General features: G+C 35.0%; 12 protein-coding genes across 25 annotated transcripts; 3 read left to right on the forward strand and 9 right to left on the reverse strand.

Moving 5' to 3' along the window:
* Positions 1 to 10,655: 10,655 nt before the first annotated feature.
* LOC123723506 (serine protease inhibitor 3/4-like) lies at positions 10,656 to 24,943 on the reverse strand. The gene is made up of 8 exons (XM_045686297.1): positions 24,853 to 24,943; positions 24,629 to 24,763; positions 23,964 to 24,170; positions 23,142 to 23,240; positions 22,842 to 22,982; positions 17,393 to 17,602; positions 15,380 to 15,524; positions 10,656 to 10,824 (listed from the first exon to the last, which is right to left on the reverse strand). The coding sequence occupies exons 1-8, from the start codon at positions 24,907 to 24,909 to the stop codon at positions 10,694 to 10,696; spliced, it is 1,125 nt and encodes a 374-aa protein (XP_045542253.1). The 5' UTR covers positions 24,910 to 24,943; the 3' UTR covers positions 10,656 to 10,693.
* A 525-nt stretch (positions 24,944 to 25,468) lies between these two features.
* Positions 25,469 to 29,122, reverse strand: LOC106721704 (putative uncharacterized protein DDB_G0281733). 2 transcript variants are annotated; one of them, XM_014516739.2, is made up of 2 exons: positions 28,837 to 29,122; positions 25,469 to 28,311 (listed from the first exon to the last, which is right to left on the reverse strand). In XM_014516739.2, the coding sequence occupies exon 2, from the start codon at positions 28,306 to 28,308 to the stop codon at positions 25,954 to 25,956; it is 2,355 nt and encodes a 784-aa protein (XP_014372225.1). In that variant the 5' UTR covers positions 28,309 to 28,311; positions 28,837 to 29,122; the 3' UTR covers positions 25,469 to 25,953. The 2 variants fall into 2 exon arrangements, with proteins under 2 accessions (XP_014372225.1, XP_014372226.1); XM_014516740.2 differs by lacking the exon at positions 28,837 to 29,122 and having other exon boundaries at positions 26,425 to 26,498; positions 27,526 to 28,466.
* A 10,438-nt stretch (positions 29,123 to 39,560) lies between these two features.
* LOC123720934 (serine protease inhibitor 3/4-like) lies at positions 39,561 to 78,914 on the reverse strand. Of its 4 annotated transcripts, none has more exons than XM_045686289.1 (10): positions 78,869 to 78,914; positions 69,891 to 70,220; positions 69,667 to 69,801; positions 69,194 to 69,400; positions 66,474 to 66,572; positions 66,174 to 66,314; positions 53,906 to 54,115; positions 52,569 to 52,713; positions 40,348 to 40,473; positions 39,561 to 39,906 (listed from the first exon to the last, which is right to left on the reverse strand). In XM_045686289.1, exons 2-10 carry the CDS (start codon positions 69,945 to 69,947, stop codon positions 39,803 to 39,805), a joined length of 1,224 nt encoding a protein of 407 aa, XP_045542245.1. In that variant the 5' UTR covers positions 69,948 to 70,220; positions 78,869 to 78,914; the 3' UTR covers positions 39,561 to 39,802. The 4 variants fall into 4 exon arrangements, with proteins under 4 accessions (XP_045542245.1, XP_045542249.1, XP_045542243.1 ...); XM_045686293.1 differs by lacking the exon at positions 78,869 to 78,914 and adding an exon at positions 70,989 to 71,108; XM_045686287.1 differs by lacking the exon at positions 78,869 to 78,914 and adding an exon at positions 70,518 to 71,108.
* Positions 71,245 to 78,424, reverse strand: LOC123723490. The gene is made up of 2 exons (XM_045686282.1): positions 78,411 to 78,424; positions 71,245 to 73,068 (listed from the first exon to the last, which is right to left on the reverse strand). The coding sequence occupies exons 1-2, from the start codon at positions 78,419 to 78,421 to the stop codon at positions 71,286 to 71,288; spliced, it is 1,794 nt and encodes a 597-aa protein (XP_045542238.1). The 5' UTR covers positions 78,422 to 78,424; the 3' UTR covers positions 71,245 to 71,285.
* Positions 78,915 to 85,902: 6,988 nt separating the features above from the next.
* Positions 85,903 to 101,636, reverse strand: LOC123720947 (serine protease inhibitor 3/4-like). The gene is made up of 8 exons (XM_045686175.1): positions 101,545 to 101,636; positions 101,321 to 101,455; positions 100,656 to 100,862; positions 99,834 to 99,932; positions 99,534 to 99,674; positions 92,640 to 92,849; positions 90,627 to 90,771; positions 85,903 to 86,071 (listed from the first exon to the last, which is right to left on the reverse strand). Exons 1-8 carry the CDS (start codon positions 101,599 to 101,601, stop codon positions 85,941 to 85,943), a joined length of 1,125 nt encoding a protein of 374 aa, XP_045542131.1. The 5' UTR covers positions 101,602 to 101,636; the 3' UTR covers positions 85,903 to 85,940.
* A 10,568-nt stretch (positions 101,637 to 112,204) lies between these two features.
* Positions 112,205 to 142,702, reverse strand: LOC123723522 (antichymotrypsin-2-like). The gene is made up of 9 exons (XM_045686480.1): positions 142,634 to 142,702; positions 142,410 to 142,544; positions 141,938 to 142,144; positions 139,218 to 139,316; positions 138,918 to 139,058; positions 126,550 to 126,759; positions 125,213 to 125,357; positions 112,992 to 113,117; positions 112,205 to 112,550 (listed from the first exon to the last, which is right to left on the reverse strand). Exons 1-9 carry the CDS (start codon positions 142,688 to 142,690, stop codon positions 112,447 to 112,449), a joined length of 1,224 nt encoding a protein of 407 aa, XP_045542436.1. The 5' UTR covers positions 142,691 to 142,702; the 3' UTR covers positions 112,205 to 112,446.
* A 7,340-nt stretch (positions 142,703 to 150,042) lies between these two features.
* LOC106720426 (antichymotrypsin-2) lies at positions 150,043 to 164,912 on the reverse strand. Of its 4 annotated transcripts, XM_045686483.1 has the most exons (10): positions 164,694 to 164,908; positions 156,750 to 156,853; positions 156,526 to 156,660; positions 156,055 to 156,261; positions 154,972 to 155,070; positions 154,698 to 154,838; positions 152,873 to 153,082; positions 151,619 to 151,763; positions 150,620 to 150,776; positions 150,147 to 150,225 (listed from the first exon to the last, which is right to left on the reverse strand). In XM_045686483.1, the coding sequence occupies exons 1-9, from the start codon at positions 164,713 to 164,715 to the stop codon at positions 150,646 to 150,648; spliced, it is 1,194 nt and encodes a 397-aa protein (XP_045542439.1). In that variant the 5' UTR covers positions 164,716 to 164,908; the 3' UTR covers positions 150,147 to 150,225; positions 150,620 to 150,645. The 4 variants fall into 4 exon arrangements, with proteins under 4 accessions (XP_045542438.1, XP_045542439.1, XP_045542440.1 ...); XM_045686482.1 differs by lacking the exon at positions 150,620 to 150,776 and having other exon boundaries at positions 150,043 to 150,225; XM_045686484.1 differs by lacking the exon at positions 150,147 to 150,225 and having other exon boundaries at positions 150,619 to 150,776.
* Positions 164,913 to 166,575: 1,663 nt separating this feature from the next.
* On the forward strand, positions 166,576 to 186,717 carry LOC106720451 (regulating synaptic membrane exocytosis protein 2). 5 transcript variants are annotated; one of them, XM_045686648.1, is made up of 22 exons: positions 166,576 to 166,900; positions 171,721 to 171,925; positions 171,999 to 172,497; positions 174,154 to 174,686; positions 175,075 to 175,291; positions 175,370 to 175,534; positions 175,636 to 175,769; positions 176,008 to 176,253; positions 176,457 to 176,591; positions 176,751 to 176,909; positions 177,010 to 177,087; positions 177,246 to 177,360; positions 177,975 to 178,126; positions 178,194 to 178,305; positions 178,620 to 178,830; positions 178,973 to 180,726; positions 180,847 to 180,993; positions 181,141 to 181,285; positions 183,647 to 183,809; positions 184,275 to 184,472; positions 186,365 to 186,499; positions 186,617 to 186,717. In XM_045686648.1, the coding sequence occupies exons 1-22, from the start codon at positions 166,791 to 166,793 to the stop codon at positions 186,617 to 186,619; spliced, it is 5,616 nt and encodes a 1,871-aa protein (XP_045542604.1). In that variant the 5' UTR covers positions 166,576 to 166,790; the 3' UTR covers positions 186,620 to 186,717. The 5 variants fall into 5 exon arrangements, with proteins under 5 accessions (XP_045542604.1, XP_045542602.1, XP_045542603.1 ...); XM_045686646.1 differs by lacking the exon at positions 181,141 to 181,285 and adding an exon at positions 182,026 to 182,155 and having other exon boundaries at positions 166,744 to 166,900; XM_045686647.1 differs by lacking the exon at positions 181,141 to 181,285 and adding an exon at positions 182,041 to 182,155 and having other exon boundaries at positions 166,744 to 166,900.
* A 1,324-nt stretch (positions 186,718 to 188,041) lies between these two features.
* Positions 188,042 to 195,000, reverse strand: LOC106707384 (host cell factor). Of its 3 annotated transcripts, none has more exons than XM_014515127.2 (13): positions 194,676 to 195,000; positions 194,427 to 194,519; positions 194,169 to 194,269; positions 193,841 to 194,012; positions 193,528 to 193,639; positions 192,845 to 192,979; positions 192,622 to 192,749; positions 192,119 to 192,336; positions 191,640 to 191,720; positions 191,397 to 191,558; positions 190,604 to 190,774; positions 189,366 to 189,552; positions 188,042 to 188,275 (listed from the first exon to the last, which is right to left on the reverse strand). In XM_014515127.2, the coding sequence occupies exons 1-13, from the start codon at positions 194,818 to 194,820 to the stop codon at positions 188,187 to 188,189; spliced, it is 1,794 nt and encodes a 597-aa protein (XP_014370613.2). In that variant the 5' UTR covers positions 194,821 to 195,000; the 3' UTR covers positions 188,042 to 188,186. The 3 variants fall into 3 exon arrangements, with proteins under 3 accessions (XP_014370613.2, XP_014370615.2, XP_014370612.2); XM_014515129.2 differs by having other exon boundaries at positions 192,622 to 192,743; positions 194,169 to 194,272; XM_014515126.2 differs by having other exon boundaries at positions 194,169 to 194,272; positions 194,676 to 194,999.
* A 1,270-nt stretch (positions 195,001 to 196,270) lies between these two features.
* On the forward strand, positions 196,271 to 196,826 carry LOC106720443 (small integral membrane protein 8). Its single transcript, XM_014515147.2, has 2 exons — positions 196,271 to 196,538; positions 196,615 to 196,826. The coding sequence occupies exons 1-2, from the start codon at positions 196,440 to 196,442 to the stop codon at positions 196,768 to 196,770; spliced, it is 255 nt and encodes an 84-aa protein (XP_014370633.1). The 5' UTR covers positions 196,271 to 196,439; the 3' UTR covers positions 196,771 to 196,826.
* Positions 196,827 to 197,919: 1,093 nt separating this feature from the next.
* LOC106720431 (rab-like protein 6) lies at positions 197,920 to 202,368 on the forward strand. The gene is made up of 11 exons (XM_014515133.2): positions 197,920 to 198,194; positions 198,291 to 198,445; positions 198,692 to 198,882; positions 199,598 to 199,744; positions 200,045 to 200,219; positions 200,483 to 200,641; positions 200,713 to 200,870; positions 200,936 to 201,082; positions 201,359 to 201,660; positions 201,767 to 201,807; positions 201,933 to 202,368. The coding sequence occupies exons 1-11, from the start codon at positions 198,083 to 198,085 to the stop codon at positions 202,125 to 202,127; spliced, it is 1,782 nt and encodes a 593-aa protein (XP_014370619.2). The 5' UTR covers positions 197,920 to 198,082; the 3' UTR covers positions 202,128 to 202,368.
* Positions 202,369 to 206,348: 3,980 nt separating this feature from the next.
* On the reverse strand, positions 206,349 to 216,683 carry LOC106720456. The gene is made up of 10 exons (XM_014515168.2): positions 215,285 to 216,683; positions 211,951 to 212,200; positions 211,715 to 211,874; positions 211,474 to 211,634; positions 210,900 to 211,066; positions 210,420 to 210,560; positions 209,805 to 209,969; positions 209,412 to 209,637; positions 209,077 to 209,233; positions 206,349 to 208,833 (listed from the first exon to the last, which is right to left on the reverse strand). The coding sequence occupies exons 1-10, from the start codon at positions 216,101 to 216,103 to the stop codon at positions 206,910 to 206,912; spliced, it is 4,170 nt and encodes a 1,389-aa protein (XP_014370654.2). The 5' UTR covers positions 216,104 to 216,683; the 3' UTR covers positions 206,349 to 206,909.
* Between the last annotated feature and the right edge of the window lie 9,015 nt (positions 216,684 to 225,698).

Here is a 225,698-nt window from a genome sequence, read left to right on the forward strand (position 1 = left end):
AACGATGATCTCAGATGGGCGATTTATATCTTTAAAGCGATTCTTAATTAAAAAAAAATCGGGAACTAAATTTAATTAAATAAATGATGTTAAATTACTCTGTTTCATTTCATTATTCCTTTAACTAATTTAAGTTAATAACTTTTACTAACACAATATATTGGAAATAATGATTATTTCATTTTAAAATTATTCTTTCTTTAAAAAAATCTTACATTTGCCAAATTATCAAAATAATCATAATTTCCAATATAAATTTTTAACTATAAATAAATTAAAATACTAAACGTATATTCAAAATTCCCGCGTTTTATTTTTTCATATGGGCGACCATTATGGCGCTAGTAGTATAAGCGTATAGACCAAAGTTATAATACTATAGTATGTAACATGTCATTCTTCTCTCTATAGAGAGTATTATATTCTTTGCAGATGGGTGTTTTTCAGAAAAATTGACCCTGTGACGATCAGGAAAAATAATTTTGGTTTTACATGAAATTGTTCATATTGTCCCTGGTACTAGCTAAATGTGCTATTTAAATAATTATAAAACCATAAATATAAGAAATATTCAAGTTTTTCTCTCAGCATATGATGCAAAGTATTCCTGTGCGTCACAAAATATAATGAATCCGATATAAAACGACCAGGCATTGAAAGAAAATCAACGTATATTACCTTATAGATATACTTAAAATCTTTCCATAAACATCAATAAGGTAGCATATTTCTATCATATTAATAAACAATCAGGGAAATAGTTCATGTTCGTCACTTCTTTGACAAATGGCACTTGAAAAGTTGTCTTTACTAATGATACGTGTAACAAATTTAAAAATTGAGCAAATTGAGGAATTTTTGGCTATAATAAAATACTGATAATTACGAAATAAACACTATAAAATGACAAGTAGATATTTGAAAAACCATTTTTGTACTATTCAGAATATGGGACAGTGACTATTATGACAAGTGCGTTACGAATAGGAATAATTTGAGCAGTGTCCACACCACCGCGTTTAAAAACACAATCACAAAGAAGTTAACGCTTTATTAACTTAAAATTATTAATGAAAAGTTTTAACTGCATTAAACTTTTTTATTACACATAAACGTATTAAAAGACATAGAATTATCAATTTGAGATGACATATAACTTATATTATTACCACCTACCACAGGAGGCAGAGTCCTATTGAATTGTAAAAAATAATTTTTGTGGATCAATAAAACTTATTTTTTTTTTTATTATCAAGGTGATTATTTTAAATTTTTACTTACGAGATAATTATCAAATTACTTTAATCAATAGATGCAATAAACCTCTCTTTCTCTATTTCACGATTCTTTCTTTCATGCAGAAGTTTTTCGCGGTAATATCGTTTGAGACTAGTTTCTAACACCTATGTAATTTCTGTATTTTAATTGAAATAAAACTAAAAATTTTAATTAATAATTAAATTAAAATTTTAAAATATTTCACGGTATACTAAGCTTTACAATTCAAGTTCGTCACGATTTTGTTCCGATAGTATGTCACGTGACGCACAGGAAGTGACGTTTACATCCCACGAAAGTTTTAAAATTAAAAATAACTAATATTTTGTTAAATTAACTTGTTTTTAGCTTTATTAATCTAATAAAGGTTAGTTTATGTTTTATAAGCAATATGATAAAGTAAAGAATACGAGTTTATTTACCTTTTAAATACTGTCACTATCCAGAAAACTTTTTCTGGACGCCGAAGACACCAACACTTTCGTCACAGTTTTTGTTCCAATTGACGTTAAAAACAACAAAGGCGGTATCAAAAACGATCACAATTTTGCCAGGAAGGAAGAAAATACACAAATTAGTAGATTTAGTCTTATGTAAAATATCAAATTCACCGTGACGAAACGGGATTTTCCGGTACTAAGGTTTTCGTAGGTCAGTATTAAAATAGTTATATTTTTAAAATAACCATAAGTTTATCACATATAAACTTGAAAAGACACTTTAAGACATACAGAGACTATGTTCAAACACTTAAACATACTCAAAGACCAATATTCTACAAATGAGATGTATTTGAAGGTTTCGGAGAGTACTGTGGGACACACGAAATCTTCACCTCCTATTTTGCTTTTTTTTTAAATAAAAAAATAAATATCCGCTTTTTATGACCCTTTATAATTTAATTCTATTTTAAAACATTTACCTAGGTCATATTAAATTTCACTTTTACATGTCCTATATATGAAAATAAAAATGGTTAAAGTTGTGGGACAGTCCGATTTTGCTAGGGTAATTTTTTGTGAAAAACACCCAGATTAAGAATACAAGTCTATGACACGTTAATAATAATACCGTGAGTGAGAGAGATACAGTTACACCCAATTACTGTGACGTGACAAAGACAGTGATAACTATCTTCTGTCCCTTTCTGCGTACCAGGCTTTGGTTTGTTTGGAACAAAGGTTGTCCCCAACAAACAATCTAGGTTATCCCAAACAAAGTTTGACATTCGTGCTATTTTTCGAAAATTCTGAGTATTTAGTTGCTGTAATTGTGCAAAAATATTTTGATATTACAGTTTTAGTAAGATCAAGTGTATAAAACATGGTATACTGCTGTATTGTTGGTTGTAAAAGCCGTAGTGAGCGAAAAGAGAAAAACATAACCTTTCACTCGTAAGTACTGAAACTACGCACCTATTCACATGTATTCATACAAAATAAGGAAGAAAATACAAACTAGTTGTTCTTTACAGTCTTTGTAATAACTAATATGTTAAAATACGGGTAAAATCAGCTAAAATAAAATAGTATTTTTCGAACATTATGCGCCTAAACGCAGATGTCATTTGTGTCAAATAATATACTGTAGATCTGGGAAACAAGCGGCCATATTAAACTTTTTTTCAAATTGGTTGGTTATTACCCGTAAAAATAATACCACCATCTTGTTGTAAAATTACCCTGAATTTAGGGAAAATAAATTATAGTATGTATAATGTATATAAATGAAACAATTCACATTTTTTATACTATTTTCAACAGATTTCAAAAGGAGTTTTTAATTCTGGTATATGCTGTGTTTTTTAAATATTTGATACTTTCTTATCCCGTTGATTTTAAAGAGTATGCTTTTTAATTTGTCCCATGTAAATTTTATTTCTTAGAAATTACAATCAAAATAGTTAAATATTAAGTAGTTTTACATGTAGTGTTCACTGTAATGATATACAGAGTAATTTAAACTTGTATGACTATAATATTGGTATGTTTTTTGTAGCTTTTTATGAAGACTTAGGGCTTCGTGCATATCGAAGAAAAACAGGACATCGTTTGAATGCTCGTCTAATGGACCTAAGACTGAAGAGATGCAGCGCTTTGTTGAAGCGGTACGCGGGAAAAAAATATCGGGAAATTCTTTTTTTGGAGTCACTCAAGATATCCTTGATTAAGGCAGCCGCCGATATTGACATGGACCTCGTGCTGCTATAGACGACTGGCCGAGCAGATTGAAGGCCTGTATTCAAAATCACGGAGGTCATTTTGAATAAACGTTAGTGTCGTAAGAATCTATGTTTTGTTAAGTTCATTTTGGTATATAAATGGTCACATAATGAATAAACTTGTTTGAATTATTTTATATTAAACATGTGACAGAATTAGTGATGCAACGGATGTCTGTTTCCGTTTCCGCAAGTGTGGAAGTTCCGCGTGCTTTTCAACATCCGTTTCTGCTTCTGTTTCCGCAACTTTTATAACGGAGATAAAACGGAACTTTACAACGGCTAAGAGATCCAAATGAGCGGCGCGAGACGGGCAGTCCGTGCGCACTTGAAGCATTTGTTTGTTTACGTACTATTTTGTGAATTTAAGCGCGTAATATTTTCTGCTGCTGTTTGAAACAATCAGTTTCTCTTGCTGGAGTAAACTGTCTAGTTGTTGTCCATATAAAATTTGACAACTGGCAAAATGTGACTATTTCATACTTACGAGTTATTAAATGTACTTTTGAATAAGTGATAACCATGTAATATATCATCATAATTATATAGTTAGAAATATATTTGTCGTTTGTCAACACGAGTGGTTTGGCGAACTTTAATTTGTAAATAGTGTAATTTTGTTTCCTAAAAATAAATTAAAAAAAACGCGTATTTTAACTTATTGCAGCGCAGTAAAAATACATACATTGAAGGCTAAAGGATATCCAATGCCTTAATAAATTAAAAACGAATACAAACTGTTTTTACCGAAAAAAATATTTTTGTAAATAAGTTTTTTATTATTATTTACACTTCTGTTTCCGCATCCGTTTCCGTTTCCGTTTCTGCTAAAATTTATTTTTGACATCTGTTTCCGTTTCTGGTTCCGGTAAGACACTTCCGTTGCATCACTAGACAGAATTTATGACCTGACTAAGTATTACCAAAAAATCTGTTTACCTAATCTTAGTCACATAAACAAAAATTACGCATTGTTTTTTATATTTATTACATTCATTAATTACAATTTAATTGGGAATATATAAATTGGTATATATTAAATTACATCGTAATTATTCATTTTCGGGACAAAACAAATAACTGGTAACCCCAATCCTTTCACTTATATATAGGTATAGTCTATAGCACTCTCTATCTGTCCCTTACGGGTGAACGCGCGTGTCATATCTATATAATTCTTAATCTGAGTAAGAACATGACGATGATTGATGATGACAGTGACAGTGAGACAGAATAACAAGGACCAATGCCCAATCCGCTGAGGGAGAGCCATAATCAAGAAACTGAACTGATCAAGGACCAAGTATATAACACTGATTGATTGATTTTAAAGAGTACCTATACTTTTAGATTTGTCCCATATACATTTTATCGAAATTGGTTATTTAATTTCTCAGAAAGTAGTAATCAAAATAGTGAAATATTAAGTAGTTACACTGTAATTATATAATTATATCTGTATATACAGAGTCATTTAGAATTATATGACTTTTAATATTGGTATGTTTTTCTGTAGCTTTCCAAAGGATGAAGATGTATAGGTACCTAAAATGGATTAATTCTACTGGGCGTCTAAACTGGGCACCAAAGCTGGGCATTAACTCGTTAATCCGTTAATTAAGTTTTAAGTTAACTTTTAAGTTAACTTCAAAAAGTGTTTACTTCCGTTAATAAAAGTCCATTAATCGTTACATTAGAAACTTGAAGTCGTGCTGTCATTTTGTGAAAATTGCGCGCCACGCCACGCTCGTAAGTTCAACTATGTTGGGCGACTGTCTGCGACTCGAATGGTGAACGAACGAGTTGATAATTGATATATGTGAAGTTCGCGTGCATCAGAGCGTCCGGGAAAGACGTGAACAACAGGACAAAATTTAAAGATGGTTCGAAATAGTATATTACATTACGAGTATATAAAAGCTCGAGTATGTAATAGCCCACATTCCGAACGCTCTTCGTCCCTGCAATACGCCACTTTTTGAGCAACTGTATTACACTTTTTTACTCGTGCTTTTTCTTTACCTTTTCCAAACTCGTGCGTTCTCTTTCCCAACTGTCAAAATAATGTCTATTAAAAAGAAAAAAACCAACCACGAAGTTTTTAAATAAAAAAACTCATTTACGTTTTTATGATTCATGCAAATGTTTCTAAAAAGAAGCTCCTAATTTGTTATAATATCCGATTTAATGATTTGATTCAATGAATTAGGTTAGGTTTCATTTTATTACATCTCATTAAATTTCATTTTCATCTCATATCAATAAAAATAATCTGCTGAAGACTTGGCTATTTAGGCATAGTTTGCCTTTGCCTACCCAGAATGGGTGAAGGAAACAAAAATAAATCTCTGTTTATATTCTTTTACGGTTGGCGCCATTTTCCAAACATTTTAGTTAGTTGAGTTTATTGTGTTTTTATTATTCTATTAAATTGCTTCATTTTTTCGCAACTGTATTAAAAAATAGTTGTTTAGTACACGTGCATACATCATTACAACTTGTTTATACTGTCAACCCTCACCTTCGGCTGCGCCTCGGCTCGGGTAGATATTTGTCGGAACTCTTTACAATGACAGGCTTTCCACACTCGAAATATACAATACTGCATTCATACTTTTCTCTAATAATAATGTGTTATAGATTGTATAGTGAAATTAATATTTTAAACAAGTGTCGCAACATTAAGTGTGAACACATACTAAATGTATAATTTTGGTATGGTTAACTGTTAAAGATTAACTTTAACTTGCGTTAAATTTTCGAGATTTTAAAGCTTTAACGATTAACGAAGTTAATTTTTTAATTAACGAATTAACGATTAACGAAGTTAAGTTTTCGATTAACTGTGCCCACCTGTGCTGGGCACCCAAGAAACATAATAAAGTATGCTCAAAACATTTTGAAGAAAACTTTTCCATAAGACTGTGCATAAGGTTTTCTTAAATCCATCCTCCGTCCCAACTAAGAGAGTACACGTAAAGATAAAGGAGGTCTGCGTTATCCGTCACTCTCTCTGATAACGTTCTGTAACGTCGCAGAGCAAGTTTATAGAAAAAATAAACACAATAGAAAAATTGTAATGCATCATTTATTACAGGATTCTATGAAGAAATGTGTGGGTCTGAAGTTATTTCCGGAAGATTCGCACAGTTCTGCTAACCAAAATCATTATTCGTTATTGATAAACGCAATATTTAAATGTTCGGCTCCACTATGCTGTAAAACGTATAGTCAATAAAGGAGAAAGTGTAAGAAACGTGTACACAAAATAAATTTTGTTTAATGGACAATAAATGTATTGTGTACATCTGTACCTGTTATTTCTATTTTCACTGTTCCTGCCACAGCCTTGTTACAGTAAAGTTTGAAACAATAACAACATCGCTCGCGACAATCGGATACGCTTCTAGTGTTTCCTCTCGTTTTTGTATTTTAAGAAAACGCAGATGTGACGTAATTGTACCTCATGCGACCGTTTTGTCGTTTATTAATTGCATCCAAATATGGATAAGAAGTACTTGGGTATACAGGCTTATGTAAATAATAAGTGAAAAAACAATTAGGTTCAGTAAAATAACACATTATTTGTGTGCTCGGAGCAAATATGGACAGTAATGAATATTTGGGCATCGCAAATGTAAAATTTGTATTTAAACGATGGGATCGAACATTCGAACACAAAAGTAGAAGTCCAGTGAGCGACGAAACACTGGCGAAAGTCATGCCTGCTTTGCTGTAATCAATTCACCATGTGTCCATTAGATTCGCTTACAGATTTTCAAATCGAAGTTGACGAGTACACATTTTTAAACACATGCTCGAAGTGTACGAACGAGAAACGAACATAATAAAAATATCACAATAATCGCGGCACCAAACTGGACGCGAGTCGGAGCACCACTGCATCGCACAAGCAGCTGTAGAAAATACGTTCTGTTCCGCATATTCAAAAGACTGGCTACTTACAGCTAAATTAATGAGAGCTAATTAATATGCTTTATAATCGCGATAACGTCCGTCACTTAAATACAAGGCGTACTATGATTTTGTAAGTCTTTGATTCGATTTGGTCTAGCTATTATGATATACAATTTATTTTTATTTCAGAATAAAATAATATTTTTATAATTTCTACTTACTACATATTATACTTACGGCATCAAGTCAAACATTCCTACGAGCTAATAGATTTAAAAAAAACCCAGTTTAGAAATTATTAATAGTGAAAATAAGTCTAATTATCTAATTTTAATTTATGAATAGAACTATAATATATTAGTCACGGTAGACGTTGAAACTATTCAAAATACTTGGCAGACTTCTTTGAATTGTTACTCATTTACATTTACTTACATCTAGGTAATTAGAAAAATTTATTTCAATGCTCAGTTATTTCTCCTTTGTAAGTACCAGCAATTATTGTTGTAGCTTTTGATACCATAATTAAAATAAGAAAGGGACAATTTGCTACGAATTCTGTCCCAACAGCAGAAGTCATCCTCAATACGAGAACCACTGGGGAAATTATATCTGTTTAGTGTGTATTGTTCCAAAGTCAACAGAGGACTTGTAATGGTTGGATGAATGGATGTTTGTTTGAAGGTATCTCCAGAATGGCTCAACGAATCTTAATGAAATTTGGCATAGATGTAAAACATAGTCTCCTAATTAGTTTTTTTTATTCCATGTGAATGGAATCGCGGCCGACAGTGATATTTAATAACTGTCATTCAACTCTCTGTAAATGGTACTTCCCCAACAACTTTGACAAGGAAATGTCAAACACGCATCCCCTCACCCCCCCATTGATGTCATCAGCATCCAACATCTACTCATACTATATTAAAGTTTATGTTAAGGAAGAAAAAAGTAAATGCAAGACTTATAAAATTAAATATTTATTGAATAATAATACACAAATAAATAAATAAAAAATCTTATAAATGCAAAAGCTAAGCTCACACTGTCTTCTTACTATAAGTACACTTTCTGGTTTCGATGAATAGTTAATAAAAATCTGCTTAGATATTGATATAACAAATATTAAATAATATAAATGCAAATTCAATTTTAATTCTTTCAAGTTTAATTTAATCGAATTTTTAGTAATTTGCAGTAATCGTATTTATAATTCTAGACAATATAAATGAAAAAATGCAATCTGTGATTGTAAAATTTGTAGATATGTTTTGTAAGGATCGTTACAATATTATGTTTAAGAAATATCGGAGCTCTACATTATTCAAAGTTAACATGAATAAATCTCTAAACAGCACGAGTTAATAAAATGAAATATTCTTGTACATATTTTTTTATAAAAATATTAATAAAAATTGCATTCCCTTCTATATGTGTTGTTTCTTAAATTTAAATTACGTTTGTCATGTCGCATAAATTTTGTTCAAAAAAGTACTCACAAATAAAAAAAATGTAACAATGAGATTTCCGATTTGATTATGACACGACAAAATTCATAAAATGGCAAGCGTGTGTTTTTAGCCGACTTCAAAAAGAAGGAGGTTCGAATCAATCAATTCGACTGTTTTTTTTTATGTGTTACCGCGAAACTCCGACCCTGGTGGTCCGATTTTGATAAAAAATAGTTTAATCGAGAGGAAGTGCTTGCAGATGGGTCCCATTTTTTTTTTTTAATAACTAGAAGACTAGTAGATTTTGAATTTAGCTTCAAAATTTGTTGCGAAAATTAGGGACAATTTTGCTTTCAGCGCTTACGTAGGCTAAACTATAGGATGTACATTAAAATAATGTATGGACGAATTGTAGCTCTTTAAATGTCCTAAATAAAAGTCCGCAATAGCATGTATCTATCTTTTTTATTTTTCTCACAATAACCATTTTTTTCTTCAGAAACATCAATTAAATTCATTCCCTATTTCCGACGCTATAATTCGAGTTCAGTATTAATCCTTATGTAAATAAATATGTTCATTATCAAGATAATTTAATGTAGATTATATTTGCCCTTGAAACTATATCATTCTGTCTAATATTTTAGGAGATATCGTAAGAATAAAATTACGCGGAAACGAAAAATGCTATATGAAAAGCACAATTTTGCTTTCTGGGCTTACGAAGGTCATACTATATGACCTACATAAAAATGATGTATGGAGTAATTATAGATCCTTTAATTTTCTTAATAAAAGTCCTTGGTGGCATATATCTATCATCTATGGATGTCTCACAATAACCATGTTATTGTGAACAAAAGTCGATTAAAATGCACACGAAAAACAGCGTCGTAAGTTTATGGCGCTATTATATTCGATATGAATCCTTATCTAAATAAATATATTTTAAGGCTAGAGTATTAAATGCAGATTACATTAGCCTTTCAAACTATGTAATTCTGATCAATAGTTTAGAAGATATCAAATGATTAAAAACTACGCGCATACGAAAAATGCTAGTGCGGCGCGAGGCTGGACAAAATTAAAGGCACGCTACGATGTATTAGTTCGTTAATTTTCAATTTGTATACCGATTTTGTTAATTATTTCTTTGTTTAAAGGATAAGAGGATATCTGCTGCATTCAAAATTAGTTTTTGAATTGAAGTACACACATATTAAATAGGAAAGTCCTTATCTTTATTTATTTGTCTTATTTCCGTCCTCATACGTATTAAGGAAATTTGTAATCGAACTTCAAATTCAGTAAAAAATTGAGAAATAAATTAAAATTTTAAGAAAAAACATAGCCGACTTCATAAAAAAACAATCTCAAACAAAATGCACTAAAAAGTAACATAAAAAAAGAATTTCAAACAAAATGCCCTAAGTAAGGACATAAACGTAAGTATGTCTAATACATCTCAAATATAAAATGTCACCTATTTACTTCGGCCGACACCGACTGCGAAATAACAATAATTATACAATATAGACATGTTACAAGAAAGAAGAGAACTTTCTTTAGAGTTTAGAGAGTTTTCATGACATTATCTTGTTACATTTCAGTGCATTTTGTTTGAGATTGTTTTTTATGGTCCTTTTGAATGCATTTTATATAGCTTGATACTAATGAAATTTTCACCAAAGCGTTGAAGTGACATAAAATTGCAAGATTAATTGGCACATACACGACACGACAAACGTAATACGAGATAAATTAAATATGCAAAGCTGATTACATTTTGCTTTGATTTCAATAAATGTCTGAAGAATGTTCTCGCTTATGCCGGTGCGCGGTACGCTCCTACGAAGAGTAGGTTATTCTGCGAGTCGAGCAGCGCGTAGAGGAAGGGCCGGTCAACGCGGAAGTGGGGGGCAGAAAACCGCGCGCACCCCAACATCATCATCATGCCTGCGCCAGAAAAACCCATGCAAGCAGTAGTACACAATCACCCTTTTATATATAAATACAAAAACTGCTAAGTCTTTACAACCAAAATTCATGATGGGAAAATATACATAAAATCAACACGAAACATACAAAAGAACACACGTTACGATAGTTTTTCTACAAGTCGGTATGCTGTGTCGGTACGAGCAGTCGGTACGCCGCCATGAAGGTGATCCGGTCCGCCACCAGCACGCACCAGAGGGCGCGGTGTGATGCTCGGAACACGCGCAGTGACGACAACGACCTCTTGTTGCGCATTTTTATCGCTAAATGTACACACACACGCCATATGACACACATCACACATAATCCCAACACCAAGTTAAGTATTCTCTATGTCTTTTAATATCTTATCTAATTATTTAAAGTAATGTCAATGTCAAACACAACATACAACCCGAAACTTACGGAAACTAAAGTAAAATTACGGAAACTAATAAAAGTCCGATCTACCCTACATAACAGTAAAATGAAAAAAAAATAGAATGAATTTAAAATAAATACTGAATTCATTTAGAATAGAACTATTATCATGAACATTATGAAATACGTATCTCCCATACATATTTTGGGTCAGGGACCTAGAGTGCTGGGTGTAACTTTATTTCTTTATTTATGATAAAACTTAAAAGATTTTTTACAATATTCTTACATCTACATTATTATAATTTATCACAGACAACTTATTCTACTTTAAAAACAATAAAAGATTAAAATTCATGATTTTTTTTTACAATCTAGTTCAATATAATAAAAACAATAATGATGAATGATAAAAGGTTAAAACGTAAAATACATTTAAAAATACAAACCAATAAATAATTAAAAACAATAACTTAAAAAATATTACAGCAATATTCCTATTTATTGCTGTGAGGGCCGACATTTTGCAGGACTCTAAAAATTATTCTCTTATTTCCCTATTTCTAATTATACTACTTATATTCCGGGAGCCAGTGACAGATTTTCATGACCAAGTCTCTCCCAATCGAAAATTCGTAAAATGAGACTTATAAACTGAAACTTGATGAAAATTTATCAGAGAATTGTTAAAATACTCTAGTGAATACTAAAAAAATCAGTTAGCTGTAAGTCAAGGGAAAAGTCGTCAACTGATAAGTTTCAGTAGGTCATAGATGCTGTTGCGTTACACCCAGAGTTAATGCCCAGGCATTAACTCGTTCTTAGTTTAGAAGATTAGCCCGGGACAGGGAAGTGTGGAAGAATCTAGGGGCGGCCTATGTCGAAGGACAACCTGACAAAGAAACTGGATGCTGAAAATTTTGTTATGTACTTATTGTTTTGTTTTAGTTTTATATAAGATAATAATTTAAGTAAAAAAAATGTTCTGGTCAGTGAATAAAGGCTTATCTATCTATCTATCTATCATTAACTCGTTAATCCGTTAATAGTTAATTAACGAAGTTAACATTTTGCTTAACGGATTAACTTTTAAGTTAACTTCAAAAAATGTTAACGCTTTTGTTAACTTCCGTTAATAAAATTCCGTTAATCGTTAAATTAGAAACTTGGAGACGTGCTGTCATTTTGTTTAAATTACGTGCCACGCCTCGCTCGTAAGTTCAACTATGTTGGACGACTGTCGGCGAATCGAATGGTAAACGAACGAGTTCATAATTGATATATGTGAAGTTCGCGTGCAAGTGTGATGCATCAGAGCGTCCGGGAAAAACGTGAACAACAAGACAAAATCAAAAGAAGGTTCGAAATATTTTATAACGAGTATATAAAAGCACGAGCATGTAATAGCCCACATTCCGAACGCTCGTCGTCCCTGCAATACGCCACTTTTTGAGAGTATTAAAACACTTTTTTACTCGTGCTTTTTCTTAAGCTTTTCCAAACTCGTACGTTCTCTTTCCCAACTGTCAAAATAATGTATATTAAAAAGAAAAAACCAATCACGAAATTTAAAAAAAATCATTGAAGTTTTTATGATTATACAAAGATTTCTAAAAGGAAGCTCCTAATTTGTTATAATATCAGATTTAATGACTTGATTCAATCAATTAGGTTAGGTTTCATTTTATTTCATCTCATTACATTTCATTTTCATTTCATATCAATAAAAATAATCTACTGAAGTCTTGGCTGTTTGGGCATAGTTCCCTTTGCCTACCCAGAATGGGTGAAGAAAACAAAAAAAAACTCTGTTTGTATTCTTTTACGGTTGGCACCATTTTCCAAACATTTTATTAGTTGAGTTTATTTTGTTTTTATTATTATATTAAATTGCTTCATTTTTTCGCAACTGTAACATAAATGTTTAGTGAACGTGCGGAACTGTCATTACAACTTTTTCCGGAATTTTTCGGATTTCTTTGCAATGACAGAAGTTCCGCACTCGTAATGAAATATACTATAATGCATTCATACTTGTCTCTAATACTAATGTGTACAAAAATAGAATGTATAGTCAAATTACTATTTTAAACAAGTGTCGCCACAATAAGTGTGAAATTAGTATGTATAATTTTCGTAAACGATTAACTTTAATTTGCGTTAAATTTTCGAGAATTGAACGCTTTAACGATTATCGAAGTTAATTTTTTAATTAACGGATTAACGATTAATGAAGTTAACTTTTCGATTAACTGTGCCCATCTGTGGTTACACCTTTCAAGGTACCAGCTGACAAACTTTCCACTGAGATACAGCAAGCTGACATTAATTTTCATTCATAGTAGTGTTAGGACTGTTGAGGGTAATCCCACAAAAGGTTTTATAAGGAAGTATGCGCTGCTGCTCGAGGCAGTCCTTTCCATCCGTCATTGCGGAACGTCTGAAATTTTTGTTTTTTACGTTGGGTTTGAGTTTATACTACAGCGAGGATTATTATGAAGTAGAGTTAAATTCATTATTTCGCTGTTAGTTTAATTCTTTTAAAATATTTTTGCATCAAATATCTTATAGTAGCATATAAACGATCACCAGGTAAATTTTTAGTTGAGAATGAATGAATGAAAATATATATTTTTTTTCATCTTCAAGGAGCCAGCTGACGTATAATCCACCGTGTTATGGTCAGCTATGTTTTTCTTTCAAAATACTACATAGACTATACTGTGATAAATTTTCAAATGAGAGGAAATTACTGAAAAAAAAAATTTTTTTCTCCATGCGTGGGAGGCTGCCACTGCCCACCCCACCCACGGAGTCGCAGCTGACGGTCCCGAGTATTCATAGTATAAGTCCCTTATTCATTTTACGAAGTTTCGCTCGGGAATAAATAATTGACCAAAAATGTACCTGGCTCCCGGACTATTAAATTTTCTCTTTTTATCTTTGTTCCTATTTCTATTTCAGTGTCGGTCCTCATCGCCCCAAGTACCGGGCACTCAGTGATAACATGCAGCACGGTTTCCTGTTGGCCCGGGTCGCAGACGCAGGAGGGGCTCTTCTTGTAGCGGAACCTGCTCAGGTTAGCGGAGAACCCCCCATGTCCCGTTAAAATTTGCGTCAACACCGGGTCAACTCCATCGTTCTAATGACGCGATTCGCTTCTACGACATCTGGGAAGAAGACTTTGGTTGTCGAGGCAGTTTCTCCGTCCCTCTAGCGCCCATTTCATAACCCAAGCGATTCCAAACGGATCTGTCGCTTGGCGTATGAAATGGGACACTTTTCGTAGTGGGGTTTGGTCTTCATTCCGATTGCAGCTTGTTTCGCAAGTTCGTCCGCCCTCTCATTTCCCTCCACCACCGCGTGCGCTTTCACCCAATATAATCTGACATCCTTCCCTTGCATTCTAGCCTCTTTCAAATTTTCTCTCGCTTTCACTGCGAGGGGATGGAGGTACTCATCATTTACTACACATCTGGAGGGCGGACCTGGAATCGGAATGAATACCATACGCGTTGCGCGGGCTCTTCACTACGAACAGGGTTGCCTCGTGCAAGGCATACAGTTCCGCCTGGTATATGGTGCAGATGTGTCTCAGCTTTAATTTCCGGCAGAGAGTCTCCGAAGCGCCATCCCAAACGGATAACGCCGCGCCGACCTTACCTTCAATTTTGCTACCGTCGGTGTAAATATTTAGCATATTTACATCGGCGGCAGCTCGCCGAGCCACTTCGTCACCGTCCGCCAGGCAGTCGAACTGCAGCCCCTCCAGGTGCACAGGGTGTGGCGTCTGGGCGTACGGGATCGGTTCCTCCATCTCAAGGTCTACAAGCACTTGCTGGGGGTGACCATTTTTTACTTTGTGAAGAAAGGCCGCTTCTTGGACCCGAAGGTCCAGAGGAAGCAACCCAGCAAGCCCTAGAACCGAGTTCAGAGACGCGGTCCTGTACGCCCTTACAATCTTCTGCGCAAACCCCTTCTGCACCCGGCTCAACAAAGTCCCCTTCCGTTTTGCCGCGGTCGCCCAAACGTTAGCGGCGTAAAGGATCGTGGGTTCCACAACTGCCACGTACATGGTCCACTTGAGTAATGTTTACAAGGATCATAGACATATACAAAGAAGATAAGCAAAAAATATGTAAATATATCTTACCAGTTGCAGCTGCAGCTTCAGTGCCCCCTTCATTCACCTCTATGAAAGCTTTCTGCACTGCTTTTGATACGTATAACTTTTCATCTGTATTCAACAGTTTAGTAAGTCCTGAATTGTTACTGTCGAAGATGGCTTTAATTCCAAGCTGTAATAATATCATTTTATTCATACTTATTACTTATTTTATAAGCTGTTATAAATTCAGAACTAACATCTTATCTTTTTGTCGACGATTTATTATCAAAAACTTCGAACTTGATGTCCATTTTAATTTATTGTATTTGCATTGAATTTAAAAATAGATAATTAAAATGAGCTAGTTATAGTAATAATGTCTAGGACTGTAATTTTTACATAAAAATAATTGCATGTATGGCAAATAAATATTATAATTTATATTAAATTACGACCACGACCATTCAATAATGACGAATAGTCATCTATCTGGAGTAATGTATAACTATGAGTAATGTTAAAAGTTGAAACCTCATTGAATTTGACCAGAATTCTTTGGGTTACGCATTGGGCATAATATTTAGACTACGGGTTTAACATCAATGTCTTCGGTTCAAAGTGAGTAGTGTGAAACAATACATTAAATTTCCTTTTATCGGCGTCCACTCACTGGATGGAAAGTGAAAATTGTTTTTTTTTTTTTATATTTTATAATATAAGGTGGCAAACAAACAAACAGACACATGAATTTGCCGAAATGGCGAAGCCTACCTTTAATCGACGGAGGAGGAGACGCACAGAAAGTAAATATTTCCCCTTCCTATGCCTACCTTCTTCCATCAAATCCACTTCCATTGCCCATACTTTTTTATGCTTATAGGAAAAGGGTAAGAAGGGAAAGAGGACTAAAATTAGGCCTCCGGAATTAGGAATGTGTTCAATTAATTCACATAAATTATTAAATAGTTTGTATTTAATTCTCATAAATTTTGTTATAATATTTGCAACATTTAAATTAGTAGAATTTTTTCCTACGCAGGCAACAATTTGTCCCTTGGACATAAGTATTTGCAACCATAACTCACGCTACCTTTTATAATGCGTGTATTTAAGTAACTGTTCAATAAATAGTTAAATCATACCACGCTTGTTTATTTCAACAGAATGAATTAAATTAGGAATGATCGTCATGTTTTATATTGGTCAGTGTTTTGATCTACGTTTATGTAAATTGACAGTCCTAAAATGCCATAATGTTATACTAGCTGTCGCCCGCGACTCCGTCCGCGCGGAATTAAAAAAAGAACTAAATATGTAGCCTATGCGTTCTTCCAGACTATGTTCTACATCTTTGACAAATTTCATCAAGATCCATTGAGCCGTTCCTGAGATAGCTCCAAACAAACATCCATCCATCCATCTCAACCAGGGATTCCCAAAGTGGTCGTATCGTACTTAAAGCATTGCTAATTCTCACTCTGTCTTCTTCTATTGACCTAAGTCAGAATGAAAAACAATACTAATAATAATAATAATTGATCTTAAAAGTAGGTAAAATGGCCATGGGGGGGTCTGAGGTAACATTTCATTTTGGAAAAGTGGTCACTTGTCTAAAATAGTTTGGGGATCCCTGATCTAAACATTCGCATTTATAATATTAGTAAGATTGAACAGACGATGTTGGAGGCGTATACATAAGTCAATGACTTCTTATCATGTGGGCGTAAAGGTTTGTTTATTTTAATCAAACTGTCAATAACATTGCCATAATTACCCGTTAATTTCTGAGATGACAATATGTTTTATACGAGGATTTTGGTTTCAGAAACCTACTATAAGGATGACAATACTTAGAGCTCTTTTATGACAAAGGCACAAGTTAAAGAATGATTTCTTTATTGTGTGCATTTGAGCCAAAACTGACTGAGTATAAACTTATTTGATTGAAAAGGACGATTTTAGGAAATATCTTGAACAAATAAAAATCTAAATTATTTTTCTATCTACAGAAGAGAAATAAAAATAAGAATACTCAATAAATACCAAGTAAAATTTTACCTTTGGCAGTAAATCACACAGATCGATTTCAGTTTCGATTTTGAACTTGGGTATTGTGACTTGCACTTTAGTGTTGAACATATTATCAACTTCCGCCATCAAGTCGTAGCCGTCGGCAAGTTTCTTCAGCACACCGTCCAGTCCGTTTATCTCGTTCGGCAATACGATCAACATGCTCGCGTTCTCACCTACGTAATGCATTCTCAATAACTATAACAAAACACATATCTATTAGAAATATTAATGGTAATGAAGTCGACCCAACTGACTAACAAGAACGTTACACGCATAACAGATGTAACTCTTTTCGTAGGTTTCGTTGGAGTTTTCGCTGAATTATTAATATATAGTTTTTAATTAAATAACACTAGCTGTTGCTCGCGCCTCCGTACGCGCGGCATTTAAAAAATAACTTAATAAGTAGCCTATGTGTTCTTCCAAACTATGTTCTACATCAAATGTGCTAAATTTCATCAAGATCCGTTGAGCCGTTCCGGAGATACCTTCACACTAACATCCATCCATCTAAACATTCGCATTTATAATATTAGTAGAAGTAAGAATAAAACGTTGCGTTTCACTTAGTTTATGAGAAAGTCGCGTTCATATGGTATACATTTTAAATTTCATAATTCAATCATATTTTATTTTACTCAAGGACCTTATCGTCCATAAAACTTACAAGTTTTAAAACATGTTTGTTAGATTATTAAAAAAAATTCATATTCATCTGCTAAACGATATTTCATAGTTAAGAATCGACGGTCAAAACAATCGATTTCTTCACGTTGGGGTCTTGTACTAATAGATTTTAATAATTCTGTTAGCTCTTTTATGACAACGTACATATAGCAATTAACGTGTCAGAGTACTTTTTAACTATTCAAAACATAGTTGTAGAGATATAACTTAGGTACATAAAGTCGATGAGTGTTTTATTATCATTGACGAGCGAAGACATTTGTTATCTTGTTTAAAGAAACGTCCCACTTTAATATTACTGAAAAAAAAAACATGAAATGAATGTATAGGATATTTGAATAATATCAATTTTTAATTTGAAATCATCATCATCATCAGCTCACTATATGAGAGGGGTTCGCAGCTTACGCTAAGTAAGCGGTGACTAGGTCAAAGTCAACCATGCTGGCTCAGTACGGGTTTTGGTTGACTTCACACATGTTTTTCAATTTCGTCGCAAGTTGCTTCATGATGTTTTCCTTCGCCGTAAGAAACGTCGTATGAATGTACATATGTAAAATCGAAAATCAAGGCGTACATGGCGGGATTCTAACCCAGGACCTATAGATTACAAGTCAAGTGCTTAAACCCTCAACCACCGACACTCTATTTTAACTACTTTAAATATATCGACAAATTTAAAAAGCTTACTATAGTATTTTCCATCAGCAAAGCAATTAATTTATTTGGTAATCTGGCAATCAGAATGTTACGTTTGAATGCTTACTGTGAATTTCCACTTCAAAAAACATATTGTTAACTCTGTTTTTTAGCCGACTTCAAAAAGAAGGAGGTTATCAATTCGACTGTATTTTTTTGTTTTATGTGTGTTACCGCGATGCTCCGCCCCTGGTGGTCCGATTTTGATAGAAATTATTTTAATCGAAAGGAAGTGCTTGCAGATGGGTCCCATTTTGATGTGAAACATCTATAGGCTCACTTGTAAACCGAATTGTTGGCGTGGCGACGCTTGCCGTGGCGACCCGTCGCTATACTAAGGTATACATATATACATATTTTATGTATAGTAGAATGTACGGTGTGGTGACGGGTCGCCACGCTATACTGAGGTAGGACACATATATAAATATATTTTATTTTAATAATATTATCTTTTATGCATATTACTTGTACACACACGATGTTTCACATCTGCCAGGCGTCCCATGACGGCTCACATTTTTTTTAAATAACTAGAAGACTAGTATATTTTGAATTAAGCTTCAAAATGTGTTGCGGAAATTAGGGACATTTTTGATTTCAGCGCTTACGTAGGCTGAACTATAGGACTTACATAAAAATGATGTATGGAAGAATTGTAGCTCTTTAAATATGCTAAATAAAAGTCTGCGATAGCATGTATCTATCTTTTTATAGTTTTCACACAATAATAATTTTTTTCTTTAGAAACATCAATTAAATTCATGCCCTATTTCCGACGCTGTTATTCGAGTTCAGTAATAATCCTTATGTAAATAAATACGTTCATTATAAAGATAATTTAATGTAGATTATATCTGCCCTTGAAACTATATCATTCTGTCTAATAATTTAGGAGATATCGTAAGAATAAAATTACGCGGAAACGAAAAATGCTACATCGCATTACAATGAAAAGCACAATTTTGCATTCTGGGCTTACGTAGGTCAAACTATATGACCTACACAAAAATGATGTATGGAGTTATTAAAGATCCTTAAATTTGCTAAATAAAAGTCCTTGGTGGCATATATCTATCATCTATGGATGTCTCACAATAACCATGTTATTGTATTACATTAGCCTTTCAAACTATGTAATTCTGATCAATAGTTTAGAAGATATCAAACGATTAAAAACTACGCGCATACGAAAAATGTTACCTCGGCGCGGGGCTGGACAAAATTAAAGGCACGCTACGATGTATTAGTTCGTTAATTTTCAATTTGTATACCGATTTTGATAATTATTTCTTTGTTTAATGATAAGAGGTTATCTGCTGCATTCAAAATTAGTTTTTGAATTGAAGTACACACATATTAAATAGGAAAGTCCTTTTCTTTATTTATTTGTCTTATTTCCGTCTTCATACGTATTAAGGAAATTTGTAATCGAACTTCAAATTCAGTAAAAAATTGAGAAATAAATTAAAATTTTAAGAAAAAAAAATAGCCGACTTCATAAAAAAACAATCTCAAACAAAATGCACTAAAAAGTAACATAAAAAAAGAATTTCAAACAAAATGCCCTAAGTAAGTAAGGACATAAACGTAAGTATGTCTAATACATCTCAAATATAAAATGTCACCTATTTACTTTTGCCGACACCGACTGCGAAATAACAATAATTATACAATATAGACATGTTACAAGAAAGAAGAGAACTTTATTTACAGGGTTTTCATAACAATATTTTGTTACTTTTTAGTGCATTTTTTTAAGGAGAGTGAGCGCGATGACAATGTGTTTTTATGCGATTTTCCTACAACGAAAATCCACATTTTTGTAGAAATTATACATAATATGTAGTTATATTATTAAATAAAAAAATATCTCATCAACAAGCAAGTTCAATACATCGTACCAATAAGTAACAATGTAACTATAAAAATAATCGTCATGACTTTAAATAAATAAGACGTAAACTATTATAAACATTTGATTATAAATATATGATAACTAATAAGTAGACGGCAATGGTAGCTAGGCTCATATTCATCCTGCTTTTGACAAAATTAATTTTTAACAAAAGAACCGTATTTGAGCATCGAATGCCGTCGATTTATCCCTTATGCAGACTATGTATATATGTTTGCCGAGGCTTGCTGAGTGAAGGCGAATACCAACGTATAGACAGTACGTTTGCATTGCTTGCTATCGTTCGGCGTCGCTCGCACCAACAATTGCGCACTCAAGCACTTACACAAGTGCTAACATGTAGAGTTCATTTGGCGTAGCTTGGCGATGTCGGTTTTTCGAATCAAAGGGGCTTGCGCGCGCATGGCCAATGTGTCTACACGTTTGTCCGTACGCTAGTAGAAATTGATTGTCTAAATTGGTCACTTGCATTGTGCTTGCCAAAAGTATAGACAGTAGTACTTTATTTGTATTAATTTACCTACACTCGGCAAGGTTTGGTCAACATGTATAGCCGGCTTTACTGTCGGACTCAGAGTCACATCCTTAATGTTGATTACCGAAAAGATAAGTAAACTCTAAGTAAGGCAATTATCCAATAAAAAATAAACTTATAATGTACCGTTCGAATATATATGCATCCACACACTAATTTCCTCAACACAACTCAGCTATGGATAAACCGGTACTTCAAGGTCGTCTGATACAAATATATAAATCGAGACGCACGCGCATGAAAGCACTCATCTTTGTTTATTATTCTGCACATTCCAAGATATTTTCGATTTAAAAATAACTACTCTGTTGTCATCGCTTTGTATAAAATATACTTGAAGGAAAATTGCAATATATAATCTTACTAATATTATAAACTAGCTTTACCGCGCGACTTCGTCCGCGCAGAATAAAAAAAAAAAAGAAAACGGGGTAAAAATTATCCTATGTCCTATTCCTGGTTCTAAGCTACCTGCCCACCAATTTTCAGTCAAATCGATTCAGCCGTTCTTGAGTTATAAATGGTGTAACTAACACAACTTTCTTTTATATATATAGATATGTGAATGTTTGGATGGATGAATGTTTGTTTGAAGGTATCTTCGGAACGGCTTAACGGATCTTGATGAAATTTGGCATATTTGTAGAGCATAGTCTGGAAGAACACATAGGCTATAAGTTTTTTTTAATTTCGCGCAGACGGAGTCACGGGTGACAAATAGTATGGAAATAATATGGAATATGGAATAGCTTTGATTGCTTCCATAATAACAAAATCAACTGCACTTGTAATCCTATCGAAAAAGTTAATTGTGTAAATTACCTGGGAGTAAAAATAGATACCTCTTTTTCTTGGGATTCCCACATAGAATACGTCTGTAGAAAATTAAGAATACTACTAGAAAAGTTTTATCACTTAAGTTTTAAAGTCCCATTGCCAATACTAAAATGTTTATATTTTGCACTAGTGGATTCCATAATAAGTTACGCTCTTGATTGCTATGGATTAATATTTAAAAGATACATAGATAAAATAGAATCATTGCAAATAAGATTTTTAAAATTACTCGTAAATAAAAATACAAAGAATCAATATAAAGGAGATTACTCTAAACTATATAAAATATGTAAAATTTTACCGGCTAGCCTGAAACATAAATATCTTCTACTTGTAAATAACCATAGTAAACAGGATCGATTCGCTAATTTGGTGCAACATAAAACGGGCACAAGGTCTATGTCCAAAGGTAAATTTGAAATACCCATGGTACAAAATTACTATGGAGATAGAATGTTGAAAAAACGAGTTCCATATTTGCTCAACAGTTTGCCCGAGGACATAAGACGTGAGCCTAAACTTGGTAAATTTAAACAATTATTAAAAAGGCACTTGTTAAATACATTGTAACCATTTGAGTAATGTAAAGCGAGTGACCTGCAGTCAAACTGCGTAAGCAGTTTTGCGGGGCATGTAATATTTGAAAGTATAACTGTGTAAGTGTAAATTTTCCAAAATAAATAATAAATAAATAAATAGAAAATTAAAGGATAAGTTTTAAATAAAGATGTTTTTATTACGCTAAAGGTATATAATACCTGTGCTCCTAATTCTTGGCTCTCTCCATATTTGAAGTGAAATTCCAAGTACATCATTGGCACCATCACAGTTTTCTTCGTGTCTACATTGAATGGTTGGTCCAATGTTTTGGCGGGATCAAACTGTTTCTTCCATGTACCCTGAAATTATATCTTCAATAAGTTCATCCACACATCATGACAGATTCGTAGCAACTGCTACTAGTTTTCATCGAAAACAATTTTTGTGATTTACTTAATGTAGATATTAACATTTTTTGTACCTTGTATTTTAACTGTCTATAGAAAAACATATATCACCTTAAAATACAGAGCATTAACCAGCACAAGTCGGCTGTCACTGTTCAAGCTGTCTCTTGAAATAAGATCTTTTATTTTCTCATTTGTTTTGCTCTCAACCTGAAAAACAAAACCTTTATACATTCTTATAATAATCCCACAAATATATCTGACCTTGAAAAATACCAATACTCCAACAAGGATCTTGGCTTATGGATATAAATCACTATATATTAATATTATTAATTATTAATAATAGGCAACTTAAACAAAAAGATTAAGTGTGTTTTGTTAATGCAAAAATGTAAATAACGAGTAATCATCCCCAACATGTGAAGAAAACTCGCGAAAAAATCACTTTTATTACTAAGAGAATGAACCTACATTCATTTTATTTAATTTACATACAAAATGTGTCATTTGAAGATAAGACTTTAAATTTTTTAAATACTTATTAATAAAATATTTAGGTAAAGATATTTAGAAGATTAATTAGTGATATGTGTTGAATGTTGAAAACTTTAATATTCATATCACAAAATTAAATTTAAATTATTGAAACAGGATGTAGTAATTCTTTCTATCAATGTAATAATCAATATAAAGTAAAACAGTATCTCGAAATATTAAAAAAATACAGGACTTTGACATAATATTTATGTAACAAAAAGTAAAGAAACATATGCCTATTTACTATATTTTGAAATTCTCAATCATATATTAGATATATAGTTTCAAATTTTCAATGTTACTTTATGATATTTACATTTATATATAGGATTGAGTTTAAGTATTGTTTCTAATAAATTTTATATATTATAAACATAAATATTTTATATTTACCCATTTATTGATGAGTTTCGCAGCAGCAGCACCATTACTGAAGTCAACCTTTTCAAGGGAGACATCAAACACTTTAACCGCATCTTCTTTTAGTTGTTCATTTAGATCATAATTTCCATCCATTAAGTACACTTTATTAGCTACATTTAATGTCACACCTTTGACCGATCTCAAATTTGATGATACTGCTGAAAATGAGGAACGTACCTGCAATATGAATGTTTGTACTTATGTTTAATTATTTAATTAGTGACACCCAGAATATTAAGATGTAATATTATATAATACATACTTTTTTAAATCTATATATATAAAAGAAAGTTGTGTTAGTTACGCCATTTATAACTCAAGAACGGCTGAATCGATTTGACTGAAAATTGGTGGGCAGGTAGCTTAGGACCAGGAAAAGGACATAGGATAATCTTTACCCCATTTTCTATTTTTTTTTATTCCGCGCGGACGGAGTCGCGGGTAAAAGCTAGTTAATAAATAAAAATGACATGAAGTCAAAGTAAAGAATTATCTACTATCATCCTTAAGATTTATAAGATTGTACCTGAAAATGCCATTTTGATTTGATGAATAATTATTAATAAAAAATAATAAAATTAATTAGTTTCATAAAATATATTTAGTTACATTCCAAGTCAACAAATAATACTCACAGCATCATCATTGGTAATCCCAAGGGATGTTAACAATTCTTCATGGGCAGGATCTGTTGTGCCCAAAGCAAGAAGAGCTAACAAAAATTCGGCTGACAATGGAGAGGAAACCACACTTGTACTTTTGTCAAGTTCCTAAAATAAGAAAACATTGAAATTAATTATTTATCCTTGTTATATTTGTTATACAAATAATACGTAAAAGAAAACACAAAATAACTTACATTGCAAAACCTTGCCGAGAATTGCGCGATAGCCGAAGTCACAACTTTATCACTCATATTGTCAGATGAAGAAAATACAATTAAGTCAGTTAAAATTAAAAGTACTGAAAAATAAAAAAGAGTTTAACAGCGACGTCTGGTCTTCATTAAACACTCGCCAACAATGCAAATAATTTATGCCGCCTGCACTTTTTATATTAAGGAATGATATCATCGCACTTCAGAAACAATTCGCACCTTTAAAGTAAAACCGTTACTAAACGAAATTATAAAATTTTACAGGAGAGCCAATATTAGAAAAAAGTCACCATTTTTTGTCAATAAAATCTGAGTGTAGGGTTCTTTAAGACATTTAATGAGGTCTTATTATAGATCTCTGTTTACATTATGACACGTGATTTACGAAAGTAATTTTTTTTTCATTTACAGTATTATTTATTTTGATTTATATTATTATAGTAACACTTTACCATTAATAATTTGTTCATTATGGTATATTACTATGAAATTACAGTGCAACTGATGTTACTAAATAGAAAACTATTAAAATTTCATAAATACAATAATATTATTTAACATTTAAATTAAAAATCATAAAGTTGGCATTTGCTGTGGTGTTATAATATTACCAAATAAAAAAACATTCCAAAATTAATAGTGTTTTATTATAATTTAAAGAGAGATCCATACAATCATTTGGCATAGTTATTTATCAATCAGTCTTGAGAAATTTGTACCTTTAAATCACAGCATGTACGTATCTTACTATATTAACTACTTGTTATGTATCTTATTACATTTTTACAATCAGTTTGACGAGGAACAAACCAATTGGAAATAGCATTTTACTTAATTTAACAAAGTTACAATCACAGCATTATTTCCCTATCCACAAAAGCTACTCAGGGCTAATCAAAGTTATGTTGACTTGTAGGTATCACTTAATTAGAATAATGAGGCAAACCTATTGCCATATAAAATGTTATATAAAAAATTAATCTCGTAAAAAACTTAAAAATAATGTTATACTTATTGTTTTTCTAAATCAATAATCATCAATAATAAGTTGTCTTATTACAATAACATCTCGTTTTAGTATTGCTAAAACAAGATGCTGTTGTAATATGACAATGCGTAACTCTGTGGTATTATATTACTGTTAATTAAACTCTTTAGGTCGCTGTTTTTTCTATCACTTAATTTTAATCTAGACTGATATAAAGGCTTCAACTGGAAATCTTGAAGATCAGTGCTAGTACGTGTTCGAGACGAACGATTGTTACGGAATTGTATTTCTTTGAAATCTGTATCCGAGTAGGAAGTTTTATAATAAATGCCAACGTGGTTGAAATCTTGATGTTTTTCAAATTTCATTATTTTAATGTCACTCATTTTAACTGTTCCGCCTTCAGTATTTTTTGAAAATTGAGCACCGCATATCTCTGTAAGATTTTTTATATCAACAAAGTCTGAATAGCACATTTCGGTAACATTGTAAGGATTGCCTTTCTTTCGTGCAGTTCTGATAATGGCCACGTATTGATCTGGTGTGTACACAGGACCAGAACGTAAGCACTTTTTAACGGCTTTTTCTATCACAGAGTGAACAGAATCGTTTTCGTTTTGTGTGTGCCCACTAATTAAATATTTGTGCGTAATAGACTTAATTTTAAGAACAGATAAGGCATATAAATACATAGAAAACATAAACTTATTCTTTTGCTGACCACAGCAATTATCAGAATAAAATGTGATTCGTAAATTATTGTCATTTATTTCTGATGCCCTCTTTGTCAAATACTTCCAAACACACGTTGCTATTTCGTTAGCTCCTCTTAATGCCTCGACCTCGCTCCAGACAAAACAATCACAATAGTCTTTCGCTAATTCACTTATAGTAAAATTACAAACATTGAGCTTACACTTGTAATATAAAGTAGAAACATCTCCTTTCGGAAGAGGCAACACTGCCTGGAGGTCATAACAGGCAACAATGTAGTTTTCCTTAACCATTGTTTTGTCATTTGACTTTTCCTGGCGACATAATTCTTTTTCAAGCTGGTGTTGGTCGTATCTGTTTTGTAATTCTATTGTTTTATCAACAGCGTTTTTAAAGCTAATGCATAGTTCGCACTGGTCTTTTTTAGGTGTGTGAAAGCCAATGTTGTAATCTTCATTAAACACTTTTCTATATGTATGAATTTTAGCAGCTTCAACACCATCACTCAAGCATTGTGTTTGGTAGTCGGTATAAAGATCTGTAAGGTTTTTACCCCCATCAATAAATTCACGAGTCGTTTGTTGTCTTACATAATGAGATTCAATTCTTGGGATTGAGTCTATGTGGTTTTTTATTCCTTTAATTATATCTGAGCTTATTTTGTACTGTTTTCCATGTTTACCCCTTTTTTCTTCTTCAATCGTTCCCGCTTGGTTCTTTTTTGCTATTACAGTTGCAATAGGTCGATTATTAATGGCCAATGTGTTCTTGAAGAATGTTTTACAGATACGATGCTTAATATTGTTAATCTCGAATGAAAATGAATGTTTGGGTCCTCTATTGCTATTATGTACTTTATATTGATACTTAGGTGTAATAACATTAATACACTTTGCAATATAATCTCTTTGTCTAGATAAATCTCCCATTTTCCAATAATTGTCAAAAATAATTTCTCTGTCTTCCTGTTTGATCAATTCGCTGCACTTTAGTCTACATTTTTCCCCACATGGGGGTCCTATCTGCTTCTTTGGCATGACTTTTTTTAACTGGGACACAGAAGTATATTGTTGCCCACTATTACGAAGTCTTTTAGCATCTTGCCTCACGGATGCTTTTGGAAATCCTTTACGCCTTCGTTTGTTCGGAGTTCTGTTTTGTTCTGGAGGACCCAAATTATTTTCTTCAACTAGTTGTACAGAGATACTATTTTGAGGAGTGGGGCTAAATAATACACGCCTAGGTGGGGTTGCTGGTACATAATCAGGATCACAATCTGCCTCATCAGGGGAAAAGTCCTTACCCGATTCAGACGCACTAGATGAAGATGATGAAGATGAACTTGTTGATGATGAACTTGAAGATGATGAACTTGAAGATGATTTCGAGCTAGTTGAATTGGATCTTGGTCTACTGCTAGGACCTGGTCTGGTAAGGTCTTCTTCTGGAGTTAATTCTTGAAAACCAGTACCGCTCAAATATGGATTTGGTATTCCGTCATCAACTGGTTGAACATCAGCTTCCATAGTATGACTAACGGACTGAGGTAGTGCTTGTTCTTGTAATAAAGAAGGAGATCTACAAGTATCGACAGTAATCGGATTTGCATCGCGTGAAAAATTATAATCCAGGTCGTCCATGGATATTAGTTTGGGGTTTTCAGTACTTACGGAATCTTTCTTAGATTCCATAGCCTCCAAAATGCGTGACAAACGTGGGTTCCGTAAATACGCCATGACCTGAAGCAAGTGGTTTTATTATTATTATCGTATAATTATTATGATTGACATTTTAACTTAAATAAATTTAGTTACTTTAAGTACAACTTTTATTTATATTAGTAGTAAAGTGATACTAAAAGAAATGTGTAACGTTATTATTAACTGTTTCATAAACTATGAAGTAAATTTTAATACTAGATGGAATTTAAACAAAATGTAATATTTTACTTCTAAAATTTTTATGCAAACTTACGTTACGTAGAGAAATAAACTGTGACTAACATAAATGTCCCACTATTGTAATTAAGGATATGATTTAATTTACTCTTTACTTATTGTAAAACTGTAACTAAACAAATGGTTACTCTTTATAGATAAACGTTATTGGAATAATACCTAAAAAAATAAAAAGCAAACTGTGAATATACAAACAGTAACATTTTATCAATGAAATTTTATTATGAATTGCGTAATTTCATAACACAAAAACTGTGTTTAAACAAATTGAAACACTTTTCCTATTAAAACAAATTAACAACTTACCTTTTCTGTGACTTACAGCCGTGTTTATCCAAATAATAACACTGTTACTTTAAACTTCCGTTATCACTCTTCTACGAACATGTTCTTACTGATATAGACACAATATTGTATTTCGCGAGCCGATCATAACTCGGTTTAGTAACGCTTTAATTTACCGCTAGGTGGCGTAAAATACAATATTTTACAAAAATGACAAGTTTATGTTGTAGTTTACGTATATTTTACATAGATGGCATTGATAACTCAATTCATGAAAATTTTCGTTTAGTAACGGTTTTACTTTAAAGGTGCGAATTTACTCGCAATTAGTCACCAGAACTTACCAATGTCTAAATGTTATACTCTCAATACGAAATACTGTGCCTGGTTTTCCTTCATAGTTGTAAGTTAAACCCTACAAAAGGGTAAGGGTAAAGCATAAATAACGCGTATAAAAAATATTGTACTTACCTATAATAATAAACGTAGGCATCGAAAAACATATTTTCGTCCCTTTTATTTTCAAAGAAAATGAGAGCGATCACAATATTATGTTTAGTATTCGCTACTGTTTTTGCAGTAGAAACCCGCGTTTACCGTGAAATTAATGCTCTTGGTCTTGCGCGTGATTGTAATCTAACTTCTCTTTTTTGTTTATTTACCTTTTTTTGTTTTTAATGAAAAGTTCAATGTGACATAAATTGTCTATGATATATTTGTTGTCTACGATGAAACGATGATCTCAGATGGGTGTTTTTCAGAAAAATTGACCCTGTGACGATCAGGAAAAATAATTTTGGTTTTACATGAAATTGTTCATATTGTCCCTGGTATGAAACAATTTATTATTAACTAGCTAAATGTGCTATTTAAATAATTATAAAACCATAAATATAAGAAATATTCAAGTTTTTCTCTCAGCATATGATGCAAAGTATTCCTGTGCGTCACAAAATATAATGAATCAGATATAAAACGACCAGGCATTGAAAGAAAACCAACGTATATTACCTTATAGATGTACTTAAAATCTTTCCATAAACATCAATAAGGTAGCATATTTCTATCATATTAATAAACAATCAGGGAAATAGTTTCATGTTCGTCACTTCTTTGACAAATGGCACTTGAAAAGTTGTCTTTACTAATGATACGTGTAACAAATTTAAAAAGTGAGCAAATTGAGGAATTTTTGGCTATAATAAAATACTGATAATTACGAAATAAACACTATAAAATGAAAAGTAGATATTTGAAAAACCATTTTTGTACTATTCAGAATATGGGACAGTGACTATTATGACAAGTGCGTTACGAATAGGAATAATTTGAGCAGTGTCCACACCACCACGTTTAAAAATACAATCACAAAGAAGTTAACGCTTTATTAACTTAAAATTATTAATGAAAAGTTTTAACTGCATTAAACTTTTTTATTACACATAAACGTATTAAAAGACATAGAATTATCAATTTGAGATGACATATAACCAGAGCTGGGCATTAACTCGTTAATCCGTTAATCGTTAATTAACGAAGTTAACATTTTGCTTAACGGATTAACTTTTAAGTTAACTTCAAAAAGTGTTAACGCTTTTGTTAACTTCCGTTAAACTCAACTTCCGTTAATAAAAGTCCGTTAATCGTTAAATTAGAAACTTGTAGACGTGCTGTCATTTTGTTTAAATTGAAGTGCCACGCCACGCTCGTAAGTTCAACTATGTTGGGCGACTGTCGGCGATTCGAATGGTGAACGAACGAGTTGATAATTGTTATTTGTGAAGTTCGCGTGCAAGTGTGATGCATCAGAGCGTCCGGGAAAGACGTGACCTACAGGGCAAAATCAAAAGAAGGTTCGAAAAAGTATATTTCATTACGAGTGTATAAAAGCACGAGTATGTAATAGCCCACATTCCAAACACTCTTCGTGCCTGCAATACGCCACTTTTTGAACAACCGTATTAAAACACTTTTTTACTCGTGCTTTTTCTTTAGCTTTTCCAAACTCGTGCGTTCTCTTTCCCAACTCTCAAAATAATGTCTGTTAAAAAGAAAAACCAACCACGAAGTTTTTACAAAAAAAAATCATTGAAGTTTTTATGTTTCATGCAAATATTTCTAAAAAGAAGCTCCTAATTTGTTACAATATCAGATTTAATGATTTGATTCAATGAATTAGGTTAGGTTTCATTTTATTACATCTCATTAAAATTAATTTTCATTTCATATCAATAAAAATAATCTACTGAAGACTTGGTTGTTTGGGCATAGTACCTTTTGCCTACCCAGAATGGCTGAAGAAAACAAAAAAAAAATCTGTTTGTATTCTTTTACGGTTGGCGCCATTTTCCAAACATTTTAGTTAGTTGAGTTTACTGTGTTTTTGTTATTCTATTAAATTGCTTCATTTTTTCGTAACTGTATCAAAAATAGTTGTTTAGTACACGTGCGAAATTATCATTACAACTTGTTCCAACTGTCAACCCTCACCTTCGGCTGCGCCTCGGCTCGAGTAGACATTTGTCGGAACTCTTTGAAATGACAGGCTTTCCGCACTCGTAATGAAATATACTATAATACATTCATAATTGTCTCTAATACTAATGTGTGCATTCTATAAATGTATAGTTAAATTACTATTTTAAAAAAGTCGCCACATAAGTGTGAAATTAGTATGTATAATTTTGGTATGGTTAACTGTTAACGATTAACTTTAACTTGCGTTAAAATTTCGAGAATTTAACGCTTTAACGATTAACGAAGTTAATTTTTTAATTAACGAATTAACGATTAACGAAGTTAACTTTTCGATTAACTGTGCCCACCTGTGCATATAACTTATATTATTACCAACTACCACAGGAGGCAGAGTCCTATTGAATTGTAAAAAATAATTTTTGTGGATCAATAAAACTTATTTTTTTTTTTATTATCAAGGTGATTATTTTAAATTTTTACTTACGAGATAATTATCACAATTACTTTAATCAATAGATGCAATAAACCTCTCTTTCTCTATTTCACGATTCTTTCTTTCATGCAGAAGTTTTTCGCGGTAATATCGTTTGAGACTAGTTTCTAACACCTATGTAATTTCTGTATTTTAATTGAAATAAAACTAAAAAATTTAATTAATAATTAAATTAAAATTTTAAAATATTTCACGGTATACTAAGCTTTACAATTCAAGTTCGTCACGATTTTGTTCCGATAGTATGTCACGTGACGCACAGGAAGTGACGTTTACATCCCACGAAAGTTTTAAAATTAAAAATAACTAATATTTTGTTAAATTAACTTGTTTTTAGCTTTATTAATCTAATAAAGGTTAGTTTATGTTTTATAAGCAATATGATAAAGTAAAGAATACGAGTTTATTTACCTTTTAAATACTGTCACTATCCAGAAAACTTTTTCTGGACGCCGAAGACACCAACACTTTCGTCACAGTTTTTGTTCCAATTGACGTTAAAAACAACAAAGGCGGTATCAAAAACGATCACAATTTTGCCAGGAAGGAAGAAAATACACAAATTAGTAGATTTAGTCTTATGTAAAATATCAAATTCACCGTGACGAAACGGGATTTTCCGGTACTAAGGTTTTCGTAGGTCAGTATTAAAATAGTTATATTTTTAAAATAACCATAAGTTTATCACATATAAACTTGAAAAGACACTTTAAGACATACAGAGACTATGTTCAAACACTTAAACATACTCAAAGACCAATATTCTACAAATGAGATGTATTTGAAGGTTTCGGAGAGTACTGTGGGACACACGAAATCTTCACCTCCTATTTTGCTTTTTTTTAAATAAAAAAATAAATATCCGCTTTTTATGACCCTTTATAATTTAATTCTATTTTAAAACATTTACCTAGGTCATATTAAATTTCACTTTTACATGTCCTATATAAGAAAATAAAAATGGTTAAAGTTGTGGGACAATCCGATTTTGCTAGGGTAATTTTTTGTGAAAAACACCCAGATTAAGAATACAAGTCTATGACACGGTAATAATAATACCGTGAGTGAGAGAGATACAGTTACACCCAATTACTGTGATGTGACAAAGACAGTGATAACTATCTTCTGTCCCTTTCTGCGTACCAGGCTTTGGTTTGTTTGGAACAAAGGTTGTCCCCAACAAACAACCTAGGTTATCCCAAACAAAGTTTGACATTCGTGCTATTTTTCGAAAATTATGAGTATTTAGTTGCTGTAATTGTGCAAAAATATTTTGATATTACAGTTTTAGTAAGATCAAGTGTATAAAACATGGTATACTGCTGTATTGTTGGTTGTAAAAGCCGTAGTGAGCGAAAAGAGAAAAACATAACCTTTCACTCGTAAGTATTGAAACTACGCACCTATTCACATGTATTCATACAAAATAAGGAAGAAAATACAAACTAGTTGTTCTTTACAGTCTTTGTAATAACTAATATGTTAAAATACGGGTAAAATCAGCTAAAATAAAATAGTATTTTTCGAACATTATGCGCCTAAACGCAGATGTCATTTGTGTCAAATAATATACTGTAGATCTGGGAAACAAGCGGCCATATTAAACTTTTTTTCAAATTGGTTGGTTATTACCCGTAAAAATAATACCACCATCTTGTTGTAAAATTACCCTGAATTTAGGGGAAATAAATTATAGTATGTATAATGTATATAAATGAAACAATTCACATTTTTTATACTATTTTCAACAGATTTCAAAAGGAGTTTTTAATTCTGGTATATGCTGTGTTTTTTAAATATTTGATACTTTCTTATCCCGTTGATTTTAAAGAGTATGCTTTTTAATTTGTCCCATGTAAATTTTGTTTCTTAGAAATTACAATCAAAATAGTTTAATATTAAGTAGTTTTACATGTAGTGTTCACTGTAATGATATACAGAGTAATTTAAAATTGTATGACTATAATATTGGTATGTTTTTTGTAGCTTTTTATGAAGACTTAGGGCTTCGTGCATATCGAAGAAAAACAGGACATCGTTTGAATGCTCGTCTAATGGACCTAAGACTGAAGAGATGCAGCGCTTTGTTGAAGCGGTACGCGGGAAAAAAATATCGGGAAATTCTTTTTTTGGAGTCACTCAAGATATCCTTGATTAAGGCAGCCGCCGATATTGACATGGACCTCGTGCTGCTATAGACGAATGGCCGAGCAGATTGAAGGCCTGTAACTCGTTAATCCGTTAATCGTTAATTAACGAAGTTAACATTTTGCTTAACGGATTACCTTTTAAGTTAACTTCAAAAAGTGTTAACGCTTTTGTTAACTTCCGTTAATAAAAGTCCGTTAATTCCGGAAGATTCGCACAGTTCTGCTAACCAAAATCATTATTCGTTATTGATAAACGCAATATTTAAATGTTCGGCTCCACTATGCTGTAAAACGTATAGTCAATAAAGGAGAAAGTGTAAGAAACGTGTACACAAAATAAATTTTGTTTAATGGACAATAAATGTATTGTGTACATCTGTACCTGTTATTTCTATTTTCACTGTTCCTGCCACAACCTTGTTACAGTAAAGTTTGAAACAATAACAACATCGCTCGCGACAATCGGATACGCTTCTAGAGTTTCCTCTCGTTTTTGTATTTAAGAAAACGCAGATGTGACGTAATTGTACCTCATGCGACCGTTTTGTCGTTTATTAATTGCATCCAAATATGGATAAGAAGTACTTGGGTATACAGGCTTATGTAAATAATAAGTGAAAAAACAATTAGGTTCAGTAAAATAACACATTATTGGTGTGCTCGGAGCAAATGTGGTCAGTAATGAATATCTGGGCATAGCAAATGTAAAATTTGTATTTAAACTATGGGATCGAACATTCGAACATAAAAGTAGAAGTGCAGTGAGCGACGAAACACTGGCGAAAGTCATGCCTGCTTTGCTGTAATCAATTCACCATGTGTCCATTAGATTCGCTTACAGATTTTCAAATCGAAGTTGACGAGTACACATTTTTAAACACATGCTCAAAGTGTACGAACGAGAAACAAACATAGGTGGGCACAGTTAATCAAAAAGTTAACTTCGTTAATCGTTAATTCGTTAAATAAAAATTTAACATCGTTAATCGTTAAAGCGTTTAATTTACGAAAATTTAACGCAAGTTAAAGTTAACAGTTAAAGTTAATTTTTGTTTATATTACGAGTATAAGGCGCAAGCGGGAAATGGCCATACGAATAATCTCCGAATCGTATGGACCGATTTTGTCGAGACTTTCAATAGAACTTAGGCTATTTTTTTACTGCGCTTACGAAATCTCGGGCGATCGCTAATCCTATCTATAGTTTAGTTATATAATATACTAAAATATAATTTAGACAATACGAGCGATGTACTAATGCCTGTACCATAATAATGACATAGCGTGCACTAGTTACACACACTTATATACTACACTGACAATGATGGACAATTGACTTTTTCAGTAAAATTTTTATGGACAATCCGACGTCACGGAATTAGAGAGCTAACTAAATTTAGACAAGACAAATTTTCTATTAAACAGTTAAGACATGTGATAATATTAAAAAAAAAAACAATCAAAACTTTTGTGCAGTATTTACATTTATCTGTTACTATATGCACCCGGATATTCATTTGCTCATACTCCAACAACTGAACATTTAATTTTATGTAAAATTTGGTAATATTTTTTTTTTTTATTTTAGCTAAGGACCCACGAACAGACTTATAATTTTTTACGTACTTTTTATTTATTAATATAGATTTATTAATAAAACTTCTAACATCAGAGGAAACTTATTATAACATTGATAAATAAACTATATAACCAATCCAGTGATACATCTCAACACATAAACCAATCAACTGAGATGCCTTCGATAACTTCTATCATCTAATGATCTATCGTCCGATCTATTGTTATATGTTAAATCAAGTTAAATTACTCTCAGTGTATAGAGCATAAGTTACACGACATAACGAAAACAACCGATCGCGGGTGATGTCTTCTCTCTTTCTTATCACCTATATAATCGTTATAGTTAATTAGTAAGAATATGTTTTGAATTATTTTCAACGACGTTCGATTAATTTTAAAATAAACTTTCGATATACGTAAAAAAATCGATGTGTTTTTGTAAAGGTCACTTGTGGCGACATTTCATATATCAAATTTAGTATAACACAGTTTAACATTATTTCACTAACATAATTATTTTATCTTTTTCCTCATTCTTTCTCGTTTTGTCGTATACTTTTTTTGTAAACAAACAAATTATCTTCGCTATTGTCTTTGTGCAGCGCACGTGCATCCCCGACCATTAGAAGGGTTGGGGCCATAAATCCATCGAGTTCGTTATCGTATTCTCTGTGCGGCTGTCCATTTGATCTTTTGTTCATATTTTTAAAATGTAAAATTATTTTTTGTTGACTATGAAGAAGCCCCAAAAAAACAAACGACGGTAATAAACACCTAAATTCCTTTTGTTTTTGAGGAACGTTTATTGCGTGCACATTTCGTCTTTCGAATTTTTAAAATTTATTTTTCATTGTTTGTTTCTTATCTACGCAATGACAAAAAAATCCTATTTGGACGCTTTTTCAAATGAACCATAAACTATTTTTTTTAAATATTTTTTGTTGTCTTTAAACTCCAAAATTAAAATAAACATTTTGTCAGCAACAAAGTTTAGTTGTATTTTAGGTACGACGTTGAAGAGTAATGCACTCTCGATTATTTTGATTGCAATTCAACGCAGAGTTTATCTTTTTTAATAGATTTTGCGTCTCACGTATAACAATTATTGTATTAAGAGTAAAGTGTTTTCGAACCTTATGTTGATTTTATAACAAAGTCTTGTTCTAAAAAAAGTGATGTTAAATAAATGAAAACCAGTTTTAATGTGAATAAAATGTAATAAAGACTTTTCGAGACATTTGTGTAAATATGAAATAATTAATAAACTTTGAAGGTGTCTAGCGCCTAAACTTCGCAATATTTGATGGAGGTAAGTTTGTTTAAATCGTCACTATTTTCTAACAAGGATTCTGTGGTACTCTTTTGATCACGTCTATCCCGGCCGCTCGGTGTATTGTATAACATGCATCACACTCGCTCGTTCTCGTTCTCTCTCGTTCTCGTTCACCATTCGACTCGCCGCCGGTCGCCGAACATAGCCGAACTTACGAATGTAGCCTGATGCATAATTTAAATAAAACGACAACACGTCAATAAGTGTCTATTGTAACAATTAACGGACTAAATTAACGGAAGTAGAATTTAACGGAAGTTAACAAGAGCGTTAACACTTTTTGAATTTAACTTAAAAGTTAATCCGTTAAGGAAAATGTTAACTTCGTTAATTAACGATTAACGGATTAACGAGTTAATGCCCACCTTTGGAAACAAACATAATAAAAATATCACAATAATCGCGGCACCAAACTGGACGCGAGTCGGAGCACCACTGCATCGCACAAGCAGCTGTAGAAAGTACGTTCTGTTCCGCATATTCAAAAGACTGGCTACTTACATACTTACTTACTTACTTACTTACCTCTTATATTTAATCAAATGTTGTTCAATGTTTCGGGTTAGTCCATTTGTTCTCTTAATAGCTAATTAATATGCTTTATAATCGCGATAACGTCCGTCACTTAAATACAAGGCGTACTATGATTTTGTCTAGCTATTATGATATACAATTTATTTTTATTGCAGAATAACGTTACTATATTTTTCGAAATTTATAATTTCTACATACTACATATTATACTTACGGCATCAAGTCAATCATTCCGACGAGCTAATAGAATTAAAAAAAAACGTAATGTACACAGAAAACCTAGTTTAGAAATTATTAATAGCCGCGTACCCACCTAGCGCATAGGCTCACGCGGCAGCCTCGCGAGCCAATGCCTCGGCTGGTGTGGACGTGCCTCGGCCTGCCTCGGGCGCGCGTTTGCTTGACCGAGCACTGCTCGGCCCCGATCCATCTGTTGTCGGTAAATTTGACGCGCTCAAAGGTGCCTCAGTGAGCGCTGTGCGTTAGGTGGGGACGGTTATGTTTTGGCTCGCGCGCGAAGCTACTTCAAGTTTTGTCTCTTGCCGTGTTTGTCTGCTGTAATTTTGATATCATGGGCAGTCAGGAGGAGTCCAGTAGGTTTTTTTTTGATACGTGACTGTTTTCGTTTCTTTAAACAATAAGCAGCTAGGAAAATAGCTGCAGCTGAAAATACACGACTGTCCATTACGAATACTCGCGGACTTATGATGGCTCAGCCTGCCTCGCGAGGCGGCCACGGCCACGCGGAACAAAACTACTGAGGCTGCCGCAGGAGCCAACGCTCGCGATCCGGACACCGAGGCTGCCGCGTGAGCCTGCGCGCTAGGTGGGTACGCGGCTAATAGTGAAAATAAGTCTAATTACCTAATTCTAATTTATGAATAGAACTATAATATAATAATTAGTCACGGTAGACGTTGAAACTATTCAAAATACTTGGCAGACTTCTTTGAATTGTTACTCATTTACATTTACTTACATCTAGGTAATTAGAAAAATTTATTTCAATAGCCGCGTACCCACCTAGCGCACAGGCTCACGCGGCAGACTCGGTGTCCGGATCGCGAGCGATGGCTCCTGCGGCAGCCTCAGTAGTTTTGTTCCGCGTGACCGTGGCCGCCTCACGAGGCAGGCTGAGCCATCATAAGTCCGCGAGTATTCGTAATGGACAGTCGTGTATTTTCAGCTGCAGCTATTTTCCTAGCTGCTTATTGTTTAAAGAAACGAAAACAGTCACGTATCAAAAAAAACCTACTGGACTCCTCCTGACTGCCCATGATATCAAAATTACAGAAGACAAACACAGCAGGAGACAAAACTTGAAGTAGCTTCGCGCGCGAGCCAAAACAACCGTCCCCACCTAACGCACAGCGCTGACTGAGGCACCTTTGAGCGCGTCAAGTTTACCGACAATAGATGGCTCGGGGCCGAGCCGTGCTCGGTCGAGGAAACGCGCGCCCGAGGCAGGCCGAGGCACGTCCACACCAGCCGAGGCATTAGCTCGCGAGGCTGCCGCGCGAGCCTGTGCGCTAGGCGGGTACGCGGCTAATGCTCAGTTATTTCTCCTTTGTAAGCACCAGCAATTATTGTTGTAGCTTTTGATACCATAATTAAAATAAGAAAGGGACAATTTGCTACGAATTCTGTCCCAACAGCAGCAGTCATCCTCAATACAAGAACCCCTGGGAAATTATATCTGTTAAGTGTGCATTGTTCCAAAGTCAACGGAAGACATCATACTAATATTATAATGGATGGATGGAAAAATGGATGGTTGTTTGAAGGTATCTTCAGAATGGCTCAACGGATTTTAATGAAATTTGGCATAGATATGAAACATAACTAGTCTAAAAGAACACGTAGGCTACTTATTAAGTTTTTTTTATTCCGCGTGAATGTAGTCGCGGGCGACAGCTATATATAATAACTGTCATTTAACTCTCTGCAAAGTATACTTCCCCAACAACTTTGACAAGGAAATGTCAAACACGCATCCACTCACCCCCCCATTGATGTCATCAGTCAGTATCTAACATCAACTCATACTATATTAAAGTTTATGTTAAGGAAGTCAAAAGTAAACGCAAGAGTTATAAAATAAAATATTTATTGAATAATAATACACAAATAAATAAATAAAAATCTTACAAATGTAAAAGCTAAGCTCACACTGTCTTCTTACTATAAGTACACTTTCTGGTTTCGATGAATAGTTAATAAAAATCTGCTTAGATATTGATATAACAAAATTATAGTAAGAATAAAACGTCATCAGTTATTTTGAAAGCACGATTGTTTATTGATATATAATTCTAAACAAAAAAAAGGAGATTCCAGATATACATTAAAACTAGTTAGGCCTCAGCGGCGTTCCGACAGTATTCGCACACGCGCGTTACTCGTTTTATGTCTCGCGGCTCACTGCCAGTGCGGGTCATTCCGACGGGCGCGCATTCGGGCGGATCTTCGGGACGTCCACGGAGCACGTCTAATCGGTAAGGTAGCGTGATTTGAACGCGGTGCTATAAAATATTAAATAATATAAATGCAAATTCAATTTTAATTCTTTCAAGTTTAATTTAATCGAATTTTAGTTATTTGCAGTCATCGTATTTATAATTCTAGACAATATAAATGAAAAAATGCAATCTGTGATTGTAAAATTTGTAGATATGTTTTGTAAGGATCGTTACAATATTATATTTAAGAAATATCGGAGCTCTACATTATTCAAAGTTAACACGAATAAATCTCTAAACAGCACAACGAGTTAATAAAATGAAATAAATTTCTGCATATTTTTTAAATGTGTTGTTTATTGAATTTAAATTACGTTTGTCATGTCGTATAAATTTTGTCCAAAAAAGTGTTCACGAATAAAAAAATTATTAATACTTTTGTTACAAGCTTACTTACAAATTATAAATTAATAAATAATTTAGATAAAAGCTTTTAAAAATTACCGCGTTGCGTTGCCATAAAGTAGGGAGTGTCATCGACAAGTATGACAGTTAGGAAGGGCCTGTCGGCGTCGAAGCGCGGTACAGGGGGCTCCATGAAGAAAGCAGACAAAGGCATGCACATCATTTCTGTAATACAAGCACCTTGGGTTAGTACACGTATCGACAAACGAGAAATTCAACAAAATTGGATCGTAGATTTAACCCTTTAAAAAAACATAGCCGACTTCATAAAAAAAACAATCTCAAACAAAATGCACTAAAAAGTAAGATAAAAAACAATCTCAAACAAAATGCACTAAAAAGAAACAAAATAATGTCATGAAAACTTCTTTCTTTCTTTCTTCTCTCTTTCAAAAACCCTCTAAACTCTAAAGAAAGTTCTATTCTTTCTTGTAACATGTCTATATTGTATAATTATTGTTATTTCGCAGTCGGTGTCGGCCGAAGTAAATATAATATTATACATTTTATATTTGAGATGCATTAGACATACTTACGTTTATGTCCCTACTTAGGCCGAAACCGACTCCAAAATAACAATAGTTATACAATATTTATACAATATAGACATGTTACAAGAAAGAAGAGAACTTTCTTTAGAGTTTAGAGGGTTTTTGAAAGAGAGAAGAAAGAAAGAAAGAAGTTTTCATTACATTATTTTGTTTCTTTTTAGTGCATTTTGTTTGAGATTGTTTTTTTTATGAAGTCGGCTTTGTTTTTTTCTTAAAAATAATTAAATATTTCTCGTATTTTAGTGAATTTGAAGTTCGATTACAAATTTCCTTAATACGTATGAGGACGGAAACAAGACAAATAAAGAAAAGGACTTTCCTATTTAATATGTTTAATATGTGTGTACTTCAATTCAAAAACTAATTTAGAATGCAGCAGATAACCTCTCAACCTTTAAACAATGAAATAATTATCAAAATCGGTATACTAATTGACAGAGCTGGGCATTAACTCGTTAATCCGTTAATCGTTAATTAACGAAGTTAACATTTTGCTTAACGGATTAACTTTTAAGTTAACTTCAAAAAGTGTTAAAGCTTTTGTTAACTTCCGTTAAACTCAACTTCCGTTAATAAAAGTCCGTTAATCGTTAAATTAGAAACTTGGAGACGTGCTGTCATTTTGTTTAAATTACGTGCCACGCCACGCCACGTTCAGCTATGTTGGGCGACTGTCAGCGACTCGAATGGTGAACGAACGAGTTTATAATTGATATATGTGAAGTTCGCGTGCAACTGTGGTGCATCAGAGCGTCCGGGAAAGACGTGACCAACAGGACAAAATCAAAAGAAGGTTCGAAATAGTATATTTCATTACGAGTATATAAAAGCAAGAGTATGTAATAGCCCACATTCCGAACGCTCTTCGTCCCTGCAATACGCCACTCTTTGAGCAACTGTATTAAAACACTTTTTACTCGTGCTTTTTCTTTAGCTTTTCCAAGCTCGTGCGTTCTCTTTCCGAACTGTCAAAATAATGTCTATTAAAAAGAAAAACCAACCACGAAGTTTTTACAAAAAAAAAAAAAGAATCATTGAAGTTTTTATGATTCATGCAAAAATTTCTAAAAAGAAGCTCCTAATTTGTTAAAATATCAGAGTTAATGATTTGATTCAATGAATTAGGTTAGGTTTCATTTTACTTCACCTCATTAAATTTCATTTTCATTTCATATCAATAAAAATAATCTACTGAAGACTTGGCCGTTTGGGCATAGTCCCCTTTGCCTACCCAGAATGGGTGAAGAAAACAAAAAAAAATCTCGGTTTGTATTCTTTTACGGTTGGCGCCATTTTCCAAAAAAATTAGTTGAGTTTATTGTGTTTTTATTATTCTATTAAATTGCTTCATTTTTTCGCAACTATATTAAAAATAGTTGTTTAGTACACATACGGTACCGTCATTATAACTTGTTCCAACTGACAACATTAATTGTCGGAATTCTTTGCAATGACAGGCTTTCCGAACTCGTAATGAAATATACTATAATTCATTCATACTTGTCTCTAATACTAATGTGTTATAGAATGTATAGTCAAATTACTATTTTAAACAAGTGTCGCCACAATAAGTGTGAAATTAGTATGTATAATTTTGGTATGGTTAACTGTTAACGATTAACTTTAACTTGCGTTAAATTTTCGAGAATTTAACGCTTTAACGATTAACGCAGTTAATTTTTTAATTAACGAATTAACTATTAACGAAGTTAACTTTTCGATTAACTGTGCCCAGCTGTGCTAATTGAAAATTAACGAACTAATACATCGTGCCTTTAATTTGGTCCAGCCACGCGCCGCAGTAGCATTTTTCGGATGGGCGTAGTTTTTAATTATTTGGTATCTTCCAAACTATTGGTCAGAATTATATAGCTTGAAAGGCTAATGTAATCTGCATTTAATACTCTAGCCTTCATACATATTTATTTGGATAAGGATTCATATCGAATATTCAGTACTCACGCGATCGCCGTTAGATAAGCCCACCGCGCTAAGTGAGTGTCCCGCAAATACCCACATTTTATTATTATGGCTAAATGTGCTGGTTGTAATAAAATTTTGACCAAAAAGAGCCCTATTTTGGAATGTAGTAGATGCTAAAAAGTTGTACACGTCGTAACACAATGTACGGGTCTAAGTGCAAAGCAGTTAAATGCCCTTAAAGCCGCAGAAAATCTGGAATGGGTATGTAATGTACCGATTGCAATTTAAATTGCTCACGTAGAAAATCTTACGGTATGTTACAAGACGACGAAGAAGACGAAGAGGAACATATCCAAACACCGGAAGCGTCAATTAATATAAAAAAATTAGTGGAAGACATTAAAAATGAAGTTTGTAACACCATTTCACGCGAGTTGCAGTCGCTGAGCAGCGCAGTGCAGTACTGCAGTGAAAAAATTGATGAATTCACTGAGTCGCTTAATACAATCTCAACTAAGATGAAAGAAGTGGAGAGGAAACAGAAAAATATAGAAAATAGAAATATCTATCTAGAAACAAAATTCGAAGCCCTCGAACAAAAATTTACCGAAATTGAGCAACACCACCTTGGGGATACAGTTGAGATTGTGGGAATCCCGGACTTAAGTGACTTAAAACTAAACGAAGTTATTCAAAATATTGCTGAGAAATTTAAGGCGCCTAAACATGACATTATATCCATTAAACGACCTGCGTTGCGTAGACCAGACCCCAGACCGGTCCTCGTCAGGCTACGGGATGACGTTACTCGCCAACGTTTCCTCACAGCAACACGCGAGACCATCATCACCGCAGCGGACATAGTACCAGGACTGACAGGAACGTCGGCAGCCCAAAAAATAATTGTACGTGAACCACTTACACCGTATTATAAACACTTATTATGGCAGACTAAACAAGAACTTAAAGATAGTTACAAATATATCTGGTTTAAGGAGGGCAAAGTGCTAGCACGAAAAAATGAAAACTCAAAAATATACAGATTAAGAACCGTTATAGATATACAAACACTTTTGTCTAAAATTATAACCGGAATGAAATGAAAAGAATATAACCGGAACAATCCAACATTTCTACAGATCTCACAAAGTTTTTCTGAGAAAAATACACATTAAGAACTAGTAACATTTTAATGACAAGAACACACAATGAAAAAAAAAATTAACCATAAATGATTGATTTTGATACTATTAAAAGACGATATCGGGAGTATATTAAAACAAGTACTACTGTTAAATAATAATAAAAAAGGATATAGTGAGGTGGAAAACATGCATACTAAATTATAGATTTATTTGTGACTCTATTAAGTGTTTTTTGAACTTTTTAGCAAAAACTGGGTGTGACGCAACTTAGTTTAGTTGTGGCGGGAGATCATTCCAAACTTTCGAGGCTGCGAATTTAAAACCACCACTAGCGCCGATAGTTTTATGCTTTGGGAATAGACTTATATCTAAAGACTCACTGGGCAAAGTTAAAAGTTGCGGAACCTCGCAGATTTTTAGTTATTGAATAAAAAAAAAACTTGTGAGCCGTCATGGGTCGCCTGGCAGATGTGAAACATCGTGTGTGTACAAGTAATATGCATAAAATATTAAATATTATAATTAAATAAATGATAATGATATTGTTAATGATAAATACAATGATAATAAATAATATTAAATATTATTAAATATGATTAAAATAATGTATATCTATATATATAAAAGAAAGTCGTGTTAATTACACTATTCACTATTCACTTCCCGCGCGAGTGCAGTGACGAGTAGATGTGTCAGTCAAGCTCTAATATTGCAAGCAAACACCAGTGTAAACATTTAATTTAATTGATGTGAAATTACGTTGAAGTGAAGTGAACTAAAAATACAAGAAAAGTAAGTGTGATATATAGTGACTATTACATTAGTACAACATCTTTAAACTGTATTTTTATGAATTGAAAACATTAATGTGACTGAGAGTAAACATCAACGGTTCTCACGAATACCCTGCACTAAATCTTATATTCCGCCGAGTTCAACAGTTGTCAACATTACAATGTTCGCAATAAACACATACTACTATTGATAAATATACTTTCTAAGAAAAAAGTAATCACTGCACATTTGGCATTCCCTTTGTTTACATTTTACAATAAAAGTTCAAGCCCTTATTCCACGTATACAGGCTGATCTAAATAAAAATTAAACAAAATATTCACTCACGTCGATTGATCTTAATATAAGGAATACTAATAATGCCACTAAAGGGGACGCCACCTAAATCGCCAAATGTTGCCACACTAGATGTGCACCCGTTGCAGACACATAGTCAGTCCGACCCGTCTATATGTGTAACGCATAATCCTGAAACTATAACTACTAAAACCATGCAGAGAGTTAAACGAAAAAGAGACCGATCGGCAGAACAATCAGAACTTGATGATTTTAGAACCACTATCATGGATATACTCAAGGAGTTGCAGTCTACTGTGAGCGAAATAAAAGAACAAAATGTCAAATTGCAGGAATCAGTTGACTTTACAGCTCATAAATACGATGAAATATTAACAAAAATGAAGCAAATGGAGGAAGCAAGAAGAGAAGATAAAAAATATATACTTTCATTAGAAAACAAAATTGACAAATTAGAACAGCAAAGCCGCGCTACGAGCGTGGAAATCAGAAATTTACCTAAAAGGAATGGTGAGACCAAACAAGATTTATTAGATACCTTGAATGACATCTATAAAGCTATTAAACTACCGCAACAAGTGTCTGACGTGAAAGATATATTTAGAAACAATAACAAAACTTCTACCCCGACAGTGATTGTTGAGTTTGGTACAGTTAAAAATAAAGAGTTCCTATTACAACATGATGCTGTCCTCCTAATAACTCAAAAAATTACTGACTATCTGGAAAATGGAGACAAATGTATAGGAGTCTTTTTAGATCTCCAGAAAGCGTTTGACACTGTTTCTGTGAAGGTCCTACTGGCGAAGCTTGAAAACTATGGAATAAGAGGAACAGTCTTATCATGGTTCAGTGACTATCTGTCAAATAGAAAACAGAAAGTAAGAGTCGGATCTGTGATCAGCGACTCCGCTAGTGCTTCCTACGGTATCCCGCAAGGCAGTACACTCGGGCCTACCCAGTTCCTTATTTATATAAATGATTTATGTGGAATGAGCCTCCAAAAAGCGGACTTACTAATGTTTGCAGATGACACCGTCATTCTTTTTCATGATAGTTCATGGGAAACTGTTCAGGATGCTGCAGAAAAGGGTCTGGCTACTGTTACAGGATGGCTAGAAAAAAACCTACTCACTCTCAACACCTCGAAAACTAAAAATGTACCATTTTATAAAACATCGCGATCAAAACCACCAAACAACTTTTCTATCACAATACACGAAGCCCCTTGTAACAGACAGCCATCTCCAAGTCAGGATTGTGTATGCTCAAAAATTGAACGCACAAGCACATTTAAGTATCTTGGTGTCACGCTAGATGAAAATCTTAACTGGAAACACCACGTAAATACAGTGGCTAAGCGTATCAGAAGACTTATTTTTATATTCAGAAAACTACGAGCGGTTGCCGACTATCACCTTCTAACTAAAACTTACAAAGCTCTTTGCCAGTGTCTAATTAACTACTGCGTATGCTCTTGGGGTGGTGCTTCGAAAACTTATATTCTAGAAGCAGAACGTGCCCAACGAGCTCTTCTTAAGGTTATGTTCAAACTGCCTCTCAAACATCCCACTGACGACCTTTACAGGAAACATAAGATATTGAGTATTCGCAAAACATAGATATTTGAGTGCGTCAAGGCTCTCCATAACAATAAAACTAGTAAAACAACTACAAAAAGCAAGAGAATTCATAGATTTAATTTGCCAGCTGTTAAAAGTACACTTGCTACAAAACATTTTAATTTCCTTGCTCCCTACTTATATAATATTCTAGATAAAAAATTCAATATTAGAAACCTGAAAGCATACCATTTAAGAAAAATTACTAAGGAATGGTTGAACGAGATGGATTACAATACCTGTGAAAATTTGTTTCAATTTAATGTCTAGATTATTACAGCAACATGCACTTATAGATATATCACACGCAATACACACACACACACCCATTCACATAAACACCAGCCACATTCAGAAACACACGAGGGAAGTCCTAAGGGAAGTCCTTTGCTCCTTAAATACAGTTTTCACTAGTTAAGGAGCCAAGGCAACATTGAATATTGTAAACTTAGTGTGCAATAATAAAGATTTTCATTTTTTCAAAGATTTATTTATAACTCAAGAACTGCTGAATCGATTTGACTGAAAATTGGTAGCTTAGAACCAGGAAAAGGACATAGATTAATTTTTACCCCGTTTTCTATTTTTTATTCCGCGCGGACGGAGTCGCGGGTAAAAGATAGTATATATATATATATATATGTATACCTCAGTATAGTATTCGGTTTACAAGTGATCCTATAGATGTTTCACATCAATAAAATTCTTATTTTAGGTTACATTTTCCACTAATTTTGACGTACCTTTGACAGTTTTTTTTTATAAGTGGTCAAAGGCTTTATTTTATACAGCCTTAAGTCATGTATGCTACTTAAATAAATTAAAAAAAAATACTATATTTAATTCGATTAAAGTTTTTTAAACCAAATATATTATTTATTTTAGTTTTTATTGCGAAATGTTATCTTAAATCAATTAAAAAATAATAAAAATCTGACATTTATATTGTTTAATTATTTCATAATTTTGAAGACACGGAACGCAAAACTACGAAGTAGCAAAGAGTATGTAACAACTTCGTAGTATATACTAGCGAAATAGTTACATATTCTTTGGCATTATCCATCAACGATTTTTCAGATGCTTTCCGTAAATTCAGTTCTTTGTAAATTTGGATTGTAAGGTTGGATTTGAGTCACAGAACCGAATCAGTCAACCCCGACTCCTTCTTCTTCTTGAACCCTTGTACCCTTGACACCGCGGCTCTGAAGAGCGAACGGGTACTCTTTCCGAACCACTGGCGCAGGTTTTTAAGCCAGGATATTCGTCTTCGACCTACACTTCGCTATGCTGTGATCTTTCCTTGCACGATGAGCTGCAGCAGTCCGTATTTTGTGTTCTCATTATGTGGCCTAGGTACTCCAGCTTTCTTTTCTTTATTGTAAACACCACTACCGCCTTTTTCTTCATGCGCCCTAGCACGGTCACATTTTTAACTTTATCTCTCCAGGATACCCTTAACATTCTCCTGTATACCCACATTTCAAAGGCTTCTACTTTCTTGCACATTGATTCCGTGAGGGACCACGCTTCAACGCCGTACAGGAGAATGGAGGAAATGTAGCACCGTACTAACCGCATCCGTAGCTCGATGTTCAGCTTTTTGTTGCACAGAAGGGTCCTGAGTCTGAAGAAAACATTCCGGGTTTGCTCTATACGGCACCTTATTTCAAGACTGTGATCTCCCGTATCATCAACCCAGCATCCCAAATATTTGTATTTGCTAACTTTTTCTAAGACCTGTCCACCACATATGAGCGTGAGGTTAGCAGGGGTATTCTACAAATGGACATATACTTGGTTTTCTTGGCATTAACGTTGAGACCATATTTCAAACTAACAGACTGGAATCTATGTAGGATGATCTGCAATACATCTAATGTTGGGGCGAGCAGAACAGTATCATCGGCATAACGGATATTATTAATAGTCTGCCCGTTCACTGTTATCCCTACATCTAGCTGATCTAATGCTTCCCTAAAGATCATCTCTGAGTATACGTTAAACATGATTGGTGACAGAATACATCCTTCACGCACTCCTCGTAAGATTTCTGCTTCATCTGTTAGTTTACCCTCCACCCGCACATTCGCCTTTTGGTTCCAATATAATTGTTTGATAAATCGTACGTCCTTGGAGTCGAGACCGATGTTTTGTAAAAGGTCAATCAATTTAGCATGCTGTACTCTATCGAATGCTTTCTCATAATCTATAAAGCACACAAAGACATCGTGATTCATGTCCCAGCATCACTGTATTAGTATTTGGTATCCGAAAAGTGCATCTCTCGTTTCCAATCCTTTGATGAACCCGAACTGTGATTTTGATATCTGGTCTACACGTTTGTTAAATATCCTTTTGTGAATGTCTTTTAGGAATATTTTTAGGACATGACTCATTAAGGAAACAGTTCTGTATTCTTTGCACTTCTTCGCAGAAGAAAGTTTGGGCAAGGTGACAAAGGTTGATTTTAGCCAGTCAATGTCGATGAGTCATATATGGCATTAAACAGCTTTACCAATATGCCTAGGTTATCGTATTCTAGAACTTTGATGAGTTCTACTGGTAGTTCATCACCACCTACGGATTTGCACGCCTTGGAAATTTTAATTGCATATGCAATCTCACTTTTGTCGATGGATGGTCCGGTTAAATCGGCTTCTAGAGACATTGTACCCAGACAAGGTCTTTCGTCATAGAAAAGAGTTTTTACATATTTTTGCCAAATGTCAAGCTTATCTTCTAGTGTTTTAGCCACATTACCCTGGTCATCCATCAGAAGGTTATAATTAGTGTTGTGTGTCGTGTTACTCGTATTATTTATAAATTCTCTATTTTTTTTGTGCATACTGAAAGAGTCATGCCTTGTCTCAAACTCTTCTATCGCAACACATTGGTCAACCATCCATTTCTCTTTAGCTTCAACCACTTTTCTTTGAATTATCTTGTGTAAGGTTTTATATTGTTGGTCGTCGACTCCTTTGTATCTTCTGCGCTGTCCCATAAGATCTAAAATTTCTGTAGTAATCCAGCGTTTTTTGGCTTTAGTCTCTAGTGGTTGTAGAATTCTTTTACCAATACCAACAAGATTCTCCTTTATTTTTGTCCAAGTCTCCTCAATTTCTACATTTGGACCAATTTCTGTGCTTCGACGTTTAACTGTGATGTGTGATTCCGTGGTTGTTTTGGTACGTATTGTTGGATCTCTTAATCTAGTTACATCCACTTGTTGTCTTCTTGTTTTAGGCTTTAATCTCTTCATATTACAGCGAAGGGATGCAACCACTGGGTTGTGATCTGATCCGATATTCGCACCAGGGTAGGTTTTGACTGATGTGAGTTGCGATATCTTTTGTTTGTAAGTATATAGTCTATTTGATTTCGCACGATTTTGTTCGACGAATGCAGTGGGGATGTCCATGTATACAGTCTTCTTGGGGGTTGCTTAAATTGGGTGTTCGAAATAACAAGCCCGTGTTCTTCACAAAATTGCAACAGATGATCGCCACGTTCATTTCTCATTCCCAGTCCATAGAGTCCTACAATGTCTGAGACCTTGCCCTGTCCGATTTTAGCATTAAAATCGCCTTGGACGAGGATAACGTTGTGTGAGTTCAGCTGTTTTAAAGCGTATTCTAATTGTTCGTAGAAAAGTTCATTATCCTCGTCAGAAGCTTCGGTGGTGGTGCATATACTTGAACAATCTGTATGTTCCTGGGCTTGGCCGATAATTCCATAACTAAAACTCTATTCGATATTGGCAAGAAACTATTAACTTGACGTTGCAATTGCCTGTTGATTATAATGGCCACTCCGTTATAGTGATTTTTATCATTGTTACCACTATAATAAACTACTGAGTCCTCACGTACACCTGATCCTTTGTGCCTAGACTCACTCACTCCTAAGATATCGATCTTGAGTCTAAGCATTTCTGTTCGATATTCACCACTTTATACTCGCGGTACATACTTTTGACGTTCCAAGTAGCTATCGTCATGGCTGACTTGGGGATTCTTAGCACCCTCTGACCATTGAAGGTCTGCCGGGGACTGAGGGCCATTGTGTTATTGTTCAGCCATAATGATCTTCATGGGAATAGGTATGTGGTGGTTTCCCGTTGCCTTCCACACGCATATTATACACATATATACATATATACATTATATATACACATATTGCCGTACCGATAGGTTCCATCTCCGCCAATAGATTCATCTTTCAGAACAGTTCCAGCCAACTAGGCCTCCTCTTCTGAAATTACTGCTACGCAGCTGCCCGCAGCAGAGGAGTGCTTATTTGATGGCGGCACGACTCGCCATGTCGCAAGGTTGTCGTCGGACGTATGCAGCATTTTTTAAGTAACACATTCCTAAGGTGTCACCACTGCATCCTATTTACCTTACCGCTGAATGGTCGGGGACTGCAAAAGCAGCTACCCCGACTCCACGTGGTACTTTCTGCCCTACCCCTAGAGTGTTTATGAAAAGCCGGAGGCGCGGAGGGTGAGCAGCCCCCGCCTGCTGTAACAATATATATGTATAGGCGCCCGCGCCTTGGTACGCTAAGGCGGAGGGACTGCTCATCCCATAGCGCCGGAGACTTTGCAAATTTCCCTAACAAGAGTTAGGGAACCATATTCTGTCCATTTCATATGGTTGTTTAAAATATTAAAAAAAACTGTCAAAGTTAAAATAAATAGGATATTTGGTTTAAAAAACTTAAATCGAATTAAATTGGGTATTTTTAAAATTTTCTTAAAAAAATACATGACGTGAGACTGTATGAGGTAAAGCCTTTGCCCATTTTTAAATTAAACTGTCAAAGTTACGTCAAAAGTAGAGGAAAATGTAACCTAAAATATGAATTTTATTTATTCAATAACTAAAAATCTGCGAGGCTCCGCAACTTTGAACTTTGGCTAGTAAGTGCTTAGATATATCCCTATTCGCCATATAAGTTGCAATCGCCAACTCGACGTTACGTAATCTAAATTTTAACCGGAGAATTTTCTCGCTTATGATGGTGCGCGGTACGCTCCTACGAAGAGTAGGTTATTCTGCGAGTCGAGCAGCGCGTAGAGGAAGGCCGGTCAGCGCGGAAACGGGGCGCAGAAAACCGCGCGCACCCCAACATCATCACCATGCCTGCGCCAGCAAAACCCATGCAAGCAGTAGTACACAATCAAATACAAATACAGATATACATAAAAATCGACACAAAACGTACAATAGAACACATGTTACAACCCAATCTAATCTAATCTAGATAATACTAAAAAACTGAACCGACAGTGTTAACTACTGCTTGCGTTAGTTTTTCTACAAGTCGGTACGTAGTGTGGGTACGCGCGGTCGGTACGCCGCCATGAAGGTGATCCGGTCCGCCACCAGCACGCACCAGAGGGCGCGGTGTGATGCTCGGAACACGCGCGGCGACGACAGCGACCTCTTGTTGCGCACTTTTATAGCTAAATGTACACACACACGCCATATGACACACAATAACCACACACATCACACATAATCCCAACACCAAGTAAAGTATTCCTATACGTATAAGTAATAAGAATTTAAACATTAAACAATCCAACCCGAGGCTTACGGAAACTAAACACAAATAAATAATTCTGACCTACCCTACATAACAGTAAAATAAAATTTTGGAATAGAATGACTTAAAAAAAACTACTTAATGAGTGGAAACAAATTAATTTAGATATTTCAAAAGATAATATGATTTAGACATAATACACTTAGAATAGAACTATTCTTTAGTTAATTATGAACTACCCACAACACATGTAACAAAAACACCCATACATTATGAAATACGTTATACTTGCGTAATGTTAACAAAGATCATAGACATATAAAAAAGAAGATAAGCACAGTAACATAGCAAAAAAATATGTAAATATATCTTACCAGTTGCAGCTGCAGCTTCAGCGCCCTCTTCATTCACCTCTATGAAAGCTTTCTGCACTGCTTTTGATACGTATAACTTTTCATCTGTATTCAACACTTTAGTAAGTCCTGAATTGTTTCTGTCGAAGATGGCTTTAATTCCAAGCTGTAATAATATTATTTTATTCATACTTATTACTACTTATTTTTTAAACTGTTATAAATTCAGAACTAACATCTTATCTTTTTGTCGACGATTTATTATCAAAAACTTCGAACTTGATGTCCATTTTAATTTATTGTATTTGCATTGAATTTAAAAATAGATAATTAAAATGAGCTTGTTATAGTAATAATGTCTAGGACTGCAATTTTTACATAAAAATAATTGCATGTATGGCAAATAAATATCATAATTTATATTAAATTACAACCACGACCATTCAATAATGACGAATAGTCATCTATCTGGAGTAATGTATAACTATGAGTAATGTTAAAAGTTGACACCTCATTGAATTTGACCAGAATTCTTTGGGTTACGCATTGGGCATAATATTTAGACTGCGGGTTTAACATCAATGTCTTCGGTTCAAAGTGAGTAGTGTGAAACAATACACTAAATGTCCTTTTATCGTCGTCCACTCACTGGATGGAAAGTGAAAATTGTTTTTTTTTATATTTTATAATATAAGGTGGCAAACGAACAAGCGTACACTTGAATTTGCCGAAATGGCGAAGCGACCCATGCCCTTAGACAACCGCAGTTGCAGATGCTTTAATTGACGGAGGAGGAGACGCACAGAAAGTAAATATTTCCCCTACCTATGTGTAATTTCTTCCATCAAATCCACTACCATTGATAGAGATACCTTCTAACAAATACCCATCTATCTAAACATTCACATTTATAATATTAATAAATTTGAATAGACAATGTTAGAGGCGTATACGTCAACGACTTCTTATCATGTGGGCGTAAAGGTATGTTTGTGGTTATCAAACTATTGACAGTTTGATAGTTATTGATAACATTGCCATGACAGTATGGTTTAAACAGGGATTTTGGTTTCAGAAACCTACTATAAAAATGACAATTGGTATATAAAATGCATGCGTAACAAAATATAAGGAAAGCATGCTTAAGAGCAAAGAGCTCTTTTATGACAAAGGCACAAGTTAAAGAATGATTTCTTTATTGTGTGCATTTGAGCCAAAACTGACTGAGTATAAACTTATTTGATTGAAAAGGACGATTTTAGGAAATATCTTGAACAAATAAAAATCTAAATTATTTTTCTATCTACAGAAGAGAAATAAAAATAAGAATACTCAATAAATACCAAGTAAAATTTTACCTTTGGCAGTAAATCGCACAGATCGATTTCAGTTTCGATTTTGAACTTGGGTATTGTGACTTGCACTTTAGTGTTGAACATATTATCAACTTCGGCCATCAAGTCGTAGCCGTCGGCAAGTTTCTTCAGCACACCGTCCAGTCCGTTTATCTCGTTCGGCAATACGATCAACATGCTCGCGTTCTCACCTACGTAATGCATTCTCAATAACTATAACAAAACACATATCTATTAGAAATATTAATGGTAATGAAGTCGACCCAACTGACTAACAAGAACGTTACACGCATAACAGATGTAACTCTTTTCGTAGGTTTCGTTGGAGTTTTCGCTGAATTATTAATATATAGTTTTTAATTAAATAACACTAGCTGTTGCTCGCGACTCCGTACGCGCGGCATTTAAAAAATAACTTAATAAGTAGCCTATGTGTTCTTCCAGACTATGTTCTACATCAAATGTGCTAAATTTCATCAAGATCCGTTGAGCCGTTCCGGAGATACCTTCACACTAACATCCATCCATCTAAACATTCGCATTTATAATATTAGTAGAAGTAAGAATAAAACGTTGCGTTTCACTTAGTTTATGAGAAAGTGGCGTTCATATGGTATACATTTTAAATTTCATAATTCAATCATATTTTATTTTACTCAAGGACCTTATCGTCCATAAAACTTACAAGTTTTAAAACATGTTTGTTAGATTACACTGGTCTGCAACGAAATCCTCCTTTGAATAAAAGTATGATCCGTTTAAAGAGTTTACCATCCTCAATCTATATCTGCTTTTCGTTTTGTGCTATCACGTCTAATTTTTTTTTTAATGTTGATTTTAGATTTTTAGAAATTATGGGATTTTTTGCTGTACTAATATTACTATACTATGTTATTCTCGCGTTAAAGCAACTTTAATTGGTTGAGATTGTATTTGCACACAAATAAACGGTGTGCAGTGATAGAAAGAGAGAAAAAAATATTATCTGACGCTTTTTTAAGCGAATATGAAAGAAAATTATATGGGAATATGATGTTATTACTGCAAGAAATCAAAAATTCACAATACGCATAGAACATTTGTGTTGATCTAAAAGTTTTAGCAATTTTAACTGGCCTGCAAGGAGGATGTCCTCATTGCAGTCCAGTTAAAATCACCAAATGGTAAATACCAAATTTTGTGGTTTTTTATGTGAGTGGGACAGTCGCGCAAAAGACAAACACAACATAGTAAAAAGCTGACCACAAAGAACGTTTTTTTTTTTTCAAAATCAAAACCTCTCTGAGTTTGTCTCCTGTATCTAAAAATGTAAAGGAATATCCTTTCGTTCCTAGTGAAAAAAAAAAATTCCACCACTTCATATAAAGCTGGGTCTTATGAAAAACTTTGTGAAAGCCCAGAACTTTCAGTACTAGAAAACAAAGTTTCCCCGGATCAGGCGTTAGAAGAAGGAATTTTTGTAGGTCCTCAAATACTCGAGCTTATGAAGGACTCAAGTTTTAAAATAAATTTAAATCAATTCGAAAAAGGGCGCAGACTGCTTTTGTAGAAAATTTGTGCCAAAATTTTCTTGGAAAAAAATCAGAACTATCAGGAAATCAAACAAGAACTTCTAATTTCCTACAAGGCTCAAAAAAGTAACATGTTTCTTAAAATTCATTTTTTGTACTCTCACTTAAAATTTTTCGCACCAAATCTCAGAACAGTATCTGATGAAGACTGTGAGAGGTTTCATCACGATATTTTGCACATAGAGAGGACACAACGGGAAATGGTCCGAAGCAATACTTGCAGATTTTTGTTGGTCGATTTATCAGGAAACTCCATTAAAAAATATGAAAAAGAAAAAAAACGACTAAGTAAAATGGGATTGACAACTAGTAATGATATTGTCATATGCATTTTAAAGGTTGTGTAATAGTGTACATCCAACATTATTTAAGTAATAAAATGAATGATAAAAATTTCATATTAAAAAATTGTTTTTCTTAAAAATTCCATCCCAAAGAATATAGACGTGCTAGAAAACTTTGAATGATATATTTATGTTCAGTATTGAACTTCGGTAGGTGGCGCTGCTAGTGTAAATATCAAGTGTTGTGTGCTCCGCGAATTTAAATTAAGAAAATAAGAAAACAAAATCTCTGTATACTAGCAATATGTTAATTTTAAAATTAAAGTGAAAATTGAACGAGTGAATTGAGTGAACAGTGACTAAACAGCATTAATAGTGTTAAATAGAACATCTCAAAATATATAACGGTCATGAAAATAAATTCAAAATAAGTGACGTAAATGGCAGGTTTTCTGTGATGTTTCGTATCTAGTGTTCTCCAGTGTTCCCTTACTAACAAAATAATAAAATACATAAGCAAATGCAAATACAAAAACTTGAAAGTGAAATTTAAAGTAAAATATGCAAACTCATCCTATCATGTATAAAGTTCAACGCCATCTATCGTGAAAGGAGAAAGTAATATTGACTATTATCATTCAAATTTACAACGCCATCTATTGTTACTTAAGAAAATTAAAACGACTTAAAACTTTGACGCTGTTAAGGGACAATTGTTAAACACAGTTGCAATCTTTTGTTAACAGAGGTCGCTAAAAATGTCGAGTGATCTATCAACTCTAGAAAAATTGATCAAAGAATTAAGAGTTGATCTTAAAAATGACTTACAGGAACAATTTAATAATTTTGAGTCAAAAATCTCGAAGAACATCACGGAACTAAACGAAAAACTAAACTCAAATTTTAACGATATTGAAAAACAAATTGAAAATATAAATGAATTCAACAAAAAACAAGATACTAAGATATTAAATTTGGAAAGACAATTAAGAGCACGAAATGTCATATTTTTTGGAGTAGAAGAAAACGAAAAATCATATGAAGAACTAGAAATTAGTATTATAAAGATTATTGTGAATGACCTAAAAGTGGAGTGCAATAAAAGCGAGTTGGCAATGGTTAGGAGAATGGGAAGAAAAACTGTAAACAAAAAGAGACCAGTCAACGTAACTTTAACAACATTTGGCAAGAAACTAACCATACTGAAGAATAGTGGGCTCTTGAGAGGCTCCGATATTTACCTGAAGGAAGATTACCCACCTGAGATTTTAGAAATCCGTAAGTCTCTCCAAGAACAATTACGTAAGGCTAGAGAAGAAGGGAAACATGCTTTCATAAGATACGATAAACTAATAATCAAAGATTCCTATACATCCCCTAATCCAAAAAGGAATAGTAATCAAAATGCTAAAAAAAGGGAGCTCGAAATTACCCCTCCGAATCAATTAGTAGACACAAATGCACTTCCGAAAAGAATTAACCAGCATATAGTTAAAAGAAATAGAACACTAAAAAAGAATCCTTCTTCGTCTAACCCTATTCTGAACTATATAAAAAACAACCAAGACAAGACTAATTCACAATCTGGTTCAGAAACATCTGCAGAAAATACAGAAAACAATTAGCAATCAGCCAAGCCTCTTCCGAACAAACACTCAAGAATTTCAAAAATATGTAATAATATTAACTTAACTCATCCTCCCCCAATACGGCTTGTCACCGTGGGGGCAGTAGACAATAACCCTCCAGAAGTAAGAAAATACTATATTGCTACCTTTAATGTTAGATCGTTAGCTAACGAAACTAGATTAATAGAACTAGAACAAGCAATATCTGAAATAAAGTGGGATATTATTGGCTTATCTGAAACAAGACGTGAAGGTAATATCATTGAGGACAGAGGTCAACACCGGTTTTATTGCTACGGGACTAAAAGTGGCCAAAAAGGAGTAGGTTTCCTTGTCAAAAAACAGAAACACATAACAATAAAAAACTTTACCGGCTTTTCAGACAGAGTAGCTACAATAGAGGTTGATCTTCACGATAAGTCTTTTACTATTCTACAAGTTTACGCGCCTACAATAAAAGCAAGCGATAACGAAATACAACAGTTCTATGACACTATTGACAAAGCACTTGCAGAAAACATACAGAATATAATATTTCTTGGAGACATGAACGCAAAAATAGGGGAACCAAAGTATGAAGAAAACATAGTTATGGGGAAATATGGGTATGGTAAAAGAAACAGCAGAGGAGAGTGTTTTATTAAATTTTGTTTAAAGCACAAACTAAAAATTGTAAACACAATGTTTAAAAAGCCATACAAATTAAGATGGACATGGCAAGCACCGAACGAATATACTAAAAATGAGATAGATTTTATAGCGACAAATAAACCTAAATTAATTGAAAACATAAACGTCATTACCTCTCTTAAACACCCAAGTGATCATCGTCTTGTACGCGCAACATTAAATATAAAATCTTCAAAAAAATCACGATCGACTTATGGCAAACCTAATGTAAAGTATATAGATTATAAAAAGTTTAGAAATGAATTACTGAAATACGAGTACAAAGATAACCAATCAATCCAAACAAAGTACAATGATTTAGAACAAAATATTATTAGAAGCTCCAAAATTTCCTGTATCACAAAAAGTAAAGAAGAAAGCAACCACGTCATAACGCCGGAAATAATTCAATTACAAGAACAAAGACAAATGTTAAAAAATAAAACTAACAAAACAAAAGAAGAAAAACACTTACTTAGCAAATTATACAGAATAATACACAAAAAAATAAAAAATAACCTCTACCAATACAAAATTAGAGTCATAGAAGACCACTTGAAAAACACAGGAGCTGTAAAAAAAGCGTACAAACATCTATCAAGATCAAAACAAGTTATAAGTCAACTTCAAGATACAGCTGGTCTCATAAGCACGAGTAGACAAAACCTGTTGCAAATTGCCACCGACTTCTACAGAAAACTATATGAGAAATCGGATGACTGCCACACAGAGAGCAACTACCGCCTTGCTGTTAACAGAGAACCAGTGCCGCAATTTATTAAAAGCGAGATAGAATGTTCGATAAGAAATCTTAAAACCGGTAAAAGTCCAGGAACCGATGGCATAACCAATGAAATGATCATCGCGGGCATAGACGTCCTGACCACTCCGCTTACCAAAATATTTAACGACATTCTGGAATCTAAAACGATACCGCAGCAATGGACCAGCTCTGAAATCACACTTATATTTAAGAAAGGAGATCCTAAACTAATAGCAAACTACAGACCTATAAGTTTAATGTCGTGCTTGTACAAAGTTTTTGCAACAACACTACTAAGGCGAGTAACAAAAATAGTAGACGAGAACCAATCACTCGAGCAGGCCGGCTTTATACGCGGTTTCTCTACGGTGGATCATATTTACACATTAAAAATCGTTATAGAAAAATACTGCGAATATGACAAACCTCTATATATTGCTTTCATTGATTATAGCAAAGCTTTTGACTCAATATTACACGAGTCAATATGGCAGGCGCTAGCGGAACAAGGTGTAAATGATGACTACGTAAAATTAATCAAAGAAATATACCGTGCAAGCACAGCTACTATAAAGCTAGAAGGTCAAGGACCAACCTTTAAAGTGGAAAAAGGGGTAAGACAAGGCGACCCTCTCTCTCCAAAATTATTTATAGCGGTTTTGGAATTTGTTTTTAGAAGATTGAACTGGTCAAATAAAGGATTAAATATCAATGGTCGATACTTAAGTCACTTAAGATTTGCTGACGACATAATATTATTCTCTGAAACCGCTGAAGAATTAGAATACATGATAAAATCACTCGCCGCACAGAGTAGATTGGTAGGACTGAAGATTAACGAAAGCAAAACTAAGGTTATGACAAACAGGGAGCAAATACAGATCACTGTGGATAACACACCGTTAGAATACGTTGAAGACTATATCTACCTTGGACATTTAGTTTCCTTCAAGTCGAGTATTGATAAAGAAGTAGAAAGAAGAATTAAAAGGACATGGAACAAGTATTGGTCAATGAAAGAAGTATTTAAAAGTAAAATCCCTATTAAATTGAAAACGAAGGCCATGAACATTTGTCTCCTGCCCTGTCTTACATACTCGTGTCAAACCTGGCCATTAACAAGGAAAAATCTGCACAAACTTAAGACATGTCAGAGAGCAATCGAGAGAAGCTACCTAGGATTAAAACTCAAAGATAAAGTAAAAAACAAAGTTATAAGGAATCAAACAAAGGCAACAGATGTAGCTAAACAAATATTACGTCTAAAATGGAAATGGGCCGGACATACACAACGAGTGAAAGATGAACGATGGACAAAAATAATAACCAACTGGCTGCCCATCGATCACAAAAGAAGGAAAGGAAGGCCATATCAACGGTGGTGCGACGATATAGCCAAAGTAGCGGGTCACTGCTGGACAAGGCTGACGACTGACAGGACAACGTGGAGTACTCTGGAGGAGGCTTTTACCGCGCTAGGCGGCCCTTATACGGAACATGAATAACAATAATACTAACAATACTAATATTTTTGCATACAACAGTTTGAGACTACTAACCAAACTAACAATTATTATTATTTCTTTTCTTTTCCGTCATAAATTTAAGTAAAATTAGCATAGTAGATAAGTATTTAAACATTGTTAGTAAAGGTACCTGTAAATGTGTAAATAATACAATTCACATTATATCTTGTTATAAGGGAAATAAAGCTATCTTTATCTTTATCTTTATCTTTTATTGTTGTATTAGACAAGATAACTGCATAACATTTGAAGGAGAGAAAAAAAAAATTTTTTTGCAGACCAGTGTTATTAAAAAAAATTCATATTCATCTGCTAAACGATATTTCATAGTTAAGAATTGACGGTCAAAACAATCGATTTCTTCACGTTGGGGTCTTGTACTAATAGATTTTAATAATTCTGTTAGCTCTTTTATGACAACGTACATATAGCAATTAACGTGTCAAAGTACTTTTTAACTATTCAAAACATAGTTGTAGAGATAAAACTTAGGTACATAAAGTCGATGAGTGTTTTATTATCATTGACGAGCGAAGACATTTGTTATCTTGTTTAAAGAAACGTCCCACTTTAATATTACTGAAAAAAAAAACATGAAATGAATGTATAGGATATTTGAATAATATCAATTTTTAATTTGAAATCATCATCATCATCATCATCATCAGCTCACTATACGAGAGGGGTTCGCAGCTTACGCTAAGTAAGCGGTGACTAGGTCAAAGTCAACCATGCTGGCTCAGTACGGGTTTTGGTTGACTTCACACATGTTTTTCAATTTCGTCGCAAGTTGCTTCATGATGTTTTCCTTCGCCGTAAGAAACGTCGTATGAATGTACATATGTAAAATCGAAAATCATGGCGTACATGGCGGGATTCTAACCCAGGACCTATAGATTACAAGTCAAGTGCTTAAACCCTCAACCACCGACACTCTATTTTAACTACTTTAAATATATCGACAAATTTAAAAAGCTAAATATATATTATTTGTCATCAGCAAAGCAATTAATTTATTTGGTAATCTGGCAATCAGAATGTTACGTATAAATGCTTACTGTGAATGTCCACTTCAAAAAACATAATGTTAACTCTGTTTTTTAGCCGACTTCAAAAAGAAGGAGGTTATCAATTCGACTGTATTTTTTTGTTTTATGTTTGTTACCGCGATGCTCCGCCCCTGGTGGTCCGATTTTGATAAAAATTATTTTAATAGAATGGAAGTGTTTGCAGATGGGTCCCGATTTTTTTTTTAATAATTAGAAGACTAGTAGATTTTGAATTTAGCTTTAAAATGTGTTGCGAGAATATAGGGACATTTTTGCTTTCAGCGCTTACGTAGGCTTAACTATAGGACCTACATAAAAATGATGTATGGAAGAATTGTAGCTCTTTAAATGTGCTAAATAAAAGTCCGCGATAGCATATATCTATCTTTTTATAGTTTTCACACAATAATCATTTTTTTTTTCTTTAAAAACATCAATTAAATTCATGCCCTATTTCCGACGCTATTATTCGAGTTCAGTATTAATCCTTACGTAAATAAATACGTTCATTATCAAGATAATTTAATGTAGATTATATCTGCCCTTGAAACTTTATCATTCTGTCAAATAGTTTAGGCGATATCGTAAGAATAAAATTACGCGGAAACGAAAAATGCTACATCGCGTTACAATAAAAAGTACAATTTTGCATTCTGGGCTTACGTAGGTCAAACTATATGACCTACACAAAAATGATGTATGGAGTAATTATAGATCCTTTAATTTGCTAAATAAAAGTCCTTGGTGGCATATATCTATCATCTATGGATGTCTCACAATAACCATGTTATTGTGAATAAAAGTCGATTAAGATGCACACGAAAAACAGCGTCGTAAGCTTATGGCGCTATGATATTCGATATGAATCCTTATCTAAATAAATATGTTTTAAGGCTAGAGTATTAAATGCAGATTACATTAGCCCTTCAAACTATGTAATTCTGATCAATAGTTTGGAATATATCAAATTATTAAAAACTACGCGCATTCGAAAAATGCTACTGCAGCGCGCGGCTGGACAAAATTAAAAGCACGCTACGATGTATTAGTTCGTTAATTTTCAATTTGTATACCGATTTTGATAATTATTTCTTTGTTTAAAGGATAAGAGGTTATCTGCTGCATTCAAAATTAGTTTTTGAATTGAAGTACACACATATTAAATAGGAAAGTCTTTTTCTTTATTTATTTGTCTTATTTCCGTCCTCATACGTATTAAGGAAATTTGTAATCGAACTTCAAATTCAGTAAAAAATTGAGAAATAAATTAAAATTTTAAGAAGAAAAATAGCCGACTTCATAAAAAAACAATCACAAACAAAATGCACTAAAAAGTAACATAAAAAACAATTTCAAACATACTTACTTTTTAACGCGAAAAAAGGGTTGTAAGGGGTTGAAAGTGGGGGTGGTAATTTGTATGGAAATATCGTAATTTTTACAGTTAGAAGCGTATAACTTATTTTTTAGACTGCTAATTTGATATAAATAAATACGACATTTAAAGTTTGTAAAAGTTATACCCTCAATGTTGCAATATAACAAAAGGGAATCGGGGATGAAAATTTGTAGAGGAGTATAGGTATATGATGTTTATTTGAATTTGTAAGTTTAAGTAAAATTTGTAGTTATAGTATATATATATATATATATATATATATATATATATATATAATATCTCAACAACAACTAAATTCACGCCCGTAATCCGTCATACCTACATTTGGTGCGGTCCTGGCACAGCTCTCTTTATGTCTACATCCATACATCAACACAGCACGTCGCGTCGGTTAAGTAAAATAATAAGCCTTAAAAATGCTACCTGAAAACAGTATTTCACGCGGACGAAGTCGCGGGCACAGCTAGTGGAACTATAAAAATAATCGTCATGACTTTAAATAAATAAGACGTAAACTATTATAAACATTTGATTAAATGGTTAAATGTATGATAACTAATAAGTAGACGGAAATGGTAGCTAGGCTCATATTCATCCTGCTTTTAACAAAATTAATTTTTACCAAAAAAAACCATATTTGAGCATCGAATGCCATCGATTTATCCCTTATGCAGACTATATACGAGGTTCACACTGAATGTTCTTAGAAAATCAAAAACTGAGCAAACTATCAAGTTGTTATTTTTATTATATCTTTTCAGAATAGTTTCTATTAACATCATTACATTACTGCATTCGATAGAAACAACGAGAAAAGCACTTTGCCCACTTGTCCTTAGGGGTCTCATCGATGGCCTTCTGGAACGCAGCCACTGATTCCTTGGCGTCCATAATTTTTTTTCCTCGAAGTGTTTCTTTTATTTTCAGGAATAAATAAAAATCGCAAGCCACGAGGTCGGGGCTATATGGCGGGTGACCCATCAATTCCACGTCTGACGACGCCAGTCGATCGTTCGCCTGGCGGTGTGCGAGAAGGCGTTGTCGTGGTGAAGGAAGATCCTACTGCAAGGTCGTTTGTCTCGAACTTTTCCAAGACAAGTGGTAAACATTTTTTAGTATACCACTCTGCAGTAACTGACTTTTGATCTTCTAAAACAATTGTCTCATAATGACTATTCCTTCCGAAGAATGGGGCCACCATCTTTTTTCCTACACTTTAGACGTCTCTTCAATTTAGATGGCAACCCCTCGGAAGGAAACACTCACTGAGCAGATTGTCTTTTGGTTTCCGGATCATAGCAATAAATTCAGCTTTCGTCACCCGTAAGTTAAATCTTTGTATCATTTCACGGCACCGATCAACACGACGGAGTTTTTGGGCCTCGGTCAAATAATGTGGTATCCACCGGGCACAAAGCTTCCTAATGGCTAAACTAAATGCTTGTGGACGATTTATTGGACTTGAGTCATACCGATGCCTAAGCTTGTCCGAATCCGTTGATAGGTTACTCTTGCATCAGTCTCTATCATATCATAGACGACTGAAGATAACATCAGTATGTTATCTTCAATCGTCGCCGTAGAATAGAAGGCCGTCCTTGACGCAGAGCATCGTTGAGATTGGTGCGACCACGTTTAAACTCATTAAACCAGTTATAAACAGTGGCCCGAGAAGGGGCTTCATCGTGAAAGAAGAAAGAAGTCTGTCATAACATTCTTGTTGACATATATGATACGAATTTCAATTTGCCGCCTAATCGTAAAACAAATGACAAATTAATGGAATTAGTACTCAATAATATTAGCAAAGAGTTCTATTTTCAAAATGTAATTTTTTTTATATTATATTCTTTAAAAGTGGCCACTTCTAAAAACTTTCAGTGTGGCCCTCGTATGTTGGCCGAGGCTTGCTGAGTGAAGGCGAATACCAAGGTATAGACCAGTGATTCTCAAACTTTTTTTTGTTGCGGCACACATTTAACGATTTCAGAATTTGGCGGCACACAAAGAAAAAGATAAAAATTATTTACTTACTACAACACACTGCATAAATAGTTTATCAACTCTATAAAATTAATTGTATCTATATAACATTTCTATACGCTTTTTTTCAACTATTTTTCTGCCAATGTTCTTTTATGCGAAGAAATACAGACACGGTATGCATGTGCAGCAAGTCAGCACATAAGTTCGGGATTCCCCGTGAGATGTGTACACAGCGCACGTGTTCAATCACAGTAGCATTTAGTAGAGTGCGATAAAAACAAAAAAACTTATTTGGAAAACCGTGTAAAAGCGAAAACGTGTAAAACAAGTACCGTGTAAATCATTGGATATGTGTACTGCAAAGTTAATAAGTTTACAAATTTATAAATTGACACTACATGCAAATAAATTAATATTAAACCGAATCACATACATTTACCAATTTTAACGAAAGAAAAGCTGCAGTAACTACTATGCAACACATTGTGAATCCCAACTATCACTAAAACAACACGTTTTGTACGCAGAAGTGGCAAGTGTGCGCCGACTTGAAACATATTCCTATTGCTATGCACGCCGCTTTATCATAATTTGGCACTAAGAAAAACCGCGTTGCAAAGCAAATAATAAAGATTTAAATATATATTCATGTTAAAAATATTTTTCTTTTTAAATTATATAATTTAATAATATTAACATTATTATATATTTGCAAAATTTGGCGGCACACTTTTGAAATTTGACGGCACACAAAAGTGCCGCGGCACATTGGTTGAGAATCACTGGTATAGACAGACACATTTGGCGTAGCTCGGCGGTGTCTGTTTTACTGTCGGACTCAGAGTCACATCCTTAATGTTGATTACCGAAAAGATAAGTAAACTCTAAGTAAGGCAATTATCCAATAAAAAATAAACTTATAATGTACCGTTCGAATATATATGCAACCACACACTAATTTCCTCAACACAACTCAGCTATGGATAAACCGGTACTTCAAGGTCGTCTGATACAAATATATAAATCAAGACGCACGCGCATGAAAGCACTCATCTTTGTTTATTATTCTGCACATTCCAAGATATTTTCGATTTAAAAATAACTACTCTGTTGTCATCGCTTTGTATAAAAATATACTTGAAGGAAAATTGCAATATATAATCTTACTAATATTATAAATGTGAATGTTTGGATGGATGGATGTTTGTTTGAAGGATCTTGATGAAATTTGGCATAGATGTAGAGCATAGTCTGGAAGAGCACATAGGCTATTTAGTTTTTTTTTTTAATTCCGTGCAGACGGAGTCGCGGGTGACAAATAGTATGGAAATAAATAGAAAATTAAAGGATAAGTTTTAATTAAATATGTTTTTATTACGCTAAAGGTATAAAATACCTGTGCTCCTAATTTTTGGCTCTCTCCATATATTAAGACATCTTCCAAGTACATCATAGGCACCATCACAGTTTTCTTCTTGTCTACATGGAATGGTCGGTCCAATGTATCTGCGGGATCAAACTGTTTCTTCCATGTACCCTGAAATTATATCTTCAATAAGTTCATCCACACATCATGACAGATTCGTAGCAACTGCTACTAGTTTTCATCGAAAACAATTTTTGTGATTTACTTAATGTAGATATTAAGATTTTTTGTACCTTGTATTTTAACTGTCTATAGAAAAACATATATCACCTTAAAATACAGAGCATTAACCAGCACAAGTCGGCTGTCACTGTTCAAGCTTTTACTTGAAATAAGACCTTTTATTTTCTCATTTGTTTTGCTTTTAACCTGAAAAAAAAATCTTTATTATAATAATCCCACAAATATATCTGACCTTAAAAAATACCAATACTCTAACAAGGATCCTTGGCTTATGAGCTATCCAACATGCCAAATAAATTTGTTGCACTATATCTTGATATTATTAACACAGGTGGGCACAGTTAATCGAAAAGTTAACTTCGTTAATCGTTAAAGCGTTAAATTCTCGAAAATTTAACCTAAGTTAAAGTTAATCGTTAAAAGTTAACCATACCAAAATTATACTGCTTTTGGGGCTGAGAGAAATAAGATCTTTTGATTACTTTTGATAATATGCACGAATTGCACACACTTTTGTAAATTGAATTTATAATTTCACACTTATTATGGCGACACTTGTTTCACATACTAATTTCACTATACATTCTATAACACATTAATTCAATCTTTTCACACTTGATTATTTTCATTGCAATTGAATCTGCAGTCAGTTAGTGGCATTTGTATCTCAAGTATCTTTATAATTACATAGTGTAAATTTATGAATACAGTAAAGTGTTTTCGAACCTTCTTTTGATTTTGTCCTGTTGTTCACGTCTTTCCCGGACGCTCTGATGCATCACACTTGCACGCGAACTTCACATATATCCATTATCAACTCGTTCGTTCACCATTCGACTCGCTGTCAGTCGCCCAACATAGCTGAACTTACGAGCGTGGTATGGCGCGTTATTTAAACAAAATGACAGCACGTCTCCAAGTTTCACGGTCATCGGGAAGGGAAGGCCAAGCTGGCCTCTAAGAAGCTTGGTGTCCTAGGGATAGCGAAGCAGTATTTCACGCCAGCCTATCGCTTACAGTTATACAAAGCGCAGGCTCGGCCACATATGGAATACTGCTCGCATCTCTGGGCTGGAGCTCCTAAATACCAGCTTTTTCCTTTTGACCGCGTGCAACGACGTGCCACTCGAATCGTCAATGACCTGGGTCTTACCGATCGGCTTGAATCACTGGCTTTGCGAAGGGATATCAGTTCCCTTTGTTTTTTCTACCACCTTTACCACGGGGAGCGTTCCGAAGAATCGTTTGGAACGGAGACCCTGATTCCGAAGAATTGTTTGTTTGGAGAGAGTCGACAGAGCGCCAAATTTCATCGTTACCATCTCGATGGGTGGCATTCCACAACGACGATGTTGTCACGAAACTTTCTATTTCTACCTCGCACAGCCGCGTTGTGGAATACTCTGTCCTCGGCGGTATTTCCAAACAGTTACGACTTAGGGACCTTCAAAGAAAGAGCGTATATCTTCCTTAAAGGCCGGCAACGCATCTGGGATTCCTCTGGCGTTGCGGATGTCCATGGGCGTCGGATCAAATAACTTTAGGCGGTCCGTTGCTCGTTTGCCCCCTTCTCCTATATAAAAAAAAAGTTTCTAATGTAACGATTATAAATTAACGGAAGTTGAGTTTGACGGAAGTTAACAAAAGCGTTAACACTTTTAAAAGTTAACTTAAAAGTTAATCCATTAAACAAATTGTTAACTTCGTTAGTTAACGAGTAACGGATTAACGAGTTAATGCCCACCTTTGATTATTAATAATAGGCAAATTAAACATAAAGATTAAGTGTGTTTTGTTAATGCAAAAATGTAAATAACGAGTAATCATCCCCAACATGTGAAAAAAACTCGCGACAAAATCACTTTTATTACTAAGAGAATGAACCTACATTCATTTTATTAAATTTACATAGAAAATGTGTCATTTAAAGATAAGACTTTAAATTTTTTAAATACTTATTAATAAAATATTTAGGTAAAGATATTTAGAAAATTAATTAGTGATATGTGTTGAATGTTGAAAACTTTAATATTCATATCACAAAATTAAATTTAAATTATTGAAACAGGATGTAGTAATTCTTTCTATCAATGTAATAATCAATATAAAGTAAAACAGTATCTCGAAATATTAAAAAAATACAGGAGTTTGACATAATATTTATGTAAGAAAAAGTAAAGAATATGCATGCAAATAAATGGTGCACTTAATTTGTTTCTACTTGTCAGTGTTATAAGCTATCATATTTCAAATCCAGAATAAAAATATAGAAATAAGTAACAATTAATATCATTTAAGCCCAGTGTGTCTCGCGCGTTGTTAAATGAACTTTATTAAACGGCAAACTACCCAGCTATAATTTTGTAAAAAAAAAAACGGAAGAATAACACCACCACTAGTTTATTTTGTTAACATATTATTTTTATATACTCCGGTAGTTCATATTTACATAATGTTTTTCTTGTTAAATTAAGACGGGATATACTCATATAGAATGTATTCTACGTGGCTAAATTGTATGCAACTTTAATTATATCAGTGAACTGTGCAGTGCCAATACAAACATTATATGTTTAATGGTACCAAGTATACAATATATAAATGTAAAAATGTAGTAAGTTGAAATTAAATTTTAAAAAAATATGCCTTTTTACTGTATTTTGAAATTCTCAATCATAGGTATATTAGATATATAGTTTCAAATTTTCAATGTTACTTTATGATATTTACACTTATATATAGGATTGAGTTTAAGTATTGTTTCTAATAAATTTTATATATTATAAACATAAATATTTTATATTTACCCATTTATTGATGAGTTTCGCAGCAGCAGCACCATTACTGAAGTCAACCTTTTCAAAGGAGACATCAAACACTTTAACCGCATCTTCTTTTAGTTGTTCATTTAGATCATAATTTCCATCCATTAAGTACACTTTATTAGCTACATTTAATGTCACACCTTTGACCGATCTCAAATTTGATGATACTGCTGAAAATGAGGAACGTACCTGCAATATGAATGTTTGTACTTATGTTATTTAATTAGTGACACCCAGAATATTAAAATGTAATATTATACATACTTTTTTAAATTAATAAATAAAAATGACATGAAGTCAAAGTAAAGAATTATCTACTATCATCCTTAAAATTTATAAGATTGTACTGAAAATGCCATTTTGATTTGATGAATAATTATTAATTAAAAATAATAAAATCAATTAATTTCATAAAATATATTTAGTTACATTCCAAGTCAACAAATAATACTCACAGCATCATCATTGGTAATTCCAAGGGATGTTAACAATTCTTCATGGGCAGGATCTGTTGTGCCCAAAGCAAGAAGAGCTAACACAAATTCAGCTGACAATGGAGAGGAAACCACACTTGTACTTTTGTCAAGTTCCTAAAATAAGAAAACGTTGAAATTAATTATTTATCCTTGTTATATTTGTTATACAAATAATACGTAAAAGAAAACACTAAAAAACTTACATTGCAAAACCTTGCCGAGAATTGCGCGATAGCCGAAGTCACAACTTTTTCACTCATATTGTCAGATGAAGAAAACACAATTAAGTCAGTCAAAATTAGTAGTACAGAAAAATAAAAAAGAGTTTAACAGGGACGTCTGGTCTTCGTTAAACACTCGCCAACAATGCAAATACTTTATGCCGCCTGCACTTTTTATATTTAGGAATGATATCATCGCAATTCAGAAACAATTTACTCACAATTAGTCACCAGAACTTACCAATGTCTAAATGTTATACTCTCGATACGAAATACTGGGCCTGGTTTTCCTTCATAGTTGTAAGTTAAACCCTACAAAAGGTAAAGCTAAATAACGCGTATAAAAATATTGTACTTACCTATAATAATAAACATCCGCATCGAAAAACATATTCTCGTCCCTTTTATTTTCAAAGAAAACGAGAGCGATGACAATACAGTGCAACCTTAATATAACGTACTTCAATATAACGACTTCCTCGATTTAACAAATTCTTCGTAATCCCCTTGAATTGTCCATAAGAGTCAATATAAAATTACATTGCGAACATTCTTTGCGTACAACCTCTTTATAACGAATTTTCAATTATCAATAAAAAGTATTCATACCTCTAATTAACGAATTTTGCCAACCCAAAACCTTTATATAAAGTTTCCACCAAAAATATAACTCTTAATCTTATAATGTGATTCATGACTCGACATGTTTCGACACGCTATTGTTTGTACAGTAATCATTGTTGTTTTGATGGAAAGTAATGTAAACACCTCTGTTCGTCACTATTGTTAAAGATTTAAGTTAAAATGGCTCAGAAACGTAAAAGGTGTTCGTTATCGGTCGCAGAAAAGCGAAACATCATTAATTATGTTGACCAAAATCCCATGACGAAAAAAATAGACATAGCTAATAAGTTCGGGATTCCCGCAAGTACATTGGCTACAATTTTAAAATTTAAAGATAAGTTTTCAGAAGAAAGTGGTTTGAATGTAAACAGTACAAGATTAAAATCATGCGAGTTTAAAGACGTAGAGGAATGTGGGTCTTTTACCTCTTTATAACGAATTTTAGACCAATCTTACCTCAACATAACAAACCTCAGTTCAACGAATTTCTTGATATTACGAATATTTTCTTGTTCCCTCCGATTTGTTATACCGAGGTTGCACTGTATTATGTTTTGGTAGTGGTGCGCGTGATTGTAATCTAACTACTCAAATGTTAACGAACAGATGGAGCTTTTTTTAAAAAGACAACTAAAGTTTGAGATGTCATTTATTCGACTGCTCGCTTAAGACTAACTTAATAATACTAACTTATCTCTATCATGCACTATGCTAGAGACCACCCAGATTATGCCTGCAAGGCACATCGGATGTTTATAAATGTCTTATCTCTCCTGGAATAAGTATTGTGCGCGTAGGCATTTGTTGGGTGGTCCGGGAGTTGCGTCGCATGACTTCTCCCCCCTGAGATTCGAAATTATCAGAATCATCAGTATTCTGAGAATTTCGAAAGTTACAAGTGTAATCTAATTTCTTAAGTCTAATATACCAAATGACCACAATGAAAACAGCTATAATTAAATACAATATGATCGTCCAGACACTGACACTATAGACTCTAATTTTACCAATTTCCACTTCACTTTCACTGACACTTTTTACTGATTTTACTAATAACTGCATGTTCTTCAAGTTCATATCTTCCATCATTATTGGTTTTCGCTGTCGAGTCTTCACGTTACTGATGTGGGGCAGACTTATAACCGGTAGCTTGAGATATTGCATGAGCTCTGTCATTTGGGGATGTACTTTTAAGGTAAATTTGTCAATCTTCACTTCACACGCTTGATCTTCTATAGTTATAACATGTGACCCTTGTACATAACGTTGGAAAATATCGTTGTTGCATTGTTGTTGCAGTAGGGTATTCTGTTTCACAAATATGATCCAACGGTTCGGCTGAATATGATGCAACAGGATGTTGTCGATGACCACAGGTATAAATTCACAGGAACTGAGATTGGTTGCGTACTTCATGATGTCCGTGATGCAACGGTCTTCCAAAATTTGGCTAGTAGAGTCAACATAGCATATGAAGTTGGAGGGTGTTGTAGCTGTACAGGGCTCGGCGAGTGGTTCGGAGTTGAGTCCATTCACTATCATGTAAGGATACTTGGGAAGGATGACGTAAGTATCGTGATCACGGGAAATAGGAGTAGGGTACAATTTATAGTATGTATAGGTCTCTTTCTCTATAAGTGGAATTTCTAATAAAAATGTTAACTGATTTTCTTTACAATATGCTTTTATAGTTATAGTTTGTTCTATTTTAACAAGATTATCTAAACTTACTGAAAATGCAAATCTTGCCGATTTTTCAATATCCTTTAGTACAATTAACAATTTCTCAGAATCGACAATTGATTGATGTAGTGTCTTAAGTTTGCTAAAGGCAATGGCTGTTTCTATTTCACCCAATTTGCTATAGAGGCTCTGAAAATTGTGTAAAATGAGTGAATACGTATGAACAATTATGTTAGTGTTAAAAGCTGTTCTTTCTTGTTCTTTAATATTTTCCAAGTTATTTTGGACGATATTAAAGTTATCATTTAACTGGTTTATATTATTATAAACAGATACAGACCAGTTGTTAAGATTTTCAATAAAATCAGTGACTAAGGTTATTTTGTAGTTAAGAGCGTTTTGTTTAGTTTTAATTTCTCCAATAATCCGATCGTAGCGCCTAGCATCCTCGTGATCTAAATTGCCAGTAATCGTTTTAATGATACTGCCTAATGGGTTAATAAGACCCCTCTTAACTCTAAAACTAGGAACTAACTGCTTATATTTATTTAACGTTACATTCTTAATATACTCTACTTGTATCCTAAAGTTTCTAAATACTACATTTATGTAAGTCTGATTGAAATTTGCTTCTATAAGCGTGTTTAATTCTTTTAGTTTGTTGATGTTTAATGTTAAATCGTCTTGAATGTTATTAAGGTCCAATATTCTTATGAGTGTCCATTTTTCTCTGCTTATTACCGCCTTTCCTTCCTTGACGGGAAATATTCCCGGCACGTTCTTAAGTGACTGCATTTGAAGGCCCTGCAGTAGACTCGCCGCCTTCAGCACGAGCAGGACGATCAGGATGCGCCTGTGAAGGACGTTTAACATCCTTTAATGGAGCTCGTATGTCGCGATTGTTCTTGTTAAGCGTTACCACGTTTCTTTCCACTTCCCCTGTAACTATCGCCTTGTCAAACCTAGGCTTATCCTTACTACGTCTAACATTAGTCCCCTTAAAGAAAACTACGTCATCTATGTCGATTTTGAAATCTGTTTCACCTCCCCTTTTCGCTATTGCTTTTTCTTTAGTTTGTATCATTTTATCTGTAAGATGTTTATATATAAATTTCGTTCGTTTAAGATGATCACGCATTAAAACTTGCATATATTCTTTATCGATGTTTGTTTCAAAGGTGCTTTTGGATTCGGTATGGCCAAATACTACCTCAAAAGGCGTGAATCCTGTTACTGAGTGTATGGAGTGGTTATAAGCCATTACGGCATAGGTCATAACGGATGCTGCGTCTGTTAATTTTTGTTCGTACTTCGCTAATCGGTATATTTCGATCAATGTGGAGTGAAATCGTTCGACTAATCCCATGGAGTTAGGATTGTTCGGTGTTCCTAAATGTAGTTGGATTTTATAAAAGTCCAATAGTTCCTGTATTAGGCGATTGTTGAATTCCGATCCGGAATCTGAACTGATTTTGCGAGGAGTCCCGTAATATGAGAAATATTTGATAAGGGCCCTAACAACCTCAGGTGCTGACTGATTCGAAATCTCAATCGCCTGTCCTAGTTTACTAAATGCATCTATGATAGTTAAGAAACATCTGCCTTCAATTTTAAAAAGGTCTATGAATATTTCTTCGAATGGTTTATTTTGAGTTTGTGTTAGTTGCATCGCGGGTTTTAAAGGTTTACGATCATATTTCATTTTTTGACATGCTTCGCACGCATTAATAACCGCGGCTACTGTTATGTCCATGTTATGCCAGAAATATGTTCGCTTAAGGTGTGTTACCGTCTCTTTAATGCCGCGATGACAATTTTTACCCATATGATACTTTTGGATAATTTGTCTTTGTTCATCTTCGTTTTCAATGTACACTACTCTTTCCGTACATTCGAGGATATTAACAGATCCCTTTTTAAACAGTTTGATGACTACGGCTGTGAATTCTACTCTATGTTGTACGTCTTCGAAGTAAATGAAATATTTTATTTTGTTCCGGATGTATCGTTTGAGAAAATCTGTTATTAGGTCAGGTCTTCCTTTGGGTAAGTGAATTTCTAAGATTTTTTGTTTCTTGTTTGAAATGTCCTTGACTGAAATGTCATTTCTAAGCCATGTGTATACTAAAATCTGATTAGGTTTCGTGTCGATAGCCTCTTTTAGTATCGGTATGCCTATAGAGTCAACGTCACGTGCGGAGTGTACAGTTTCGGAAAGTATGCTTTCCGTTTCCGGAGCGCTAAGAGTATCGCTAGATGGTGTCGCGATCGAAAACGGGGAACGAGCTCTATTTTCTAAGATAGAACTTGCAGAAGAAATCGTTATAGCTTTTTCCGAATCGGACGAAAGAGCTACAGGACTAATTGGTGTCTTCCTCCGCCCTCTCTTTTTGTCAGGTTTAGGTGCTTTCTTAGTGTCACGACGTTTTTGCATTTCCGTTTCGTCGACATTCACAGCGACAGATGAGTTTTCTTCACCGTTGCCTAACGCATTGATTTTAACCCTAGATAAGGCATCAGCATTAGTGTTTTGACGGCCGTTTTTATAAATGACTTCATAGTCATATTCCGCCAATCGGAGGCGCCAGCGAGTTATTTTGCTGTTAGATTCTTCGAATGAATTCAACCACGCCAGTGGCCGATGGTCCGTGTATATCGTGAATTTCTTCCCGTAAAGATACGGGCGGAAATATTTCACTGCCCATACTATAGCCAGTGCTTCCTTTTCTATAATGCTGTAACGCGTTTCAGCGTCGTTCAGCGTCCTAGATGCAAATGCTATTGGTCGATCGCTACCGACAGCTCCCTGCGATAGGACGGCGCCGATAGCGTAATCTGAAGCATCGGTGGTTAGAATAAACGGTTTTTCGAAATCGGGAAACTGTAGTAAGGGCGCATTTGTGAGCAGCTGCTTACATTTTTCAAACGCCTCTACAAACTCCTCTGTGATTGTTACCTTGCTGTTCTTTTTAAGGCAAACTGTCATTGGTCTTGTTAATTTTGCGAAATCTTTCACAAATTTCCTGTAATATCCAATCAGCCCCAGGAAACTCTTGATTTCTGTTTGAGTTTTAGGGAGTGGATACTTAAGGATAGCGTCAATTTTATCAGTATTCGGCTTCAACCCATCCTTTGTAATTGTATGTCCTAGATATAGAACCTCTTTACGGAGGAACTCCGACTTGTCAATTTGAACCTTGAGATTCGTTTCGCGTAACCTATCGAATATTTTTCGTAGTTTTCCCACGTGTTCTTGGAGGCTTGTAGAAAACACAATTATGTCGTCCAAATAAACAAGGCAATGAATTCCTTGAAGTCCGCGCAGAATACTGTCCATTGCCCGCTGGAACGTGGCCGGAGCTGTCTTAAGTCCGAACGGCATTCTTAAGAACTCGAAGTGTCCAGCCTGGGAACTGAACGCAGTTTTCTGGCGGTCCTTTTCATCGATCTCTATCTGATGGTACCCGCTTGCCAAATCTAATGTCGTAAAATAATTAGATTTACCCAATTTGTCAAACAAGTCGGTTATGTTTGGCAACGGATACTTGTCGTCAGTAGTTATCTCGTTCAGCCTTCTATAATCGACGACCATCCTGAATTTCTTCTCGCCCGAGGCGTCGATCTTTTTCGGTACGAGATGCACGGGAGCATTCCATGGTGATACGGATTCCTGAATGATGTTATCTGCGAGTAATTTTTCAACTTGTCTATTTATTTCGTCGTTTACAGGAGGGGGTTGACGATATGGTCGTACGTAAATGGGGTCGTCATTGGTAGTGCGAATTTTATGTTTGACCTTATTGGTAAAAGTCAAGGGCAATTTGTCACAGTAAAAGATATCCCTATATTCGAAACACAATTCACTAATGGCGCGCCTCTCTTCGTCATTCATGTGATCGAGACGTATCCTTTCTAAGTTCGCGATTAGGTGTTCGTCTTTGTCCAAGTCATTTTCGGTAATAACGTCCTTGTCTAAGTCATTAGTTAAATTAACGTCACACTGTACAGGTTCATACGGAGTTACTTGTGTAATATTATTTATTTTAAGAGTGACCGGTGTCTCCAAGATATTCTGAATAACCGTGTACGTCTGTCCATTGACACAGTTGACAAGAGCAGCTGGCATTCGGATTCCGTCTGAAAACTCTCTATAATCTATAATGCCAGTGCCACTGTATAAATCTACGGGCAATTGCACGCGTGTTTCAGATCGCGGTTCGAGTCTAATGTTAATTAGTGGGTTATATATAAATGGAATTTCCGTGTCGCGTGTTCTAAGAACTTGATGTTTCATATCTATATTTGCATCGAGTTGCGCTAGTAAGTCTGAACCAATTAGGCCGTCATAGTCCTTGTCCACGCTATACACGTAAAATGTGTGAGCATCCGCACTTTGAAATGTCGGTGGCAGGGGTATGTGTATGGCCTCGTCGTGAAGACTTTTACCATGAGTACTGATAACTTCGAATGGCATTGCGATTTTATTTTGTTCGTAGAATTCTTCGGCTTTATGTGGACTGATGAACGAACGCGAACTACCAGTGTCTATCATGAATCTCGCTTCTAATTCGGGTAAATAAATGTACGGCAATTTTGCAAAATTAGCACAATTTAAATTTATTATTTCATGGCTGTGTCCGAGGCTAACATTTGAAAATTTGGCTCGTCCATTAGGGGTTGATCGTGGTGAAATTCAGTCACATTCATCGCGTTGACCTGAGTGGGGTCATTGTCATAGTTATCGTAGTCGCAGTAGGTGTTATAAGCATTATAGTCATAACCGTTAGGGTCAGCTTCCGTATATACTTCGATCTCATTATTGAATGTTTTATTTGGTCGGGACGCTGGTAAAGCTGTGCGCATAGTTACATCGGAATCAAACGGTTTCGGTGGCGGCTGTACGCCGAATTTGAACTGATTTTGATATGATTGGTTAAAGGCCGGTCTTTGTTGCGGTGCCTGACTGAAATTCGGTCGGTAACCTTGGGGTGCCTGACTGAAATTCGGTCGGTAACCTTGGGGTGCCTGATTGAAATTCGGCCGGTAACCCTGAGGTCCTTGATTAGGTATACCGAAACGGAAGTTTTGGGTAGGCGGTCTAAATCCGCCTAGGGTCTGACCTTGAGGTGGATTCCCAAATTTAAATTGTTGTACTGAATTCAACCCTTGTGGATGACTGGGCATTCTAAATTGATTCGGGCTGCCGAATCTGAATCCTCCATTATTGTTTGATGGTAAAAATGGTTTGAGACCGAACTTTTCTACGTACGGATTTTGTGAAGATGTTAACTGTGGTTTGCTTACATTCGATCTGAACATTTTATTCCTAGCATTGTACTGGAACTGGAAGTTAACCTCCTCCAATACTGTAGACAGCGCATTTTCAAGTGTTGAACTGCCCTTGAGTCTGACAATACGTATGAGGTCCTCGGGCAAATTATAGAGAAAAACGTTCAGCGCTAAATTGTCGTAGATCGTAATTTTACTTTTCTTAACATGCAGGTCTGAGATGGTATTGACTTTCGCAATTAAAGTACTTTTAACCTGTTGAATTCGGTTACAAAAATCGAGATACGATTCGTTATTGTTAATTTTTAATGTCTCGAGTTCAATTGCAATGCACTCTTCTGACCGTGGATCGCCAAAATATTGTATTAATACAGTTTTTAACTCGGCCCATGATTCTATATCTTGTCGTTCGCTCAGTAATTGAGCGGCTTTACCTACTAATTTACTCGACACTACATGAAACATATATAAATTTTGTGCCTGGCTGTTTTCCGATTTATAACAATTTAATACGTATTCGCACTTTTTAATGTACAAATTTAAGAGTTTTTCGTCCCCATCAAATTTTGGTATGACCTTAGACATCTCCATGGGAACGGCCACAATTCCCCTGCTTTCCCTGCTTTCAGTCATTTTACTTTATTTTCAAGGTTACACAATTCAATTAACAATCAACTAATTACACAATTCAAATTAAAAATTTAAATTACTAACTTTATTCTAATGTCTCTATAATACTTATTTTATAAATTACTTTACTATTGCCGTCGTATAAACGCCAATTTTTGTGCGTCTATATCGAAAATCAGTTAACAATTAGGTGAAGTTCGACCTAAAGTTATATTTATACACACAAAAAGAATGGAAAAGATGTGGAAAAAGGAGATAGTGAAGTAGACTACTCACAAGCCACACATCCTCCGTTGAGTCTGCTTACTGCGATGTCCGAATCTGTTCGCCGTTGGTTAGAGTTATTTCTTTGGTTCGTTGGATACCCGTTTGCTACCAGCACTCACGACAAGGCCAATTTTGGGGCCTCGAGATATACGCAAAGCACGGCAGCAGGATGACGAGTATCCTACCGGCTGCGCCACTCAAATGTTAACGAACAGATGGAGCTTTTTTTAAAAAGACAACTAAAGTTTGAGATGTCATTTATTCGACTGCTCGCTTAAGACTAACTTAATAATACTAACTTATCTCTATCATGCACTATGCTAGAGACCACCCAGATTATGCCTGCAAGGCACATCGGATGTTTATAAATGTCTTATCTCTCCTGGAATAAGTATTGTGCGCGTAGGCATTTGTTGGGTGGTCCGGGAGTTGCGTCGCATGACTAACTCTCTTTTTTGTTTATTTACCTTTTTTTGTTTTTATTGTATACTCAGATAAAGAATTCTCTAGATATGACACGCGCGTGCACCCGTAAGGGACAGATAGAGAGTACTATAGACTAAACTAGGAGTGATCGATACAAATACAAATCGTATACAGATACGGAATCTAGATATTGGTACAATATTCAAAAATCGCTTACTGACTCGTTCGAAATCTATGTATTACAATATCCGATATTTTCATTTCATTTTAGATTCAACGAATACTCGCTCAGTCGATTTACCACTACGCGATACGATACGCGTCGGTCGCATGCGAGTGACAGACCGCGTGAGACACAAATATTACACTAGTTAGAGCAGTATAGCAATACACAATATCAGATTTTTGAACGGATTTCATATCACTGTTACGAATAAGTCATTTTAATTCTTAACCCAATGTCAATAAAGCTTAGTTTCAAATAAATATTAATCATGGTATCGATATCCATAATTTGTTTAGATTTTGTTTATTTACGCTTGAACTCGAGCGCATTGTTTTAGCAATATTAAATATTCATTATTTAATTGTGTCGGAATAGTTGCCGAAGAAAGTTTCCTTCGCGTTATAAAATTAAGAAAGTTTTTTTTTTGTTTTGGACGTTATGCATTGCATTGTGTTAATTGACCTGAACCTTTAAAGTAATTAGTAAAGTAGTAACTTCTAAGAATACGCTATTCGCAATTAGCTCTCCAAAATGATAAATACAGAAATGACCCCTACCTATCCTACTTAGATATATACAATACCGAATTATATTGAAATCTATGATATCGTCGTATCCTATCTAAAATAAAATCCGTGTATTAGATTCATGAATCTACGATGGATGCGCGAACGTCAAATATCTAGATATTAAAATACATAGTTTCGAAATCTGATATTTAAAATCGATATCCGATTCAGATACGATATCCAGAAAAAGCGATACGATCCATGCCTAGACTAAACCTATATATAAGTGAAAGGATTGGGGTTACCAGTTATTTGTTTTGTCCCGAAAATGAATACTTACGATATAATTTAATATATACCAATTTATATATTCCCAATTAAATTGTAATTAATAAATGTAATAAATATAAAAAACAATGCGTAATTTTTGTTTATGTGACCAAGATTAGGTAAACAGATTTTTTGGTACTACTTAGTCAGGTCATAAATTCTGTCACATGTTTAATATAAAATAATTGAAACAAGTTTATTCATTATGTGACCATTTATATACCAAAATGAACTTAACAAAACATAGATTCTTATGACACTAAAGTTTATTCAAAATGACCTCCGTGATTTTAAATACAGGCCTTCAATCTGCGCGGCCAGTCGTCTATCGTAGCGCGAATGAGGTCCATGTCAATATCGGCGGCTTCCTTAATCAAGGATGTCTTGAGTGACTCCAAATTGGGATGAGGCTTTGAGCACGCCTTTTCCTCCAAGTGTTGCCATATCTTGTAATCTAACGGATTCAAATCTGGACTGGAGGAGGGCCAGTCTTCGTGCCGGATGAAGTCTATTTCACGCGCCGCCAGCCAGTCTTCTGTTCTCTTCGCTCATGAGCTGGCGCCGAATCTTGTTGGAATACCCAGTGTCTGTTATTGAACATGGTATGAGAAACAGGTTCCACAACGTTCGTCAGGACTGTATTTTGATACACAACTGCATTCGTTTTTACACCTTTCTCACAAAAATGTACCTCTGTTTAGCCCCAATAAGAAACTCCCAACTATACCATGAGCGAGGATGGAAAATGACCTCGTTGGACACGCGGAATACAGTTGCTCGCTTCTTCACTACTGTGTGCGTGCACCTTATCATTTTGTTTGTTGTGAAAGGGGGCTAGAAGGAAAAAATTCTTACGAAAAGTTGTCACGACACTTTTAACGTCTACTTCACCATGGCAACGACGTGACAATATATAACGAAAATTCATAAAAATAAAATGTACTTCTTGTGAAGACTTAAGTTTTTTATTCATAGAATAAACATTGGTTCCTTCACTAATTTATCGAAAGGAACTTCGTTCCATCCGGGTGTCCCTTGACACCTCTCAAGTTTTTTTTTTTTCATCCGAAAAAATAATTTCCCTATATTTTTTTCCCGCGTACCGCTTCAACAAAGCGCGGCATCTCTTCAGTCTTAGGTCCATTAGAGGAGCATTCAAACGATGTCCTGTTTTTCTTCGATATGCACGAAGCCCTAAGTCGTCATAAAAAGCTACAAAAAACATACCAATATTATAGTCATATAATTTTAAATTACTCTGTATATCATTACAGTGAACACTACATGTAAAACTACTTAATATTTAACTATTTTGATAGTAATTTCTAAGAAATAAAATTTACATGGGACAAATTAAAAAGCATACTCTTTAAAATCAACGGGATAAGAAAGTATCAAATATTTAAAAAAACACAGCATATACCAGAATTAAAAACTCCTCCTTTTGAAATCTGTTAAAAATAGTATAAAAAATGTGAATTGTTTCATTTATGGACATTATACATACTATAATTTATTTCCCCTAAATTCAGGGTAATTTTTTATTTTCCCGTGCTCTGCATTGGGAGTGCATCGTTGATTATTGCCGGTGCACGTCCCATGCGAGTCGTTCTGTATATCCGCAGTCAGTCCCCTATTTAGGATTTAGGATGTACATGTTGGTCCTTCGAGCCGGATAGTTGTAGTAGCCGAGTAGTTCTTTACAATCTTTGTAATAACTAATATTTTAAAATACGTGTAAATTTGATTATTATTTTTCGAACATTATGCGCCCAAACGCAGATGTCATTTGTGTCAAATAAAATACTGTAGATTTGGGAAACAAGCGGCTATATTAAACTTCTTTTCAAATTGGTTGGTTATTACCCGTAAAAATAATACCAACCTTTTATTGTTAAAAATTACCCTTAATTTAGGGGAAATAAAGTATAGTATGTATAATGTGAATGTAAAAATTGACAAATATTTATAATCATTGATTTATCGATAGTTCATCAACTATATATGGCGCGTTTTCGACCGGAGGCACCGGTTGACCTGAAGTGATGCTGTGACCGCGCGCTCTCCGCCCTCTATCTCGAAAACGGTTCACCGTATAAAATTTTTTTTAAAACAAAATTTGTAGAGAATTTTGTATTCTACAACATTGATAAGAAATACAAATAGCAAAAAACCCATAGGAAATGAGATATTTCCAAAAAAAGCGCAAAAAATCGATTTTTGTGACCTTGAAATTTAATAGTTGCTTACACCCTACCATATGTAGGTTTTGAAACAACTATTAGGGTGTCAATATACAAGTATTTACAGACTTACAGCTGGGTATCTCGAATTCCGAGGTGAACTTACTATAGTGACTGGACTATATACAGGCTGATGTAAATAATAAGTGAAAAAACAATTAGGTTATTATTTGTGTGCTCGGAGCAAATATGGTCAGTAATATTTGGGCATCGCAAATGTAAAATTTGTATTTAAACGATGGGATCGAACACTTGAACACAAAAGTAGAATTGCAGTGAGCGACGAAACACTAGCGAAAGTCAAGCCTGCTTTACTCTAATCAATTTAATATGTGTCCATTAGATTCGCATACAGATTTTCAAATCGAAGTTGACGAGTACACATTTTTAAACACATGCTTGAAGTGTACGAACGAGAAACGAACATAACAAAAAGATCACAATAATTGCGGCACCAAACTGGACGCGAGTCGGAGCACCACTGCATCGCATAAGCAGCTGTAGAAAATGCGTTCTGTTCCGCATATTCAAAAGACTTATATATACTAAGACTTAGACTTATACTATACTATACTTACAGCTAAATTAATGAAAGCTAATTAATATGCTTTATAATCGCGATAACGTCCGTCACTTAAATACAAGGCGTACTGTGATTTTGTAAGTCTTTGATTCGATTTGGTCTAGCTATTATGATATACAATTTATTTTTATTTCAGAATAAAATAATATTTTCATAATTTCTACATACTACATATTATACTTACGGCATCAAGTCAAACATTCCTACGAGCTGATAGATTAAAAAAAAACCTAGTTTACAAATTATTAAAAGTAAAAATTAGTCTAATTATCTAATTTTAATTTATGAATAGAACTATAATATATTAGTCACGGTATACGTTGAAACTATTCAAAATACTTGGCAGACTTCTTTGAATTGTTAATCATTTACATTTACTTACATCTAGGTAATTAGAAAAATTTATTTCAATGCTCAGTTATTTCTCCTTTGTAAGTACCAGCAATTATTGTTGTAGCTTTTGATACCATAATTAAAATAAGAAAGGGACAATTTGCTACGAATTCTGTCCCAACAGCAGCAGTCATCCTCAATACGAGAACCACTGGGGAAATTATATCTGTTTAGTGTGTATTGTTCCAAAGTCAACAGAGGACTTGTAATGGTTGGATGAATGGATGTTTGTTTGAAGGTATCTCCAGAATGGCTCAACGAATCTTAATGAAATTTGGCATAGATGTAAAACATAGTCTCCTAATTAGTTTTTTTTATTCCATGTGAATGGAATCGCGGCCGACAGTGATATTTAATAACTGTCATTCAACTCTCTGTAAATGGTACTTCCCCAACAACTTTGACAAGGAAATGTCAAACACGCATCCCCTCACCCCCCCATTGATGTCATCAGCATCCAACATCTACTCATACTATATTAAAGTTTATGTTAAGGAAGAAAAAAGTAAATGCAAGACTTATAAAATTAAATATTTATTGAATAATAATACACAAATAAATAAATAAAAAATCTTATAAATGCAAAAGCTAAGCTCACACTGTCTTCTTACTATAAGTACACTTTCTGGTTTCGATGAATAGTTAATAAAAATCTGCTTAGATATTGATATAACAAATATTAAATAATATAAATGCAAATTCAATTTTAATTCTTTCAAGTTTAATTTAATCGAATTTTTAGTAATTTGCAGTAATCGTATTTATAATTCTAGACAATATAAATGAAAAAATGCAATCTGTGATTGTAAAATTTGTAGATATGTTTTGTAAGGATCGTTACAATATTATGTTTAAGAAATATCGGAGCTCTACATTATTCAAAGTTAACATGAATAAATCTCTAAACAGCACGAGTTAATAAAATGAAATATTCTTGTACATATTTTTTTATAAAAATATTAATAAAAATTGCATTCCCTTCTATATGTGTTGTTTCTTAAATTTAAATTACGTTTGTCATGTCGCATAAATTTTGTTCAAAAAAGTACTCACAAATAAAAAAAATGTAACAATGAGATTTCCGATTTGATTATGACACGACAAAATTCATAAAATGGCAAGCGTGTGTTTTTAGCCGACTTCAAAAAGAAGGAGGTTCGAATCAATCAATTCGACTGTTTTTTTTTATGTGTTACCGCGAAACTCCGACCCTGGTGGTCCGATTTTGATAAAAAATAGTTTAATCGAGAGGAAGTGCTTGCAGATGGGTCCCATTTTTTTTTTTAATAGCTAGAAGACTAGTAGATTTTGAATTTAGCTTCAAAATTTGTTGCGAAAATTAGGGACAATTTTGCTTTCAGCGCTTACGTAGGCTAAACTATAGGATGTACATTAAAATAATGTATGGACGAATTGTAGCTCTTTAAATGTCCTAAATAAAAGTCCGCAATAGCATGTATCTATCTTTTTTATTTTTCTCACAATAACCATTTTTTTCTTCAGAAACATCAATTAAATTCATTCCCTATTTCCGACGCTATAATTCGAGTTCAGTATTAATCCTTATGTAAATAAATATGTTCATTATCAAGATAATTTAATGTAGATTATATTTGCCCTTGAAACTATATCATTCTGTCTAATATTTTAGGAGATATCGTAAGAATAAAATTACGCGGAAACGAAAAATGCTATATGAAAAGCACAATTTTGCTTTCTGGGCTTACGAAGGTCATACTATATGACCTACATAAAAATGATGTATGGAGTAATTATAGATCCTTTAATTTTCTTAATAAAAGTCCTTGGTGGCATATATCTATCATCTATGGATGTCTCACAATAACCATGTTATTGTGAACAAAAGTCGATTAAAATGCACACGAAAAACAGCGTCGTAAGTTTATGGCGCTATTATATTCGATATGAATCCTTATCTAAATAAATATATTTTAAGGCTAGAGTATTAAATGCAGATTACATTAGCCTTTCAAACTATGTAATTCTGATCAATAGTTTAGAAGATATCAAATGATTAAAAACTACGCGCATACGAAAAATGCTAGTGCGGCGCGAGGCTGGACAAAATTAAAGGCACGCTACGATGTATTAGTTCGTTAATTTTCAATTTGTATACCGATTTTGTTAATTATTTCTTTGTTTAAAGGATAAGAGGATATCTGCTGCATTCAAAATTAGTTTTTGAATTGAAGTACACACATATTAAATAGGAAAGTCCTTATCTTTATTTATTTGTCTTATTTCCGTCCTCATACGTATTAAGGAAATTTGTAATCGAACTTCAAATTCAGTAAAAAATTGAGAAATAAATTAAAATTTTAAGAAAAAACATAGCCGACTTCATAAAAAAACAATCTCAAACAAAATGCACTAAAAAGTAACATAAAAAAAGAATTTCAAACAAAATGCCCTAAGTAAGGACATAAACGTAAGTATGTCTAATACATCTCAAATATAAAATGTCACCTATTTACTTCGGCCGACACCGACTGCGAAATAACAATAATTATACAATATAGACATGTTACAAGAAAGAAGAGAACTTTCTTTAGAGTTTAGAGAGTTTTCATGACATTATCTTGTTACATTTCAGTGCATTTTGTTTGAGATTGTTTTTTATGGTCCTTTTGAATGCATTTTATATAGCTTGATACTAATGAAATTTGCACCAAAGCGTTGAAGTGACATAAAATTGCAAGATTAATTGGCACATACACGACACGACAAACGTAATACGAGATAAATTAAATATGCAAAGCTGATTACATTTTGCTTTGATTTCAATAAATGTCTGAAGAATGTTCTCGCTTATGCCGGTGCGCGGTACGCTCCTACGAAGAGTAGGTTATTCTGCGAGTCGAGCAGCGCGTAGAGGAAGGGCCGGTCAACGCGGAAGTGGGGGGCAGAAAACCGCGCGCACCCCAACATCATCATCATGCCTGCGCCAGAAAAACCCATGCAAGCAGTAGTACACAATCACCCTTTTATATATAAATACAAAAACTGCTAAGTCTTTACAACCAAAATTCATGATGGGAAAATATACATAAAATCAACACGAAACATACAAAAGAACACACGTTACGATAGTTTTTCTACAAGTCGGTATGCTGTGTCGGTACGAGCAGTCGGTACGCCGCCATGAAGGTGATCCGGTCCGCCACCAGCACGCACCAGAGGGCGCGGTGTGATGCTCGGAACACGCGCAGTGACGACAACGACCTCTTGTTGCGCATTTTTATCGCTAAATGTACACACACACGCCATATGACACACATCACACATAATCCCAACACCAAGTTAAGTATTCTCTATGTCTTTTAATATCTTATCTAATTATTTAAAGTAATGTCAATGTCAAACACAACATACAACCCGAAACTTACGGAAACTAAAGTAAAATTACGGAAACTAATAAAAGTCCGATCTACCCTACATAACAGTAAAATGAAAAAAAAATAGAATGAATTTAAAATAAATACTGAATTCATTTAGAATAGAACTATTATCATGAACATTATGAAATACGTATCTCCCATACATATTTTGGGTCAGGGACCTAGAGTGCTGGGTGTAACTTTATTTCTTTATTTATGATAAAACTTAAAAGATTTTTTACAATATTCTTACATCTACATTATTATAATTTATCACAGACAACTTATTCTACTTTAAAAACAATAAAAGATTAAAATTCATGATTTTTTTTTACAATCTAGTTCAATATAATAAAAACAATAATGATGAATGATAAAAGGTTAAAACGTAAAATACATTTAAAAATACAAACCAATAAATAATTAAAAACAATAACTTAAAAAATATTACAGCAATATTCCTATTTATTGCTGTGAGGGCCGACATTTTGCAGGACTCTAAAAATTATTCTCTTATTTCCCTATTTCTAATTATACTACTTATATTCCGGGAGCCAGTGACAGATTTTCATGACCAAGTCTCTCCCAATCGAAAATTCGTAAAATGAGACTTATAAACTGAAACTTGATGAAAATTTATCAGAGAATTGTTAAAATACTCTAGTGAATAATAAAAAAATCAGTTAGCTGTAAGTCAAGGGAAAAGTCGTCAACTGATAAGTTTCAGTAGGTCATAGATGCTGTTGCGTTACACCCAGAGTTAATGCCCAGGCATTAACTCGTTCTTAGTTTAGAAGATTAGCCCGGGACAGGGAAGTGTGGAAGAATCTAGGGGCGGCCTATGTCGAAGGACAACCTGACAAAGAAACTGGATGCTGAAAATTTTGTTATGTACTTATTGTTTTGTTTTAGTTTTATATAAGATAATAATTTAAGTAAAAAAAATGTTCTGGTCAGTGAATAAAGGCTTATCTATCTATCTATCTATCATTAACTCGTTAATCCGTTAATAGTTAATTAACGAAGTTAACATTTTGCTTAACGGATTAACTTTTAAGTTAACTTCAAAAAATGTTAACGCTTTTGTTAACTTCCGTTAATAAAATTCCGTTAATCGTTAAATTAGAAACTTGGAGACGTGCTGTCATTTTGTTTAAATTACGTGCCACGCCTCGCTCGTAAGTTCAACTATGTTGGACGACTGTCGGCGAATCGAATGGTAAACGAACGAGTTCATAATTGATATATGTGAAGTTCGCGTGCAAGTGTGATGCATCAGAGCGTCCGGGAAAAACGTGAACAACAAGACAAAATCAAAAGAAGGTTCGAAATATTTTATAACGAGTATATAAAAGCACGAGCATGTAATAGCCCACATTCCGAACGCTCGTCGTCCCTGCAATACGCCACTTTTTGAGAGTATTAAAACACTTTTTTACTCGTGCTTTTTCTTAAGCTTTTCCAAACTCGTACGTTCTCTTTCCCAACTGTCAAAATAATGTATATTAAAAAGAAAAAACCAATCACGAAATTTAAAAAAAATCATTGAAGTTTTTATGATTATACAAAGATTTCTAAAAGGAAGCTCCTAATTTGTTATAATATCAGATTTAATGACTTGATTCAATCAATTAGGTTAGGTTTCATTTTATTTCATCTCATTACATTTCATTTTCATTTCATATCAATAAAAATAATCTACTGAAGTCTTGGCTGTTTGGGCATAGTTCCCTTTGCCTACCCAGAATGGGTGAAGAAAACAAAAAAAAACTCTGTTTGTATTCTTTTACGGTTGGCACCATTTTCCAAACATTTTATTAGTTGAGTTTATTTTGTTTTTATTATTATATTAAATTGCTTCATTTTTTCGCAACTGTAACATAAATGTTTAGTGAACGTGCGGAACTGTCATTACAACTTTTTCCGGAATTTTTCGGATTTCTTTGCAATGACAGAAGTTCCGCACTCGTAATGAAATATACTATAATGCATTCATACTTGTCTCTAATACTAATGTGTACAAAAATAGAATGTATAGTCAAATTACTATTTTAAACAAGTGTCGCCACAATAAGTGTGAAATTAGTATGTATAATTTTCGTAAACGATTAACTTTAATTTGCGTTAAATTTTCGAGAATTGAACGCTTTAACGATTATCGAAGTTAATTTTTTAATTAACGGATTAACGATTAATGAAGTTAACTTTTCGATTAACTGTGCCCATCTGTGGTTACACCTTTCAAGGTACCAGCTGACAAACTTTCCACTGAGATACAGCAAGCTGACATTAATTTTCATTCATAGTAGTGTTAGGACTGTTGAGGGTAATCCCACAAAAGGTTTTATAAGGAAGTATGCGCTGCTGCTCGAGGCAGTCCTTTCCATCCGTCATTGCGGAACGTCTGAAATTTTTGTTTTTTACGTTGGGTTTGAGTTTATACTACAGCGAGGATTATTATGAAGTAGAGTTAAATTCATTATTTCGCTGTTAGTTTAATTCTTTTAAAATACTTTTGCATCAAATATCTTATAGTAGCATATAAACGATCACCAGGTAAATTTTTAGTTGAGAATGAATGAATGAAAATATATATTTTTTTTCATCTTCAAGGAGCCAGCTGACGTATAATCCACCGTGTTATGGTCAGCTATGTTTTTCTTTCAAAATACTACATAGACTATACTGTGATAAATTTTCAAATGAGAGGAAATTACTGAAAAAAAAAATTTTTTTCTCCATGCGTGGGAGGCTGCCACTGCCCACCCCACCCACGGAGTCGCAGCTGACGGTCCCGAGTATTCATAGTATAAGTCCCTTATTCATTTTACGAAGTTTCGCTCGGGAATAAATAATTGACCAAAAATGTACCTGGCTCCCGGACTATTAAATTTTCTCTTTTTATCTTTGTTCCTATTTCTATTTCAGTGTCGGTCCTCATCGCCCCAAGTACCGGGCACTCAGTGATAACATGCAGCACGGTTTCCTGTTGGCCCGGGTCGCAGACGCAGGAGGGGCTCTTCTTGTAGCGGAACCTGCTCAGGTTAGCGGAGAACCCCCCATGTCCCGTTAAAATTTGCGTCAACACCGGGTCAACTCCATCGTTCTAATGACGCGATTCGCTTCTACGACATCTGGGAAGAAGACTTTGGTTGTCGAGGCAGTTTCTCCGTCCCTGTAGCGCCCATTTCATAACCCAAGCGATTCCAAACGGATCTGTCGCTTGGCGTATGAAATGGGACACTTTTCGTAGTGGGGTTTGGTCTTCATTCCGATTGCAGCTTGTTTCGCAAGTTCGTCCGCCCTCTCATTTCCCTCCACCACCGCGTGCGCTTTCACCCAATATAATCTGACATCCTTCCCTTGCATTCTAGCCTCTTTCAAATTTTCTCTCGCTTTCACTGCGAGGGGATGGAGGTACTCATCATTTACTACACATCTGGAGGGCGGACCTGGAATCGGAATGAATACCATACGCGTTGCGCGGGCTCTTCACTACGAACAGGGTTGCCTCGTGCAAGGCATACAGTTCCGCCTGGTATATGGTGCAGATGTGTCTCAGCTTTAATTTCCGGCAGAGAGTCTCCGAAGCGCCATCCCAAACGGATAACGCCGCGCCGACCTTACCTTCAATTTTGCTACCGTCGGTGTAAATATTTAGCATATTTACATCGGCGGCAGCTCGCCGAGCCACTTCGTCACCGTCCGCCAGGCAGTCGAACTGCAGCCCCTCCAGGTGCACAGGGTGTGGCGTCTGGGCGTACGGGATCGGTTCCTCCATCTCAAGGTCTACAAGCACTTGCTGGGGGTGACCATTTTTTACTTTGTGAAGAAAGGCCGCTTCTTGGACCCGAAGGTCCAGAGGAAGCAACCCAGCAAGCCCTAGAACAGAGTTCAGAGACGCGGTCCTGTACGCCCTTACAATCTTCTGCGCAAACCCCTTCTGCACCCGGCTCAACAAAGTCCCCTTCCGTTTTGCCGCGGTCGCCCAAACGTTAGCGGCGTAAAGGATCGTGGGTTCCACAACTGCCACGTACATGGTCCACTTGAGTAATGTTTACAAGGATCATAGACATATACAAAGAAGATAAGCAAAAAATATGTAAATATATCTTACCAGTTGCAGCTGCAGCTTCAGTGCCCCCTTCATTCACCTCTATGAAAGCTTTCTGCACTGCTTTTGATACGTATAACTTTTCATCTGTATTCAACAGTTTAGTAAGTCCTGAATTGTTACTGTCGAAGATGGCTTTAATTCCAAGCTGTAATAATATCATTTTATTCATACTTATTACTTATTTTATAAGCTGTTATAAATTCAGAACTAACATCTTATCTTTTTGTCGACGATTTATTATCAAAAACTTCGAACTTGATGTCCATTTTAATTTATTGTATTTGCATTGAATTTAAAAATAGATAATTAAAATGAGCTAGTTATAGTAATAATGTCTAGGACTGTAATTTTTACATAAAAATAATTGCATGTATGGCAAATAAATATTATAATTTATATTAAATTACGACCACGACCATTCAATAATGACGAATAGTCATCTATCTGGAGTAATGTATGACTATGAGTAATGTTAAAAGTTGAAACCTCATTGAATTTGACCAGAATTCTTTGGGTTACGCATTGGGCATAATATTTAGACTACGGGTTTAACATCAATGTCTTCGGTTCAAAGTGAGTAGTGTGAAACAATACATTAAATTTCCTTTTATCGTCGTCCACTCACTGGATGGAAAGTGAAAATTGTTTTTTTTTTTTTATATTTTATAATATAAGGTGGCAAACAAACAAACAGACACATGAATTTGCCGAAATGGCGAAGCCTACCTTTAATCGACGGAGGAGGAGACGCACAGAAAGTAAATATTTCCCCTTCCTATGCCTACCTTCTTCCATCAAATCCACTTCCATTGCCCATACTTTTTTATGCTTATAGGAAAAGGGTAAGAAGGGAAAGAGGACTAAAATTAGGCCTCCGGAATTAGGAATGTGTTCAATTAATTCACATAAATTATTAAATTGTTTGTATTTAATTCTCATAAATTTTGTTATAATATTTGCAACATTTAAATTAGTAGAATTTTTTACTACGCAGGCAACAATTTGTCCCTTGGAAATAAGTATTTGCAACCATAACTCACGCTACCTTTTATAATGCGTGTATTTAAGTAACTGTTCAATAAATAGTTAAATCATACCACGCTTGTTTATTTCAACAGAATGAATTAAATTAGGAATGATCGTCATGTTTTATATTGGTCAGTGTTTTGATCTACGTTTATGTAAATTGACAGTCCTAAAATGCCATAATGTTATACTAGCTGTCGCCCGCGACTCCGTCCGCGCGGAATTAAAAAAAGAACTAAATATGTAGCCTATGCGTTCTTCCAGACTATGTTCTACATCTTTGACAAATTTCATCAAGATCCATTGAGCCGTTCCTGAGATAGCTCCAAACAAACATCCATCCATCCATCTCAACCAGGGATTCCCAAAGTGGTCGTATCGTACTTAAAGCATTGCTAATTCTCACTCTGTCTTCTTCTATTGACCTAAGTCAGAATGAAAAACAATACTAATAATAATAATAATTGATCTTAAAAGTAGGTAAAATGGCCATGGGGGGGTCTGAGGTAACATTTCATTTTGGAAAAGTGGTCACTTGTCTAAAATAGTTTGGGGATCCCTGATCTAAACATTCGCATTTATAATATTAGTAAGATTGAACAGACGATGTTGGAGGCGTATACATAAGTCAATGACTTCTTATCATGTGGGCGTAAAGGTTTGTTTATTTTAATCAAACTGTCAATAACATTGCCATAATTACCCGTTAATTTCTGAGATGACAATATGTTTTATACGAGGATTTTGGTTTCAGAAACCTACTATAAGGATGACAATACTTAGAGCTCTTTTATGACAAAGGCACAAGTTAAAGAATGATTTCTTTATTGTGTGCATTTGAGCCAAAACTGACTGAGTATAAACTTATTTGATTGAAAAGGACGATTTTAGGAAATATCTTGAACAAATAAAAATCTAAATTATTTTTCTATCTACAGAAGAGAAATAAAAATAAGAATACTCAATAAATACCAAGTAAAATTTTACCTTTGGCAGTAAATCGCACAGATCGATTTCAGTTTCGATTTTGAACTTGGGTATTGTGACTTGCACTTTAGTGTTGAACATATTATCAACTTCGGCCATCAAGTCGTAGCCGTCGGCAAGTTTCTTCAGCACACCGTCCAGTCCGTTTATCTCGTTCGGCAATACGATCAACATGCTCGCGTTCTCACCTACGTAATGCATTCTCAATAACTATAACAAAACACATATCTATTAGAAATATTAATGGTAATGAAGTCGACCCAACTGACTAACAAGAACGTTACACGCATAACAGATGTAACTCTTTTCGTAGGTTTCGTTGGAGTTTTCGCTGAATTATTAATATATAGTTTTTAATTAAATAACACTAGCTGTTGCTCGCGCCTCCGTACGCGCGGCATTTAAAAAATAACTTAATAAGTAGCCTATGTGTTCTTCCAAACTATGTTCTACATCAAATGTGCCAAATTTCATCAAGATCCGTTGAGCCGTTCCGGAGATACCTTCACACTAACATCCATCCATCTAAACATTCGCATTTATAATATTAGTAGAAGTAAGAATAAAACGTTGCGTTTCACTTAGTTTATGAGAAAGTGGCGTTCATATGGTATACATTTTAAATTTCATAATTCAATCATATTTTATTTTACTCAAGGACCTTATCGTCCATAAAACTTACAAGTTTTAAAACATGTTTGTTAGATTATTAAAAAAAATTCATATTCATCTGCTAAACGATATTTCATAGTTAAGAATTGACGGTCAAAACAATCGATTTCTTCACGTTGGGGTCTTGTACTAATAGATTTTAATAATTCTGTTAGCTCTTTTATGACAACGTACATATAGCAATTAACGTGTCAAAGTACTTTTTAACTATTCAAAACATAGTTGTAGAGATAAAACTTAGGTACATAAAGTCGATGAGTGTTTTATTATCATTGACGAGCGAAGACATTTGTTATCTTGTTTAAAGAAACGTTCCACTTTAATATTACTGAAAAAAACATGAAATGAATGTATAGGATATTTGAATAATATCAATTTTTAATTTGAAATCATCATCATCATCATCATCATCAGCTCACTATACGAGAGGGGTTCGCAGCTTACGCTAAGTAAGCGGTGACTAGGTCAAAGTCAACCATGCTGGCTCAGTACGAGTTTTGGTTGACTTCACACATGTTTTTCAATTTCGTCGCAAGTTGCTTCATGATGTTTTCCTTCGCCGTAAGAAACGTCATATGAATGTACATATGTAAAATCGAAAATCATGGCGTACATGGCGGGATTCTAACCCAGGACCTATAGATTACAAGTCAAGTGCTTAAACCCTCAACCACCGACGCTCTATTTTAACTACTTTAAATATATCGACAAATTTAAAAAGCTAAATATATATTATTTGTCATCAGCAAAGCAATTAATTTATTTGGTAATCTGGCAATCAGAATGTTACGTATAAATGATTACTGTGAATGTCCACTTCAAAAAACATAATGTTAACTCTGTTTTTTAGCCGACTTCAAAAAGAAGGAGGTTATCAATTCGACTGTATTTTTTTGTTTTATGTTTGTTACCGCGATGCTCCGCCCCTGGTGGTCCGATTTTGATAAAAATTATTTTAATAGAAAGGAAGTGTTTGCAGATGGGTCCCGATTTTTTTTTAATAATTAGAAGACTAGTAGATTTTGAATTTAGCTTTAAAATGTGTTGCGAGAATATAGGGACATTTTTGCTTTCAGCGCTTACGTAGGCTTAACTATAGGACCTACATAAAAATGATGTATGGAAGAATTGTAGCTCTTTAAATGTGCTAAATAAAAGTCCGCGATAGCATATATCTATCTTTTTATAGTTTTCACACAATAATCATTTTTTTTCTTTAAAAACATCAATTAAATTCATGCCCTATTTCCGACGCTATTATTCGAGTTCAGTATTAATCCTTACGTAAATAAATACGTTCATTATCAAGATAATTTAATGTAGATTATATCTGCCCTTGAAACTTTATCATTCTGTCAAATAGTTTAGGCGATATCGTAAGAATAAAATTACGCGGAAACGAAAAATGCTACATCGCGTTACAATAAAAAGTACAATTTTGCATTCTGGGCTTACGTAGGTCAAACTATATGACCTACACAAAAATGATGTATGGAGTAATTATAGATCCTTTAATTTGCTAAATAAAAGTCCTTGGTGGCATATATCTATCATCTATGGATGTCTCACAATAACCATGTTATTGTGAATAAAAGTCGATTAAGATGCACACGAAAAACAGCGTCGTAAGCTTATGGCGCTATGATATTCGATATGAATCCTTATCTAAATAAATATGTTTTAAGGCTAGAGTATTAAATGCAGATTACATTAGCCCTTCAAACTATGTAATTCTGATCAATAGTTTGGAATATATCAAATTATTAAAAACTACGCGCATTCGAAAAATGCTACTGCAGCGCGCGGCTGGACTAAATTAAAAGCACGCTACGATGTATTAGTTCGTTAATTTTCAATTTGTATACCGATTTTGATAATTATTTCTTTGTTTAAAGGATAAGAGGTTATCTGCTGCATTCTAAATTAGTTTTTGAATTGAAGTACACACATATTAAATAGGAAAGTCTTTTTCTTTATTTATTTGTCTTATTTCCGTCCTCATACGTATTAAGGAAATTTGTAATCGAACTTCAAATTCAGTAAAAAATTGAGAAATAAATTAAAATTTTAAGAAAAAAAATAGCCGACTTCATAAAAAAACAATCTCAAACAAAATGCACTAAAAAGTAACATAAAAAAAGAATTTCAAACAAAATGCCCTAAGTAAGGACATAAACGTAAGTATGTCTAATACATCTCAAATATAATATAAAATGTCACCTATTTACTTTTGCCGACACCGACTGCGAAATAACAATAATTATACAATATAGATATGTTACAAGAAAGAAGAGAACTGTATTTACAGGGTTTTCATAACATTATTTTGTTACTTTTTAGTGCATTTTTTTAAGGAGAGTGAGCGCGATGACAATGTGTTTTTATGCGATTTCCCCACAACGAAAATCCACATTTTTGTAGAAATTACACATAATATGTACTTATAATATTAAATAAAAAAATATCTCATCAACAAGCAAGTTCAATACATCGTACCAATAAGTAACAATGTAACTATAAAAATAATCGTCGTGACTTTAAATAAATAAGAGGTAAACTATTATAAACATTTGATTATAAATGTATGATAACTCATGAGACGGCAATGGTTGCTAGGCATCCTGCTTTTGACAAAATTTATTTATAACAAAAGAACCGTATTTGAGCATCGAATGCCGTCGATTTATCCCTTATGAAGACTATGTATATATGAACTTGCTGAGTGAAGGCGAATACCAACGTATAGACAGTACATTTGCATTGCTTGCTATCGTTCGGCGTCGCTCGCACCAACAATTGCGCACTCAAGCACTTACACAAGCGCTAACATGTAGAGCTCATTTGGCGTAGCTTGGCGATGTCGGTTTTTCGAATCAAAGGGGCTTGCGCGCGCTTGGCCAATGTGTCTACACGTTTGTCCGTGCGCTAGTAGAAATTGATTGTCTAAATTGGTCACTTGCATTGTGCTTGCCAAAAGTATAGACAGTAGTACTTTATTTGTATTAATTTACCTACACTCGGCAAGGTTTGGTCAACATGTATAGCCGGCTTTACTGTCGGACTCAGAGTCACATCCTTAATGTTGATTAACGAAAAGATTAAACTCTAAGTGAGGCAATTATCCAATAAAAAGTAAAATAATAATGTACCAGCCGTATATACATCCATCCACACACTAATTTCCTCAACACAACTCAGCTATGGATAAACCGGTACTTCAAGGTCGTCTGATACAAATATATAAATCGAGACGCACGCGCATGAAAGCACTCATCTTTGTTTATTATTCTGCACATTCCAAGATATTTTCGATTTAAAAATAACTACTCTGTTGTCATCGCTTTGTATAAAATATACTTGAAGGAAAATTGCAATATATAATCTTACTAATATTATAAACTAGCTTTTACCCGCGACTCCGTCCGCGCGGAGTAAAAAAAATAATATAAAACGGGGTAAAAATTATCCTATGTCCGTTTCCTGGTTCTAAGCTACCTGCCCACCAATTTTCAGTCAAATCGATTCAGCCGTTCTTGAGTTATAAATGGTGTAACTAACACAACTTTCTTTTATATATATAGATGTGAATGTTTGGATGGATGGATGTTTGTTTGAAGGTATCTCCGGAACGGCTTAACGGATCTTGATGAAATTTGGCATATTTGTAGAGCATAGTCTGGAAGAACACATAGGCTATAAGTTTTTTTTAATTTCGCGCAGACGGAGTCACGGGTGACAAATAGTAGTGATGCAACGGATGTCTGTTTCCGTTTCCGCAAGTGCGGAAGTTCCGCATGCTTTTCAACATCCGTTTCTGCTTCTGTTTCCGCAACTATTATAACGGAGATAAAACGGAACTTTACGACGGCTGAGAGATACAAATGCGCGGCGCGAGACGCGCAGTCCGTGCGCGGCCTTTCGGCACTTGTCGCATTTGTTTGTTTACGTACTTTTTCGTGAATTTAAGCGCGTAATATTTTCTGCTGCTGTTCGAAACAATCAGTTTCTCTTGCTGGAGTAAACTGTCTAGTTGTTGTCCATATAAAATTTGACAACTGGCAAAATGTGACTATTTCATACTTACGAGTTATTAAATGTACTTTTGAATCAGTGAAAACCATGTAATATATCATCATCATTATTATCATCAGCTCACTATACATCCCCACTGAGGGGCTCGGAGCCTACCCCAAATTAGGGGTGACTAGGCCATAGTCAACCATGCTGGCCCAGAGAGGGTTGACTTCACACATCATTAATTTTTTTTCTCAGATATGTGCAGGCAGCATCACTATGTTTTCCTTCACCGTAGGAACGTCGGATAAATGTACATATCTAAATCGAAAAACACATTGGTACATAGCGGGATTCGAACCCAGGCCCTGCAGATTGCAAGTCAAGTGCCTAATAATTATATCTTTTTCAAATCTAGATTTGGTGTTTTTGATACTTAACACATTCACTGTTTACAAAATAAAAAAAGGTAACAGCTGGGAGCCAAAACTTTTTATGGTGAATTTTTATTTAGTATATCTGGGAGTGTTAAATTAATAATGTTTTTTGCATTTGAGCGCTAGGGATCATCATTTTGAGCGCTAGGGATGGCAATGGCTTAAGTTCACTAATATGTAGATATTTGTTCCACGATTGCATTTCTGTGTACTAATATGTTACAAGATTTTGACAAAGTCAAGTTTTTCATCAAATTCCAGAATATTGAGTAAAACATGTAAGGATACTAATCAAAAACAGCTTTTATCTTCTCGGTTCAAGATCTTGTAACATTTCATACACACCCACACACACACACATATAAACATAAACGCATATACACACACGTACACACACATACAACATGGACTCGCTTCAAACGCCGGCGGCTTACTGGCTACTACATAATGAACGGGCCCCTCGCTCGGATTCGAGGGGGAGGTGCCGCTACTAATAGCTCTGCCCACTCGGATCCGAGTGGTCAGCAATGAATGTATTAATAAAGAAATATATTTGTCGTTTGTCAACACGAGTGGTTTGGCGAACATTAATTTGTAAATAGTGTAATTTTGTTCCCTGAAAATAAATTAAAAAAAAAACGTATTTTAACTTATTGCAGCACAGTAAAAATACATATATTGAAGGCTAAAGGACACCGATATCCAATGCCTTAATAAATTAAAAACGAATACAAACTGTTTTTACCAAAAAAAAATTTTGTAAATATGTTTTTTTTTATTATTTACACTTCTGTTTCCGCATCCGTTTCCGTTTCCGTTTCTGCTAAAATTTATTTTTAACATCTGTTTCCGTTTCTGGTTCCGGTAAGACACTTCCGTTGCATCACTAACAAATAGTATGGAAATAATATGGAATATGGAATAGCTTTGATTGCTTCCATAATAACAAAATCAACTGCACTTGTAATCCTATCGAAAAAGTTAATTGTGTAAATTACCTGGGAGTAAAAATAGATACCTCTTTTTCTTGGGATTCCCACATAGAATACGTCTGTAGAAAATTAAGAATACTACTAGAAAAGTTTTATCACTTAAGTTTTAAAGTCCCATTGCCAATACTAAAATGTTTATATTTTGCACTAGTGGATTCCATAATAAGTTACGCTCTTGATTGCTATGGATTAATATTTAAAAGATACATAGATAAAATAGAATCATTGCAAATAAGATTTTTAAAATTACTCGTAAATAAAAATACAAAGAATCAATATAAAGGAGATTACTCTAAACTATATAAAATATGTAAAATTTTACCGGCTAGCCTGAAACATAAATATCTTCTACTTGTAAATAACCATAGTAAACAGGATCGATTCGCTAATTTGGTGCAACATAAAACGGGCACAAGGTCTATGTCCAAAGGTAAATTTGAAATACCCATGGTACAAAATTACTATGGAGATAGAATGTTGAAAAAACGAGTTCCATATTTGCTCAACAGTTTGCCCGAGGACATAAGACGTGAGCCTAAACTTGGTAAATTTAAACAATTATTAAAAAGGCACTTGTTAAATACATTGTAACCATTTGAGTAATGTAAAGCGAGTGACCTGCAGTCAAACTGCGTAAGCAGTTTTGCGGGGCATGTAATATTTGAAAGTATAACTGTGTAAGTGTAAATTTTCCAAAATAAATAATAAATAAATAAATAGAAAATTAAAGGATAAGTTTTAAATAAAGATGTTTTTATTACGCTAAAGGTATAAAATACCTGTGCTCCTAATTTTTGGCTCTCTCCATATATTAAGACATCTTCCAAGTACATCATAGGCACCATCACAGTTTTCTTCTTGTCTACATGGAATGGTCGGTCCAATGTATCTGCGGGATCAAACTGTTTCTTCCATGTACCCTGAAATTATATCTTCAATAAGTTCATCCACACATCATGACAGATTCGTAGCAACTGCTACTAGTTTTCATCGAAAACAATTTTTGTGATTTACTTAATGTAGATATTAACATTTTTTGTACCTTGTATTTTAACTGTCTATAGAAAAACATATATCACCTTAAAATACAGAGCATTAACCAGCACAAGTCGGCTGTCACTGTTCAAGCTGTCTCTTGAAATAAGATCTTTTATTTTCTCATTTGTTTTGCTCTCAACCTGAAAAACAAAACCTTTATACATTCTTATAATAATCCCACAAATATATCTGACCTTGAAAAATACCAATACTCCAACAAGGATCTTGGCTTATGGATATAAATCACTATATATTAATATTATTAATTATTAATAATAGGCAACTTAAACAAAAAGATTAAGTGTGTTTTGTTAATGCAAAAATGTAAATAACGAGTAATCATCCCCAACATGTGAAGAAAACTCGCGAAAAAATCACTTTTATTACTAAGAGAATGAACCTACATTCATTTTATTTAATTTACATACAAAATGTGTCATTTGAAGATAAGACTTTAAATTTTTTAAATACTTATTAATAAAATATTTAGGTAAAGATATTTAGAAGATTAATTAGTGATATGTGTTGAATGTTGAAAACTTTAATATTCATATCACAAAATTAAATTTAAATTATTGAAACAGGATGTAGTAATTCTTTCTATCAATGTAATAATCAATATAAAGTAAAACAGTATCTCGAAATATTAAAAAAATACAGGACTTTGACATAATATTTATGTAACAAAAAGTAAAGAAACATATGCCTATTTACTATATTTTGAAATTCTCAATCATATATTAGATATATAGTTTCAAATTTTCAATGTTACTTTATGATATTTACATTTATATATAGGATTGAGTTTAAGTATTGTTTCTAATAAATTTTATATATTATAAACATAAATATTTTATATTTACCCATTTATTGATGAGTTTCGCAGCAGCAGCACCATTACTGAAGTCAACCTTTTCAAGGGAGACATCAAACACTTTAACCGCATCTTCTTTTAGTTGTTCATTTAGATCATAATTTCCATCCATTAAGTACACTTTATTAGCTACATTTAATGTCACACCTTTGACCGATCTCAAATTTGATGATACTGCTGAAAATGAGGAACGTACCTGCAATATGAATGTTTGTACTTATGTTTAATTATTTAATTAGTGACACCCAGAATATTAAGATGTAATATTATATAATACATACTTTTTTAAATCTATATATATAAAAGAAAGTTGTGTTAGTTACGCCATTTATAACTCAAGAACGGCTGAATCGATTTGACTGAAAATTGGTGGGCAGGTAGCTTAGGACCAGGAAAAGGACATAGGATAATCTTTACCCCATTTTCTATTTTTTTTTATTCCGCGCGGACGGAGTCGCGGGTAAAAGCTAGTTAATAAATAAAAATGACATGAAGTCAAAGTAAAGAATTATCTACTATCATCCTTAAGATTTATAAGATTGTACCTGAAAATGCCATTTTGATTTGATGAATAATTATTAATAAAAAATAATAAAATTAATTAGTTTCATAAAATATATTTAGTTACATTCCAAGTCAACAAATAATACTCACAGCATCATCATTGGTAATCCCAAGGGATGTTAACAATTCTTCATGGGCAGGATCTGTTGTGCCCAAAGCAAGAAGAGCTAACAAAAATTCGGCTGACAATGGAGAGGAAACCACACTTGTACTTTTGTCAAGTTCCTAAAATAAGAAAACATTGAAATTAATTATTTATCCTTGTTATATTTGTTATACAAATAATACGTAAAAGAAAACACAAAATAACTTACATTGCAAAACCTTGCCGAGAATTGCGCGATAGCCGAAGTCACAACTTTATCACTCATATTGTCAGATGAAGAAAATACAATTAAGTCAGTTAAAATTAAAAGTACTGAAAAATAAAAAAGAGTTTAACAGCGACGTCTGGTCTTCATTAAACACTCGCCAACAATGCAAATAATTTATGCCGCCTGCACTTTTTATATTAAGGAATGATATCATCGCACTTCAGAAACAATTTACTCGCAATTAGTCACCAGAACTTACCAATGTCTAAATGTTATACTCTCAATACGAAATACTGTGCCTGGTTTTCCTTCATAGTTGTAAGTTAAACCCTACAAAAGGGTAAGGGTAAAGCATAAATAACGCGTATAAAAAATATTGTACTTACCTATAATAATAAACGTAGGCATCGAAAAACATATTTTCGTCCCTTTTATTTTCAAAGAAAATGAGAGCGATCACAATATTATGTTTAGTATTCGCTACTGTTTTTGCAGTAGAAACCCGCGTTTACCGTGAAATTAATGCTCTTGGTCTTGCGCGTGATTGTAATCTAACTTCTCTTTTTTGTTTATTTACCTTTTTTTGTTTTTAATGAAAAGTTCAATGTGACATAAATTGTCTATGATATATTTGTTGTCTACGATGAAACGATGATCTCAGATGGGTGTTTTTCAGAAAAATTGACCCTGTGACGATCAGGAAAAATAATTTTGGTTTTACATGAAATTGTTCATATTGTCCCTGGTATGAAACAATTTATTATTAACTAGCTAAATGTGCTATTTAAATAATTATAAAACCATAAATATAAGAAATATTCAAGTTTTTCTCTCAGCATATGATGCAAAGTATTCCTGTGCGTCACAAAATATAATGAATCAGATATAAAACGACCAGGCATTGAAAGAAAACCAACGTATATTACCTTATAGATGTACTTAAAATCTTTCCATAAACATCAATAAGGTAGCATATTTCTATCATATTAATAAACAATCAGGGAAATAGTTTCATGTTCGTCACTTCTTTGACAAATGGCACTTGAAAAGTTGTCTTTACTAATGATACGTGTAACAAATTTAAAAAGTGAGCAAATTGAGGAATTTTTGGCTATAATAAAATACTGATAATTACGAAATAAACACTATAAAATGAAAAGTAGATATTTGAAAAACCATTTTTGTACTATTCAGAATATGGGACAGTGACTATTATGACAAGTGCGTTACGAATAGGAATAATTTGAGCAGTGTCCACACCACCACGTTTAAAAATACAATCACAAAGAAGTTAACGCTTTATTAACTTAAAATTATTAATGAAAAGTTTTAACTGCATTAAACTTTTTTATTACACATAAACGTATTAAAAGACATAGAATTATCAATTTGAGATGACATATAACCAGAGCTGGGCATTAACTCGTTAATCCGTTAATCGTTAATTAACGAAGTTAACATTTTGCTTAACGGATTAACTTTTAAGTTAACTTCAAAAAGTGTTAACGCTTTTGTTAACTTCCGTTAAACTCAACTTCCGTTAATAAAAGTCCGTTAATCGTTAAATTAGAAACTTGTAGACGTGCTGTCATTTTGTTTAAATTGAAGTGCCACGCCACGCTCGTAAGTTCAACTATGTTGGGCGACTGTCGGCGATTCGAATGGTGAACGAACGAGTTGATAATTGTTATTTGTGAAGTTCGCGTGCAAGTGTGATGCATCAGAGCGTCCGGGAAAGACGTGACCTACAGGGCAAAATCAAAAGAAGGTTCGAAAAAGTATATTTCATTACGAGTGTATAAAAGCACGAGTATGTAATAGCCCACATTCCAAACACTCTTCGTGCCTGCAATACGCCACTTTTTGAACAACCGTATTAAAACACTTTTTTACTCGTGCTTTTTCTTTAGCTTTTCCAAACTCGTGCGTTCTCTTTCCCAACTCTCAAAATAATGTCTGTTAAAAAGAAAAACCAACCACGAAGTTTTTACAAAAAAAAATCATTGAAGTTTTTATGTTTCATGCAAATATTTCTAAAAAGAAGCTCCTAATTTGTTACAATATCAGATTTAATGATTTGATTCAATGAATTAGGTTAGGTTTCATTTTATTACATCTCATTAAAATTAATTTTCATTTCATATCAATAAAAATAATCTACTGAAGACTTGGTTGTTTGGGCATAGTACCTTTTGCCTACCCAGAATGGCTGAAGAAAACAAAAAAAAAATCTGTTTGTATTCTTTTACGGTTGGCGCCATTTTCCAAACATTTTAGTTAGTTGAGTTTACTGTGTTTTTGTTATTCTATTAAATTGCTTCATTTTTTCGTAACTGTATCAAAAATAGTTGTTTAGTACACGTGCGAAATTATCATTACAACTTGTTCCAACTGTCAACCCTCACCTTCGGCTGCGCCTCGGCTCGAGTAGACATTTGTCGGAACTCTTTGAAATGACAGGCTTTCCGCACTCGTAATGAAATATACTATAATACATTCATAATTGTCTCTAATACTAATGTGTGCATTCTATAAATGTATAGTTAAATTACTATTTTAAAAAAGTCGCCACATAAGTGTGAAATTAGTATGTATAATTTTGGTATGGTTAACTGTTAACGATTAACTTTAACTTGCGTTAAAATTTCGAGAATTTAACGCTTTAACGATTAACGAAGTTAATTTTTTAATTAACGAATTAACGATTAACGAAGTTAACTTTTCGATTAACTGTGCCCACCTGTGCATGTAACTTATATTATTACCAACTACCACAGGAGGCAGAGTCCTATTGAATTGTAAAAAATAATTTTTGTGGATCAATAAAACTTATTTTTTTTTTTATTATCAAGGTGATTATTTTAAATTTTTACTTACGAGATAATTATCACAATTACTTTAATCAATAGATGCAATAAACCTCTCTTTCTCTATTTCACGATTCTTTCTTTCATGCAGAAGTTTTTCGCGGTAATATCGTTTGAGACTAGTTTCTAACACCTATGTAATTTCTGTATTTTAATTGAAATAAAACTAAAAAATTTAATTAATAATTAAATTAAAATTTTAAAATATTTCACGGTATACTAAGCTTTACAATTCAAGTTCGTCACGATTTTGTTCCGATAGTATGTCACGTGACGCACAGGAAGTGACGTTTACATCCCACGAAAGTTTTAAAATTAAAAATAACTAATATTTTGTTAAATTAACTTGTTTTTAGCTTTATTAATCTAATAAAGGTTAGTTTATGTTTTATAAGCAATATGATAAAGTAAAGAATACGAGTTTATTTACCTTTTAAATACTGTCACTATCCAGAAAACTTTTTCTGGACGCCGAAGACACCAACACTTTCGTCACAGTTTTTGTTCCAATTGACGTTAAAAACAACAAAGGCGGTATCAAAAACGATCACAATTTTGCCAGGAAGGAAGAAAATACACAAATTAGTAGATTTAGTCTTATGTAAAATATCAAATTCACCGTGACGAAACGGGATTTTCCGGTACTAAGGTTTTCGTAGGTCAGTATTAAAATAGTTATATTTTTAAAATAACCATAAGTTTATCACATATAAACTTGAAAAGACACTTTAAGACATACAGAGACTATGTTCAAACACTTAAACATACTCAAAGACCAATATTCTACAAATGAGATGTATTTGAAGGTTTCGGAGAGTACTGTGGGACACACGAAATCTTCACCTCCTATTTTGCTTTTTTTTAAATAAAAAAATAAATATCCGCTTTTTATGACCCTTTATAATTTAATTCTATTTTAAAACATTTACCTAGGTCATATTAAATTTCACTTTTACATGTCCTATATAAGAAAATAAAAATGGTTAAAGTTGTGGGACAATCCGATTTTGCTAGGGTAATTTTTTGTGAAAAACACCCAGATTAAGAATACAAGTCTATGACACGGTAATAATAATACCGTGAGTGAGAGAGATACAGTTACACCCAATTACTGTGATGTGACAAAGACAGTGATAACTATCTTCTGTCCCTTTCTGCGTACCAGGCTTTGGTTTGTTTGGAACAAAGGTTGTCCCCAACAAACAACCTAGGTTATCCCAAACAAAGTTTGACATTCGTGCTATTTTTCGAAAATTATGAGTATTTAGTTGCTGTAATTGTGCAAAAATATTTTGATATTACAGTTTTAGTAAGATCAAGTGTATAAAACATGGTATACTGCTGTATTGTTGGTTGTAAAAGCCGTAGTGAGCGAAAAGAGAAAAACATAACCTTTCACTCGTAAGTATTGAAACTACGCACCTATTCACATGTATTCATACAAAATAAGGAAGAAAATACAAACTAGTTGTTCTTTACAGTCTTTGTAATAACTAATATGTTAAAATACGGGTAAAATCAGCTAAAATAAAATAGTATTTTTCGAACATTATGCGCCTAAACGCAGATGTCATTTGTGTCAAATAATATACTGTAGATCTGGGAAACAAGCGGCCATATTAAACTTTTTTTCAAATTGGTTGGTTATTACCCGTAAAAATAATACCACCATCTTGTTGTAAAATTACCCTGAATTTAGGGGAAATAAATTATAGTATGTATAATGTATATAAATGAAACAATTCACATTTTTTATACTATTTTCAACAGATTTCAAAAGGAGTTTTTAATTCTGGTATATGCTGTGTTTTTTAAATATTTGATACTTTCTTATCCCGTTGATTTTAAAGAGTATGCTTTTTAATTTGTCCCATGTAAATTTTGTTTCTTAGAAATTACAATCAAAATAGTTTAATATTAAGTAGTTTTACATGTAGTGTTCACTGTAATGATATACAGAGTAATTTAAAATTGTATGACTATAATATTGGTATGTTTTTTGTAGCTTTTTATGAAGACTTAGGGCTTCGTGCATATCGAAGAAAAACAGGACATCGTTTGAATGCTCGTCTAATGGACCTAAGACTGAAGAGATGCAGCGCTTTGTTGAAGCGGTACGCGGGAAAAAAATATCGGGAAATTCTTTTTTTGGAGTCACTCAAGATATCCTTGATTAAGGCAGCCGCCGATATTGACATGGACCTCGTGCTGCTATAGACGAATGGCCGAGCAGATTGAAGGCCTGTAACTCGTTAATCCGTTAATCGTTAATTAACGAAGTTAACATTTTGCTTAACGGATTACCTTTTAAGTTAACTTCAAAAAGTGTTAACGCTTTTGTTAACTTCCGTTAATAAAAGTCCGTTAATTCCGGAAGATTCGCACAGTTCTGCTAACCAAAATCATTATTCGTTATTGATAAACGCAATATTTAAATGTTCGGCTCCACTATGCTGTAAAACGTATAGTCAATAAAGGAGAAAGTGTAAGAAACGTGTACACAAAATAAATTTTGTTTAATGGACAATAAATGTATTGTGTACATCTGTACCTGTTATTTCTATTTTCACTGTTCCTGCCACAACCTTGTTACAGTAAAGTTTGAAACAATAACAACATCGCTCGCGACAATCGGATACGCTTCTAGAGTTTCCTCTCGTTTTTGTATTTAAGAAAACGCAGATGTGACGTAATTGTACCTCATGCGACCGTTTTGTCGTTTATTAATTGCATCCAAATATGGATAAGAAGTACTTGGGTATACAGGCTTATGTAAATAATAAGTGAAAAAACAATTAGGTTCAGTAAAATAACACATTATTGGTGTGCTCGGAGCAAATGTGGTCAGTAATGAATATCTGGGCATAGCAAATGTAAAATTTGTATTTAAACTATGGGATCGAACATTCGAACATAAAAGTAGAAGTGCAGTGAGCGACGAAACACTGGCGAAAGTCATGCCTGCTTTGCTGTAATCAATTCACCATGTGTCCATTAGATTCGCTTACAGATTTTCAAATCGAAGTTGACGAGTACACATTTTTAAACACATGCTCAAAGTGTACGAACGAGAAACAAACATAGGTGGGCACAGTTAATCAAAAAGTTAACTTCGTTAATCGTTAATTCGTTAAATAAAAATTTAACATCGTTAATCGTTAAAGCGTTTAATTTACGAAAATTTAACGCAAGTTAAAGTTAACAGTTAAAGTTAATTTTTGTTTATATTACGAGTATAAGGCGCAAGCGGGAAATGGCCATACGAATAATCTCCGAATCGTATGGACCGATTTTGTCGAGACTTTCAATAGAACTTAGGCTATTTTTTTACTGCGCTTACGAAATCTCGGGCGATCGCTAATCCTATCTATAGTTTAGTTATATAATATACTAAAATATAATTTAGACAATACGAGCGATGTACTAATGCCTGTACCATAATAATGACATAGCGTGCACTAGTTACACACACTTATATACTACACTGACAATGATGGACAATTGACTTTTTCAGTAAAATTTTTATGGACAATCCGACGTCACGGAATTAGAGAGCTAACTAAATTTAGACAAGACAAATTTTCTATTAAACAGTTAAGACATGTGATAATATTAAAAAAAAAAACAATCAAAACTTTTGTGCAGTATTTACATTTATCTGTTACTATATGCACCCGGATATTCATTTGCTCATACTCCAACAACTGAACATTTAATTTTATGTAAAATTTGGTAATATTTTTTTTTTTTATTTTAGCTAAGGACCCACGAACAGACTTATAATTTTTTACGTACTTTTTATTTATTAATATAGATTTATTAATAAAACTTCTAACATCAGAGGAAACTTATTATAACATTGATAAATAAACTATATAACCAATCCAGTGATACATCTCAACACATAAACCAATCAACTGAGATGCCTTCGATAACTTCTATCATCTAATGATCTATCGTCCGATCTATTGTTATATGTTAAATCAAGTTAAATTACTCTCAGTGTATAGAGCATAAGTTACACGACATAACGAAAACAACCGATCGCGGGTGATGTCTTCTCTCTTTCTTATCACCTATATAATCGTTATAGTTAATTAGTAAGAATATGTTTTGAATTATTTTCAACGACGTTCGATTAATTTTAAAATAAACTTTCGATATACGTAAAAAAATCGATGTGTTTTTGTAAAGGTCACTTGTGGCGACATTTCATATATCAAATTTAGTATAACACAGTTTAACATTATTTCACTAACATAATTATTTTATCTTTTTCCTCATTCTTTCTCGTTTTGTCGTATACTTTTTTTGTAAACAAACAAATTATCTTCGCTATTGTCTTTGTGCAGCGCACGTGCATCCCCGACCATTAGAAGGGTTGGGGCCATAAATCCATCGAGTTCGTTATCGTATTCTCTGTGCGGCTGTCCATTTGATCTTTTGTTCATATTTTTAAAATGTAAAATTATTTTTTGTTGACTATGAAGAAGCCCCAAAAAAACAAACGACGGTAATAAACACCTAAATTCCTTTTGTTTTTGAGGAACGTTTATTGCGTGCACATTTCGTCTTTCGAATTTTTAAAATTTATTTTTCATTGTTTGTTTCTTATCTACGCAATGACAAAAAAATCCTATTTGGACGCTTTTTCAAATGAACCATAAACTATTTTTTTTAAATATTTTTTGTTGTCTTTAAACTCCAAAATTAAAATAAACATTTTGTCAGCAACAAAGTTTAGTTGTATTTTAGGTACGACGTTGAAGAGTAATGCACTCTCGATTATTTTGATTGCAATTCAACGCAGAGTTTATCTTTTTTAATAGATTTTGCGTCTCACGTATAACAATTATTGTATTAAGAGTAAAGTGTTTTCGAACCTTATGTTGATTTTATAACAAAGTCTTGTTCTAAAAAAAGTGATGTTAAATAAATGAAAACCAGTTTTAATGTGAATAAAATGTAATAAAGACTTTTCGAGACATTTGTGTAAATATGAAATAATTAATAAACTTTGAAGGTGTCTAGCGCCTAAACTTCGCAATATTTGATGGAGGTAAGTTTGTTTAAATCGTCACTATTTTCTAACAAGGATTCTGTGGTACTCTTTTGATCACGTCTATCCCGGCCGCTCGGTGTATTGTATAACATGCATCACACTCGCTCGTTCTCGTTCTCTCTCGTTCTCGTTCACCATTCGACTCGCCGCCGGTCGCCGAACATAGCCGAACTTACGAATGTAGCCTGATGCATAATTTAAATAAAACGACAACACGTCAATAAGTGTCTATTGTAACAATTAACGGACTAAATTAACGGAAGTAGAATTTAACGGAAGTTAACAAGAGCGTTAACACTTTTTGAATTTAACTTAAAAGTTAATCCGTTAAGGAAAATGTTAACTTCGTTAATTAACGATTAACGGATTAACGAGTTAATGCCCACCTTTGGAAACAAACATAATAAAAATATCACAATAATCGCGGCACCAAACTGGACGCGAGTCGGAGCACCACTGCATCGCACAAGCAGCTGTAGAAAGTACGTTCTGTTCCGCATATTCAAAAGACTGGCTACTTACATACTTACTTACTTACTTACTTACCTCTTATATTTAATCAAATGTTGTTCAATGTTTCGGGTTAGTCCATTTGTTCTCTTAATAGCTAATTAATATGCTTTATAATCGCGATAACGTCCGTCACTTAAATACAAGGCGTACTATGATTTTGTCTAGCTATTATGATATACAATTTATTTTTATTGCAGAATAACGTTACTATATTTTTCGAAATTTATAATTTCTACATACTACATATTATACTTACGGCATCAAGTCAATCATTCCGACGAGCTAATAGAATTAAAAAAAAACGTAATGTACACAGAAAACCTAGTTTAGAAATTATTAATAGCCGCGTACCCACCTAGCGCATAGGCTCACGCGGCAGCCTCGCGAGCCAATGCCTCGGCTGGTGTGGACGTGCCTCGGCCTGCCTCGGGCGCGCGTTTGCTTGACCGAGCACTGCTCGGCCCCGATCCATCTGTTGTCGGTAAATTTGACGCGCTCAAAGGTGCCTCAGTGAGCGCTGTGCGTTAGGTGGGGACGGTTATGTTTTGGCTCGCGCGCGAAGCTACTTCAAGTTTTGTCTCTTGCCGTGTTTGTCTGCTGTAATTTTGATATCATGGGCAGTCAGGAGGAGTCCAGTAGGTTTTTTTTTGATACGTGACTGTTTTCGTTTCTTTAAACAATAAGCAGCTAGGAAAATAGCTGCAGCTGAAAATACACGACTGTCCATTACGAATACTCGCGGACTTATGATGGCTCAGCCTGCCTCGCGAGGCGGCCACGGCCACGCGGAACAAAACTACTGAGGCTGCCGCAGGAGCCAACGCTCGCGATCCGGACACCGAGGCTGCCGCGTGAGCCTGCGCGCTAGGTGGGTACGCGGCTAATAGTGAAAATAAGTCTAATTACCTAATTCTAATTTATGAATAGAACTATAATATAATAATTAGTCACGGTAGACGTTGAAACTATTCAAAATACTTGGCAGACTTCTTTGAATTGTTACTCATTTACATTTACTTACATCTAGGTAATTAGAAAAATTTATTTCAATAGCCGCGTACCCACCTAGCGCACAGGCTCACGCGGCAGCCTCGGTGTCCGGATCGCGAGCGATGGCTCCTGCGGCAGCCTCAGTAGTTTTGTTCCGCGTGACCGTGGCCGCCTCACGAGGCAGGCTGAGCCATCATAAGTCCGCGAGTATTCGTAATGGACAGTCGTGTATTTTCAGCTGCAGCTATTTTCCTAGCTGCTTATTGTTTAAAGAAACGAAAACAGTCACGTATCAAAAAAAACCTACTGGACTCCTCCTGACTGCCCATGATATCAAAATTACAGAAGACAAACACAGCAGGAGACAAAACTTGAAGTAGCTTCGCGCGCGAGCCAAAACAACCGTCCCCACCTAACGCACAGCGCTCACTGAGGCACCTTTGAGCGCGTCAAGTTTACCGACAATAGATGGCTCGGGGCCGAGCCGTGCTCGGTCGAGGAAACGCGCGCCCGAGGCAGGCCGAGGCACGTCCACACCAGCCGAGGCATTAGCTCGCGAGGCTGCCGCGCGAGCCTGTGCGCTAGGCGGGTACGCGGCTAATGCTCAGTTATTTCTCCTTTGTAAGCACCAGCAATTATTGTTGTAGCTTTTGATACCATAATTAAAATAAGAAAGGGACAATTTGCTACGAATTCTGTCCCAACAGCAGCAGTCATCCTCAATACAAGAACCCCTGGGAAATTATATCTGTTAAGTGTGCATTGTTCCAAAGTCAACGGAAGACATCATACTAATATTATAATGGATGGATGGAAAAATGGATGGTTGTTTGAAGGTATCTTCAGAATGGCTCAACGGATTTTAATGAAATTTGGCATAGATATGAAACATAACTAGTCTAAAAGAACACGTAGGCTACTTATTAAGTTTTTTTTATTCCGCGTGAATGTAGTCGCGGGCGACAGCTATATATAATAACTGTCATTTAACTCTCTGCAAAGTATACTTCCCCAACAACTTTGACAAGGAAATGTCAAACACGCATCCACTCACCCCCCCATTGATGTCATCAGTCAGTATCTAACATCAACTCATACTATATTAAAGTTTATGTTAAGGAAGTCAAAAGTAAACGCAAGAGTTATAAAATAAAATATTTATTGAATAATAATACACAAATAAATAAATAAAAATCTTACAAATGTAAAAGCTAAGCTCACACTGTCTTCTTACTATAAGTACACTTTCTGGTTTCGATGAATAGTTAATAAAAATCTGCTTAGATATTGATATAACAAAATTATAGTAAGAATAAAACGTCATCAGTTATTTTGAAAGCACGATTGTTTATTGATATATAATTCTAAACAAAAAAAAGGAGATTCCAGATATACATTAAAACTAGTTAGGCCTCAGCGGCGTTCCGACAGTATTCGCACACGCGCGTTACTCGTTTTATGTCTCGCGGCTCACTGCCAGTGCGGGTCATTCCGACGGGCGCGCATTCGGGCGGATCTTCGGGACGTCCACGGAGCACGTCTAATCGGTAAGGTAGCGTGATTTGAACGCGGTGCTATAAAATATTAAATAATATAAATGCAAATTCAATTTTAATTCTTTCAAGTTTAATTTAATCGAATTTTAGTTATTTGCAGTCATCGTATTTATAATTCTAGACAATATAAATGAAAAAATGCAATCTGTGATTGTAAAATTTGTAGATATGTTTTGTAAGGATCGTTACAATATTATATTTAAGAAATATCGGAGCTCTACATTATTCAAAGTTAACACGAATAAATCTCTAAACAGCACAACGAGTTAATAAAATGAAATAAATTTCTGCATATTTTTTAAATGTGTTGTTTATTGAATTTAAATTACGTTTGTCATGTCGTATAAATTTTGTCCAAAAAAGTGTTCACGAATAAAAAAATTATTAATACTTTTGTTACAAGCTTACTTACAAATTATAAATTAATAAATAATTTAGATAAAAGCTTTTAAAAATTACCGCGTTGCGTTGCCATAAAGTAGGGAGTGTCATCGACAAGTATGACAGTTAGGAAGGGCCTGTCGGCGTCGAAGCGCGGTACAGGGGGCTCCATGAAGAAAGCAGACAAAGGCATGCACATCATTTCTGTAATACAAGCACCTTGGGTTAGTACACGTATCGACAAACGAGAAATTCAACAAAATTGGATCGTAGATTTAACCCTTTAAAAAAACATAGCCGACTTCATAAAAAAAACAATCTCAAACAAAATGCACTAAAAAGTAAGATAAAAAACAATCTCAAACAAAATGCACTAAAAAGAAACAAAATAATGTCATGAAAACTTCTTTCTTTCTTTCTTCTCTCTTTCAAAAACCCTCTAAACTCTAAAGAAAGTTCTATTCTTTCTTGTAACATGTCTATATTGTATAATTATTGTTATTTCGCAGTCGGTGTCGGCCGAAGTAAATATAATATTATACATTTTATATTTGAGATGCATTAGACATACTTACGTTTATGTCCCTACTTAGGCCGAAACCGACTCCAAAATAACAATAGTTATACAATATTTATACAATATAGACATGTTACAAGAAAGAAGAGAACTTTCTTTAGAGTTTAGAGGGTTTTTGAAAGAGAGAAGAAAGAAAGAAAGAAGTTTTCATTACATTATTTTGTTTCTTTTTAGTGCATTTTGTTTGAGATTGTTTTTTTTATGAAGTCGGCTTTGTTTTTTTCTTAAAAATAATTAAATATTTCTCGTATTTTAGTGAATTTGAAGTTCGATTACAAATTTCCTTAATACGTATGAGGACGGAAACAAGACAAATAAAGAAAAGGACTTTCCTATTTAATATGTTTAATATGTGTGTACTTCAATTCAAAAACTAATTTAGAATGCAGCAGATAACCTCTCAACCTTTAAACAATGAAATAATTATCAAAATCGGTATACTAATTGACAGAGCTGGGCATTAACTCGTTAATCCGTTAATCGTTAATTAACGAAGTTAACATTTTGCTTAACGGATTAACTTTTAAGTTAACTTCAAAAAGTGTTAAAGCTTTTGTTAACTTCCGTTAAACTCAACTTCCGTTAATAAAAGTCCGTTAATCGTTAAATTAGAAACTTGGAGACGTGCTGTCATTTTGTTTAAATTACGTGCCACGCCACGCCACGTTCAGCTATGTTGGGCGACTGTCAGCGACTCGAATGGTGAACGAACGAGTTTATAATTGATATATGTGAAGTTCGCGTGCAACTGTGGTGCATCAGAGCGTCCGGGAAAGACGTGACCAACAGGACAAAATCAAAAGAAGGTTCGAAATAGTATATTTCATTACGAGTATATAAAAGCAAGAGTATGTAATAGCCCACATTCCGAACGCTCTTCGTCCCTGCAATACGCCACTCTTTGAGCAACTGTATTAAAACACTTTTTACTCGTGCTTTTTCTTTAGCTTTTCCAAGCTCGTGCGTTCTCTTTCCGAACTGTCAAAATAATGTCTATTAAAAAGAAAAACCAACCACGAAGTTTTTACAAAAAAAAAAAAAGAATCATTGAAGTTTTTATGATTCATGCAAAAATTTCTAAAAAGAAGCTCCTAATTTGTTAAAATATCAGAGTTAATGATTTGATTCAATGAATTAGGTTAGGTTTCATTTTACTTCACCTCATTAAATTTCATTTTCATTTCATATCAATAAAAATAATCTACTGAAGACTTGGCCGTTTGGGCATAGTCCCCTTTGCCTACCCAGAATGGGTGAAGAAAACAAAAAAAAATCTCGGTTTGTATTCTTTTACGGTTGGCGCCATTTTCCAAAAAAATTAGTTGAGTTTATTGTGTTTTTATTATTCTATTAAATTGCTTCATTTTTTCGCAACTATATTAAAAATAGTTGTTTAGTACACATACGGTACCGTCATTATAACTTGTTCCAACTGACAACATTAATTGTCGGAATTCTTTGCAATGACAGGCTTTCCGAACTCGTAATGAAATATACTATAATTCATTCATACTTGTCTCTAATACTAATGTGTTATAGAATGTATAGTCAAATTACTATTTTAAACAAGTGTCGCCACAATAAGTGTGAAATTAGTATGTATAATTTTGGTATGGTTAACTGTTAACGATTAACTTTAACTTGCGTTAAATTTTCGAGAATTTAACGCTTTAACGATTAACGCAGTTAATTTTTTAATTAACGAATTAACTATTAACGAAGTTAACTTTTCGATTAACTGTGCCCAGCTGTGCTAATTGAAAATTAACGAACTAATACATCGTGCCTTTAATTTGGTCCAGCCACGCGCCGCAGTAGCATTTTTCGGATGGGCGTAGTTTTTAATTATTTGGTATCTTCCAAACTATTGGTCAGAATTATATAGCTTGAAAGGCTAATGTAATCTGCATTTAATACTCTAGCCTTCATACATATTTATTTGGATAAGGATTCATATCGAATATTCAGTACTCACGCGATCGCCGTTAGATAAGCCCACCGCGCTAAGTGAGTGTCCCGCAAATACCCACATTTTATTATTATGGCTAAATGTGCTGGTTGTAATAAAATTTTGACCAAAAAGAGCCCTATTTTGGAATGTAGTAGATGCTAAAAAGTTGTACACGTCGTAACACAATGTACGGGTCTAAGTGCAAAGCAGTTAAATGCCCTTAAAGCCGCAGAAAATCTGGAATGGGTATGTAATGTACCGATTGCAATTTAAATTGCTCACGTAGAAAATCTTACGGTATGTTACAAGACGACGAAGAAGACGAAGAGGAACATATCCAAACACCGGAAGCGTCAATTAATATAAAAAAATTAGTGGAAGACATTAAAAATGAAGTTTGTAACACCATTTCACGCGAGTTGCAGTCGCTGAGCAGCGCAGTGCAGTACTGCAGTGAAAAAATTGATGAATTCACTGAGTCGCTTAATACAATCTCAACTAAGATGAAAGAAGTGGAGAGGAAACAGAAAAATATAGAAAATAGAAATATCTATCTAGAAACAAAATTCGAAGCCCTCGAACAAAAATTTACCGAAATTGAGCAACACCACCTTGGGGATACAGTTGAGATTGTGGGAATCCCGGACTTAAGTGACTTAAAACTAAACGAAGTTATTCAAAATATTGCTGAGAAATTTAAGGCGCCTAAACATGACATTATATCCATTAAACGACCTGCGTTGCGTAGACCAGACCCCAGACCGGTCCTCGTCAGGCTACGGGATGACGTTACTCGCCAACGTTTCCTCACAGCAACACGCGAGACCATCATCACCGCAGCGGACATAGTACCAGGACTGACAGGAACGTCGGCAGCCCAAAAAATAATTGTACGTGAACCACTTACACCGTATTATAAACACTTATTATGGCAGACTAAACAAGAACTTAAAGATAGTTACAAATATATCTGGTTTAAGGAGGGCAAAGTGCTAGCACGAAAAAATGAAAACTCAAAAATATACAGATTAAGAACCGTTATAGATATACAAACACTTTTGTCTAAAATTATAACCGGAATGAAATGAAAAGAATATAACCGGAACAATCCAACATTTCTACAGATCTCACAAAGTTTTTCTGAGAAAAATACACATTAAGAACTAGTAACATTTTAATGACAAGAACACACAATGAAAAAAAAAATTAACCATAAATGATTGATTTTGATACTATTAAAAGACGATATCGGGAGTATATTAAAACAAGTACTACTGTTAAATAATAATAAAAAAGGATATAGTGAGGTGGAAAACATGCATACTAAATTATAGATTTATTTGTGACTCTATTAAGTGTTTTTTGAACTTTTTAGCAAAAACTGGGTGTGACGCAACTTAGTTTAGTTGTGGCGGGAGATCATTCCAAACTTTCGAGGCTGCGAATTTAAAACCACCACTAGCGCCGATAGTTTTATGCTTTGGGAATAGACTTATATCTAAAGACTCACTGGGCAAAGTTAAAAGTTGCGGAACCTCGCAGATTTTTAGTTATTGAATAAAAAAAAAACTTGTGAGCCGTCATGGGTCGCCTGGCAGATGTGAAACATCGTGTGTGTACAAGTAATATGCATAAAATATTAAATATTATAATTAAATAAATGATAATGATATTGTTAATGATAAATACAATGATAATAAATAATATTAAATATTATTAAATATGATTAAAATAATGTATATCTATATATATAAAAGAAAGTCGTGTTAATTACACTATTCACTATTCACTTCCCGCGCGAGTGCAGTGACGAGTAGATGTGTCAGTCAAGCTCTAATATTGCAAGCAAACACCAGTGTAAACATTTAATTTAATTGATGTGAAATTACGTTGAAGTGAAGTGAACTAAAAATACAAGAAAAGTAAGTGTGATATATAGTGACTATTACATTAGTACAACATCTTTAAACTGTATTTTTATGAATTGAAAACATTAATGTGACTGAGAGTAAACATCAACGGTTCTCACGAATACCCTGCACTAAATCTTATATTCCGCCGAGTTCAACAGTTGTCAACATTACAATGTTCGCAATAAACACATACTACTATTGATAAATATACTTTCTAAGAAAAAAGTAATCACTGCACATTTGGCATTCCCTTTGTTTACATTTTACAATAAAAGTTCAAGCCCTTATTCCACGTATACAGGCTGATCTAAATAAAAATTAAACAAAATATTCACTCACGTCGATTGATCTTAATATAAGGAATACTAATAATGCCACTAAAGGGGACGCCACCTAAATCGCCAAATGTTGCCACACTAGATGTGCACCCGTTGCAGACACATAGTCAGTCCGACCCGTCTATATGTGTAACGCATAATCCTGAAACTATAACTACTAAAACCATGCAGAGAGTTAAACGAAAAAGAGACCGATCGGCAGAACAATCAGAACTTGATGATTTTAGAACCACTATCATGGATATACTCAAGGAGTTGCAGTCTACTGTGAGCGAAATAAAAGAACAAAATGTCAAATTGCAGGAATCAGTTGACTTTACAGCTCATAAATACGATGAAATATTAACAAAAATGAAGCAAATGGAGGAAGCAAGAAGAGAAGATAAAAAATATATACTTTCATTAGAAAACAAAATTGACAAATTAGAACAGCAAAGCCGCGCTACGAGCGTGGAAATCAGAAATTTACCTAAAAGGAATGGTGAGACCAAACAAGATTTATTAGATACCTTGAATGACATCTATAAAGCTATTAAACTACCGCAACAAGTGTCTGACGTGAAAGATATATTTAGAAACAATAACAAAACTTCTACCCCGACAGTGATTGTTGAGTTTGGTACAGTTAAAAATAAAGAGTTCCTATTACAACATGATGCTGTCCTCCTAATAACTCAAAAAATTACTGACTATCTGGAAAATGGAGACAAATGTATAGGAGTCTTTTTAGATCTCCAGAAAGCGTTTGACACTGTTTCTGTGAAGGTCCTACTGGCGAAGCTTGAAAACTATGGAATAAGAGGAACAGTCTTATCATGGTTCAGTGACTATCTGTCAAATAGAAAACAGAAAGTAAGAGTCGGATCTGTGATCAGCGACTCCGCTAGTGCTTCCTACGGTATCCCGCAAGGCAGTACACTCGGGCCTACCCAGTTCCTTATTTATATAAATGATTTATGTGGAATGAGCCTCCAAAAAGCGGACTTACTAATGTTTGCAGATGACACCGTCATTCTTTTTCATGATAGTTCATGGGAAACTGTTCAGGATGCTGCAGAAAAGGGTCTGGCTACTGTTACAGGATGGCTAGAAAAAAACCTACTCACTCTCAACACCTCGAAAACTAAAAATGTACCATTTTATAAAACATCGCGATCAAAACCACCAAACAACTTTTCTATCACAATACACGAAGCCCCTTGTAACAGACAGCCATCTCCAAGTCAGGATTGTGTATGCTCAAAAATTGAACGCACAAGCACATTTAAGTATCTTGGTGTCACGCTAGATGAAAATCTTAACTGGAAACACCACGTAAATACAGTGGCTAAGCGTATCAGAAGACTTATTTTTATATTCAGAAAACTACGAGCGGTTGCCGACTATCACCTTCTAACTAAAACTTACAAAGCTCTTTGCCAGTGTCTAATTAACTACTGCGTATGCTCTTGGGGTGGTGCTTCGAAAACTTATATTCTAGAAGCAGAACGTGCCCAACGAGCTCTTCTTAAGGTTATGTTCAAACTGCCTCTCAAACATCCCACTGACGACCTTTACAGGAAACATAAGATATTGAGTATTCGCAAAACATAGATATTTGAGTGCGTCAAGGCTCTCCATAACAATAAAACTAGTAAAACAACTACAAAAAGCAAGAGAATTCATAGATTTAATTTGCCAGCTGTTAAAAGTACACTTGCTACAAAACATTTTAATTTCCTTGCTCCCTACTTATATAATATTCTAGATAAAAAATTCAATATTAGAAACCTGAAAGCATACCATTTAAGAAAAATTACTAAGGAATGGTTGAACGAGATGGATTACAATACCTGTGAAAATTTGTTTCAATTTAATGTCTAGATTATTACAGCAACATGCACTTATAGATATATCACACGCAATACACACACACACACCCATTCACATAAACACCAGCCACATTCAGAAACACACGAGGGAAGTCCTAAGGGAAGTCCTTTGCTCCTTAAATACAGTTTTCACTAGTTAAGGAGCCAAGGCAACATTGAATATTGTAAACTTAGTGTGCAATAATAAAGATTTTCATTTTTTCAAAGATTTATTTATAACTCAAGAACTGCTGAATCGATTTGACTGAAAATTGGTAGCTTAGAACCAGGAAAAGGACATAGATTAATTTTTACCCCGTTTTCTATTTTTTATTCCGCGCGGACGGAGTCGCGGGTAAAAGCTAGTATATATATATATATATATGTATACCTCAGTATAGTATTCGGTTTACAAGTGATCCTATAGATGTTTCACATCAATAAAATTCTTATTTTAGGTTACATTTTCCACTAATTTTGACGTACCTTTGACAGTTTTTTTTTATAAGTGGTCAAAGGCTTTATTTTATACAGCCTTAAGTCATGTATGCTACTTAAATAAATTAAAAAAAAATACTATATTTAATTCGATTAAAGTTTTTTAAACCAAATATATTATTTATTTTAGTTTTTATTGCGAAATGTTATCTTAAATCAATTAAAAAATAATAAAAATCTGACATTTATATTGTTTAATTATTTCATAATTTTGAAGACACGGAACGCAAAACTACGAAGTAGCAAAGAGTATGTAACAACTTCGTAGTATATACTAGCGAAATAGTTACATATTCTTTGGCATTATCCATCAACGATTTTTCAGATGCTTTCCGTAAATTCAGTTCTTTGTAAATTTGGATTGTAAGGTTGGATTTGAGTCACAGAACCGAATCAGTCAACCCCGACTCCTTCTTCTTCTTGAACCCTTGTACCCTTGACACCGCGGCTCTGAAGAGCGAACGGGTACTCTTTCCGAACCACTGGCGCAGGTTTTTAAGCCAGGATATTCGTCTTCGACCTACACTTCGCTATGCTGTGATCTTTCCTTGCACGATGAGCTGCAGCAGTCCGTATTTTGTGTTCTCATTATGTGGCCTAGGTACTCCAGCTTTCTTTTCTTTATTGTAAACACCACTACCGCCTTTTTCTTCATGCGCCCTAGCACGGTCACATTTTTAACTTTATCTCTCCAGGATACCCTTAACATTCTCCTGTATACCCACATTTCAAAGGCTTCTACTTTCTTGCACATTGATTCCGTGAGGGACCACGCTTCAACGCCGTACAGGAGAATGGAGGAAATGTAGCACCGTACTAACCGCATCCGTAGCTCGATGTTCAGCTTTTTGTTGCACAGAAGGGTCCTGAGTCTGAAGAAAACATTCCGGGTTTGCTCTATACGGCACCTTATTTCAAGACTGTGATCTCCCGTATCATCAACCCAGCATCCCAAATATTTGTATTTGCTAACTTTTTCTAAGACCTGTCCACCACATATGAGCGTGAGGTTAGCAGGGGTATTCTACAAATGGACATATACTTGGTTTTCTTGGCATTAACGTTGAGACCATATTTCAAACTAACAGACTGGACTCTATGTAGGATGATCTGCAATACATCTAATGTTGGGGCGAGCAGAACAGTATCATCGGCATAACGGATATTATTAATAGTCTGCCCGTTCACTGTTATCCCTACATCTAGCTGATCTAATGCTTCCCTAAAGATCATCTCTGAGTATACGTTAAACATGATTGGTGACAGAATACATCCTTCACGCACTCCTCGTAAGATTTCTGCTTCATCTGTTAGTTTACCCTCCACCCGCACATTCGCCTTTTGGTTCCAATATAATTGTTTGATAAATCGTACGTCCTTGGAGTCGAGACCGATGTTTTGTAAAAGGTCAATCAATTTAGCATGCTGTACTCTATCGAATGCTTTCTCATAATCTATAAAGCACACAAAGACATCGTGATTCATGTCCCAGCATCACTGTATTAGTATTTGGTATCCGAAAAGTGCATCTCTCGTTTCCAATCCTTTGATGAACCCGAACTGTGATTTTGATATCTGGTCTACACGTTTGTTAAATATCCTTTTGTGAATGTCTTTTAGGAATATTTTTAGGACATGACTCATTAAGGAAACAGTTCTGTATTCTTTGCACTTCTTCGCAGAAGAAAGTTTGGGCAAGGTGACAAAGGTTGATTTTAGCCAGTCAATGTCGATGAGTCATATATGGCATTAAACAGCTTTACCAATATGCCTAGGTTATCGTATTCTAGAACTTTGATGAGTTCTACTGGTAGTTCATCACCACCTACGGATTTGCACGCCTTGGAAATTTTAATTGCATATGCAATCTCACTTTTGTCGATGGATGGTCCGGTTAAATCGGCTTCTAGAGACATTGTACCCAGACAAGGTCTTTCGTCATAGAAAAGAGTTTTTACATATTTTTGCCAAATGTCAAGCTTATCTTCTAGTGTTTTAGCCACATTACCCTGGTCATCCATCAGAAGGTTATAATTAGTGTTGTGTGTCGTGTTACTCGTATTATTTATAAATTCTCTATTTTTTTTGTGCATACTGAAAGAGTCATGCCTTGTCTCAAACTCTTCTATCGCAACACATTGGTCAACCATCCATTTCTCTTTAGCTTCAACCACTTTTCTTTGAATTATCTTGTGTAAGGTTTTATATTGTTGGTCGTCGACTCCTTTGTATCTTCTGCGCTGTCCCATAAGATCTAAAATTTCTGTAGTAATCCAGCGTTTTTTGGCTTTAGTCTCTAGTGGTTGTAGAATTCTTTTACCAATACCAACAAGATTCTCCTTTATTTTTGTCCAAGTCTCCTCAATTTCTACATTTGGACCAATTTCTGTGCTTCGACGTTTAACTGTGATGTGTGATTCCGTGGTTGTTTTGGTACGTATTGTTGGATCTCTTAATCTAGTTACATCCACTTGTTGTCTTCTTGTTTTAGGCTTTAATCTCTTCATATTACAGCGAAGGGATGCAACCACTGGGTTGTGATCTGATCCGATATTCGCACCAGGGTAGGTTTTGACTGATGTGAGTTGCGATATCTTTTGTTTGTAAGTATATAGTCTATTTGATTTCGCACGATTTTGTTCGACGAATGCAGTGGGGATGTCCATGTATACAGTCTTCTTGGGGGTTGCTTAAATTGGGTGTTCGAAATAACAAGCCCGTGTTCTTCACAAAATTGCAACAGATGATCGCCACGTTCATTTCTCATTCCCAGTCCATAGAGTCCTACAATGTCTGAGACCTTGCCCTGTCCGATTTTAGCATTAAAATCGCCTTGGACGAGGATAACGTTGTGTGAGTTCAGCTGTTTTAAAGCGTATTCTAATTGTTCGTAGAAAAGTTCATTATCCTCGTCAGAAGCTTCGGTGGTGGTGCATATACTTGAACAATCTGTATGTTCCTGGGCTTGGCCGATAATTCCATAACTAAAACTCTATTCGATATTGGCAAGAAACTATTAACTTGACGTTGCAATTGCCTGTTGATTATAATGGCCACTCCGTTATAGTGATTTTTATCATTGTTACCACTATAATAAACTACTGAGTCCTCACGTACACCTGATCCTTTGTGCCTAGACTCACTCACTCCTAAGATATCGATCTTGAGTCTAAGCATTTCTGTTCGATATTCACCACTTTATACTCGCGGTACATACTTTTGACGTTCCAAGTAGCTATCGTCATGGCTGACTTGGGGATTCTTAGCACCCTCTGACCATTGAAGGTCTGCCGGGGACTGAGGGCCATTGTGTTATTGTTCAGCCATAATGATCTTCATGGGAATAGGTATGTGGTGGTTTCCCGTTGCCTTCCACACGCATATTATACACATATATACATATATACATTATATATACACATATTGCCGTACCGATAGGTTCCATCTCCGCCAATAGATTCATCTTTCAGAACAGTTCCAGCCAACTAGGCCTCCTCTTCTGAAATTACTGCTACGCAGCTGCCCGCAGCAGAGGAGTGCTTATTTGATGGCGGCACGACTCGCCATGTCGCAAGGTTGTCGTCGGACGTATGCAGCATTTTTTAAGTAACACATTCCTAAGGTGTCACCACTGCATCCTATTTACCTTACCGCTGAATGGTCGGGGACTGCAAAAGCAGCTACCCCGACTCCACGTGGTACTTTCTGCCCTACCCCTAGAGTGTTTATGAAAAGCCGGAGGCGCGGAGGGTGAGCAGCCCCCGCCTGCTGTAACAATATATATGTATAGGCGCCCGCGCCTTGGTACGCTAAGGCGGAGGGACTGCTCATCCCATAGCGCCGGAGACTTTGCAAATTTCCCTAACAAGAGTTAGGGAACCATATTCTGTCCATTTCATATGGTTGTTTAAAATATTAAAAAAAACTGTCAAAGTTAAAATAAATAGGATATTTGGTTTAAAAAACTTAAATCGAATTAAATTGGGTATTTTTAAAATTTTCTTAAAAAAATACATGACGTGAGACTGTATGAGGTAAAGCCTTTGCCCATTTTTAAATTAAACTGTCAAAGTTACGTCAAAAGTAGAGGAAAATGTAACCTAAAATATGAATTTTATTTATTCAATAACTAAAAATCTGCGAGGCTCCGCAACTTTGAACTTTGGCTAGTAAGTGCTTAGATATATCCCTATTCGCCATATAAGTTGCAATCGCCAACTCGACGTTACGTAATCTAAATTTTAACCGGAGAATTTTCTCGCTTATGATGGTGCGCGGTACGCTCCTACGAAGAGTAGGTTATTCTGCGAGTCGAGCAGCGCGTAGAGGAAGGCCGGTCAGCGCGGAAACGGGGCGCAGAAAACCGCGCGCACCCCAACATCATCACCATGCCTGCGCCAGCAAAACCCATGCAAGCAGTAGTACACAATCAAATACAAATACAGATATACATAAAAATCGACACAAAACGTACAATAGAACACATGTTACAACCCAATCTAATCTAATCTAGATAATACTAAAAAACTGAACCGACAGTGTTAACTACTGCTTGCGTTAGTTTTTCTACAAGTCGGTACGTAGTGTGGGTACGCGCGGTCGGTACGCCGCCATGAAGGTGATCCGGTCCGCCACCAGCACGCACCAGAGGGCGCGGTGTGATGCTCGGAACACGCGCGGCGACGACAGCGACCTCTTGTTGCGCACTTTTATAGCTAAATGTACACACACACGCCATATGACACACAATAACCACACACATCACACATAATCCCAACACCAAGTAAAGTATTCCTATACGTATAAGTAATAAGAATTTAAACATTAAACAATCCAACCCGAGGCTTACGGAAACTAAACACAAATAAATAATTCTGACCTACCCTACATAACAGTAAAATAAAATTTTGGAATAGAATGACTTAAAAAAAACTACTTAATGAGTGGAAACAAATTAATTTAGATATTTCAAAAGATAATATGATTTAGACATAATACACTTAGAATAGAACTATTCTTTAGTTAATTATGAACTACCCACAACACATGTAACAAAAACACCCATACATTATGAAATACGTTATACTTGCGTAATGTTAACAAAGATCATAGACATATAAAAAAGAAGATAAGCACAGTAACATAGCAAAAAAATATGTAAATATATCTTACCAGTTGCAGCTGCAGCTTCAGCGCCCTCTTCATTCACCTCTATGAAAGCTTTCTGCACTGCTTTTGATACGTATAACTTTTCATCTGTATTCAACACTTTAGTAAGTCCTGAATTGTTTCTGTCGAAGATGGCTTTAATTCCAAGCTGTAATAATATTATTTTATTCATACTTATTACTACTTATTTTTTAAACTGTTATAAATTCAGAACTAACATCTTATCTTTTTGTCGACGATTTATTATCAAAAACTTCGAACTTGATGTCCATTTTAATTTATTGTATTTGCATTGAATTTAAAAATAGATAATTAAAATGAGCTTGTTATAGTAATAATGTCTAGGACTGCAATTTTTACATAAAAATAATTGCATGTATGGCAAATAAATATCATAATTTATATTAAATTACAACCACGACCATTCAATAATGACGAATAGTCATCTATCTGGAGTAATGTATAACTATGAGTAATGTTAAAAGTTGACACCTCATTGAATTTGACCAGAATTCTTTGGGTTACGCATTGGGCATAATATTTAGACTGCGGGTTTAACATCAATGTCTTCGGTTCAAAGTGAGTAGTGTGAAACAATACACTAAATGTCCTTTTATCGTCGTCCACTCACTGGATGGAAAGTGAAAATTGTTTTTTTTTATATTTTATAATATAAGGTGGCAAACGAACAAGCGTACACTTGAATTTGCCGAAATGGCGAAGCGACCCATGCCCTTAGACAACCGCAGTTGCAGATGCTTTAATTGACGGAGGAGGAGACGCACAGAAAGTAAATATTTCCCCTACCTATGTGTAATTTCTTCCATCAAATCCACTACCATTGATAGAGATACCTTCTAACAAATACCCATCTATCTAAACATTCACATTTATAATATTAATAAATTTGAATAGACAATGTTAGAGGCGTATACGTCAACGACTTCTTATCATGTGGGCGTAAAGGTATGTTTGTGGTTATCAAACTATTGACAGTTTGATAGTTATTGATAACATTGCCATGACAGTATGGTTTAAACAGGGATTTTGGTTTCAGAAACCTACTATAAAAATGACAATTGGTATATAAAATGCATGCGTAACAAAATATAAGGAAAGCATGCTTAAGAGCAAAGAGCTCTTTTATGACAAAGGCACAAGTTAAAGAATGATTTCTTTATTGTGTGCATTTGAGCCAAAACTGACTGAGTATAAACTTATTTGATTGAAAAGGACGATTTTAGGAAATATCTTGAACAAATAAAAATCTAAATTATTTTTCTATCTACAGAAGAGAAATAAAAATAAGAATACTCAATAAATACCAAGTAAAATTTTACCTTTGGCAGTAAATCGCACAGATCGATTTCAGTTTCGATTTTGAACTTGGGTATTGTGACTTGCACTTTAGTGTTGAACATATTATCAACTTCGGCCATCAAGTCGTAGCCGTCGGCAAGTTTCTTCAGCACACCGTCCAGTCCGTTTATCTCGTTCGGCAATACGATCAACATGCTCGCGTTCTCACCTACGTAATGCATTCTCAATAACTATAACAAAACACATATCTATTAGAAATATTAATGGTAATGAAGTCGACCCAACTGACTAACAAGAACGTTACACGCATAACAGATGTAACTCTTTTCGTAGGTTTCGTTGGAGTTTTCGCTGAATTATTAATATATAGTTTTTAATTAAATAACACTAGCTGTTGCTCGCGACTCCGTACGCGCGGCATTTAAAAAATAACTTAATAAGTAGCCTATGTGTTCTTCCAGACTATGTTCTACATCAAATGTGCTAAATTTCATCAAGATCCGTTGAGCCGTTCCGGAGATACCTTCACACTAACATCCATCCATCTAAACATTCGCATTTATAATATTAGTAGAAGTAAGAATAAAACGTTGCGTTTCACTTAGTTTATGAGAAAGTGGCGTTCATATGATATACATTTTAAATTTCATAATTCAATCATATTTTATTTTACTCAAGGACCTTATCGTCCATAAAACTTACAAGTTTTAAAACATGTTTGTTAGATTACACTGGTCTGCAACGAAATCCTCCTTTGAATAAAAGTATGATCCGTTTAAAGAGTTTACCATCCTCAATCTATATCTGCTTTTCGTTTTGTGCTATCACGTCTAATTTTTTTTTTAATGTTGATTTTAGATTTTTAGAAATTATGGGATTTTTTGCTGTACTAATATTACTATACTATGTTATTCTCGCGTTAAAGCAACTTTAATTGGTTGAGATTGTATTTGCACACAAATAAACGGTGTGCAGTGATAGAAAGAGAGAAAAAAATATTATCTGACGCTTTTTTAAGCGAATATGAAAGAAAATTATATGGGAATATGATGTTATTACTGCAAGAAATCAAAAATTCACAATACGCATAGAACATTTGTGTTGATCTAAAAGTTTTAGCAATTTTAACTGGCCTGCAAGGAGGATGTCCTCATTGCAGTCCAGTTAAAATCACCAAATGGTAAATACCAAATTTTGTGGTTTTTTATGTGAGTGGGACAGTCGCGCAAAAGACAAACACAACATAGTAAAAAGCTGACCACAAAGAACGTTTTTTTTTTTTCAAAATCAAAACCTCTCTGAGTTTGTCTCCTGTATCTAAAAATGTAAAGGAATATCCTTTCGTTCCTAGTGAAAAAAAAAAAATTCCACCACTTCATATAAAGCTGGGTCTTATGAAAAACTTTGTGAAAGCCCAGAACTTTCAGTACTAGAAAACAAAGTTTCCCCGGATCAGGCGTTAGAAGAAGGAATTTTTGTAGGTCCTCAAATACTCGAGCTTATGAAGGACTCAAGTTTTAAAATAAATTTAAATCAATTCGAAAAAGGGCGCAGACTGCTTTTGTAGAAAATTTGTGCCAAAATTTTCTTGGAAAAAAATCAGAACTATCAGGAAATCAAACAAGAACTTCTAATTTCCTACAAGGCTCAAAAAAGTAACATGTTTCTTAAAATTCATTTTTTGTACTCTCACTTAAAATTTTTCGCACCAAATCTCAGAACAGTATCTGATGAAGACTGTGAGAGGTTTCATCACGATATTTTGCACATAGAGAGGACACAACGGGAAATGGTCCGAAGCAATACTTGCAGATTTTTGTTGGTCGATTTATCAGGAAACTCCATTAAAAAATATGAAAAAGAAAAAAAACGACTAAGTAAAATGGGATTGACAACTAGTAATGATATTGTCATATGCATTTTAAAGGTTGTGTAATAGTGTACATCCAACATTATTTAAGTAATAAAATGAATGATAAAAATTTCATATTAAAAAATTGTTTTTCTTAAAAATTCCATCCCAAAGAATATAGACGTGCTAGAAAACTTTGAATGATATATTTATGTTCAGTATTGAACTTCGGTAGGTGGCGCTGCTAGTGTAAATATCAAGTGTTGTGTGCTCCGCGAATTTAAATTAAGAAAATAAGAAAACAAAATCTCTGTATACTAGCAATATGTTAATTTTAAAATTAAAGTGAAAATTGAACGAGTGAATTGAGTGAACAGTGACTAAACAGCATTAATAGTGTTAAATAGAACATCTCAAAATATATAACGGTCATGAAAATAAATTCAAAATAAGTGACGTAAATGGCAGGTTTTCTGTGATGTTTCGTATCTAGTGTTCTCCAGTGTTCCCTTACTAACAAAATAATAAAATACATAAGCAAATGCAAATACAAAAACTTGAAAGTGAAATTTAAAGTAAAATATGCAAACTCATCCTATCATGTATAAAGTTCAACGCCATCTATCGTGAAAGGAGAAAGTAATATTGACTATTATCATTCAAATTTACAACGCCATCTATTGTTACTTAAGAAAATTAAAACGACTTAAAACTTTGACGCTGTTAAGGGACAATTGTTAAACACAGTTGCAATCTTTTGTTAACAGAGGTCGCTAAAAATGTCGAGTGATCTATCAACTCTAGAAAAATTGATCAAAGAATTAAGAGTTGATCTTAAAAATGACTTACAGGAACAATTTAATAATTTTGAGTCAAAAATCTCGAAGAACATCACGGAACTAAACGAAAAACTAAACTCAAATTTTAACGATATTGAAAAACAAATTGAAAATATAAATGAATTCAACAAAAAACAAGATACTAAGATATTAAATTTGGAAAGACAATTAAGAGCACGAAATGTCATATTTTTTGGAGTAGAAGAAAACGAAAAATCATATGAAGAACTAGAAATTAGTATTATAAAGATTATTGTGAATGACCTAAAAGTGGAGTGCAATAAAAGCGAGTTGGCAATGGTTAGGAGAATGGGAAGAAAAACTGTAAACAAAAAGAGACCAGTCAACGTAACTTTAACAACATTTGGCAAGAAACTAACCATACTGAAGAATAGTGGGCTCTTGAGAGGCTCCGATATTTACCTGAAGGAAGATTACCCACCTGAGATTTTAGAAATCCGTAAGTCTCTCCAAGAACAATTACGTAAGGCTAGAGAAGAAGGGAAACATGCTTTCATAAGATACGATAAACTAATAATCAAAGATTCCTATACATCCCCTAATCCAAAAAGGAATAGTAATCAAAATGCTAAAAAAAGGGAGCTCGAAATTACCCCTCCGAATCAATTAGTAGACACAAATGCACTTCCGAAAAGAATTAACCAGCATATAGTTAAAAGAAATAGAACACTAAAAAAGAATCCTTCTTCGTCTAACCCTATTCTGAACTATATAAAAAACAACCAAGACAAGACTAATTCACAATCTGGTTCAGAAACATCTGCAGAAAATACAGAAAACAATTAGCAATCAGCCAAGCCTCTTCCGAACAAACACTCAAGAATTTCAAAAATATGTAATAATATTAACTTAACTCATCCTCCCCCAATACGGCTTGTCACCGTGGGGGCAGTAGACAATAACCCTCCAGAAGTAAGAAAATACTATATTGCTACCTTTAATGTTAGATCGTTAGCTAACGAAACTAGATTAATAGAACTAGAACAAGCAATATCTGAAATAAAGTGGGATATTATTGGCTTATCTGAAACAAGACGTGAAGGTAATATCATTGAGGACAGAGGTCAACACCGGTTTTATTGCTACGGGACTAAAAGTGGCCAAAAAGGAGTAGGTTTCCTTGTCAAAAAACAGAAACACATAACAATAAAAAACTTTACCGGCTTTTCAGACAGAGTAGCTACAATAGAGGTTGATCTTCACGATAAGTCTTTTACTATTCTACAAGTTTACGCGCCTACAATAAAAGCAAGCGATAACGAAATACAACAGTTCTATGACACTATTGACAAAGCACTTGCAGAAAACATACAGAATATAATATTTCTTGGAGACATGAACGCAAAAATAGGGGAACCAAAGTATGAAGAAAACATAGTTATGGGGAAATATGGGTATGGTAAAAGAAACAGCAGAGGAGAGTGTTTTATTAAATTTTGTTTAAAGCACAAACTAAAAATTGTAAACACAATGTTTAAAAAGCCATACAAATTAAGATGGACATGGCAAGCACCGAACGAATATACTAAAAATGAGATAGATTTTATAGCGACAAATAAACCTAAATTAATTGAAAACATAAACGTCATTACCTCTCTTAAACACCCAAGTGATCATCGTCTTGTACGCGCAACATTAAATATAAAATCTTCAAAAAAATCACGATCGACTTATGGCAAACCTAATGTAAAGTATATAGATTATAAAAAGTTTAGAAATGAATTACTGAAATACGAGTACAAAGATAACCAATCAATCCAAACAAAGTACAATGATTTAGAACAAAATATTATTAGAAGCTCCAAAATTTCCTGTATCACAAAAAGTAAAGAAGAAAGCAACCACGTCATAACGCCGGAAATAATTCAATTACAAGAACAAAGACAAATGTTAAAAAATAAAACTAACAAAACAAAAGAAGAAAAACACTTACTTAGCAAATTATACAGAATAATACACAAAAAAATAAAAAATAACCTCTACCAATACAAAATTAGAGTCATAGAAGACCACTTGAAAAACACAGGAGCTGTAAAAAAAGCGTACAAACATCTATCAAGATCAAAACAAGTTATAAGTCAACTTCAAGATACAGCTGGTCTCATAAGCACGAGTAGACAAAACCTGTTGCAAATTGCCACCGACTTCTACAGAAAACTATATGAGAAATCGGATGACTGCCACACAGAGAGCAACTACCGCCTTGCTGTTAACAGAGAACCAGTGCCGCAATTTATTAAAAGCGAGATAGAATGTTCGATAAGAAATCTTAAAACCGGTAAAAGTCCAGGAACCGATGGCATAACCAATGAAATGATCATCGCGGGCATAGACGTCCTGACCACTCCGCTTACCAAAATATTTAACGACATTCTGGAATCTAAAACGATACCGCAGCAATGGACCAGCTCTGAAATCACACTTATATTTAAGAAAGGAGATCCTAAACTAATAGCAAACTACAGACCTATAAGTTTAATGTCGTGCTTGTACAAAGTTTTTGCAACAACACTACTAAGGCGAGTAACAAAAATAGTAGACGAGAACCAATCACTCGAGCAGGCCGGCTTTATACGCGGTTTCTCTACGGTGGATCATATTTACACATTAAAAATCGTTATAGAAAAATACTGCGAATATGACAAACCTCTATATATTGCTTTCATTGATTATAGCAAAGCTTTTGACTCAATATTACACGAGTCAATATGGCAGGCGCTAGCGGAACAAGGTGTAAATGATGACTACGTAAAATTAATCAAAGAAATATACCGTGCAAGCACAGCTACTATAAAGCTAGAAGGTCAAGGACCAACCTTTAAAGTGGAAAAAGGGGTAAGACAAGGCGACCCTCTCTCTCCAAAATTATTTATAGCGGTTTTGGAATTTGTTTTTAGAAGATTGAACTGGTCAAATAAAGGATTAAATATCAATGGTCGATACTTAAGTCACTTAAGATTTGCTGACGACATAATATTATTCTCTGAAACCGCTGAAGAATTAGAATACATGATAAAATCACTCGCCGCACAGAGTAGATTGGTAGGACTGAAGATTAACGAAAGCAAAACTAAGGTTATGACAAACAGGGAGCAAATACAGATCACTGTGGATAACACACCGTTAGAATACGTTGAAGACTATATCTACCTTGGACATTTAGTTTCCTTCAAGTCGAGTATTGATAAAGAAGTAGAAAGAAGAATTAAAAGGACATGGAACAAGTATTGGTCAATGAAAGAAGTATTTAAAAGTAAAATCCCTATTAAATTGAAAACGAAGGCCATGAACATTTGTCTCCTGCCCTGTCTTACATACTCGTGTCAAACCTGGCCATTAACAAGGAAAAATCTGCACAAACTTAAGACATGTCAGAGAGCAATCGAGAGAAGCTACCTAGGATTAAAACTCAAAGATAAAGTAAAAAACAAAGTTATAAGGAATCAAACAAAGGCAACAGATGTAGCTAAACAAATATTACGTCTAAAATGGAAATGGGCCGGACATACACAACGAGTGAAAGATGAACGATGGACAAAAATAATAACCAACTGGCTGCCCATCGATCACAAAAGAAGGAAAGGAAGGCCATATCAACGGTGGTGCGACGATATAGCCAAAGTAGCGGGTCACTGCTGGACAAGGCTGACGACTGACAGGACAACGTGGAGTACTCTGGAGGAGGCTTTTACCGCGCTAGGCGGCCCTTATACGGAACATGAATAACAATAATACTAACAATACTAATATTTTTGCATACAACAGTTTGAGACTACTAACCAAACTAACAATTATTATTATTTCTTTTCTTTTCCGTCATAAATTTAAGTAAAATTAGCATAGTAGATAAGTATTTAAACATTGTTAGTAAAGGTACCTGTAAATGTGTAAATAATACAATTCACATTATATCTTGTTATAAGGGAAATAAAGCTATCTTTATCTTTATCTTTATCTTTTATTGTTGTATTAGACAAGATAACTGCATAACATTTGAAGGAGAGAAAAAAAAAATTTTTTTGCAGACCAGTGTTATTAAAAAAAATTCATATTCATCTGCTAAACGATATTTCATAGTTAAGAATTGACGGTCAAAACAATCGATTTCTTCACGTTGGGGTCTTGTACTAATAGATTTTAATAATTCTGTTAGCTCTTTTATGACAACGTACATATAGCAATTAACGTGTCAAAGTACTTTTTAACTATTCAAAACATAGTTGTAGAGATATAACTTAGGTACATAAAGTCGATGAGTGTTTTATTATCATTGACGAGCGAAGACATTTGTTATCTTGTTTAAAGAAACGTCCCACTTTAATATTACTGAAAAAAAAAACATGAAATGAATGTATAGGATATTTGAATAATATCAATTTTTAATTTGAAATCATCATCATCATCATCATCATCAGCTCACTATACGAGAGGGGTTCGCAGCTTACGCTAAGTAAGCGGTGACTAGGTCAAAGTCAACCATGCTGGCTCAGTACGGGTTTTGGTTGACTTCACACATGTTTTTCAATTTCGTCGCAAGTTGCTTCATGATGTTTTCCTTCGCCGTAAGAAACGTCGTATGAATGTACATATGTAAAATCGAAAATCATGGCGTACATGGCGGGATTCTAACCCAGGACCTATAGATTACAAGTCAAGTGCTTAAACCCTCAACCACCGACACTCTATTTTAACTACTTTAAATATATCGACAAATTTAAAAAGCTAAATATATATTATTTGTCATCAGCAAAGCAATTAATTTATTTGGTAATCTGGCAATCAGAATGTTACGTATAAATGCTTACTGTGAATGTCCACTTCAAAAAACATAATGTTAACTCTGTTTTTTAGCCGACTTCAAAAAGAAGGAGGTTATCAATTCGACTGTATTTTTTTGTTTTATGTTTGTTACCGCGATGCTCCGCCCCTGGTGGTCCGATTTTGATAAAAATTATTTTAATAGAATGGAAGTGTTTGCAGATGGGTCCCGATTTTTTTTTTAATAATTAGAAGACTAGTAGATTTTGAATTTAGCTTTAAAATGTGTTGCGAGAATATAGGGACATTTTTGCTTTCAGCGCTTACGTAGGCTTAACTATAGGACCTACATAAAAATGATGTATGGAAGAATTGTAGCTCTTTAAATGTGCTAAATAAAAGTCCGCGATAGCATATATCTATCTTTTTATAGTTTTCACACAATAATCATTTTTTTTTCTTTAAAAACATCAATTAAATTCATGCCCTATTTCCGACGCTATTATTCGAGTTCAGTATTAATCCTTACGTAAATAAATACGTTCATTATCAAGATAATTTAATGTAGATTATATCTGCCCTTGAAACTTTATCATTCTGTCAAATAGTTTAGGCGATATCGTAAGAATAAAATTACGCGGAAACGAAAAATGCTACATCGCGTTACAATAAAAAGTACAATTTTGCATTCTGGGCTTACGTAGGTCAAACTATATGACCTACACAAAAATGATGTATGGAGTAATTATAGATCCTTTAATTTGCTAAATAAAAGTCCTTGGTGGCATATATCTATCATCTATGGATGTCTCACAATAACCATGTTATTGTGAATAAAAGTCGATTAAGATGCACACGAAAAACAGCGTCGTAAGCTTATGGCGCTATGATATTCGATATGAATCCTTATCTAAATAAATATGTTTTAAGGCTAGAGTATTAAATGCAGATTACATTAGCCCTTCAAACTATGTAATTCTGATCAATAGTTTGGAATATATCAAATTATTAAAAACTACGCGCATTCGAAAAATGCTACTGCAGCGCGCGGCTGGACAAAATTAAAAGCACGCTACGATGTATTAGTTCGTTAATTTTCAATTTGTATACCGATTTTGATAATTATTTCTTTGTTTAAAGGATAAGAGGTTATCTGCTGCATTCAAAATTAGTTTTTGAATTGAAGTACACACATATTAAATAGGAAAGTCTTTTTCTTTATTTATTTGTCTTATTTCCGTCCTCATACGTATTAAGGAAATTTGTAATCGAACTTCAAATTCAGTAAAAAATTGAGAAATAAATTAAAATTTTAAGAAGAAAAATAGCCGACTTCATAAAAAAACAATCACAAACAAAATGCACTAAAAAGTAACATAAAAAACAATTTCAAACATACTTACTTTTTAACGCGAAAAAAGGGTTGTAAGGGGTTGAAAGTGGGGGTGGTAATTTGTATGGAAATATCGTAATTTTTACAGTTAGAAGCGTATAACTTATTTTTTAGACTGCTAATTTGATATAAATAAATACGACATTTAAAGTTTGTAAAAGTTATACCCTCAATGTTGCAATATAACAAAAGGGAATCGGGGATGAAAATTTGTAGAGGAGTATAGGTATATGATGTTTATTTGAATTTGTAAGTTTAAGTAAAATTTGTAGTTATAGTATATATATATATATATATATATATATATATATATATATATATATATATATATATATATATATATATATATATATATATATATATATATATATATATATATATATATATATATATATATATATATATATATATATATATAATATCTCAACAACAACTAAATTCACGCCCGTAATCCGTCATACCTACATTTGGTGCGGTCCTGGCACAGCTCTCTTTATGTCTACATCCATACATCAACACAGCACGTCGCGTCGGTTAAGTAAAATAATAAGCCTTAAAAATGCTACCTGAAAACAGTATTTCACGCGGACGAAGTCGCGGGCACAGCTAGTGGAACTATAAAAATAATCGTCATGACTTTAAATAAATAAGACGTAAACTATTATAAACATTTGATTAAATGGTTAAATGTATGATAACTAATAAGTAGACGGAAATGGTAGCTAGGCTCATATTCATCCTGCTTTTAACAAAATTAATTTTTACCAAAAAAAACCATATTTGAGCATCGAATGCCATCGATTTATCCCTTATGCAGACTATATACGAGGTTCACACTGAATGTTCTTAGAAAATCAAAAACTGAGCAAACTATCAAGTTGTTATTTTTATTATATCTTTTCAGAATAGTTTCTATTAACATCATTACATTACTGCATTCGATAGAAACAACGAGAAAAGCACTTTGCCCACTTGTCCTTAGGGGTCTCATCGATGGCCTTCTGGAACGCAGCCACTGATTCCTTGGCGTCCATAATTTTTTTTCCTCGAAGTGTTTCTTTTATTTTCAGGAATAAATAAAAATCGCAAGCCACGAGGTCGGGGCTATATGGCGGGTGACCCATCAATTCCACGTCTGACGACGCCAGTCGATCGTTCGCCTGGCGGTGTGCGAGAAGGCGTTGTCGTGGTGAAGGAAGATCCTACTGCAAGGTCGTTTGTCTCGAACTTTTCCAAGACAAGTGGTAAACATTTTTTAGTATACCACTCTGCAGTAACTGACTTTTGATCTTCTAAAACAATTGTCTCATAATGACTATTCCTTCCGAAGAATGGGGCCACCATCTTTTTTCCTACACTTTAGACGTCTCTTCAATTTAGATGGCAACCCCTCGGAAGGAAACACTCACTGAGCAGATTGTCTTTTGGTTTCCGGATCATAGCAATAAATTCAGCTTTCGTCACCCGTAAGTTAAATCTTTGTATCATTTCACGGCACCGATCAACACGACGGAGTTTTTGGGCCTCGGTCAAATAATGTGGTATCCACCGGGCACAAAGCTTCCTAATGGCTAAACTAAATGCTTGTGGACGATTTATTGGACTTGAGTCATACCGATGCCTAAGCTTGTCCGAATCCGTTGATAGGTTACTCTTGCATCAGTCTCTATCATATCATAGACGACTGAAGATAACATCAGTATGTTATCTTCAATCGTCGCCGTAGAATAGAAGGCCGTCCTTGACGCAGAGCATCGTTGAGATTGGTGCGACCACGTTTAAACTCATTAAACCAGTTATAAACAGTGGCCCGAGAAGGGGCTTCATCGTGAAAGAAGAAAGAAGTCTGTCATAACATTCTTGTTGACATATATGATACGAATTTCAATTTGCCGCCTAATCGTAAAACAAATGACAAATTAATGGAATTAGTACTCAATAATATTAGCAAAGAGTTCTATTTTCCAAATTTAATTTTTTTTATATTATATTCTTTAAAAGTGGCCACTTCTAAAAACTTTCAGTGTGGCCCTCGTATGTTGGCCGAGGCTTGCTGAGTGAAGGCGAATACCAAGGTATAGACCAGTGATTCTCAAACTTTTTTTTGTTGCGGCACACATTTAACGATTTCAGAATTTGGCGGCACACAAAGAAAAAGATAAAAATTATTTACTTACTACAACACACTGCATAAATAGTTTATCAACTCTATAAAATTAATTGTATCTATATAACATTTCTATACGCTTTTTTTCAACTATTTTTCTGCCAATGTTCTTTTATGCGAAGAAATACAGACACGGTATGCATGTGCAGCAAGTCAGCACATAAGTTCGGGATTCCCCGTGAGATGTGTACACAGCGCACGTGTTCAATCACAGTAGCATTTAGTAGAGTGCGATAAAAACAAAAAAACTTATTTGGAAAACCGTGTAAAAGCGAAAACGTGTAAAACAAGTACCGTGTAAATCATTGGATATGTGTACTGCAAAGTTAATAAGTTTACAAATTTATAAATTGACACTACATGCAAATAAATTAATATTAAACCGAATCACATACATTTACCAATTTTAACGAAAGAAAAGCTGCAGTAACTACTATGCAACACATTGTGAATCCCAACTATCACTAAAACAACACGTTTTGTACGCAGAAGTGGCAAGTGTGCGCCGACTTGAAACATATTCCTATTGCTATGCACGCCGCTTTATCATAATTTGGCACTAAGAAAAACCGCGTTGCAAAGCAAATAATAAAGATTTAAATATATATTCATGTTAAAAATATTTTTCTTTTTAAATTATATAATTTAATAATATTAACATTATTATATATTTGCAAAATTTGGCGGCACACTTTTGAAATTTGACGGCACACAAAAGTGCCGCGGCACATTGGTTGAGAATCACTGGTATAGACAGACACATTTGGCGTAGCTCGGCGGTGTCTGTTTTACTGTCGGACTCAGAGTCACATCCTTAATGTTGATTACCGAAAAGATAAGTAAACTCTAAGTAAGGCAATTATCCAATAAAAAATAAACTTATAATGTACCGTTCGAATATATATGCAACCACACACTAATTTCCTCAACACAACTCAGCTATGGATAAACCGGTACTTCAAGGTCGTCTGATACAAATATATAAATCAAGACGCACGCGCATGAAAGCACTCATCTTTGTTTATTATTCTGCACATTCCAAGATATTTTCGATTTAAAAATAACTACTCTGTTGTCATCGCTTTGTATAAAAATATACTTGAAGGAAAATTGCAATATATAATCTTACTAATATTATAAATGTGAATGTTTGGATGGATGGATGTTTGTTTGAAGGATCTTGATGAAATTTGGCATAGATGTAGAGCATAGTCTGGAAGAGCACATAGGCTATTTAGTTTTTTTTTTTAATTCCGTGCAGACGGAGTCGCGGGTGACAAATAGTATGGAAATAAATAGAAAATTAAAGGATAAGTTTTAATTAAATATGTTTTTATTACGCTAAAGGTATAAAATACCTGTGCTCCTAATTTTTGGCTCTCTCCATATATTAAGACATCTTCCAAGTACATCATAGGCACCATCACAGTTTTCTTCTTGTCTACATGGAATGGTCGGTCCAATGTATCTGCGGGATCAAACTGTTTCTTCCATGTACCCTGAAATTATATCTTCAATAAGTTCATCCACACATCATGACAGATTCGTAGCAACTGCTACTAGTTTTCATCGAAAACAATTTTTGTGATTTACTTAATGTAGATATTAAGATTTTTTGTACCTTGTATTTTAACTGTCTATAGAAAAACATATATCACCTTAAAATACAGAGCATTAACCAGCACAAGTCGGCTGTCACTGTTCAAGCTTTTACTTGAAATAAGACCTTTTATTTTCTCATTTGTTTTGCTTTTAACCTGAAAAAAAAATCTTTATTATAATAATCCCACAAATATATCTGACCTTAAAAAATACCAATACTCTAACAAGGATCCTTGGCTTATGAGCTATCCAACATGCCAAATAAATTTGTTGCACTATATCTTGATATTATTAACACAGGTGGGCACAGTTAATCGAAAAGTTAACTTCGTTAATCGTTAAAGCGTTAAATTCTCGAAAATTTAACCTAAGTTAAAGTTAATCGTTAAAAGTTAACCATACCAAAATTATACTGCTTTTGGGGCTGAGAGAAATAAGATCTTTTGATTACTTTTGATAATATGCACGAATTGCACACACTTTTGTAAATTGAATTTATAATTTCACACTTATTATGGCGACACTTGTTTCACATACTAATTTCACTATACATTCTATAACACATTAATTCAATCTTTTCACACTTGATTATTTTCATTGCAATTGAATCTGCAGTCAGTTAGTGGCATTTGTATCTCAAGTATCTTTATAATTACATAGTGTAAATTTATGAATACAGTAAAGTGTTTTCGAACCTTCTTTTGATTTTGTCCTGTTGTTCACGTCTTTCCCGGACGCTCTGATGCATCACACTTGCACGCGAACTTCACATATATCCATTATCAACTCGTTCGTTCACCATTCGACTCGCTGTCAGTCGCCCAACATAGCTGAACTTACGAGCGTGGTATGGCGCGTTATTTAAACAAAATGACAGCACGTCTCCAAGTTTCACGGTCATCGGGAAGGGAAGGCCAAGCTGGCCTCTAAGAAGCTTGGTGTCCTAGGGATAGCGAAGCAGTATTTCACGCCAGCCTATCGCTTACAGTTATACAAAGCGCAGGCTCGGCCACATATGGAATACTGCTCGCATCTCTGGGCTGGAGCTCCTAAATACCAGCTTTTTCCTTTTGACCGCGTGCAACGACGTGCCACTCGAATCGTCAATGACCTGGGTCTTACCGATCGGCTTGAATCACTGGCTTTGCGAAGGGATATCAGTTCCCTTTGTTTTTTCTACCACCTTTACCACGGGGAGCGTTCCGAAGAATCGTTTGGAACGGAGACCCTGATTCCGAAGAATTGTTTGTTTGGAGAGAGTCGACAGAGCGCCAAATTTCATCGTTACCATCTCGATGGGTGGCATTCCACAACGACGATGTTGTCACGAAACTTTCTATTTCTACCTCGCACAGCCGCGTTGTGGAATACTCTGTCCTCGGCGGTATTTCCAAACAGTTACGACTTAGGGACCTTCAAAGAAAGAGCGTATATCTTCCTTAAAGGCCGGCAACGCATCTGGGATTCCTCTGGCGTTGCGGATGTCCATGGGCGTCGGATCAAATAACTTTAGGCGGTCCGTTGCTCGTTTGCCCCCTTCTCCTATATAAAAAAAAAGTTTCTAATGTAACGATTATAAATTAACGGAAGTTGAGTTTGACGGAAGTTAACAAAAGCGTTAACACTTTTAAAAGTTAACTTAAAAGTTAATCCATTAAACAAATTGTTAACTTCGTTAGTTAACGAGTAACGGATTAACGAGTTAATGCCCACCTTTGATTATTAATAATAGGCAAATTAAACATAAAGATTAAGTGTGTTTTGTTAATGCAAAAATGTAAATAACGAGTAATCATCCCCAACATGTGAAAAAAACTCGCGACAAAATCACTTTTATTACTAAGAGAATGAACCTACATTCATTTTATTAAATTTACATAGAAAATGTGTCATTTAAAGATAAGACTTTAAATTTTTTAAATACTTATTAATAAAATATTTAGGTAAAGATATTTAGAAAATTAATTAGTGATATGTGTTGAATGTTGAAAACTTTAATATTCATATCACAAAATTAAATTTAAATTATTGAAACAGGATGTAGTAATTCTTTCTATCAATGTAATAATCAATATAAAGTAAAACAGTATCTCGAAATATTAAAAAAATACAGGAGTTTGACATAATATTTATGTAAGAAAAAGTAAAGAATATGCATGCAAATAAATGGTGCACTTAATTTGTTTCTACTTGTCAGTGTTATAAGCTATCATATTTCAAATCCAGAATAAAAATATAGAAATAAGTAACAATTAATATCATTTAAGCCCAGTGTGTCTCGCGCGTTGTTAAATGAACTTTATTAAACGGCAAACTACCCAGCTATAATTTTGTAAAAAAAAAAACGGAAGAATAACACCACCACTAGTTTATTTTGTTAACATATTATTTTTATATACTCCGGTAGTTCATATTTACATAATGTTTTTCTTGTTAAATTAAGACGGGATATACTCATATAGAATGTATTCTACGTGGCTAAATTGTATGCAACTTTAATTATATCAGTGAACTGTGCAGTGCCAATACAAACATTATATGTTTAATGGTACCAAGTATACAATATATAAATGTAAAAATGTAGTAAGTTGAAATTAAATTTTAAAAAAATATGCCTTTTTACTGTATTTTGAAATTCTCAATCATAGGTATATTAGATATATAGTTTCAAATTTTCAATGTTACTTTATGATATTTACACTTATATATAGGATTGAGTTTAAGTATTGTTTCTAATAAATTTTATATATTATAAACATAAATATTTTATATTTACCCATTTATTGATGAGTTTCGCAGCAGCAGCACCATTACTGAAGTCAACCTTTTCAAAGGAGACATCAAACACTTTAACCGCATCTTCTTTTAGTTGTTCATTTAGATCATAATTTCCATCCATTAAGTACACTTTATTAGCTACATTTAATGTCACACCTTTGACCGATCTCAAATTTGATGATACTGCTGAAAATGAGGAACGTACCTGCAATATGAATGTTTGTACTTATGTTATTTAATTAGTGACACCCAGAATATTAAAATGTATTAATATACATACTTTTTTAAATTAATAAATAAAAATGACATGAAGTCAAAGTAAAGAATTATCTACTATCATCCTTAAGATTTATAAGATTGTACTGAAAATGCCATTTTGATTTGATGAATAATTATAATTAAAAATAATAAAATCAATTAATTTCATAAAATATATTTAGTTACATTCCAAGTCAACAAATAATACTCACAGCATCATCATTGGTAATTCCAAGGGATGTTAACAATTCTTCATGGGCAGGATCTGTTGTGCCCAAAGCAAGAAGAGCTAACACAAATTCAGCTGACAATGGAGAGGAAACCACACTTGTACTTTTGTCAAGTTCCTAAAATAAGAAAACGTTGAAATTAATTATTTATCCATGTTACATTTGTTATACAAATAATACGTAAAAGAAAACACTAAAAAACTTACATTGCAAAACCTTGCCGAGAATTGCGCGATAGCCGAAGTCACAACTTTATCACTCATATTGTCAGATGAAGAGAATACAATTAAGTCAGTTAAAATTAAAAGTACTGAAAAATAAAAGAGAGTTTAACAGCGACGTCTGGTCTTCATTAAACACTCGCCAACAATGCAAATAATTTATGCCGCCTGCACTTTTTATATTAAGGAATGATATCATCGCAATTCAGAAACAATTTACTCGCAATTAGTCACCAGAACTTACCAATGTCTAAATGTTATCCTCTTGATACGAAATACTGTGCCTGGTTTTCCTTCATAGTTGTAAGTTAAACCCTACAAAACGTAAAGCTTAAATAACGCGTATAAAAAATATTGTACTTACCTATAATAATAAACATCCGCATCGAAAAACATATTCTCGTCCCTTTTATTTTCAAAGAAAATGAGAGCGATGACAATATTATGTTTTGGTAGTGGTGCGCGTGATTGTAATCTAACTCTCTTTTTTGTTTATTTACCTTTTTTTGTTTTTATTGTATACTCAGATAAAGAATTCTCTAGATATGACACGCGCGTGCACCCGTAAGGGACAGATAGAGAGTACTATAGACTAAACTAGGAGTGATCGATACAAATACAAATCGTATACAGATACGGAATCTAGATATTGGTACAATATTCAAAAATCGCTTACTGACTCGTTCGAAATCTATGTATTACAATATCCGATATTTTCATTTCATTTTAGATTCAACGAATACTCGCTCAGTCGATTTACCACTACGCGATACGATACGCGTCGGTCGCATGCGAGTGACAGACCGCGTGAGACACAAATATTACACTAGTTAGAGCAGTATAGCAATACACAATATCAGATTTTTGAACGGATTTCATATCACTGTTACGAATAAGTCATTTTAATTCTTAACCCAATGTCAATAAAGCTTAGTTTTAAATAAATATTAATCATGGTATCGATATCCATGATTTGTTTAGATTTTGTTTATTTACGCTTGAACTCGAGCGCATTGTTTTAGCAATATTAAATATTCATTATTTAATTGTGTCGGAATAGTTGCCGAAGAAAGTTTCCTTCGCGTTATAAAATTAAGAAAGTTTTTTTTTTGTTTTGGACGTTATGCATTGCATTGTGTTAATTGACCTGAACCTTTAAAGTAATTAGTAAAGTAGTAACTTCTAAGAATACGCTATTCGCAATTAGCTCTCCAAAATGATAAATACAGAAATGACCCCTACCTATCCTACTTAGATATATACAATACCGAATTATATTGAAATCTATGATATCGTCGTATCCTATCTAAAATAAAATCCGTGTATTAGATTCATGAATCTACGATGGATGCGCGAACGTCAAATATCTAGATATTAAAATACATAGTTTCGAAATCTGATATTTAAAATCGATATCCGATTCAGATACGATATCCAGAAAAAGCGATACGATCCATGCCTAGACTAAACCTATATATAAGTGAAAGGATTGGGGTTACCAGTTATTTGTTTTGTCCCGAAAATGAATACTTACGATATAATTTAATATATACCAATTTATATATTCCCAATTAAATTGTAATTAATAAATGTAATAAATATAAAAAACAATGCGTAATTTTTGTTTATGTGACCAAGATTAGGTAAACAGATTTTTTGGTACTACTTAGTCAGGTCATAAATTCTGTCACATGTTTAATATAAAATAATTGAAACAAGTTTATTCATTATGTGACCATTTATATACCAAAATGAACTTAACAAAACATAGATTCTTATGACACTAAAGTTTATTCAAAATGACCTCCGTGATTTTAAATACAGGCCTTCAATCTGCGCGGCCAGTCGTCTATCGTAGCGCGAACGAGGTCCATGTCAATATCGGCGGCTTCCTTAATCAAGGATGTCTTGAGTGACTCCAAATTGGGATGAGGCTTTGAGCACGCCTTTTCCTCCAAGTGTTGCCATATCTTGTAATCTAACGGATTCAAATCTGGACTGGAGGAGGGCCAGTCTTCGTGCCGGATGAAGTCTATTTCACGCGCCGCCAGCCAGTCTTCTGTTCTCTTCGCTCATGAGCTGGCGCCGAATCTTGTTGGAATACCCAGTGCCTGTTATTGAACATGGTATGAGAAACAGGTTCCACAACGTTCGTCAGGACTGTATTTTGATACACAACTGCATTCGTTTTTACACCTTTCTCACAAAAATGTACCTCTGTTTAGCCCCAATAAGAAACTTCGAACTATACCATGAGCGAGGATGGAAAATGACCTCGTTGGACACGCGGAATACAGTTGCTCGCTTCTTCACTACTGTGTGCGTGCACCTTATCATTTTGTTTGTTGTAGCTCTCTTCTACGGTAAAAATTTTTGGAACGAAGTTCCTTATCGCGCGTTGTGAAAGGGGGCTAGAAGGAAAAAATTCTTACGAAAAGTTGTCACGACACTTTTAACCCTTAATTCGATGGTGTCCAGTGTGACGAACAACTAATTAAAAAAAATCTACTGAACTAGTTTAGAGAAAAATACATAAGATTTTGATTTTAGTACATAGGTAACATATAACAGATTTAGTAAAAAATATAATTTGAATAATAAAACACTCAAAATGTCAGTTTTTGTCGAAAGTGGCGTCGACGCCGAAGTAATCTGTTTTGCTCAGGGTGTTTTGTTCTATTTTTATTGATTTTTACTAACTTTTAGACCATGTCTGTATTAATTTATATTGCTGATATTATATATATCTAGAAAATAAGATAATCACGAGCTTCTACACTCATTTTCACTATTTTATCTCGCTCTAAATCTCTTGTCCGTCACACCGGACACTGTCGATTACTACGTGAAACTAGCTGTCCGGTGTGACGAACATTGCCAAATACGCTACGATTAACGCCTTTTTGTTACATTTATTGTTTTTGCACAATATCACATGTGGTTGAATGTATTCTTCTATAAATGCTTATTTTGTTGTTTTGCGTTTTTACAGAAGCATTTGCATGGACGCATTAACAAGATATTAGCTTTAGTACCAAAACATCGTGCCCCATCTGAAGCTAGTAATAAATCACCAAATCACCTTCACCAGATCCATATTTTTCATCTTCTGCACCTTCAATAACTTCTTCTTTGGAATGGCTTAATTTATTAGACATTGACGAATTTGAACATGAAAGAGACTTTGAGCCCTAAAAGTAGTAAAAAGACTACTGTCTTTTGCATGAAATGTGACGTAAGACTATTTTTTACAGGGAAGAACCCTCGTAATTGCCATTTGAAATTTCATACAAAATATTTTTTATATTCATAGTCATATTTGATTACAATTATTAATTAATTTTTGTTTTTGGTGTGTATTTGTTGTATTTATCATTTCTGTTAGTCATTTGGTAGAGTCCGCCCCAACGGACATGTTGTTTCGTTACATACTTGACTATGTCCGCTGTGACGGACATGTGGTTTATCATAAACTGTCCAGCACTAATTTTTTTTAGCATTTTTCCTGTACTTATTTCATATCCAAAAATATGACTTTACTATAAAAAAACAGTTTTTTTGTTACAAAAAATTTCGTCGAATTAAGGGTTAACGTCTACTTCACCATGGCAACGACGTGACAATATATAACGAAAATTCATAGAAATAAAATGTACTTCTTGTGAAGACTTAAGTTTTTTATTCATAGAATAAACATTGGTTCCTTCACTAATTTATCGAAAGGAACTTCGTTCCATCCGGGTGTCCCTTGACACCTCTCAAGTTTTTTTTTTTCATCCGAAAAAATAATTTCCCTAAATTTTTTTCCCGCGTACCGCTTCAACAAAGCGCGGCATCTCTTCAGTCTTAGGTCCATTAGAGGAGCATTCAAACGATGTCCTGTTTTTCTTCGATATGCACGAAGCCCTAAGTCTTCATAAAAAGCTACAAAAAACATACCAATATTATAGTCATATAATTTTAATTTACTCTGTATATCATTACAGTGAACACTACATGTAAAACTACTTAATATTAAACTATTTTGATTGTAATTTCTAAGAAACAAAATTTACATGGGACAAATTAAAAAGCATACTCTTTAAAGTCAACGGGATAAGAAAGTATCAAATATTAAAAAAAACACAGCATATACCAGAATTAAAAACTCCTCCTTTTGAAATCTGTTAAAAATAGTATAAAAAATGTGAATTGTTTCATTTATGGACATTATACATACTATAATTTATTTCCCCTAAATTCAGGGTAATTTTTTATTTTCCCGTGCTCTGCATTGGGAGTGCATCGTTGATTATTGCCGGTGCACGTCCCATGCGAGTCGTTCTGTATATCCGCAGTCAGTCCCCTATTTAGGATTTAGGATGTACATGTTGGTCCTTCGAGCCGGATAGTAGTAGTAGCCGAGTAGTTCTTTACAATCTTTGTAATAACTAATATTTTAAAATACGTGTAAATTTGATTATTATTTTTCGAACATTATGCGCCCAAACGCAGATGTCATTTGTGTCAAATAAAATACTGTAGATTTGGGAAACAAGCGGCTATATTAAACTTCTTTTCAAATTGGTTGGTTATTACCCGTAAAAATAATACCAACCTTTTATTGTTAAAAATTACCCTTAATTTAGGGGAAATAAAGTATAGTATGTATAATGTGAATGTAAAAATTGACAAATATTTATAATCATTGATTTATCGATAGTTCATCAACTATATATGGCGCGTTTTCGACCGGAGGCACCGGTTGACCTGAAGTGATGCTGTGACCGCGCGCTCTCCGCCCTCTATCTCGAAAACGGTTCACCGTATAAAAATTTTTTTAAAAAAAATTTGTAGAGAATTTTGTATTCTACAACATTGATAAGAAATACAAATAGCAAAAAACCCATAGGAAATGAGATATTTCCAAAAAAGTGCAAAAAATCGATTTTTGTGACCTTTGACCTTGAAATTTAATAGTTGCTTACACCCTACCATATGTAGGTTTTGAGACAACTATTAGGGTGTCAATATACAAGTATTTACAGACTTACAGCTGGGTATCTCGAATTCCGAGATTCTTACTTAATTTAAGCTAAAATGACTGGACTACCTACCATATGTAGGTTTTGAGACAACTTTAAGGGTGTCAATATACAAGTATTTACAGACTTACAGCTGGGTATCTCGAATTCCGAGGTGAAGTTACTATAGTGACTTATATAGAAACGGCTAAAACACTCACGTATATATATCCGGTGTCGTCACCGACTAGTTTCGAGCCCTACGGGGGCTCTTCATCAGGGTGAGTGGGATTGGTATTATTTCGCGGACGCGAAAGAGTGAGCGACGGGCCGCGTCCGCGAAATAATACCAATCCCACTCACCCTGATGAAGAGCCCCCGTAGGGCTCGAAACTAGTCGGTGACGACACCGGATATATATACGTGAGTGTTTTAGCCGTTTCTATATAAGTTAGTGATAATGTCTCACGAAAGTTTGAATAATTTACTATAGTGACTGGACTATATACAGGCTGATGTAAATAATAAGTGAAAAAACAATTAGGTTATTATTTGTGTGCTCGGAGCAAATATGGTCAGTAATATTTGGGCATCGCAAATGTAAAATTTGTATTTAAACGATGGGATCGAACACTTGAACACAAAAGTAGAAGTGCAGTGAGCGACGAAACACTAGCGAAAGTCAAGCCTGCTTTACTCTAATCAATTTAATATGTGTCCATTAGATTCGCATACAGATTTTCAAATCGAAGTTGACGAGTACACATTTTTAAACACATGCTTGAAGTGTACGAACGAGAAACGAACATAACAAAAAGACCACAATAATTGCGGCACCAAACTGGACGCGAGTCGGAGCACCACTGCATCGCATAAGCAGCTGTAGAAAATGCGTTCTGTTCCGCATATTCAAAAGACTATACTATACTATACTTACAGCTAAATTAATTAAAGCTAATTAATATGCTTTATAATCGCGATAACGTCCGTCACTTAAATACAAGGCGTACTGTGATTTTGTAAGTCTTTGATTCGATTTGGTCTAGCTATTATGATATACAATTTATTTTTATTTCAGAATAAAATAATATTTTTATAATTTCTACATACTACATATTATACTTACGGCATCAAGTCAAACATTCCTACGAGCTAATAGATTTAAAAAAAAACCTAGTTTACAAATTATTAAAAGTAAAAATTAGTCTAATTATCTAATTTTAATTTATGAATAGAACTATAATATAATAATTAGTCACGGTAGACGTTGAAACTATTAAAAATACTTGGCAGACTTCTTTGAATTGTTACTCATTTACATTTACTTACATCTAGGTAATTAGAAAAATTTATTTCAATGCTCAGTTATTTCTCCTTTGTAAGCACCAGCAATTATTGTTGTAGCTTTTGATACCATAATTAAAATAAGAAAGGGACAATTTGCTACGAATTCTGTCCCAACAGCAGCAGTCATCCTCAATACGAGAACCCCTGGCGAAATTATATCTGTTAAGTGTGCATTGTTCCAAAGTCAACGGAAGACATCGTACTAATATTATAATGGATGGATCGATGGATGGATAAATGGATGGTTGTTTGAAGGTATCTCAGGAAATTTGGCATAGATGTAAAACATAGTCTGAAAGAACACATTGTCTACTAGTTAGTTTTTTTTATTCCATGTGAATGGAATCGCGGCCGACAGTTATATTAAATAACTGTCATTCAACTCTCTGCAATGGGTACTTCCCCAACAACTTTGACAAGGGAATGTCAAACACGCATCCCCCCACCCCCATTGATGTCATCAGCATCTAACATCTACTCATACTATATTAAAGTTTATGTTAAGGAAGAATAAAAGTAAACGCAAGACTTATAAAATTAAATATTTATTGAATAATAATACACAAATAAATAAATAAAAAATCTTATAAATGCAAAAGCTAAGCTCACACTGTCTTCTTACTATAAGTACACTTTCTGGTTTCGATGAACAGTTAATAAAAATCTGCTTAGATATTGATATAACAAGTTATTATATAACATAAATGCATTCAAGTTTCATTTAATCGAATTTTAGTTATTAGTAATTTGCACTCATCTTACTAATAATTATGAACAATATAAATAAAAATATGCAATCTGTAAGTGTAAAATTTGTACATAACGTTTTGTAAGGATCGTTATAATATTTATATTTAAGAAATATCGGAGCTCTACATTATTCAAAGTTAACATGAATAAATATCTAAACAGCACAACGAGTTAATAAAATGAAATAAATTTCTGGATATTTTTTTTAAAATTTAAATTACGTTTGTCATGTCGCATAAATTTTGTTCAAAAAAGTGCTCACAAATAAAAAAAGTATAAATACTTTGGTTAAAAGCTTACTTAAAAATTAAAAATTAATAAATAATTTAGATAAAAGCTTTTAAAAATCACCGCGTTGCGTCGCCATAAAGTAGGGAGTGTCATCGACAAGTATGACAGTTAGGAAGGGCCTGTCGGCGTCGAAGCGCGGTACAGGGGGCTCCCCGATGACAGCAGAGCAAAGCATGATGCCCATTGCTGTAATACAAGCACCTTGGGTCAGTACACGTATCGACAAACGAGAAATACAACACAATTAAATTGAAGTTTTAACTAGCTTACCCACCCTTTAAAATAGTATTGACTTCTAGAATCAATGTTTTTCTTTTCATAGTTGTTAAAAAAAAAGTTTTTTTATAATAACTTTTAACGCCAGTTGTAACGATATGATTTCCAATTTGATTGTGTCATGACAAAATTCATAAAATGACAAGCGTGTGTTTTATACAACTTGATACTTATGAAATTTGCACCAAAGCGTTGAAGTGACATAAAATTGCAAGATTAATTAGCACATACACGACACGACAAACGTAATACGAGATAAATTAAATGTGCAAAGCTGATTACAAACATTTTGCCTTGATTACACAATAAATGTCTGAAGAATGTTCTCGCTTATGCCGGTGCGCGGTACGCTCCTACGAAGAGTAGGTTACTCTGCGAGTCGAGCAGCGCGTAGAGGAAGGGCCGGTCAGCGCGGAAACGGGGGGAGGGAGGCCGCGCACACCTCATCATCATCACCATGCCTGCGCCAGAAAAACCCATGCAAGCAGTAGTACACAATCACCCTTCTATATATAAATACAAAAATCGCAAAGACTTTAACGACCAAAATTAACGATGGGAAAATATACCAAATATACATAAAAATCAACACGAAACATACAAAAGAACACACGTTACAACCCAATCTAATCTAATCTAGATAATACTAAAAAAAAAAACTGAACCGACAGTGTTAACTACTGCTTGCGTTAGTTTTTCTACAAGTCGGTACGTAGTGTGGGTACGCGCGGTCGGTACGCCGCCATGAAGGTGATCCGGTCCGCCACCAGCACGCACCAGAGGGCGCGGTGTGATGCTCGGAACACGCGCGGCGACGACAGCGACCTCTTGTTGCGCACTTTTATCGCTAAATGTACACACACACGCCATATGACACACAATAACCACACACATCACACATAATCCCAACACCAAGTAAAGTATTCCTATACGTATAAGTAATAAGAATTTAAACATTAAACAATCCAACCCGAGGCTTACGGAAACTAAACACAAATAAATAATTCTGACCTACCCTACATAACAGTAAAATAAAATTTTGGAATAGAATGACTTAAAAAAAAACTACTTAATGAGTGGAAACAAATTAATTTAGATATTTCAAAAGATAATATGATTTAGACATAATACACTTAGAATAGAACTATTCTTTAGTTAATTATGAACTACCCACAACACATGTAACAAAAACACCCATACATTATGAAATACGTTATACTTGCGTAATGTTAGCAAGGATCATAGATATATAAAAAAAGATAAGCACAGTAACATAGCAAAAAAATATATAAATATATCTTACCAGTTGCAGCTGCAGCTTCAGCGCCCTCTTCATTCACCTCTATGAAAGCTTTCTGCACTGCTTTTGATACGTATAACTTTTCATCTGTATTCAACAGTTTAGTAAGTCCTGAATTGTTACTGTCGAAGATGGCTTTAATTCCAAGCTGTAATAATATTATTTTATTCATACTTATTGCTTATTTTATAAGCTATTATAAATTCAGAACTAACATCTTATCTTTTTGCTGTCGATTTATTATCAAAAACTTCGACTGTGTCTGTGACTGTAACTTTTACATAAAAATATTTGCATGTATGGCAAATAAATATTATAATTTATATCTATTACAACCACGACCATTCAAGAATGATGAATAGTCATACATCTGGAGTAATGTTTCACTATGAGTAATGTTAAAAGTTGAAACCTCATTGAATTTGACCAGAATTCTTTGGGTTACGCATTGGGCATAATATTTAGACTACGGGTTTAACATTAATGTCTTCGGTTCAAAGTGAGTAGTGTGAAACAATACACTAAATGTCTTTTTTATTTTTCTTTTTCCACTCAGAGGACGGAAAGGGAAAATTGTTTTTTTTATATTTCATAATATAAGGTAGCAAACGAACAAGCGTACACTTGAATTTGCCGAAATGGCGAAGCGACCCATGCCCTTAGACAACCGCAGTTGCAGTTGCTTTAATTGACAGAGCAGGAGACGCACAGAAAGTAAATATTTCTCCTGCCTATGCGTAACTTCTTTCATCGAATCCACTACCATTGATAGAGATACCTTCTAACAAACACCCATCCATCCATCTAAACATTCACATTTATAATATTAATAAAATTGAACAGATAATGTTGGAGGCATATACGTCAACGACTTCTTATCATGTGGGCGTAAAGGTATGTTTGTGGTAATCAAACTATTGATAGTTATTGATAACATTGCCATGACAGTATGTTTTAAACGGGGATTTTGGTTTCAGAAACCTACTATAAGAATGACAAGGTTATATAAAATTCATGCGTAACAAAATATTAGGAAAGCATGCTTAAGGGCAAAGAGCTCTTTTATGACAAAGTCACAGGTTAAAGAATGATTTCTTTATTGTGTGCATTTGAGCCAAAACTGACTGAGTATAAACTTATTTGATTGAAAAGGACGATTAGGAAAAAAAAATTACAAAAAAAAAGTAAATTATTTTTCTATCTACAGACGAGAAAAAAAAAATAAGAATACTCAATAAATACCAAGTAAAATTTTACCTTTGGCAGTAAATCGCACAGATCGATTTCAGTTTCGATCTTGAACTTGGGTATGGTGACTTGCACTTTAGTGTTGAACATATTATCAACTTCCGCCATCAAGTCGTAGCCGTCGGCAAGTTTCTTCAGCACACCGTCCAGTCCGTTTATCTCGTTCGGCAATACGATCAACATGCTCGCGTTCTCACCTACGTAATGCATTCTCAATAACTATAACAAAACACATATCTATTAGAAATATTAATGGTAATGAAGTCGACCCAACTGACTAACAAGAACGTTACACGCATAACAGATGTAACTCTTTTCGTAGGTTTCGTTGGAGTTTTCGCTAAATTTACAAGACATTAGATATAATTAGATAAATTTGTGGAATATATAGTTTTTTATTATATAATACTAGCTGTTGCCCGCGACTCCGTCGGCACGGAATTAAAAAAAAAACTTCATAAGAACCCTATGTGTTCTTCCAGACTATGGTTTACATCGGTGCCAAATTTCATCAAGGTCCGTTGAGCCGTTCTGGAGATACCTTCAAACAAACATCCATCCATCCATCTAAGCATTCGCATTTATAATATTAGTAGAAGTAAAAATGAAATGTTAAATTTCAAGTAGTTTATGAGTATTTGTTCACGTGGAGGATTTATACCAATAGATTTTAATAATTCTGTTAGCTCTTTTACGACAACACACATATAGCATTAACGTGTCAAAGTACTTTTTAACTATTCAAAACATAGTTGTAGAGATATAACTAAAGTACTTAAAGTCGATAAGTGTTTTGTAACCATTTACGTGCGATAACACTCGTTAAACAAGACGAAACGAACTGCTTTAATTTTACATATAGGGTATGATTCCTCAATGAATAACTTCAAATGAATATTTAGGATAATTTTATATTATAAATCATCATCATCATCATCATCAGCTCACTATACGAGAGAGACTCACAGCCTACATTAAGTAAGCCGGCTATACAAGTTGGCCAAGGCTTGTCGAGTGAAGGCGAATACCAACGTCCAACGTATATACAGTACATTTGCATTGCTTGGTATCGTTTGGTGTCGCTCGCGTCAACACTTGCGCAAGCACTCGTACACAAATCAAAGGGGCTTGCGCACTTCACCAATGGTGTCTACACGTTCGTCCTTGCGCCAATAGAAATTAATCGATTGTCTAAATTGGCAACTTGCATTGTTGTTTTATAGACTTGCCAAATGAATAGACAGTACTTGATTTGTATTTGGCAAGCCTCAGTCAATATGTATAGCCGGGTTTACTATCGGACTCAGAGTCACAAAAACTTTAAACAGAGACTCTAAGTAAGGCAATTATCAAATAAAAAATAAACTTATAATGTACCGTTCGAATATATATGCATCCACACACTAATTTCCTCAACACAACACAGCTATGGATAAACTGGTACTTCAAGGTCGTCTGATACAAATATATAAATCGAGACGCACGCGCATGAAAGCACTCATCTTTGTTTATTATTCTGCAAATTCCAAGATATTTTTGATTTAAAAATAACTACTCTGTTGTCTTTGCTTTGTATAAAAAAATGAAGGAAAATTGTAATATCTAATCATACTCATATTATAAATGTGAATGTTTGGATGGATGGATGTTTGTTTGAAAGATCTTGATGAAATTTGGCATAGATGTAGAGCATAGTCAGGAAGAACACATAGGCTCTTAAGTTTTTTTAATTCCGCGCAGACGGAGTCGCGTCGACAGCTAGTATGGAAATAGATAGAAAATTAAAAGGTAATTTAAATAAATATGTTTTTATAACGCTAAAGGTATATAATACCTGTGCTCCTAATTCTTGGCTCTCTCCATATATGAAGTTATCTTCCAAGTACATCATTTGCACCATCACAGTTTTCTCCGTGTCTACGTTGAATGGTTGGTCCAATGTATTTGCGGGATCAAACTGTTTCTTCCATGTACCCTGAAATTATGTCTTCGATAAGTTCATCCCATCATGATAGATTCATAGCAACTGCTACTAGTTTTCATCGAAAACCGATTTTTTGTACCTTGTGTCTGTCTAACTTAACTGTCTATAGAAAAACATATATCACCTTAAAATATAGAGCATTAACCAGCACAAGTCGGCTGTCACTGTTCAAGCTGTCACTTGAAATAAGATCTTTTATTTTCTCATTTGTTTTGCTCTCAACCTGAAAAAAAAAACCTTTATATATTCTTATAATAATCCTACAAATATATCTGACCTTGAAAAATACCAATACTCCAACAAGGATCTTTGCTTATGAGCTATCCAACATGCTAGATAAATTGGTCGCACTATATCTTTTTATCTATATATATAAAAGAAAGTCGTGTTAGTTACACTATTTATAACTCAAGAACGGCTGAATCGATTTGACTGAAAATTGGTGGACAGGTAGCTTAGAACCAGGAAATGGACATAGGATAATTTTTACCCCGTTTTCTATTTTTTATTCCGCGCGGACGGAGTCGCGGGTAAAAGCTAGTTATTAATAATAGGCAACTTTAACAAAAAGATTTAGTGTGTTTTGTTAATGCAAAAATGTAAATAACAAGTAATCATCACCAACATATGAAGAAAACTCACAAAAAAAATCACTTTAATTATTAAGAAATAATTGAATCTTTCAAGTCTTTGAATTCTGATTCAATACCAGAATACATAGAAAAAAATGAACGTACATTCATTTTAATTTACAAGGAAAGTGTGTCATTTAAAGATAAGACTTCAAAACTATTGGATTCTTATTAATAAAATATTTATCCAAAGATATTTTGAAAAGATTAATTAGTGATATGTGTTGAATGTTGATGATTTATTATTAACACTATCTTAAGTTTAATATTCTGATCACAAAATTAAATCATTGATACAGGATTTAGCAATTCTTTCTATCGATGTAATTATGAATATAAAGTAGAACAGTATCTCAAAATATTAAAAAAAATACAGGAGTTTGACATAATATTTATGTAACACAAAGTAAAGAAATATACACCTTTTTACTGTATTTTTAAATTCTCAATCATCTAATTTACAGTTTCAACTTGTCAATGTTACTTTCTGATACTTACACTTATATATAGGATTGAGTTTAAGTATTGTCTCTAATAAATTTTATATATTTTAAACATAAATATATTATATTTACCCATTTATTGATGAGTTCCGCAGCAGCAGCACCATTACTGAAGTCAACCTTTTCAAAGGAGGCATCAAACACTTTAACCGCATCTTCTTTTAGTTGTTCATTTAGATCATAATTTCCATCCATTAAGTACACTTTATTAGCTACATTTAATGTCACACCTTTGACCGATCTCAAATTTGATGATACTGCTGAAAATGAGGAACGTACCTGCAACATGAATGTTTGTACTTGTTATTTAATTAGTGACACCCAGAATATTAAGATGTAATATTATACATACTTCTTTAAATTAATAAATAAAAATGAAATGAAGTCAAAGTAAAGAATTATCTACTTATAGTCCCTTAGATTTATAAGATTGTACTGAAAATGCCATTTAATTTGATGAATAATTATTAATTAAAAATAATAAAATCAATTAATTTCATAAAATATACTTAGTTACATTTCAAGTCAACATATAATACTCACAGCATCATCATTGGTGATCCCAAGGGATGTTAACAATTCTTCATGGGCAGGATCTGTTGTGCCCAAAGCAAGAAGAGCTAACACAAATTCAGCTGACAATGGAGAGGAAACCACACTTGTACTTTTGTCAAGTTCCTAAAATAAGAAAACATTGAAATTAATTATTTATCCTTGTTATATTTGTTATACAAATAATACGTAAAACAAAAAACTAAAAAACTTACATTGCAAAACCTTGCCGAGAATTGCGCGATAGCCGAAGTCACAACTTTATCACTCATATTGTCAGATGAAGAAAACACAATTGAGTCAGTTAAAATTAGTAGTACTGAAAAATAAAAGAGAGTTTAACAGCGACGACTGGTCTTCACTAAACACTCGCCAACAATGCAAATACTTTATGCCGCCCGCACTTTTTTATATTTAGGCATGATATCATCGCAATTCAGAAACAACTTACACGGAATTATGTAGTCACCACAACTTACCAATGCCTAAATGTTATATTGTCGATACGAAATACTGTGCCTGGTCTTCCTTCGTGGTTATAAGTTAAACCATACAAAGGGTAAAGCATAAATAACGCATAGCAAAAATATTGTACTTACCACAGAGTACTTTCTTATATATAGGAATAGAGGCTTTACTCAACGGGTTCAGAAGGAAAGCGATTGTTGACGCCATCTGTAATTACAAACATACAACTTTCCTGCTATATATATAATTATATAAATAGCTATACGTCTACCACCATTCCTGCTTTCAGGCAGGTTTTTATTATAAATTCAGTTAATTTATTTTTATTAACCCCGTAATTTACTCATAGACTAACGCATATGAATAAATTAAGGGATTACTTAAGGCTGCAGAAAATAAAACCCATATTATAATCTTAATAATTTATTTTGCATTGGTATAATAGTCGTCGTAGTAGGTCATAATAAAACATTTTATAGTTATGTTTTCTAATACATAACCAGTTTTATTTTATTTAGACATTATTTTAATAATGCATTGTTGGCACAATGCATTATTAAGATAATGTCAATTTTTTCTCTTAAAACATCTTTTAAAATACTTTTTTGCTTTGCACTGCATTACGTCCTCGTCACTGTCAATATCTTTTTTGCCAGATAATATTTTATTTATATTTTTACAATATGTAAATATAAAAAATCGACATACTAAATTAATTAAAAATTCTATTAATTTATCTTTATGATCAGAGCATGTTAAAAAATTAAAATCTAAAAATAAAAGAATAATTGTTTTTATGTATTCCCTGAGAGATTTTTGTTTTAAATTATTATTTAATATTTTATATATAATATCTTGCATGTTAGATATGCATGTTAAAAAATCTGGGCTAGGGCTGGAAAGCCAACGACGATTGGCAAATTCTCTTCTTCTAATAAAATCATTTTCAATTTCGCTATAGAGATTACCCTTACAAATTTCGCAGGACCTAAATATTTTATTTTTCGTTTTTTTTAAAAAATATCCCGAAATATATTGTAGGGGCCCCATTATTTGGGGCTGACTTTTTTCCTCTAACGGTGTAAGGGTAATCTCATTTACAATATCTAAAAAGATATCACCAGTCGTCGCAGCTTCTCTATTCTTTGTAACAATGAGGGCATGTAGTGCAGTGCATTGGTCTTCTTCACAATTTGCTCCAGGGGCATGGACACTGGACAGGTTATTGACCAATAAGGTTGTTAACGCCGATTCGAATCCTGCTGGCGTTGGATTTGTGTTACGGCACCCATGGCTTCTTATGGCCCCAAAGAAATTTTCGATTGGGTCTTGGTTTAGGTGCCGCATCCATAAAGACGTAATGTTGTGGTCAATAGCTAATATTTTAACTAATGTTTCTATGCCTTCCAGTGTCCATACCCAATTATTAATAGTAGGTACACTTGCAACTTTGTTTTTATCTGTGATAAATTTCATGGACTTTAAAACTTTTTTTGATTCCGTCCAAAATTCATGGTGTTTTGAATTAGGTGTTACCGGTCCCAGGAGAGGTTTTAAAAACCTGTTTTTTGTAAAGCTGCCATTGACAGAATCAAATAAATTGTCAAAAAAAAGCAGGACATCTGCAGTCTCCTTGCATTCCGCTGGGAGGATTCCGTTATCTGTAAAATAATAATAATTTAATGTACACTTTATATGTATAAAATTGTACATGTATCTATACTTTGGAATACATGTTTGCATAGATGGTGTACCAATTTACATTTTAAATTACTGATTAACTGAAGGCAGGTGATTTTAATACTAATTTATTTTTATACATGAGCCATGCTGCAGCTAAATTAATATCATAGTTATAGCATGAATGGGTCGGCTCGACCAGGGAAGGACCACGCTCTCATAGAATACCAGCTTAATGCTGCTGTGTTCGTATGGTGAGTGTAGAGAACCGGAGACCCTTTTTACTGGAAAAGAGGCATTCCATCTTAGTCCTCACGGGTGACAACGCATCTGCATTTTAATTCACAAACAATGATAGATGTAGATGTCTATGGGTCACAGCAACCACTTAACATCAGGTGGACCGTGTGCTTGTTTGTCACCCTTATACTATAAAAAAAAAATTTGAATTGAATTATTTAAAATGCATTGTGCCAAAAATACATACAGAAAATAATCATAACATAATAACATCACATTCCTGATCTTACCTGCAAGGTATCCCATAGTGGAAGACACAGTTCTACTAAACACTTGGCTGGCAAATTTAACTTTCATTTTCGTTCTCATCGGATCAACATGACTGTCAGACAATTTGGGCACTAATCGGATTCCTTTATATGCAGGATTTTCTTCATGTAATTGTTTAATGTGATCCCATTTAGCAATCTTTTCTATATTATCACTTGTATACCTTAAATTCTTCTCTAAAAGATTATTTCGTATACCTTTTAACAAATGTGGGGGATCATATAGTGGAACAATTTTCTTGTCATTAATTATTATTAATTTCGTCTCTTCTCTAACTTCTTGTCCACTTCTAAGCATATGTACCCTGGTTTCATTTAAGAGAAGATTTAAGGCATTTCTATTATTAGTGCCTTGGTCACATACTGTAGCCACTACATTGAAGCCGGTTTCTTGCAAGTTTTCAATTATTGTTTTAATTTGCAAAGCCAGCTCTGGGCCTTTAGTGGCCGCCTGTGCAAATGTATAAGCAACAGGTTGTTTATATTTCCTTATGAGACCCCTGATCATAAAAACCTGTGCATGGTCTGCAAATTCAGGTTTTGTCTCGCGTCCATTATTAACAAAACCTACCACCAAATCTTTTCTTTCATTGTATGTAATGTAAGCTTTTAGTGACATTTCATCAAACATTAATATGCAGAGTTTGTCTGCTGGCTTCATTTTGTTTCCTCTTGATTTAAGTTGAGCAAAGACATTATTGTTAATACCAGGCTTTATATTGGCCTGGTTCAAAAATGTTGTCAGTATTTGCTGGGAAGGCAAAACTAACATTCTTCGCAGAAAGCGATAACCTTTGGGGCTTTGCTTCAGCATTGCCAAAGCTAATATTTTTTCTTCAGTAGAAAATCTTCTCCCTTTTTCTTTCTTTTTATACTCTCTGAACTGTAACATAGTTAAAACTTTAGCAGCACTTGGCAAATTGTTAACAGTAGCTATAAAGTTGCTACTCTTCATAAAATTTTTGGCTTCTTTTAATTGTAATGATTGCTTCAGCGCTCTGTTCCGGCATTTTGACAATTTAATTCTCATTTTTACCAATTTTTGGTATAAATTATGCTCTTTTTTGGTCAATTTTATACGATTCAATACTTTTTTAGTAGTGTTTGGACCTGCAAATAAAATTAAGCTATTAGAAAACAAGCTAAGTTAGGCATTATTATTATATTAAAAGGATTATTTAATCATAGTATCTGAAGTTTAACAATTGAAGTGAACAATTTATATTTGATGATAAATAATATCATGAACCTGTACATGATCAAATATGATAAATAACAATTAGAAAGATTTTGTTATTGTTGAAAACCGAAACTATGAGAAAGAGAGAAAAATTGTCTAGGAGCTGTCCCCTCGATTTTGACAAGAACAAAAACTACATTTTCAGATATGTGACTAGAACCCAGTAATTAACAAATTAAAAAAAAACTTGTAGATATTATCATGAGTGTATTAATACAACTTCCTTGAAATTTTCTTTCTGCAATCTTAAATCATACTAGCTGTGGCCCAGAGTTTCACCAGAGCTTGGTTCCTAGGAGTTGTAGTGTGCAACATAAAGATAGAGTACATGATCATACTCTATCTTCAGGTTTCTTTTTTTCTATAAAATTTAAGTAAAGGACACTCACCATATTTATCCTGTAGTGTGCATTCTTGTACTCCAAGATTTTCAACAGTTGCATCTAGTTCAACAGTGGCTGGAATACAAAAGATTCATTAAGTTTATATGTTAATAAAAAGGTACAGTAGGTAGTATACCTTTATGTTGTTGATAAGATTGTAAGATGAATAATGTGATTTAGTTGATGAACTGACATAAAAGAAAAACAACGGGTATAACAATATTATTATGCAGCAAAAATCATAATAATATTGAAATTAGCAAACTGGTAGTAGAGAAAAACTTGATTATATATGAACCAACCTTGTAATGGTTTTTCTTTTTCTTTTAATGGTTTTCGGGATTTTGGTAGAGATAGTGATCCTGAAACAAGAATAATTGTTATAAGTGAATTTGTGTTGCTGTGGCATACAATGTAGCAGTAAATATGTATAAAAGATAAATGCCAATTTGCAGGAAGACCATAATATTGAAATAATTACTTCACACAAAGGTGACATGTCTGTTAATAAAATTTGCTCCAAATGCTTTTTAAATCAGGTCAGGCTATCCTGCTTATCGTAAAAAAAAAGGTGAAAAAATAAGAAAAGCAACCTGAAGCCTTATAAATACATAATTATTAATTAGCACCTGCTTTGGCTAAGCATTATTCCAGTCACTGTGGTACAATTGTCACACTACAAGTGCAAAGTAGACACTGGAATATTCCAGTGTATATACATATTAAATCAAATACAATAATAAGTAACATATGAATCTCGCCCGTATTTATCCAAATCTTAAGAGTAACAAATATTGTCTTCCATTCAAAATTCCAATTCTAATATTTTGAAAAGGAACAGGCCAATTGTGATGAAACTTTCGACACATAAAATGCCAAATTATAGTAAATGTATAACACACTTTTTTAATTTAATTTTAATTATGTTCAGAAATGGCAATAACATAACCCTTAAGACACACATACAAAAGCTTATTAAGCTACTAATGTGGTTATATTATTAATAAAACAAATTATATATATAATTATGTTAGAGTCAAATCTCTTCTGGTCAAAAAAGCTTTGGACTGGTTTTAGTCAAAACCATGATTAAGTTAAAATGTATTTATTCTATTAAAACATTTGAGTTATCTTTAATAACTATGTATGTACAAAATAAAAGTTTCTAGACAGGTTACAATAAAAACCTACCCACCTAATAAATTCAGCATGGGATAGTATAATATTTCTAAACTGTTTTTATTGATGAAAAATAGTTTTGACTGATTTTGCTGTCACAATTGGTTTTGATTTCATCAGTCAAAACCAATTTTGTATGCACATTCAAATAAATATGCTTACTATTTAATACTTATATATTATTCGATATGTACTTCTAAATTATGTGTGGGCTGGTAAATCTATGTAGTACAACTAACGGTATAGCTACATAGTGCACCTACCTGGCATAAGTAATGTTGGTACGGCTATGTTAGAAATTCTGTTGTTACGGCAACAATATTTCTCTTCGAAATGAGCATGACATACTCGACGAAGTTTATAAATATTTTCATTACTCAGACTCAAAATCTCTCCACCAATAGCATGAACCCATGTTCGGAAACGAGCAATGTCTTTTTCAGGGTTTGGAAACCAATGAAGTACTCTCTGAGAATCTGCAAAAAAGGAGTTTAAACGTTACATTTACAGAAGAAAAACTTGTGTTACCTATGACATAGAAACACATCAATAAAATTATTAAAACTATTTTTCATTAAATATAATTTTATGTTAATAACGTAGGTTGAAATTTAGAATCGTTTGGCAGGAGGAGGGGGCAGGGGTTGAGGGGAGGGGAAGGGGGAAGCGTCCCTTACTCCCGACACTACTCCCATTAAAAGGTAATACACTGTTCTTGAGAAAAATCAAAAAGAAAATCCCATAGACCTAACCTGAAAGTAACATTTATCGTCTCCAGCAGGAGGGGAGAAGAGGGTAGCAGGAGTGTGCCCTATCAGGGAAAGCCCTTCTACCTCTCGTTGCGGAAAAGTATAGTTTATGAGTAATGTATTTTTTTGTAAAATCATAACCTCACTTTTTTACACAGGAATATTGACTCAGTTACTTCTATAACGGCTACAGCGCTACGGGAAGTGCAGCCCCTTCGCCCTTTCGTAGCAAATCACAGGCACCCATGCTCACCTCTACAGCTTTGGCACATTGGCCACCTGCAGTGACCAGCCTCAGCCGCTATGGCTCGCACAGGTGCCTGCGATTTGCTACGGCGGGCAGGGGCTGCTCTCCCTCCGTGCCAATGACTTTACAAAAATACTCTAGGAATAGGGCAGACAAGACTATGTGAAGTCGGGGCGTGCTGGTTTAATTTTAGTACAGATTCGATCAGATCAGATATCTTATCTATAAAATCAGGTTGCCTTCGCTCCCGCCACAACCTTCTAACCTATTACAACTGAAATTATTTCTGAGTGTTCAAGTATTTCTGGGCAGTTTTAAACAATTCAGAAATAAAACAGTATATTATAATCATTTCTTTATTGTCTGTAAGCATAATTTTTTTTATTAATTCCTCAAAAGGATCTCTTTTATTCCTTATAATTTCTCTTCTCCATAAATATTCACATATCTTATATTGTCACACTTACACAAAATTCTGTATGCTATCCAGCTTTCACAGTAATTTTTCCATGTTTTACGCATTTTAGGTTATAATAGTTTTTATTTATTTTTTCGATAACAGTGCATTACCTTTTAATGTGAGTTGTATTATTATAATCAGGGATCAAATCTCTACCAATTAAAACACCTTACTCCGCCAAATTTCTAAAGATTCCAAATCCAACCCACAACGTACTATTACGTTTCTGTACGGCAGTTTACATTCACGGACAATAAGCGTTACAACAGGAGACCAAAACAGAACCTATACATGTCTTATCAATTTAACGTTATTCAGGTACTGATTTGGTGTCCGGTATGTAACCGTCTGGTTCGTACGTACCTTCGATTTCTGCACACTGAGGAACACAACAACGTTTACTTGACATGGTAGTCACTCAGGAGCACTTAACTGGCTTAAAAGAGTCTCTGTCTCGGTATACTAGTACAAACACTCACTAGCTTGATGAAAACACTCGACGTAAACCCAAGGAGCAGAGGCTCAACTCGATGAATTACGGAGATTCGGGGAAGCGTTGTAAATTCTTGAATTTATTAGCAAAAACGACCGGTCGTAATAACTAATAACAGACAGAATAAAATTAAATGTTTGACAGCTTGCTTCATTGCTGCAAGTAAAAAGTACAAAATAACTACTACGACACCTAATATGTAGTTAAATGTTTATTACAGGTTTTAAAGTATCAATTACATCAAAACTTATGGCTGTAGTAATGATTAATTTGCTATAAACAGCATTTATGATTTTATTAAATATATTATGCGTATTTCAAATTTACTTAAATAATTTGGTAGTTTATTTTATTCAAGTATAATAAAATAAACTACTGAACAAAATATTTATTTTAATAATGGTAACATTTAGCATTAATTTGATGGAGTTTAATGGTACAAGAATAAATAGTCACTTTGTCACTGAATCTGTAGTATATTACAACCTATTTTCAATTTAGTCGGTTAGCGTCAGCAAGCGACATCTCTATTTACAAACAAGAAATACATGACTTTTATAAAACGACAAAATTAAAAAGGCATTAAGAAAAGGTCCTGTTACTAGATTACGGTACTATTTCAATTTGGTATCATTATTTTCTCCTTAGTTGCATGGTAAAATGTTCTAAGATTGTACGCCCTGGTACTTACCTATATTAATAAACGTCCGCATCGACAATAATAAAATGTAACTGTGCGCTATGACGAACAATTAATGTTTCATTTTCTGAATTCCATTTATAGATAAGAAAAGACAACCAATGATTAATATTTTGCAATGGAAATGACTATCCTTATCTTTCTTACCAAATATAAATGAAATTTTGTCAAGGAATCAAGACAAAAATAGTGATTCATACGATTGAACGTTAAACGGTAAAACGTAATATGTTTTGTTTACTGTGGGTTTCTATTGTACCTGTGCAATTAATACTTATATTGTACCCGACCCGCAAGAAAAACATATTTTCGTCCCTTTCATTTTCAAAGAAAATGAGAGAGATGACAATATTATGTTTTGGCAGTGATAACCCACGTTTACCGTGAAATTAATGCACTTGGTCTTGCGCGTGATTGTAATCTAACTTCTCTTTTTTTATGTTTATTTACCTTTTTTGTTTTATTGAAAATGTGACAATTTAACACTTGTTGTCTATGATGATTGATGATGACAGTGACAGACTGAAAGAATGATGAGTCAGACATTCAGTGCTGCCAGGTACCTAATTCTCGGTTTTGATATATAAAGATTGGGGGTAACCCCGAACTGAGCAATAATGATGTTTTTGTCAATGTAAATTTGTAACGAAAATCAACTTGATTATATTGTTACGTTTATGGCGATTTATATTTTTTGAGATCAACCTGAACTTTGACTTGCCATTACAAGAAATCAGTTCCGTGAGTTTTCCGCATTATGGCGACGGGGTTCTATTTTTCTGGGAATATATGATGTTTATGTGAATGTTTTGTAAGTTTAATATGTTTTGTTGTAATTTTTTATAAGTTTAGGTAAAATACCACTACAACAATAAAATTCACGCCCGTAACTCAGAGGGATAGGCAGATCAAGGACCTACATTTGGCGCGGTCCTGGCACACCTCTCTCTATGTTCTTCTACATCCATACATCAAGGCATAGTACGTTGGTTAAGTAAAATAATAAGCCTAAAAAAATGCTACACGAAGATAGTTTTCACGCGGACGAAGTCGCGGGCACAGCTAGTTAAATATAAGTACTGGCCACTACTGACACTAATTAATATAAGTCACAAAAATTCTATAATAGAAAATTATTCTATGTAAAAACCTGTCATTTTCTCAGCCCTTAAGTTTTTTAAATTCTGATTATTATAGAAATGTAACAAATATACATTTTTTATAAAAATAAATAAAATAAAAAAAAAAGAAAATGAATACTCGTGCCATAAAAATGAAAAACATTATTGGAATAAGAAATTACAGGCTATGTAGCCCGCCGAGACCGCCAGGTGAGTGCGGCTGCCACCCGCAAGTGCCGAGCTACCAAACCATAATGCCACCGCCGTCAACATGCAGGGTTACCGATATCCCTCCTAATCCCTGCGTGCCTCGTTACCACTACGGCAAGGGAACGTGGCGAAAATATAAGTATATGGTATTTTTTATTGGATTTCCTCTCATATTTATTCAAACTTTACATGCTTTCGGCCATAAAACTCCATCGAAGGAAAGCTGTCGAGACTACGACTACATGCGCAAACGCGTCAGAAGATATCCGTGGGGAGACGGACGTGCGACTTTTTTCCACAACGAGCGCGTAAACCATCTACCCGGAGATTGCGAACCGCCCCCGTTGGACTGCGACTGATATAATTCTTTATCAATTCGGTGGTCCGCCCCATGTATCTATATGAAGTGGTATGTTGAATTTTACGATAAAAAGTACGTCTGAGGAGCTTTTATTTTTTGTTTATGCCTACGTCAGGTGTCAGAATGAAAAATATATAAATAGCGATTGGCCCCACATGCATGCGCAGTGATTAAAGTTGGGAAAGGGCATGCGGCTACGGATCGCCAGGGCGGACGGCGACGGTGGCGGGGGCGGCGATCGATAGGGAAGCTGACGTCAGTGAGGGCCCGCGCGCCATTGGCTCCGCCGGCACTACCGAGCGAACGTCCGTGCGAAGTGGCGCGGAGAGCGTCGCGCCGCGGGCACAGCACCGCAGCACGCGGCGGCCGCGCACCGCCGGCCCCGCGGCCCGCGCCATGGCCGACATGCCGGACCTCTCGCACCTCACGCCCGAGGAGCGCGCCATCATCGAGGGAGTCATGATGCGCCAGAGGCAGGAGGAGCAGCGGGAGCACGAGATTATGAGGTGCGCCCCACGACCCACGCTAGATAGCCCACCCCGCCCGATCCCACCCTACCATGCCTTGTCCACTGCCTCATGTACCATTCGTGAGTGCCGTGACCCCATTTTGCCAATAGGTATACGAAGTAAAATTTTCAGGGCGTTTTATCTGCTGCAGTTATATCATATTTTTGCATCTGTCGTAGAAGTGTGACTATTTAGCAAATAATTCACTCAACCGTCATAACAAAGGAAATAAAATACGAGGTGCATTATTCATTGTAAATTTTTGGCGTAAAGTACTAAAATCACGACCAAATTATAAAAAAAAACATCGTTCGTCAGATCACGCATCAGAGGCATAGCGAAGCATCGATATCAATACAATGCAATAATTTAATTAATTGGTCAAAGTTTGTTATACTACTATTACTATTAGGTAATATGAAATTATCATCATTGCCAAAATCAGCAACGGTTATATCATCTATATAATGTTTCATTAAACCACGGCTATATTTCACACAATTTTTCATGGTAAAAAATAGGTACATATATGGAATAGATCATGACCACGATTTGTTTTGTGTGATTAGAACAAGGGCGAGTTAGCTGATTTTATGGAATACTTGACTTTTAAAGGGCAATATTAAGATAAATGACTAGAACTGTTCTTTTATTTATTAAATCATGAAGTGATTATAACGATATTTAGAACTTGAGTTTTTCCCAACTCCTTCTCAATTGAATTATACACTTCCAGGAAATTATGTAGATTTAAAAAGCCTTCTCTTTCATTGCATTTAAGTAGATTATTTTGTACTTTTAAGAGATGTAGTCTACACTCGAGGTCCTATACTTTTTCCAAAGGGAAGTCTGTGAAGGCTAATCATGAAATATTTTACTAAATTTTCTAACATTTCTAATGTCACCGTAGAATGAAATGAAACCCAGTTATTGTTTCTTATCGATATGAGTTTTTCATTATCTGTTTTTATCGTAAATGCTTTTTCGTGTTCCCCACTAACCTGCAAGCGCTTTATCAAAAATCATTACACACATTACACCAAAAATACAGACACTGTTTTCATGTGTTTTAACCCGTTGACAACCGGTGATTGATATGAAAGTCAACGTCGTTATAAAAGAGTGTGTTTTACACTTTCACCCTTAAATATGTATCACCAAAACTGCTTCCAGTATTTTGTAAGCCCCAATTGTTTTGAAAGCTATGTTACTTATAGTTTCTTGTAGAATTTGAGCGAAGCTCTCCGGTCGATGATTGAACATGAACATAATTTTATTTAAGTGAGTACATCATTAAGACCGTAAATACCATGCTCATTTTTCCTACTGAAACTATATATATAAAACAAATTAAGTATGATTATCAAGAAATGTAGAATATATGAAATTAATGCTTTTGAGTGGGTTTTTACGACCCTTCTCCCATGGGATCTAAAGTTAATAGATTAAAATTAAGTAATACTGACCCATTGAATACACATTATATAGCTGCCTTTCCTACTTTTATGTATTCGATTTGAAATATTTTACAAATGTTAAATGTTGATTGTACTAATTTATGAACTACTTTAAATATACAAGACTATTTTATGGATTTTGTATAATATATAAATGGAATGAAAATAAAAATGCATTTTTTGCATTTTAATATTCTGTTTTATTTTTATCATCATATTGTTACGAATTGCTAATTTACTTATAATACTATAAATTCGAAAGTGAATGCAAAAAAATATATAATTTGGATGGATGGATGTTTGTTAGGCGGTTTCTCCACAACGGCTGTATGGATCTCGATGAAATTTGGTACAGATGTAGAACACAGGCAACCTATGATCTCGGGAATGTGTACGTTTCCTGGGTGATATGTTTGGGGATTTGCGCAGACGAAGTCGCGTGACAGTGGTCTTACCCTGACCATAAGATATTAGGTAACGTATTTAAGTATTACATTTTAAACTGTTTTATCGATCTCGAAAAAAACCTCACGAAAAAGATTTCGACGATGATGCCTTTTTCACCTCCCCTTTGTTTGCCTACAACTTAAATGATCATCACTGAATATTGTTATTAGTTCGCAATTATCTCTATTTAACAGTTAATTCTGCGTGATTTATAAATAAACAATAATGAATTATCCCAAATAAAGAAGGAGGTTTATTATGAATCTTTACATTCAACCGTTCAAACCAACTTTAATGCAAAGATGCAAAATCTTTAAAAAAAGAGGGACACTTGCGAGTCAGCGATAAATTTGAAGATTGATACGATAGCATCCATAATAATTGAGAGTTCGTGCTCAATGGGAATAAAAGAGATTGCTTTTACAGATAAGAACATGGCGACATTATCTATAGCATCTTTGTAATTATGAAAACAAAACAGAGAAAAATAAAAACTTCTTGGCCATTAATGATTTATTTTTTTTAGCATTGGGCCGATGGACCTATCGAGTCTATAGAATAAAAAATCATTGGGCCGATTTATCGGTAGGCCGATCAGCAACAAAGGGAAACCATTCATACTGAGTAAGAGTTAAAATATTGAGAATACGAAATGGATAATATGTTCGTGTATGCTTGGACAATGGAATCTTACAATCATACTAGTATTATAAATACGAATGTTTAGATGGATGGATGTTTGTTTGAAAATATCCCCAGAACGGCTCAACGGATTTCGATGAAATTTGGCATAGATTTAGATCATAGTCTGGAACAACAAATAGGCTACTTTTTATGTTTTTTTTTAATACCGAGCGGACGGAGTTGTATTCGAATTGAATTACAATGGAAAGCCACTTGATGTAATTGCTGAATTAGCTTACTTCGAACCCATAAACTAGTTTTTATTGCTTAATATATATTAATTGTGTCAGAAAATACATAAAAAAATTGTAGTTTAAGTAAATGAAATTACGACCACAATTATTACAACAAGGCGGAAAAGTTATGCATTGTTCCGGTTTTTTGTTATTCAAGTTAAAACCTTTTGTCTGAATCATATTTACCATAAAACTGGTATATAGCTGGAACACGACATTTTACTTTTGATCTGGTATCTGGTATGGATATAAATAGCGTATCCGTATTATATAAATGCTTTAAACACATTAGTAATACGATGTAAAACGCAACGAACAAATGCAACGGTTTATTCATCTAGAGAATTCCAGCGACGAATACGATGATTTCTTTACAAGGCTTTCTTTAATCCATAAAAGGAATTAGTTAATGTAAGATTTTTTTTATAATTGCCTGTGGTAGAGGCGTGAAAGGTGTGTCAGGACAGTGCCAAATGGTATTCTGTAATCTGTGCCTGTCCCTCTAGGTTATGAGAGTGATTGTATCGTTTCATGTTACATGTTTAATTTTTCCACTATTAACTATTTCACTTTTACGAATAAGAGCATGTACTCGTGAAAAGTAAATAAGACGATCATTAGTTATAATACTGAACGATTATTTAAATATAATTTACGTGAATAATTTTTTTTATTAATATTACATGCATTTTAAATTTTGTATCTTAAAAATGTATGTTATTCCAGCCACGTACTCTCCGAGGTTGCAGTAATCTGTAGGGATTTGCGATCGATTCAGACAGCTGCCTGCCATTCTGAAAACCCTCCTTAATATTCAAAGATTTAGATAACGAAAGACTATAATAACCTGCCACATGCAGTTGGTCGATTTTACGTAAATTCACACACAAGCAATTATTTTATATTAAATTAAAATAAATTCTAAAAACTTCCGTATTTTTTTTGTATTATAAGATGGGAAACGGCAAGCGGCCACCACCCGAATTCGAAAGGCGAGAAGCGACCGCTGCTCATAGATATCCGCAATTGCAGATGCAACGATCACAAATTAATCACAGAAAGAAAATATTTCCCTTTCTTATGCGTCCACTCCTCCATAAAATCCACTTCCCCTTTCTTATAAGAAAAGGATGGGAAGAGAAATAAGTCTAAAATTAGGCCTCTAGCACCAAACTCATCAGACGAAACTTCTGTGCGGAAGTCTTCTGTGTGGTTGTGGTATTTCACCGGGGGAACCGGAGCATTCGAGCACAGATGTTGTTGTTGCTGGCGTCTACCACTGTTGAATGTTGTATGTTATGTTAACTGTGTTAAAATAAATATTTAATAAAATAAAAATTGATTATCTATTGCAAAAACTAGGTTGGTATTTAATATTACGTCCAATGAAATTACAGATGATTGAATGAAAATTTTGACCTATTAAAAGTATAAAAAGTTATGTCTACATTTGTACTCAAATCTATTTTTAAAAAAGATACTTTTCTTGACATTATTTTTGACTATACATAGACTATAATTAACATTGAGTTGTGAAACGCGCATAATAGGAACAAAAGGGTTATTCTCTGAAGTACATGGCTAAACGAGAAGCTTCTGAATTATACAAAAGAAATCTCGAGCCGGTTAATTAAAGCCTACTGCTAATTATTATCAGACGGGTTTCACAGGAGATAGAAGTTCTGTCGTCATTTCGTCCGGGAAACAGATAAATTTTCGTATTACAAAGCGGCAATATATTATTGGATAAAAGAACCAGCGCTGTAATTGTACGATTTTGATTATAGTAATAATTTGCAAAACAGATTGTGAGTATAGAGGCCACAGATGATCGATCCGCGCTTGTCGTCCTTCAAACACTGCCGCGCTGTAAGACTTGTTTCAACATATTGTAGACTCTGCTATTTCAGAGATTAAGATGGATCACATTGTTATAATACAGGTGTTAGGACAGTAGAAATCTACTGTAACATGTTGTAATACATTGCGACAGACGGAAGCAGGATGAGGTTGCGGTGCTGGAGCAGACAATACGCACGAGGAACGAGATGCAGCGCGCGGCGGGCGTGGAGCTGGCTGCCACCTGCCATATCTGCCTCAAGACCAAGTTCGCAGACGGCGTCGGCCACTCCTGCCACTACTGTCGAGTACGCTGTTGCGCGCGTTGCGGTGGGAAGGTTACCCTGCGCTCTAATAAGGTATCGAATAAAATTTGTTGTTAATTTTTGTTGATGGGTAATGGCCAATATTAACATCAATATCTTATTTTAGGTGATTTGGGTGTGTATATTATGTCGTAAAAAACAAGAGTTACTATCAAAAACTGGTCAATGGATACATAAGAGCGCCGGTCAAGACTCGATGATGTGGCGGATGGAGTCCGACCTACGCGGGTTGCCGCCGTCGGGCGAGATCTCGCTCGACAAGCGGCCCAAGCTGGAGCGCGCGCACAGCGCTGCAGAAAAGGAGAACCACCCGCTGCAGCGGTCCAGTAGCGCGCTGCGCCGCCAGTACAGTCAGCAGGAGCCGCGCTGCTATGGCGAGCTGGAGGGCCTGGCGCGCACGCATCCACACCTCGTGCACCCCCGGCAGAAGGCCGCGTACGGCGTCGATGACTCCGCTCCTCTGCCGCCCGGTGCCCTCGCGCCCGCGCCCGCGCACCTCATGCCGCACCCCTTGGCACACCCCCCGCTGCCACCGCGCTCCTCCTCCTCCGACGACGAGGTGCCCGAGTGCATCTCTGACGAAAACGACGAGTACCGCGACCGCGGTGAGTACTTCGCCCTGCCCCGCTCCGCGCGCCCTTGCGGTTCCCTGTCACCGCGCTCCCTCCTCTCCGAGCTAATTATTTTTGTGCCTGTCCTTATAACACTGATAACGCACCACATAACACTGAACACAATTTTTACGCCATCCGTTGTATGGATTTATCAATGCCTAATATAATAACAAGGTTATATTAAGTTTGTCATATTCTCCCCAGCATTATCTGTATAGGATACGATAAAGTTAAGGTGTTCCGTGCGAGGTAATTCAACTTATAGTAGTAGTAGTGCATAGTAGAGAAATATTAATTTCCACTTGAATAAGATTTCAGAGAATATAATAGTGTAGAGCACCTAAACTTATCTTAAGGTACATATACTTAAACCAAAGAGACGACAGTCCTGTTTATCAATATTAATGTTCGTTAAGTTTCATTTGTTTTCAATAACCTATATCTGTAATTTCTTTCAGTTATTTTATGGACGAGATCAATTATAAAGACACGGGCTGATTTTAATGCGATGTATAGCTCTAGCAGAGTCGTGTCTGCAGTATAGATTGTGTTAGTGTCGCGAACGTGCGGCGACTTGCGGGTCGTGCGCGCCCGGTACCCCTGTAGTCGTAGTCCGGTAGGCCGGAGCGAACGCAACGCACACGTCTCCCCGCTGACCGTCTCCCACTGTTGCTGTTCGCAGGTAATAGAGATAGGCCCGGCGCCGCGATCTCCAGAAACCAGCGACAAGCGATATTAGACGAGAAAATGAAAAAGTTCTTATCGGTGAGGGGGCGTTTTTCAGGCACCTTGGTCCTCATACATTAAAGTTTGCTACATTTTTAGATGTTAAGACATCCCTCACTGTTTGTTGATGGTTCTCATTCTATTAACTTCCAACTTGTGAACGTTCAAACCTCATCTATCTTCGTTTGAATATGTTCTTCAACCATTATATTCATGATTTCCAAAGGCAGCACGTACACGGAAAAGATTGCATACTCCGAATGTTAAATGATTCATTTTCTGATTATAATATATGACATGAGAAGTGAAGTGTATGTAAACGATACGTGTACTTCTGCCTTATTGATGTTTGAGCCATATCATTAAACAAATTCGTCACAAAAACTGTAATACAATTATTTTATTTTGTAGTGTATTACTAAAAAATGTATTTCTGTACTAAAACTATGGTTCAAGCAACGTCTGGGCCGCCGCATGTCTGGGCGAAAAGAAGTGTAAAATATTTGAAAACATTATAAAACTACTTACTAGATTTTGTGAACGTGTTCCTATTTTACTTTCTCGTTGTTGTTTCGCTGTATAGTATGACTTGAATCTGACACACATCTTTCCGCTTGTGCGTGATCACCGCTTTTAATTACGATGCGTTTGGTTTACCTAATGGCAAAATTGATCCGGAAACATGATGTTCATTCTTCATCTTTGCTGAAGACGTCTATTTTCTTATTACACTTTATTCCTTCTACAACGTCGCAAATAATAGTACCTGGGGTCAGATATATAGAATTGCAAGGTTGTTTGGTTAAAAAAAATAAAAGGTAAACGGTCCGGGGCGCATACTGACGCGCAACTCGCTGCACGGTCGCGTCGACATCGTTAGGCTTCAATTTGTCGATGCTATTGATACGCTGTCGTTCATAGGACAAGTGGAAGCGTGCGCGTCGTTGCGGCACCCGCACCTGCGCGGCACGAGCGTCGCCGCCAACAATTATTATAATTTCACTAATCATTCGTCGGCCTCCTACGCACCGGAGGCGCAGGGGCTTTTCGATGGACGCACTCCTGCCGGAGGCCGCAGCTTCGACTCGGTGACAGAGTGTCGGTGGCGCGCGCGCGACGACCTCGAAAGCTCGTACCTGCGCCCCTATGGGCCGGACGAGGGCCCACGCCCCGATCGCGCCGTCTATAAGAGTGCCTACCTGTGGGAGGACTCCTCCGACAACCGACGTTTCACCGAGAGGAGAAAAAAGACGGTGCGTTTCGATGGTCACGAGGGTGCGGCAACGTTTCCGCGCGGTGGGCGCGACGCCTCTGGCGCGCCGCACGACTGGGCCTCCCTGCGCTGGGAGGCCGAGCGTCAGACCAGCCAGGACTCCGCCACCAAAGATTCTGGCATCGATACCTCTAGCACTTTCACCTCCAGCGAAGATTCCAATAGAGGCGATTGCCCAAAGGTACTTACAATCACTCCCTAAAGGTATTTCTGTACGTTCAACGCAGCAGAAACGACTCTATATTGTATTTTTACTCAAAGTTTTTCTTTGTCACCGCCATTCGAAAAAGCTTAAAGGCATGTTTGTTGATATTATAAATACCACACTTGAAACCGTTAGGTCGATTGCTACTGTATATTATTCAGTACAATAAGGTCATGTTGTCGAGCTGTTTGTTTGGCATTTTTTGTTTGGCTGCGGCATGATTGTATCGGCGAGCATGTGTCGGTTCTTACTGGATGTGCTCATTGTGAACTTATGTTCAATTATCTTGTACTAATTATGTTGTTTCTAGATGAGTATTGACGACGATGGAAATTCTTTTAATTTAACATACTAACATGAACAGTTCCCGCTGAACTGGCAAGTATCAATGGACGGGACGCGGATGATCGGACACATGGTCCTCCGCAAGAGCGTGGTGGAGGGCAGCTCGCACTCCTCCGCCGCCATCCTGGGCCTCAAGGTTGTGGGAGGCAAGATCCTTCCCGACGGCACCCGTGGCGCCATCGTCGAGAAGGTCAAGAAAGGCTCCATTGCTGATATAGAAGGACAGCTTAAGATAGGTGATTTGTCTTTCTTTGTGAATTTATGGCTAGGCTATAAAGCTTCACAGTTTAAAAATTAATACGGTAATAATTTAGGTGACGAAGTACTGCAGTGGAACGGCGTGCCGCTACAGGGGCGCAGCGCAGAGGAGGTTGCTGCCGTGGTGGCCAACAGCAAGCACGACTCACACGTCGAGCTGGTCGTCACGCGGCCCTTCTCCGCCGCACGGACCCCCTCGCAGCCCTGGAGGACGCATAAAGGTAACGAAATTTATTTCACTGATCCCGCATTTAAGTCGAACTCGTTTCGATACTCCACTAACTCGTACTGTATTTATTTATTTTATCTTTGTAATATACAGAGGTGTACACGGAAGTGATGGGAGGCTGCGAGAAGCCGAGCGTACTGGTGACGTCACCGGGCTCGCCCGACCTCCATTCGCGCCGACGCTCCGGAAGACACAACTATACCGCCAACGTCGCCGGACGCATACAGGTTATTACAGTCTACGATGTATTACTTCACGGAATTTAAATATTGCTTTTTTCAGTAACAAACCTGTCTGTGCCAATTATCAGGTACAACCTCAGCCGTATGTCTTCTGTCGATAATAGCAATAACGACGAGTCTCCGATGTTGAATTAAATCCACGGTCACACATTATCATAAATTTGGGACAATTAAGACATTTCAATCGGATTTTTTTTTCATCTTGTATGTATTGTTGGTGCAGTTGAAAGTGTACTTCGACATCACGGCGCTACAGCTGCTGGTGACAGTTGTATCGGCGAGCGGACTGACGCCGCGGCCGGACGGCTCGCCGCGCTGCCCCTACGCCAAGATATTCCTGCTGCCCGACAAGAGCGAGAAGAGTAAGCGTCGCACAAAGACCCTTGCAAACACGCTCGAACCGCGCTGGAATCAGACCTTTGTCTACTGCGGAATACGGATAGCGGATATCAAGAAGAGGGCCTTAGAGGTGAGAGTTAGTTGACCTTTGTAAGTAAGGAGATTTTAATCTTATGAAACCCACATAAAACTAATTTTGTATAACAGTGTGTGGATTTGGGTTATGTTTATAGACCTCAAGTTGAAAACCGAAAGTATGAGGGAAGAATTCTGTTTTCAAAACTTTGTGAAGTTGCAAACAACTTTTAGTTATAAAATTCTATTTGGTTTAAGGTCACCGTTTGGGACCTCAATCGATATGGCCCCAACGACTTCCTCGGGGAGGTTCTTTTGGACTTAGACAGTGTTCTCATGAATCATGAACCCAACTGGTATTTACTGAAAGCTCACGAGGACATCGGTTTCAGCGTAAGTAATTATTTCAGTCTTTATTCCGATTTTTACTATTTACGTACTTTAAATTTTCTAAAAGAAATAAAGGAAACGTAAAGTATAAATTCTCATAGTTCTCTGAGATGTTTTGAAAGCGTTACTCGTATGAAGATATTGACGTGGTCCCGTATCCAGCGCTATCGCGATGAGGACGGCGAGGGCGAGCGCCTGTCGCCGCCGTCGACGTCGACGTCGCGGTTGTCGGACTCGGACACGCCCAGCGAGTGTGAGCTGCGCCGCCATCACTCGCTATCCAGCCTCGCCTCCAGCTCCAGCCCGCCGCCGCCGCACGACGTATGGCATATACATACACACAATTGATCGAGTTACCCAAGTACGAGTACATCCAATACTAACACACATACAAATCCTAAAGTGTTTACTAATGATTTAGATCGAAGGCACGCGATGCAGTCGCCGCGACATATCCCCCGCGGGCAGAGTGCGCACTGCCGGCATGGCCAAAGATCGAGTGAGTAATTTATTATTATAAATGTTTTGTCATGCCGTTTAACAAATAAAAGCAGTCTTTTGCAGAAGTTATTTTTTGCGAAATTTTTCTCTCGCTATCTCAGTGGTAAATCAGTGTAACTAGCTAACAAATATGATAGGGTGTGACGAATGTTGCAGGGCGGGTACAGCGTGGCGCGGTCGCAGTCGGCGGCGGGCGCGCGCAGCAAATCGCCGCGCCGCTCGCTGTCGCCGCCCAGCGACCGCGAGCGCGACCTCGGCTGGCGCTACACAGGTGCCGCGGCCATCCGCCCCCCGCCAGGCCGCCCCCCGCTCAATGCCGCCGGAGACTTCCACGGTCTCCATTATCTGAATCGATGACACTTCGGACCGTTGTCATCCAGATTCGGCTGGTTACCGATCTGCCACGTATTCCGACAACTACATAAGAAAAAATAAACAGTCGTTTTTCTACCATCAATAAGAAAATGTCAGTTGTCGGTTTCACAGCAGAATCGGTGTTGCCGAGTAAAATCGAGCGGGCCCGACCCCGCACGGAACACTCGCGTATCGCACGATCTCTCGCATCCGCCATCACCACTTTACTATCACTTACTGTATCGACTTCCTCTTGATTTTTATTTTCACGCATCTTCCGCCAACCTAGTCCTACACCCGATATGAGCACTCTCTTCACATCTCGTACGTAAGCGTTGTTCATGCTGTTTCTTGAGAACATATCGCGACACATAAACGCATGCCGATCTATTCTGGTTTCTCTTTCATAGGCAGCTGTTCATGACCACGAGGTTGATGCATATCGATACGTGTTGTGTGGACGTGTTGTAATTAGTAAGCGCAGATAGTTTACCGGCGCGGTCGCAGCAGATGGCCTTGTGACGGTTGCAGTGTGCGAGGAGCGCGGGGAGCGGGGCGGGGAGCGGGGCGAGGGCGCACGTCTGCCCACGCACGCGTACGCGCCACGCTTTCAGTCGCGCTCCGCCACCGCCACGCCCACCACCAGCCCCAAGAAACGACAGCTGCCGCAGATACCGCACCATGTACGCGCACGTCTAATACTTAGGATGCTACTGGAGAGGATATAACTACAAGTTTCGTGTGTTACAGCCAAGCAACGGTCGGACGGCGCGGGCGCAGGTGTCGGCCGACCTGGAGGAACGTAAGTGGATCGCCCCGCATCACATTGGCGCCACACTCACCTACCGCAGCACGCCGCAAGGTCAATACACCGCTCTCCTCCCTACACCCACTCTGCCCTCACTTCACATATAATAAAACATAAAGAACCTTACTTTTATACATTATATTACCTCATTACATAATAAATATACGAAAACGATACGTAGTGTTGCTTCTTAGTAAACTAGAGTAGTAAATAGTTTTAGTACATTAATACATTACTTCTATATCGATGATGATAATTCACTACTTAAGAAACATATAGAAACTTTGAGTTGAAATGTACATTGATTCGTCGTTGAAATCAATTCGTGCATGGGTATCAAATGTTTGTTAACTGTGATCGCGGTGTAGGGTGGGAGCGACACTACGCGGGGCTGTCGGACTCTGAGCTGGTAGCGCGGGGCGGGGGCGGCAGCGGGGGCGCGGGTGGGGGCTGGGCGCCGCGCCGTAGACTCTCGCCCGACGCCGCCGCCGGGGACTCAGACCTCGAGTCCGTCGCCTCGGTCACTTCTAGTGCCTTCAGCACGCAGTCTGAACGGCCCCGACCCACTCGTATGCTCAGGTAATATTAACCCTTTCCATTCCCTCCACGTATTGAAATAACTTTGCCTAGATCTAAAAACAACGTATCGACAATTTAACAAAATATTATACTATATATCCTGCATTACATATCACTTATAAGAATTTTCTGAAATTTTCAGCCGAAAACGAGCCATTTCATATCACAGTAATTTGTTTTCATATAATGCTCCCATTTCCAGCGTTCATTATGATAGTCAGGATCCTAATTGTTTATTACCAAGATACGGCAGAGTCACCAAGGATGAGTACTTGACGCGTCGGCCTTTTCCCGCGCCACTCGAAACAGACATGGTCCCTACACTTTGCGCACTCCCCACGCGCCGTCTTCGACGCATATTATCTCGGAGTCGGTCAGTGGGTCCCAACAAGGAATATTCCCATAGGTTTCCGTTCGAAAGGAGCTCGAGCTGTCCCGAACGTCCGAACCCACCCCGTCCACATAAAACCTTCAAAAATACGAGAAACCACGACTATCTACCAACTGTTGCAATTCACAAAAAACCAATTATGTACGCAGATGAAAAATGCTACTTACCTAAAGCACGTGTACACTTTGATCAATCATTAAAATTTGAACGTTACGATAAAAGTTATAAATATGACAGTCAGATTCCAGAAAATTACAGGACTTACGACTATCAGCATTTGGAGATGCCAAAATATTTAAATCATAGAAAAAGTTCTGATTTAAATTTTATCAATAAAGTTCATGAACCGAGAGTTCATTTTTCATCTTTAAGTGATGATATGGACGAATATAATCTGAATGCTAATCTTGCGTTCAGTGTCAATCTAGACGAAACTCAATACGATGAGCCAATATCACAATATTACGGCTACGAGAGTGACGGTAGCATAGCCGAAACCACCATCCATGTTAATGTAGAAAAGCAAAGTAAATTCGATATTGACCCTCGCAACATAAACGATACCCGAACGATTGACATAAAAACTCCTGAATATCCCTCCACTATTGACTATTTTGATTTGTTACCTGATAATAATAGAAAGATGTTACTGTCGCTTAACCTCAAATCCAATTATGACAACTTTAGATACAATAATTTGTTTGATGAATTTCCTTTGACTCGAAATAACAGAACACGAACTTCTGTAGCGCCAGGAACTCCATTGGAATATAAAAGAAATATAATTTCTAAGAAAAACCGAGACCTTCGCCGAAGACATACAATTTCTTATTCAAATAATTCTTTGACTTCTCAAGAAATTAGTGATGTATATAGCAAAATGTCTGCTCCCTCATTATATAAGAAATACGACGTGAAAAAACATGAAATGAGAGAATACGATAGAGGAATATTGAAAAGAAAGAATACCATAAATAACATTACTAAATTTTCATTTGTAAAAGAATTTCCTTTACCTACGTCCCCTAGTTCTCCCTACTGCACATATCCTCCATCGATAAGGCCAACATCATCAATTATAAAAACTGCTCGTTCCCGTTCTTTAGATTCTGAAGAACATTTAGATAGAGATTTCAGTACGGTTGCTAATTCAAAGTGTATTGCTCTTTCCACCTCGAATATCGACTCGCCCCGCTGCGCGCACCCTTCCGCCGCCACACACTTGCCGCTCGATGACATGCATCACGGTCGCAACGATACCAATGAAAAAAACAACAATCGCTCCTCTCTACGAAACAAATGCTGCGAAAAATACGATGAAACTGGTCAAACTGCAAACGATCAACATCAAAATGTAAAAACTAATACGGACAACAGCAACGATTATGGAGGTCGCGAAAACGGTCGACATCATACACAGCCGCAACCGCTGGAGAGGCGCGAGTCTCGCCGCGGACAGTTTACCAGGAGTCTGAGCAACACCGACGCTCCCGACGAGAAAGCAGGTAAAACATTTAATAAGTTCGTTGTACTTTTCTATCCAAAAGTCAAAAATCACTTTCCACAAACATTAAATTAACAAATGAGAACCTTGCTGGTAAAAAAAAAATAATTTAATTTACAAGATGGCAGCCTGAGTGACACAGCAATAGGAGGCAACAGCGAGATGGAGCCGACCAGCGACGACGCCTTGCTTAAAGCTGAGCCCAGAGACTACTTCGGACCCGGAATGGGAAAGAAGAGCAACTCAACATCGCAGTTATCCGCTACAGGTTCGTGTCGTCTTTATTACATTGAATGAATTCATTGCCAATACTAAATGTTTATTATGTTCACAGAGAGACAACGAAGCACGAATAACACTTTTATGTATCTTACACCTTATTTTTTTAATCGTACATAAAAATCTCGCTCGACAGGACGAAAAAGAAGGTTAGGTTTTGGTAAACGGGGGAAAAATTCGTTTACTGTTCAACGAAGCGAGGAGGTGGTGCCCGGGGAGATGCGGGGCGGGGCGGGGGTGTCGCGCGCCTCCTCCGCCTCCAGCGAGAACGATGACGGCAGGTTCGCTGCGCACTCGCCGCCTCCTTATTAGCGCAGCGCCGAGCGACATTGACACAATAGTGCAGTACCGGGCGGCGGTAGATCTCATCTCTGCTCTCACACAATATACCTCGCCCGCTATGAGAGGACCGATTCGCGTGCAATTAGCCTCGCTACGACATTGGAAACACCAATGTTTATCAACCGTTCTGTACAGCATGCCAGAATGTCCACGTCAAACTTAGAACTCAATGTGCGATGTTGCTTTTGTAAAGTCGGCTAGTGTAGAGCTTGAATTTGCCAATTTATTTGATGAGAGCACAGTTTGGTTTGAATTTCAATTTTAAAATAAAATAATATATTTAGTAGCTCATATAAGTAGAATCATTATTACGAATATTTGAGGCAAATGCTTTAAAAACGATCGCCACATACATTTACAAATATCTGATCATATATTTCTCAAAAGAAAATTACTTATGTACATACACCAGTAGGGATGGACGCAAACGGGATTTAAGCTTGGCATAAAAATTGGCAAATGTAATATTTAAAATATGTATATTGTCGTTCTGGGTGTCATAGCGAGCAAGATGTTCTTGGCTAACACCTCAGCTTATATTGAAAGATATTTATATAAGTAAGTATAAACCCTAATAATAAGACAATACGCACAGTACGATCTTTGCCATCTTTAACGTAACAAATATAGGTGTTAAGCCATAACAGGAACAAATGCCAGTATAAGTGAATGTGATTAGCACGGTGTGGCGTAGAGGGGGGCAGCGGCGCGCGCCGCAAGCGCTCCGGGCCGGCCGCCGCCACTTTCCAGCGCTCACACGAGGTCTGCTCCGCCAGCCTCGGCTCCATATCGAGCTCGGAAGCTTCCTCGTAAGTCGCCGCCCGCCGCCCCGCGCCCGCGCCCTCAGCCCGCAGACACTACAACGACTCTCTGTTGTCTATGTGCATCGATGTTGTCCGCGTCTTCTTTACTCTCCACCTCTGTGTGCCTCTCGTCTTGTAAACGCATGGCGCTGTTTCGTATTGGTGTTTTTTTTTACTTCACTCTCTTATCTGTCAGCACGCACGAGTCTTCTCGGGCGCTACGCTACGCAATGCACCCCTTGAATATGTGTCAGTTTGCAGGAATTGAATAAAAACGCAGAACGACACGCTATCCCTAAAGCTTTAATATCTAATGAATTTATCGTATGGAGAACAGATATTTGTACCGTTAGAAGAGTCAACACGCACGAATTTTGTTGAATTTTAAGTGTCGTCGCTTGAAAGTTTTTTTTTGTATCGAGTCATTTTCATGCTATCTGGAACATACCGACTATTTTCATTACTATGCATGTCATCACTGCAACATACATAACATTCATTTACTGTTATCAGTTAAAAAATATATAACAAGAATTTTGGTTATTATTGTACAGTTACAACTAATTTCTTATCATGCAATTGCAATGTTTATCACTACATTGATTGATTGTCTCGTGTTTAAATAAAAATATTTATATAACAATATAAATTAAATGAAAAATTATTTCTAGTTGTAACATCCATGTTATAATCCTAATATAGTTTGTAATAATTTATACATACGCTTTATATTGTGCATTAAGCTAGCTGTAAATATATGTATGTAAATAGTAAATTAATTATAGCATTCACTAAAGATCCTCTTTTAGTATCTCACTGAACTGATTCTATTTTTTACTATCAAATATCGAACTCTGTATACCCTTTGCATTTCTTTTTAATATCACCCAAAGACTACCGCCCTCTTCTCACTATTGTATCAATGTTGTTAATGTTTGTAAGTTTTGTAATTTTATCTGTCACATAATAAGAGTACTAGCACTAGTAAGTCCATATTTCTTTGGTCATTTAGTTTGTACTTTCGAGTCTATGTCTGATCTTTTATTTAATATTCAAGAGAAAAAAAATTATGCATTAAAATTATTCTGGTACATTTTTTAAGGTTTTTAATAGTAAAACTTATTTTTCATAAGTAAAAATATCACTGAATTGCAAAATTTTAATGCGTCGCATAAATTTAATTAACAAATTTCCTTTAATCCTTTGAAAATTAAAAATCAAAGAAATTTAATAATTTACTTAAGTTTACGTGTTATGAGAGATCATATTAAGTGTGACTTACTCATTTAGATAAAATTATTAGATTCAAATAAATTATCTTTAACAAATCACCAACCGAACCCATTGCATGATTTTGTATTCGATCACGAAAAGCCTTATATTGTTTTTAACACGTTCAATGCGTTCACGTACAACTGTCTGTCTGTAAATAGTGGCATTGGACTTGTTAAATAACAGGGAAGTAGATATAAAAGTGTACGTACGTTGCTACATCAGATGGTCCCCCGGGATGCGAGGTTCTGGATCCTCGGACGGCGGCGGTCTGTCGGACTTCATCGACGGCCTAGGCCCCGGTCAGCTGGTAGGCCGACAGTTACTCGGCGCACCCACACTAGGAGACGTCCAGCTCTCCATGTGCTATCAGAAAGGATTCTTAGAGGTATACGTAGCTCTTAATTCATGAAACCAATAAAAACTTATTTTTCTATCACTAAGATAAAATTGACGAGCTTTACCTGGCAAACTGTCAAATTATGTACAATGGGGTTAGCTGACGGTATTCCACTTCTAAAGCGATATTCGTTTACAGGTCATGTTATGTTGTAATAAAACGCAGCAAAATACATGTTAGATAGCACTCTAATAGTTTTCAAAGAGACGAAGTTTAAGTTCATTGCGAGGTCCAAGGAAAACTTTCTGTCACTGTAACACCACAAACTAAAGCGACTGTACAATAAGTCACTTAGTTTAGGTCTGTGATTCTCAAAGTGATGTACTCCAAGGATGTACGATGCCAGTAAAAAATTGATGTTTAAACATGAAGAAATTTTGCTCCATGTTACTGCTGCTGCATTTTTTTATAGGAGCCTAGGACTAAATAAATGTTTGTGAATATCTGGTTTAGGTGGAGGTGATCCGCGCACGGGGACTGCAGGCGCGGCAGGGCAGCCGCACACTACCGGCGCCCTACGTCAAGGTGTACCTGGTGAGCGGCAAAAAGTGTATCGCCAAGGCCAAGACCAGCACCGCGCGACGCACGCTGGACCCACTCTACCAACAAACTCTCACCTTCAGGGAAAACTTTAAGGGATGCATTCTACAGGTCAGTAAATACATACTTATGACACTGTATGTTAAGACTCACTATGTTTTTTTATGTTAAATGCTTAGCACAGGTGGGCACAGTTAATCGAAAAGTTAACTTCGTTAATCGTTAATTCGTTAATTAAAAAATTAACTTCGTTAATCGTTAAAGCGTTAAATTCACGAAAATTTAACGCAAGTTAAAGTTAATCGTTAACAGTTAACCATACCAAAATTATACATACTAATTTCCCACTTATGTAGCGACACTTGTTTAAAATAGTAATTTGACTATACATTTATAGAATGTACACATTAGTATTAGAGACAAGTTTGAATGCATTAGTATATTTCATTACGAGTGCGGAAAGCCTGTCATTGCAAAGAGTTCCGACAAATATCTACCCGAGCCGAGACGCAGCCGAAGGTGAGGGTTGACATTGGGAACAAGTTGTAATGACGTTTTCGCACGTGTACTAAACAACTATTTTTGATACAGTTGCGAAAAAATGAAGCAATTTAATAGAATAATAAAAACACAATAAGCTCAACTTACTAAAATATTTGAAAAATGGCGCCAACCGTAAAAGAATACAAACAGAGATTTTTTTTTTGTTTTCTTCATCCATTCTGGGTAGGCAAAGGGAATTATGCCCAAACAACTAAGTCTTCAGTAGATTATTTTTATTGATATGAAATAAAAATGAAATTTAATGAGATGAAATATAATGAAATATATGTTAGTTTAACTGATTTGATCAAATCATTAAATCTGATATTGTGACAAATTAGGAGCTTCTTTTTAGAAATATTTGCATGAATCATAAAAACTTCAATGATTCTTTTTTGATTAATTAAGAAACGGCTTAACTCACGTTTGATCGTCCGGTGACGGCACCGACTAGTTTCGAACCCATCGGGGGTCCATCTTCAGGGCGAATCAATCAGTGCGAGACGCGACGCGACCGCGAAGTCTTCGGATTAAACACTCGCCCTGAAGATGGACCCCCGATGGGTTCGAAACTAGTCGGTGCCGTCACCGGACGATCAAACGTGAGTTAAGCCGTTTCTTAATTAATTAATTATGATGTCTCACGAAAGTTTAAACAATTTGATTCTTTTTTGTAAAAACTTCGTGGTTGGTTTTTCTTTTTAATAGACATTATTTTGACAATTGGGAAAGAGAATGCACGAGTTTGAAAAAGCTAAAGAAAAAGCACGAGTAATAAGGTGTTTTAATACAGTTGCTCAAAAAGTGGTGTATTACAGGGACGAAGAGCGTTCGGAATGTGGGTTATTACATACTCGTGCTTTTATATACTCGTAATGAAATATGCTATTTCGAGCCTTCTTTTGACTCTTGGTCACGTCTTTCCCGGACGCTCTGATGCATCACACTTGCACGCGAACTTCACATATATCAATTATCAACTCTCTCGTTCACCATTAGAGTGGCCGACAGTCGCCCAACATAGCAGAACTTACGAGCGTGTCGTGGCACGTAATTTAAACAAAATGACAGCACGTCTCCAAGTTTCTAATTTAACGATTAACGGACTGTTATTAACGGAAGTTGAGTTTAACGGAAGTTAACAAAAGCGTTAACACTTTTTGAAGTTAACTTAAAAGTTAATCCGTTAAGCAAAATGTTAACTTCGTTAATTAACGATTAACGGATTAACGAGTTAATGCCCAGCTCTGATGCTTGGATATTCGATGCAAATGTAGTATTACCTTTTTTGGAATTCTTTTTTTAACTCTTTTTAAATATCTTGGCGGCTCAAAGTCATCGACGCACTACGCAATGCGCATAAACTCGCGCGAAGTTAACAGCCGCCAAGATATCTGGATACATTTATACTACGATCAAATAGACTCTAATAACTGATGATTATTTCTTTAATGATTAAGGTGACTGTGTGGGGGGACTACGGCCGCATCGAAGGCAAGAAAGTGTTCATGGGTGTGGCGCAGATAATGTTGGACGACCTCAACCTTTCCAACATCGTCATTGGATGGTACAAACTTTTCGGAACTACTTCATTGGTAATGACACTTTTGATATATTGAACATATAACTAATAACGCCGGTGGTATTGAAAGTGTTAATGTGTAATGAAATTACGGTGAAAATACTTCATAACATGTAATTTTCTGTTTCAGTAACTATCGGTTGGACGACAACTCGTTCGTTTGAACGTAATGAATATGAATACAATAAAAATTAAATTTGTCCATATTATAAAACTAGTGGTACTGCTTTAATATCATAATAAAATGCAAAATATAATAAATATAGGACATTTTCTATAAAACGAAAGTTATAAAAATTTGTATTTTTATTTCCGTTTTATTTTTGGGACGCCTACTGATTATTTGAATAGCATTTTATAGCAAAAAAAAAAGACAAATTGTATAGTGTAATCAATAATTATGTATAATTAAGTATTAAAAAGCCAAATTCATCTTGTGTTTTCTTTTTTATACAAACACGGATTTTTTTAAACTAATTTAAAGTTACATTAGGCAATAATATTGCCTAATATTAATACAATGCAACCTGGATAAACGAGAAATATCTAAAAGCTAAAAAAAATCGATCTCTTGTATTCTCATTTATCCAGGTTCGACTAATAATAATAAAACTGCATAAAATTATAAAAACAATTTTTATTACATTTACGTAATTTTACATAATAGTAGATAAAATATTGCATATATTTAAACTAACCACTTGTATACTTACACAGCATCAGTCCGTCAGCGCTGACAATGTTCTTATGTACTTGTAAATATGACATTCAACAGTACAAGAACAAATATAACACACCAAAGTAGAAACTAAACTGAACAATAACACAAGTTAAACTGTGAGTCATAGATAGGTAACCTGCTAGATCACGCGACTCCTTCCGTGTGGAGTTTAAAAAAATACGTAGCACATGTGTTCTTACTGTGAAGGAAAACATCGTGATGCACATATCTGAGAAGAAATTCAATATGTGTGTCAACCCGCAGTGGGCCATCGTTGACTATGTCCTAGTCACCTCAACATAGGGTAGGCTCCAATCTCCTCAGTGGAGATGTATAATGAGCTGATGATGATATGTGTTCTTCCAGACTATGTTCTACATATGTGTCAAATTTCATCAAGATCCGATGAACTATTCCGGAGATACAAACATCCATCCATTTAAACATTTGCATTTATAATATTAATAAGTAGTAATTAGATAAATGGAGTGTTTCATTTGTGTTTCGAGTCAATTTTAGGAATATCATTTTATATTATAAATGACAAAACAGAGAAAATTTACCTCAAAAAGTCACCGGAGGCATTTTTCTGCCTCACTTTAGTGATCTGGATTGGATATCTATAGGTTATACATCTATAGGTGAGTTTCTTCTGACGACAGTAACAACTATGAAACAACTTTCAGACGACAGACTTATAGAAACATCTTTATCAACGATAGAAAGATTAATACAAAATATATAATTATTAGCTGATCATATCATTAATTCATTTAATTCTACTTTATTATAACGAAATGCTATTATCATAACATAAGTTATGAAACATTATCGTCTCTGTTGTTCCAAAAAAAAAAGGATGATAAAAATATTTTTTATACAAGTCTCAACAACGGATAGCCACAGTCGCATCTTCTCGATCAAGGTCCATTATTTATACTAAGTTTGAATGAGGATCGTCACTTTACAAACTGACTGGTTAGTGCAGCAGCTGTTTGGGTTGCTTGGATGGCGAAGCACCCGGCAGCCGGCCTTCGCCAGCGCGCTTCACGCCCGTCGACTTTGTGTCTGAAACATATAACATAAAGTTTTATGTTACTTTTAGATTTGCTATTATGAATGTAACTCGTATTTATATAAAACTAGCTTTTACCCGCGACTCCGTCCGCGCGGAATAAAAAAAAAATAAAAAAAACGGGGTAAAAATTATCCTATGTCCTATTCCTGGTTCTAAGCTACCTGCCCACCAATTTTCAGTCAAATCGATTCAGCCGTTCTTGAGTTATAAATGGTGTAACTAACACAACTTTCTTTTATATATATAGATTTTCGAATATAGCAGTTTTCAGATATCTTAATAGTTGTTAACTTCGCACGAGTCGCTGCGCAAACTAATTTAAGATGTGTTAGAGGATTGAGGAATGCGGGGGTATATTTGAAAAGAATAATACAATAAAAAAGTTTAAATTGAAAGTAACCGTACGTTTCTATTGCTGACAGTTGTACAAAAATATAAAGTTCTGCTTGAAAACATAACATTATTTATTTTGACTAACAAACATTAGGTAGCTTTGTTATTAACTATAAAACTAGGGAACGTAAATGGATGGGAGTGATTAATTTAAGATATTTTTCAAGTGTAAATTCCATTAAAAGGTTAACTTAATTAATTAATTATATGCTTGTGTCCGTCGTCTTCGCGGAATTAAAAAAAAAGTTTTCAAATAATGTTAGCCTGTTACTCGGTGAAAATGTAAGCTAAAAATACAAGGACAAAAAATTAAAATCGGTCCAGTAATTTTTTAGTTTATTCATTACATGCAAAAATACAAATATTTAATAATTTTATGTTAATACGTAAATATTAACTATGTAAGTAAGATGCTTAAATTTTTAAATTACTTATAAATTTATTTAAAAAGAACAAACTTAATTTATTAATATTATGAAGTTATAGCTTGACCAAGAAAATAAAAAACCTCACTATATTCCAGAAAAATACGGAACTAATTTTCTTTGTACACACAAGTGATGTAATAGAAGCCGATAACAACATACAAAGTGTAGGATTTTTATATTCTTGATTAGCCTATATAGTGAAGTCCTGTGAATCGATATACAGGAGGAAAACTGAGATGAAAGTATCATTATACATTACCTTGAAGCCACCTGACTTGTGTGGCTGGTCCGTAGCCCTTCTCGTTGCGGGCTGCGATACGGAAGATGATGGCGGGCTTGGTGGAGGAGTCTACATGTGCAGAGCTCAGAGATGCAACCGGCACTACACAAGTGTTAGCCTTGCCGCAGTACACGCGGACGAACGCCAGCTGTGACTTGGCCGCCTCCTGCGTATACTTGCTTATTATTGTACAATGTCATCTGTTAACCGCTATTATAACAGTACAGAACAAAGAGATCTTTTAAGATATATTAAAACAAGGATATCCGAATCAGTGAAAGACGCTGCTATCGCGATTGTTTTTTTTGTATATAAAAGGTGGCAAACGAGCAAACGGTCACCTGAATTCGCCGAAATAGCGAGGCGACCGTTGCCAATGGACATCCGCAAATGCAGATGCGTTGCCTACCTTTAATCAACGGAGGAGAAAGATTACATTTCCCCTTCTCATGCGTCCCCTCTTAATCCTAATAAAAAAGATTGTGAACGGAAAGAAGACTAAAATTAGGCCTCCAGCACCACACTCATCAGACTGTACGCGGAATTACTTCCATTTGACACCTTCACTGTGGTCGTGGTATTGGAGCGGGGGAGCCGGACAATTCGTGCAACAGATGTTGTTGTTGCTAGCGTCTACCACTATTCAGAATATTAAAAAAAAACTACCTAAATGAAATGACACCTACAGTACAAAGACAATCTTATGACACTTTTTGATATTGTGTAAGGGGCGCTAGTGAGCTGTCAAAATTTTATTTCGACTTTTACCCACCGGTTCAGCCATTGTCGATCTATCTTATGTTTTCGTCGTATGGATTGAAATTTAGTTTCAAGCTGCACTTTATTTAACAATTTTTGGCAAACTAATTGATAGATAAATATCAGAGCCGCTATATATGGAATTTGACATTTCTCTGTTTACATAATTTGTCAACTCTAGTTTTTTTTTATATTACAAGGTGGCAAACGAGCAAGCTGCTACATAAATTCGCCGAAATGGCGAAGCGACCGCTGCCCATAGACATTCGCAATTGCAGATGCGTTTCCTACCCTCAATCGAAGAGGGACGAGACGCACAAAAAGAGAATATTTAACCTTCCTATGCATCTCCTCCATCTAATCCACCTCCCCTTCCCATCCTTTCCTTATAAGAAAAGGGTGGGAAGAGAAAGAGGACTAAGATTAGGCCCTAGTATTATTAATGCTTAGTACATTACCTTGGGCTGTGTGTTGGAGCGCACGGCGAGATACACCGAGTACTCGAAGATGCCCTCAGCAGCGACCTGCGGCGGCTCCCACGAGAGATGCGCGCCCTCCGGTGACTTGGAGATCTTGATGGCGGAGGGCGCGCCCGGGAACCCCGGCAGACATGTCTTGAACGCTGACTCCTGACATACAAATATCATTCATATATGTTCCGTTCAAATTATAAAGAAATCAATCAACTATTGAATTATCTTACTAATAATATAAATGCGAATGTTTAGATGGATGGATGGATGTTTGTTTGAAGGTATCTCCTAAACGGCTCAACGGAAGTCGATGAAATTTGACATATATGTAGATCATAGTCTGGAAGAACATATAGGCTACTTTTTTATGGCTTTTTTTATGCCGCGCAGACAGAGTCGCAGGCGACAGCTAGTAATAAATGTTCCACAAATTCAATAATATTTTTTTGTTTTTTTTTATAACATACAGTGGCAAACAAGCAAGTGGTCACCTGAATACGCTTAAATAGCAAAGCGCTTGCTGCCCATAGACACATAATTGCATATGAACTGCCTACCTTTCATCGATAGAAGAGGGGACGCACAGAAAGATGATACATCCTCTTCCTATGCGTCCCCTCCGCCGTCAAATCCACTTCCCCTTCCCATCCTTTTCTTATAAGAAAAAGGTGGGAAGGGAATGTGGACTAAAATTAATGAATGATAAATATTACATTATGACATTCACACATTTTAAGACGTAAATTCTAAGGTTATATAACAATTATTATCAAATGACCTCGCTGTATTCTCCGCGGCCACAGGAATTGATGGCGGCGATGCGGAACTTGTATGCGGTGCCGTGTTCCAGGGGTGTGGTGGGCAGTCCACCCAGCTCCGGTAAGTTGTCCAGTGACAGGTTTGACAGGTCCACATTAGGATCCGATATGTAGTTTTGCACCTACAAACATACATTAGTAACCTTAGAAAATAATAACACCAAGAACTAGATAGCTTGCTTGCTAGCTTATGTGATGCTTACCGTAAATGTAGTGCCTTTGACAATACCAACAGTATACCAGGCGTCTTCATCGTTCTTCTGTTTAGGCTCCTCTGGTTCAGCCTGGGCAAATTAAATACTATTGTAGTAATCCTATAAAGCAAGATTGCAGAACATAGAAGTTTAGTGAAACATCAAACAGTTACATGGAAACCAAAAAAGTAAATATTGGTGAAAGTTTAAAATATTTTTTTCTCCATTTATACATTATAACATAATTATACATAGGTTTCTGAGTGCGAAATCTCCGATTAAAACATATTGCCATCTCTCTTTTACTCAGAAATCTACTGTATAAAGATATTACTTTTTACACTATTTTATTAACTTTATGCTAAATTTTATTAGAAAACACAGTTAAAGACAGATCATTTTACAAAGTTTTATGAGGCAAGTTCATGTGGTGGTCATCAGTGAGATTTAATTAACTAAGACACACGTAAGTGACAATGCAATAGTACCTGATCGTGTTGGTGGTGAAGTGCTGCGGAGGCGAGGGTGGCGAGGGCGTGCGCGGCGTCAGTGGGCGGCAGTGGGGGCGCAGCGCCCGCCACAGAGCTGCTCACTGCACCCTCTCCTTCACCGCTCGCGACACCCTCACCGCTCCCCGCACCCTCAGGACCTTCCGCGCCCTCCGCACCCTCCGCAGACGACGACACCCCCGCGCTGCTCTCCTCACCTACACATCATTGCATCTTACTTTTTTGCAAAGTTAATATAAGTTTGCCATAAAATAGTTTAGCAATTTCCAAGATATATTAATAAGTAAGAATATGATCTCGCTTAAATACTAATATAGGATTATAACATATACAAAGAGACATATGATAATCAGTGGACTAATAAGTTTCCAATATCCAGTAGAAAATAGTTTTAAATTATATTTTGAAATATTTCATAAAATTACAAACCTTCTTAGAATCTCCCTTAAAAAAGAGAATTAAAAAATCCTGTATTAAGATACCTTGCAATATATTGTGTGAGAGCAGCGCAGCACCATTAGCGGTCATAGTGAGCATGGGCATGGATTCGCTGACCGAGGGCATTGTGTCCGCAGCACCCTCCATCTCCGATGTGTCTGCATCACTGAAACTTTACACCACTATCACTCAAGTAACTGTGACAGTTAATAACAAGGTGTTAAAACAATTAGATAGTAGATTAAGACATTTTGTATATGATCATACTCATTAGGAGGCTGCGTCTGTGGCAGTATAGAGAATGAGTGTAGTGTGGCGGGACCATTGGCAGTTGATGTGATCAGAGCTGCTTCAATTTGTCCACTGCTTGTTATATCTGCACCACCTTCTGCTGTACTTGAACTGTAACAAAGGATGCAAAGTTTCTTTTAAAAGTAATAATAGTAAATAACTGATGAATATATGTAATTTATAAATATTAATAAAATTGTAGTATCTGTATGTAACATAACAAAATGTGTTATTTTATACACATGATGTATTTTCTAAAATTATTGTATGTCTGTCGCCTTGTGCCATGTTTAATCGGATATTAGAACAACTGGACCTATTTTGAAGGATCATTGATGAGAAGGTAGCCGATGCATGCAGGAATACTATAGCTGACGAAGACTAAGGCTATTCATACATATAACTTGCAATTGTACTATGGAATTGCATTAGATAATAAAATTATTTAGACTTTTAGGAGCCATTATTACAAATTAATAAAAAAGAACTACTAGAAACTAGTAGTGTAGCAATTTTCTATTTAATATATGAAATATAAGTTTTTCACAAATTTAACTCTTCTGTGATCTGAGTTCTACATACCAGTAAGAACAAAATACCTTTATTGAGATTTTCTGTTAGTCAAATAGATGTTATTTAGTTGTTGCGACTAGGTCTACCTGATGCCTGTGCTAAGCACATCCTGCGCAGCACTGCTAATGTCATTAACATCATCACTGCTGGCCACACCTTCCCCTCCGCCCATATCTTCATCCATTGTACTGGACTCTTCTAAAAGAAAAAAAACTGTTTTATTTTAGGCACAAGGAATTAATGTTAATATATACCATTAGTTTTCCTGCCAAAACACTTGTACAAAAAACAAAGTTTTCTATGTTTTTAAATTATTTTTTTTAAATAACAGTTATAGGGAAAACTATAATATTATAGTAAGTTATAATTAAAACAAAATACAAGTCTGGATATCCATACCATCTTGCACTATAGGTGCTCCGTCCCCTTCTATAGGCATTGCAGAACTTATTGATTGGTCTGGTGACTCCTCCTGTGCAGCATCAGCCCCCTCACTCTCATCCAATCCTGCCTCTTTCAATATGGGATCCAATGGATTTTCATCTTGTGGGGAATTATCTTCAGTTGCTACCTGTTTACAATTTGATGGTAGAAAAGTTTAAATAACAGAGAATATCATCATTTAAAGTGTTGATATACATTTATTTTTAATATTACTAAGTACTAAGTAAGAATTCATTACCAAATATAATATAATATTTTAAATATTATCTGATATTATACTAACTGGTGTAGACAAACAATTGTCGCCAATGTAGGCAGATTCATCTCCCATATGCCCTGGAGTTGTATCATCTATATCCATTTCATCTTCTGCTTCAGCCTGACCTGCTGCAAGCAAACAAGAAAATGCTAATTAGGAAAAATATTGTGTGTGCAAACACATATATTTTATGATGTGTATATCTTGTTATCCCTTGATAAATTATAAGTAAAGCTTTTATATATTGTAACATGGAAAACGTATGCACGTGTTTTCTTTTACCTTGCTCAGACAAATGCTCTTCTCCATCAGCTTGTTGCAATCCAGGCTCGACATCCAAAACATCACTACTGCTAGTTGGGGCTCCGTTTGTTGCTATATTTTGTTAAAAAGAAATATTTTGTATAGGTAAATAATAATTAAAATAAAAAACCAACAGAACACCCCTATAAATACAAAATAAATGTCTGATTGAGAAACAGTAAAAAGTTAATTTTATAATGAAATCCAATATGAAATCTCACTTCACACCTGTTTCTTCCACAGAAACTGCTTCCGAATCATTTGCCGGTATGTTATTATCAGAAGTTTCCGCTATTTCAGGTAAGTTTTCTTCTAAGGGGGACATTTCCGCGCCATCGGGTATTTCAGCATGAAGAGCGGAGTCAGATTCCATTTTTGATATATTTCTAGAGGCCTCGCGTATAAAGCACAAAAAATGATTGAATTTTACTTATGAAACTAAGCAATAAAGTATAACATTATCTTTAAAAACCGAAAATTCAACAATTATTTGACAAATTATTAAAACACGCCATAAACAACAATGTCAAGCCATTTTGGCGTCGTTACTTGACTGCTATGCAGATAAAAAATGCCACAGATTGTGATTGATTGTGTGCTTTTGTGCTTCTGAATTTAAAAATTATTCTCATGTTATAAAATTCGTAAAATTTTCATTATTAATATTTCAGAAATAATTTTTTAAATAATAAAAACTTCTTTATTGTCATCATAACGGAACTACAATATTTCAAGCAATATTAACACAAAAAATATGATAACAATGGGCTGCAGGCGCAGCGTGTACTGCAAGGCATAATAGTAACTTTGTTTAAAACAACATGGGAGTTTAGCCTGCTGCAGCTAAAAACTTTAGTTTATAATAATACAGCAGACATGTTTTACACAGAAAATTAAATGTCTTTACAGGAACAACACAACTTGAAAGTCACTCACTATAGTCCGGTCGCGGAGCAGGAAGAATTTCGTACATTGAACTCGCATTACCTGTCTCTGTCGCTCCCGCGTAAATACAATGAGTCTCGCTCGCACAGAAACAAAGGCCGCCGTCCTCAGGGATTCTAAACCTTTAGTTTGTTTGTTTGCATAATAAAAATTTTATGGGCTCCGTTAGAAGGATTACCGAAAAGGTTAATTATTGGTTAGTTCGAAATGAACAATCGAAACGAATATTTGAAAGACGGAAGTGCAGGCATTCATCTATTTTATTGCCGGCTTTCCGATAATTAATTTTTGGTTTTAAAATATTATGCAAATGAATTCTTCACTTCTCGAAATTGAACAATAGAGCAAAGTAACAGTTACTCCGAAACAGAGGAATCAGATTCTGTTTTTTGATTTTTTATTATTAGATACTTGTCTAGATTTTTATTTTTACTTGTATTATTAAATCTAAATAAATGATTTATATAGTAATAACTATATTTTATAAGTTGGTAAATTTTCTTTCACTTTCAAATAATTCATGTAAACCGCACTTAATACAAAAACGTTTGGAACCTCTGTCAGTAGATAAAGAGGTCATTGTACGAAATTCTTCCTGCTCCGCGACCGGACTATAGTCATGCCTCAACTAAAATTGACGAGTCGCAGCTCAGATCAATTTGAATCTACATAGAGACGATTTGCGTTTTGAGCTGCGAACTGAGAGTAAGTAGTTCGTGGCTCGTCGCAAAGCTTCAAATAGTATATTATGGTACATCACACAGTTGTTGAGCCGTAGCTTAACAGTTTAAGCTTAAGTCCGTGTGATCTGAACTATTGATCCGGTTCAGAGCTGGTTTTACAATTGTCAGCATGTCTACAAGTCAGTGTCATTTGTGATCTGTTAGTGTCAGACGGATCAGCTGTGAAAATGGGATTAATAAATATTACAAAATTATTTTAAAATTAGTTGATTTATTTGTTGTTTAGTTATAAATATCTGTCTCAGCCATATTTGTTGCAATATTTAATGAATATTCTGAAAACTAACTTGTCAAATTGGTAAAAATGAGTGATAAAAATAATGAGAAACCAGGAGAAGGTTTAAGATCTTTAAGGTCTACAACAGCCTTTCGTGTTATCAATTTTGAATTGTATGCAAAACCTGTAAGCGTATTGCATAATATACTAGAACATGACAAATCAATCTATTCACATATTAATTTAATGCTGTTCATTTCAGAATATTGTTATAATGGGCTTGGGTATCACATGTTTTGGTTTAGCCCTTGGTTATATTGCCTATATGAGACAAAAATACGAGTCCATGGGCTACTACTCCGCAGTCGATAAAGATGGCAAGGAAGTTTTTGAAAAGAAGAAATCTAAATGGGATTAGTTCAAATGTACAAATTGTAATAAGTTATATTTAGTTTAAAGAATTCTAGAAATAAAAGCCATAATTAATTTCACATGTTTTTACCCGTTTCTATACTTTATTAATTTACAGTACATTTATTTGTATTTAACTGATTTAAGCAAGTAGTAACAAAACAAAACCCATGTTTAATATTAATGTACCAATTTTAAACAGAAACTACTAACTCAAAACAAATATATGTCTCAGCAAAGCCATTCAAACAGTTTAATTTTTGAGACAAAACAATAGATACACTATAGCAAAACTGTGAAAAAAAATAGATACCCAGCTAGCATCCTATGCATGCCTCCATTTAGAATTGCCAGGTCGCCAAACCTACTAGCCGGAACTAGGTTGAACTCCCTATATTAATTAGGTTTTTTGTCTCAGTATTAATAGGTACACTCTCATTTGGAAAATGTATTCATTAAAAAATTTGACTAGACCGGACCGAAACATACATGTCCCGGTTCGATCCTAGACATGTATCAATGTGTTTTTAGATTTCCTTATTTTATATGTACAATGACGTCCTTACGGTGAAGGAAATGATCGTGATGTAACCTGCACATATGTATCTATGAAGAAATTCAAAGGTATGTATGAAGTCAACCAACTCTCATTAGCATGTGGTTGCGCGTGGTTAACTTTAGCGCCATAGCCTTATCATTATCACCCCGGTTGAGACACATATGAGCGACGACGACGAACGACAAACTAAAAGTTTAGATTCCAGTTGGCTAGCCGTGAACTAAAACAAGATTTATTTTGTTTCTTAACGAATGCTACGGTATTCAAGAATTTCTTCTAATTAACTCTAACTACTTCTAATCTCTACGCTTCTACTAATTAATTCTAATTCAACCAGAAATTCTTGAATACCGTTGTACTGCTCCTTGAATACCATCACAGTGTGAAAATATAGGACTTTATTTCCTAATAGCAAATGACTGAAATGCTGAAATAATAGCATCCATTACTGGAAAACAAATCTGAATTCAACTATGATCTTTTATTTCAATTATATAGTTTTTTCTATCTGTAATTTTCTGCGATGGGGTGTCCATTTGACAATTGAAGTTTGAGTCTGACATCTGTCAAATAAAATGTTTGAATCTTAATCACGTCACTTCCACAAATTAAACTTATGATAATTTGTTATTGTATGTATAATGTATTTAAGAGTGTTATTTACATACTCGTTTGATAAGGCAGCATTCTTTAAAGTTAGACAAAATTAGGAAACGTTATAACTTTAAGAAGAAAACAGTTTTTTATTAAAATTCCTATCATGTTTTCTGCTTTGAAGAAACTAACTAGAAGTAACGATGATCGCTGTGCTGCACCTATGCCGATGTCTTCTTCTTTACAAAAGAAATTCTCCACAGGAGTCCATTTTAATAGTAAACAATCTTTTATATTAGCGTTTTTCTTCATATGTACACACATTTAGAAATAAATTAAATTTTAGAAATAAATTAATTTGCTTCAATTTTTAGTGAAAATTTTAATAAAAGGGGATCGAAACGTCGGAAAATCATGTCTTCTGCAGAGATTACAAGGTGGACCGTTTACTGAGGAATATGTTCCCACTGAACAAATTCAAGTGGCACCAATTCATTGGACTTATAAAAATACAGATTACATTGTGAAAGTAAGTTTATGGCATGCAATAAAACATATATAAAAACATATATGAACTTTGTTGCGGAAATTTTAACAAATCACAACTATTTTATCTTAATTAGCATATGAATATTGTTGTTTGAAAAACATTGATTTTGAACATGATGCATCAAATGTATAACATAAATTTAAAAGTAATGAACACCTTCCATGTTACTAAAAATAAACTTGCCAGAGTAGTTGGTTACATTAAATGTGTTAAATATTCTTGTAGGTAGAAGTGTGGGAAGTAGTTGATAAGGGTCGAGCCAAAAAGAAGCCACCATTAGGATTAAAGTTGGAGAACCAAGCAGCACCAGTAACACAAGATGAAGAATATGAAACTCCTGTGCTTGATGCTACATTCCTGGATGTTTATAAGAATGCCAGTGGTGTTATATTAATGTTGGATATAACTAAACCATGGTATGAATAAAATATAAACTACTAACCAGCAGTTGTTTACATGGAATTTAAAAAAAATTTAGTGTGTAGCTATGTGCTATTCCAGACTGAACATAATCTGTTTCTGTGCCAAATTTCATCTGGATAATAAACAGATCAATTTAGCCATTTTAGTGTTACCTGCTAATGAATATCCATCCATATATCAATCAATCAATCAACATTTATGTATTTATTTTGGTAACATATCTAAGAATTAGTGAGATATTTTTTGTTATCTTTTCTTATACATACAGTATCATCTTATATATACAGTACAAGATGTTTGGGGTGGTACATACATGCAAATAATAATACCGAGATTAGGGAAATAATATAGTTCACTCTCTAAAACTACAACTAAATGGTTTTTATTGGTAGTGAGTACACATGGTATGAATTGTGAACGAATATGAACTGGTTTGTGTAAATGGTGATGCATGTTATAAAATATGGTAAATTACTGACTATGGGAAAACATGTATTTTGCGGTGTTTACACTGTACATAGTAAAAAACACCGGTAACATGTATTTAATAGGTTATTGGTTATAAGCACTATTTTTATAACCCTTTGATGGTATAACCGTTATTTACTATACATACATATAAAAAAAGTAGGGAGCTAACTAGTTGTAAATTTAACAGTTAAATAGTGGCATAAGTTACTTATCAATTATAACTAGAAGATATTTCAGGACATTTGAGTATGTAGTGAAAGAGTTATCACGGGTGCCTGCGGACCTGCCTGTTGTGGTACTAGGTAACCACTGCGATATGCAGCATCACCGACAAGTACATCCCCACCATATAGATCAAGCTTTACATCATGCCAAACTCACAAGGTGTGTAAACATTTTTTTTAATATTGTAGGGTTGTGAATGAGCAAGCGGATGCTTGAATTTGCCGAAATAGTAAAGCAACTACTGCCCGTAGATATTCACAATTGCAGATGCCTACCTATGCAATTCTATGTTTTTGGTATTTTAGATAATCATTGTGTAGAGATTATAAACACTTTTGTATATTGTAAGTTTTATTGGTAGTTAAAAAAATATTTTTTCTATATTTATTTCAAATAATTCACATTAAATGAAATTTTTATTTACTAACTAAAGGTAATTTTAAATAATACACTTTACAGAACAGCACCAGTGCGATATGCAGAATCATCAATGAGAAATGGTTTTGGATTAAGATTGTTGCACAAGTTTTTAAGTGTACCATTCTTAAGGTTACAGAAAACTAGTTTATTAGAACAGTTACAGAGAAATCAAAGGGACATGGAGGATGTTGAAAAGGAACTTGATGAATTTCAAGTATGTAAAATTTTTAATTTGATATTTATGACATACTAGCTGTCGCCAGCGGCTCTGTTCGTGTAGCATTAAAAAAAACTTTATAAGTGGCATATGTGTTCTTCAAGACAGTGTTCTACAGCCGTGTCAAATTTCATCAAGATCCGTTGCGCCGTACTAGAAATACATTCAAACCAACATCCATCCATCCATCTAAACATTTGCATTTATAATATTAGAAGATACTTTTTCAATTGATGTTACTTTAAAATATTTTTTTATAGAATTCGGACGAGGCGCATTATAATACATTTTTAGATCGCCTTGCAAATAAACGTCGGCAGAGCAGTGAAAAGGTTGAGCCGCGTGTGATAAATGACAGATCACCGAGCATTGTTTTAGGAGCGGGAAAACCAATAGTACCACCCAATGTCAATCCACTTGTAAGTTTTTTACTTTAAAATAACATATCTATTAAATTGTGTATCTAATCTGATTATTATTGTATTGTTAGTTAGCACAATCGTTGAATCCAAAAGGAATAAAAGCTTGCCACAGTGTACCGGATAATACACAGACTAACCAGTCCCAGTATGTGAGTCCTGATTTGTTGAAACATAAGCAACCTGTTAGTATGGACATGACACCCTCGAGGCAATCACAACAAGATAGGTTAGTATTTACTATAGTGCTTAAATGTTTTTATTTGAGTCGTATTATATCTTCTATATTTTTAGCGGTCCGGGAACACCGTCTGGTACCAATGCTTCCGCATCTTCAGGAGCTTTAGATGAGTTCTACGCAGGCACACTGGATAGCAGTTTCCTGGAGGACTTGACTCCATTGTCTAATTGCAATCAAGAGGTTACATATGACAGTGACAGGTATATTTGAAATTTATTTACTTTTTTAAGTCTACCTTCATCTCATTCCACATTATAACCTATGCATTAGGTTTTTGACTTTCAAATTGATCAATCATCTAGCACTCTGTCATATCATATTTCCTTAATCTACCTTATAGTTAAAAAATAAAGTTTATTTAACACCTGTGTGAGGCAAAGGACAATGGTACTTTTCAGCCAGATATGTCAACTTGAGTTGGATACTATATGTTAATAAATAATACACTTATACATATTTTATATGTAATTTTACAGTGATGATGAGGTAGCAATAAATCCAAAAGTGACAGTTGAGGAAGATGATTTAGACATAGACAACATTCCATCGACTAATCAAGTTATAGAATCCAGATTGAGCATAGATTATTATACTTCGAGAATGGAAGAAGAGGATGAAAGTTTGGGAAAAAGGTTCATGAAAGAAGCAGTAATAAATACTGATGACATAGAAGATAATACAATGACATTGAATGTTGGAGATCCTGAACTACAATTATCGTTGAACAATGATTTTCCTATTTGGGCCGGGGACTCTAGTGTTAGAAGATCACCGGAAGGTAAATATTACTGAATATAAAGTATGTTTTCTTCTCAATTCAGACTATAGTTGAAATACTGAAAACTATTTATAGTATATTGAAATAATAATGCTCTATTTTTCAGGTGGAGAAGATCCAGATATTTCAAAAGAGACTGATTCTAAGGTAATATCACCTTTTTTTTCATTTGATGTATATTTTATGGCATTACTGAAGAGGTTTTTTTGGTTTTTTGTACACTTATCAATTATGTGAATGAAACAAAATGACATTGCGTGTTATTATTGCAGATAGAAAAGAAACACAAAAAGAAGAAATCGAAGGACAAAGACAAAACCGATGGCAACGAAAAGTCGGAACGTAAAGAGAAAAAACACAAACATAAGAAAAGCAAGAGTGAGAAACGGAACTCCAATCCACAACAAGATTTATTGGCTCCCACTGTTACTGCTGACTTTGATTATGAAGATTACGATAGTATTTAAAACTAGTGATCCGCCCCGGCGTCGTTCGGGTGGGTAGATCCACAAAAAATGTAGCCTTGCTTACTAGACCTATTGGTAAAAAAAATGCTACAGAACTATTTGAGTTTGTCCGAAATTAACTTTTCTTCTTTAAATTAGTATAGACAAGCTAGAGTTAGTAATAATAGTCATTTTATAGCTTTGTTATTTAATACGCGACGCGACATTTAATCAAATAAGTACATATTATTAATGGTTTACTTAAAAATATGATACTTAACATTTATTACTTAATCTTACTAATATTATAAATGCGAAAGTTTGGATGGATGTTTGTTTGAAGGTATTTGCGGAACGGGTCAACAAAGTTTAATGAAATTTGTCACAGATGTAGATCATAGTCTGGAAGAACACACAGGCTAATAATTAAGTTTTTTTTAACTCCGCGCAGATGGAGTCGTGGGCAAAAGCTAGTGCTTTTATAAATCAAGAATGAATGAAAAAAATGTGTGATCATGTTGTTGATATTGAAAAGATCTGACTAAATGTTTCGGAACATACTTAAAAAATATTTTATGGAGCCAGTATTTATTAATAAGATGCCGTACATCACTTTACATTAAATATTAAACAAGGACTGTACTAAATCATCGAAAATCTAGCATTTCATCATCAGCTCACTATACGTACCCACTGAGGGGTTCGGAGCGTACCCTAAGTTAGGGGTGATTAGGCCATAGACAACCATGCTGGCCCACTGCGGGCCAACCCGCAACCAATTAACTTCACACATATCTTTGAATTTCTTCGCAGATTTCTCAAGGTTGCATCACAATGTATTCCTTTAGCGTAAGAATATGCAGCTTACATGGCGGGATTCGAACCCAGAACATGGAGATTATAAGTCAAGTGCTTATCCCCTGAGCCACCGACGCTTTAGTGTCCTAGAAAATCTAGTGTTAGTTTTTTCTTACAGCATAGATGCGATATCCTCTTGCCCTATTTTATTCGAGGTGCGGTTGTTAATTGAGCACAGCTTATTAAGTGCTAACTTAACCGAACAGCTTGCAGCTTAAAGTCAAAACAATATCAAAAGTTTCAATATAAAAATCAACGATAAAAAGATTTTAAAAGTATTAACTAACTTCATGTCGTATATATTGAATGTTTCAAAATATATTTTGTATTTTTATAGAAAAATAATATGAGAAGTAACTTATTACACTTTAGAATGGATTTTCTGATACGATGATAAAATAATGGAATGATCTCTGTTAATAATAAACTCTGTAAGAATGTTATGACTTAAATTGCTAAAGGCTTTTATTAAGAAGTTATTTGTTTGTAATTAGATTTTTATCATGCATTTTTTAGTATTGAGTTTAAATGATGAGTTGTAAGAGAGAACAAAATTTAATAGACACGTTTACACTGATGTTTAGGTCAGCACAGCAAGTCGATATTTTAGAAATTGAGATTAGTTATAACAGCAATCCTAAGTTTCCATAAATGATAGTTTGATATCGAAAGAAATGTTTGTGATTTCAATGTTTTCTAACATTATGGCATAAATAATTTGAATTATAGCTCTGATACTTTGCCTTGTCTATTCATTGAAGTGTATGGCGTTAGGGCTTCCAAGAAATTATTGTAAATTCTCAACTGCTCACCTCATATGCATCAGAAAACCGTAATTATGTGTTTTGGGAAAGTTTTATCTAAATTAGTAGATATATAACCTATATATACCTAATCCGGAAATCCAAGTAAGGCGAAAAAAAAAAACCGGCCAAGTGAGAGTCGGACTCGCGCACCGAGTGTTCCGTACAACTCTATAGGTATATAATACGGTTTTCACAACTTTTCCTTTATCTGTGCTGTGAGACGTTGCTTCGTACCATATTTCAAGATTCTGAATTTACGAGAAGTACCCTGTAGGTTTTGATTCGTCGAAATTTCACGGCATAAACGACTATCTTTTGATAGCGTTGGCTTAGTAGTTTGACTATTTCACAGCTCCAAGGGACAGTAGACCTAAGTATTTGATATAAATACCACCTTGATACCTCTACGCGTTCCTAAGAAAAAGGGTCTTGGCTCACAGATAGACGGACCGAAAACAAAGTGATATGGGTTCCGTTTTTTGCTTTCGAGGTACGGAACTCTAAATAGAGGTAAAATCAGTATTGTCAATTACAAAATGACATTCTAAAAATCGATTCTCCATTATTCAACAAACTTATTGAATAGTGGAGAATCTATGTGTTTCATACACTCCATCCATAGGTTATATATCTATGGTTTTATCACTTAGCATACTTTGTTGGAGCGATTTAAAATTTTATAATGTTGAATGTGTTTATATTTTGTAAATGTTTAATGTAGCGTTATATATCAGCCTTGTGTGTTGGCTATACAATGTATGTTTAAATGTCATATAAGTGATTTTAAAAATAAATTGGCTTGTTATCATTACGTCTTAATTTTTTCTGCTTTTGCGGATAATATAAATATTTAAGTAATTATTCTTTTATTTTACTACATTCAATGCTAGTCCGATTTCTTTCATTAAAGTGAACTCAAGCAAGTCAGTGGACGTGTTAACACATCTACAGCTCCTCGAAGGTGGTTTGTATCACTTAATTTACCTGGTGCTGTGTTGCCATCTTATCCTATTAAACATCAGGCTGATGATCATTAAGGACCTGGAATATTTCATTATTACTAGCAAATATCAGTTTCTTTAAAAACACCAACATTACTCGTTTGGGAAGTTATCACGTCCACTTTATGAGGGACCAATCTTTTTTGCGATTCGTGGTACACCGTTAAGCAGTAACAGTAACGTACAAACAAGTAGTAAAAGTACAAACAGGATGTCATTTCAGTGTGTCTAAAATGAGTGAGAGGAGACAACTTTCAACTTAATTTAAATTAAAAAAAAAGTAAAGGTGAAAAGTGATGAGGGATAGGACAAGGTTTCAAGGATTTCTTGCTGCAAATTGATGAAGATGGGACAGAATGTTTTTAACGAAAGAATTTTAATAAATATATTACATTCTATTCAAAAATGTAAATATACAACCACATCGATATTTTATTGGTTAGATTATAAAAATTGGACCACTTGTAAGAAGTCCACGCATTAGTGTAACAATATTACAAACAAAAATCTCTACATAACAGAACTTACACATATTAGTCAACTTTATTTTATACAAACTATGGTACATTATTAATTAACATTAATATTTACCTAAATTTATACTTTATACATTCTATGTATAGTAGATAATTTCTTCATTTTGTAATAAGTTAATAAAACTATAAAATATTCTCTTCAGTTAAACATTAGGCATTTCATAAGGCTAATGTAGGTATTGGAAACAATATTTGGTGGTTTGTGTGTATTTAGAACAACGCGCGAAGTACTCAATCAAAGAAATATAAGTTTATACAAAGCACTTTGTACTTGACTTCTATTTATCAGAATTTGGAATACGTTTGAAATGTTTCGCGGACTTACAATAACAACATAAAAGTAAACCTAACGAAGTATAACTTCCTAGTCATTTGGCTGACAGTAGACAAGGTACAAAACGAACAAAATAATAAAATGCCGTCAAATTATAATACAGTTATCACACTTTCAACTAACATCGCTTTAATGCAAAATGTACTTTTTTTATTAAATAGTTCCGAAAACACTTCGTAGAACTACTTTGTGGAAGGACTAAGTAGAAAGTCGAACACTAGTTGAAACCAAAACTGATAACGTATAAATATTATCTAACAGAGTGGTGACGACAACTTAGTGCCTTTCGGTCGGTCCACTGATTGACTTGCGCCCGCGCCGATATAACAAACAATGCCTTATAAATGCACCGAGTTCAAATTGTCGTTAACACTCCGTTGATGTTAGTCAACTGAGAATCTTTTTCTACTTAATATAATTAGTAGCTGCTCAAAGGTAGCCCAGATTAATCTAATAATTATGAGCTACACTAATGCATCGTCAACAATTTCATTATATATTGTTTATAATATCAAAAGCGTTCTAGCAATGTATCAATAAAATATTTAAATCCGAAAACCACATTATGCACTGGTGATATACATATATATATATATATATATATATATATAATATATATTTGAAACAATATATTCTATTCAAAAGGAATGTTTAAAATTGAAGAATGAATCAGTTAATAATATACATATTCTGTCAAATAGTGAACAATATTTAATACATATTTAATTTAATAACCGACACAACAAATTTCAACACTTAGAGCAGCGACGCACCGCAGTTGATGAGGCGGTCGTCGATAGGAACACACGAGGTGGCTCTTGTTGCACTGCGACCTACTTCTTGCTGAACACAACGCTTCTCGCTGAACACGACGCGCTCCCAACGAGCGAACAACCAACACGGAAAACTAAAACCCCATCGTGTTTTCCTACATTCGGGCGTTAAAACAATATCGACTATAATCACATCAGTAACACTCTTTATCTTATTTCATCGTAAAATTTACCTAGTTATTTTAATAATTGTATTGTATCTCTCATCGACAATGAGCTGCAAAATAATTTGAATGCATTTCTAGCGTTATACTTAAATATATCATCTAGTTCTAGATAATCTTATGTACAATGTAAAGATAATTAATTGTTCAAATCTGTTTTGTAATTACAAGGCGTCAGAGTGCGACCAGCGGCGGCTCGCGACGTCAGCGCGACGACCACTCGGGCCAGACGCGTCAGCACATTGGAGAGGTGGGGCGGGGGCGCGGGGCGTCAGTCGACGCGCGACGCCTCCGCGTAGCTGTCGTCGAGGTAGCTCTGCAGCATGTGCGGCTGCCCCATGTGCGTGCCCAGCTCGTAGCCCGCGCCCGGCCCCGCTCCACTGCCCGCGCCCGCGCCCGCGCCCGCACTCTGCTCGTAGCCGTGCGACTGACGCGGCGGCTCCACGCGAAACTCGCCCAGCGTCCACGGCTCGCTGGACTCGTGCGGCCGCCGCATGGTGTCGAAGGCCGCCAGCTCGGGCCAGGCCGGCGCGTGCTGCTGCGGCTGCTGGGGCGGCGGCGTGTGCAGCGCACCCGACATGCTGTCCACGCGCGCCATCGGCTGCTCCGCGGGGAAGGAGGACCCGCTCCACACCAGCGATTCGATGCAGCTCGCCGCGGTGTTGTTCACCTGGCCGAAGCCCCACGAGTTGGGAACTTCGGGCGGTTGGATACTCTGAACCATTTCCGACATCTTGGACACGGATCTTCCGAACATGTCCTGAGTTCTTCCACCTATGTGAGGCCTGGCCGCGTGCCCGCCGTCCGGGCTCGGCAGGTGGCATTCGGGCCGCGTCATCGGACTGTACTTGCCCACGCCGGGACTTTTCTTGTTGCTGTACACGCCCTCGACGCTGGGCCTCGGCGAGTAGGGGCTGTGATGTAACCTATCCTGTCTCGACATGGGGCTGTACTGTCCGGGCGTCTTGCAGTTGTTTCGGAAGGCGTCGCTCTTGATGCCGAGCCCGGGATCGGGGCTGGTGTGCGTCGAAGGATGGGGGGAGAAGGGCGTGTGCTGCTTGGGCATGGGGCTATAGTTGCCCGTATTCCAGGCTCCCGATTTTTGATGATCCGGCTTGACCATTTGACTAGTGTCCGGGCTCGGCTGTGCTGAGTAGGGGCTGGGCTGCGAGGAGTAGGGGCTGGGCTGGGTGGAGTAGGGACTCGGCTGTGTTGAGTAGGGGCTGGGCTGCGCGGGGCTCGGCTGCGCGGAGTACGGACTTCTCTGCGAGGAGAACTGAGCATCCTGCCTGGTCATCGGACTGTATCCCCCGGAGTAATTCCAACTGTTGGGGTTTTTAATATCCGGCTTTAAGGTATGAGTTTCGGGACTAGGTTTGTTCTCCAGGGAAGTAGTGGGGCTACATTGTTCGACGATTTTGCTATGTTTTAATTTACTCGTGTTGTGATTCTCTAACCTATTCAGTGGACTGGCTTCGGATTTATGAGAGGGTGTGGACTTGAACTGTCCTAAATTCCAGGAATTGCTGCTTTTAATAGATTCTAGATGAACATCGGGACTATTCGGGACTTGACTATCGGGTTTTCGGACGGGACTGAAATGGGGACTCCCGTGGTCCATTTTGACAGATTCCGACCTCGGGGTAGAAGACGAATCCGGTTTCGATTGAGCAAGCGGACTGGACAAACTTGAAGTGGGCGTTCTAGATTTTTTGTTGTCTAACAATGAAGTCACAGTTTCTGAAACATCTCTCGACGATTCAACCGATCCCTTAATATTTATGGAAGATAGCGATCTCTGATCGAGAGCGTTGGCGCTCGTGTTGGATACACTTTTGGGTTCCTGGAAAATGCAGGAGGAAGACTTATCCGAAGATTTCTGTTCAGCTTTGGCACCACTACTTTCAGATATGTTACTCTTTGGAGATGCTTTGACCGCACTACCGGATTTCGATTCGGCTCCTTTCTTTGTGGCAGTTTCTGTATCTTCATCTGCGTCGGAATCCTCTTTCTTAGCTTTGTTCGGGTCTAAGCTATCTTTGAGGTCTTGCAATTCCTTGCCGGTGTAAAGACGCTTCATGCCCCGCGGCAAGGCGCGACAAGAGCTGAGGTTGAGGGACTCCAGATGTCGGCATTTCAACAAAACTTTCTTGACTTGTTCCAAAAATACTGCCGATCCACATAAATTGAGTATTCTGGAATTACAATTCGTGCTATTTTATGAAATTTTCTTTACAACATATTTCTTTTCATTTATAACATATACTTTTACATTAAAATAGGCTATCAAAATGGTTATGAGGTACCTATTGCATGTTCTTTCCAAGAAAAAATATACAGTTGTGTCACACAGTGAAGCAAAGAACTACTTGGGCTAGAGCTTCATTATCCCTTGACCTATGTATATAAATATTATTTGTTTGTTGTCGTTAACGTACCTGAGCTTGCTGTGTGGGGAGTCTGTGAGCGCGGAGACGGCGTCGTTGAGTACGCGCGCGGCCGACGCCCACGACAGGTCCAGCTCGAGCAGGCTGTGTGACCATTTCTCGCAGATCAGCTCCAGGCAAGCGCTGCTCTGCCGCGTCACGTTGCAACCTGATACGTCGTTTAAATATTTTATATTTGGTATTGCATAGTGGTGTTAATATAACTCTTTTCAAATATCTTGATGGTCCAAGGTCATCGGTGTCAATTTTACATCTAAAATGATGTTCTACGTGGCTCCTCACGCGAAGTTAAGAGCCGCCAAGATATTTGAAAACCATTACCATACCTCCTAGGAAGAGATGCTGCAGGTCCCAGGCGGGCACGCGCACGAGGCCGGAGTCTGTGAGGCGCTGGAGGCCGCGCAGGTCGAGCAGACGCAGACGCGTGGCGCCGCGCACCAGCCGCGCCAGCGCCTCGTCACCCAGCCGGTACTGGCCGACACACGCCCGCTCCGCCTCCGCCTCGCCAGCTATAGACAGCTCCTCCAGGCACGTCCACCCCTCCACCTCCATCTGAACGACACACACAAAAATTAGCTTTTATCAGAATACAGTGCGATTCTAGACGCTAGAAACACCTTCTCCTCTTCACCTCTAACTACCCTGTAGTACATTTTTTTATAAGAAGTGCTATTGTACGACGTCATTGGGTATGTATGACGACATAGTTGATGGTTCACCTGCTGCGAGGTGGTGGCGGCGGCGAGCACCAGCTGGGAGTTGGCGGCGCGGAAGACGCGCATCTTGGGGCAGCCCTTCTGCAGCGCCTCCAGCGGCACCGCGGCGGGGTGAGTCGTCGCCATCGCACCAGATATGTCCAGCAGCTCCAGGTTGGGACAGTGCGCCTATACATACACATCTTACTGTTGTATTTAAATGTCATTTTCCTTCAAATAAAACTTTGTATATGAAATTAAAAAAAATCAATAGTAACTTTGAATATCCATTTGTTCCGGATCCGAAGTTTTGAATCGATTTTAAAAAATCTTTGACCCGTAGCAAGCTATTACTTCAGCGAGGAACTTAAGCTAGGTATATTTTATTGGTGTAACGCTGGTCAAGTTTGTATTAAACAATTTAATAAAATTAGTGTCTGTATGTAATATCGAAATATATATATCGAACATCTGTCTGTTCGCTAGGACGCGTTTGTTCCGAGAAACCTCCGGAATCGCTGGACCGGTCTTGGAGGGAAGATAGTTGTTGCAAGTGGGCATGATATAGGCTACTTTTTTAAATCCTGCACCGATAGAGTCGCGGGAGACCGCTAGTAAATAAAGTTGGTGAGAACTCACAGCGACGGAGGTAAGTATCTGCGGCAACGCGGTGAACTTGTTGTTGGCGAGTGTGAGGTGAGTGAGACGGTGGCCGAAGCTCTCCGCCAGGCGCGCCATCGACGCGGCCGACAGACAAGTGCTCGATCCGCCTGTCTCCGACTGCACAAAACAACATAATACATTACAAATGTCGTAGAGAAAACAGTAATTGCAAGAATAGGCATTTTTTATATCATAAAGCGGCAAACGAACAATCGGCACACTCTGATGAGACGAACCGCGGAATTGCTACCACTTGAAGTCTGTCTTCTCTGTAGTCGTGGTATTGTACCTGACGAGGCGGTCCATTCGTGCAACAGATTTTATTGCTGCTGGCGTCTACCACTGTTATATAAAGCTTATAAGATCTCAAATACTTCCCTTCCTATCATTATCACAGTAAACATTTGTCTATATAATGTAACGATTGAGAACTATACTTGTCGTTCGTATGTATACCGTAAGCGAGAGATCGAGCCGCTGCAGACTGGGCAGGCCCTGCACGAGGTCGTAGAGCTGGTCGGGGGTGATGCGGCTCCAGCCCGCCACGCTCAGCTCCACCAGCCCCGGACAGTAGTCCGCCACGCACGCCAGCACCCATGTTATATTGCAAACCTTCCATTGAGCTACAATTACAACATATATTACAATAACAGCGGCTAATATAATAAGATAAATCTAGTCTATGTTTTTTGGCGTTGGAAAGAATCTGCGTTCTTATCGCGATTGTGCGTTTTGAGTATACGATATGTCTACGTAATGGCACTCATCATATTCGCGGGAGTCCCGCGTTAACATTCTAATTGTAATAAAGGTTAAAAATAAACATCTATTAGTTACTTTTAGTTTGTTAAAGTATTGCTCAAATGTATAGTGATATTATAGTTCATTTAAACATACTAAGTACTTTACAACGTTTGTTTTTCACAAATTTCATGAAATACAATATTTACGATTAAGCCATAAAAGTGACACAACGCTGGAAAATTTAAATACAAAAAATAATGATTGAGAAATACAAAAGTGGACGTACCAATATTTAGAGTGTGACAGAGCGACAGTCGATTTTCGAGGAGCCACACCAGTTTGTAATCTGTTTTGCATTTTTCACTAGTGAATTGCGCAAGATCTGCATTCCTCCACAACTCCGGCCTACAGCTGACTGTGTTCCACAATTTACATACGCGGCTCAATCTAAAAGGAAAAACCTTGATTAAAAACAAAAAAAAAACCATTCCATTATTAACATTTAATTATTATCGAGTTGTTTTTACCTGATGATAGTAGGTATAGAACCTTGAATGGCCACAGCATAATCGAATATTTTGAATAAAATCTCTTCAGGCATAGAAGCCCAGGGGCTTTGAGGCCCCGTTCCTTTACTCTTACTATCTTCTCCACTAACTCTACTTTTCTCAGTCTTTTCACTTTTACCTGTAAGAAACAAAATGTTACAACCATAAGTATCGTGATAAATATAAACAGTTAAAATTGTCATTTAAATTCTTACTTTTATTATTGTTAAGTTTGCGCGTGCGGGTTCGTTGGCGGGGTCGGGGCGGGGCGGGCTGACGCGGCTGGCGGGGCTGGCGCGGCTGGCGCGACTTAGGCGCTGCTAGGCTCATCGCGGCAGCGGTGTCGCCTCGCGAAGGATCGTACTCCTCTCCGGAGCTTTCGCTCACCTCGGGTGTTGCGTTTCTTTTCTTCTTAGACTTCCTCTGACCTATGTCGGCAACTGATATCGGTGTTATAGGAGGTACCTAGAATATATAACAATAACATGTTACCTGAAACCTGTTGTAATAGTGTCTAAAATTGATGTATGAACACATGTACTTTTGTTTATAAACCAAATAAATATATAAATAGATTTAAAAAAAAGATATATATTTTTATACACAAATAAGCCTTTTTTGTAGAATAACGATGCAAACAAGCTAGTCGCCCGCATAATAAGCCAGGTGAAATAGTTGCACAATTGCTTAAGAAACAAGAAAGTCTTTTCTTAAAGGACTCACAAGTCATATTGTTATGAAACAGAGTTGGCTAGTCTTTTTTCTTTATTGTAATAATTGTGACTTGCCATTTTACATAAACTTGATAATTATAATATTGTCATAGATATTTCGTTTTTGATTAATGTAATAATTACAAAAAGCCTACCATTATTTAAATATCGAATCATATTCAATATAACTGTGGGTTTCCACTATATTTCAAATAAAAATATTAATACAGGTTTTCATGTATTACCAATTCATTGTAAGATTTGTTTTATAATTTAATAACATTGTAAATCTTTTATAGACCTACATACAAACATTTAAATAATCTTGTTTTATGCACAATAAACTTCTTACTTATTGATCAATAACTACTCAAGAATGATATATTATATTGCATTTCATTAAATTTTTAATCTGGCCAATATTCATATGAAATGTACAATTTTTCAATAAAATACCATATCATTAGCGTAAGACAAACATGATAAGAATATAATAATAACAACTCATCACATTGTGATAAAAAAGTTAATATTATGACTCTTCCACTACTGTTTACAAATAATGTAAAATATAGTTTTTATGTTTAAGATGTTTTTTGATTAAATTGTTAATGAATGAAACCAATGGAAACTATAAAAAAATATAGAGCATATAATTTAATAATAAGTATAATATTAATGAAAGTAAAAGGAACTTCGTCATTAAGTTTTAGTTAAATTAGAAATCCTAAAACAAGTTTCATCCATCCATCCATCTAAACTTTTGGATTTATAATATTAGTAAGCAGTAAGATAAGTATAATTTATAGGTACATAGAAATTTGACATGAATACTTTTAATTACAAGTAATTTTAAATTAATCATGTAGCTCTAAAGTAGGGAAAGAAAAGGAAAAGTACAAAAGTTTGGGTGGAGAATTCTTCATTTGACCAAACACTTTAAAATATAAATAATTCAGTCTATCTATGTCAGGTCTTTTAAAAATTCTTCCTTCAAAAGTATAGTGTAAATAAACACAATATAGAGGAGATTTCGTTATGCAAAGGGATGATGTTCATATAAACAAAAAAGTAATGAGATTGAATGTGGATGGCTATAAAAGTAGAGGAAGACCAAAGAAAGTATGGATGGATTGTGCGACAGAGGATATGCGTAAGAAGTGGGTAAATTCAGATATGATGGCTGATAGAGATGTATGGAGAAGTAGTACATACTGTGCCGACCCTCCATAGGGATAAGGACAGGTTGATGATGATGATGATAATGATAGAGGAGGTTTCGTGTACATGGACAAATGGAAATTCATCCCAACAACAACACAGGCAATGGTACACTGATTTACATTTTTACATAATATAGTTAATTTTAAAATTTATTATATTCTTCTTGTTATATGCAGATTAAATAAAGTTCTTTATCATATTCAGTTAACAGACATAACAACTCAATTTCAAGACAAAATTGTCTTATGTAGTGAATGGAAGTTCATACTCTATTGACACTATTTTATCTGCTTGTAATTCAAGAAAATAAGTTTATTTTTTTTCAAATTGGAGTAAAACATAGAATGTTATATGTTACAAGAATAAATTATATGTATATGGAATAAAAGCTTCATTGTTTGTGTTATTATTTCTATGACAAGCCGATATGACATAGTTTGACTATTATAAAAGTGATAGTTTAGATGTTTGTTAAAATAGTATCCCCAGAACAGCTCAATGACTCACTGAAACTTGGCATATTTGTAGAACATAGTTTGGAAGAACATACAGGCTACTAATTAAGTTTTTTTTTTAATATTCCCAAAGGTACTTGTGGGTAAGAGCTAGTTCATATCAGATATATTCCCTCCTGTAGTGGGTTATTTAAGATCAATAATTGATTTGATGATTTTATGCACTTTAGTATTATTAGTAACATTTAATTTAATTTAGTGTTTTGGTATAAATCCTGGGATTGTATATGTCTTAACCTTTTGAATAAAAAAATCAGGAACATACAAAAACAATAACAATTGTGCATACCTTTCATACATTAAAAATCATCGGTTAAAGGTACACTAAATCTGTTTTATTAAGCCTGGCATCATCAGATTTAACATTCAAATAAGTTATAATACTGATATAAGTTTTACTTATAATACTTTGTCTTCTTCATTGTAGGACTTTAAGGCATGGCATGGTAGAACATGGCACATGACAGAACTTTCATGACTTTTGTTAAAATGTCGGACCTCATAAGAATTGTTATATTAAGATTGAACTTAATACAAATTATTATAGAATCTGTACCTATCAAAATATTAGAAACTAAGCTCTTTTAATGACTGTGAAATATGGAGAGGCATAATCCAGTCTAGTCAAAATACAATTTAAATTAATCATTTAATCAAATTAGTCCCAGAATAAGAAAGTTTAAAGAACTATTACTTTGATGTTTAAAATTACTTAATTTAAAATAGGACACATTTATATCAGTATTCCTTTAAATTCCTTTAATAACTTGTTTCTTATATAATACATTTCATAAAAAAATATAAAACATAAAAAATAAACCAGTGGTGAGGCCTGCAGTGAAAGTATTCTCACAATGTGCGGTGCATAAGAAAATTCTTCATAACAATCATAGCATTAGTTTCCTCTTATTTAGGCAACATGATTCAGTTCATCCTACCATAAAATCCATCCAGTAGTAAATAGGACAAACATAGAAGACAGAATGTAGATAAATAGTATCCAAACAAAAAGTGTGTATTTCCTGAGACACTGATGTTTTTAATTTATTGGTTAGTGGATAGATCAATAAATGTATATAAACAATAAATGTACATACCGACTCATGGAGATTAGTTTTCTTGATCTTGAGCTTTATGTTAGTATTGGTATCCACTATCTGGCTCTGATATGTGGTTGTGTACTCATATTTCTTAGACTTCTTCTTGCTGCGTGAACTACAAATGCCTATCATGGAACGCGGCTTCCCACTACACGGCATTACTACATGAGTCCTCTTCTTAGAAGATTCTTTTGATTTACTTTTTTTAGTTGATAATTGACTAAGTTCATGACTGTAAGGTTTACCACTTTGTCGTATATTTATAATAGGTAACTTAACACTGCACTTGAGGACCTCATCCTCTGAACTTTCACTTTCATTTGACTCATCTTCATCATCTTCCGCTTCATTTTGACACTCACTGCTACTGACTAAATACAAGTTTTTGCCACCTTTCACTTGGGGGGTCACTATATTGTTTGATTTTGCAGTCCTTTCGTGGTATTCACGATGGGACTTCTTCTTTCTTTTCTTCAGCGAAGAAAGGCAACCGTTGACAGGCGAGTGCTCTGCATCACGCCTCGAGTGCTGCTTGTGCTTTCTGTGGCGAGTACGGATAGGAGATGGCAGGACTCCATTGTGTACTTGCATTTTTTGATTGGCAATGTCGTCGATGCTCTGCTCGAAGTCAGTTTCGAGTTTGACGCATGAGACGTCTTCGAGTCCCTCTTGCAACATTTCGTCGCTGGAGATGACGGGTGATAATTTTGCCAGACGCTCCTCGGGGAAGAGGTCTTTGCGGACAGTAAGTCTCATCGCAGGCTCCACGCTCGCGGACTCATAGCCGCCGTTGACAGGACTCGAGCGACTCGACATGCCGCCCGCCGCCCTCGCGTACCACTTCTACAAACCGCTCACCTGTCCGCCGCGAGGTAAACAATCAGTTTGACACATCACATTTTCACTTTTGATGCTGAGATTCAGTGAACACAGAGTGATAATACAGTTACGTCTGATTCCCGATAAATGACGTGTAAATCATTATTACGTTTTTCAATTAGCTTGTCTTGAGACAGTCCAAAGCATCTTTTTTCTTTACGTATTCGCATTTTAGGTCATCCATGTTCATGTAACGTTGTGATTGCGAAAAACAAAGTACAGAACATTTTCGCGGACACTTGCACTTGTATAATAGCTTCACACTAAACTAATGCATAATTTTCGAGACTTAATGAAATCCTGATTATTTTCGTCGACTATGAGTTGATGAAAACTGTTGACCTTGTTAAAAGCTTATTAGGTTTCAAATTTTAGTCAACAGATGCAGACATTGTCACAAAGGTTGTTCTTGGGTTGTACACGGCTTGAGAGGGTAACATTGATAAGACATTTATTAGCACGATTATTTATTTACTTTCATAAAATGGATTTTAAAAGTTGTAGGAGTATATATATTTTTTATTAATTCTACAAAACAAAGAGTAAGCGTCTTATTTTCAATTACAGCGAGTTATTTAGATATTTAGATTTATTTTTCGAGATAAAGGGACCATCGACGACATTACAAGTTAATATTTATGTCAAAGAAATGTCAAACGCAAGATGATGTTTTATAAGGTAACCCAAAGAAAAATATTAACCAATCAGAAGTGCCAAAAGTTTAACAGCCATTTAGTAATTGGATATTTTTGACTCACTGGAGTACCTACTTTAGTTACCAATGGTGAATTTTTAAATCATGGAAATAGTTATAACCAATCATTGTATGTTACGCAAAAGCTTTCAAGTATTTCGTTGTTTTATCAATAGATGGCACTATAAGCATATTTTGAGAAACTCGATAGAAGAAAATAGATCAAGATGTATTCTTTTTGTTTTGTTTCTTTCTCCCTTTCCACCATTCTGGAGAAACAAATAATAAATTAAATTATACATGTTTACCGTCAAATAATTCGTTATACATCCAGCAAGAAAAGTAATAATCACAATATTAAGTTATTTCTTCCAATGAAGTTTTGAATAAACATAAAAATGTTCTATCTCTGACGTGTTTTGTATGTACTGAGTGTGATAATGATAACCTACACGGTCTTTTTGTAACAAGTACATAGTCTGGTGAGTCATGTTTAAATTTATTTGTTGTAATGGTTACTATACCTATACTATAATGGTTGTATCGATGATCTCATAATATTGTAAGTATGTGCTCTATGCTTGCTGTTCATTGTAACGAATAGTGTACTCTTTGGAATAGGAATAGTGCTACAAATTTTTGTTTACAATTCTGTGTAATTTAATAACATTCTGTGACTGTAGTTATCATTGAAATGTTTTAAAAATACCCCTTGGAATATAGTAAATTTATTTTATTTCATTTACAATTTACATAACTATGTTGAACTAGTATATTCAGATTTATTGTAAGGAATACACATTTTACCTCAATTCTCTTGAAATCATATGTTTGCCCAAAATCAATTTTATTTCATACAATGTTTTCAACAAATAAGATATAACAATTTTTTATAATTTGAAAAGTGTTGTCTGAGCAGAGCCAGAAATACAGAATAAACAAACAAATCTTTCTTAGTATTATTTTACTGCATGAAAAATGTTTTGACAATATTTTAATTGGTATCAAGGTTATTAAATATATTGTATAAAAATATATCTATTGCCTCTGAGAACATTGGTATAGGTTGAATTACTTATTTTATTTTTATTATGATATAAATAACCATAGCCATATTTGAAGAATTTGAAGACAATATATCAAATTATGCTAAACTTACTATTTAAATTTTAAATGAAAAAGTAATCATTCATTAAAATAGGTAGGTGTATTTTTATAAGCAAAACAGGTATTATGCTTAAACTTTGTTTATTACAACCAGCTGCATTTTATATTGCTTTATTGAAATCTTCTTTATATTTGAAATGATGATATATTATCAAATATTAGTATCCAATAATATATAAATAATTTTAATGCTTAAAAACTTTTTTCACTGTGTTTAATTTTCATTTCATTCCATTAAAAATTAAATTAATACATGACTTACCTATTTTAAAGTTCCAAAGAAAAAAATGACTAAAAGCCTACTGACAATTTGAAAGTAAAATAAAAAAAAACAATACATGAATATTGTATTGTACATGATTGGTGGTTGTTTTCAAGATCCTTTGTTCCTTGTCTTTTGGTTTAAAAAAACCTTACAAAGGAATAATAATCATAAAACATACTTTGTAAATATTTGTTGTATGAACTTTCTAATAATGAATAGCATGATCTACGTCAAAAATAGAACTAGCAATCCATATTAAAATTACGAACAAAATTTATTATTGCGCCATTTATTTATTAGGTGTGGGTGAGGGGTGGTAGAAACGCCAAATACTGTACCAATGAAAGAGCCTTATTTTAAGTTGTTTAGAATCCTAAAACATAAATTTAAATATATTTTACTGAATTAATATAAATTTTATTTCAGGTACAAAGTGGTCGCGTGATAAAAAAACTAGGAATACATCTACGTCTTTATAAAAGGCAAACAGTATAGATATCGTATATCAACCGTACGGTTATCGGGTTTCGGTTGTGGTTGCCACTATGCATGTGCGCTGCGCGAGTGCTGTGGTGAGGGCTCAGTGATGGTGATCCTTGCGGTGGTGAGATCGTGTCGCGCATGTGGTGAGAACTTGACGCGGCGGTGGTGAGATCGTGGCGCAGACGGCGAGTAATGCTCGTCGCTGTGATGCAGAGGAATGGTGGACGCGGCTGCGGAGCGCCGGCTCGCCTCCGCCGCGGGCGTCAATTCCACTGCAACATTCACCAAGTAAGTCATATTCAAATTACGATTTAACTTAATATTTTAGGATATTATTTTTATATGATTTTATATGATATCTAAGATCTTAGGTTTTTGACACGGTTTCAATATTATTATTACTAATAAAGTTACTCTTAATAGTATCGCCTTTTTTACTACAGGACTAATTAGAAACATTCAGAACGACTCTATTCATACTATCCATCTGCTTTCGTAATTTTGTGGAAAGATATTGACAGTGTAACAAAATTCAGTTTCTAAAAACACATAAACATATATACCTTATATATCTTATAACATATGATATAACTTATGTAATTTACACATTGTATCATTTATAATGATGTAGTCTTTGCAGATTTTAATAATAAGTATCTGTTGATACATTATGATTTCACTATTGTGATATTAAGAACAATTTACGCATTCATCAATTCCACTGTAATGTTGCTAAATGTTATACACTATCATAAGCTAATGTTACAAGTGTTAAGCTAAAATAATATTTTGTCTATAAATATTTGTCTGTTGGTAAACTGTAATACATCTGGTAAACCAGTGGCTCGTTTAAGAAAACACATTTTTCCATATTGTACGCAGAATAAAGCTATAGTCTATTAAATTACGAACTGAAACTATAGGTATTTCATCTGCTTAAGTCAATTCATAGCTTAAGGCTCATACTTCAAATTTTCTTTCGACGATATTGCAATGATGAAAATCTTAGATTATTGACCAAGGCGACGAAGTAAAGGTAGTCGGAAATACATTAAAATTAAACTTTAATGTTGTTTGTTTTTCAGCAATGTAAACATAAATGATCAAACATCTCAATCCAAGCGAATTCTTGGCAGCACTTGATCAGTCAGTCAATTGTTATTTACTGCAGCCCAATTCCTGTGCGGCGTCAGTTGACCGTTGGCATGGTCTCCCTGACCTCGATGCTCCGCGATCATTCTATTGAACCCTTCCTCATTGACAGCCCATACAATAGCCACAGCTTCATTATTTAATTGACGATCATAAACGTCATCGTGAGCAACTGAATTGACTATTGTGTAGCTATTTGCGTATTGTGTGACTACGATATTGTATTGTAGTTTGATAAAGAAAATAAGCTATTTTTTGTGTGAATTTCCTTTTTGAAAAGCTATAGGCTGTAGCTACCAACTAGATTTTGTCTATCTATTAAATTTTCATAAGATTTTCCGACGGTGAATCAAATTCTAATAAAAACGGGTAAATTGAAGTGATGATCTTCTCTCGATCGCTAGAATTATCTAATGAACGTAATTTTCTTTTGTTGTTAAGTTTTTTAGTTTTTTTAATATATTTTATCATTATGTTGATAATAATAAAAGTTCTCAACATAGGCCATCAAATGCTGTCAGATATCGTGTAACTATCTTATCGCATTTTTTGGGAACTGTGGAAATTTGTGATTCCACGTGAGGCTGTGATGGTTTGTTAATCGAATTATATAAAAACTAAAATAATCATAGTTCAAAAAAAGACACAGGTATTGATCGTTTAGCTTTTCTCTTTAATAACTAGGTAAGATCCGGTCGATCGTGAAAAAATACCCGTAATCGGATCTGCTAAACAGTAACAAGTTATGAGAAATGTGCCATAAAATCATTGTTGCAGTGAAATGCAGTCAATTGTGAAGAGATACAATAGATAATGGCGGACTGATGTTCGAATAGTTTGATTAGATGCGAGGCGAGGTGGCGATGCGATGCGGGTCGGGCACGCAGCGCGAGTAGATGCGACCGTGTTATCAGGCCGCGAGGTGCGCGTGTGCGCGTGTGTGCGTGTGTGCGTGTGCGCGTGTGCGCGTGTGCTTGTGTAACGTCGCTAGCTGCTTCCAGGAAACGCGGCCGGATTTCTCAGAAGCGATTGAATGTCGCGCGCGCGTTTTCAGCAATGAATGAGCGTGCAAGACGCCATAGTAAATGCTGAATTTCGCTACACCTAACTGTTGTTTACGTAGCAACTTTATCGTTATCTACGCTCGCCCTCGCCTCACCTCGCCTCACCTCGCCTCACCTCGCCCGCTTATTGTTGTTCTTCAAATTTATTCGCGCAATCACGCTTTATTATTGGAAAAATTGGTACTTGGTTAATCAGTGGTCTGTCAGAAAGACATTACAATATATATGTTATTTCAAAGAGGCTCTATTAAAAATGCAGAGACTGATCCAAAACTATAATTTAACATTACACTCTTTAACAATGAAAATGTTATTTTGTTAAAGATAGACACAACCGAGATAGGTCTGCGGCCGTGACTAGAGATTACAGTTTAGTCTAAGTGTACATTTCTCATTAATAGATTAACAATTGTCTAAGAGTTCAAGCATGTGGCATTGTCTTTTCTGTAATTGTTTTTAAATATTATAGATATGTATACCTTCTTAGACGCGACACAGACATAATAAAAATAGAGACGGTCAGAGTATTCATTGAGTTTGATGTTTATCATAGTCTTTTTATCTTATTATTACAAGAATTACATTTTAATTTTACTAACAAATATAGTATGGAAGATTCATATGTTCAGAGCGTGTGTTCTTTTTTTTTATTTATTACCGGGATTGATAAACATGTCTACGGTATTTTACATTAGATGTATCAATGGTATAAAATAGTATGCAGGTGGAATTTTCCGTCCCATTTTAATAGTTTTTGTAACATCCTATTATGATAACTAGACGTGGTGTTATTTTAAACAAATGGGTGTATATACTTCGTAGATGCCGGCTAATATTTCGATTGCTATTTAATTCGATTTGATCTCAGGGTTGTGACCATTTCTATTCATCACTTCGAAGCCGTAGCTACTCGTAGAGCATCGTAGAGGGTTGAGACGCGCGGATCTGGGCAGTTAGATATTCACTCATTCAATTAGTCAGCAATCAGTCAGTTAGTGAAGTCAGTAAACATAGATGTACATATACAATTACCAACAAATGCTTTTAAAATAACCTCTGTCTTTTTATACTGTCCGTCTTATCTTTGTCATTGACTTAATTGTTTACGACGCCGATGTTCTAAATACATCTAAATCTGATAACTATGCTAATAAATACTGTTCACTGACTGTTTCATAATGTAATATTCTTTTACCACTCATAATTCTTTTGTTTAATTTAGCTTCAAATTTTTTGTTCCTCTTGTTGCCTATCTGTATACGGAAAGATGTAAACAAAAAATTCCCATATTATTAAAAGGCAAAAGACAAGTTTTCAAACCTTGTCGTAAAACCTTTAAAGGTAATAATTGCCGGCTTACCCGTTTTCACGAATCGTGAAAATCGTAATTCAGTTGTGCGATATTCGATCTGTTTTCTGTTATCGTCGCGACTTCCGGTCGTGTTCATGTAGGTACCTAATTGTGCCAGGCACGCGCAATCCAACGCACGTCGCATGCAAAGCTTGTTTTCTTGCTGGCGTGCTTGATTAGCGCCACGATGGCGGGTCTACATGAGGACCTACATGACGTCAAAACGGCTTTTAATGACTTTAAGTAACTGATTAAATCCAAACAGTGATGTTACAATAATTATGGTTGAAATATTATATCCATTATCCCTAATTACGATCACAATATTATGGTGCTGAATTGTTTATTGTGAAATACATGTTTGATTTTTTTTTTTAATTTAAATTGCTTTTCGGTATTTCTTATCATAACAAATACATAAGTTTTACAAGTTTATTCCTCTGGTAACATGTTACTGTTACTGTCTTTGGTTATTGAAAGGTTTTTTTTATATTGCAATAAATATGTATCTAGTGCTTACGTAATTGCGTAGTTTGTCAACATGCATTTTCAGATAGTATTGGCAAATAATAAAGGTGAACGCAGTTTAGATAGAACGGTTGCGCTTTGTCGCTTGCCGTGCACTTAGTACGCGCTTCGCTCGCATCCTCTCGCCTCGCTAAATTCGTCGGTGACGGTGTTGTAGCGGTGTGGCGGGTGAGCGGTGGGGGGGTACTATTTTCGTCTGGCGGCCACGTTTGGAAAATGTGCGGTGACGTCACTATCCTCCACGGCGATGGCATCATCGCTACACGCACACCGGCACGGCGGCAGCGGCCGACTTGCCAAAATATCGCTCCGACCTCCCTCCACTCTACGACTCACTTTATTTTTGGTGAATGCACGATCTCGGCCGTCAACCGTCACACGCGTTGTTTTGAGTCTCCGGCTGGGGGTCCGGCCGTAAATTAGATGACGATTGAAGAATTGGCATTTGAAGAGTTCATGTTTCTGTGCACAGAATTTGCAGCGATAATATCTTAGCCGCTTAGAAACAGCGAAAGTATTCAGTGAAACTTTAATTTATTTGGATCAGTTAGTGTTGGTGCCATTGATGCAAAAATATGAAATTCTCCTCCTTTTTTTAATCAGCGACATTTATCATAATCATAGAGCGATCAATCAGCTTTTATCTAATTACCATATCTACTATATTCGTTATCCGAATGATAATTGTAATGTGTTTGAATGCGATTTGTTACGTATGTGTTACTTGAGCTTGCATAGGAATTACTTAAAATAATAATTTGACATTCTATTCTAAATCGTGACAAACAGAATGAGCAGTATTCATCGGCGTATAAATGTTGTTGTTTGTAATTTGTATCACGAAGTTCCTAGCCTGAGAAAACGTTAGAGTCCAATAGTAATTTTCCGTGCAACGACGTCGCCGACTATTTATTTAATGTATTTTATTTATTAAAAGAAACGATCTATTTACCGTTCATGTGTACTTTTTGTAATTCACTTGTGAGTGGTAAACAAACAAAATTTTACTGAATTGTAACACTGGTAATGTTATACAATGAACATTTGCGGGATGGTAAACACAGACAAGGTTGTTGCAATTTTTATTTCCAATCTAATCAAGCATATGTTGCTATGATAATATCGAAGGCCGACATGTTCATGTTGGACCACTTCCCGCCTTCAAGTGGTAATGCGCTCAAATGCTTATCTATATAAAAAAATATTGACTCATTTCTATTAACCTCGACAACAGATATTTGCCCAATGATTGCCTTGTTTAAGGATGCTATGACATCAATAACTCTGTTTCGTTACTAAAGACCTTATATGGAAGAAAAACTCGATCTTCAGCAGAATCCGAATGATCTCCTAAGTATCGTTAAAGATATAGTTTTACATGTTCCTTAGTTGTAGACTTTGGTGAAAAGGTAAATAATTAGAAATTGTAGCAATCGTAATGAATCTTACTAATATTTACTAGTACTTATTACGTTTTTTTTAATGTCGCGCAGACAGAATCGCGGGCGACAGCTAGTATGATAAATAAAATAGGCATAAATGTTCAAAATGAATTGGTAGTTTCAGTATTGACGCATTACAAACAAAGACATAATTTAAAAGCATTATTACAGAAATGTATATAAATTATGCACACAATAATCTGATTTTCAACCGATCAAGCCGAGGTTCGGCCCTCTCGGGCACCCTTGAATCGGAATGCTAAACGCGTAATGAGTGATAGCCCAAGCCGAGGTCCCCTCTCGGGGGCCCTTGCGCCCAGTCACTCCATGGAGCGTCCACCGAAGCGACCTAAGAGCTCGGTGACCTCCCAATCCGGTAATAATAACGAAGTAACAGCCCGAGCCGAGGCTCCTGAGGGAGCCCTCGAGCCCAGTTACTCATAAACGAGGTTTAGGCTAAGCGCCATCTGCGCCCGGCCACCTCAAGCCCGGTGAAACTGTAAATGCCTCCTCAAGGCAAACAGTGACTACTCAGTCACAAAAAAAAAAAATCTGATTTTCCAAATGTTGCCTTATAAAGCGATGTGCGCTAACTTCACATGTGACTGATTTGACTCACAATCGCATGCAAACACCATTATTTAACACACGATCACTGAATGAATGACTTCACCAGTTCCAGAATAGAAATGGATTTGTGTAATACCTACATAATTAAAAATAGCCTCTATGACATGCTATGTGAAAACGTTATCATGAATCAAGCTGTACGCGGCCCAGACAATCTGTTGATCATCAAGAATATATCTATCTAATGATAAAAGTGGAGTGTGGACCGTGTCCAAGCCGATAATGTTTTAGTAGTTTGGCATCTAACATAGATTTATAGGTCCGTTTACAAAGCGATGGCTACAATTTTAAAAAATAAAAATTTTAAACATTATAACAAACATTTATACCTCACGCTTGTTTTAATTTATTAAAATTAATTTTGAGAAAAAATAAGCATTATGGTAATTATACAATTGAGAGTTACGATTATTTACATAGGAGCCATCGAAATTATACAAATCACTTCAGCGTTTACTGGATGATGTCAACCGTTTAATGTGTAATACTAGGTTACTAGGTTATGTACATTATCAAAAGAGCCACTCATCTTGTTCTCTAATCCAAAGTATATGTAGGCGCCGTTACATAGAAGGATAGGCGATTGCAGTAGCAAGGCTAATTACCATATTTTTCACTGACAGCCGCGAAATTCTACAAGATTATTCCAATAGTGATACACATCCATACAGTGTGAGTGCAATAGACTGTATTTCTAGTACTAAATGTAGATCAACAACAAGAATGACAAATAAAAAATGTTTGTACTCAGTCCCA

Source organism: Papilio machaon, chromosome 3 (genome assembly GCF_912999745.1).
Source record: "Papilio machaon chromosome 3, ilPapMach1.1, whole genome shotgun sequence".
In the NCBI taxonomy this organism is placed as follows: domain Eukaryota; kingdom Metazoa; phylum Arthropoda; class Insecta; order Lepidoptera; family Papilionidae; genus Papilio; species Papilio machaon.

Bases quoted from the DNA above. Each gene is read 5' to 3' on its own strand.
- LOC123723506 (XM_045686297.1), bottom strand. From the start codon at position 24,909: ATGAGTGATAAAGTTGTGACTTCGGCTATCGCGCAATTCTCGGCAAGG. The intron at 22,983-23,141 runs GTGATATATGTT...ATATAATTTCAG, and splicing joins TTAATGCTCTGTATTTTAAG to GGTACATGGAAGAAACAGTT. The intron at 15,525-17,392 runs GTAAAATTTTAC...ATATTATTACAG, and splicing joins TGTGTGATTTACTGCCAAAG to CTTGGAATTAAAGCCATCTT.
- LOC106721704 (XM_014516739.2), bottom strand. From the start codon at position 28,308: ATGGCGTATTTACGGAACCCACGTTTGTCACGCATTTTGGAGGCTATG.
- LOC123720934 (XM_045686289.1), bottom strand. From the start codon at position 69,947: ATGAGTGAAAAAGTTGTGACTTCGGCTATCGCGCAATTCTCGGCAAGG. The intron at 54,116-66,173 runs GTATTTTATACC...GTTTTGTTATAG, and splicing joins GCCAAAAATTAGGAGCACAG to TTATTGAGAATGCATTACGT. The intron at 52,714-53,905 runs GTAAAATTTTAC...ATATTATTACAG, and splicing joins TGTGCGATTTACTGCCAAAG to CTTGGAATTAAAGCCATCTT.
- LOC123720947 (XM_045686175.1), bottom strand. From the start codon at position 101,601: ATGAGTGATAAAGTTGTGACTTCGGCTATCGCGCAATTCTCGGCAAGG. The intron at 92,850-99,533 runs GTATTTTATACC...GTTTTGTTATAG, and splicing joins GCCAAAAATTAGGAGCACAG to TTATTGAGAATGCATTACGT. The intron at 86,072-90,626 runs GTAAGATATATT...TTTCTGGCGCAG, and splicing joins TGAAGCTGCAGCTGCAACTG to GCATGATGATGATGTTGGGG.
- LOC123723522 (XM_045686480.1), bottom strand. From the start codon at position 142,690: ATGAGTGATAAAGTTGTGACTTCGGCTATCGCGCAATTCTCGGCAAGG. The intron at 142,145-142,409 runs GTGAGTATTATT...TTCATATTGCAG, and splicing joins GAATTACCAATGATGATGCT to GTACGTTCCTCATTTTCAGC. The intron at 139,059-139,217 runs GTGATATATGTT...ATATAATTTCAG, and splicing joins TTAATGCTCTGTATTTTAAG to GGTACATGGAAGAAACAGTT.
- LOC106720426 (XM_045686481.1), bottom strand. From the start codon at position 164,715: ATGCGGACGTTTATTAATATAG. The intron at 156,854-164,693 runs GTAAGTACCAGG...TTTATTTTTCAG, and splicing joins GCGGACGTTTATTAATATAG to TACTACTAATTTTAACTGAC. The intron at 151,163-151,618 runs GTAAGATATATT...GTGTACATTTAG, and splicing joins TGAAGCTGCAGCTGCAACTG to CGATAAAAGTGCGCAACAAG.
- LOC106720451 (XM_045686648.1), top strand. From the start codon at position 166,791: ATGGCCGACATGCCGGACCTCTCGCACCTCACGCCCGAGGAGCGCGCC. The intron at 175,535-175,635 runs GTAACGAAATTT...TGTAATATACAG, and splicing joins GCCCTGGAGGACGCATAAAG to AGGTGTACACGGAAGTGATG. The intron at 178,127-178,193 runs GTACGCGCACGT...CGTGTGTTACAG, and splicing joins TGCCGCAGATACCGCACCAT to CCAAGCAACGGTCGGACGGC.
- LOC106707384 (XM_014515126.2), bottom strand. From the start codon at position 194,820: ATGGAATCTGACTCCGCTCTTCATGCTGAAATACCCGATGGCGCGGAA. The intron at 194,273-194,426 runs GTAAAAGAAAAC...GTTTGCTTGCAG, and splicing joins AGAGCATTTGTCTGAGCAAG to CAGGTCAGGCTGAAGCAGAA. The intron at 194,013-194,168 runs GTTAGTATAATA...AATTGTAAACAG, and splicing joins ACAATTGTTTGTCTACACCA to GTAGCAACTGAAGATAATTC.
- LOC106720443 (XM_014515147.2), top strand. From the start codon at position 196,440: ATGAGTGATAAAAATAATGAGAAACCAGGAGAAGGTTTAAGATCTTTA. The intron at 196,539-196,614 runs GTAAGCGTATTG...TGTTCATTTCAG, and splicing joins TTGAATTGTATGCAAAACCT to AATATTGTTATAATGGGCTT.
- LOC106720431 (XM_014515133.2), top strand. From the start codon at position 198,083: ATGTTTTCTGCTTTGAAGAAACTAACTAGAAGTAACGATGATCGCTGT. The intron at 198,195-198,290 runs GTAAACAATCTT...TTCAATTTTTAG, and splicing joins CACAGGAGTCCATTTTAATA to TGAAAATTTTAATAAAAGGG. The intron at 198,446-198,691 runs GTAAGTTTATGG...ATATTCTTGTAG, and splicing joins ATACAGATTACATTGTGAAA to GTAGAAGTGTGGGAAGTAGT.
- LOC106720456 (XM_014515168.2), bottom strand. From the start codon at position 216,103: ATGTCGAGTCGCTCGAGTCCTGTCAACGGCGGCTATGAGTCCGCGAGC. The intron at 209,638-209,804 runs GTGAACCATCAA...TGTGTCGTTCAG, and splicing joins CCGCCACCACCTCGCAGCAG to ATGGAGGTGGAGGGGTGGAC. The intron at 208,834-209,076 runs GTACGTTAACGA...TTGTAATTCCAG, and splicing joins TCCCCACACAGCAAGCTCAG to AATACTCAATTTATGTGGAT.